The 226,661-nt window shown below is 41.4% G+C and overlaps 1 protein-coding gene across 20 annotated transcripts; it reads left to right on the forward strand.

The window, feature by feature from the left end:
- Positions 1-69,503: 69,503 nt before the first annotated feature.
- On the forward strand, positions 69,504-201,794 carry BBX (BBX high mobility group box domain containing). Of its 20 annotated transcripts, none has more exons than XM_088156513.1 (17): positions 69,505-69,623; positions 72,870-72,942; positions 145,126-145,296; positions 146,780-147,022; positions 153,340-153,538; positions 158,855-158,922; positions 164,792-164,872; positions 167,058-167,138; positions 172,521-172,601; positions 175,880-175,960; positions 178,206-179,121; positions 180,006-180,144; positions 183,286-183,434; positions 190,426-190,512; positions 197,546-197,743; positions 198,428-198,620; positions 201,286-201,794. In XM_088156513.1, the coding sequence occupies exons 3-17, from the start codon at positions 145,135-145,137 to the stop codon at positions 201,371-201,373; spliced, it is 2,766 nt and encodes a 921-aa protein (XP_088012639.1). In that variant the 5' UTR covers positions 69,505-69,623; positions 72,870-72,942; positions 145,126-145,134; the 3' UTR covers positions 201,374-201,794. The 20 variants fall into 20 exon arrangements, with proteins under 20 accessions (XP_088012671.1, XP_088012639.1, XP_088012699.1 ...); XM_088156519.1 differs by lacking the exon at positions 69,505-69,623 and adding an exon at positions 70,012-70,181; XM_088156509.1 differs by lacking the exon at positions 69,505-69,623 and adding an exon at positions 71,211-71,376.
- The last annotated feature ends 24,867 nt before the right edge of the window (positions 201,795-226,661 follow it).

Below are 226,661 nucleotides of genomic sequence, written 5' to 3' on the forward strand. Positions count from 1 at the left end.
GTTCCTACTTGACATTTTACCCCTAGCTATCCCAATAAAGGAAAAGTATTGTTCAGCTTAATGAAAAGCAAGCATGAAAGATAACATAAAAGAATAAACCACTGCTCACTTACAGTTCCCTGAGCTGGAGAGGCCATGGCTGCAGACTCTTTCCCTGCTGTCTGTTGCATATTTTAGAAGGGGCAATTTGCAACCTAGAAACAGATGTTCTGAGTGAAAAGACTAGGCACTGAAAAACTGAGGCTGGAGTTTTGTTTCTTTGGTCATGAAGTTTATGAAAAGGAGTCTTTCTGCTTTGGAGAATGTTGCCCATTTTTCAGATGGAAAGTTGAAGAGATTTTGCGCCAGGCGATGAAATAGTAAAGGGTTCCCTACTAAAAAGCAAAGAAGAATATAAGGTACCTTCTAAGAACCATACAAATGATTATGTTGCAGAATTAGCAGTCCCACTGCCAAGCCAAGGCCACAGAGACAGCACAGGACACAGCTATTTACCTGTGCTATAGGACCTGCCCCTAAATCCATGCTGGCTGGTCTGAGCCCTGCAGGTGCCATGTGATCATGCTAAAGATGACCTGTCCCATAACCTTGCCAGGCACCAAGGTCAGGCTGACAGGCCTGCAGTTTCCCAGATTCTCCTTCTGTCTCTTCTTGTGGATAGGTGTCACATTGGCTAGCTTCCAGTCACCTGGGACCTCCCCAGTGAGCCAGGACTGTTGGTAAATGATGAAGAGAAGCTTCTCAAGCTTGTCTGCCAGCTCCCTCCTCACCCTGGGATGGATCCCATCTGAACCCATAGATTTATGAACATCCAAGCAGCTGAAATATTCTCTGACTGCTTCCTCTTGGGTAACAGGGGGACCATTCTGCTCCCTGACACCATCTGGCAATCCAGGAGGACAGTTGTCCTGAGGATAACCTGTCTTAATGTTGAAAACAGAGAGAAAGAAGGTATCAAATACATCTGCCTTTTCCTCAACTCTAGTAACTACATTTCCCTTCATGTCCAATAAAGAATGGAGGTTTTCTCCCCTTCTTTTGCCCTTAATGTATTTATAGAAACATTTTTTATTCTCCTTTACAGAAATTGCCAGGTTAAGTCCTAATTAAGCTTTCAGCTTTCTAATTTTCTTTCTGCATGACCTAATGACTTCCTTAAACACTTCCTGACTTGCCTACCCCATTTTCCAAAGGTGATGCATCTTTTTTTTCACCCTGAATTCCTACAGCCTGGCCATCTTCCCCACTGGCTCATCTTTCAGCACATAAGGACAGTCTGTTCCCACACCTTCAAGATTTGTGCTTTGAAGCATGTCCATCGTTCCTGGATCCCTTTGTTTTTAAGGGCTGCTTCCCAAGGAACTCTCCAAATTAAGTCTCTGGAATAGGCCAAAGTCTGCCCTCTGGAAGTCCTCCAGTGTGTAAGTTTTGTTGATGCCCCTCCTTGTTTCACCAAATATTGAAAACTAAAATTTCATGGTCACTGTATCCCAGATGGCCTCCAACCACCACATCTCCCACCAGCCCATCCCTGTTTGCAAACAGCAGGTCTAGCACAGTCCCTCCCCTGGCAGGCTCACTCACCAGCTGTAACAAGGAGTTGTCCTCCACACACTCTAAGAACTTCCTGGACTGCCTCTTCTCTGCTGTGTTGAGTTCCCAGCAGATGGCTGGCAGGTTAAGGTCACCCACAAGAATAAGGGCTGCTGATATTAAAACATTCTCCAGGCCTTATAGAATAAATCATCCACCTCTTCATCCTGGTTAGATGGTCTGTGGCAGACTCCCACCAGGATGTCAGCCTTGTTGGCCTTCCCCCAGTTCTTACCCATAGGCACTAACTTTATCATCATTAATCGCAATTTCCATGGTGTTGAGAGCCTCCCTAACATACAGAGCCAACCCTCCACCTCTTCTCCCTCTCCTGTCTCTTCTGAAGAGCTTGTAGCCATCCATTGCAGCATTCCAGCTGTGTGAATCATACTACCACATTTCCATGATGGTGACTATGTCACAGCTTTCTTGCTGTACCATGGCTTCCAGCTCCTCTTTTGTGACCCATGCTGCATGCATTAGCGTACATGCACTTCAACTGGGCTGCTGATTTCACCACTGACTTACCACCCTTGGGCTCATGTCTGGAGGGCCTGGTTTCATCCCTTTCCCCCTTCAAACCTAGTTTAAAGCCTTCTCAATCAGCCCAACCAGGGTGAGAATCCTTTTGCCCTTACTGGAGAAACTAAGCCCATCAGACTCTAGCAGGTCTGGTGCCATAAAAATTGCACCATGTTCAAAAACACCAAAATTGTGCTGATGGCACCAATCCTTAAGGCACTTACTGATTACATGGGTTTTCCTGTTCCTTTCATCATTCATCCTTGCTACTGAAGGAAGTTAACAGAACACCACCTGTTTAGGGGACAGGGAAGTTGGAAGATAAACTGGTTTTTTGTATGATGGATTTTACATACAGCCCATCAATCTTCTAAAAAAGCTTTTTGATTTTGGACTGAGGTTTTCCTTGTCACTTATTTCAGTCTGTCTTTGCTAACAGTGGTTTGATGTGATCAGTCTCTGTCATGTTTCTGGACGGGCTGACTCAGCTTCCTCAGATGAAAGAAGCAATTTAGAGAAGGAGGGAAGGAAGACCACCCTCTGTCACCATCATGCATCTGAAGATCCAGAACAGACTCTGCCATTACCTGCTGATGTCAGTTTCTGGTGCTGCAGTGCATTTTTCCAACAGGCTGATTATAAACTCTGTAGCGAGGTTTCCTTTCTTAGAACTAGATGTCATATCCCATTTCTCAGAACTAGAAGTTATATCCTCTCACCAGAAGAGGATTTGACTCTCAGGCTTTACTGTCACTTTTAGTTTTTGACCACCATCAAAAACAGGATGTAAGATGAAAAGGATTGTAATTTAAACGAAAAGACCATTTGTTACAAAGCAGGAAAAATAAATCAAGAACAACTAATGCCTATGCCTCAATAGCATTGCTTTCCATGCAGAGTTTTTATTTATTCAGCAATGTTTGCAATTACCAAAGAGAAATTTGCAATTCACTTTATAACCCTACCATTAGTTCTTAGTACTATGCAGCAATTACTTTCCACACCCCTGGTTTCCAATGCACTGCTGAGCCTGTCAGGAGGCTGAGCTGCTGTGTCCTCCTCTCTGCTTTCTTCCCAGGTTTGGTGGCCATGCTTTTGAGATGAAAGCATCTGATGTATCTGAGATACAGCCTTTGCTCATCCATTCATCTTTGGCAGCTGCAGTATCACTTGGCCCCTGGGTCCATGTCTCCAATTTATCCTAGTTTCCAGAGCAAACAAGTCTCATTCTCAGTGCTTCTTGTCAGATGATTTGGTAATGCCTCTGCTTTCTGAATATTCTGTGCCTGAGTTGTTTTGATTTTTTCCTCTTTTTTTATTAGATATTACCTTTTGGCTTTTCTTCAGTGCTTGCCACAGTTAATGGTGTGTTCAATGACTAGAGCCTCATTTTTCCCATTAGATCTCTGCTTCGATAGGGTCCCTCTGATCTTTTTGCACTCTCCAGTGGAATAACCTCTTTACTATTATTTGGGGACCACAAAGATAAAAAGATACCATTATCAGATGTAGCATTGTACCCATCTTTTCATTTCCTAACACCAGCATTTCTATTGCTGTCATTTTCCTTCCTTGTGCATGTAAAAACGTTGTAGGATTTTTCTCAAATGTAAATTTTATAGCTCTCCAGTCCTCCCATGCATCTCCCTCTGAAGCCAATCACACTGGGTAAGTAACTGCTCCCCTGCTCCATGTACACACTTGTCCCTCCCTCCCATAGACTGTCTCTGCTGTAGTTTCTTTGTGCATTTTGCACTAAAATCAAAGCTATCAGACATCCAAAATTATCCAGAGATCATGAGGATCTCAAGAGTGATATGTTGCATATTCAGGCCACGTGGTATGCAGTGCATCCAGCATTAGGAAATCAGCTTCAGGGGAACACAAGATCAGCTTGCTTAAAGGTAATTTGGCACAATTTTGTGCTCACCCTTTTTGTGCTTGTGCTCTCATTTTCTGAAAGCTCAGACCATGGACTCTAAACAGATTTGAACTCTAAACTTTTTTAATGCTTAACATGTTCATCTTTCAGTGTCCATACAGATCAGTTGTAAAATAGCCAAAGACTCTGTAAAACATATGCAGTTGTATAAAATAAGCATAAAGCCAGAGTGCTTCAGAACAATGTTTTTTCAGCCTTACAGTAAAGCTGCAGTAAAGTCTGTCAACAACCAAAAAATGTCCATTTTATTTGTTTTGACACTGAATTCATTCTTAGTAAACAGCTAAAGTTCTTAACAGTGTTTCACTGGAGTCTAAAGCTTTGCCCTCTCCTCTCCTCTCCACTCCGCTCCCCTCCTCTCCTCTCCTCCCTATATCCTTTAAAAAATACCTGCACTTTCAAAAATCAGATGGCAGATGTAGGGACACCAGAGAGAGCATTTTCCTGCTTTGCTGCTGTCCCCCTTTCAGCTTCCACTCAGGCAGGCAGCCCTCCCTCATATTTCTCTAAGGTTATTTTCTCCCACATTTGCTCTGTTCCAGGCAACAGATATCTGCATATCTTCTCTTTCATTTTTTTCAATGTAGTCATTTTATACAATATCACCCTTATTTTATAGGCAGGAGGAAATTAACACAGGGTAATTAGATGAGCTGCACAGAGTCGTGTGGTTTAGCTGGCAAAGCACTGTCACCCTAAACTCGGGACTGCTACCACACCAGCATCTCACATACCCCACATACCATCCTGACACGGGTGAATAATCTCATTGCTGTTCAACACCTTCAGCCCATCAGGTAACAGCTTCCCATTTCCCTTCTGGATCTCTCTATTCTTCCTGGCTTTGACATTTATTTATTTTTCAACAGCTCCAACTCTTCCCTCACCCCCCCTCCAAATCGTCCCAGGCACCCACTGCTCAGACCCTGAGCAGCAAAACCTCTGTCTGCATGCTGGGGGGAATTTCGGGTTTAGTTCACCTTGGGTCAGGGCACCCAGAAGGCAGGAGGGGTGACAGGTTCAGCCTCTGGCTGGAATGCTGCACCCCATGGCCATACCTCCTCCTCATTCCCAGGGGAGGATCTCAGGAAGACCCTTGCCTGGAAAGAGCTGGTTTGATGTCAGGTGAGTGGTGGGTAAATTCTGTTCTGCTTTGGGAGGGAAGGGATGAATTCCCTGAGACTCAGTGGCACATTGGTTGCCATTCTGTGCAATGATTGCCAGTGTCCTTGCCCAGGCCACTGAAGGGATATTTGTAGCAATGGGGCAAACACAAACTGGGGATGCCCATTTAGCAAGGCAAGCACTAAGATTTTATGCAACACTGGCAAAGTCTGCAAGGACGAGCTAATTTAACAGAGCAGCTGAAACCATCCTAGAAGTAGGATGAAACACCTTTAAAATTCAGGGTAATTAGTTAACAACTTGATGATGGCTAGAAATATGAGCAGAAAAGAGACAGGGAGCTTAAATCTCATAAAGATCAAATGAGTTTTTCTAGAAGTGTGGTGCAAAATTTTCCTGTCAAGGTCATGCAGAAACACAAGGCTTGAAAGACTGGTGAGCAATCTGGTGAGCAATCTGGAGAAATTAAAGTTTGGCTTCTGGAGAACTTCATAAGGAAAAAACATGTCAACCAGGCACATCACTTAAAAAAAAAAAAAAATTCAAATTCAGCTAAAAAAGCAAACTTGTCTCACAGTTTGTCCCCTGCTAGATTTCAATAAAATCCTTGGCACAACTGGGGCTTGATGTTGTGTCTTGCAACAGCAACAGTGCTGGTCCCAGTGTGAGCTTGCTGTGCCACCTGAGGGGGCTGGCAGAACTTGGGCAAACACAGTCAAAGCCAGTTGTATTAGCAAAGGCAAAAGTGAATGAAGCAGTGAATTAAGTTCTGAACATCTGTTATCCAATGTATAAATACGTTTCCATGTATAATAAGAATGAAATTAAAATGTCGACAGATTTTTAGCTTACTTTTCCTGACTTTGATTAATTTTTTTGGCATGTGAAAGGAGCTTAACTGTCCCCTTTACAAGGTGTTTGCAAAGTTACACAACTTCCTCCTAATAGTAAGTCGTAATATCAATGCCACTTATTCCCAACAAGCCATTAAATCTGGAAAGCTTTTCTTTTGGATACGGTAGGTTTTCGCTGTATCTCGCGGAGGACATGGCATTACGCTTTGCAGCGGGCAGGACGCATCACCCCTAGAGGGAAGCAGCGCCTCGTGCCCATTTCTGCGGCGCTCGCTCCTTCCCGTTCTCGGGCCTTTGTGCCCTGCTGCCCTGGCTGGGTACGCCCAGCCCCGGCTCTGTCCTGCTGCTGGTGGCGGCTGGGCTCGGGCGAGGCTCTGGGCAGTTTTCCTCGGCTCTCCCGAAGTGCTGGCAGGTGGCTGGGACGGGATCCGGGACCAGCGGAGCCTCCCCCGCCGCTGCCGAGCCCCGAGAGGGAGCGAGGCGAGGGGAGCTGAGCCTGCCGGGGACCGGAGGGACGGAGGGGTGGTGGAACTGTGTCCAGTTCTGGGCCCCGCAGCTCAGGAAGGATGTTGAGATGCTCTGATGAGTCCAGAGAAGGCAACAAGGCTGGTGAGGGCTTGGAACACAATCGCTACGAGGAACAACTGAGGGAGCTGGGGTTGTTCAGCCTGGAGAAAAGGAGACTCAGAGGTGACCTTTTCACTCCCTACAATTTCCTGAAAGGTGTTTGTAGTCAGGTGGGGTTGGTCTCTTTCTCCAGGCAGCAGCTGGCAGAACCAGAGGACACAGTCTTAAACTGTGCCAAGGGAAATATAGGTTGGATATTAGGAAAAAGTTATTCACAGAAAGAGTGCTAAAGTACTGGAATTGTCTGCCCGGGGAGGTGGTGGAGTCACCATCCCTGGATGTGTTTAAAAAAAGATTGGATGTGGCACTCAGTGACATGGTTTAGTTGAGGTGTTAGGGCATGGATTGGACTCAATGATCTTGAAGGTCTCGTCTAACCTTGTGATTCTATGATTCTGTGAATTCTGTGAAACAGCAGCCAGAAGGATGCATACCTACTTCTCTTCATTTGTACCTCCTGGCTCTCCCTGTTACATGCTGTCATTCAGGCTTTCTGGAGCTGTGCTTGACAAAGCAAGGTGCTGTTGGAAGTGTTTATAATTCCGGGTGTCTTGAGCAGTGCCATCCCCACCGTGTAAGGGGAAGTCCTTCTGCACACGCATCATTTTAAGACTGTAGATAATCCCATTCCCTTCCGAAGGCAGAAGAGTCAACCCTTAGCTGAAGCATCCATCCTCAAGTTGTTTACTTGTAGAATTCACTGGGCAGTAGAGATCACATTAATAAGTCTTCCTGTGCTCCTTATGGAGCATATTTTTAAATGCAGTTACTGCAGTACCTCTTCCAAAAGAGCATAGACCATCTCTCTATTAGTAGGACTTTGTTTCTCATTCTGTGAATTGCTGGAATTCTCATTCTGTGAATTGCCTTTGCTTTTTCCTACCTACCTATCTGTGGTTCAGTTTGAAATGCCTCTAACATCTTTTTCCAGACAGATTTTTCAACAGCAAATTCTGCTTCATTTTTCTTTTTTTTTTAACCATTGAAATGTCTCTTAAATAGAGGAAACCTGGGAAGGGAAACAGAAGGAAAAGCTTTGGTTTGCCCAAGGCAAGGCAAAATCTTGCACTTTTGGGGGCTTTGTAAACTGGAATTTTCACAAGTGTCCCATTTTCTCATACATCTTCCTTTAGAACATTAATATGCACAGAATTTCAGGAAAAGGTTAAGGAAATAAGAGCAAGAGGGAGGACATTAACCTGGCCCTTTCCAGGCTTCAATACTGATGTGGAGAATTCCTCATTAATTAGATGTTTACGATTTGTTTAGTTCAAGCACACAGAAATTATCATATACATTGCTTGTTATTGTACTGACTTCCTGACTGGATAATGAAAAAGGGAAATTCAGCTGTGCTGAATGGTATGTGTTACTGGTAACACAGAAAAAGAACAAAATTTATAGGAAGACCCTAAACCAATGCCTATATTCCTTCAAAGTAACCTGTTATTGCTGGTAGACATTTTGTGTTAGCAGTGATAAAAGGATACAAAAAAAGGCAAGGTTGGTAGGTAGACATTATATACTCTAAAATATTAACTCATCAAACACTTCAGCTTTTGGAGCTCACAGGTACTTTGACTCCACACAGAGAATCTATGAGCATACCTTTGCTTGTGCTATGAGGGCTGTCACATATGGACCACATGATTTTTAAAGGAGTTTGCTTTCCACACCATTGATGCTGCAATGTCACAGCTGCTGGTGGTGTAACTTGTATAGAATACCACTGCAGTGGAAAGAGGGAGCTCTCCAGCTGCTGCAGCTTACTGGAGGTGTTTTTGCAGCTGGATTTAGCCAGCTGCATGCTTTACCCACCTTGGCCTGGACACTAACATCTAATCCTGACAACCAGGTTCTTTTCCTTCAGCCAGCATTGCTCTTAGCAAGGCCTGAAGGCAATTCACAGTCCAACACCTGCATCCAGCTTGACTTCCTCAATGAAAGACTGAGAGCAGAAATTATGCCTTCCTGTTATGGCACTTTTATAAGCTCTGTTAAATTTTTACAGCCACAACTTTTTCATCCATTTGGATTTGGATTTATGTTACTGGGAAGTGGGGTTTGCCTTTTGCACACCAATGCACAAATCTATTTTTGGTAGATTCATTAAAATGACTGAGAAGAGAAAAAGGAGGAAAAACACTTAGCACTCAATACTCAAAGAGGACAACTGGATATTTTTCTTTAAAGAACTTCTATAATTCTACCTTTATGGTCCCTGTTCAACGGTCTTCGGAGTCAGCAGTGTTCTTTGAATCAAACTCTATGGCTGCATAGGCTTTTAAAAAGCAATTCCACACACTACAGTAGTCTGGGATAGTGACTTCTCTTTTCCAGCCTAACTTGCTGAATGCATCTCCTCTTTGCATTAATAAAGACATATGGGAAGACAGGAAAGCAACCTCCCTGTTTCATGCTTGGAGTTGTGAGATTTGCAGGCTGCACATGCTCCTCTAGGAAGCTCCTCTGCCGCTGCTTTCCTACATGTGGGAAAAAATTGGAGGCCATAAGTCAATTCTATTTTTGTTCAAGCAGCCTGTGAAAAGCAAAATAGAGTTTCCTGTGAAAACACAGTGCTTGCAAAGCCTTCTGAGCCTGCCAGTGACTATGGTGCAGTGTCACACAGCCAGCCTCCCTCGCTTTTGCCTGTGAGATTTACATAGGTGAACAGCAGTGCTGCTCCTTAGGGACCTGTTTCTCACACAGACTGGTAAGGACAACGCCATGGGGGTGACATTTATAGCTCTGTGTTTCAGTAGTGAGGGAGAAGGTTGTGGTCATGATGCTGATGCCTATTGTTGCATGATTTCTGCTGGCCAGTCAGCAAGTGTTCCCTGAACAAAATGGTTCAGACCTGTCTCATTAAAATGCTTTCCTCTAAAATGGAGAGGAGTTGTTGCCAGGATGTTTTTGTAGCCTCATTATAGCTGTGGAATCCCCCATAGATTGCAGTCATTTTCAGACCAAGAAACAACAGCTGAAACAACACCTCATTTTCAGTTGAAGTTGCAGACCAGAAGCAATTTTACTCACATTTCCCAGGCTTAAATTCATGGGCTGCCCTTTACCTGTCAAAGTGAGATTTTGAGCTACTGCTTGCCCTTGCTCAAAACACACACTGGAGGAAGATCCAGCAACTGCAGTCAGACAGAGACATTTGTCCAAGTATCCTGAGAGGTTATGCAAACCAATATGCTGACCATACTTTAGGAGTGTCATTGCTAAATTTCACTTTCTTTAATCACTGTCCTGATCCTCTAAGTGCAGATTCCCAGGAACAGCAGATAATAATTTTGCTTCTGTCCTGGCATTAAGGTAAGGTAAGGCATCAACAGAACATTGTCAAAATAAAAATTATTTCATAAGTCAGATACATGCAGTGCAGTGCTTGAAACTAGCACTTCTCTCCTTTGCTCACCAGCTTGTTTCTCTGTGTCACAAGAACCTGGGCATACCCCAGAAAGTCCCAGGTTTCTTGTAGGAACTCAGAAGTCTGCATCATTTTTTCAATCACCATCTTTTTCAAATGTAGGTGCTGTAGCATTTTGACGCACCAGATTGGATTACTACCAAAGGGCAGAGTAGTCCTTGCAGTTATGGACAAAAACCCCTGTAATGCCCTTCCCAGAGTATCAGATACCTTCACAGTAACTAGCAGCAGAGAGCAAAGAAAGTTAGGTATTTTACAGTTCCTGTTCTAGGCACAGCTAGATCACAGGTATCTATTTGTCCTCAGCTTAAACGACTCTTGTCCTTTTTCCTTTCTCTACAGCAATCAAGTTCTTCTCCATCACTTTACTAAAGTGGCCAAAACCTTCCATCTCTCTTCGTATCTGCAGGACAAATACCATTGCTCTTCTCTGAGACAGTGGCTGAGGAGGATATTTTGCATCCACCTTTCCTAAGATTCAGGGTTTCAGACCCATTAAGTCTTACCAAATGTAGGCTGGCAGCTGACTCGAGGACAGTGCTTCCTGACCAGAGAGGGTTAATCATCAACAGTATCCAGATGGTTTGTGACTGGGCCTGGTGATGATGCATATACTTGGGGAATTTCCAGGTTTTGTTCATGATTCATTCAGCTTTGACTTCCCTGGCTGAAAAGGGAAGATCTCACAAAACACAGTAATAGTTTACATTATGGAGCTTCTCATACACAGCTTGAACTGAACTGGAGGAACGGAGATGACTCTTTCATGGCAAAGTTGTGGTATTACATCAGGAGGCTGGATCTGTACAGCTTTCCTTTTCTGTTGTGTACAAGCACAGTCTCCCAGGGACCCTTTTAAAGCTTTTTTATCTGTCTCCAAAGCCATTTACTGCTGCAGTGGGAGAGGCCTTAACTACCCTTCCAGTTTGCTGTTTTGCTTGTATTCCTGCTTTAATAATGACAGTAATGCAAACTGTCACTCTCCTTTTATTCCAAAGGCAGCTGACTTTTTACAACCTGACACTGGGATGGCATCTTAGAATATAACTACAGTCATTCAAATAAGCGATAAGAAATGCAGGAGGGCATTCTTTTAGCACCAGGAATACAGACATTTACTGTTGGCACTTCAATGATAATGAGATGCACCTTGTCAGTGTGTTGTGTGAGCATCTGCATCATCCTTAAGGCGTTGATCCCACTTCATCTAACTTCAGGTCCCACTGCAGCTAACTGCCAGGCGTATGCTTTAGTTAGAGAATGTGGTAGCAGTTTCAAGGTCAGATTGTGCATATTGCTCACAGTCTCTGTGCGTGATATATTCTGAAGAGATTTGTGTAATAGGCTGGGCTTTGTTCTCCTCCTCATGGAGCAGAAACTCACAGAACCTTCCAAGATGTTGCTTATCATGAGTGTGCTCAGCAACGTGAGCATTGCAGCACTGCTGGCAGCCATGCATATTTAGCACTGGCTGGTACCCACCCTTGCTTTTTTCTCCTCTACCCTCACTACATTCACACTCCCTGCCTTCCATTGTGGGCTGATGGCTGCTTTAAACTCCCACAAGCTCCTGCCTCTCCAGACATTCCGTGTTCTCACCTCTGGGTTGCTGGGCACAAGGACAAGCTCTCTAGTGGTCCCAGTGTAGTATGTCCCTCCCAGCACTTGCCAACATCCCGACTGCAGACTGCATCCCTGGCTCTCCACCTGTGCCTGCAGGAATGCTCAGCTTGTAGGGGGCAGCAGGAAAGCCTCCCGAGAGCTGTAGCACAGCCTGTGTTCTTCCCAATGACAGTACCCTGTTGCATGTCCTTTCTGTGGAAAGCCCCTTAACCAGTGAATTACCTTCCCCATCATTTAGTCTAGCCTGCAATACTCTGCTGGAAATGCAGACCCATTTCTCCACTGTGCCATTCCCTCCTTTTGCCAATGACTCATCCTTGCTGTGATTCCTTTGGGAAGCAAGCTAATACCATCAATTAAAAAGAGAAAAAAAGAAATGAAAAAAGAAAACAAAAATGTCAGTCCTTCCAGCTTCTCAGCTACTTCCTTTGTATTTCAAATTGCCGGCTCTTTGAGGCATCTCATTTTGTGTGCTGAACTGCATCAAGCACTGTTGTCTCTTTCCCAATGATCTACAGAGAAATTAATTTGGATCAGTGGGATATTCTGTGGATGCCTACAACTTAAATTTCAAAGAACTGTATGGCAGTAAGGATAGAGTTGTGTTTTACACTCTAGAGATGCAGATTTATTTCTTTACAGCATCCTGAGTATGTCAGGGTGTGCTGCTGAGTGATGCAGCTTTCTGGCTCCTAAGATAAAGATACACTTTCACAGATAGGATGTTTGAATATTGTGGTGATTTAACGTTTAGGGAGTTTGGAAAATGTGTCCCTTGGATTTAATTCTGTATTGATATCAAACCACAGACCTAGATAAGAAAGAGATTTGAAGTAAGAAAAATAAGGCAAAACATATCAGAAGTTGAGGCCAATTCACACAAACCTTATAAGACTTAGAGGGAAAAAGCAAAAATACCAATCCCATATTTCCTAGAATTTTGTGATGAATCTGTAAAGATTTTTAAGCCATAAAGGACTCGCTGTCAACTTCTGACACTTTGAAGATTTCTTTTCATGAAATAGCAAACTTTTTGTACAGTCTGCTTACAGTGTCACAGTGAGGACACATTCAAGTAAAGGGGAATAGAAAAGTTGGTACTTCAACTCTGGAGTCTTTCTAAAGTTTCTGGGGATTCAAAGCAGACAATCAAATAGCTCCCTCTGCTGAAGTAGCCTTGGCCACCTGGAATTTATCCCATAACTTTGTGACATTGCTCTGAATTACTTCAGTAATCCAATAAATGTGAATTCGACCCTGGGGAAATAGAGCTGTGCAAAAATGTAATTATAGGCTTATAAAAATCATACTTTTCTAATATCACATTGCTTTCCCAAGAGAAATATATTACCCTGGGAATTGAAATGGGCATGTACTTGCTTCATCCATCGTTATAATACATGTAATCTACTGCCACTTCTACCTACAAGTACAAGATATGAGACTGAGGTCCTCTTACTGTAACAAGTCCAGTGAAATTGGAGTACTTATGTAAAAAAATCTGCATGCCTTTAGGTGAGTATCATAGCCATTAAAGCAATTTTATTTTAGGATTGTTTCCACTCTTTACTTTACACACATTTCATCTTTTAGATATATGTTAGCTGCAGTGGACCTACACCAATGTACACTAGCTAAGGGCCAGAATATGTGTGTTTAAAACTGCCAAAAAAGCCCTTGAGAGGAGTATGTCATCATAAATATGCTTTCATGGGGTAAGGACTGTTCTTCACCATTCCAATAAGGCAATGCAAATCAAAATCCTTCAATCACCCTGAAAAGCCTTAACAAAATTCTGCCATCATTCCAAATGCTTGTAAGCAGACCTTGAGACTGAAGCAGCACTCTTGTTTCATGATTCTCTTGCCCTATCCTTCAGCAGTGGAGATAGATCAGCAGCCTGGTCCTATGGGAATTGCTAGGTTGATTCCTTCAAAAACATGCTTAGAAAATGGACCAGGATTTTTCAACAAAGATGTTTTCCTTTGGAAAATGTTGATATGTTATCAGTGTGACCCATGATCAAGAGATAAAAATCACTCCTGTCTTGGATCTTTTTATCTTTTTCCACCCCAACAGCCCAAGCTTTGGTAGCTTGCAGGTTATGGTTTTTGAGAATTGAGACACTCAAGTGGTCATCTCTGCTCTGTGACAGCAGCCCAGCTGTTCTTGGCTGTTTCAGCATGAGTGAGTCTCACTTTCTGCTATCCTGTGCACCAAAAAATTAAAGTCTACTCCATTCAGTCATGGAGCAGAAAAGGGTTGGACTCATCTCTCTTGGGTGTGCTTTGCAAGCTGTTGGCAGCTTGAGGGGCAGCCCCTATGAGGAGCAGTAAGGTCTGACTGTGGTACCACTCCTCTGGACTGACCAAGGGCACTTCTGTGAAAATATCTTTAATGAAAGGTGCCAAAAGCTGAGAAAGAACAAGGCAGAGGAGTCTCAGGCACTGCATGACAGAGCTGGTGACACCCCTAAAAGTGACTGTGGCCCATGGATGGATAATCCATGCCAGAGCAGGTACTTTAGCCCATGAAGGACCCTGTTGGAAGATTTAAAAAAAGCACAAGAAGGAAGGAGCAGGAGAAGAAAAAAGTGAGAAACAATGAATGGCAGAAATAAATTAATGTGCCCAGACCCTAAGCTTCTGTATGAAAGGGAAGGAGTGCAACATGAAGCAATAGCAAGGGGAATGAAGAAAAGAAATGAAGGAGGTGTCTGGAGGGAAGTTGAGACTGGGAAAACAAAAGAAAAGCCTTTCCCCTAAGTATTGAAATGTTTGACTGCTTTGTTTCACAGCACCTGGATAAGCAATTAAATGTTTTATGTTAATTGGCAATAAATTAATTTCCCAAATCCTGCTTCTTTTGCCTATAACAGTAATTGCAGGCAACAATGAGTGATCTACCTGTCTTTACCTCAACCCACACATTTTATCACTCTCATTCTTCCTGTTCTCTCCTCTTTCCTCTGGGGAGGGTGAGCAAGTGGCTGCTTATTTGTTTGGCTGAGGTCAACCCACCACATCTCCCAAATATTTGTGGAATGAGAAAAACATTTCTTGTCCTCTTTGACTGGTGGAGTAAGTGGTGGGGATCATGAAAGATGCAAAGAGGCTGCCTGAAACAGCTTTGAAGTCTCAAAAACAAGTTTTTAAGGGTCTGTAAGTGAACTATCTGCTAGGAATGACATACTAACCTAGGTGAGTAGGGAATAGATGAATTTCATATGATCATATGACCTGTGGTGCTTTAATGCTCCAGCTACCACAGATCTGATCACTGAAAAATGGCAAATGAAAGTGATCTACCTTCATGTTTACAAACACTCACAAATGGATAATTTTGCTTTTATAATGCATAATCTCCTTCAAAATTAGTTTATTTCATTATGCCTCACATAAGAAGAATTTGAGGATGATTAAGTAGCAGTGGAGCAAAGTTATTTCTAAGCTCTTGGGAATATTGCTGCATATCTTATCTTGCCACCCCATCAGCAGCAATTCAGACACACCACGTGGGCAAGTGCTTCCTGGAGTGCCAGCAGGAGTTATCCAGACTGGAAGGATTCAGGCAGAAGTCCAAGGATTGTACTGAGGAAAGGGAACTACAATTTTGTTTGTTTGTTTGTCATTCCTAAAAGTAGCAAATTGGCCATCCAAGAGAAGACAATTGCTAGTTATTTTTCTTCCCATGTTGTCTAGCCAGAATATTATGTAATTTTACTCCAGGTTAGTGTGGATGAGGAAATTCAGTTTCTACAAAACTCATACCACATATGGCCTGCCAGTGAAGTCTGTTGCTCATTATAGCCTGGACCACACCATTGGAATGAAATCACCCCAGACCTAATGTGCTGTGGTCCTGATGTACAAGTGCAATTTTGTGGTGCTAAAAGCCACTAATAATGATCTTTAAAGAAAAAAAAAATGTTGTCTTTTTCTAAATAAGCAGTGCAAAGAAAATTAGTACAAAAATGAATATTACTTTCTTTGTATTTTTCTATAGTCAGTAAGAAATTCCCAAAAATACTCACTGGAGAAGGTAGGAGGATGAGAAGTGTTCTGTAATTTATCTGGTCTACAGTGTTTTTTATCATAATATTTCACTCCTATCCTTGCACAGAGAGAATCAGCCAGGCATTGGTAACCCATGCTGCTCCTCAGAGTCCTACACACATGGGTTTGCAGCTGGGGAAGGGAGAATTGCTCAGTCACAGATGAACCACTCTGTCAGCTTATTAAGAGCATTTCTCCATACTGTGCAAGGTCTTAGGCCACAAAAAGGTCTTTTTGCTTGGGTTTTTCACTTCACAGAAATAATTATTTTTAAATATTCCCACCTCATTTAACAGCAATTTCTGCTAGTATACTTCCATGGCAAAATATTATAATCTAAATATTGCTTGACTACATGAGGACATAGGGATTTGCAAGTGTTATTGAAAGTATTGCTGTGGGAGCCCACATTGAGCTGTGAAAGTAAGATCCTACACTTTGTCTATAATAAAGCAAAAGGGCTCCTGGGACCTTCCACCTTATCCTCCATCCATGCCCAGCCTTGTAAAACCCGAGTAAACCACAGCATGTAACTCGATCAGTCAAAAATGGGATTAGTGCTGGAAAGCAGTGGCAAGACCATCGTGGGTAGCACCTGCATTTGTGTCATAAAGATCCCATGTGTAAAGCAGAGAGGAAGTACTGGAGTCCAGCAACTGCCATGCTGAGCTCCTGCTGCTTTAAATTATTTACAGACCAACAAAGCCCAGCAATAGCCCTGAAAAAAATATATTTGGTGCTATTACAACTCACAACTCAACCTTTGCTTCTCCCATCCTGATGGATTCCCCATGTCCTGTCCTGGGACTGCAGGAGCCCGAGGGCTATGGGATGTGAACAAGCATGCTCTGGCCAGGTGTGTGACACCACAGTGCTGTGTGTGACTGCTGTGGATGTGGCTGGTGACAGGCACAAGGCACAGCCAAGCCCCATGGCCTAGCAGAGGCACCAGGCTGTCACCATGTGTCCCTGTCCTGTGCTGGAATAGTGCTGGCAAAGCTCCATGTGCTCCAAACAAGGTGGTACCCTGCCTTTGCCTCTGGCTTCAAACACACTGTCAAGGAGGAAAATGCCCTTCATACTTTATTTTTTCAAAGGAGATTTTGCTGCAGAAAGCATCACATGAGAGATGAAGGCAGCTGGGAGAGGGAAGTTGCTGTTTTTGCCTTTTTCTCCCTGAGGAACATTTTGCCATTGCCCAGGTGCACTTTGAAGAAAAGGGCCAAAGCAGCAGCAAGACAAGGTAGGAGCTCCAGACACGCTGCAAGGTATGGTAAACCCTGTTTAAGTCAAGGGAAGCCTCTTGCCATGTCACTGAGATCTATAATGCCCAGACATTAGGTCACCCTGGCCTCTCTTAAGAAAAAGCATGTGTTCAAAGAAAGCAGATTGTCTTGGCTGTCAGTTCCTGAATTAGTCCCTATTAAGTATTTCCCATCTGAATTTGGCTATCCCAGCCAAACCCTGCTTGGATGACTGACATTTTTATAAGAGACTAGCAAATAGCAGATGACAAATGACTTACATCTCCTGTAGGTTTATGAAACTTTGGATTTATAAACATATTCATGACTATGCCACAGCTATTTAAATGTTTCCAAACAAAGAGAAACAGACCAAGCAGAAACGACCTAGGTATTAGTTCATTATTTCAGAAACTGGAGTTTTTTTACAGAACCATCTCCAACACTTGACCTGTCTTTTACCCTTTGCTCCATCCTGTCATTCTTTTGCTTTCATTGCCCACTTCTCATTGTTTATCTTCTTCCTTGCCCACACACTTTCACCTTTATGATTTTTAATCAAAGTACGCAGAGATTTTTCATGTTATGTTGATTTCTCAGACATTCAGAAAGCTTAAGCATACTGGTTTTTAAACACTTTGAATATGAAAGCAACCAATGCATTCATTTTCCATGGGAGAGTTTGTATTCCCTCCTCCCTGTGCTTTACTGATAACCATTTGCTCATACAGAAAAAAAATGAAATTAATCTGTTTACTCAGATACTGAGCTGCAACCAGCAGGAAGTATTGCTCAGTATCCCCAGTCCAGAAAATACCTTCCCACAGCCACTTCTTCTTGAACACTGTTAGACTTTCCAAAGCCACCACTTCCACCCTTTCACACAGCTCAGTATTTCCGCTTTCCAACTCCATTACATGTCCACTATAAAGCGCCCTTGACTGGCCAGTTTTAAGTTTTGTATAAATGAGCAGGCTCAGTGTGGTGGCACAAAAGATGCCAGCTGAGGTTGATTCTCCTGAATGTACAGTTTAAGTGTGGTGCTGTAGCAGCAGTCATGGCCTATTTCCACTCACAAACCTTCCATAATCTTCCTTTTTTAAGTTCCTTGTTCACTTAATTACATCTGTAAGCCTCTCTTTACCTTGTCCCTCTGCTAATCTAATTCACTGTAACCTCTTTGAAATGAGGTGGTTGGGTGCATCATTGAAATTCATGAGTGAACTTTTAATCTCATTTGGTTGTCAAAATGGGAGGGCAGAGGTGCCAGCATGGAAATTCTCAAGTCCTGGTAAAACATTATTGCAGCTCATTGCTCAGTTGTAGAGAATTGTAGAGAATTCAGGGTATTTTATGAGGTGGCCCTAAGGTATAGCAGCCCCTTCTGCCCCAGGACTGTGCCCCCACTAAGCAGAGAGACTGTGATCCCAGTACAGACTGGGTCTTTCCACGGGCTTTATTGTACCCCCTGTTGGTTACAGTCATTAATTCCTGAGTAACATCTCAGATTAACATCTGGCAGGAACATCTTTAGCCCATGATTTCTTGGGGAATACATTTCAACCCAAAGCAAACTTGTTCCCCCTTTCAGACAGCTGCAAGACTGTTGGAATGCCCTGTGGGATGAAGAAGGGGTTGGAATTGTTGGACACAGGTTTATTCTGGGTGTGCAGCTCTGTGGTGCTTTCTCTCACACTGTGCTGGCGGCTGCTGTTGGAGCCACCTTCTCACTCAGACACGTGAGACAGAGCCTGGAGGGGGGTGCTGCAGAAGGGTGAAGTGTTCATTCTACTACAAATGGAGGAAATCACCAGGGACCTTGCTTCTGGAGGCTGATCTGCCCAATGCTGTATTTTAGAGTTGCTGTGTCCAGCTGTGAACGAGCACCATGATGCTGAGGAATCTACATCCTGGCAACTCAGCAAGTGCCACATTAACAGCACTTTCTGCTCAGAGCTCCCCATCACCTCCACAATTAAAAACTGAGATCAGTACCATCTAAAACAAGGCTTTTCAGGCAGTCTTTTCTGAAGAGAGGAATGCGTGTCTTTTGGAACTGTTCCATATATATGCACTAGAAGCAGGCAATGCGTTACTGAAGTGCATGCATGTTTGTGCACATACACGTACGCACTGTAAAGAGATTTTTGTTTTGAAACTGCAGTAAGGCACATTTGCCAGCACATAAATTAAAGGCAATATTAGACAGGAGAGCCAGAACAGAGACCTGCAGGGAAACATCGCTCTCTCATTTGAGTAACAAAGAGAGTCTGCAGATTCCTGAAAGCAGCTTTCTCGCTCCTCTAACACAAAATTTTCTCTCTTTAAAGGCAATCCACAAGGATTTGCTGGAAAAAAATACGAGGGAAGCATTTCTCCTGCAGCAATGCTACTGGAACCTAATAACCTTAACCGACCTTAGGTGTCTCCATGCTCCAGCTCTGTATCTGCTCTAACTCATTCTGCAAGAGCTACTTAACCTAATTACACAGAAGACACCTCAAGACTGGCGTGCGAGGAAGCGGGGGAGGGTGGGCAGCGAGCGGTTTTGCCATGTGTCCTCAGGCACGATTCGTACAGGACGAAAAGCACTCTCTCTCGCTTTAAAGAAGGATAATCTCCAGCTATGCGAGCAGGGGAAAGCCGCGTTCCCGGCAGGATGCTCTCCCGCATCATCGCCCAGGGCGCTGCCGTGTCCTACCCTGGGACAAACCCCGGGCCACCTGCGGCTCTGCCTCTGCCAGCGCTGCGCTGCCCCTGCTCCTCCTGCTCCTCCTCCTCCTTCCCGCAGGCAAGCCGTGAGGACGAGCAGAGGATCGCCCCGAATTTCCTACGCGGAGATCTTGGCAGTGGGACGGCTGAGCTGGAGGCAGTGTGACAGCTGTGGAAAACAGTAAATGATTAAGAGAAGAGTGAGCAGTTTTGTCTTTAATTCTCGCAACAGAAAAATGGGAAAGCATCTGTGAAACCAGCCTGGCAAAGCTTTCTTTCCTGTTTTTTCTTGATTTGCCTATGGGACACGGTGAGAGCTGGAGATAGGATGAAATAAAGAATTTCAGTAGTGCTTCAGGAAACTTTTACTCCATAAGAAAAGAAAAAATATACATAAAAAGAAGCGAATCCCTTCTGAAGTCTTATATATTCTGGCAACTTTCCGTCATTGAAAAGAAAGTTCTTCAAATGACGACTTAAGAAAAAGGAATAATTCTCCACAATAGATTTTTTTACGCCTTTTTCTGAAATGTTTCTTTTAGTCATTCAGGGGAAAAGATAATAAATAGAGGAGCAGTAAGAGTCAGTATGATAATAGCACTATTCCAGACGTTTCTGAAAGCAGATCATCGGTAAATGGTACAAAAATGATCACTGAGGTCTAAGCCAGGCTGATGGGTTGTATTCTGACCAGACATGTACGTGTAATTTGCATTCCTGCCTTTTGCAGGAGGATACTGGTGAACTGCTTCAGCCATTGCTGCCTGCAGTTTTGAGCATTACAGGAAAGCAGAAGAATGTTTATTCTGTTCGAAGATGAACGAAGTGTAAGGAGAGCTGCAAATAGTTTTTCGTGGTGACACACAGAGCAAATCATCAGCAGAAATCCTGCCTCTTTGCCAGGCAGAGAAGAGCTGTGCAGTGCTCAGTGGGAATAGCAGTGCTGCTCTCCCACCCTTTTGTCGTGCCACCTCAGGTCCATAGCTCGGCAGAGAAGGCAGGCTGGCCCTTTCTCTGCTCTCTGGTGTCACAGTCTCCAGAGAGCCATGGGCACAGAGTAAGGACATGACAGCTCTCCAGGTTTGGGCACATTCTCACTCGTAGCCGAACCGAGCCTCCCAAGTATTCCGTTGTGAAATGGACATTTTTCAGTAGGCTGTTTTCAGAGCATCTCTGGTTTTTGGCTGAAGTGCTGGATGCCATCTCTCATGCATCATCCTCCTGCCCCAGGCACTCCTGCCTGGGGAGTCCCACATGTGATAAACCCCTTCCTGCTGGAACCTGGAAGACACTGCAGTGTGCTGCACTGACAAAAAACTTCAGCTTCGCTAAGCCTTCACTAAACTGTGACACATTTGCATTTCAACGAAAGACTTGCAGCTAGCTGTAACCCCAAACAGAGGTGTCACTTTCAGGCCCAGTACAGTACAAATTACAGGAACAGCAAGCAGCATGTCTGGTTGCTATATAGCAGAGTGGAAAGGACAGCAAGAGTGTAGTCGTTGATAATATGAGTCCTGACCACACCACACAGGGCTGAACAGGGACACTTGAGCGCATTCCTAAAAAAATACAAAGCAATGCATATAGGAAGCTTTATAGTAATTCCCCTGGGATAGTGCCTCTTCCACAACATCTGCCTGTCAGATCTAGCTCATCCACCACCTCTGGATGATGTGTGTAAACCACCAAATATGCAGAATGGGATTTTTTCAGCAAGCAGTAAGCAATGGGTTTGTGTAGGGCGACTTTCATTCTAACTTCACTCTTCTGAATTGATTTGATCTGCAAAAACCTACAGGCATGAAAGCAGGTCTGGGAAAACCCCCAGGTCTTGGCACAGCATTTTTGTCCCTGCTGTCAGCAGGCCCAAGGAGTCAAGGACATCTCTGCAGGGTGGGAGGTCAAGAAGAGATGTGGACTCTGAAATTACATATAACTAGAAGAAAGAATCAAATAAAGGGGGAAAACCTATCTCCTCCTTAGTTTGGCAGTTTAAATGGTACAGAATCACTGCAGCCACAAAAGGGAAATAGCACCAATCATGTCAGATTTCCTAATGGTAAGTGTATTCCACCATCTGCAATCCTCCTCTTTCAGAGGACAGCAACTGGGGAGATCCATTCGCACACCCAAATTTCAAACCCTGACTTCTGCAGGTGTGGCAGTGCCCCGCACTGAGCAGCCCTCTCAGTCCTCCCGGCGCTTTTCCTGTGAGGATTTTTACCGAAATCATATCAGTCATGGGCCGTATCCAAAGCAGCCCGGGCGGGGTTCCCGAGCGGAGCTGGACCTCGTTCCCCAAAGCGGGAATTGGGGAATTCTGCGGCTGGCCGCGAGCAGGGCACTGCCCAGCGCCGCTCCCGCTCTGCCCTCTGGCGGCCGCCGCGGCACCTGCAGAGCTGCGCGCTCACAGCGGCCGGGAGCGCGCACGGCTCAGCGCGGGGGACGAGCTTCGGACCGGGCAGTGAGTGCAGAGCTGCCTGAATAACTAGGGTTTGTTGGGCTTCTTTGTTTGGGTTTTGGTTTTTTTTTCTGTTGTGTTTGGGTTTTGTTGTTTTGGGTTTTTTTAACGCTGTGTAACTTGAAAGTATAGTTTGAGCTTTTTCTCGTTTGGTTGAGGAAGTCCCATCTTGCCTGGAAATGCCCCAAATGATTCTGTTACACACACTTGAACAAGTTCACGTTTGCCCAAAAACTTTCACAGAGTCACAGAATTTTTAGTGTTGGAAGGGATGTCTGGAAATAATCCAGTCCACCCCCAGAGCAGGTCACAGAGGAACTTGTCTAGGTGAGTTTGGAATGTCTCCAGACAGGGAGACTCAATGACCTCCCTGAGCAGCCCGTTCCAGTGTTCTGCCACTCTCAGCACAAAGAAGTTCTTCCTCATGTTGAGGTGACACTTCTCGTGTTTTAGTTTATGGCCATTGTTCCTTGTCCTGTCACTGGCACCACTCTCCTCACCTGCCTTTGAGATATTTACATTGTTATTGAGATTCCCTCTCAGATCTTCCCTTCTTTGGATTAAACAGGCCCAGCTCCTGCAGTCTGTCCTCATAAGAGATGCTCCAGACTCCAAATCTTCTTTATGGTCTCTGCTCGACTCTCTCCAGGAGCTCTTGTCCTGAGGAGCTCAGAACTGGCCACAGCACTCCAGCTGTGACCTCACTAGGGCTGAGTGGAGGGGCAGAATCACCTCCCTTGACCTGCTGGCTTTCACCTTTCAGAGAGCAGCAAATAAATAAAGTGTTGGTTGAGCAGGCAGAGTTTCCTAGGGAGGTTTCTTAAGGTTCTTCTCTAGGAAGAGGAAGTAAGGTCTGCCTGGTCATCATGATGCCTCTTTAACTGCATTCAGTATTATATTTGGGGTGAAATACCACCATAGGAGACTACAGGTTAACTACCCCCTAAAAATATAGTAGTAGTAATATTAAAATATTGAAATACTTTAAAAATAGAGAGGTATAAGACTTAAGGATAAGAGGAGTATGCTTGAAATTTCCCAAGAAACTTCGCTGCTTCAGAAACATTGCACAGGAAAGAGAGAAGACCTCTGTGGGGCGAAGTGCACTTGTCCTTCCTAAAGGAGAAGAGCTTTTTCCATGATCCAGAGAAACACATAGTAAATGTTGTTAAAATATCCTGAGCTGTGCACTCAACAGTATCCACATGCCAGGCTGGTCTAGAGGTTGTTGATATTCATACATACGATTCCATCTGACTAGATGAGTTGTCTCCTAAGTTGGTGGAGCAGACCAACTTTGTTGCACTGAAACACACACATGCATAGTAGACTGATTAGACACAGCTGAAATTTCAATAATGTGTTTAATGGACTTCAGTGTAGGTTTCTGTGAGAGCTTCCAGAGAACATCAAGCAATTCAATTGATGACACTTTCTTAACATTATTAGCTAACATTTTCTGCTTATAAAAACTGCAAGGTAAAATGTTTGAGATGCTATTTCAATTTTGGAATCAAGCAAGAAGGATAAGGATTTTTGTGACACTGTTACAAAATAGTGGAAAAGTGAAGTGCAGTAACTTCTTTTTCTACAAATATAAAGTAGGGTCATTTTTCACTGGAAAGCATAAATTTCTTCTAAATAAATAGATGTAAATAACAACAATGGACACCAGACACCGACCAAAGTCTCTCTGTCACTCCCCCCTGCAACTGGACAGGGAAGAGCAAATATAACACAGAGTTCATGGATTGAGATAAGGACAGAGAGAGATCACTCACCAAATCAATCTGAGCAAAACAACTCAGCTTGGGGATATTAATTGAATTTATTACTAACAAAATCAGAGTAGGGTAATAAGAAGTGAAATAAATCTTAAAAACACTTTCTTCCACACCTCCCTCCTTCCCAGCTCTACCTCCTACCCCCAGCAGCACAGGGAGAAATGGAGGTTGTGGTCAGTCCATCACATGTTCCTGCTGCTGCTCATGGAGAAGAGTCCTTCCCCTGCTGTGAGGTCCCTCCCAGGGGAGACAGTTCTCCATGAACTTCTCCAACGTGATTACATCCCAAGGGCAACAGTTCTCCCCAGAGTGCTGCTGCATGGGTCACTCTTCCATGGGGTGCAAACCTTCAGGCACAGCCTGCTCCAGCTTGGGTCCCCCACAGGGTCACAGGTCCTACCAGGAAACCTGCTCCAGATGCCTGCTTCACATGCCTGCAGGTCCCTGCCAGGACCCTGTTCCAGCGTCACAGCCTCCTCCAGGCATCCACCTGCCCTGGCCTGGCTCTCCTCCAGGGGCTGAGGTGGATCTCTGCATCCCCCGTGGATCCCCATGGGCTGGGGGTGGATCTCTGCATCCCCCGTGGATCCTCATAGGCTGTGGATGGATCTCTGCATCTCCCATGAATCCCATGGTCTGTGGGTGGATCTCTGCATCCCCTGTGGATCTCCATGGGCTGCAGGAGCACTGCAGCCTCACCATGGGCTGCACCACAGCCTGCAGGGGAATCCCAGCTCCAGTGCCTGGAGCACCTCCTGCCTCTCCTTCTGCACTGGCCTTGGGGTCTGTTGTTCCTCTCACATGTTCTCACTCTGCTCCTCCCTGGTCACAATTACTTGTGTGCAATAACTTTTCTTTCTTTCTCTCAAGTCTGTTATCACAGAGGGGTCAGCACCATGTCTAACTGGCCAGTGGCACATCTGTCTCAGAGCCATCAGGGATTGGCTCTGCTGGACATGCAGGAAGCTTCTGGCAGCTTCTGACAGAAACCACCCCTGTAGCCCCACCACTACCAAAACCTGTCCATGCAAACCCACTAGAAACATAAATACAGAAATGGCTGGGGTGCTTTGGACCAAAGCTCTTGCTTACTTGTGGAATCATCCTCTGACTTTTCTGAACCACTTGAAATTCTGGCAGGTCTGTTCCAGGCCAAACAACCATAGAATCTTTTAGTAAATAAACAAACAAATGCCCCTGCCTGGTGTCAGATTCAGGGTTGCAGGAATACAGCCTTGGCTTTCTAGCATGTTGGATCATGCTTGGCTGTGAAAAGGAAACTGAGCAGGGAGTGTGTCTATTATATACAGTTTCCTTTGATTCCTTGAGCTTGAATAAAGGAATTATTATTTTTCTTCCGAAGGAGGAATAAAAACCGGGTAAGAGGCAAGTGGAGGTGCTTCCTGGATAATCAAGCCTTCCTTTTGTCCTTTCCAGCAGCATTTTATTTGCAAATGCCCATTCTGCACAAGCTGTAAAAGGCCTAGCCTTCTAACAATGCCATGTCCTCATTGAGGCTGACCTGGAGCAGACCTCTATTTACCAAACATAAAGATGCTAATTATTTTGTGTATAGGCCTTAACATGATTACAGGGAGCATGGACACTGGTTGTTGTTATAGCAATCTGAATTAAATTATGCTCATGCCAGCATAATTAGGATTCCCCCCACTGGTTTATTGGGCTGGTTTTTAACGTGCAATGGTAAAAACAATGACAATTTCACTTTTGCACCAACTAAAGCATGCAGACAGAGAGATTAAGAAAAGCAATGAGGTATCTTAATCAAACCCTGGCAAGGGAGGTGGTCAGGGTTTTGTGCAAAGCCCAGACATGGCTTTCCTTCATCTCTGAGCATTTCAATAAAATCTCATTTAAAAAAAAAAAAAAGAAAAGAAAAAAAAAAAGAAAAAGAAAATTTGAGTTATGAAAACTAAAACCTTGGGCCAGTCCTTCCCTGTTAAATTCCTTGTTTTCCACCCTGCCTTTGCAAGATGGGAACAATGGCAGCATTCAAGCCCTGCAGCACAGTGAGGTAATGCAGTCACAGGCTGGGCATGGTGCATGGAGCATGCCAGGGCTGCCCAGGCTCCATCGAGGTGGGGACAGCTGACGGGGCTGGTGACCTTTTGGGAAGCAAGGAGGAGAGGTGAACACAGCAGTAAGCCAGGCTGGTGCCCTTGGCCAGCTCTGGTCCCTGCCATGGGCAGAGGGGCCCAGGACCTTCACCTGGGGCAGGACATCCAAGGAAGCCCGGCAAGAGCCCGAGCCCCTGCCCACATCCCTTCCCACACCCTGCCCACGTCTTGCAGCTGCCAACAGGACAGGTTGCTGCTGCTGTCACCATCATCTGCTGCTGTCACCATCTCTGCGGCCACAACTCCCTCTGCCTGCATCCTGGAAATGGAAATCACCCTGCACTGGCTGCAGCTGTGCCACACAGCTTTGGGAACAAATGAAGGTGGAAGAGCATCTCCTGCTGCTCCTCCTTTCTGCAGTTCTGGGGGCCACTTTGTCAAAGACCCCAGGGGGCCAGGCCATTGGTGCTGATGCAGTCAGGAGGGAAAAGGTGTTCGTTTCTCACAGGAGCTACAACTCCAGCATGAGTAACTTGGACATGCAGTTTGGCTTCTGAAAGAGATGTTAGTCCATCAGAATGTGAGTCTTGTGGTGGCAGCAGAGATGCAAGTGATGCATTTGAAGGCTGTGTGGTCATTTCTATAGCAGAAAATCACTGTGTCACATACTTGGTGGGATTCTCCACTTCCAGAAACATAAATGCACCAAAGTGTAGGCAAAGATATCGTAGCCTATGGTATGACACACATATTTTGTATTACACAAGTTCTTAAGGAATTTATCAATTTTTGAAACCAGGGATTGTAGTTCATTCAGATTTGCTTTCATTTCCAGCACTTTGCATAATCTGATTTCCTGAATATATTGTGAAGTCAGAAACAAGTAATAAGGCCAAGCTAATATACAGACAAGTGTAACACATCTACTAGATACTTTCCAGGAATCCACTTGGAAAGTTTCTGAATATATGACCCTGTTAGACAGGGCTTATGTTGACTCGGATCCTAGTGAGCCATGAATGTGAGAGAGACCATGAGGGAACCAGTTCACAGGGGAATTCCCATGCAGCAGAGCTCACTGATCTAAATGGTCTGACACTGTCTCTGAAACTGTGAAAGACTGTGATAACAGCAGAGCATCAAATACCAGCTTCCTTGGTTCTCACTACATTCCCCCCCCCCCCCCCATGAACAGTCAAATGAATAAGGAAATATTACCTTAAAGGCTGGTACTTTGAAGCATATATTTATATCATACAATTTTCATATAATCAACAGCATGCCATAAGATACAAGTACTGTGGGAGAAAAACTTTGCTGTCAATAAGTAATTCTTTCTGGGGGGATTTAGTAGGCTTAATCAAGTCTTACCAAAACTGGCCACCTGATGGCTCATGTTAGATTTTGCTCCTACTTCAGAGCACTGCTGGGACAATGCCAGTGGGGAAATGCTCAAGGGCCTTATTCAAATCCTGTATGGCTTCAGTGTTCAGTGAAAAGCAAGAGCTGGGGAAGACTTTTGCTAGAAATAGGATCACCACTCGATACATTCATGTTGTCAGTAAACATCCTCATCTGTTCAGCTCTATTATTTTCTCCAAGGTGACCTTGGTGCTACAGATTGCATTCATTGCAGGCTGGAGTGTCAGACCAGCTCACAAGGGGCTGCCCCACTTATGTGGAAAGCCCACATGCCCTACCAGGGTCTCAGCAGCAACACCAAAAATTATTTTACCCTTCCAGAGATAACACTAATTCTGGTATCTCCCATCACCCTGTGTGAGTAGCTTTATTCCCCTAGCAGCCCAAGGGAAGTTTCTCACTGACCCAAGCAGGCCCAAGATCCAGACTGCCAGGGCTTTGCCTCCTCTGGATGATGAGTTCTATCCAGCTCCAGGAAACAGGACCTTTTGGCCCCTGGCTCCTGTACTTGAAGGAGCCAGTCCAGAGGTGCTTCTCAGCCTCTCACCTAGGAGCAGGGAGGAAGAAGGGTGATGGAGGTGGAGGAATGCACGTTGTGGGACTAGCTTTACACTGGCAACAAAGCTACAATTACCCCGTTCTAAGGCAACAACCTCAGATTATGGCCAGTGTCAGCCCTGTACTCCAGCAGCAGGACCCAGTCCATGAAAGCTGATGATGCAGCTTAAAGATCATAGCAATTAGAGGGGAGACAATAACTAATCCTGCAAATAAATTTTGGTAGATTTTTTTCCCATGTGGCACCTGAAACAGAAGTGCCTTTCTTCCCTCCCTCCCAGCAGCACTATTTCTTCCATACAACTGTATTCAAGGCAAAGCACCTGGGACATGGATTCACCTGCAATGGGTGTCTCACCACAGCAAGGCAGGGAGATCTTGCTGTCAGCAGTTATAGAGACTGCATTTTATCTAGATTCAATCTATGGCTCTTAATAGAGATCTTCGTTACATGAGACTGAGTAGTGTTCCTATGAAAGCACTGCCTTTTGGAACAAGTTTCAGTGCGCTTATTATAAGAGCACTCATCAAATGGAGGGGTAGAGGGTGCTGGGCGGGGACAAGCTATTTTAGAAATTGAAAATGAACTCATATTTAGCATAGAGCAGCCTTATAGGCACCTTCACACTTAAAAACAAAAAGAAATAGAAGTAGAGACCTAAGCTTTGATAAAAAACAAATGCATATCTTTATGTGATGTTCTCTGTGCCCCTTAAAGACAACTCAGCATAAACCCACCATGTGAACTTAGGAAACAGCTTTTATAAACTAAGCTGACTCTTTAGGTCAGTGCAAGTAGTTTACTGAAGTGATGTGACACAGAAATATTGACCGGGCACACATAATAGTCTGGCTTTATTTTCACATCAACAGGACACTTCGACTGAAGCAAAGGAACAAAACCAGTTCATGATTTCTGCGAAGGTCTCCTGAAAATAGTGCGATCTGAATGCCATAAGAGTAAGTATCGCTGTTTATTTTGCACTGACTTGACTTTCACTGTTCCTTCCTGAAATAGGAACTCTAACTCTTGTGCCGGCATGCAGAGGCTGTACCAGGGAGGCAGCGAGACTGGGAACTGAAATGGGAGATACTCTCTCAGCTGTGAATTCCTCTCCCCACTAGATGGCCCCTATCCCTACCCATGAGCCAGGGAAAGGAAGGTTTTTTTCCCCGCATGTGATGCTCAGAGCCACAGAGCGATCCCACGCCGGCAGGCAGGCTCTGCAGGCTGGCAAACCTCCTGCCCTACCCCGGCACACAAACCTCGTCCTCTGTATCCAGGTAGCTCTGGAGGGATGGCTCCCGAGCCCTACTGTACATTCCATTTCACACACAACTCCCCACTGGAGAACCAGTGCCAAACCTGATGGTGTTTTTCCAGCAAACTGTATTTGGAAACTCGCATCCTGAATTTAAAGGCGACTCCCCTGTTTTTACTGCACACAGATATTTCACCCACACGTCGATATTTCTCGAGCCATTACACAGAGACATTTAACCAGTGTTAAGCAGGTCTAACAATGGCAACAGAAAGTAGGGTACATCCCCTTTTACATCTATATACACACACTTTTCCATACCTAACTCCCTCCATGCATTGAAGAGGAAAAAACTACCTCCTCCCAAAAAATCTCCAGCTACATTTTTCTCAGAACGTAAAAATAACATATGTAAGTTCCTCTTTGTGCCCCAAACAGGCCAGAGGAAAAAAAAAAAAAAAAGAAGCTGATTGTAAACATATTTACTTACAGTTACAGAGCAGGAAGGACTGGCACATTTCAGTATGTATAATCTGTTCAGAAGTGAGGACCTTTGATATAAAAAATGGGAACAAACTAGCCTGGCAGCAAAATCAACATTTGTTTAAGCTCAAGGAATTCAGATCCAGGTAAATAAGAACATCCCCACCCCAAATCCAGGTACTAGATGCTAAGAAAGGAATCATATGCACAGTGAGGGAAAAACTCTTCTGTTACAGATTTTATGACATGGCCATCTCATTGCATTACATCTGCACCACTTTCAACTATATGTCAAAATCATATAGCCTAAGGATCACATGTCCTTATGGCAAAGGCATAAAATATACATACACTTTATTAAAGTTGCATTAGCTTTGTTCATTCTGCAACACAAAGCCTTGGAGGCATTGTTGCCTTGAAGAACAAAACACCAGTTTTGGTAGTTAGGAGCATAAATACTAATCCCTCCTCTGATATTCACCTAGCTTGAAACTTCAGCTGTGTCACTTGTGCTGTAATTTCCTTCCTTGTGAAGTATGGAGGAAATAGTGTTGTGTTTGCCTTGCAGGGCTATCTTGGAACAGTTAAATTTGAACTCAGCTTTAAATGCATAGGGTACTGCTACTTAATAGCTCAATGTTTTCAAAACCTACTTCTTTTTTGAGAGTTCAGAGGTTCCTTTATTCGTTTGGTTTTTGGTCACCCTTGTGACAGGCTGTGAAGATGTTCCCAGAGGAAAGAAGGAGGGGACACTGAATGGCAGAGTGCAGGGCATGCTGCCTTTCAGAGGGACACTGCAGCTGCCCATGTAGAACAGCCTGGTGATGCATCCAGCCCAGCACATACCTCCCACAGTGGCCCCCTGCCATGTGCTCTGGAGGAAAGAGCAGACATTCCCCCACATTTCAGCCTGTCATTTGGTCAATATTATACTACAGAACAAGCTCTGCATTCCCGACTGCCTCTGTCACTCATGTGGAGGAAGAGGATTATTGAGCCCTGGAATGACCAGAATATAAATGGTACAAGCAAATATCAGTCTTTCTCCTCTCTGTACTATCCAGATTTGTACATTAGCACAGACCAAGCCTGCTTCTGAAACTTCCCAGAAGTCCTAACCAAAAGTACCAAAATCCTCGTGCAAAGATTGCACTATCAATGTAATGTGCTCCTGTCTCCCCTTGGTGCTCTGGAAAGCTGCTTGCCCCTCTTGTTGGGATGGTTAATATGCCATTGTCTTGCCTTCCTCAACCATCCTGTCAGACCCAGCACTACTGTACTCATGACCCCCAAGGAAGAAGTGCAGCCATCTCCAGATACCACAAGTCCAGAGCGTTTTACCCTGACCATTGTTATAGAATCCAGTATCTCAAGATACTGGAGACATGAACATCTCAGGTCCGTTCAAGACAGGCAGCCATAGAGTGGCCATAGCTAGTCTGTGGAACACCTTGAAACTCTTGGGTCTTAGGAATAAATATCAGTACTAATTTGATAAACAACAAAAATACAGTGTATAATACATAAGCAGTCTGCTGCTGACCAGAGCTCAGGGAGCCTGAACAGCAGGTAAAACCTCATCAGAGCTGATACAGAGCTACAGCCTTTCTCCCTTTCCAACATATGTGAGAGAGATCTCTTTTTTTCAATAATTAGAAGTGAGGCCTTAAAATATAAAGCACTCAGTGCAATACAGCTGCAGTACTGATGTCAGATGTGCACCCAGAGCATGGAGGAAGAAAGCAAGAGCACATTGCACATGAATAATAACCAGTCTCTGTGAAATCATATGACCAGTCAGTTGGTGGATTAATAATTTTAGCAGCTGTTCCAACCAAACCGTCTCTCCTGAGGAAAAGCACAAAAGAAAAGCTTCCCTCCCCACCATCCCAAGAGAGAGAGACCCTCTGCAACAGAGTCCTTAGTATCAAATAATGCATTGAACTAGAACTGCAATGTTGAATTTTTTGATGTCTCCTACACAGCAAGCAATCCTTTGAGCCACCAAAGTTTGGTCACTTAAGAAGTCCATATACAGATGTATTCATCAGGATGAATGACTGACACAACTGATTTCCACTTTCCCATCATGCTAGTCTGTTGAAATTTAATAGAATCATACATTAAGAATGGAGCTGCATATAAAAAAATTGAGGAAAAATAAATTTCATTTTTTATTTTTCTTTCTAAGATAACCAGAAGATTTAAATCTGGTCTCAAACACTGATATTCCTTTAAGATGAGATTTTGAAATTCATTCTGGTCCTCTGATTATAGAAAAAGACCAGCTTCAAACTTTAGTATTTCTATCACAAAAGGTCATCACTCTAATGTTTTATCATTCTATTTCATTTTCCATCCATGGGACATTAGGACATGAAACTTCTGACTTGGAGAAAGTAGGGTCAGTTGGAGTCACTTGTTCAGTTTTTTAAGCTTTAGAGTAGACACCTCTCAAAGGGGAGCAAGTGCTGAGTAGACATTGATGCTGCTAGTCTCTGTGATCTAACAGGTCAGCTGCAGTCCATCAAGAAAGCCTTGAGGCCTCTACAAAAAGGATCCAGATTTTGGATGAATCTCAGCACACAGATACAGGAAGTTCCACAGTAAATAAGCATTTGGCAGGTATGTTAATGTTTCATATTGTGTTTCTTCTTAGTAACACTGCTTAATGTGGTGGGATCCAGAGCCTGAAATTTATTTAGCTGTCTAATGAAGAGTAGCATCATTGAAAGAAAAATGTCTTGAAGCACCGTGGAATATGTTTTAGGTGTCACATTTCCACAGAAATTTCAACTTGCTGAATATCAGATTACTAAAACGTCTTTCTCTCTGAAAAGCACACCATGACCTTTTCCAAGCCTTCTTTGAAGAAGAGTTTCCATGTTCAGAAGCAAGAATCTCCAGGAGTTTGTGAGAAAGTTTGCTATTGCTGGTAACTTTCCAGGACAGGTACTCAGGGCAATGGTGGGCAGTTATGGGTCTGCACTTGGGCATAAGTGTTTAAGTCTCTCCTGTAGTTAAGTCTCTTCCTAAGCAAACCTGTGGTGTGCCAATCAGAGCTCATGAAATGTCTCTGCAGTCCTGAGGAAGAGCATAGTGATTTTGAAGGTAGTTTAGGTCAATTGTCCTGAAATTCTACACCCAAAAGGACATACAGATAATCTATATCTTTAAAGCCCTCATAGAATTAAATTTAAAATCATCAACTATGAGACTAATGCTTTGATCTCAAAGAAGAGAACGTATTTCTTCTGAACAGGAGCTGTAGGCAAGCCTCAAACCGTCTTTTTCCAAAGAAGTGGGTTATTAATCAAAGTTTTGCTTCCCTTTCCTCAAGTGTCCACCTAGCAAAACTGTATTTCCAGGACAGAGCAACAGAAGAATACAAGCATCCAACATCATCCATGCTCTACATATTCTTGGACAGAATAAAATAAAAAATAATTTAAAAAACCCCACAGATGTGTCTAAATGCCTTTAAGGAACAGTACTTCATTCAAAAGTTTGAGATGCTTTGAAATATAACTGAGGTGAAGTTCCTCAGCACACCTTGACAGAAAGTTGTTGTTTCTCTCCTACCTACCACATTAATTCTGAGCAGGAGCTAGATTGGCATAGGCTGGAAAAACAACAGGTGTTGAAGAGAAAGCTGGGAGGATGAACATCCTCTTCAGCAGAAACTATGAAGCACTTTTCTAATCCTGGTGGACATTCTCTGTAGGCTTTCAAAACCATGCCCCCTGAAAAGATCAAAATATTATTTGCTCTTGCAACAGCTCCTCCACAAAGTGTAACATAATGCCTGGCTTTCCTCTAAATTCTCTCTATGTGTCTGTCCTTTGACTGGGTGCTTCTCTGATCAGAGCATTCTTGGCACAATTCTAACATGTACTTGTGATTAATTAATTGTAATCAAAGAGAGACCTGTAGGCACAGACAGATTGCTTTCATCCTGAGAGAAAACATTGCCTTTCTCATGTCTCATATCTGCAAAGGAAACAAGAGCCCCTAACACCACCCATTGTCATCAGTCTGTTGGAAAATTTACATTTAGGGGAAAAATGATGGGAAAAACAGCAACATGTCCTACCTAAGAGCTCCAAGTAAACTTCCATCCCTATGAGTACACATGAGGCCATGCAATGTCAAGAAGACCATGTCTCAGCTACTGGTGAGTTCACTGCTGCCCAGAGACAACACAAACTTAATGCTCCCAGGGAGTAACCAAGAGCCCTAAAACAGCAATCTCTGCCTCCCAAGCAGCTCTCTGCAAGCAAAACACTCTCTTCCCTAAAAACCTCTCAACATGAAAAGCAAAAGCCAAACTCCAGAGGAACGGAACAGAGGGAAGGGGTCTGAGGGGATGAGCCTAGAGGAGACTCCTCCATTCATCCATTTCCACACCTATGTTATCACAGTCTGCATCACACGAGAAACTTAGTTTGGCTATGAAACTGGCCAAATATTGCACATCTTGGAAGGTTTCTGGTGCAATGGTACACTTGGACCAAATCACAGAATCACAGAATTGTAGAATAGCCCAAGTTGGAAGGGACCTTGAAAGGTCATATGGTCCAATCTTTTGAGGGAAAGGGAGCATAAATAGGATTATTTAGCACTTTGAGTTATCACATCTTGAAAAACTCCAGTGATGGGGGCTCTACCACATTCTTGAAGAGACCATTCTTCTTAGATGTTTATGCTCCTTAGAAGCTGCCTGGTTCTGGGGCAAATCAGCACAAAAAAGAGCCATCCTCCTGCCCATTGTGGCAAAGATTTTGACAAGACAGCAGGTATAAGCAGCTACTCATGGGAAAATAATAACAACTGATCTATGACCAAAATCAGCCTGCATGACTTGGACATGCAGGACAGTGAAGCATGCTAATGTGACACATTCAGAAGTGTGCCTTTTCTGCCCTTTGTGAGTGCTGAGTGTAACAGAGGATATTTTCAACGCATCAAAAATCTGGGTTCTTCTAGAAGAAACAGTATTAACATGCTGAAAAGGTGATGACTAATGCTGGACAAATTAATTTTGTTGAAACATTTGTTTTATGAAAAGCCTTAAATGAACCTATTTATTTTATTTCCAGAAAACATTGCTCCTTACTGATGACTGACTTTTACTGATGGCATCCTTAGAAATCCACAAATGATTGGTTTGGGGGTTGTCAATGTGGCTATTTGCAGGTGATGAAGAAAGGAAGTAAATAAAAATATGATTTGACATTTCATTAGTAATGCTAGAGATGGCTGTGCACGGAACAGAAGCAATGAATATTGCACCTGCTGGAGTGCAAGCAATAAAGGCAAATGCATAGCTTGCTCTGACCTCTAGCCTTCATTACCCAGAACAATATGCCATTCCCTGTATCCAAAATCATACTACGCTTGTGATAGCAGCAACCAGTGGCTGGATTTACATCTACCCAGCCGGAGTTAAATTGCTATGATTCAGCTACCTCCTTCCTTTCTCTCTTGAACATAACCTGTCTTCTAGCTAGACTGCTGCCTTTCCAGTTGGGAATAAGCCACTGTTTTAAAGAAAAAGAACTGTGTGGGTGGAATGAAATGCTTGCAGGATACAGTGCTCTGCCATTTCGATTTTTTTTTCCCTAATAAAGAGAGGGTGCAAAAAGGCGCTGGAATCCAAAGCACAAAACCAAGTGTGCAGCTGCATCTTTGAGTTTCTTTCTTGACCATTTAGCTAACTAGATTAAAAAAAAAAATAAATCCAGACTAACTACGAGAAATCTCTGGTGACTAGTCCAAATATTTTAATGATAACAAAGACTAACAGTAAAGTGAAATTCCTCTATAAAGATTGTGGCAATTCATGCAGTTTACAGTTGTATAAAGAAGATGAGACTTTGACCCTCTATGAACACATAATCAATCAGTGAGCTACCCTATGAGCAAAAAGCCACTTTCTTGTACTTGATACTTGAGGAGATTATGAGAAAATTATATGTTTTGTATAAAACAGAGTGCAAAGGCTTGTGCCTGGAAAGAAAGGTTACAACCCATTATCGAGAACCTTATTTTTCTGCTGGTCGTCTAGTTCTTAACTTCAAAATAAGAGCATCTATTAAACATTGTTAGTTTTCTGTGTAGTGGAGGTGATAAAAATTCTTTCCCAGCTCCATTCTTGCACGAGGCATCCACATTTGTCTCTAACAGGACCAGTGAGCAATCTCAGTGAGAAGTGCACTGGGAAAAGCTGGCATGTGGAGTTCACCAATAGTGAACCTTCCTCGTTTCTTCTGGCAGAGAGAGCTGAGCTCAGCCAAGTAAGACAATCTCCCTGTCCCACAAAACATCACTGCTGCGTACATCATCATCAAAAGTATAAAGGTGTTCATGAAATGGCTAAGGCTCTGTAATAGATCTGGGCTTACACTGACTAAGGAAATCTAGAAAGAGAGAGAGAGAGAGAGAGAGAGAGAGAAAGAGATACCTAGTGAATACACTCACTTATCTATGTATACATAAGTATAGATATAAAATACATAAACAGGATATTTCCTTCTTTACTGGTGGACTACAAAATATTTTTTAGTAAAAAAAATAGCAACTCCCATCTTTCTTCGGAGAGCTGAACAGTCTCTGCTATCTGGCTTAGCTCTCTCTTCCTCTTTTAACCACTTCCCTACAAAGAAGAAATTACTAATACTGGCTTGTGCCTGAATTAATAAGGTCTTATTCCAGTGTGGATGGAAGTCAGTTTTCTCATTGACTTGATTGTTCACATGCACACAAACACTTTTACAGGACACAATTCAATGGCATCTGGGAAACTTGTTTTTAGGCATGACCTGATGGTGATGATGAGAAAATGGAGCAGTCCTTCACTGAAAGCTAGTGAGGAGTAACTGTGCTGGTGGAAGCACTGCCTAGGTACTGCATTAATGGCACAGCCCTTCCTAGAGGCTCAGGCAATCCTCAAAGCGTTTGGCACTAGCTTTACTATCTGGCCATGAATTCGCACCCAAAATTATTCTATCAATATTTCACTTTCAGCTTAAACTTGCTCTCCAATTTGAAGGATTCTTTCAGACAGTAAGGAACAGAGCTACCAGCAGTGATCACTAAGGCTGCACTCAGGGTACCTGGTGGTACAGCATTTATGGCACTCATCAGATGGGTGAGAAAGACACAAGCAAATTCACTCAGGTGGAAAGTGGAATTTAACCACTGTCCCTGTAGGTAGGTACAAGCTGTGACCACAGAGCTCTAAGGTGTACTAGCAATAGTCTCACCTCCCTTCCAGACTCTCTGCTGCATGACAAATGGTCAGTGAGACAGGTTCAGTTGATATAAACAATGGGTTTGACAGTAAATAAAACATACCTGTGGGAAAATTGTGCTTAGCTGTACTCCAGTGTCATATAGTTGTGTATGAAAATATTGGCCCAACCCAAAAGAAGTCCTTATCAGGTTTCAGTATAAAACAGAAACAGAAAGATAAATAAAGAAAATGAAACCTTCCTGAAATGATTTACCATTATTAAAGCATTAAGAGGGCAAGGGGCAGGTGGGGTATCTGAAAAGAAAGGAAGAAGTGTTACATTCACCTGGGAAAGTGAACTGAACAGTCCATTTTACTCTCAGACCTGTGCAGAAATCAGTCTGAGAAGGATGGTTTCTGATCCCTTCTGAATCACAGCTTCAGTCTACAAAGCAGTAATAGAAACAGTATCTAGTCTTACATAGTATTTAAAATCTGCAGCAGTTGAAGTACAGGACTCATCCTTTGAATGACTTAATCGAATATGCAGTCAAGAAGTTCACAATTTGTTCTCTAAAAAGGGAAAGAGAAAGTAGCAACTACGTTCTTGTTTTGTCCAGTTAAAATCAAAACTTTCTGTGCACTGAATAAGCTGAGAAGCACAGATCTAGGCTCCAATGTCAATCAAAATGTGGTCAAGATGGCAAGCACAGAGGCTGGAGACTGCATATAAACGTGTGTTTAAAACCGAAAATGCACCTTTGCTGCTGCATTCACCCAGGCTAATGTCCTTTGAAGTGCTTCTTTGAACCATAGTCACTGGATCTGGGCCCAGAGAGAAACAAATTCCTGGCTCCAGTGAGATTTGCAACCTGCTCACAGGTGTATAAATCTCAAGGCACCTCATCTAATTACGGTTTCAAGCAAAATATCAGAGGAAGTAGTTTAAAAAAAAACATTGCCATCACTCTTGCCACATAGATATTTATGATCTCATCTCTGTCTGCAGGGTCAACACTTCCACCTAGAGGTGGTTTTCCATAAGAATGTCAAATTTATGTTGACGCTTTTGTAGAGCCATTCTGCAGAAATGAATGAGCAGGAGACTGGGGAAAGCTCATGCCTGCAGCCAATTATTCCTGTTTGGCAGGACTCCTTCCTTCTGTTTTTAAGTTGTGGCTTATCATTTCCCTGTGATTCACTCACACTTCAGTGCTAACCCAATGTACAGATCCAGTGCAAAGCTCAGAGTACTCCAGTGGGTGAAGCCAGCTGGCAGTTCAGAGGAGCTAAAATCTGACCTGTTTACTCTTAAACCATTTCTTCCCTGGCTTGCTGTAGGGCTACATACTATGTAAAGTGAGCTTTCTCACTCTTTTATTGGTTATCACTCCTAAAGTCTCTTCTGGGAGAGGATGAAGTCTTCCTTCCTGCTCAGTTGGAGACATCTGCAAGACTTTATCCTTAAAACCCACTTCAGAAGTGTTGCATGGGGCTCTCTATACAGAGGTGAATTTTACAGAGCAGTGGCACATCGGTTTCTTTAACACACGCATGCTGTCTCTGAAAATCCAGCAATATGTTCTTAACTGCAGAAATGATCAGTTAGCATAATATTTTTGCATTCTGTGTTTTCATGACCATATCTTGTACCTTGGTATAACTTTAAGCATATTCACATACAGTTTCTCTAACTGTTGACAGCAGAAGAATGGTTCACATTTATTTAGTCTTTGTGACTTAATACAAAGGCAAGGGGTCAGAGTATTTGTTTTAAAAATAGCAAATGATTTTCAGCTTTAAGCTTTTTTTAAACAATTGGCATTATATTATTCTGAATTGTGAAAACCTCAACAACAACACTGTTCTTGGAATACCAGGAAAACTATGTCTGTCAAAACCAGTGCTGTCCAGACAAACAGTCCAAATCCTGGTCTCACTGAAATAATTTGTACAATTTAACTTAATTTCAGAGAAGCTGAAAAGTTGTTACCAACCATAGCTACTCAGAAACTGGAAGAAGCCCTATTTTCACAGGGGCTTTCTACAGAAAGGATTTTTCAGAATTTAACAGAATGTAAGTTTTCTGAACAGCCTGATGGGAAACAGCCTACTTTGACATCTCCATGTTTATGCTGCCATTCTTTTTTATCTGAATGTATTTTATAAGAAAAGTTGGGTATCTAAAATTCATATATTTTAGAAACTTATAAATAAACAACTTGTTGGGTCTTTGGGTGTAGTTTGTTTTGTTTTGGTTTTTTTGTGGCTTTTTTTCAGAAGTGCTGTTCAGCCAGCAGCTATGTGCTGAGGAGGTTAGAGAGCTGTAGTGTGCCAAACAGTACCTGGCTCCCTGCTTGTGCTGGGCACAGGTGCCTTTCCCCCACCAGGACCTGGAGCCATGGCACCAGGCAGGTCACACTCCACAAAGATGCTCTCCCAGCCAGCATCCTGCTGCCCACCATGGAGCACTGGCCCTGGGGCTCACAGAAGCTCCCCCTCTGTCTTCCCGTGACATATTTCAAAGCTGGTCCTGCTTTTGCTTCTGGTTTTCTGAAGGAAGAGGCACAAAGAACATCCTAGGTGTAAAATAGGGATAACTGTTGCTTCTACCTTTCAGAAACCCTTGAAAACTCACCAGGGCTGTTAAAGTCTGGCTGGGGTCTGAAACTTGCTGACGTGCAACATCCAGAAAGCACAATACAAAAACAAATGAATCTGTGTCACAGAAATTAAGCTTTCGTATTGCTGTCTGAGTCTGTGAGGCCTGTACTCTGACAGCTGTGCAGAGATGGAACTTTCTTACTCTGACTTGGTAACCCATCTTGGGAAGAAAAGCATAATCACATGGGGGAAAAAGTTGCTACTATGTTTGGTTTTTTTTAATATTCTGTTCTGCACAAAGTGAATAGTTACCACCTAGGTCCACATGTTTGATAGTAAGAGGAGTGTGAATGAGGAAGATTAAGGGTTGTAGAAACACAGTTGTGCAACTATTCAGCTGATTTATATGAATGTCCTGGTGGTTTTACCCATGCTTCTTCCTTTTTGTCTTTTTTTTTTTGAGAAAATATGTTGGATGCAATCCTGGTCTCTCCGAGATGAATGGAAAAGAACATTGACTCACTTTGTGTGGGCACTGTGGAAGAAAGTGGTGGGATTTTTTTCAGGGAGAACTTAAATAACAGGCTGGATGGACCAGCATAGTGAAAGACGACCGAGACTGCTGTGCAAAAGTGGTTGGCGGTGTTGTGATTTTTTTAAAAAAAGAAACTAGGGCAGAAAAAATATTGTAGGTGGCTTGTTACTTCATTGGGGGCTGGGGACAGCAGGGTGAGCACAGCCATTTTGGAAAGCTGAGGAAATAGGACAGTGTCATTGAGTAATGTGCTGAGCTGGGAATGTGAGGAGCTACGTTCTATTCCCACTTCTAGTGGTAAATGCAGGTTCATGCCAGGGAAAATAATTTACCTGTGTCGCCTTCTCCAAGTCCCTTTTCCATGGCTCGGGATTGCCCCGCAGGGCAAAGCAGTATTTCTGACTCTGTATTTCTCGAAATATGGTTTAGCAAGAAAGCCCTAAATTGTTTTAGACTCCCTCTGCCTCCACCTTCCCAGCAGCCACCCTGTGGCCAGTGCTTTCACGTCCCTCCTCAAGGATGTGGCTCCATCGATGGCAGCTTGCACTGTGGGCTCAGGGATCCTGACTTTGCTCCTGGCAGCGATGACTTGGAGGAGCCCTCAACAATCGCCTGGAGCAAAGCTTTTTACATGGTCTTCTGGCAAATCCTTCTGATCTATTAGCTGTCCAGTTCTCACACTCTCCTGTTGTAACATAAACAGTAAATAATGAATAGAAATGGCAGACACTCACTACGGCTAAATGCTGTCCAGACCATAAAACTCAAACAGAAACAACAAAGAAATGTTCCACTTCGTAATTACAGCTGGAAATATTTCAGGCGTTAGAAGTGTGAAGTAATATCAGTAAAAAGAGAAAGTGCACTCAGGAGCCTAAAAATAAATAAATATTTATTTGAAAAGTGATAATTTCATAAATTATGTTCACGGTCTCTTCAAAAGAGGCTGAATATTTACTGGTTTAGCCAGAGACCTGTGACTTGGCTGTGGGTAAAACTGCTGAGTAGATGATGTGCTGCAGGCAATTTATACTTTGCTCTTAGCCCCAGTTTTAAGGCAAAATAATGCCTGCAAGCCACTGCCTGAGAACCATTTCTTTGCACTAACATTATTCAGCCTTTTGACCACAGCAGACCATACCTCCCTCTTCCGTCAAATAAGCAGAAATTTCTGTCCAGTGTTCCTGATCCTGTGCTTTCACTTGAGGAGCATGTCATACAGCTCCCAACAAGCAACCTGGCATAGCTCCACAGTCAACCACTTGAAGAAGCGAACTGACTGTTCTGGTTACTTTACATATCTGTGTCTTGTTAGTACAGTTTGAGGTCCCTGAGGAAGAGGGTAGAAGGGAGAAAGATGAGAGATACCAAATCTCTGAGCTGGGAACATTGCTTGTTCCCTCTCCATGTTTGACAGGTTTCAGGAAAAATCAGGAGCAAACAATGGACTGGGTTAAATCTTGTGACAGGGCTGAACTCTGCCTACTGGGAATTATTACATTTTTTTACCATACATATTGTGGCAGTTTATTGGTACCCCATACTTGATCCATACATTTTTCTTGGCCACAATAACAGTAACAAACTTGTAATTTTTTTTTTCATCAGAGAATTGTATTGGGTTTGTGGAGCAGTGTTTTTGTAGAGGGGGAGCTACAGGTATAGAAAATCAAGAATGAAGTTGAGGCTGGGAAGAAGGGAGGGCTAGGGGGAAGGTATTTTAAGGTTTGATTTTCCCCAAGTCAAGTCTGTTTTGCCCGTGATGGTAAGAAGTGAGTGATCTCCCCCTGTCCTTATCTAGACCCATGAGCCTTTCCTTTTATTTTCTCTCCCTTGTCCAGGAGGGGAGTGCTAGTGCTTTGGTGGGCATCTGGCATCCAGCCAGGGTAAATCCCACACACACACAATAAAACCAACACTACCCACCTGTGAGTGGCACCAGTAGAGTCTTGCTATCTTAACTGCAATAACACCAGAGATCTCTTCTGCTGGCCAGGTCAGCAGCCACATCTCTTCAATTCCTACCATACAGTAGGGTATGATCAATTTATTTAGGTTACAGCAAGTCATCTGCCTGGGAATAGTAGATTTTTATCATCACAACTGAAAAAATGTAATTCCTTTATCACAGGAGATAGTCAGGCCTGTGTCTTAGAGATTAGTGCTATGATGAACTCTACACTTTAGTATGAAATAAAATACTATGTCCATCCTGAAAATATATAAATAAGATGTAGGAAAAGATCTTAGCAGCTTAGAGCATTGTAGCTCTGTTGATTTCAGTCAGCTATATTAATTTGCATGAAATGTAGGTCCAGGCCTGCATTCCCAGTGCATCCTTCTCAGATGGAGAACAGAAAAAATATAGAAAACACAAGAAGAATCGTGGTAGCTCTAGTCCTTTAAACTGAGTACTAATCAAGATTACAGAGACATAAAACAGAGAGTAAAATATGGATCTTATTTCTCACTGTGTATATTCTTTTCTTGGGATTTTTTTTTTATTTTCTCAGTTTGCATTAGGCACAGGAGCATAGGATGTAGATCATATCTTTAAGGTTTCCTCTGATTCTGCATCTAATAATTCTTATCAATTGCTGATTTAAAAGAAGGAAAAGTCATCAAGTAATTGATGCCTTATCTGCAAGAAAATTCTCTTGATAGCAAGTATCTGAGCAACACAAAAACAATTATTATTTTCAGTAACTTTTAACTAAAGAAAATGCAATCTAATTTCTAGTGATAAAACCTCAAAACTCAACTGTTTGCTTCATTTTTAATAATTTACAGCCTTTCCCCAGTAGAAAGCTATGTGTGGTGATCAGAGTGGTTGTTAAATGAGATGAGGTGAACTTTCTGAGACTCTTAATTAATTGCCCCATGCCCATTGGTCTGTGCCTAATAAGAGCTTGTGGTGGCCTCATGAACAAGGATGCTGAAAAATATAATTAAAAAATCACTGATATCTACAGTTGATAAACCTGGTCTGTTTTCTAAAGCTGTTCTTCCTCCTTCCCTGAAGAGCCATATCCAATTTTCTGGATTCCAGCTAGAGGTTTGAGTTTGAGAAACAGAGAATCATTGTGGACACCAAATCCCATCCAACAAAATCACAGGCAGCCATTCATCTGTCATCACTGGCTGTTTATCTCACGTCCTCAGTGTGCCTTGCTTTTCCACTGGAAATCCTTGATTCACAAATGCTCTAGAAGATGCCCAGAGCTGGACAGTGTTCTGCTATAGTTCAGTGGTGAATCGTGGAAAAGACTGGTAAGAAATAATTTTTGATTAAAGGTTACATCATAATTTTTCTGTAAGAAGCCTTGGGACAATAACATGGAGGGTGGATGCCCTTGCTCACCTCCCCTGAGTCCTCAGTAGTGACAGCTGTAAGGCAGAAGGAGGAATTCCAATGAGGAATTTCTCCTCTTTTTCTCCTTGACGGCAACAAATGCCAGATCTGACTTGCCTTTTCCTAGAGAGGTGAATGGGATGATTTCATGAGGATATGAGAAAACCTTGACAGCTTAAACAACACAGCAGCTAGTGTTTGAAAAAATCATACAAATGGAGTAGCTTCACTGTCAATAAAAACCACTGATCTAGAACTGTAGCCAAATCATGAAGAAAAGAGTGCTCTGGGAAAATGGGTGTCAATAGAAAAGCTATTCTGGAATTATGAAATTCCTTGAGAAGTTTTATAGAAAAGAACTCACAGTTAACATCCATCAGTCCAAATCAAAACAGAAATTAAGACTGAGTTAATTATTTTCTGGAAGAAAATCCATTGTGACTACTTTTACTTTTTGGGGAAAAACAAGTTCAATCTCTTAAGATAAATTCAGGCTTCTGTGTACTTGTATGTTACATGACATCTGTGCAGATGATCTGAAGACATTTAAAAACATTCTGGTAGTTTGCCTTAATATTTCCAGAATCCTGCTAAGGTTATTATCTGTGAGATATTAAATTGCAGGACAGTTCCTTAACTAATAACCAACTTTTCTTTTCAGACTCAGGGCTAAATTCAGTGGTGAATTTTGTGACCGTGTGACATATACCTCAACAGCTGCTCCCTTCCGAAGGGACCTCTGGTGCCACTATCCTAAGAGAAGCAGAGCCACTTTTGCAGAATAATTGAGAAAAGAACCAATGTTAAGGCAAAAATTGACCATGGGGGATTTATGCAGATCAAAAACTGTACCTTCACTGGCATCAGAACATTTTAAATCCATCTAGGTGTGAAGTGGTTGAACTTGCATTGGATCAGCTGAAGACACTCTGTGGATTCAGTGGAGATGCAAAATTTTGTCCTAAAGGATCAGATTCAGCCTTTAGTTAATTCTTGTATGGCTGCAGGTATGAAGGAATGTATAGACATGGACTAAATTAGGGAGATGCTTGTTTTGTAGTCTTTTACTAACACTGTTCTTCTCTCTTTAGTACATCCATCATACTCATTTTGTACAATCAGATGGTGCAAGCTGCAATGCCTTGCAATTTATGTGTTTTTTCTGACTAATCTGTGATCAACCTGATATTGCCTTCAGTTACCTGTCCTAACATTTCTTGCCTGTATTTGATTGCTTTTCTTGCCCCTAGATTTTCTTTTTGAATCTCCTTGTACTTAAAAACACTGTGAGTCTGATCTGACACCCACTCCACTTCAAAGGCCTACAGGGTATAGATTACCTACATCTGGACTAGTTTTTCTTTACATTCTGTGGAAGGAATCAGAAGAATAGAAGACGTGATTTATATCACCTATTTTAGACCTACAGGAGATGCAATGAATCATAGCCTCAATGTGCTTGTTTTGCCTTCTGTGGACTCAGAGGAAGCCTGGAATGACTTGTTAAGCTGTGGATACCTGCATTTGAGATACCTACAACCACAGATATCTGTATAATATTAAACAGGTCCTACCTTGGATTGATAGCCTTGTCATAACAGCAGTGTGGCTTTCCAGAAACTTTTTTTATTCATTCCCAAATATTCTTTAGCTTAAGAGGAGCATGTATCTTTTGATGGTCTGAGGTATTTTTGAAATTGCTTCTCACATGAGTTTTTCCTTTTTCCCTTTTTCATTCTTCCTCTCAGTAGTGCTGCTAAACAATAAACTGAAAAGAAAGAGCAAAAGCAAATCTCCGTCTTCTACCAAGGAACTGATGATGACAGATGCTGTCTTGGATTTGTACTCTAGGTGCAAGGAATTTATGCTGGAAAGATGATGTTCCATTCTAAATTACAATTGCTCTTTAATAATTCCCAGCCTCTTTAGAACAAGAAGGCAAGCCTATCTATGTTTTCCTGTGATTCACCATTTTGTGAATCCTGAATTTCTCTTTAGGCAAATCTTAATTTAGCAAAAATATTTTTTTTTCTGTAGCTGCTTAACAATTTGCTGGGGCAGAGCTCATACAGTCACGGACTCTACAGTTCAATACTTGTGTTTTGCAGTATCCAAACTGAATTGATGGTGGGGTCCAAAGAGTCTACAAAGAAGATGGGAGGAGAGCTCAGCAACACCATGAGGTGAATAGCCAGTTGTTTCAATGAGCAAAATGGAGACTCCTTCCCTTGCTACTCAGACATGCTATTACAAGGCAGAAAGAATGCAAGAAGTAAATCAAATCATCAGCATTGCAATGTTAAAGAAATGTCCAGTGGAATAAGAAATAAAGGAGATATATTCGCCCGCTTACATAGAATTTAGTCAGGAAAAAGTATACAAATCTCCAATACAGAACTGCAGATACTCAGTGCAAAAGTTACCTCTATCTCAGCACATGACACTGAGAGCTAGAAATCCATCAAAGGCATAGATAGAAAACAAATAACTTCAAAAGCAAATTTCTCAAAGAAAATACTGTGCATTAGATATACTGAATTTGTAACAAATGCCATAGCAGAGAACCTCACAGGCTCTTAGGTCATCCAGAGAAAAAGGAGAGAGAAATGACTGGAGAGTATTCTCAGAATTAATCTGGAGCACATCTCAAGGCAGCAGGATCTCCAAGCTGGCTTCAGAAAGTCTCCACTGAGCAGCATATTAAGGGGGCTGTGTCATTCAGCTACTGTGAGGACCCACAGAGGGCAATCCAGGGGAGACAGGGATCCATGCTTGTGTCAGACTGGTAGAGGAAGGACTCTGATTCAGCCTGAAAAAATCCTAATCAGAGAGTAGGATGACAATCACAGTGATCCCAAACTCCTGCAAGATCTCCCTTTTGCCATGTCCAATGGAGATCTAAGCAGTCCTTGCACAACACAACAGAGCCAAGAACCACTACACAGTGTATACATTACTTAAGCCACCTAAATAGTATCTAGCTAGAGGTAAGGGGAGTAGAAGGAAGTTGATTTTTTTGCCCTGCATTCATTAGACAAATGCATTATATATCTTCTTCTGCTCAGTATAGTAAACTTAGGCTTGTGGGGGGCATACACTCAGAGATACATAAAACTTCCGAGCATATTTAACCCAAAGGGCAATGCTGACATGGAAACACATGGTCCAGTTTTGGATTTTTGCCAGCTATGAATAAACTGACAACAGAGAGTTTCCATCTCCTGCATCAGAAAGGCTCTGGAGCGACCTTCCAGGAGGAAGATGAGGGAAGGAAAACTATCTGGTAAAGTCAAACATTTATAAAAGAGATGGTATGACCTGTTTGCCCATGATAGGAGAGAGCTGAGCACAAGGATTTTTATGCAAAGCAAGGTGATGAATACATCAGTTAAACTCAAATGATGGCTTTTGTTTATTACAGCCTTCAGAGTACTTTCCCATTATCAATCACTGCTCCCAGCAAATCCTTGTAAAAAAAATTATCACAGACACAGTAAGGGAGGAGAGGAAAAAAGACAGCATGGGACAGGGTGGGGAGGATGTGCATGCACTCTGACTGAATGCTGCACTCCTAGCTCCAAACTACCTGAAGCAAAACAAAAACAAAAACAAAAAACAAAAACATATATATATATATATATATATATATATATATATAAACTTGTGAAAGCAGTAGCACCCATGGGATCAAGAGCTGGCCTTGCTCCAAGGAGAGCAGAGTGCAGTCCAGGTGTGCTGGATGACCTTCACTGAAACCCTTTATCTCCTGAGGTTCCCCATCAGCAGTGACCATCAGTGTCAATGATTACAGCCCCTTTCCTCAAGGGCTTTGAGATCTACAAATTCAAATTACTGCATGAAATAGATCTTGTTGCTTTGCCACAGATTTAGTGACAGGAGATTTCATTGTAAATTTTATCCAATATGATACTGTAAACTCTTATTTCTACATTAAAAAAGAGAACTTTGGATATGTTTTTAAGATTGTTTAAGAAGTAAACACTTAAAATGCCTTTTTAAGTATCAGCCTTGGCTATTAAAAAAAAAAACCAAACAAATTGTAATCTAAATTAGGACCAAAATTGTTCAGGAATTCTGAAGTGTAAGTATAAATAGATGTTCACCAAAAAATGGCAAAACAGTTCACCTTAGATTTTTATGTCTCTACAAATATGTTACCAATATTTTTGAGAATGTACTGACTAGCACTGGGGTTAAGACTGCCACAATGTCCTTTTAATAAAGGAAATTTCGGTTTCAGCTGACTGGTCTGATTTAGCACTCAAGAGAAAACTAATGATGGTGGTTCACCTTACTTCATTCTTCTTTAATGGGCTATCAAGAGCCCATACACAAAGCCAAGTGTTAAGATTTCTAGACTGACATTAACTGTCACACTATATAGACAAGGTATTGCAATTTCTATCTCTGGGCATTTCCTTTGTATATTTTCTCTCTTTATCTTGTCCAAATATCTCCATCCGCAACAGAGAGCAAGATGCAACTGCAACCATTAGAAGATACACAAGGAACAACTGGGCTCCCCACACCTTCCAAAGAAACTGCACCCATTAGAACTGCATAATTGTGTAAAGGCTGAGCCAGTGGTTGGGATTAGAGCTCAGTAGGTGGCTGCCCTGTCCATTACCTTACCTTGTGTCCCATGGGTTTAGGGCTGAGCTTGCACTCGCTGCAATGAGCTTTGTTTTGTAGGAACTTGAGGGCTATGTTACTTACTAAAAATAAAGCTGACCTGGCACTACTGGTGAAAGTATTAATCACCTAAATTTGTTTTGGCACATACCTTGTGTTTGGGATGAGGAAAACACGGTGTGAATTTGACTTTGTTTCACTGCGTTACTGAATGAATGCATTTCTTCTTGGCAGGTTTTATTCCAACTGAATTCTTTTCTCTAACTGCTTTTATCATAAAACTGCTTTCTTCTTGTTGAAGAAACAATAAAATGATTAAAAGATGCTAACCCAGAATAAAATGTTTCAAATGAGGTTATATGAAATATATTTTTAATATAGTTCTCTTTGAGATCTTTTTCTTTTTTTTTTTAATGACACATTAATGCAGCATCAGTCAGTTGTAAGACTCTCCTCCCACTCCCTACATGAGACTGCAGGCCAATGCAATCAGACCTGTGGCATTTTATACCTGCTTCTGTTTGAACAAATACAATTAGAGGGCAGGGTAAGATACAAGGCAATGGCCTATCAGGCCTTTTGTCTTTATGGGTGATATCTGTGCACTGCCTATACAATTTGGGCAGGAGTCCAGCAGCCAGAGTTGACACAGCTGGCCTTTAGAGGTAGTCTTGCTTTTCCATAGTGTAAACTAAGATAAGGTCTATATTGTAAACCTATGTGGAAACTGAAACTGAAATTATCACAATATATTTGGGTATTATAACTGACACCAGCTTAATTCCTGCTATTTACTTTACTGAGTAGTTTTAGATACAGTTGAGAACATGGCCTGGCATTATTTCCTGCCTGGGAATTTCCTATTTGTTCATCTCTTTATTCCTTCAAAGAGAACCTAGAGCATATTAAGAGGTTTGATAGATACCAACCATAAGAGTCATAATTTATAATAGTTTACAGGTTCTAAACAAGCTTCTGCCAATAAATTCCACCAACTGATCCTAACTTCCTAAAGCAAAATTCACTGCCTAAACCAAAATGTTTTAATTTTTTTCTTGCACTCTTGGCTGACTTTTTTCAACTATTGGCCCTTGCTTTTAAATAACAAGAACGTGTATGGTGGAAAATGCACCAGAAGACTTTGGTTCACATGAAAGAGCTACATCATCTTGAGCTGCACACACACAACTTCATTCATAAAATGAGCAAGTAATTATGTGACATAATTACACGGTCTATCCAGGTAATTGCAGGTGAAATTAGGCATGGTGTCATGTGCTAATGAGGATTACAGCTACACTGAAATTTTTGTGTGTATGATTACATTGATTATGATATTTTAAATCTTCTCTTAACAGTAAGGGTTATTCAATTGTCTGGTTTAAACTACTCCCATCAGGGTGAAAGTCTACCATCACAGAAGTTTAGCACAAGGCCTTTTCATTGACATTTTTCAAGCAGAAATTAAATGTGAGCTCTTTCTCCTTCCACTGCTGGTCCAGTCACTCTGTAAAAAGCTGCCTAGCTTTTTAAATGAATCATTTCTCTTGTGCCAGTGGAAACCAGGAATAAACAGGAGAAATCAGGAAAATCACTGAGGTCCTGCTGCCACTGTCATATGTCAATAGGCTGTGTACAGAATGGTAGATAAAGCGTGTCATGTACAAGCTGGGTGTTTAGTGCTGACATATCAGAGTAGTACACAGATGGTTATCCTATTGCCTCAGGGAGGGAGCAGGAGGAAGGCCTGGTAGACCTGTTCCAGTGTGGTTTTACTCCTTGGGGTGATGGAGGGTATGTTCAGCATCTCTCAGAAAGTTGTTGCCCGTGTTATTTCACTCTATTGTGCAGCCCCAAGGGTTGGCTTGAGGCTAGGTACTCTGCATAAATCCTGCAGAGACCACTGTCCCTGCAGAACCTGCAGCATACCCTGCTTGCTGCTGGCTGGGGTCACTTGCCACAGCCACCAGGTCTTGGGGGCCTTCCCTTCCATCAGTCCCCAGGCAGGAGCTGCATCACCACCCATGCATGACAGCAGCTCTCCTCCATGGCCTGCCTGGCTTCCCTTCACTTTCACCAAGCACTGGAGAGCAGGGGAGGGTCCACAACAACAGCAAGGAACAGCCAAGTGACCCTCCTTGCATCTGGTATTACCCATCCCTATCTGTCTCTTATCCATGTCTGTGGATATAGTGAGGTTGGACAGTCCAGAGAGTGGGCAAGGGAGATGTGCTGCCCAAGGAAATCAGAGAGATGTTAAAGGCTCATTTACAAGGAAGTGAGATCATACTGGAAGACAGCACCTGGCCTTTCTTGCAAGTTTTTAATATTAACACCTGCTAACATTAGAAAAATACCCCATTAGGAAAATTATTTCACCCACACTGAAAAGGATACATTAGCACCAAAATCTTCTGCTGCTGCTGCTTTGCCACCAGCTACAGCAATACTGGAATCAAGCCTAAATGTGAATATAATTGAGAACTCTTTTGAATAAAATTATCTCATTCAGACATACTGGTTCTAGGAAGTCAAGCTAATGTAATCATTACAGTGGGAGTCTAGAAGTCCATGGCTGCTTACCTCTCCTCCTGATTTGCCTACTGGCTGGTTTTATAACTTTAGAAGCAACTTAACTTTTCTGTGATTCATCTCCTTCAGCTGGAAGACAGATATGAGAATGTTTGTTTATTTCGGTTAAGTCTTGAGTAGTTTAAAAGGTATTAATTAACCTCCATCAGACAACTTTGAAAGGTACTAATTCATAGTGTTAATAATACCATAAAATGCCTAAAAATGAGGAGAGGGAGGACATTTTAGAAGTTGCAGAGCTTTAAGCTAGAGGTGCTGTGAATAGGAAGGACAGAATATTTTGGTGAGTGGGAATATAGAAACTACTGCCATCTAATCCACTCTTGAGCAAGACATGCTAGATTTTGTATATTTCTTTATCGGTGAACCACGTATCTTCTCATTACCCCTTGGCTGATAATTCATTCCATTTAGCTGGGGAATATTTACATCTGTTTTCATAAAATCCCATTCATACCTTTCACTATTTCAAATTAATTATGCTGGGTCTAACTTGGGTATATCATTTAGAGTTAATCCTTTTAGAAGTATCTTACTCTGTTAATACATCCAATGCACAGTGCTTGGGATAACACCACTATGAAATAGCATTAGATTTGCAGCCTACACCCAGTCAGCATTGGTTTTTTCCCAGCATAAATTTGCATTTTGGGGGCTGAAAGTCTGAGCTGATCGTCTAAGTGACCTGAAGCAAATCACTGCAATTTCTCTGGAGACAACTGAAATACATCAATTCAGAATAGCCAAGGCTCTAATCATGCTGTAATAATTAAGAGCTGTGTCCATGTCAAAAAATGTGCAATCTGAGTCTGTCCTTATTTGTGTATTTTTAACCAAATAATTTTGTGCTAAAGTCAGACCTTACATACAACTGTGAATATGCACCTGAGGGCAGAGTTGATTCTTGTAATCATAAATGTCACTGGTCTTTATCTGCAGCTTCCAGTGGAAAGCATAAATCTGAGGAGCCTAAGGCTAGAAGATCCATCTCTTTCCATGAGCAGGTGAGGAGCAAATGTTGCTCCAAAGGTAAAGTTTGTGAGTGCCAATGTGTGTCACCAAGTCATCATGTAAGTTCCCTAGTGTTTTCTGAGGATGTTTAGGCAAGTAAGTCATTGCATTTACAGGCTATTTTCATAATGACTAGTGCCTTGATTAGGTCCTGTTTGGAATAGAAGCAAAAACACAGCTACACTAAAAATGATCACCATTGTCCATGCAGCTGACCACTTTCACCCCTTGACATGAGTAAGTTGAACTGAGAGGCAGCTCACTTATCAGTCCTTATCCATGGAAACATTGTTTGTCTCTGTCATAGTGTTGAACACCTTCCATAAAATAGCTCCTTCCTCTGTTGAAGAGCTATTCCTCTCCAAATATTAGTTTATTAAAATTAGATTCTATTGGTCCCCAAATACACCACTTGGTCTCATATGTATGCAGCTTCCACACTTCTCCGTGGTGGCTTTATTACAAATGCAGTATTGGTGGTATTTTAGTCTTCACAGCAAGTAGCTGTTTCTAAGTATTGCTCCTAGGAAATTTGTGGTAATGTTTTCAAAATCACCTAAGAGGCCAAGTTCCACTTTTAATGGTGAGCAAGGTGACCAAGTCTCTGGCCAAAGGAGCACGTTGACAGCCAGATGGCCATTTCAGCCCAGCATTATGGAAATGCAGAAATCTCCCATCTTTTGGTCACACTGGGCTGCTGAAGGGAAGCTCATGCTCACAGAGCCTTCTGGATATCTCCTACCTCATCTGCATTCATTCAGTATCCCTATGGCAACTACAGCAGCAATTGCTCACTTGGAATAGTGATCTTAGGACAGTGTTATATCATTCCTTCTTTTAACTGATTTAGCAACTGAAAATAAAAGAAAAGAGTCAAAAAGCATCCAGGACCTAGCAGGTCTGTGGAGACAACATAAAACTACTCAACAGGACCAGAAGATGTCCAAGCTGCTTAGAGCAACTGCAACTCAGCAAAAAGCTACAGCCTTCCTCTTGGGCAGCACAGCACTTTTCCTCAGCACTAATGAGAATGACAATAGAGGAAAATAGCCCTTAAATAAGGAAGAAACCTCAAAAGTTATAGCTAGGGGAGGAATGGCTTTTTTTTAGGTCAGTGCTTCTGAGGTGTCTAATTTGTAGCACCACTCTCTTGAAAGGGTTTTGCATCTGTGAACTGACATCCTTTATCATGGACTCTAAATGGCAATCAAAATTATACACGGAAGGGCTCAGTCAATATGGGGATATATTTCTCTGCTTCATCTTATTATTGATTAGAATCTGTATCAATGTGGTGAGCCTGGTTTCATCCAGCTACTGCAGCAGCATTAGACTGTCTGTGCACCAATACCTAGAGGATACTCTTTTGTCTCCATCCACAGACATTTCATGGAAAATGTCTTCTAAAATTTTCAGGTCTTCATGTTTTGCAGAGGTTTATGGTGCTTCATTTTGAAAATGCATAGCTCAGTGTCAGTGTCAGTGTCAGCAAAGGTGAAGTCAATCAGACTGTTTCAAGGTCTTTATACCACTTTAAATCCAATGTAATGATGTCAAGATATTTTAGTGATGTACAGCACATGTGCTGGGCCTTCTTTACTTCTTTAAGGGCAGATATTAAAACATGCCTACATTTTTGAAATCACTCCCAAACCAAGTTATTCTATGATTTTGGTTTTTTCTAGGTACAGTTTTCCAAATTGGTTTCACTTGGATGGCACATTTGAATTGCACTCACCTCCAGTCTGCCCAGCTTTCAAATCGAGTACTACAACATGTGAACATGCAGCAGGTCACAAAATTGTAAGCTTAGCTTAAAGGCTAGAAGATTTTTAAAATAGCAATATATCTATTCTAGAGAAATTGTGGCTTTATGCAACAATGACCTTTGTAACACTTAATAGTAAATTTAGCTGTAAGTTTCTAAAATACTGCCTGGTGTAGGACTAAGAAATTAATTGAAGTTTCTATGTTTTGCTCCTATCAAAGCTTCATGGGAAAATATAACATCACACATGAGTGAGACAGTGGTCCTGACAACACAGTCAGAGACAAGTTGGAGAAAGTCTTTTTCTTTACAAAAAAAGTTTTGTTGTTTTTTTTTATCTGAGTGAGAGCAAAAACAAAGGTGAAAATTTCCTTGCAAGTCATATCTGTATTTAGAAATACAAAAACAACCTAAGAACACTATCTTCATGCACTTTTACTTTGAGCATACCATGGGATTTTCCATATTAAACATGATTGAGAGGAATCTCTTGTGTGTGCATGTCTGTATATATCTAATCACACAAACACTTTAAAACATTACTGAAATTAAGCATTTGAGGAGGAAATGTGCTCCCACTGAAGCCAGTGGCTTAACACCAACCTCAACATAGCCATCCTTACCTGTAATTATGTCTTGAGTCTGAAACTTCCAACTTCAGGGAACCTATTGGAAAAGCTTAATTTGCTGCCAGTGGAACCAGTCTCTCCCCTCCTAGTTTATCATGGATGGTTTCTCCCATGAAGAGCACGAGAAATTGCAAAAGGCGGGGACAGAAATCAAATTTTACATTGGTACATTTGGGAATCTGGCTGGCAAAAACATTTAGGTATACTGAGATGAAAACCTGAAGATAAACTTGGACTGAGATTATTGGAAATATAAAGTTTGAATGATTCAGAAGTGAGAAATGTTGACAATTGTAAGTATTTCACACATTAACTTTCATTATTTCTTTAGTTATAAGTAAACAGAAAAGTTACAATACAGATACACATGCTTTTACAAGTTTATTCTTCAAAATTATTCCCAATGAATTTCCTTTTCCATATTATGTTAAATATTGTTTTTCCATAGGAGCCACAAAAATAAAAAAATATATAGAGGTACATACAAAATAAACATATGTTTAATTAAATTGCTATTTTGCTATGAAATCAGTTTTCTGCTTCAGAAGCTTTCCTGAAAAATATATTTGTGTGGATGAATCATTTTAAGATTCAACAGTCAGTGGAAGTTGACAGAGTCTTTTCATATGAAATATGACACAACCTTATGAGCATCAAAATTATATGGCAGGAACTGTTCTGTTGAGCACTACATTCACTTTCCCAGGATCAGATCAATACATTTTCTGTCAAAGAAAAAAATCTGCTAAAACAACAGGAATTTTTTTGCAAGAAAATGTTATTTTTTTATACAGCTAACAGTAAAAGTCTACAGCAATACAGGTAGACTTTTTAACATGGTTTCTGATGGAAGTAAACCTAGGAGGTACCATATTCACAACATCAGATCCTTCTGATGCAAAAGCTTGTGGACATGCTTGAGGTTACACCTCACAGACATGTATTTATTTCAATAATAGATCTCTGCCTGCAAAGTGTGCACATATGTTAAATCTTTTCAAAATCAACCGCACAGGGACTTTGGCTCTGATCATACAGGCAACTGCATAAGCTCATCCCTGTAACTGGCTAAATCCCATTTGCAACACATGAAAGGGTTGTCTTCACAAACAGCTCTCAAGGTCTAGCCAAACCCTGGAAACATTCTACCTATCCATAGCTTTCAGGGGGCTATAATTAAAGACTGCCTTCTTCAATCCCAGTAGATCTAGCCACAGTTGCAGAATTGTTTTTAAAGAGTTTTTATGTGCCAGCTGCAGCTCTTTTTGCATAACTCGTGTGGAAGATTTTGAGCAGTTTTCAAAGAATGTCCAGACGTCTTTCTGCATGACATGATACAAAAAGATAAAAGAAAGTGTTGATATTTCTTGGCTTTTTCAGAAATTAGAATTATCATTTGAAGGACCAGTCGTTATTTGCTCTCTTTAGTTTGATAGACCTTCACTCCCATTCTCTGGCAGTCAATATCCCACTGTATCAGTAAAAATAATTGGTGTCCTGTGTTAGATTAAGCATAATTGCAATGTATTGATGATTGCAATGATTGTAACAGGGTGAGGAAATAAAACAGTTGTTGAATTGGGTCTTGGGTTGAAGAATGTGTTTGAACTGTATAAACTATATTATTTGAGGCAGTCATCCCTGTATGCTTAATTTAAATCTGATAGATAGGAAATTTAAATATGATAGGCAGGAAATTAGCATTTTCTAGGTTTTCTGTTCTTCTAAATCTTCATACAGGAAAGCTAAATGGAACTGTGACACCACTCACTTCAGGCACATACATAACTCTGACAATAGACACTCTCATCAGATTCTGTATGTAGACAGTAAGGGGAGCTGAGCAACCACCAAAAGAAATCCAGAGTGGGTCCAGGTCCCAGGGGAGCCTGTAGGTCTCTTTACCACTTACATTAGGAGCTGAAGGATATCTAGCCTAAACTGAGTCAACACCTAATTTTACTTGTTCTAGGCCTTATAATCTATTGCTTCCATACTCAAAGGACCCAAACACTCAACAGAGAGCTACAATGCAACTTAATCTCTCCATTCACAAACCCTTTGGTTATGAGTCTGTACACAGGCCCAGCTAGTCATTCACAGATTCTCCTTAAAAAACTGTGCCCAAAGTTCTACATTTTTAATCCAAATTACAGCACCAAACTGGATAACAATGACTTTGTTTGTCCTTCACCTCTTGCAAGAGTCATAAGATGCCTCATGGCTGCCCCTTTTAACAGATACTCAGGGAAAGCACTTGAAACCAAGGTCTGAGCTTCCAATGCCCACGTCCACTCTGCTGGTGCTTACATGGACGTTGAGGCTCTGGGAGGGTGCCTTTCCTGCTTCCTGATGAGCTGTCATCAACTTATCACTTTCTATGAGATAAACCCTGTATGAGTATCTGCTGCTGTCCATGTCCGCATACCAGCTTGCTCCTTGCCTTGGAGGAAACTTCTCTGACTGGAAGGACCAGTTGTGGGGACTGAAGGCTAGTTTTCTGAACTTCTGCCAACTCCTGAATATTCTTCAATTTCTTAGCTACCATGCAGACTCCCTGGAGGTTGGGGAAAGGCACATTCCCTTTTCTTCTCAGAGGTCATAGGGGTCCATACCTTCAGCAATGTCACAGTCATCTACAAAACCATTCTAGTGTCTGGGGGATGGAGGCCATGGTGGGGGAATCTCCATCCTCCACTGTCTCATACTCTTCTCCTTGGGTTATTGCAAGAAAGAGAGAAGAAAAGAAACCAATCCCCGGGCTTTGCCTCCTCTGGGGACATCAGGAAGGCCATAGTTCACCTCAGGCATCTTTGGACAAGTTGCACTCATCAGTCTGCAGTACTGTTTCATATCATCCCACACACAAATAGGACTGGGTCTAGTAGAGACAACTATCCACACCTTGAAGATTTAAATGGCTGTGTGTTTGTTCCTGTTTGTTTGTGCCAGCAACACTGAATGCTTGTGTTCAATTTCAATTCAAGTTCTCTTCAACGATTTCTTTTTGCAGAACGGTGAGGCTTCAAATTTTCACTGTCTCCAGCCAAGAGAGAATGTAAAATGGCTTCAACAGGTGCAACAAAGAAGCACTTCAAAACCCTCTCATAACTCAACAGACGCAAAGTAAATGTATTCAATAAATATTTTATTTTGACACATAGTACATATTTGCACTTCACGAAAATACTATAGCCAAAGGGATGCTTACAAAGATATTGACCAAAAAAAAAAAAAAATAGAAAAGAATAAAATAAAAGCGACTTACTGACTGTCAGTAGTTATTAGGTGCTTTTGATGGTGTTACCTGTCTTGTGCAGTCCACAGGGCTCCCTATCTAAACCCATGTGGTCACTGAGGGACTTTCTGTTTACTTCAAGGGCTCTGTGTCAGGTGTGCAAGGTGGTGTAAGCTCTCTACAAGGAGACAGGAACCTTTCTGGAACAACAGATTGCTTTGGACTACAAGAGGTTGTTTACTGAGGATAATATAAAGTATTTTTAAGTAGGTGACACTCACTGCTAAAATGTAAACAACTGAGGGAGAGGTGCTAGGATAGTGCTACTTTCCAGTGAATTAAGAAGAAAAAAACAACACACCACTTTGCTTCACACCAGTTCAGACTGCTGCAGTCTTCACTCACACCTTATCCATGGAAACCTCAAGTAATCTTTGGCAACCCTTCAACATCCCAACAAGATTAGGAAGGAAAAAATATTACTCACCTTGCTCCCTTCTTTCTACTCAAATTTAAAAGAATGAGGGATGCCTTTTGTTATGAAACACAACCTTGTGGAGATTCCAAGCTGGAGAGCATGAGTGCCTGAAAATATCAGAAAACTGTGGCTTAACAAGAGAAATAGGGAGTGAGCAAAGGAGCCATTCTGTTGATTTTGGAAGGAGTTGCAAAAGTTCCCCTGATTTCAGCTGGGCATCAGCCAGGCCCACTGAGCATAAAACTCTACTCTGCATCTCTTCTGTCTTCCACATACAATACTGACAGGGGTCCTACAGACAAAATTTAATTGACTGTGGCACTCAGACACCACCAAAAATTGCTTCTTTGTGGTAGAGTTTACCCGTGTGTAAAAAGTCAGCACAAACAGGACTACGAGGGACTTGGATGGTACATAAACCTTGTTTTGTTCCTCTGCATAATTGAATTCCACCCTTGGAGAATAAGCTAGGAAGTCTGCTTCTTGGTGGTTAGTTTTCTGTTACAACATATGATGGATGACTGTTTATAAAATATTTGCAAAGGCATGTATGTATTACACTAAAGAAAGGTGTTAGTTTGATAGCATTGGGGAATGAAATCTTAGATTTAGACAGAGATGAGAAATAATCCTTTAATACTTCTATAAAATCTCTGGTTGAAACAAAGACACAGCAGCATCCTATGCCTTCATCAGTCCCCAGCACTAAAACTGTTTCCTAACAGCTTTTTACAGAGCCTAATACAGAGGACAAAGATCAACAGGATGCTATTATCAAGCACCATGTGCTGTGAAAGGCTAAATACTGAAACAGTCTGTGCTAGCATCCTTGTTGTATTATCTCTGAATCCATGGATAGTGAGAAAATGAGGGCTTCTAAAAAAACACCTAAAGAAATTGACCTTCATCTTATTATTATGCTAAAATACTACATCATTCATAATGGAGTCAAAAAGCGGTCTAGGAGAGTCACTATATTCAAACTTTTGAATATTGTAGGATATTATTCCCCTCTTTTTTTTTTTCACACATAAACACACATGCCTGTTCAGCATAAAACTGATTAGCAAACGATACACAAAATTTCTCAAAGCACACAGAAGTTTTGCAAAAGAAAGAAATTAGTTCCATTGTCAACATAATGTATTTTGTTACTGCCACAAGCAAGCAGGCTACCCCTACAGATCTCTGTGCAGGGATAACAATCTGACAAAACCACACTCTGGACTTTCTTCAGTGTCATTGTAAAAACTCTGAATAAAGCTGGAGAACAAGAGGTCAAAGCAATATTTTAAATGAGAGGTTGTATTCTAACAAAAACAGCAACAAGATTTCACCAGCTAGGCCTTTTCTCGGGCAGGTGATGAACATTAACAGGGAAGGTAGCAACCATGCAATTTTCTAGCCAAAATCTAATACTACCCTTACAGAAAGTACATCATTATTCATGGTAACAGGAAAATGCCTAAAAAGTTTTTGGGCCTTTTCATTAAACCATTGCAGTTGATGATATATAAACTACTTTTGAGGAAGGATTCTCTATCTGTTACTGGCCCTAAATCATAAAGGAGTATAAATGTGAACAAACTCATTTTTTCCATGATTAAAAGGAGGCTGCAGAGGCTGTGTTCAGCATAAAGATAGATTCTGAAATAAGAAAAGCAATAAAATAAATAAGTTGGAACGACAATGGACAATTTCCACCTAGGTGTGAGCAGGGTAAAAAACCAGTGTAGAGAAAGGATAGGGAAGTAAAGGTGGTGAAAATACATGGAACAGTGTGTCCCATATTCCTATTTGTCTATTCCTATTTGTCTTGGAGGACAAGGGGTGTTCCAGCCTTTCCTACCATGATGGAACAACTGAGCAGAAAACACAACAAATGAACAGTCAGCAAGACTTTTTCCCTCGGGGGGTAATGCATATGATCAGAAATCAAACCAAGTTAATACAGAGGCAACACTTCCAAAAGAAGAACTACCAAAAAAAAAAAAAAAAAAACCCTAGCATAGAACTACCTATTTCAATAACAGAGTTTTGACACATGGTGGCCCTTGCACTCTCATTTTCCTAAAAGATAATTTCTTATAGGACTACAGACAGACTTGGCCTAACCTGAATGTTGAAGCAGAGGTCTTATCCTCTAGCCATTCTGCTAGCAAGGGCCATGCAAGCCCACAGCCTCCCAGGCATGTGCTGTATCCAGATGCTGAAACATTTAGAGGCAGTGATGTTCAAAGCAGCTCAGTGAGGCACCTGTGGAATGAGGCTCTTCTACCTAGCACTGTTTTGAGGCCATTGCTGCCACTTCATTTGGATTGGCAATACTCCAATTGAATTTGAGAATTCATTATTGTAAAACATCTCAAATTATTAAACTAGCAGATAGCTGAAGTGATTCTTGTCCAAGCTCCCAGCAAGTTCTTTGCAATCATAACTAATGTCCAATAGTTTCAGCCCACATTGCTGTTTGTGTACACCATATCTTAATGGTGTCTTTGTTTTCCCTGCCCCATTTCAGAAACATGATAAAACATTCTGGAAATGGGTTCGCAAATTAAATGTTTGAATCCTTAGGGATATATTTGGTTTTAATCATGCACTCTCCTATGTTAAAAGGCCCAAAATTAGGAAAAACTTGTATTTTGGTCACGTTCAGCCCTGTGTGCATGGAATGAACCCCACAAACATGCTAGATGAATGTATGTTTTGTGTAACTGAATTTACTCCTGGCAATAATCTGTATTCAGGCCTGCATCCTTACCCCATTTCCACGTATTTAGCTCTTTCTGCTTGTTAACTTGTGTGTACAATGGAGTTCAGCTCAGTACTTACTCTGTAAGTATATCAACAGGCAGGTGGAACTGTGAGGACCTTTTTTGTGTTGGTGGGCATTTACTTAGGTCATTGTACCTGCTGAGAAAATGCTTGCCAACACATATTAAAGCTTCACAATCCAGCCTCATGTAATCAGGTTCTGCCTGTATGAGGTTAGAGGCCTCCACAATGAAGCATTTCCATTCCCTGAAAAACAGCTGCATGTGGAATCAAGCAAGCAGATATTTTTACTCCTACAATTTTCCTCTTGCCAGACAGCTGCTTGGGTTTCATTTGCTTTTGGTTTGTTTGCATGTTTGTTTGTTTGTTTGTTTAGTTTTATGAGAATGTCCATAGGGAAATGTCATTTACACTTAATGTTTTTATTTACTTGTTTTGATAGCAAATTCAAACAATTCAACGAAGATAAATGTTCTGCTTGGTACATGTTGCATAAGAAATATGAAAAATTTCTAATGAACTGTATTCATTTGAAATTGTAAGGTGAAGGGGTTTCTGTCAAGTCTGATGTAAAACACTAGGAGGATTTTTCCTTAAGGAAATAACACTTCCCACAGCAGTTAACACTCTGTGTGGTAAGGAAAGGAAACAGAAGAGGGTGCATGGTCACCCTCTCCACTTCTGCTCCACTCATCCACACACGCACTCATCCACATGCATGTGTGGATACAAAGATGCTGAGATCTAAATTATACCAATACCAGCAGAAGGGCAGAGTTCGAGGATCCTGCATTGATTGACTTGAATGTGGTCCTTTCCAATAACTCTGTCAGGGTTTAGTACAGCACCCTTCTTACAGTGGGTTCACACAGCATTGCTACTTTGTGTTTGAGTTCGTGGGGTCAGCCAAGGAGAGGCTTCACCTTTTTGGACAATTCAGCATCTTAGTTCAGGCTTATTTGTGAAATAGTGAAAGCAAAGAGAGCATTACATACACGCAATCAGAAGCACAGTGAGAAAAATATAAATAAAAATGATCATAAACTTAAAGCTACATAAGCAAACGTTACACAAACTAAATGCCTCAGTTCTTTCCATTAACAAAAATTTGGTATGTAGCAGTGGCTGAATGAGAAATCTCAGACCAGGTCTTCTGTCTACCTGTTGCCATCTGTCTTGCAAAATAAGAGATTCTGGCAAGTATTTATAAACTCATGATAACAGGAGAAGATTCTACAGTAGTGAACAAGCTCTATCACTGCTTTTCATGCTGTCATGCTCACCAACTGTAAAGTTTTGAAGCAAGAAGTGTGTTGCAACACAAAGCTCCAGCTTCACAAGAAAGATGAAGAAATGACAGACCTTTGATGCCAAAGTCACTTGTTTCTGGGCAGGTCTTTTTGGAAGAACCAAGATCATGCACAGGCTTAAGCTTATATGCATGAACAGTTCCCTCAAAGTCAACAGAATATATATAAACCTCCCTTTACCTGGGACCTAAGTTTGGATGTAAGGAGCTCTAGTACTTTTCAAAATAAGGCTTTAATATGTGCAGAAAAAGTGGAGTGGAAGCAACAGTCATCTGGAAATTTAAGAATGAAAGGGAAAATATTATTAATCTGAGCACTGCTGAGCATGCATGACTTGAGTTCTTCTCAGTAGGACTTCAACAGAGGCACAGATTTAAGGTTTCTTTATGAACACCCAGTTCATCACAGACCATAAATTTCACCATAGATCTCTGCATGCCTTCCACAAGGCAAATTTTCATTTTGAAAAAAATGTAGACGTGGCTATGCAAACCACTGATTTTTCAAATTGCTAAAAGTTTAAAAAAAAAAGGAAAAAAAAAGACAGCAGATCACTTGCATTAACCTGATTATTTTTCAAAACTTTTTGTTGAAGAAAATTGACATTGAAGGCCAGGAAAGTGCACTAAAAAGGCCATGTTTCAGGCTGGACCATTTTTAAGGATTTTTTTTTTTCCTTTGAAATATGAAAATGCTTAATTTCAAAAACATTTGAAAATTTCAACTTTTGCATGCAAATATAGGTACTCCTACCTCCCCTTCCCTTCACAGACATAAAGATAAACCCCCAAACCAGCAATTAACAAAACTAATCATTTGAAAAGAAATGCCCTAGTATTATCAAACTGATTTTTTGCTGATGGAGTTCAAACTTAAAATATGGAGCAGCTCCACCACTTACCTTTGACAAGATTATAAGGAGACACAGCATTACAGCCAGTGAAGGATGATACAGAGATTTCAACACAAACAAACGCTTAAGCTGGAGCTGCAGACAATCAGAACAAGGGAAATGCACACTCACCACGGGTGTTTGAGGGGTAAACCAAGTAGCGCTGGCAGACAGATAGTATGGAATTTGCCTGCTTTCTAGAGTAAAGTACCTTTCTTGATGCAGCGCTTGGTATGGGGAAAGGCACGAGAACCTGCTGACTCCAGGGAAAAGCCCCATTAAGAAGGCATGCAGGAAAGCACATCATATATTTCCAAAAGAGCTAGTTCTTACAGGCTGGCCTGCCAACGATTCTCATGTTGGAACAGGGAGGAGCAAAAAAAAGTGCCCTTCTTAAGTTTCACCTTCTTCTCCATTTGAACCTAGTGGGACAGAAACAATGCAATGTTCTGATTTCATTTCCTCTCACCTGGATGCACTGAAGCAGTGCACAGCCTTGCTCCAGCAAGAATACTTACAGTCGGTAACACTAGTCCAAGACATGAATTTTTATTCCTTTCTTTTCTTTTTTTTCTCCTAGAAGGCCTCAAGATCCATCTAATTTTGCTTCCCACCCCACATCTTTCTTTAAAGCTGAAAATTTTAATTCCAAAAGCAATGCTGCTAAAAGGAAACGCTAGATGAGGTTCCCAGTCTTTGTGTTCCACTGAATTGGGTGCTTTTATCTTTGACAGAAGCTGAGCCAGAACTTCTTTACGATGTCCACTGTCTTCACTGTGTCACATAGTCACCACCTGAAGGAATAAAATTCTGATCTCTGCCTCTTTGAAGCCTATCCCTCGTAGAGATGAACAGGACCTCTAACGCTACATCTGCCGTGCTCTGCATTTCCCTAGATATAACAAGTTAAGAGTCAAATACCTTGTCTTTGAGTAGTACAATAACTACTGCATGCTCCTGTTATTCAGGGTCAAATGGTCACTTGCTTTGTTTACTTTACAAATGGTAGCAACACTGTGTGGTCAGAAAAGCGTGCTGTGGTCTCAGAATGAGCATAACTCCAGGCGTGGCAGTGCGGCAGTGAGATGTGCATCTGAGAAGCTCAGCACACTGCAGGCATTCATGCTCAGACCTAATGGGTGCTGCTCTTTCACTTGAGCCACTGCAGGAACTTGCCACTTGTCAAGCACAGACTCAACAACATCAGCTAAGCAGTGGCCCTGCTAGGCTGAGAACTTTTTGCTCCTTAATTGTCCTCATTCTTCTAGACAGAAGTAAATACATATTTGTGAGGTAGCTTTGAAGTCTCTGGTGTTACTCTGGAGGTTGAAGAAAGACACTAGAACAGAGCTGTAGCTTCTTTAAAGCACCAGGAACATTTATAGAAAAGGAATAGCAAGCAAAAAAAATAAATGCTTGAATAATACCAGAAACAGACATAGGAAAAAGAGACCCTTGGGTGGAAGAGGAAGAAACCTGCTTGATAGCACTAAAATGTAATAAGGGGCAAACAATCTAAAATTTAAATATGAGTTCCAATTACGTTTTATGCTCAAAGCAGTTAAATATTATTGCAGTTTACTTGAGAATTAAAGCAGAATTTTAAAAATTGGAAACGTGGTGTTGAGGGAAAGTTGCTATGCTTTGGTCCAGTTTTTAACAGGGACTTTGGCAGTAAGTGAAGCAATCCCAAGTTACTGGATGTGAATGACAGACCCACTGCTTTCGTGTGTCATTGGCTATGGAAACTGATTTGCTTGCACTAGACTAGCTCAAAGGGCTACACAACATCAGGCAAGCAGGTCTGACCTGATTTACATACTTTGTGTACTGCAGTATACTTGTATAAAGACAAGGAAAATCTACTGAGTTTAGAGATTAGCAGACAATTCTCACTATTCTCAACATTGTATACTTCATGTACAATAGTATGGTTAGTTAATATATATTAGTTTTAAATGTCTTGGAGTTTTTTACAGAGATAATACACTCTGGATGTGGATGTTCTGGCTAACCTATTAGTCATTCCTTCTCAAACAGGAAAAAATGGTAAATAGTTCCTCAAGGTGTAGTTATATTTTTCTGAAAAAGGGAGGCACTATGAAAGAGAAATCTCAGAGAAGCAGAGAAAGAAATGGATGGAGCAATGCACTGGAAGTTAGGAGCTCAGATTTGATTTTTGACTTTGCTGCTTCCATACTGTGAGACTCCTGGCAGGTCATTTCACCTGTCTGTTCCCCTTCCTACTCTCGTGTCTAACTTGTCAAATGAAAGTGGTAACAGCTTAGGCCAGAGGTTGCTTGTAGGATCTAATGCTCTTAATGTCTGCTTCTGTTAAAGGGTTGGAGTTACTAATATTGCTCCTCTAGTAAAAAGAGGCATTGAAAAAGAAAAACCAAACAGTTGATAGGAGACAGTAGGAATTACATGATTAGATGCACTAGTATAGAAAAAGAACTCTCAGAAGCAGAATCTCAAAATTATGAAAAAAATACCCTGATTATATTAATGTTGTGAAAGAATAGGAGTAAGGAATAGGAACAAAGAAATATAGTCAGAGTGTAACTGTGTCCTCCTACAGGGAAACAAACAGAACAAGTTGGCCCTTTCTTTGACTTTTACAAACTTCTGTTGAGCTCTCAAGAAACTGAAAGTGGAGCTGAGGTGGGAACAATGACTTCCTAGAAGTGTGCTTCTTGAAGAATGGCTGTCCTGCACTGATCCTGTGGCTCTGTTCCTGCTCCTCAGTGAATATTCTGCAGCTTTAGTTCAGCTAAAATGCGTCCTCCCTTCACTGCTTGCACATAAATTGCTATTAATGTTACCATGTTATACAAGTGCATTGGGGAGGAAAATAGGCCCACTAATGCATTGTCCTGCTTCAGTGTTTTTTAACCTGGAGGATGCCATGCTATTCCATGGACTGTGGGTGGGCATAGGCCACAGGAAAAAGCAGCAGAGGTGGGACATGCTTCATAAGGCTGCATCTGCCTCACCCTTTCTTCCCCATGCCTCTCCCCAGGCTGTGTGCAAAGCTTAACGCAGATAAAGCATATGCTCCCAGAGTTGCCTTATGGCCTTCCTCCCCTGCTCACATGACAACCGTCACTTGTAGTCAGCCATGGTAGCAGCTCAAAGGGATCCAGGGCCTGCAGGCTCAGGCTGCAGCTGGCTAGTCCAAGCTTCTTTCTATTATCTGAATGCTTTTACAATGGCCATGGAACACGCCTCTACCTCAGCCCGCAAGAGCTACCAGTGGATAGGTCAGTTCCACAGGCAGCAGGTAGCTCCTGCCCCGGGCAGCAGGAGAAGAGAAGATGGTTATTAAGGATCCAACTCAGTCCCCTCCCCAGCACTACTGACCTCCATGGCGGGCCTCAAAGGAAGGGAGCTAAAAAAAAAAAAAATTCCCCATTACTATTATTTATATCAATGCTACTATTTTTCCTGTTATTATTAAATAACAACAAAGTGAATGGAAATATATTTTCTCTCTTGACAGAGCACAGACACATGGCTGCTTATGTCTTTTATGTTGTGCCATGGATAAATTAGGAGGGGACATGCAGTTGGGAGGGAGATACTCAGATACTCCACTGCCAGTTGAGCTCAAAGCAGGCAAACCCAGATGAACTCACACAAATGCCATGGACATGCAACTTGGAAGCCCCAAATCCTGCTGTACACACAGCTGAGCTCAGCTTTATCTGAGTTCAGCTGCAGCGACTTCAGAGCAGGCTGGCTGTGCACAGCAGCCCCATGTGAGCCTGCCACAAGGTAGGGTCAGGACATCACTCTCAAAAACTCATACCAGTTACACACAAGTGACTGAAAGGTCCCATCTGATGACACAAGTTTTTGCAGAAAAATCTAGAAGTGCAACTTGTGTGGAGTTCTAAAATACTAATGAGGAAGCAAGTTAAAAAATTTCAGCACTTGCTCTCTTGCTGTCCCTTGAAAAATTCCTCACAGACACTTACTAACACCTTAAAACTCTTGATAACAGTGACTGACGAAAGCCATCAATATCTCCAAGTAGGCATAAAAAGATATTAATTTGCTTTAAATCATATACAGAAAAACGGAAACCCAGAAATATTTACTATCCTCTCCGTCTCCTCTTCGTGACCTCAGTGTTTGCAAAAGGTCCTGGATTGACAACCCAAGAAAATACAGTTCTCTCTTTCACTATAACAGAATAAATCAAAGGCAGTGGGAATGCAAGCATTCTATTTTCTGAGCATACCAGCATACCTCAGCTTACTCATCTCTCTTAAAGGGTGGAAAAATCCTTGTGCTTCTACAGACCTAATAGGTGGCCTGCCTTGCTACTAACTCACAAGCCATTTGTAACTGTACGAAGCAGACAGAAAACACAATTGTTCTACTTAGGAGCACTGTATATCTATTTTGTACAGCTGTAAAATACTACATTACATACAAGGTGTCCTTATCTTGGCCTCTTTTCTGAAATAGCTATCAAAGGTATCAAGTGTAATGGAGAGATCTGTTAGCAACAAAATGAAACAACCTTTACAATTAAGTTCATGTATATCAAGTGCCTGCATCACTTATATTGCTCAGTAATTACCTGCTTTGACAGATTTTAGCAATGAAAAAGTATGAGAGGCTCTATGGTGTGATGTTATTAATACAGGTAAAAGAATCCAGGAATCAAGGCACTAATAGCAGTAATACTGACATGTAAGAAACTATACCGTGTAAGTTTTAACTGTCTGGATTAGGCCTCTTACTCTTACCAGCAACTGTTTATGCATACTGAGAAGATGCTGCTTACCCACTACTGCAAAGCACTTCACAATCTGGAAACGGTAGGAGGAAGCTCTGCCAAAAAATTAGGCCAACCTTTTCATATGTGACTAATGAAATGTGTGTGTCTTCACTTGCTGGTGTCCTAGCCTCTGACACCTGATGTGCACCTGACTTCTAGTGGATAGATGGTCAGCTCTGCCTTCTTAGCAATGAAAATGAAATACTGAAGTAGAATGCATTAATGACAAGAACACGTTTATGCTGTTATTTTTATATTATTCAGGCACTGAAAAACCCACCCCTGCTTACAACAAACAAGAGGGTGGGGCATGTACAATACTTTTGTCACATCTTAAGAAAAAATGTACAGGCTAATTTTAAATGCTTTCTCAGAAACATGGATATAATTTAGTTTTCTAATACGAGCTTGTACTTTACTGCACTGTACTATTCAGACATAAGAAATATTATTTCACGGTTATTTAACACAATTCTGCTATACTGAGAAAAGGGGTTGGGGAGTGAAAGAAGAGTAGACAAGCCATGGGAATACGCTGAAATTAACCATATTACGTTGGAAAAAAGCTCAGGACTGAGAAGATATGGAATAAACTGCAACATCCTTGGAAGCCATCATGAAACACAAACATTGCTCTCTGATTGAAAAAAAAATAGTACATTCCCATTGTTATTATAACTATTATTTCTTAAGATTTTTTTTTTAATATGACAATTGCTGACTGGAAGTCAGCATCCCACCTAGAGACACAAAAAATTACTTCTTTCTAACTCTAAGAATAAATGCCACGTGTCTTCTGCTTAAAAACCATGAGTGTCTCATGTGGCATATATTCAAGCCCCCGTGAACATTAATACACAGGGTCAGTGTGCGCAGTGTGCTTCCACACTGTGTTTGAAGGGAGGGAAGCTTCTCCCAAAAAGTTAGACTACATTTCCAACACCCGTCAGCACAATCGCCATGCAGCCACGCAAAAGCTGCTGGCCTCACACTGTCGCTTTGTGCGTATCAGCCCGTGAGCCAGAGAAATTCTCAAATGAATTTCACATCCGTGTGTTTGGTACGATCCGCGAGGTGCAGGGTAGAGGACCGGGCAGGACACGGAGCGTAGCGCGGACCCCGGCGATATACTCGGCTAGTTCTGCCAGCAGAGCGGTCTCTATGGGAATCCGATGTGAAGCCGGCCGTGCTGTCGGTGCCGGCCCGGTGAGGGCCTCTCCGCCACGCCTGGGCGAGGATTCCTACGGCAGGGGGCACCGCCCGGAGTTCCGCCGCATCCCCGTGCGGCGCCACTGCCCGAAGCCCCCAGGCCGGGTTAGGGGGCAGCGCCGGCCCGGCCCGTCCGCCCGCGGGCCGCGGGGGTGGCTCCCCGTGTTTACTGCCCCAGCGGGGGCTGCGCGGATGCGCTGCTGCCTCCCGCAACTTCTGGGTCGCCGTGCTGTGGCCTCTGAATGAAACTCGCCCAACTCGGCCGAGTGAGTTATCGGGGGGCTGCTCGGGGTGCGCGGGGCCGGGCCGAGCCCGCACCCCGCTACCCCGCGGCGCTGCCCAGGGCAGGCGTAGTTTACTCTCGCGGCGCTGCCCGGGCGGCCAATGGACAGTGGCTGCCGGCGCTGTAGCCGGCACGGCTCCGCGCTGCCCCGGGCCGCCCCCGCTCCGTGCCCCGCTCCGGCACCGCCGCCGGGGGCTCCGCGAACCCTGCGAGGGGCAGCGCGGCGATCTTTGTGTGAGTGTGTGCGGGGAGTGTGAGCCGGCGGCTCCCTCGCGGGCCGCGGGTGTAACGGCAGCGCTGAGTGGCCGGCGGGCCCGTCGCTCAGCGCGCCGGCCAATGGCAGGGCGCCTTATATCGCGGGGAGTGTTGTGGCGCTGCCCGGGTTGCATGGCTCTGTGTGGAGCCGCGTTCCGCGGGCGCCGAGGCGGAGGGGCTGCGCTGCGAGCCGCGTCCGGCCCAGCGGCGCGGTGCGCACCCCGCCGAGGTGAGTGCCCCCGCCTGCCGACCCGCACCGGGCGGGCGGAGATGGGCAGCGGCAGGCAGGGAGGGAGAGGGAGAGATAGGGAGAGGGGTGCCCTCGCCACACGCTTTACGCTCCGCGCCCCAGCGGCAGAGCAGCCCCCCGCGCCCCTTCTGCGGCGCTGGCGGACGGGAGGAAGGCACGGAGCTTCCCTTGCCCGGCGCGGCGGCTGCCGCGGCTTCCAGTCACTTTTCCTCCCTCTTGCCAGCCCTGCCTTCGTTTTGAAAGTTTGGGCAGTGGAGGACGGGTGGGTTGGTGCCGCCAGCCCTCCGCCCGGCCGGGAGGGCAGGGGTGACCGAGGGTGTTTGACGGGGAGGGGGCCAAGTGGATCGCGGTACAGCGCAGGGCATTTAAAACACCAGCGAGACGAGCCCGAGAGGCGGCGGGGGTAGGCCAGCCAGTGCCAGGCTGCGTTTGAAACCAGGCACCTCTCGCCGCCACAGAGAGAGGCAAGAGCAGCGGCGGAGAGAGGAAGGGGAAGGAGGGCGAGGAGGAGGAGGGATGGCCACCGGCCGCCGCTCGGTGCGTGCCTCCGGGGGGACTTGACAGGGAAATCGCGGCAGACAGAAACGAAACTTCATCCCGAGGGGCGGCGAGGCGCGGGGGAGAGTGCGCGGATCGGTATCGGCTGCCGCCGGCCTGGGGGGCTCCGCGCCGCCGCCGCCGGGAGAAAGGGCGGGGGGGCGATATAAAACCGGAGAGGGGAAAGCAGCCGATCCAGCGGCCGCACGGGGAGCGGGAGGAAAAACCCCGGCGCCGACCCCGACAACAACAGCGGCGGCCGGGCTCGGCCGGAGAGTTGGGCTGTGCGTTTTCCGGTAGTCATCGGCGATGCACCCGGGGCGGCGGCGGCCCCGGTGGGCAGCAGGGGGGGCGGGCGGGCGGCCCTGCCGGAGTTTCGCGTGGATGCGGGATTATGTTGTGTCAATAAGTTTAAGGTGGAGAGGGAGAAAGGGAGGGAGGAAGGCGGGCGGGGGCCGGGGGGAGGTGGCGGCAGGCCTCGGCCGCGCGAAGTCCTATTTCTGAAGGTAAGTTGTGACATTGGGTGGTCGCGATGACAGAAAACTTGGCGAGGGGCGCCTTGGGGAGGGGACGGCCGCCTCGGGAGGGTCTCTCCCGGCCGCCGGGAGCCGGATGGGTGCTCGGCTGTTATTTGCTGCTGCGAGATCGGGTCGCTGGTAAATTACAGAAAGCAGCCCTCCTCCTCCTCCTCCCCCCGCTCCCCGCCAGGCGCTTCGCTCTTCCTCCTCTCGGGTTTATTTGCAATGTATGAAACTTGCATGGCTGTGAGGAGAGCCGATCCAGTGTGGGTTTGCGAGGAGGAGGAGGAGGAGGACGGGGAAGGAAGGGTTGGAGGCAGGGGAGAAGGAGGCAGTCGCGTTAATCCCGGGCGCCGCACGGCAGCAGGTTTGCGTTAGGAATATCGGTGGCAGCCCGCTGCCGCCGCTGAATGAGGAAGGTAAAACGAAGCGATGCGAGAGCCGCCGAGGCGACATGCACGGCGGCGGGGCGAGAGGCACCGGCAGGCGGCTGCCCGCCCCCTCCCTCCCTGCCTGCTGCCTCCTCCCTCCCTCCCCGCCGGGGCGGGGAAGGACCGTGCCCGGGTCTCCCCCGCTCGCCGCCAGCCGAGCCGGGGGGCCGCGGGGCTTTAACCGTGTGCGGGGCGGATTCGCCACTTTTTCCGGGGGAGGCCCGCGGTTAAAAGTTTTCTGCGGAGGTGAGTGTGTGCGGGGAGGCCGGGGCGCCGCCAGGCCGGCGGTGGTCACTCGGGCCTGGGGCGCCGAAACCATTGCCCGTCCTGCTGGTGACACGTCCAAGTCCCGCAGCCCGGCGGGGCGGCGGAGGGGCCCGGCTCGGCCGCCGGGGCAGGGACGGGGTGCCGGTCTCCATGTGGGCTCTCCCGGCGGCGGCACCTCCTCCCCGGTGGCAGCGGCGGCGGCAGCAGCGGGATCATCGCCCGGGCCCGCGGGGAGGAGGAGGGGAGCAGCAGGGAGGTGTTTGCTGCCAGCCTGCCTCGCCGGAGCCCGCCGGGGAGGGCAGCTGGGAGGGCCGGGGAGCCCCCAGTGCCGCCGCCCCTTCCCTGCGCGCCCGCCCGCCCCCAAAGGTGTTGTGCAGACTTTTCCCCCGGGAGGGTGAGATTTATGCGCTGCATTATTGCTCCTCTCCTCCCCCCTCAAAGCAAGATGGACTCTCTCGTCTCTCTCTCTCTCTCACTCACTCTCTCCCTCTCTCTCGTTCTCTCCCCCTCTCCCTGTGTCTTGTCAGCCTTCAAGATCGACATTTTGTAACTAGGATGCAAACTTGATGGTGACCGGGGGCGGGGGGCGCGGGGGGGAGACGGGAAAACCCTGGGTCACGGCGGTCTTTCTCCATATTTAATACCTTTTCTTTCCACCGCACCCCGGAGCCCGGATTCCGGTGGCCCTACACTTTGCACGGGCGGGGGTGGGCGGAGGGCGGGCGGCGGCTGCGAGCGGCGCTCCCCCCGCGGCGGCCGGGGGTCGCTCCCCGCGGGCTGCGGTGGCGGAGGGGCGGCTGGGCGGCCGCAGCACTCCGGGCGGCTCGGCTGGGCTCTGCCGGGGGGCAGCGGGCATTACCTGAAACTGTGCTCCAGCCCTGCAGCCTGCTGTCCGTCGCTCTGTCTGTCTCTTTCTCCGGGTGGATCTCGTACCTGCGGTCTGGCGGCTTATTCTTGTTGTTAATTTTTGCGTTTTTTGGCTTATCCACGCGCGGGGATTGATCGCTCACTTGTGTAAGTTCCCAGGGGTTATTGTTATGTATGCCTCCTTGCAGATGGTGGTCAACTTTCTGTCTTTTATTTTGATAATACATGCGAATATTACTGTGTGTGCGTGTAAATAATTACGTGATGCATCCCTGTGTGTATGTGTATGTATCTGTGCGCGCTCATAAACATGCATCCGTGTGAGAGAGAGAGAGGAAAAATAACCCACCCTGCTCATGCACACTCAGATGATTTGCTCCATTTGCCTACTCCTAATGCCCTCTGAAGACACGGTGCATCTTTTGTTTGCTCCTTACAGTTTCCTGCCACTGTCATCTTGTTTTGATGACAACTTAGCTGGGATGGGGATGAGGAGGAAGCAAGTTTCAAGTTTTGGGATCTCTCCTCTTGTTGGCGATATGGTGAGTTGCAATATTGTACAATCATGGTGTGCTGATGATGTGCCTTTATTTGATACTTTATAGGTCACTGTCACATGACAAAGGCTTTGAGACAGCTTCATCTTCGTCTGTCTGTGATTTCCATTTGCCTTCCTGGGTAAGTATGTAAACTGTACACATGAAAAAAGAACTTGGTTGTTGTTGATAAGATAGAGGTCCTGCCACTTTCTATGAGGAAGATGCTGGATGTTCTGGTTTTAGCACCTCAGAAAACATGTATTCTCCAGGTGTTAATAGCTACTGCTAGAATACAAAGTTTGTATGTAAAGGTGCCTCCAAGTAACTTGGAATTAAAAAGCTATGCATATTCAGAGCTCTCTTCACTATTTTTTTTATTCTAGTGGGTTTTTTTTTCCCTTAAACTTTGTAAAGATAATCAGCTGATTGACTAAGGGCGAAAGTTTTAAACCAGAGTAACATTAGAATATGCGAAGTGCAACGCAGGTCAAAAATTTAATGAGCGTGTAAAGTCCTTTTAAAATTCAGTGGTAGAAAAGTATGAGAATGTAAACTGAATAGGTAATTAGAAAACTCTGGAGGTCAAGAATCAGTGAGAAGTTTAGCAGAACTGTAATGCTGCTGCAACAGGAGTTCATTCAGTTTTAACATGTAAACTGAAAGCTAATTAGAATTCCATTCATGCTCATTCTGTGTTACTGTTTTTTCTTTCGGTGTTGATGAATGCAGATACCAGTCAATTTGAAATATGTATCTTAGTGTCTTAATTTACTAGTATTCCTAAGCTTTCAGGTGCACAGCAATGGTTTTTTACATCTGCATGCTGGGAAAAGTTATGATAAGTTTTGAAGGATTTGACACTTTTTAAGCTGAAGTGGAAGTGGTAGTTTAAAGAAGAGGTTTTAAATTTTTGGGGTCACATTTATAGATGACATAAAACGAGTGGCACTTGGAGCACTTCTTGTACAATTGCCCATGGTGTCACGGACCTGTGTGTGACCCAAAATTGGAAATAGGAGGTAGCATTTCTTCTATTCTGCACATAATTAAAAACAAGACATGATGTGTATTTGGGGTAAGCTTAGTCCTCATAAATGCACATGATTTACAACATACTCTTGACCTTTTGCAGGCAGTGTATAGCAGACATAGGGTAAGTGATGGAGTCAAACATGCTGACTTGAAGGGGGCTGTTGAGAGCAGCTGTTCTGGTGTGATATTATGACCACAATGTGTTAAGGCTGGGACAACCACTGTGAGCAGTTGGTTTGAAGGGAGAATTCTTCTGTTCTCCTGTTCCTGCAGATTTGCACCCAAATTTCAGGTTTTCGAATTTTGTGTGCAATATGGTCGGTATGTGCAGATCTCAGAGTATAAACACCAAGTTCAATTGCTGGAATTTTTTTATGGCAGACTAGTTGCATAGGAGAATACTACTTTTGGTTTTGTAGCATTACTGACAACGATTGTGTTCTGGGAAGAGTAATTGGTGCAACAACTTTTTCCAAGTAAAAATGCATCTGGAAATTCAAAACTGGCAGATAGGCTTCAAAATGTTGATCAGGGCTGAATACAAATGTATTGATTTCTGAATTTTCTATGTTTGCAGTAAAGAGTCACATGAGAGTACTGTAAGTGCTAAGGACATTTTCTTTATTTCAAGTAATAGTAAAGGATACTGAACAAGAATAGCTCAGAGACTTTAACTCAGGTCTTGAGTCATTATCTGGTTTTAGTTTTGTTATGAAGACTTTTGGATGCATGGAATTTTGATCTGGCAGTGAAGTGATGATCATAATCTTCCCACACTTGGAGAGGAGTGGACCTTGGTTTTGTGCATAGTGCTAAATGTGTGTCTCACCTGATGTTGAACTGGCTTGAACAAAGGAAAGGCTAGGGTGTCTTACAAAAAAGGTATAATAGGAGCTTTAGAGGAAGAGAAGAAATAAATTTCCTTGTAGCTTAAAAAAAAGGTAATGAAAACAATGTGCCTAGTTAAGGTGAGAATAGAGATTTCGTTAGGTTTGTCCATGACTAGAAATCTCCGTTGACTTTAGGGAGCTTTTATTTTGGTAAAAGGGAAGATTTCTTTTATTACACAGTTCTCACTGAAGTAACTGTTTATGAATAGGTTTTAGTCATTCAGTCTTGACGTACAGGAGTTCTGGTTTGCTTGGCAAGTGCCAGTGCAGGGCTGGTGTGTCACAAGATAGAAGGTGATGAGCTGCTTAGGAAGAGGCCTTTCGGATGTTTCAAAAATTGGCCCAAGCTCTCAAAAGTTTGTTGCACACTACTGTCCCTCTCGGCATAGCAAGCTGATAAACCATGTCAAGCAGGCATGTAATTTAACAGAAATGTAGCTGGTTTCTGTATGAAGGTAAACTCAGAATATTTAAGAAGCTTGCCCTTGACACTTTAGAGTTTTTTGGGGGCTGCTTGCGGTAAGCTCATTGCCTGCCGAACTTCCATTGGCTTCAGCAGGAGGTTTATTTAGGAAAGGAGTGTAGGAGTGATGGTGAGAGGAATTTGTCCATGTTTATTTTTCCCTTCAAGGAAGAAAACCTTTCTCTTTCATAGCTGTTGTGTGAATAATTAAAGATATTAAATGTCAGTTTTCCACATAAAATATCAGAGGTAATCATGCCATTATTTTATAACTAATGTTTTTCCTGTTCATCCGGAATGCTCTTAATACACTTTGTTCGTAAATTAGTGGTTCCGTAGCTGGCGATCCTATAAGCATGTGAATATCTTGAAGCAGATGACAAGTCTTGTTAAATTCACTGGTGTGATTGCTCGCATTCAGAGCTTAAAGTTCTTCCAGGTTGCTGCTGCTCGTGGTCTGTGGGCTGAGGATGCGCAGTGTCTCTGGAGTTCCTGAACATGGCGTTAGGCAGGGCAGTCTTCTGGCACAGAGCTGGGGAAAGAGTGGTGTGAAGAGAGGAGATCTTGACTGAGTGAGCTGGGACAAGGTACTCTTCCACCACATGTGGTGGTGGAAAAGGTGCAGGTAAGGTCGGTGTGACCTGTGGTGTCCAAGGCTCTGCTGTGATGTGATGTTTGTAAATGTACCTACAGTGGAATTGGGACACCTGGGAGGTGAGACACTGCTTCTCTTTCAACAGTACATGGCTTGTGCTGTGTTCAGATCTCCTTCTTTATCTGAAGGCAGTTCTTTGGTGGAGGAAGGTACTATAAATTAACTGAAACTCTCATTTTAATTTTTGAGTGTGTTGCAGGCTGTCTCTATAGCTCCGGCAAATGATGTGGTCAAAACCAGAAGTTGCTTTCCAAGTTTTGGACCCAAGTCAGACTACCTGTGCCCTGTCGTAAGGATGGCCTGCTGTGGCCACCAGTGGAATCAGCAGCACAGCTTTGGCCTGCTGGTGCCTTCCAAGGTCTTTACTTTTAGAGACATAGCCGTATGTCCCTTGACCACTTCTAAATGGAGAGTGACAGTACTTCCCTACATAATTCAATTATATGGTGCCCATATACTGGGCACCAGTTTTCATGAATGATTTAAGTTTTTCAAAGCAGTATAGATAGTTGTAGCTTACTGTAAACTTAATAATTTATGTTTTCGTTGTTACTTAGGGGTCTAGCTGTATTTAACTTACATGTATTTTGAAATATTCTTGAGAAGAAATAGGTTAAAGTCATCCTTCTAACTTCTATGGTATTATTTCTTTTCCTTCTACCATGTTTCTCTCTTTCCTGGGGTATTATTGCCAGAAGCTTTTTCATTCTGTTGCATGTCAAAAATTATTAGGACTTACTTCCTTTTTATTATTTTGTTGGTTTTATTTTGTTTTGGTTTTTTTTAAGATCCGTAATGATACAGTGTTTCTGTCTGAGAGTAGTGGGGTGAGTGTGGTCCTGGTGGACATGTGAATTTCACAAGACTTCCTACAGCTGTCACTTTTCTTGATAGTTTCAGAAGGGATAAGATCTGAACCAGCCTAAGGATTACTCCGAATTTAAGAATGGCTTGATGGGCTGCTGTTTTGCATTGCTTGAAAAAGAAAAAAGCACAAACTATTTTCTCAGTAATAGTGATATTATTAATAATTGGCAGTTATAGGCCTTGCCTTATTTATGTACTTCTGTCCTGTCTGGTGAAATACACAAGCCATACTGTAATCACACACCTCAAGATCAGGAACAATAATTTTTTCCCAGTTTTAGGCATCTGAGATGAAAAGCTGTGAAAGGAGCGTAGGCTTGCCTGCAGTCACTTAGCAGGTTAGCATTAGCAGGGAATGGAATAAAATCTGCATCTGACTGCTTAGTTTTGTGTCCGTTCCCTTGGTGTATGCTACTGCTCTGAAGCTTTCCTGGTAAGTGCCTGTCTTGAGATGTGAATAGTCTCACTGAATTCTGTGCCACTTGGACATCTTATGCCAGTACTCCACTTCCATTCATAATGCTGCTTTAAAAAAAAAAAATCCCACCTTCAGAATGTTGTGAAGTTACTGACTTACAATTTGGTTATATTTATTGACAAGACAGTGTAAAGTAGGAGGAGAGTTTACTTAAGAGCTTTTGCTGGTAAGCATGGTATTTAAACTGCTGTTTATTGCAGTATTTATTACCCCTATTTATTTAATGCCAACTTTGTAAAGTTAATGCAAGGAAGAAAATGATTGTTCAGAGAGAAGTTTCAAAAATATGATTCATGTGAAATAGTTCTTCATAATTAAATTATTTTTTCATATTCATAATCTAATGCAAAATGACAACTGATTTTCTTATAAAATGTGGAATAGACAGAAGCAACTATTTTGGCACTGTGACAGTATGAATAGGGAACTTGCTTACTGAACTTTCATTTCTAGAGACAGTAAGCATACGCAAGATTTTCAGATTTGCTGTTTACTAGTATTTTTTTACTTTAAAATTTGATGTAAGAATTGGAGGTGTATTTGAGGAGTACAGCGCACTTTATGCCTGGGTGTAGATCTATTTGTAGTATTCTCATAATGGTAGCAGCATTTTATTATTTCTAATATTTATAAGTTTAATTACCTAAAAAATGAATCAAGAAAGAGGAAAAGCATGGTTTTGACACTTTGCAGTGTTCGTGCTTTTTCCTTTATAGCACACAAATGCATAATGTAGTAGCAAGTCCTTATGAGCGTGGACAATTCAGTATGTGAAAATACACTAGCTTCAGGCATATCTGAGTACAAAGAAACCTAATACAACAACATTGCAATTTTTAGCGAGGGGAAGGAAAGTTAACAGGATTTTATGAGGATACACTAAGAAAATCAGTTGCTTAGGAAGCATGGAATTTTTATTGTCAGAAATCTTCCACGTGGGTGTCTCTATATAAGAGATTTTAGAAAATGTAGCAAATGCTGAAAGTAAGAAGCAGCATTTTATTGACCCTTAATATCACAGAGCCTCATTCATCAAAGATAAAAATAATGCAGTGGACTTGCACAACATGGGATCTGTGGAACTTAATGCAAGTGGAAGCTCTCTTGACAAGAAGCTTATGAAGTCCTGTATACACCTTCCCTTTCTGAGGGAAAGTGGGAAGGTGTCTTCCCTGTGGCTGTGCAGTGTTTTGTTTGGGGAGTTATGATATTTTCTTTCTCAAAGACATTATGTGTGTAGCAAATTGTGTGCTTTAAGACATTGTGGAATGCCTCTAACTGCGTTCCTGGCTGTGGGATTACTCTCCTCTTACACAGGTGTAGCAACAGCAAGATTTCTGCCACCCTCACTCCTGGGAGGGGCACTCCTGTGCTTCCTCTGGAGCCCCGAGGTCCCCGTGGCAGGGTTAGGCACACACATTACAGGCCTGCTCCTTGGTTCTGTTGATGAGAATTGAGCTGGCCCGTTGCAGGATTCACGTGGGGATGTCTTAAGCTTGGTCCTGTGCCACTGGTGAGCTGGGTCAAGAATTGGTGACTGTACCTTGCTGCTGTCAGGCAGTGTTTCAGTGCTTAATGGCTTTCAACCAATACCTTTCAGTTTATTGTTCAATATGGTTTTTTTGGTGGCTACATAAGGACTTTTAAACTTAAACCTTACTAGAAGTTGTCTTTTTGTTTTGAGTGTGTTTTTCATTTCTATTGATGCCTTGCACCGTCAAGAGGTACCCAGCAACAGCAGTGGGGAAAGCATGTCACACAGTAATAGTCAGGATTACGTCTCTTGCAGTAGAATAGTGCATCTTCCCTCTGCAGCCTGTGTATTCTTCTGTGAAACAAATAATTCTGAGTTCTTGTTTGTGTATGTGAGAGGATGCATTGTTTTGTGGTTGCCAAAGCAATATTTGAGAGAGACTTCATGAGGAATTTGAAGGTGAGGCTGGATAAAGAAAACATTAGGTGAGAATGGAAGGAGCGAGGGAGGACTTGATCTCTTACCTCATTTCATTTTCGTGGTTGGCCATGTTTGGGTTTGCTTTCCCTAAGTGATGGTCTTTGAGCCACATCCTGCCTACAGTGAGCTACAGTTAGCAGCATCATGCTAACTTACGGGGTGAAGTACAGGCATATCAGTTTCTTTTGACCCCATAGCTGAAGAGCCTGATCCTGCAGTTACAACTGTGCAGGTGAATTCCTGAACAAAAAGCCACAACCAGATCTGCATCAGCAATGTTCACCCCTTTGCAGGTTTGCTGGCTGAAGTTCCTGGTGGCCTGTAATTCTTCAGGAAAGCTGCAGATTTCACATTATTCTTAGTTAGGGATGTGCAGATAGTCCTGCCAGGGTCATGCACCTGTTGTACTCGGGGATCAGCTCACAAGCTTGCAGGCCATCCCTGACCTGATGATGAGCCTTGTAGGAAGAGCTGGGAATAGAGAGAGACATTGCTGAAACATGCCGAGTTCCTGTGAACGAGAAGAGGGTGGAAGAGCATGAAGTGTGAGAATGCCATTTGGTAGATGATAAGTCTTCTGGCACGTAAGCCATTTTGTTCAAGTATGTTTGCTTTGCAAGTTGGCTGTCTGTCTAGGGAAAGAACGCATTCTGATGTACTGCAAATCAATGGTCAGAGATGATAGATTTGGAAAGAAGTACCATTTTCACCTCCACTTCATTGGTAAATGTGTTTTCAGCTGTTCTTTCTCTTTGCAAAAGGTTTCTTTATATCCAAATTTCATGTTGAATAGTGTAGAATTCCTGCCTAGCTCAGTTCTAATCAGTGTTCCATGCCACAAACTTGTGAGTTCCAGGGTTTAGTTCTTGTTTGAATATGTGTGTAATTCTTCTTCTTATTTAAGTTTCTTTGTTTGTATTCCCTTTAATTTGTTTGAGATGCTCTTTCATACATTGTGTTAAACATCAATCATCAAGTCCTCGTAATGTATTTTGAAACAAGTATGCAAAATTGCAGTATGATCCTTCACTGATTACAGAACTATAGTATATGAATTAATAAGAAAATAAAACCAGCATAATTAATTTCCAGCTGTTTTTGGAGAAGCAGAGGTGTTTATAAGGGGAAGTTTGGTGTGTGCAGATTAAAGAATGACAAAGCTGGTAGCAAATATATTAATGCAGGCAATTATTCACAATTTACTTCCTCTGTTGTATTGATTAAAAACGTGTTTTAGTGCTGAAAGAGTAAGCAGAAGCTCCAGTGCCATTCTTTTAAAATGGTTAGATTAAATAAAAAGCACAAGTCAGAAGCAGAGCAAGGGAAGGAAGTTTTTAACTTTATTTCTTAGTATGGAAGACCATAAATAAGGGAAGTAAATGACAGATAACTAAGTATAATGGTTGAGTTTTTCCATTTCTCATTTAATGAGATTTCCATTAACATGAGAAAATTGCCTCTGGTGTGTGTGTGTGTGTGTAAAACAATTTTGAATGTCAAGTATTTTCCTTGCATTCTTTTGTATGTGCTTGTGCTCATCTGTCTCACCTCAGTGCTGTGTTCCAAAGTAGCAGAAGGTAAATAAAATCCATGGTTAAAAGTGACCCAGGCAAAATCTCACACCGAGAACCCTCACTATAGTTTGGTCCTTCAGAGTGCTTTGGAGGAAGCTGTTGAAGGGATCTGGATACTCAGTTGCTGGTTTTGAAATCACTTAGTTTGCTGCTACTCAGGGCTGGCCTGTTGTTCAGGTGGGAGCTTCAAATAAAGCTTTGGGTCTGTGTGCCTGCGACTTCTTCCTGGTTTTTAATCAGTAAAGGAAGATCCTGCCCTCCTGAGAGATATGTCTGGAGGAAATGGATTATTTATTTATATAGTGAAGAGGACTCTTGAGGATGTCCCTGTCGAGCTTTCTGTTTCGCTGCGCCATGTGCTGATGGGGGCCGAAGTGAATTAGAGGATGCTGGAGTGCGTGGAGGGAAGCATCTGAGAAAACTGACCAGATACTGTATTTTGGCTAAGAAGTGTTCTGCTAATTTCTCTGCCACGGCTGATCTGGTTTCTGTATGCAGTCTTGCTTTCCCTGATGGACAGGGCTGCATTTGGTGTTTACTCTTTGCAGAAAGAAGGAAATCAAAGTAGTAGGTGAGGTTGTCATTACAGACATCTCCATGCAGTTTGTTACATGAGAGAAGGACACAGTTCAGGTCTACAGTGGGGACAGTTTGTGTTCTCTTATTCAAGGATCCTAGAGGGGAAAAAAATCTTTGAGTGTGGGATGATGTTTTGTGGAGTTCTAACAGGCTTTGCAGAGATTGAGTAGGGCTGAGGAGAGAGTAGGGGCAGGCACACTGAAAGTGGGGAAGATTTTATGCCTCCTGTTCCTGGCCCTTGTGAGCCCCTCTGTACATACATTCACATGTCTGCTGCCTTGACATTCCAGTTATACCTATTGAACTGATTTAATTCAGGATTTTGCTCAATAAACACTTGGTTTAAATCAGTGCTTGTAATCTCATTTTGCTTTGGTATTTCTGCTTTTTCAGGAGCAGTCTCTATTGGTAGACAACCACTAATATATGTTGCTAAATTTAGCCTTTACACTAAATTAGGCGCTACTTTTTTTGTTATTTTAGAGCATGCACTGTACACTTCCTAAGTGATTTCATGGCCTATGTGCATTTATCTAGATTTCAACTGTTAAGAAATTTTTTGTTTAGGACATGAAAAATTATGCCTTTTTTGATTGTGGCATTTAAAAATGTCCTACTTAATAAAATTACACTCGTGCGCAAACACACAAGTAAATGCAAGTAGATTTTGCACTTAATAGTAAAGTATTATCCCTAGTAAGGTAACTGATTCTGCTTAACCGAATGCAAGATTTTAGAACTAACAAAACACAAACTTCTTTGTTTTCTCAGAAGAGAAGGAAAACAAGTAATCTTTCTCTTTCAATTCCCAGTTAGTTTCCCGGCTTTACAGGAAGTGCCGTTAAGTGACTTACGGAGCAAAGACTCTGCAGATGCAATGGAAGGTATTAGTTCCAGGTAACTTAGTACTAAAGCTAATACTTGTTCTTGGTACTTCAAGGAAGACTTACCTGTTGAGTATTTGCGCTTTGTTTACAGTTTTGACATCAAACATTTGCAATTTATTTTAATATAAATCAAGTTGCATAATATTACAGTGGAATTTAACGTTGGTTTGTAATAATTTAAAGGCAAATTGCAGTTAGGTATTTTTTGTTAAAATACATCTAGCAACAATATCATCTGAAATGTGGATATGATTTCTTTGTTCAGAAAGAGTTAATTTGTAACAGTATCTGTTTCTGTTAAGCAGAATATATATTTTTAAATGTCTTTACCATCTATTATCCAATTCCTGTTTGTAATAGCAGATGCCTTGGGCAGTATCTTTTGCCATTGAGGAATGCAGAGTAGCTCAATAGGTAACACTGTGGCCATATTAATTGCTTTATTATTTATTTTTTGTGTAGACCCCTCTGTAGCTTCTAAAAGATAGAGATCAACAGATACATGTTTACACAAATATATACTTAACATAGAAAAAATAATTATTTTCAAATTACTGTTACAAGCTTTCCTTTTGACTATGTGGTATGTGATTGTGATTTTAATGGTTGAGGGGGTACTTTACAACATCCAGGAAGGAATCTGGCACTGCTGATGAGAGAAAGCAAAACATGAAACCAAGTTATTACTGGAAGCTGCATGTATTGCTAATGTATTAGAGAGAAAACAAAAAAAGGAAAAAAAATTGGTATATATGCCATGGCAACTCTGTGGCTGACACAAATTCTAACCCCCACCCTACCAAAATATTAATAGCATCTGAGCAGTCAAAGAGCTTGATAACACGTATTGACTCTGCAGCTCCACATGTTTTTTTCTGCAGCAGAGGAACTGTGTAGCAGTATTTGTGACCATTAAGGAATGCAGAGTTAGATCTCAGGTAGGAGAAGAGTTGTGCCCAGAAATGCAGAGTGTGCCTGAGGTCTGGTAGTACAGTTACACAAACTGTGTACAAATGCAGTTTTGCCCCTGCCACCCAAAAAGGAGGAGTTACACACTTCAGGGGGTGGTTTTATGGCCTTCAGTCCCCGGTGCAAACATTGGTTTCATGATCCTTTGTCCTGTTGTTCTATATTCTTTTATATCAATGTATAGGGTATTCAAAGTCTCAGCAGTTATTGTGGTCTAGTAGAACTAAATAAGATAAGATTAGAAAGCTGAATAGAAATCAGAGGAAAATTGAAGCAAAGGTCAAAATGCTATTGCAGGTTACAAATGTTTAAAATGGTCAAATTTTATAAAGAAATAAAAAGAAAACATTCTTTTAAAAATTGAAACAGGAAGATTACTGAGTATTTCTTACTCTTAAAAGAACAAGCCAAAGTAAGATGAATCACTCATCCTGAAAGGGTCGTTGTTTTCATTTTCACATACATTTGATTCAAGATCAGGAAGAAAATAGTGTAGTCACATATTTAGGTAACTTTTTTTGTTAGGAGCTGTTTATTGCTGAAGCAATAATGTTTTTAACTGCTCTAAATCAATTAGCTTTTTTTAAACTTAAGTGCTCCAGCAGAATGCTTTACTTCTCACCCACTGTGCTGCTCTTGTGACATTCCACCTGGAGAACTGCATCCAGCTCTGGGATCCCCAGTATAATAAAGGCACGGACCTGTTGGAGCAAGACCAGAGGAAGGGTATGCAGCTCATCAGAGGGCTGCAGCACCTTTCCTATGAGAACAGGCAGAGAGACTTTTCAACTTGGAGAAGACATGGCTCCAGGAAGACCTTGTAGCAGCTTTCCACTACCTCATGTGGTTCTCTGTGAGAGAGATGGAGAGGGATTTTCATGAGAGCAGGTAGTGACAGGACAAGGGGGAATGGCTTCAAACTGAGAGAGTAGATTTAGATCATGTATTAGGAAGAAATTCTTTACTGTGATAGGATGACTGCACAGGCTGCCCAGAGAAGTTGTGGTTGCCCCATCCCTGGAAGTGTTCAAGGCCAGGCTGCATGGGGCTTGAGCAGCTTGGTCTAGTTGAAGGTGTCCCTGCCTGTGGCTGGGGAGTTTGAATTAGATGACCTTTAAAGTCCCTTCCAACCCAAACCATTCTGTGATTCTACAAGGTGGCTGATTTTATAATTGCTGCCTTTTCATAAGATTGAATTATTCTTGTCCTAACTTGCTTCTTCTTCCCCACACTCCCCCTTAGACATGTGAAATGTTGAGGCTTTCCTTCCTTTCAGAAAATAAGTATTGGAGCCAAGATTTTATCAGGAGAATTGGTATCTTTGACAGTGTTCTGTCTGAAATGTCTCAGAGAAACCTGTTAATCTGCACGTGCTTAGCAGTGTTCTCCTTCTCGGTAACTTTGAAATTGACTACTGGTCAGGCTAAAAAATCTGGATGGAAAATTCACTTTGGTCTGAAATCAGAGTTGATGTGAGCTTGTGCAATTCCACTGAGGCTGCTGAACAAAATTTGGTTGTATTAGTCTGGGAGATTGTGGCAAAACCATTTAGGAGAAGTGTGTATTTAAAACATTGCTGAAACTACATCAGTAGCACTTGATCAGGAGAATGAGACACCCTCACCTCATTTATTGGGGGCAGGGGAAGAGGTGGCAGTGGGTAATGGTGGTGGTATCCTATCACTGCAATTAAAACTCACAATTTTCTTTCTTTGGAGAGGCAGTCAGATGGATGACTTTAGTGAAATAATCACTGGCAGTCCATATTTAGATGATGGGCCAGTCTGTTTTTTGGAACAATTTTAAACTGAGGAACCAGAGGCATTTCTTTTAGTGCTGAACCACAGTAGTGTCTCTGCCAAGCAGTCTGGTTTGTGGTGGCACTAGCCAAGCATAGAGGGAGTGGAAAAGCAGGTGAACTGTCTTACCCTGAGCACTCCAAGTTTGTGTAAGGTAAACTGCAGAGGAATGTCCTTTGCAAAGTATCCTACATGTTGTGCACTGTCTGCAAAACAGATTCTGTTGCTTCCCCAAGTAATTCTCCCACATACCAAAAGTGATGGGGGCAGCTTACCATATGTGTGATTTCCCTCATCTCCTATCCAAAAAAGAGCTATGCTGTTGCCCAGGAGCTGCACTCCATTAGGTGTAATCACTGTCATGCTGAGTTCAGTGAGAACTTTGTCAAAGACTTCTATGGAAATAAAGATTTTCTTGCAAGTCAGAATTTATGGATCTCATCAAGGTTTCTTGAAGGATCATCTGTACTTTACCAGTATAATGACACTGGTGATTGGTGTGAATTTCCCAGTTTTACAAATGTGGTTGAAAGTATGTGGTAGCCTTAGAATAAAGGTAGAGTATGCCACTACAGCCTTTTCAGCTATGGAGCCCAAATAAAGCAGTTCCACTATTTGCAAAGTTGGAGTGGTGATAGTTTCTTCCCGTGTAAGGTGTTGTGCAGTTTCTGAAAGCAGGGCAGAAAGTTGAGAAGAGTTGTCCTCATTTGTTGGTTGACCTGTCGGCCTTGTCAGGGTAAAATTAATTGTAGTTGTGTGATAATACTTGGGGAAATTTTTGCACTGAGGCTTAGTTTTGTTTGATCGTGAAGATCTAGAAAAAGATCTTTCTCTGCTTCTTTCTCTGGAGAGATGGACTTCAGGTCCATTCTACCAGAGAATCAAAATAATTCACTTTCTGAACAGGTATATAACAAAATCTTTTAGGAGTGTGTAACTGTAGAACACAGGTAGTGTTGTCGTTTATATATTATGTATTTCATTAAACAGCATGTTTTTAGGGTGTAATAACATTTTACTCTTCTGTTGTGTGCTTTTGCAGGCATCAACTAACTACATTTTACAAATATTTCAGAACCAGTGCTGCCTATCCACATTTTGCAGATTGCAGAGTAGACTCAGGGATATTCAGGTAAGACCAGATGACTGGTGGCAGAATCAAGTACAGAATTCTTAAACTTCCTGCAAGTTCTTACGTGACTTAAACTACACCAACTACCTCTTTGTTACTAAAATATCTGCCCTATGCACATTACTTTCCAGTATTGGTTGGTGAAAAAATGGTGGGGAGCTGTTACGTGTCAATTTCTGGCCTAGTAGTAGAGTGAACATAGAGACTTGAGAAATCTGATTGCATACAAGTTCAGTTTAGGATTCTTCCTTCACATCGAAGAGCCTGTGCTGCTGATGGGAAAATACCCTTGCAGGTCGGAGCTTTTGGGCCTGGTCTCTTCTTAATGTAATGCTGTGTGAATATTACTGTCTGTTCTTCCTAATTCTCTGAAAATGATGTTTGTTAGGATGCATAGGCATGTTTTCTTTGTTGATGTATGAAGGTGATAGAAATGTATTTGTGCTGGTTCTAAGAATGAACTGAAATGTCCTATTGGTCAGAAGGACTTCATAAAGTCAGACTTTGTCTCTACCTACATATTTCAGTGTGTTCAGTTTATCTCTTCAGCTAGACTTTCTTACTCTAAGGTTTGGCACAAGTGGCCTGGAAGTCAGCATTTGTCAGTCTGGGGATTTGCAGGGTACTCTATAATTCAGGTGCCTAGTTCGAACTTGTAATTTTGTATTGAGTCTGTAACAAGCAAGCCTAGTGACTGTCTTTCAAAGCAGATAAGACTGAGAATCCATGGATCTTGTGCTTTCATTTCTTAGGTAGTACAGTTCAGAACTGTGGACTTGTGTGTACCTACTTGTACTTGTGTGTTCTCAGTTGGTACACAGTCTTGAGGATACCAGAATCTGATTTGCAGAAAACTCTTAATATCTTGTTCACCTTCTGATTTAAAATCCAGCTATCTGTATGCTATACTGTGAATCTGTAGATCCCAAGGGAGTTATCTGCCATCATTGCTCTACAGTTCCAGCCAGCACTATCATGTATTTTAACTGCTGACCTTTTATTAAATATGAACAAATTTTCATCTTTTGGACGGAGTTTTTTCCTCTTTTAGGCTTATCCTTAGGACAGGGGTTTTGCAGGGTTATTCTAGTAATTTTGTCTGCAAGAAAAAAGAACTAAAACAACTGAAAAACAAATTCTAAAAAAAAGCCCAACAAAACAAAAAATGGGAAAAAGGCCTATAGATTTTAAGGAGCTTGTCCTGAAGAATGCTGGTCCTGCTTGTTGTCCAAAGAATTGATTTTTATTTCACAAATACAAAAGTTTTTTGTTCTATTCATTTTTAAGAATTGTGCTTCAGTTGTGGAGAGCACAAAGATCTTTATATACTTGATTATTTTAGGGCCCAGCCCTGCAGTGCCTCTGTCATAGCAGTCTCCTTGAGCTATTGCAATTGCAGGATTGAAGCTGTACATACAGCTGATCTTACAGGGGCCTGATCCTGCTCCGAGACATTTTGGCACGTGCACAGTTCTGGGTTAGCTCTTGTGGCTTGGCATCAGTGAAGCAACGGTGAAGATGGATCTGATTGTGTATTCCAGTTTATGAAGCAGTGAGGTTCCTCTTGTAAATCTCATAAAGCAGGCTATGTACAGAAGTTTGTGAAGTCTGTAACCTGGGTGATTTTTAGAGGTGTTTCTCAAGAAATAAGACAATTAGATTCAGAACTTTCCTCTTTTCTTCTTGAAATGTAAGCCTAGACAGTTGACAGTGAAAGTAGATCAGTAAGAATATAGATAAAATTAAAAACCAGAAGGAGCAAGTGGCCCAGTAGTGTTTGGTTTGTTTTGTGGGTTTTTGTTTGTTTTTAAATGCTTCTTTCTCCAGTAAGTACATGAATAAAGCAATTAATTTATGTAACTTCTTGGAAAGTTCCCTCAACAAAAGTTTGCAAAAGTCAAAGAATGTTTTTGTGGAAAAATAAATATTCTGAGAAAATGTAAAACAAATCTTAACCTGACAGCTAGGCAGTAGTGTTTCAGATGGGAACCAGGCTCAAGCCATATCGTGACTCTTCCTTGACCTGGACCAGATGTTTTTGTCTCCTTGGAGAACTCACGACTTCAAGCAAAGTTAATGCTGGTCAGTTTTTGCTGCTGGTGTTCAGAATACTGTGCAATACTTACAAGAAGAATTGAAAAATCATCAGGTATTTTTCAGTCTGCTGCTGCTTGGGAGTCCTGTATTGGCAGGTCCAACTGAGTTACCAAGGAGAGCGTGTCTAGTCTCAGGATATGAGAAGTGTATTTATGCTTCCACTGGTTTCAAAGCATCCTGAAGAATAAGGTACTAGCTCAGCTCTCTGGTGCTGCAGTTACACTAAAGTGGGCATGCAGACATGCGGAATGTTAGCTCAGGGATCTTCCTGCCAGATTAGTAACACAGCAGATTATAGGACTAGTAGAGAAATAAAATTAAAATAAAAGGATATGGCAGGATATTATTTACTTGCATCAAAATGGAATTTCTTATAAGGTCCTAGTATTTACTTCTTATGCTTTATGGTGTTATTGAGACCTGCAGTAAATGTTGGATCTGATCCATTATGTTGCTAGAGCATGCTATTTCTTTTTCTCTGTAGTCAGGGACTGAAGGTGGCTCTTAGATGCATGTTTGCAGTTACAGTGAGACTGACATAGCATCAGGGCACTCCAGAGCAGGGAAAAGTCTGAAGAAAATAAGCTCTGGGTAAGGATGTGTTTGTATTCCTAATACCTGCAGTGACGTAGAGAATAGTGGTGCCTGTCCTGTCCATGCAAGGTGCTGGCTGTGTTGGGGTCAGGTAAAATATGCCCTGAAGTTCTGATTCACTCATTTTCCAGACTGATGACTTGTAGAGCTCCCTACCACATTGTCTGTCTGGATTTCCTGTAGTGGAGATTGGGATGGGTAAGGACAGCTGTGAGAGGAGCATTTTGGTGCCTTCCAGACAGTCAGGACAGTGACATACCTCAGTCTGGGAGAGATTCTCAGTGTTGCAGCCAGAGGTGTGGTCAGAGATTGTCATGAACACCTATGAGCTTTGCCTTGTAAGTTAATTGTGTGGCTACTAGGACCTTAAAAATATATAAGAAGAGATAAGGGGTTGTGTGTGGGGGAATATGATGGCTGTCAGAGACAACCTCACTTCTGAAGTTACCAGGGAAGCTAGTGAGATCCTGAAACTTTTTATTTAAGAGCATACAGTTTATGTTCCTTAGGTATGTTGTGCCAATTGATTCATAGCCTGACATTTTGTTATTGTTTCAGTCTTGAGCAAAAATTCATTCTGTTTATGGATTTAAAAAGGTACTCCTGCTGTATTTCCTTTCTCTGTGGATCTGTAATTATTGTTCTTGAGTCCGTTTATGAACTAATAAAGGCCTTTAGTAGAGAAGATTTGCTTTTGACATCAGAAGGAACCATTCCTGTTTCAAGTCTATTGACAGTTTTTTCTCTAGCAGAAGGAAGTTCCAAGGAGTTAAGTTTGTTACAGTTGGCATCAAGTACACAGCATGATAGATTTCCGAAGTTCACTGAAGCAGCTGTGGGATGGTGCAGGGGGGAAGAAGTGTTCCCTAAACTGGTCTTGTTTTTGCACATCTGTAACAAATCCCTGGACTGCAAAAGTAGAGCAGGAGCAGGTTTGTTGTTTGTTGATTAGGTTTATGGAGTCACATCATCTGCAATCCTCTGTGCTCTTTTAGTTTTGATATTTGGAGCAGCATAGGTTTGGCTTAAATAAAAACAGAACCTCATCCTTTCCCAGTGATGGCAGCTGCTGCTATCTTTTGCACCTCCACAAAGTAGGTGTGACAAATTACCTGTCAGAGGGACAGCAGACAACATGTTAGACATGAGGATGAGGATCCACACATCTTCACCTTCTTGTTACTATGGTGCAAAAGTCTTTCTATTTCCAGCTATCTTATTCTTCTTTGGAGAACTTGACTCATTCATTAAGTTGGCCATGTATGATAGAGGTGGCACTGGATGAGGAGAGGAAAAACATAAACCAGAAAGTCAAATTGCAGTTAAAAAGTAAATACATGGAATAGGGTCTTTTGGGAGAATTAAATATATTATCACCATATAAAAGGTTAAGTACATAGGTAATTCTTTGAGACAGGTTGTTATTTGGTTTCAAAATTGCACATGAATGCAAGTATTTTTCAGTCTAAATTTGTATTATTTCTGTGTGGAATCTATTTTGAATATGTGAAATTTGCTAGTGGTGACAAGTATTTGATCATAATGTTACTTTAAACTTGGACGCACCAGCTTCCAAAATTTAGGATTCTTGACAGATATTTAAATATTTAAAACATCCTCTATAAGATTACTAAATCTAGCAGTTCAACTATATAAACAATGCTAGGGATAATGAACCAGAAAATATTCAAAATGGCATACCCTCTCCGTAAATATTTCTCTCTTATTTCAACATTCACTAGGGTGAATCACAAGAAAAGTAACTCCCAAATGTTTATTTGTTCTAACTCACTAGTTTACTGATGATCCAAGCTTTTAGGGAAACTCATGAAGTCCCACAAGGTGGCAGGAGTTAACTGTTCTATACTAGACCATTATGTGATCTGAAGGAAAATAAAGGTAATAAACTAATTTTGCTACTGACATGCATTCAGATCATAAACTGGTTAGGCCAAACTTTCAAAACCCCACCTTTGTGTTTCTTAGACTTCTGAATACTTTTGGCAGATTAACAAGATTCTGTCCTCAAGAATCTTACTTACAGACAGAAAATTCAAGCATTCTTACTTTGTCAACAAAACAGGACCTTTATTTTCAATAGATGGTGGTAATTTGCTTATAATGTGCATTGTCACTGTAAGTGAAAAGAACAGGGATGAATCCATTCAGGAACTTGGTGATGAATGAGGTTCACAGTTTAACTAACTGGTAGTGAGCATCTCTAACTTGCAAATTCACGTTGACACTGTGGGAATGCTCATCACGAGGTGGGACACAGGGCTGAGGAACTGCAGAAGAAAAGGAATTTTCTGCTGCTTCAGTGAAGCTGCAGAGATATTTTACTTTGTATACTGAAGAATCAAAATGTCGTTCAAAGTGTTATAGTTGGGGGATTATTGGCAATAACTGAAGGAGCTTATCCTAACTAGTGAGACAGTGTTGGCTAGTATATAGAACATAAGGCTGAGATTTATTTTTTTTCCTTTTCCCAATGCCCCAACCTTTATTTAGGTTGCTGGAATTCTTATTCCACTTTTCTTGGTTTTGTTTCCATGTACCTGCTGTTGGGTCAGCACTTTCCTGAAAACATTCTGTGATCTAGATGTAAAGCACAGCAGAAGACCAAGGGGATTAATCAAGTATGTCTCCTCAAAAGTATGATTTGAGACTTGTGGTTATATACCCATGCTTGCTTAACCTTGCACTTGAAGTTCCAAGTCTCATTTAAAAAAAAAAATATCTCTGGCCTGCCTTAGAAATCCATGGTCTTGAGGTTTTTAGTTGGCAGAGGTAACATTGAGAGAAACACTAATAAGATGAAGTGATTTTCTCTGATTCAGTGGACCACAAAGTGTTGGTTTGAGACTTGTGAATCTCTTGATTTGTGTTTAGAGAATTTAAGTCAGCTAATGTCCATTTTTGTTTTTTTGAATGAGAGGACCAATATGTATATTAACCAGGTATCTTTGGGAATGTGAACAGTGTTGCTTATGTGGACAGACAGTGCAATTCACTAAGACTAAGGTGAAACAGTAGCTTTCTTAATCAGTAGACAGATACTAGGAGTAAAAATAATTCAACTCTCATAAGAAATGTAACTTTCTTCCTTACCACAATTGCTTGTCATAATGTAGAAAAAGTTTCTAAGCCTGTGTTACGGGGATATCTGTAATAGCCATATAAGGTGAATGAGGTGAAAATCCTTCCATGCCTGATCTGCAAAGTATTGATGGAAGGAACTTGCTACACAATTGATTTTAAATGTTCTTGATTTACAGACCTGTTGCACTAGTGTGTATTGTCCAGTAAAATACCTCACTAGTGACAGGGGTGAGGGACGAGATAAGAGATGAGCATTCTCAGCAGCTGCCACAAAGAAGTAGCATAAACCATTGTCCTGCCAAAATATGTGAGCTTCAGAAGCATTTCCTTATATACCCCTATTTGCAGGAATGCTTGAAATTTAGAAAAATCTTTGGGTTTAGTGATTTTCAATGGTTACACCTTTCATTTGCCTCTAATTTGAAAGAAATTCTAGTTCTTACATAAACATCTTAAAATAATTATTGGAAAGTAAATATTTATCAAGGATTCAGTATTTGATGAATATACTAGTGAAATTTGTTCAATGCAGTTGAAAAGGTGCATTATTTACAGAGTAATACACCAGTAGGATCAGGACTCTCTGCTCTGGATTATTAAGTAATTGTTATTTATTGGAACAAGCCTGGCTATATCTGTCATTTCTTCTGTTTGACATTTTCAGTCACACATGTGAGATAGATGCCTCACTTCCATTGCAACTCAGAAGCAGTGGATCACTTATGCTGATGTGAAATACTTGAAAAAAACCCTACATAGCTGTATGTAAATATGATGAAAAAAATCCGTTTCAGACTTTTAAGATTGGATGATCGTGTATTACTGTGGTGTCTGTGTTCAGCAGTGTTAAGTGTAGTCCCAGTATGCTGCCAACATGGACCTTAATGTGGCTTGTAGAGAGTTTGCTACTGCTGCCTGTTCAGACCACTATGTCAGGGTAAAGTTTGATTCTTACATTTCTTCATGCACAAAATGTCAGTGATCATGATAATACCACGGTTAGAAAGAATGCAAGCAGCTCAATTTAATTTGGCCACACAATACAGAAAAAGGCTCTGGAGTGTATGGTGACATATGTCCTTTTGGGCAGAGGAGTAGCTTTCCAGAGAACAGTGGATGGTGGGGGATGGTGTTTCTCAGCAGTGGCAAATAAATGATCATGAGAGATTCCTGTTTCATGGTGTACTTAAAATTGTTATACTGAACTGAGAGGCTTAGTAATGATTACTGGATAGTTTGGCAATTGATGGCAATTGCTGTATAACTCCAAATTAATCACAATATTACTAGAGGAAACAGGTGGGAGGTGAAGAGGACTGCACAAAGCATGTGCCCTTCCAACATAGGTGTCTTCTTCCAAGAAACCCAGGGTCTTCCCTATCTGCCAAACCCTGTCTTAAATGCCTCAACTGTTTGCTGATTTTGGTTAATTCAGGGACAATTGGAGTTGCCCCATCCACCAGATTCCCTGCTGAGGTGCTGAGTGCTTTCTCTTCTCTGTGACCAACTTGGGAATGCAGGGCATCACTGGCCTCTGGTAAATGCCCAACTTTAGAAAGAGTTCAGGCAGACAAATGGGCAATATATACTGCCTGTTTAGTAACTAAGCTAAGAGTTCTGTGCATCCCTCCCATGTCTGATTTGAGGGATTTTGAGGTCTGGAGAGTTGGCTGTTCAGCATGCGGGGTCTTTTAAAGAAAAAGTGGAGAGATTCTTTATTATAAACTTTTGGGAAACACCTTGCTAAAATATAGCATTTAAAAATCATCACTTCAAATCTTAAAGAGTATGTCTCTACATGGTTTTGGGGTTACCCAAGGGTTCTTTCGATAAGGCAGAAGTAGTATCAGAATGGGTTTGGCAATGATAGCGTGGAGCTCTGTGTGTGCTAGTTTGACTTGCAGTGAGTAAGGGGAGGTTAGATCATGCAGAGCAGAGTTGGACTGCTGCACTTGGAGTTGCTGGTACTGGATTAGTTGATTTAAATCAGGTTGCTGTGTCTAGGAGCTACCAAAACTACTGAGTCTCTGGGGCCAGTCACTGACAGTCAGTGCTGATGAGACAAGGACATGGCCTGGACATTCCTTCAAGAGGCAAGAGCTGGTTAGGCTGCAGTGACAACTCTCCCTGTGCTAGGAGGTTGCAAATCCTGTTTATGGGTTTCTTTCAGAGCACTGGATGTTGAAAACAGTACTTTCTCTTGGGACATAATTATTCAATTAACTGAGTATTTATTTTGATAATAAGTTTTGTTGTTGTTGAAAGTGAAAACTAGTTTGGGATAAGATCTGCTTATTAGAGGGCTTGTTCTAGGGTTTTATAGGCCTGGAGGAGGCAGGGGAAGATGAGTTTACTGCCTTTGGTGCTTGGGGTAGAATTTTTGCTCCATTTTTATGCCCTTCCTTAAAGAAGCTGTCGTTTAAAATCCTTGGGAATGTTTGGGAAATACAGAAGTAAGCACTAAGGTCTTAGTCTGAGACCAAGTTACCTGTGTTTCTCTGAAGTATCTAGTGTTTGCCAGCTCATTTAGTATCAAGGCTGTGTTTAACATTCTCCACAACCCTCCCTCCACTCTCCAAAAAGAGTAACATTAAAAAAATCTAATAGAACAACTACTTGCTGAAGATTTACATAGGTATCTGTTGACAGGGAGTTAATGTGTCTTTGTGGTTTATATATTGCATTGGTTTACAAGTGATGCTGTTAAATTCACAGGCCACAAGCTCACCCAAGCAGAAGATCAAATTGTAATACTTGAATCATGTTGATGCAAATGTAAATGTTGGAGAAGAGGTTGAACTACACCAAATCACTTGTTACAACAGTCTCTTGCTTCTAGAGGAGCACACTTACCCTTGCTCAGGTCTTTTCAGCCCCAAAGCTAACAATTGCTTTTGTTCTCCTGGCTTTTCCTGGGCTGTACCAAGCAGGGTCCCAAAGAGCAGCAATGGTGGTCAGCTAGGTGAGAGATGCAGGGATGCAATTGATGACTTCTCTAGAGTTTAATAGCAACATCTCGGAGATTTTTGGTCTCCTATGGGCCACTGTACCTCTCTGTTTCAGTTCAAAATGCAGTGGTAGAAAAGTAGCAGTGGGTCAGCTCTGCAGCAGCTGCATTTCACAATGCCGTGTTTTTCTGTAAATATCTCTTATTGCTATGTTTAACTTAAGGAATGCAGGACAAGTCCTGGAATAGGAGAGTTTGTATCACTGGCAAGCCAGTGTTGTACCCTAAGAAGTATAGTGGCTCTTCTGCACATAGAGCAAGGACATGGTGGGGATCCATAAAGCCTCCTTTGGTAAGGAGTAGCCTATCTTAAACCTTTTATTCCTGTCAGTTAAAAACAAGCAAAAAGAAAACCCCGAAAGTGCTTGCATATGTTAATGCTGTTACTGTCTTGTATTTATACAGGCAGCTATCTAACATGTAGATTAGAATCTGTGTTCCTTGCATTCATGCTGGAGTGTCAGGAAAAGACCCACCCTCTTCTATGGTGTCCCGTACATATATTTCAGACTTGAATGCAAGGAACCTGTATGATTTTTCTTGATGAAGAGATCTTCTGTATTATATGTGCAGTATCTCTTTGCATACTGCATTAACTTCTGGTGAGTGAACCTAGAATGTAGAAAAAACAATTAGTTTGGGGGATTTTTTTATTTTGGGGGGAGAGTTGCATTTTTGAAGTAAAATATGAATTTTCACTTTTGGTAATCTGTTTTGTGTTCTTACAGTAAAGTGAAGCATTGCATAGTAAAAACTTCTTTTAACCCTGAGTCCCACACAAACACTGTGAAGAAAACCACAGACCAGAGGATAAAATAACACCCTTTTAAAAAATTGAATGAGAAAAATTTCTCATTTAGTTTTAGATAGTATGCAGACGAAACATAGAGAAACTTTTAGAAGAGACCGTGTAATAGCCACTGATTGATATCTGGCTTTGGTATCAGGTCTTCAGACAAGAGCAGACATCATCACAAGGGATGTTACAGTAGGTATTTTGCTCTGGTTTAAGGAAAAGTAAGCAGCACTTACTACTGGAGATGAAATGACACTGTTTATTTAAGTGAGCAAATTTTGCTTTTGCAGAAGCACCTTGAGTTCAGTTCGTTTGCAGTGTTCAGAGGAATTAGTTGCTATTAAAACAAAACAGCTAAAGATTGGGTGGCATCTCAGAAATCCATAAGAATTTTCAACTATCCTTTTTTTTGGTGGATTTTCATGTTGGCTACTGTATTTATATGGTGCTTTCATGCTAGCATAGCCCCCCCCCCTCTTCCTTGTTTCCAGGGAGGAGTCCTCTGTCCTTGCTCACAGCTGTGGTGGCCTTGGCTGGGGCCAGCCATCCTCCTGCAGCTCTGCTTCCCAGGGATGGCTGTGCCAGGCCAGCTGTTTCCAAAACCATGATGTGTGCTGATGTCCCCCTGCAGGCACCCTGGGGCAGGGTGGGAGCCTGGGCCCCCTCTGCCAGAGGGCAGGGCAGGCTGTGGAGGTGGTAGAGCAGCCGTAGGTTAAAGCAGCATAAGGACAGCTAAAGGTCAGGCAGGGTTTGCTCTTAAGTAAAACTGAATGAAAATTATTTCCCTGCTGCTTTTGCTGCCCTGCTCACTTTTCCAGCAAGCATGTTTATGGAGGAAAATATAACCTGAATATGCCAGGAATGGGATGGCAACCCACCTGCAGGGACCTGACCTCTCCTCCATGCTTGCTCCCTCTCACTCAGTGCTGCCACAGAGACTGATCTCATCTCCTGCCGTGGCTGGTGCGGCTGCCAGCTGTCCACAGATGCAGACAAAATATATTTCTTTAAGTCACTTCCCTGTTTTCTGAATCTTGCTCACTTTGTTCTCCAACTTTTTCCTATGCCCGCAGAAGTCTGTCAGATTTTTGGATCTTAAATGTAAAAGAAAATCTAGAGGTCACAGATTACATCCCCAAATAAAGCTAAACTTCAGAATTCTGGCAAAAGTGACATCAGTGGGATCAAGCTCCAAAAATCAGAGCTCTAGTTCAGGTGATCAAGTCTCACATGGCAATTGATCACTGTCTTAATATACAAGTAGGTGCCCAACTTGGGCTTTCTGATGTGCAAGCTAATACTGAAACCTGAAGAAAATTGCAAATGTATCCTGAAAGAAGAACTCAAGCTGCTGTAATGGTTTTTCAGCATTTCCTTGCATTAAGTTAAATTTGAAAGATATATTTTTATATATATATATAAGGGTTGAATTCAATGAAGTACTTAGTGAATGAGATGTGAAACTGGAGGGAGTGTGGGGATTTTTTCCCTGCAGAAAAGATGACAATATTTGGCCCCAAACACTAGAGGATTTGGTAAAAACAATTGCACATACTCTATAGAAAATATTCAAATAAATGGTTGTGTGTATAGTGGCTGTTCCTAATTGGGCTTGATGTTTTATCACAATTACTTTTCCATTGAGGAGGGAGGATAGGAGCTATAAAACTTGATGCAAATTAGCAGAATGAAATAGTTTTCTTTTCAACTACTCTTTGAGTCTTTGCACCTCTATTAAGAGTATGTTTAGAAAATACTGCAGCAGTACATCTAGGAAGAAAACTGGGTTGTTTTGGAAGTCAGAAGTGTATGGCCTAATAAATTGTTTCTGATAGAACTAGAAAATAGAGTTGATTATATTAATGGAAGTTTCTTTTTAAAACTTCGGATTGCATTTTAACCTCGTGGAGAACAGCTGTCATTATTCTTAAAGTAAAAACTAGACAACCCCCCCTAATTTTAATACACTTTGATACTGGGAATGTGTTGGTGTTTTTTTGCTACAAGTAATATGTGAGTTTACATTGTGAGAGTCTGTAAATTTGTCAGTAGCTTGTTCTCGTAATTCTAAAAAGGGGGCAGCAGTGATAAGATTTTATTCATTGTATGTAGTATGTGAGTATCTTCCACCTATGGCAGTGAAGAACTGGGATTTAACTTCTCAGGGATAACAGTGTGGGGGAGGGATAAGAAGAGACAGCATGCTGCTTGTTGGTAGGATTTTTGGTTTGGGTATTTCGTGCATTATTTAGGTATGATGTTTGTAGCTGAAGTTTTTCTGATGTTTGAGATGTGTGTGTGTGCAGTAGGTAACAGGGCAGTGGCTTTCTGTGATGGGAATGTGCTGTTAATGTACAGCATAGCTCAGAAAGCACTGCTGGGGACATGTACATATATGAAAATATTTGATACAGCTTCTAAGAAGTGCTAAAATCCAGGAATCATAAAAATGGTGATTCTGCTCTTTCTGAATACACAGATTGTCAATGTTTTCTGGAATGTTTTATGAATTAAAGTACCTGTTTAGCGTTATATTAACTGTGATATTGCGGTGTTATATAAGCATTGGATTGGGAGACTGCATCTGTTTTGAGGTCAATAGTGACTTTGTTTAAATTTAGTAATCAAAATTGTATTTCTTCGTGGAATTGGAATAAACTGTGGAGCTTCAGTGGAGATGCTACTTTATTAGTATTGCTGCAATATTCTCTTATGTATATGTGAGGACAGTTCTGGTCTGAATTTTACAGGAGGTGGGGTTGCAATAGTAGACTGAAATTGCAGATTTGATTGGAGAATTGTTTGGATGTCTTCACTGCTGGTCACTTCCAGGTTAAGTTTTGGAGTGTTCTAAGCATTCTCTCAAAAGATACTTCGTTTCATTAATTTCTTTGTTTGCTGTGGTATTTCTTTGCTATAAAGCAGGAGAAAACCTTCACCTGGGCAAGATTCTTCAGTGTTAGTTTTTCCCTATCTTCTTTGACCAGATCTTCCCCATCCTGGTCACATACTAAGTAATTCTTATGCTCATAAAGTACCAGAGCAACAAGCCAGGAGAAGTCATCCTGTCATGTCAGTTCAGGACAAGATAGACAAACTGGTGGAGTGAGTAAATGTGTGATCAAACTACCTCTGGCGTGGCTTGTTTTAAATAAATATAGTGGCAGTTTGGTGCCTAATTTCCACCTGCCGTTAATGTAGGGAATGAGAGGTGAGAAATTGTCACATAGAAATTGATTTTGACAACCGTAGTTTAAGCAGTACAAAACATCAAGTTAGTTTTAAAGCAGTAACTGCTTGACTGAAAGTGCTTGGACTTCTAAATGTGTTCATTCCCACATTTGCAGTGCGTGCTACTTCCTTTCTTACGCCTTCTTCTGAGGTAGTTTTTTATCTAGTAGCTAAAGGATGATCCCTTTTGACCATGATCAAGCTCTAAAAAAATGTCTATCTCTCTGCAATAAGAAAGCTGACATAATTTAAAGTAGTGGGTTTTCAACTTCTCCAAAATTACTTTAAAGACATTAAAACATTGTCCTGTAGATGATATGGATGCCTGAAAAATGAATGTAAGCCTACCGATAGACTAATCTTCTTAGTTCCTTTTGCAGACCTGTAGGAAGCAATGAGTGCAGTGTTAAAAACTGCTCATGTACTGCTGTATCTGTACTGCAGCTGGAGACCTCTGGACAGGGTAATAACACTAGTCAGCAAAGATAATGACAGAAGTCTGACTGTTTGGTAGTGTTAAGCACAAACTGTTTTGCTTTGAGAAGAATGGTGGTATAACATGACTTTAACAGTTCTGGCTGTGAAATCCTACTGAAATGGTAAACTTTGATTTTTAAAATGTACTTGTTCTTTTCTTGACCTCAGTCAAGGAGACTTACGAGAGACAAAGGAGCAGAGAGTAATTATTTGAAGTACAAGCAGATGCTACTCTAGTTTCTCAAGGAAGTTTCTTGCGTAGAAAGGCAGGGTTAAAGAAATTGAGCTTTTTGTACTGAAAACAGTGCAATACTTTAGCCTGTCTTTCCAGCTTTTTCTTTGTATGACCTGTCATCTTAAGGATGAAGTGCCTTTAATAATAAAAGATTGCAGTGGGCTGGTAGAGAAGGGTCTTTCAGAATAGTTTAAAGTCATTTGCAAAATAAATAATAGCAGGTTACTTAAAGAGATGTGAGAAAGTTTTATTTTGTTATCAAGTCAAGATAGACTGAAGATGTGCCTTAGTTGTTACAGATGTGCCTTAAGTGATTTGTTAGTTAACCTCGTAACAATGGTCAACTATATTTATTTACTACTGAAGTACTTCTAGGAAAAAAAAAAAGTGCTTCTGTTGCTTCTGAAGTTGCTGAAACAAATTGTCTATCATGTCAGGAGTGCTAGAGCCTCCTCTTCTGTATCTAGTGAAATACTCTCAGGTGTACCTATATACTTGAAGTGAAGAAGTAGAGGGGAGGAAGGAGGCTGTACTGTGCACTGGACACTGTAGCGACACATACCTGTCCAGTATTGGTGAGGACTAAGAAGTGGCCTTTCAAAACTGAGTATCAAATTGAGAAGCAGGGGGAAAACAGCGCTCATTGCTGTAGAATCTCTTCTATACAGCAGGTAGGAAACAGCTTCTCTGAAACACACAGAATAAGCCTGAGATTGGTGGTGGGCTTGTGAGCTCATTTATCTTGGGTGTTGTGTGGACTCCCAGAGCTGTGAGTTACGCAGTACAAGTGTTGGTTTTGATTTGAAGAAAAGCCTAGGTATTTATGTAACAATAATTGTATCAGAAAAGCTTTGGGAGTATCTTTGCTGTTTCTCTTAAGTTGTTTACTATTATGAGCTCTTACCTGTATTTTCACCTTGTCTGCTGTTGCTCCACACACCACTGCAGCACCATATTCCATGCAGGTTTTGTGATTTCTTGGTTTAAATGCTCATTAAATCAGTTCAGCTAAGTGTATAAATCACATTGCAGTTTTGATACAGTTCTGGCTCTAAGCTGTATGTTTCCTTAGTAAGGAAGCAGCTGTATATCTCTCCAGTGCTAATAGTTTCCCCCGAAAAGAATAATTAAGTACTCGTGGGAGTGAAACTAGTGTCTCAGTTTATGACTGAAAAGGGTTAAAGCTGCCAAACTACAGGGACACTAGTGCAGAAATGGCATTGATATTAAGGAAAATAGGATGTGGTGTGCTGCTGCTCATATGCTGGCTGGCCTAGCCTGCACGCTGAGATTTGGGCTGCCTTCAGTCTCCTTGTGGCTATTGTGATGTTGCTGCAGCACCTGAAGATCCTGCTGCAATGAGGCTTTGCATCGCTCGTTCGGAGCTGACTGCTCCATCGGAGGAGCTGTAGATAGGGATGTATGTCTGCATCAGTGACCTTCAGCTTACAGCCTGAGGATTCAGTGTAGCTGCAGTCACCACAGGCACGCTGTGAACTGGAAGCCTTGGGACAAAGGCACGGGTCCTGTCTGTCCGCTCTTGGAAACGACGGCCACAGGCTTTGGAGAGAGGCCAGGAGAGAGGTGTGATTATGTTTCTAGCTCAGTCTGGATTTGTCTGCAGACTGAGTATAGGACATACTTTGAAACAGTGTCAAAAAGTGAACAAGCCACAATGAATTTAAAAGGAGTCATTAAATGCTTTCTTAGAAGTTTCTGAGTTTTGTAATCTGGAACAGAATCTTCCAAATGTGAGTTAGACATGCTACAGGTTGCTATACTGAGCAGACAAGAGAAAATATATGAAAGAAGTGGTAAAATAAAATCGGTTGGCCACCTTGCCTGTGTATTCCTTTCTGTCAGTATAATGTAGAGGACATCAGATGAGATTTTTGACAGTGTAAGTACTTCCCTTAAACTGATTTACTGCTTTATTTTGGCCCTGTCTGCCGTGTACCCACCAGTACAAAACACTCTGCATCTTGCCATACAGAACTAATGGGGCAAAACACTGAGACCTAAAAGAGAGGGCAAGACAATTGTAAAAACCATACCTAGTAAGTAGTGTTCCTACTTACCTTCACAGCCTCATTTAGAAAAGCCCTAAATTGTCTCCCTTTGGCTGAGAGGTATAGATCAAATCCTGGCTATGCAAGTGTTACCAAGATCCACTGCCATGCTGTTTCCTGTTACGAATTTTAATTACTACTTTGAAACACTGGCGCATGGCTCTCATGGTAGTCAGTCCATCCTCCCTTGTATTGTTTTGGCTTTTCTTTTCCAAGCTCACGTTTATTTAGAATGTTATATATCACTGTTTTCTGTGGGGTTTTGTAACGCTGCCGAGGAGTGTGGGGGACAGGCAAGCAGCAGCCCGAGTGTCGCAGAGGCCAGGAGGGCAGTGTGTGCCTTGCTGCAGGAGCAGAACCAGGGGAGCCAGCCCCAGGGGAGCGAGCTGCCGTGGCCTGCCTTCCCTTGGGAACCGGAGCCTCGTGGAGGCAGGGAAACTTCTTACAGGGTGGGAGATGCTGTTGTCGAGGTTGGAGTCGGTTTGAGTTTTAGCATGATAAGCCTCTCAGTTCTTGAAGCTATTTTCCTAAAAGAATCCTCCCCCGCCCTTTTTCTTGTAAACTTCATCAGAAGAAGTTATTTACGCGCTAGACACGGCAGCCCAGTCTTTGAGAAGATGCCATCATCTGTTGCTTTCAGCAGGCCAGAGGAGCTCCCGCAGTTGCGGAGCAGGAGCGTTGAGTGCGTCCCGCAGGACGTGCCCTTTCAAACCGGCTCACGCGTGACGGCGTGCTCGGCGCCCACGGCAGCCCTCACCCCGGCCCGGGGCGAGCAGGGAAGCACCCGGGACGAGCGGGGGAGCATCCAGGGCCGCTGTGGGGCCGGGGCTGTGGCGGCAGCAGGGCGGACGGCTGTGGGGCCGCTTGTGCAGGGCCGGTACCTGTGCGGCGAGTGCGCTGCGCGGGGCTGCCGCGGGCCTGTGCCCCTGGGCGAGGGGTGCTGGCGGCCGTGTCAGCCCCGGCGCTGGTATTTCAGTAATGCGGGGCTGGCTGCTCATACTGCCAGAGCCAAGCTATAAGCAGCGAGTCTTTGCTCCACTTTTCCTCGCTCCGTGCCTCTGCTCCGCCCCGTCCGTGCTCCCCGCGCTGCTGAGATCAGCTTCCTGCTTTTCGTTTCCCTCGGAGCAGCGCTGTTACTCCTCCCCCGAAAGAGTTATTTCCATCGGTGCGGAGTGGACTTCGGCGTGTGGCTGCGGGCTGTGCCGGGGGCTGGAGGAGCGGCGTGGCGGTGGTCGCGGAGCGGCAGAGCTGTAGGCAGGATGGCAGAGCGCTGTGCCCAAAACAGCGCTGTGCCAGCCCTGTGACCGGGAGGCGGAGGAGGTGAGTGCCGCTTGGACCTCGCCTGGCTCCGGGCAGGTCTTGGAGGAGGAACCAGGAGCCACAGTCTAGCCAGGCTCAATAACAAGAAACGAGCAATTATCTTGTTACCGTCTCTGATTAGATGGTTTTGCTCCTACTAATACTGTAATGGAGTATACTCAGGAAATGATGTATTTTGCTGTAGCAAAGATCTGTAGTCAATGAAAGTTTATAGTTTGTAACTATCTGTTTTTTTTCTCATTGAAAAGTATAAGTAGATATGACACAAGTACAGCCATAAAGGACAGATGATAAAGGTAAAGTTTACTCTAAACAACTTTAAAAACCCACTTATGTTGTTTCAGAACTTCTGCATGGATTGAGTAATGCAAGAGAAGAGACTTTACAGTGGTTTAGTAATAACTGTGGATCTAGAACAGCATGATGTATTTGAGGGAGCAGTGTGGTGTTATAACACGGAAATAAAATCACGGACATGAAAAGCAAAAGAAAAAATACTTTTTACAGTTGCTAGCGTCCCTCAGAAAGGAAGCCAGGTTGGTTGAAAGAAAACAGTGTTTGGAATAATCTCAGGTGAAACAGATGGGCAACTTCTACGAAAAAGTGTCTTCTTACATTGTTGCTTTAGATTTTTAAAGTTATTTTTCTTTACAGAGCGAAGAATGTAAATATCACAGGTTTATTAATCAATTTTCAGCTTTAACAGATGAGCACCATTCTCTGCATTCCCTCAAATAAAGTTCTGAAATTACTAATCTGTAACTGATGGTAGGTTACACAAATACCTTGTGTTGTCATATTCTGCTTTAGCTGTGTTTTTATTACAGTCAGATGAATGGGATGACTTGGTTTGCCCTGGCCATGATGCCCTGAGTGATTTTTGCAGAGGACTCTTAGTGAGAAGCCACTCAAACATGCAGCTGTGGTGGGCCAGCCTGGTGCTGGATGCTGCCATCACAGCTACAGGGCACTGCCACAGGTCTGAGATATTCCCCAGGTGACAGGGGACAGTAGTAACTAATCAAAAGTCTTGATCAGAATCATCTGAGGCCTAACCAGAATTGCTTTTGCTCTTGATCCAGACAAGACTGTGTGATTTGAGTAGCTGTTTTCTGTTCTGACAAGTTTAATTTATTGATTGTTCTATAAAATAAAAGACATGGAACCATTTATTAGATCTTACAGTGAAGTTCTCCAGTAGCTTTGCTGAAAGCCATTCTGGAAAAACATTTTAAATTCTGATGCATTTTGGTGAAAAATGAGAGCGATACAGTAAATTAGAAATTGCAGATTAATTTCTGGTAGTATTTTTGGTTATTACTGACTTGCCATTTTTCCTTGGTGGAAGTTAGCTGTGCTTTTCAGCAGCCTTATACTTTAAAGGGGCTTTCAAGAAGTCTGGCAACTTTTTACAAGGGCATGTAATGATAGAACAAGGGAGCATGGCCTTAAGCTGAAGAAAGGTAGGTACAGATTAGATATTAGGAAGAAATTCTTCACTGTGATGGTGATGAGCCACTGGAACAGATTGCTCTGAGATGCTGACCCATCCCTGGAGGTGTTCAAGAGCAGGTTGAATGGAGCTCTGAGGAATATGATCTAGTTGAAGGTGTCCCTGCCTGTGGCAGAGGGGTCAGACACAGATGATCTTCAAGGTCCCTTCCAACCCCAACCATTCTGTGATTTTACGCTTCTGTGATTCTTCAAGTTTCAGGGCAAGTAGAAGTCATAGGGGTGTTGTATTACTGGCTCACTGCTTGCAGTTGAACAGCTTTGCAGGTAAAGGTGTAAGACCAAAATAAAAACAACCAACCACCTTTATAGCCCAGTCTGTGGCATCTACTTGAGTATTGGTGGAGGAGCATTGTTTAGGAAGTAATAATAAAATTTCAAGTCGTATGTGGCCTTGCATCTTTTGTATTTGTTTTCATGTGCTAGGTATACTACACTGCATGGTTTTACCTCTATGCAGTCTCTAAATTCATTGCTGCTAAATCTACTTCTTGGTATGGACTTGTGCTCAAGAAATTAACCCTGTGATATGTCATTACTCTGAGGGATAAAACAGTAGCTAAAGATATTTTATGTACTGTGCACATTTTATCAGTGTGTTAAAAAGACAACACAAGCCCGTTTGCTTCAGTGTGTTGAATCTAAAAATAATTATACGTGGTAATGTCTTCACAAAAAATGCGTGGTAAATGTGCTTATGCTAGAGATGCAATTGTATTTCCTATGTGTGCCCAAGCATCAACCCTTATTTGCCAAAGTTACTGCCTTTTTACTTGCATTCTGCCAGAAAGAAACTCTGTAGCACTGAGTACCTTGGCATAATGTGAAACATCAAGCCAACAGCCATTGAACCTTTGTGCTGTTTTATTCAGTTTGTACCTATTTTCAACATTTCAGTTATAATTGATAGGAGGCTGCTGTAAAAAATCCAGCCTGTATCAATAAAGGCTTCCTACCAGTGGCTCTACATTTGGTTCTTATAACTGATTTTCTTGCTTCTCTGTCATACTTTGGCAACCTAGTTTTCTCTTAGCTTGTAGAAATTGGTTAACGTATCTTGGAATCCACCAAAGGGGGATGCAAAGTTATGTTTGGAAGCTGGATACTTCCTCATTGGAGAGATCACAAGGGTACTAATAAGCGCTCTGTATTTGTAGGCATGAAGAGAAACATGAAGGGAATGGCTCCCAAAGTATTTTTTTTCACCTTCATCATGTGTAATATTGACCCCATCTTCATCATAGATGGAAGATACAGACATTATTTGAATTACATCTCCCTGACAAAGAAGTGGAATAAGACACATTTTACAGAAGTAATAGTGAATCACTATATTTAAATGGCAGCATTATTACTCAAAGTCCAACTCTCAGACATTGTATATTGAACAAATTTTGTTGCATAATGGAGGAATGATCATAGCTAAAATTAGTGGTTTTGATTAGGTTAACTCTTTCTGATTAAAGATAGAACTGGCCACTACTTGGTGGATCAGCTAATGTGTTGTGAATCAGACTTAAGAAGTGAACAGCACTGTTGCCCCTTAAAAAGGAGTTCAGGAATGCATAGTAGAAAGCAGGACAGGGGACAAGACTCGTTTTGGTTTCAGAGCTGGCCTATGCTTGCTGCTTGTCAAGCTAGAGCCTTAAGGGCAGGCTAAGTAAAGTGCAAGAGGAGGAGGATGTATCTCCAGAAATAGAGCAGTGCTGTCTATTTCTTCTACTAGGGACTTAGATGTGTTTTTTAAACATGATTTTGTAGTCTGGAAAGTTTCCAGAGCAGATAGCATTAATTAGTTACTGATGCTGAAGATAACATCTTTAATTATAATGTTGTTTTTTATCTTTCTCCTATGATCCTTTCCGATGTTGATGTTGTAAAGTGTTAATTTCATCAGTTATTCTTGAGATTTTCACTAGTGGTAGACTACCTGAAAAAGAGCAGATAGCTTCTCCTCAAGTAGTTTGTAAAAAAAAAGTACGTTTCTCTACATAATATTCTGATATTTTTTTGTTTGTTTTTTAAATGGCAGGGTGATATTAGTTGCTCGAGTGTGGTTTGTGGAGTTGAGGAAGTTTTTGTTTTCAAGTTTTTGTCGTGTGTTAGATGCTGGCAAAACCAACAAAAGGTATTCAGCATACATTCACTGGGGCTGTGTTTTGGCTAGGGAAGTTGAATGTTGCATCCCAAGGTAAAGTTCCTGTTCTGGGATTTGCTAATGTAGACCTGTGCATTTTGTCTGGGGCCTTGTTACTTTCTGTGAGACTTCATGCAAGTACAGAAATCCATGCTAGTGGATTTTTACAAGGGATAGAAGGATCAATGTTTACTTTGCTTGGAAATTGCTGAGATGGTGGAGTTTGGAGCTGAAAATGTCGTCTCTGCTCTTTCACTTGCCCTATGAAAGTAAACTGAAAACTATAGAAAAATGTGGCATAATGAGTCTTCAGATTTTTGAGTAATATTTTAGGGTACCTTAAGCTGCAAAATTATACTGTTTAATGAAAACTTTATACAAACCAAAGTTTTTATTTTTGGGAGAGTAACAAGAGGAATAATGGTTTCAGAATGAGAAAGAAAATTTATTTTAGTATCCCTGTCAAGCTTGCACAGCTTTTTTAAAGCCAAAAGGACTGAAATAATGACCTAGAAACACAAATGCAACAAAAAATAAAAAGTTGTCAACTTGGTTTGATTGTATCTTTCAGAGGGGAAAATAAGATTCTCTCTTTTTGCTCTAAATGGAGAAGGTACTTATTAAGAGTAAACCACAAAAATAATGCTTTCTTTGGTAGCTAAGTTATGGCACAATCCAAGGGACCTTAAATCCTCGAGAATTGATGCCTCTGTGCCATGACCATGGCTCTGTAAGAACACAGCTTCTGCTGGTGAGGACACAGGGGTGCTGCCCCTGTTGCGGCACCTTCTGACAGTGCTGTGTGCACCCTCCTCATGGACGTGGTGTAATAGCAGCAGCTTGGACCGTTCTCCTTGGACTTCTGTGTGGGATGATGCTGGGAAGCACAGTCACAGCAGTGGAGGGACTTTGTAGGGAGCTGGGGTCATGTGCTGCTTTGGGACAGCCTTCCCTGATGGCCAGCTAGCTTGAATTGAAACCCTGGCAGCATCTGAGATTCTTTAAATGTGAAACTTGAGTATGGAAAGGCATGGCTTTTGTAATACTTCTTTTTTCAAAAGCAGCTGCAGAAGATGCTGCCAGAAAAACCTGTGCATTTCAGCTGAAGATGAGCAGGATCTGCTGCAGGGGAAAGCTACTCCAAATGTATCCACCCCTTTTTATCTCTTAGTTCACTACTGTACAGTAAAGTGCTTTTTCTGAGATCAGAAGGGGTATCTTTATGCAGATATTAAACAAAATACTTTCCCCAAACTAATTTAAAAATTAAACTGTCAGTAGAAATGAAAATAATTTGAGGTTTCCTGTTCCCAGCTAGCTACGAGAATCTATAAGGGTGTTTTAAAATTGTAGTAATGTAGCTGTGACTGTTCCAAACTTTACTAAATTCCTTTCTTTTTTTAACTGATGCTGCCCCTCAGAGCTTGTTAATGTATGGAGTAGCTTGGAAGTAGCAATCAGGTGTATAAACACCTGGAAGTTTTTTGGGTAAAGATGCAGGCAACATGCACATGGGCCTATTGTGCATTGACAAAATCTCAGTAAGCAGAATTTTGGTGGAACTCACTCAAAAAGCAGGTTCTTGCTAGTCAGGAGCAGTAAAGAAGTACTAGATGTCAGGTATTTCCTTCTCCTTTCAAGGCTCTAATAAGACAGGCAGCTAGCCAGGCCCCATGTGAACAAAACCAATGGCATATTCTAACAACATGACTGAGGCCTTCCCATCCATAGCAGTGCTCGTGGTTTATTCAAAATGATCACAGGAATAAGACTCTGGTAGTCATTTTCTGAATTAGAGGCTGGGCTTTCACTGAATGTCTGACTTGACTCACTGCTCTGTGAATCCTGAATCTGCACCTGGAAATGTTTGCTGCAGGTACTGAAATCTGCTTTCTGGTGGATCTCTAGTGAGACAAGGAATCCAAATTGATGTGTTGAAGTGGTGGTTAGGCAGAGGAAAAATAGGTACTTTCTGGGTGAGCTTTCATAAGGAATGAATATACTCTAAGTATTATCATCAGTTTACACTGTTGCTTGTGACTAAATTTTTTGCAGTGTGAGTTGACAAATGCACATAAAAGCAGATGAATCCTTTGCTCTTGGCAGTTCTAAGAGGTATTTCAGCTTGTCCAGCAGGTCCTTAGGGAAGGACATCTTCAGCTGACTGATAACTCTTTAGCACATTTCTGCTGAGTGATTAAAGTGTAAATAGAGGCTGTAGAGGTGCTTAGGCTTCAGTCAGTGATGCGTTTGTTTTAAGATGGCCAGCCTCCTTGATTTATACCTAGAAATAATTAATTCTTGAACATTGTGTCATCTCTTGAAAATGATTAAGGAGCTTAATATGCTCCCTTTGTCAAACCTGGTGGGGAGCAAGGGGGCAGGCAGCTACCCAGCTAACCAAAGTTCTGAGGTAGTCTGTGATAAGACCTCAAGAAAAGGCATCACATGGCTGTCTTTTGGGGTGATCGATGCCTGGTCAATATCATAAACTATTTAGCAAAACGAAGTATGCCAACCTAGGTGTTTGCAGCACTAACAAAGTACATGTTTTGTACCAAGTACCATGCTTTGGCTGCTCTGCGTATTAAGAAGTAGTAGAAGGTTCAGAAGGAGCTTCCCATTTTAATTTTAATGCACAGAGGGAGGGGCTTAAAGAGTGGCTGTGGTATTTTGCAATTTCTTGTGTTTTCAAGTTTGCTGCTAATTTTGTTTATTGCATGTTGCCTTTACAAAACAGGCCTACTGTGTGGTGTTTGCTTTTATCTTGCATGTACCTGCAGAAAAGTTATGTATAGATACCTACCCATGTAAACACATAAGTATTTGTATGTAATAGAAAAAGTATGTACATCTTTCCTGTAGTAACAGGATAAAATGAGCTTTCATGACTATTCCTGATCCCCATTCACTCTTGCAGCTCACTGAAAACATGAGACAAGGCAATGAGAGTTGGCCTAACACAGCAGACAAGAGTAGACCTGTGGTACTGTCTGGTACTCATTTCATCAGTGCCTTTTTTTGGCATGCTGTTTTAGACCAATACTGAACCCACTCTTTCACTGTAGTTACCAAAGAGCATCTTATTTTTAAAATACATAGAAAAAGAAATAAAATTAGAGTGAGTTAAATTCATGTATAAATAAAAATTCAAATAAAGTCAATGTTAGATAAAGTCTTAAGAGAGGCCTTATGTTTCATATGATTCTGGCCAGTTAAGGCTGCAAACTATTGATACTATTTTTATTGACAACATAAATTAGGCCTGTTTAAGAACTAGAGAAATAGATCTGGAGAGTGCCTGTACAAACCTCTGAGTGCTGCAGAACTGTTTTCTCACTTCCAGATACCTCTGTGACTAGACCACTGAGCAATGAGTAGCAAGAAATAGCTCTTGGTGATTTACTGACCTAAAAGGATAAGGTGTTCCCCATCTTAGAGAAATAAATGTGCTTTAGAGTCAGTCTTTCTGCAGGTCCTCCACGTAGGGCAAATCTAAGCAACACTTAATTTGTTAGACAGGTGAAGCAAGGTGGAGGTGTTGCCTGCTGGGATCAGAGCTTTAAACATCACTTAGCTGCTGCTCATGCCCTCACCATTTTGAAGGAATCTTCTCTGTTTAATTCTGACATTAGGACTTGCAAGGATCATTTTTCTTTCTTTCACGTCTTTGTGTAGTTGTGATATCACTGCTTTCCACCTTCAACTGTAGCTTGAAATAGTTTGGAGCTTTTTAACCATACCAAATGATAATTTGCATTTTATAGCAAAAATAAATATTTCACTTGCTTTACCTGAATGATGTATAGGATTGATGGAAAAAGCTAGGTGACACCTTTGTGACTGAGGTAGTTGGGGCAGGTAGAAGCTCTGAATCAAGGGAGGTTAATTATGAATTTAAGGAAGTCTTTTGGTTTCCTTGAAAGGTCTGGAGAACCTATGGTTCCTTATTTTGGGAGTGGGGAGGGGAAGCTGCTGCTGCTGGGATTAAGTTAGGGGATGTTAAACCGCATGGCAGGAGACCTGTTATAAAATGGTGTGGAAGTTGTGTGTGTGTGATGATTTACACCTGATGCTCAGTGTATTAGACTCACCTCTGATCAACAGTGCAAACATTCAAAGAGAAAATATGCAAATAGCTAGTCTGTGAAGGAGGAGTAGCAACATGTTCTTCCAGGGTCTGGCATTAGTGTGGCAGCAAAGTGATTTCCAGGAACAAAAAAAAAGCTTAAGACAATCTCACCTAATTGCCTTGTAGTTCAGTCACTCAACAGGTAACACAGATTAACACAGAGTAAAAGGAATGGATATGAGTTTGTTTTACAATGAAGGTGTTGATACGAAAAATCAGTACTAGTTTTTCACTTTTTTACATAGCTGAAATGGTCATTCATTTGAAGAGTGAATATTTGATGTTTTCATATAAAATTATGCGCTTAAATTTCTGGAGTGTACCCGGCTGGAGGGGTTGTACAGAGAACTGATAGCACATTAGAAATATTTATGGAGCTTAGTAAGATTTTTATAGATGTTAATACTGTTTGTCAAAGTGTTATTTTAACTCATACTTCAGATACCTGTGTAATCTATTCTGGTTCTCTCTTTTGCATGTTACTAGGTAGATGGTTCTCCCGTGGCTGAGAGACCGTACCTGAGTACCCATGTGCTTTGTCCAAGCCTACACAGCGGGTTTGTGGCAGAGGAGGGATGTGGGCCAAGGAAGATCCCTTGGCTTGCCCTGCTGCTGCTTAGCAGTTTAATCCATGTCACCTGAACTGGTGCTTCCCAGGGGTAGCAGAGTTGCTCAGAAAAGATTTGCCCGCCCCTGAAGAGGAACAGGCAGCTGCACAAGGGTCAGAAATGACAAAGCCATGTGTCCTCCCAGGCATGTTTAAGGAGAGAACTTGTTTTTAGCCAAGACATGGGCTGGAAGTGGGAAACTGAAACCTAGGGCACCCTAAGGAGCATCAACAGGGAGGATCATGATCAAGGCTGCAAGGACTGTGTCACAGTTGAGATACTGGACCTGCAGTGGACTTTGTCAGTGCTTGTGTGCTTTAAGGGGTAAAAAACCTTTTCTTGCCCTGGCAGCTGGACTACAGAAGCTGGTGAGGCTGCAGGAATTGTTTGTGGCCACTAGATGACTCCTTCAGCCTGCTGGTGGATAAACTCAGAGCTGAAAAAAGTCTGAAGAGCTGGTGTAGGATGGAGGGATTGTTCTGGGTCCGTTCTGAGAGAGGTACACCAAAATAAACAGGTTATATATCGCTCAACTGATGGAAGTTGTGTTTAGTTTGAGTTGAAGTAGTTCAGGGTAATAAAACTCTACAGATCACTAATTTGGGATGTTTGTTAATAAGTTTGCATTTTCAAAACAAAGGTCCTTAGGCTGGATTCAATGCAGCAGTGAACATGTGAAGAAGCTAATTTTACAAGTTGTACTACTTGTTGACTAGACTGCAAGTGATGCCTGGGTTTGAGGGGCTCTGGCTCTTTGCAAGCTTTCTTGTAAAGAAAACTCACTGAACACCCAAACCAGCAGCAACATAATACTTACCTTTGCCTCTTCATCTTGTAAGTGGGCAAGACAAATCCTATTAGGCTGGGAAAAATGTAAGCAGACTCTACTGAAGTTAAGTCCTAGACAGAATTCCCACAAACTTGCTACCAATTTCATTGCTTATGTAGAGGGTCCACTCGCCTTATGATGCTCAGGATTAAATAATCTTCCTGTCATTTAGAGAGAGTGCAGACAATGCTTTAGTTTCATAAACATGTATCTGCCAAGGTCTGTACAAAGTGTGTAGTCCCTTTATCAAGGTAATTAGGTGATGAGGTGGTTCTGATGTTGCTCCATGTGTTTCCTCACATCTGTTTTTATTTCTGAGATGTAATAATGAATCAGTAGTTGCCATTAAATGTGACCAGTTCCTGGTGGAAAGTATATGTGCTGGATAAAACAATAATGCTGTGGCTGATGTTTTTAAATTCAAAACTGTTTTTGTAAGCCAAGAATTTTGTAGCAATAAGACTTGACCCTGATCTATGGCTTGATCTGTAAAGGTTTTATAGTATTCTTTGAAGCTGTGAAGTCTGAGTGCTTCAGTGTTTGTGGTAAGCATACTACTGATCTTATTTTTAAACTTAATGCACAGTAACAGTGTCTTGTTTGGAAGTTTTCTTCAGCTGAAGTTTTTTCTCTCTTAAATACATAAGACCTGTTGGTAAGTCCAAAGTTCTTCTGAATTAGCTTCCAAAAATGCAGTTCTGGATTCAGTCTTTGACTAGAATTTTCTTGGCCCAAACCATGTTTCTTTTGAGGGTTATTTTTACCCAGTGGTATATTGGGGTTTACTTCTTTGGATTTGTCACAAACACATAAAAGCAGCTATTCTATGAGATTTTCAGTTACTTTCTATTTATGCATGTAGGATATGTATGTAATACAGTTTTGTATGAATGTATGCAAATATACCTTGTCTCTTGCTTTCCAAATACGCATACCTTAACACATACGCACAGGCATCCTTCTCTTCCTTCTTCCTTTGTTTTCTGCCCCAAGACCCTGTTTTTGAGATTGTGTTTAAAAGCTGTGATACAGCAATTTTATAGTGGTCTAAAGAGAAACTGCATAACCTTTAATTTAGACTAATCATTTGTAAATAAACCATGACAGAATTGATGAGGAGAAATACTGAAAAAAGAAACTGGGTTTTGGCATTTGATTAAATCATTTCCATCTGTCTTGTTGCTGTGTCATTATTTTGTTACACTAAGTGTTCTGTTTAACTTGCTTTCTGAGATTTCCATGTTTTTATCTATTTATTTAAAAGCTGTAGTTCTAAGGAGATGCCTTGCATGGTTTAATTGAAAGGCCAAGAAGAAAGAATCGGGGCAAGGCGAGGAGCAAAGCTAATGGCTGTCTATTTTAACTTGGTTTGGATGTGTCCAGTGCATTGATCTCCTATGTGCTGCAAGAGAAATAAAACTCTGCTGCACCATGTTAAGATCAGGCTAATAAAATGTAAAGAAAAAATTAATGGAAAAATATCTAATCCTGTAGTTCCCATTAGATTTTCACTCTGAAAAGTGTTTTATTGTTGGTTTTATGCTTTTTCTGCTGCTGTCAGTGTTGGTTGTAGATATGAATAGAAGGCAGCATGTGTAGCATGGATCAAAGTGAGGTGAATGAGCTGAATTGGAAATTTACCATGCTTGAGCTAAGCTGGCAGTGGAAATGGCATGAGCAGCTTAGTTTTATTTAGAGCTGTGTAAAGGGAGAGGCGTTCATGTGTGTGCACGTGTGTGGGTCCTATCTCCCCCAGCCTCTGCCTTGTCCCTCTTCTCCTGGGCCCCGAGTGACGTGCTGGGACATACAGGTTATGAGGTCCGAGCGAACCTGGCATTTCAGGAATTAGCTGGGCTGCTGCAGCAGTTGGGAGCACAAGGGATGGTGGCGTATTTTATGTTCAGCTTCCTCTCTGAAGTGGCTGAGCTGAGTCAGGCAGCGGGGAAAAGGCTGAGCAAGGTACTGATGTTTCCCTGCAGACTGCTGGTGTACTTGCCTGCCTGCCCTGTTCACTGACTGATCTGGTGATGGAATAGCCAGTCCCTTTGATATTTCTTTGTCCCAGCCCTTAGCATAAGTCAATGTTCAGAATAGTTAATAGGCATACTTCACAATGTTATGTCTTGTTGTAGAAAGACACTGGGAAGGGAGTACTGAGAATGGTCAGGCAGAGGCAGATAATGAGCATTGCATTGTGTTCATTTAGGGAAGAAAAAAAAAAGAAAACCGAAATTCAAACTCTCAGAATCTGAGAAACTTCTGAATGATGAGAATTTTATTTGAGGCAAGGTCGTATGGCAATTTTACTTAAGCAAGTTACTGCATTTAGCGTTAAGAAGGAAAGCTTCAGGTATTTCTTACCCACTCCTATTTTCACCTCAAATGCAAGCATTTGATTATGAAGCAGGATTTAACTGGGAATTTGAAATACTGTTGAGGACTGCTGAAAGTTTTTCATTCACACATTGAATTACATAACTGTAAACTGAATGTGTCTTAAAACAGGAGCTCCTAAAACTTAATTTGTCCTGCAAAACCTCGCGATATCTTCATACCATAACATTGTATTCTGTAAAAGTTTATACCTGTATTGCCATCATCTGAAGCACAGGGAGCATTGCACTAGTGCTCTCGTGAAGTTTCTGTCACCTGGAGTCATTCCCAGCATCAGTTTAGAAGTCAGGTTTCATTTTCTAGTGCCAATATTGACACAGTTGTGATTCGGGTGTATTTAGTGTTCGCTCTGAAGAGGGTATATTCTTTGATGTGCATCCAGAAAATTGTTTTGTTGTGGGTAGGATTTCTATTGTACATGGGCACCAGGGTTCCCTCTAGGATTAGATTTCTTCATCCTCCCAAAGCTGCTTTGAGAAGAATGCTTTTTGTACTGCTGAGAATTGGATTTGGCGTCAAAGCCTGTTCCAGTGCATTGTGTACCAGCTGCATAGGGCACCCGGTGCTGCACAAGTGTCCTCCCAGCCCTGGTGATGAACTCCTGCCATCTTCTTTACCTCGCTCTTGGAACAGGAAACTATGGAAAAAGACTGCTGAAATGCTTAAATTGCAGTTGTTAGTACTAATACCTCATTTTAGGATGATACCTGTGCTAATTTCTCTGGTTTATTTGGAATCCTCTGAAATCAGTCATAATCTCAGTGTGTCTCCTTTCCAGCATTGTATTTCCAGGTAATGTGCAACTAAACGATCCATTTATGGCTTGTGCCAGTGCATCGTGCTGGATAAGATGACACATAATTTTTTGCATGTGCATTAAAGGGGGTATAAAGAATCTGTGTTTATTTAATAGAGCTTGGTTCCCTAACTGAGTTGTGGCAGAAACTCTACGTGAGGTGGTACTAGAGACACATTTCACACTGGCCAAGCCCTTCTAGAGCAGCTGAAAGTTGTAGATCAAGTCTCCAAAGAGATGAACTATCTGTGGCAGAGCTTTTATAGCCTGAGATGGGCAGATCCAGTGTGAAAGTGGGATGCTGATGGTAACTAGTTGAAACTTATTTTGGATTTCTGAAGTGTTACTGTTTGTCCCTTCCAGTTGTAAAGAAGCAATAAACCAGACTTCCAATACACTGCTGGAAGTTTATTTGTTTATAGTAGCCATTACATCTAGGTGATTGATAGGTTGTCTCCGTTTATCTTGTGATACCTTTCTGCATCAAGCACTTGCTTTAATTTGGTAGAGATCTGTAGCACTTCAGTTTGTGGTAGACTACAGAGCAACATCCATAGATGTGATTGTAGAAACCTGTTCGGTGCTATTAATCACAAATTTTTAAAAAAACCTAACCTAAACCTAAAAAAAACCCTGCACAACAAAACCAACCCCTCCTGCAAAAAAGAAAAAAAAAAACCCAAACAGCTAGCAATTGAATATGCATAATTTTGTGTATACAGTGGTTTTCCAGTCGTCCTTGATGTTCTGCTGCTGACTATCTGTACTGCTAGAATGGGTAAAAAATACTGAATAGTGTTCTTTACATTGTATTGTTGTTATATTATTTTTTCACAACTGAATATTGCTGCAAATGCTTTAAAAATGGTAACAATACATTTATTATGAAAGAACCAACTAAATTATATTTATGCTAAGTTGGAGACTCAAAGTATGCTCTTATTTTGTCTAATAGACATGTACATACACAGATCAGGCATAGCAAGGAAATCCAAGTGGAAATTTGAAGAATTGTCTTGGTGCTACTTTTTCCTATGCAAATGTAGGCACAAGGACTGAAATTGGGATTTGGAGTAAAGGAGCAGTCCCACATTCAATTATTTCATTTTCAGTTATAATTTTATGAAAAACTGTCATTTTTATTTTAAAAAGTTTAAATAACAACAAGATATTTGTGGCTTTTCTTTCCACCCCCACAAAAACTGTTTAGTTGAGCATTCTGATAAGGTCTGTAACTCCATGATTACATAGCATTGAGGAATGAAGGAAAATATCATGCTGTTCAGCAAATACAGTCTACAAATGCGAGTTAATGGTTAACTACATTTAAGTCTGGAAATGATGGTATATTAATTACAGTTAATTATGAGACGATACAAGCACATTGCCATGCAATGTGCTTGGAGCACAGTGTAACTCAAAGTGTGTTTTAGGGAAAGGGTTTGGGTATTACCACCTCATTTTAGGACAGAAATACTGTTCTTCACTACAAAAATCACCAAAGAACCTTCATGACCCTGCCTGGTGTTAATGTGCAGGTTTGTATTCTTCAGTGCACACCTCTGAAGAAAAGTTAATCAATTTCCATTTGAGCTGCAGTGATAACAACTTGCCCAGCTGTGTGATTTGCTACCTGTGATTGGCCCCATAGAACAAAGGTAGTTTCTCCTGGTGGATTTTTGGAACCACTTTGACACTTACGCCTGTTAGAGTTACCTTTAGGCAACTCCTGGCATGCTGTGTTTTGGCTTCTGCTTATCTATCTTCTGGCTGCACACCAGGATGTGATACTTAAGAGTGTGCTTTGCTCCCCTCTGACTCTACTCCTCTGGAGCAGCCTCTGTAAAATCAGGATTTTTATAGCCAGCTTTCCCTTACTTTCTGCTCTTAATCAGAGGCTGTGTCAGGGAAAAAAAGTTTACTTTCCAGATTTTTTTTTCTCAAGGCAAAACTAATTAATTCTTCATCCCTAGTTTTTATATTTTTTATAATATTACTACTAATAATATTATTTTTGGCTTGTACCTTTTGCTGAAAGTCAGATCCTAAAACAAAAAGGGTCAGCTTGTCTGGCAAGGGACTTCTATGTGCAACTCATCTCACCAAAGTTTCACAAAGTCTTCAGGAGTGCTGCAGCAAGTGGGAGCTCAAAGGCCACAGCTCTTAAGTCTTGATCTTGAGAATATATACATGTAGGCATAACTTCTCTCCAAAGCTCCCTTCTGTTGACCTCAGGGCTGACTTGTGTATTTGAATTGGAGCCCAGATATTAACACTCGAGTGTTTGGTGACAACAGGAAGCAGGGAGGCAGGGTGTAAATGCACTGCTGCAAGAGTGGCATTCACTTTCCTTCCCCCAGGCTATTGACCGTCCTGGTGGTCTGACTACTGTCCAGGTACTGATCTAGAAGGATGGGACTCCATTGGCATATTTGTCAGCCCATGAAAACATCATGGGCACTCCAGTCCTTCTTACATGCTCACAGGTACTAAAGGACAGATTTTGGGAAACTGCATCCGTTTCTAAGCAGTTTGACTTTATTTCAGAGTAAAAACAAAAAGCTTTTTAATAAAAAAGCAATAATTACTAAAATCGTTGTCAGGGTCGTGACCAGCTGCTGCATCAATCTCCCAAGGCAGTCATGATTATCCCATTTTCTTTAATATGCTGGGGATGCTCATGGTGTTGGAACTCATGCTGAGGAATAGATGCAGAGCCGATGGATGATAGTGGTTGAGTTGGTCTGTGTGTGATATTGATGGAGGGGGAAACAATGCTGTGCTTCAGCCGTTTCAGGTGGTTTCAGTTTTCTGTCAGCATTCCAGTTAATAATGTTGTTTAAAAAACAGCTCTGTGGTATCTGTAAATGCCTTTTATGAGGTGGGGAGAAAGTACTTACAGACGCTTACAGAAGACACTTTCAGTTACCACATATTAATATAAATACTTGCACCTCTGAGTGATTGCACAAAGCAAGTAGGTACCTAAGTCATCAAAACTTCCTAAGAAAAATGGGCATGTTTTTTACCCGTAATAAGTTTGATTTGTTTTCAAGTGGTTTGTAACTGGCCGCTTGCTGTAGTGGTACAACTAATTTTGAGTACCTAAGGAATTAATTTTTACATCATAAATAGCTACTTCTGCAGTGAATTTAAAGCTCATCTCTGCTGTATAGTACAGAAACAAATATATGACTTGGCATTGGGGATAATAATCCCTACCTGTCACCTAATGCTCCTTATTGTACTGCATTACTGTGACTCCTCACCGGATAGTTAATAGGTGGTGTTTCCTGTTTTTCAGAAAGCTGGAATAGGATGTATGTCCTGGGTTGCCAACTAGATAGATAGATAATGGAGTAGAACCCTTTGAACACCTCTAGTACTGTGTTCAGTCTTCCATGGCCTCTCACTTTTTACAGGAAAAGTCAATGTGACTGCAGCACCAAGCATAACAAACTTCCTTACGTAAGATCCAGAATTGGGGAAGATGGTAAAGCCTGTTGACAGGTACACTTCCTTAAAGATTCCTGTATTAGGAAGATTTTCCTCATACAGCTGTCTTTGCAAAAGACACTAACCAGCATCCGAACAGATCTGTTTTCATACATCTAAATGGGAAAAGCTTCTGGGAAATCCATGAGGACCTGTGTAAGCATATGGACTAACTGCCAGCAGACTGCTACTTGATCCACTCTAAGATGATGCTCCCATCCCACCATATTCCCATGTTGTTGCACCCGAATTTATGTGAGGGCTGCCTTGAAAGTTGAGCTTTTGTTTCTTCTGCCTAATTTCCATGAACCTGAAGAGGAAGGGTAGAAATATAAATGTACTGAGGGCACACTCTGATCAAAATTGTCAAATATCCCAAAGCAACACAAATCTACACATTTATAATAAGTTTATGTAATTTGTTTGTAAAATGTGGTACCATAGTATAGTTTTAATGCTGTATTCCTGAGGTGAAACAACAAAACCAACTAGAATTATTTTTACCTGAAAGCAGCTCTTGTAAGTCTAGTTTTAAATGCATCTTTGTGGACTTGCAATCATACCTAGTATATCTTTAATTTCTTGAATTTAAATGCAGTGCTTCCCATTTTGAAACTAAATTGGACTGGAGAAAGGATTGTGAAGAAAGCAAGCCTCACTGTGAAAGTTCCTATGTTCCTTCCAATTAGTTTGGAAGAGAAATCTTGTTCAGGTGGTTTTCAGTAAGACCATTGACTCTGCCAGAGCTGATACACTGAAAATGTATATAGATACAAATATATTTGGAGAAGGATATTTTTCTTTTCTTGTCATTTATGTTGATTGTAACCTTTCTGTATATGGGTTAATCCTACTGCTGTCGCTATGGATGGCGTTAATGGAAAGCTTGATAGAGGATATGCATACAGTCTTGTAAAATGCACACAACAATGTGGGTAAATGTAGACCTTCTGAAAAACAAGCCTTGTCTGAACTAACTAGAAAAATATTTTTCAGCGTCTTATTTGTACATATTTCTGTGCTTTTCCAGATTCTGAGACTGCCTAAGGTGTAAGTTTTTCACTTTTTTTTTCTACTTTAGGACTTCTGTTGGGAGTCAATCCAATAAAAGTTGGAGACAACTTGTTAGAAAAACAGTTCTGAGATTTTATTTATTTTTGTACAGTAAAGAAGAGACTGCAAAGCTGTTGACTGATACTGAAACAGCATGTTTGGGGGTAAAATAATTTCTTAATGCTAAATTGAAGGTGTGTGTACATAGATATTTTTTAATATCTTGTGCCCATCATTTAGATTACCTTTTATAATCTGGTTAATCACAAGGTGTGAAAATAGAGGTAACCACTCTAGTTGCTTTTAGAAGCTTACAGGGGCAATTTAGAAAAACCCTTTTAGTGTTGAGTATTTTGCTGTGCTGTAGTTTTTGGGATGGAGGTTTTCTGGTTTCGTATTCTGAATGTTGTTTGGTTTTTGCTCACTATTTTGTTCAGAGAGATTTTAACATTTTTTTAATGTTTCTTTCCTTCTTCCCCTCATGCATCACCATTCAGTATCTAATAGTGTTCTGTAGGATTAAGAAGAATTAATAGTCATCATTTTTCTCTTCACTGTACTCTTTTCCAGTCTCTTGTAAAAGAGCTTTAATTTATTAACACTAAAATCTGTCAGATTATTTAAAAACAAAACAATGGAGAAGATTTTATAATTTTATCTATTTCTGTTATGAGAGCGTATTAATTTCCAATTTATTTTTGGCATTAAAAGAAAATCGGATCAAGATAAGGATCCCATTGAGCTGAATATAGCAGACCTCGAAAGATATATTGTACTCCCAAGCACTAACCACATGGAATCACAGTTACTTTAGGCTATTAAATGCTGTGCTTATAGTTCCAGACATAGGAATGCTGCAGTGGTTTTGGACACCTGTTTGTCCATTCCACCAAAATGCTTTTGCAAAACTAGAAATGTGGCTTGAATGCGACTGGTGTGTGAAGTAAGTACAGAAACACATTGGTGGGAGGGAGGTGGATGTTCAGGAATTCCTGGCAAAAATCAGGCTAAAAAAAGCAGGTTTGGCTGCAGGCTGGTTATATGGTTTCTGTGACAAATCTGCTGAATGCAAAAGCTGGAAGAATGATAGGAATGTGCATTGTTTGTCCTGCACAATTCAGCTGGGGGAGCAGAGTTAATTGGGTTCTTCCTACGGTTTTACTGTGCTTGATAAAGTTAATTTTAGGCCTGATGCTGCCTTGTCTGGCAGCTGTGCTATCCTGTTGGGCTGAGTGTGGGAGAAAGGGAAATGGGTCACATGCACAGAAACTGGTCTTGCAGACAAAACCTGGTGGGCAGCTTTGGTGACGCAGAGCTGAGGCTGCGTTCTGTTTATCCACTTGTTGTTCTGCTGGCTCGGCCCGGCAGTAGGGCTGGGAGCTAATACTGGGACTCCTTCTGTCCTTAAACAGAGCGCTGACAGGGAGCCTGTCTGCTGAGTCAGGAAATGTCAGGTTTGCATCACTGCTTCTACGAGTGCCTGTTGAGGGAAAGGATATTTACTCCTAATGCAATTTTGTGTACATACACTTTTTCCGTATTTATTAGTAAATAGTGTGTTGGTGGTGCAGAATTTTTAATTTGGAACAATCCACTTAATGTAGTTAAATAAATCCAGGTGAGGTTTTGAAATGCTTCAGAATAATAAAAGGGTATATGTGCATCCATGCTGAAGTTGAAATGCTTCTCATTACTACTGTTTGCAGAATTTGAGACAACAATGTATTGATTTATTTATATATATATATATATATATATATTTAATAACATGTAGGTTGCTGTTGCAAATAAGAAGACTGGAAAATTTAACAAGAAAATGTGTTTTTTGAAGTATAAAGTAGCAGTATAAAAGATTTCACAGAAAGCTTATATTTCCTTCTTTTGTGGTCTCTTGTTTGTTCAGGCTATATGTTTGTATATATATGAAAGATAATATATATATTAAGTTTGTTACTATATATATTTTTCACCTTGCATATTAAATAGGAGGCTTGAGAATTTCCCCTACAGGTGTTGTGCTTTACTTCTGTAAATAAAATCTGAGCCCTTTCCAATGTTTTTTCTTTTTTGTATCTTTATGGTTTTGTCAAACTTTGGCCAGAGTGTTCTGAGCTGGAAGGGATCCACAAGGATCATTAAGTCAAGCACCTAAGGGAATGCTCGATTCTGTGCTCTGTTATGCCTAATGTACAGGCAGACTTGTACAGTGTCAACCGCAAGAGTCCTGCATCTCTGGGAGCAGCTCTGTGGGCTGGCTTAGGGAAGCTTGGCAGGGCAAAGAGGCTGGGCCCAGGAGTTCAGAATAGTCTGAAAGAGCCCAGGAATACACGTAGGGAAATATGAGTGGTTTTTCAACTTCCTTTTCACAGCTGTGTTTGTAAACATGTCCAAGCTATATCAACCTGCAAGTGAAATTAACTTCTGCTTATATGGTTAGTAGGAATTAGGATGCCTTATGGCAGGCTTTGTCTTAAACAGGAATTATGTTTCATGAGAGAATTAACCTATGAAACTCAAGGTTTTTCTTTTGAAATTCATTATCAATTAGGTATCTGAGCAACTTTTTTACTGCTGATCATGTTCTCCCCAAAGGGAGAAGCTGCTGAGAAACTCAGGATAAACTCACTTTCTTCTCAGTCCTTTCTCTCTCTTTCTTGATGTATAGTAATGCAAGTAGCAACAACCTGTCCTAATTCTGGTAGATCCATGAGCAAGTCAGTGTGTGTTCAGATGTGTTGCTATGCCTCTGTTACTTTCACTTTTTTGTCTTTTTTCCTTTTTTTCCCATCACCCTCTTAGATTTAAAGTATCTTAGGAGTTACCAGGCAAGATTTGGGATCCATTGCGGGGAGGGGGGTGATGGTGAAAAGCATTTCACTTTCCTTACTGATATATACTCTCTGTTTGGTTTTCAGACAGTCTATATGGATAAGCCCCTAATAGTTTGGGGGGAGCTGCATTTTCTGGTTTGTGTAATTCTGAGCTATAGCCAGTATCATAAAATACACTGTGCTAAGTCAGGATAGTTCTCAGATCTGGGGCTTCTTTGAGAACCTTTTCCAATTGGAGGTTGGTTTCTGTGTCAGATACTCTTCTTAAGCTGTGAGATGCTTAGGTCAAGGATTTTGTTGCTTGAGTATTTGGAGAAGACCATATGTGAAATGTAGAAAGTTTTGGTGTTATACAACTCCTTCCTGAAAAAAGCTTTTTCCTGGGGGATTATGCTTGATTCACCAGTGGCTCTTACTGAGCCAGTAAATGAGCCTGAGCTTCTGCCGTGACTGTTGTGAGCTACAGGGATACACCTGCAGGTCTGGTTGCAATACCCACATTTGGTAGCATTTCTCAAACTTGATCTATCTTACACTAGCAGGCTTGGTCGTTGCTTTCACGCTAAGCAAACAGGTGAGGAGCATCCTGATGAGCCTTGGGAGTGGCCAGTCAGTACACAGTTACTTGTGTCTCCGTGGCACTTCTGTTTTTCCTGGAGAGGGTGCCTGCTTGGGTCCTGAGGGGCTCCTGAGCCCTTGGCTCCAGCCTTGAGCAGGCATTTCTGGCTTGCAGCATTTCCAGACTATAATGACTACACCAGGAATAATCTCTTTGCTAAAGATTGATGGATACCTCAATATCTTGAAATACTTCTCTCTAATTAACATTGGATTTAGCAGCAGTTGCCATTCATCTGAGATTCTTGATGAGGGGAAGAAGGTGGGTAAATTTCACTGCTGTTAAGACAGAGGTGATGGTTTTAGAGCTCAGGGTGCACCAGGAGTTCATCGATTACATGGGTCAGATCCTCTTGGTACTGTGAATCAGTGCAGTCAGCTGGAGAAAGTGGGTGGCCTTGCTAGAGTTGTGACCTATGACTTAAAATACGTAACAAGATTCAAAAGTGTGCTGGTTAGTTATGGCATTTAATACTGTCTCTCTGTTCAGGAAGATGCCTGCTTCCCCATTTTCCTCCAACTCAAGTTTGTAACTTATATCTTAATTAATATTGTCTTAAATTAAGCCTCAGACAATGCAGTATTGTGCCATTCTCCTTTAAGCATAAGTTGAGATGTGCAAGGCACACACAGAACTCCAGATAATCCTTGTTTGCTTTTGACTCTGGGCAGCAATTTTGTTGGGTTAGGATGAATTGGATCACCAGTATCTGGCCATCATCTGATGATGTGTCTGAGCCTTTTAACAGTGTGTTCAGTCATGAACAAATGGGTTGTGTAATGTGTTGCTGATCTGCAGCCCTGTATCTCAAACTTCAGCTGTAGTAGGAGAGGTGTCTGTTTCTATGGCAGTGGGCAGCCTACTGCAGTCACCTAGCAGGTGACTTAGCTGCTGTATCCCCCTTTGTTTCATTATGAGAGATGCATTAGGAGCTGGCTGTTGTGTTAGGTACCTGGCCAGGCATGTGGTGGGACACACCAGGCAGAGTTTTCACACACAGAGACTTCTTGATGGTCGGTGCCCTCCAGAATGTGGACACCTGGTGGGAGTTACAGTGTGAACATCAGTCTGGTGCTGCTGTGGGATGGATCTTGCAGCAGATCACTGGATAAGGGTATTGTGTTGATTTGGTATCTGCAGCTTCTGCTGGGAGTACTGTTGTCCCATTGGTGAGGTAAAGTGAATAGACTCCATAAATCCACTTTCTTTGAATTTTCTCCTTTCAAATCTCCTATTATTTGACTTTCATAAGGCCAAAATGTGCTTGACCTGGCTTTTTCTGTAGGCCAAAGTGCACGTGTATAGTCAGCTACACAGCTCAGCTGCTCAAATTACAGTAACTTAGTCTTGTTTCTAAGCTCATAAATCCGTTTAACCTGAATCAAAGTAGTGAACTCTCTAAATTATTTGCCTTAGGAGGCTTCAGCTTTGTGGATTCTTTCATCAGAAATCAGCCTGGGTTTTGTGACACATTGGCAGTCACATGTCATGGATGTAAATTCCAACATTTGGTACAGCTGTTGTGTTCTCCTGGCATCCTCTGAGCTTAGTGGTGTTGAGGAACAAGCCTAAGCTATCTGAGAGTAAATGAGTCCGCCTGAAATAAGAACTGAAAACATCCAAGTTAATTTTAGTTAGCTGTTCCTATGTAAATAAGGACTTGTTGTATATGTAAGATAACTTCCATGGCCTAAAAAGTAGGAAATGTAAAATTCTTTGCTGATGTGACTTTCTGTAACAGCCTCTGAAAAATTATGTGACACAGTTAATCTGGAGAAAGCAAAATGTCAAATACCAAACGCTCACTGAGTGATGTAATTGCTTTCTAATGTGATATAGAACTTGCATATAGTGCATCTTAACACTGAGCTCCAGCAGACTCCAGCATAAATGGTCTTCTGAGATGCATCTTGTTAGGATTTAATGTCATAAAGCAATTCATAATTCAGGGGAGTCTCTCTCTCTCTCCAAGGGTAAAATTCTCCTCTCTTAGTTCTTGTAAATATGTGTATACAGTAAAATAAACAAGTGTGATAGAGGTACAAAATGCCAAAGTTGTACACATTAAACTGTATCCCAGCTGTTTCAATTTAATAATTTCACTGTATGTATAATACAACAGAGTAGAAAGTATGATTTCTGGCAAATTACTTATTTTATACTTTCTCTAGTGAGACCATTTTAAAACACTGCATTTCAGTATGCTTTTATTGTGCAAAGCAGTAAGAACTGCATTAGAACTTTTTCAGATAGCAGTTAAAAAACCAGCAAAATCAGTATTTCTTCACTAAACACCCATTCTAAGTGATAACAGTACATATAGGATGCTCAATTAGAGTCTACAGAATACGAAATTACAAACCTGAATGTATTTATTTATCCTGACTTACCTATTTTATGTATTTTTGGCTTTGCTGAGGACTCTTTGTGATGAAAAGCTGCTCCAGAATAAAGTTGTAGAGTGGTTCAGTAGAGGTGTTCAAGCATTATATAAGCTGTTAGTCTGCTTTCGCTCTTTCTGGATCTTTCTCCTTTTATAAGGTTTTATTTCCATAGCCTGATATAGGTATTCTAGGTCATTATCTGCATTGTAAAGGGTCCTTTTCCATGAAGCAGGGAAAGTCAATCTCAAATTGTCTGAGGTTGAATAAGAATATGCTTTGAATACAATGGTGTCAGTAGTTCAGTAATGGTCTATATTCCTACCTCTCATGCATGCTGATTTAAATTAGCTTTGAGTCTAAGCTTGGTGTAACGTTATGTATTTGTATGTGGTTTCTCTGGTATCATAATAGAGACTTTTGGGCTTCCTTAGCAAAACAAGACAGGGAGGTGGAAAAGAAAGTAACCTGGGATTTTTGTTTGGTTTGATTGTTTCTCTTCTCCAGAGAAATGGCTTTGTGGGTCTGCGTTTTTGAATGTGATGATTACTGCACTCAGCTTGTTTATAATCTTGTCTGTGAGGATACTGTTGTCTTTTAATGAATGTGTAGGAAAAAACCTAATTACTTAAAAGTGCAGCCTTTTTAATAAGGAGATGTTTTCTCATGCATCACACTGCTGTCTAAAGATGTCTCTGAAGTTGAACACATTAAATTCAAGTCTACAATGCTCTGTAGCACAATAAGATCTTGGGACTTCAGGAGACAGCCTCTGGAGTTATACCTGGAGTTGTCCTGATACTTGCAGATATGGCTATACTTGGTGTGCTATTAATTGCATAGCAATAACTGATGGCAGCTTTTATTACAAAAAAAAGGTGTTCTCCAAGGTGTGCTGTCCAATATATCTGCTGTCACATCTCCCCTCTCCGAAGACACTCTTGTGCTAATCTCAGAGCAAACATCTAAAAAACTGGAAGGACTTAATCTTTAGGGCCTTTTTTGTTTGGGCTTTTTTATTTGGTTGGTTTTGGTTTTTTTCCTTATTTATTTTGCAGCTTCTCTCCTGGTGATTTTAGGTTGCTTTGGAGTTAGTTCACCACTGTTGCAGGTGTGAGTCTTGCAGATGGGAAGGTGTGCAGAAGCCTTAGCTTTAAGCCCTTGGAGAGAAGGCTGGCAGTGCACTGAGTGAGAAGAGTGGGCTTTGTGTATGGCCCCAAGCTTGGCATTGCTGTGGAGGCAGCTGAGGCTGTTTCAAGTGAAATCTCTGCTGACTTCTGTGACGTAGGAAGAGCACTGAGTTATGTAGTGAGGAAAGGAATGTGCAGCATAAAAACACCCAGTGCCTGGAGGTTGATGCTGTAGCTGGAAGCACTTGTCAGCCCTGCTGCTCAGATGTCCCTCTTGGACATTGGAGGTTTGCCCACGCTCCTCTTCCTGCAGTCCCTCGTGCAGGGAGGGGGAGGGCCCAAGATGCTGTTCAGCTGTCCTGGTGTCTCTGTGTTTTTCCCAGTGGTAGCTGCAGGCAGGGATGTGGGTGACAAAGCCACTCACCTGCCATGGGGTGGTGTGAGAATGCTGAGATGGCAGCTGCTGTATTGGCTGGGGTGTTTTCAAAGAAGCTGCGTTCATATGGACACAGCAGGAAAAAGGGACTTGGCAGTTACTGTTGGGTGCATTGTGGGGTGTTCATTATTCTTTATTCATCAGCACTGGGTGGTCAGTGTCGTGTGCATCTGGCTTCTGCTCCCCTCTGTTCCAGGTGATGGGTGACTGTTCTGAGCAAGGCAGAGTTTGAGGGAGGGTTGGTGGGCGAAGAGTTTTCCTTCTGCAACAAGCGAGTTCACTGCAGAAAAATAAAAAGGTGGAAGGTGGCTGTTACTGCTCTGCTCTGTAGTTTAAATCTCTCTGTTGTGGTTCCTAATGCAAACAGAATAGAGTCTGATCAGCTTTCAAGAAAAACTAAAAGCAGATTTACCACATTTGAGTAAACCAAATTTACAACAAATAGGAACTATCCTGTGATCTGTGACTTCATTGTATCATTTAAAATTACTTGGACATGATCAATTCCTTAATTGAAAACTGACTGTGCAGCAAATCATTATTAAAAAGATAAACCTTAATGACATTGCTGTACCCCTTGAGAAAAAAAAAATGGAAAATTTTCCTCTACTCAAAGAGATTCATTCCTTAAATGTAGAGGAAGGGATTTCATCCGCAATTATTCTCTTTACATGAATAGTTTTGTATTGATAGTTTCATTTCACTAAACTATATTTTGACTTGTCTGCGGGCACAGCTGCCACTTCTCCTGTAGCAGAGCATCTGGATGTAAAACCTTGAGTTTATGACCTAACATGTATACATAGTTAGATGTAGATATATCTTGTCTAAACCTGTATCTGTATTTCCATCTAGGAATATCTGCGTAAGTATAATAATACAGTTTGTAAAGCTCATTAAAAGTTTGGAGACATTCACAAGTACTCAATTCTTTATGTGTTAAACAATCAGCAAAGATTCCAAGTTGTGATCAAAAGAACTAAGAAAAACAATATTTCCATCTTTGTTTTTCTGTGGTTATAAAGATGGGAAGATAAAACCCATAAAGCCTACCTGTAATCTTAACTATCCAATCTTGTTTGAGGTGTGGCTTACTTGTGAAGTGGCTTTTTTATGTTGGCTGCAGGTTGATTGGTTTGGTTTTTCTGTGCTGGAGAAGTACAGGAGAAGTTTTCACCACCCAGCTGGAGCCAGACTGTTGGGAGTTTTTTTTCATGAAGCCACTTCTTCTTTGACTGTTGGTTAAGAAATGTGAGTTTTAAATAGGTGACAATATAAACAAAATGAGAACCCAAAGTTTAAATAATCCATTTTACAAAGAGAACTTCTCCTTTCAGTTTTTATGGGTCTCTGGTACTTTCTTGGTGGTTCTCCAGAAAATCTTGCCAAAAGTAGATCTAATGAAACAGTACAGGGCAATATCCTGTACTTGTGGAACATTGTTTTTGACTACAGCTCTTCCAGTTTAAAATTACACTTAGTATTTTTGAGGTGTACAAGGCATTATTAAAAAAGAATAGCTGACAACAACAAAACCTCAAATTAAAAGGCAGATGTTTTTCACACTTTTCATATTTGCTCACACATTTTCTTAGGCGCTCAAAGAACTGAATCACAGACCATGGGACTTGGCAGCAAAGGGAACCTGTGTTTTATGTGTTAGTGCTGTCTTTCCAGGCCTCAGTGTTTCTTAGGAATGCCTACGTCGAGTGTTTTCCTGCAATTCTTCTTTTTCTTTGGCTTTTTTTCCTTAAATCATCCCTCTGGCTGGTTGTGTTGTACTGGAAGTTGCTTTTGTTGCCATGGGTGGTCGGTCCTGAGGCACCCTTCTTTTCAAGAGAATATTCAATGTTTAAATGTTTTATATTGAATACTTTGCCTTTACATTTTGGGAATCTGCCTTTGCTGTCTTATGTCTCTGGATTTCTCCTGCAGGGATAGGCCTGTGCACTGGAAATGTAAATTAAAGATAATTCACTGTGGAAGTGGTGTTCTTTTTCCTGTGAGCTGACTTTGCCCTTGTACTAAGAATGTTTACAATGATGAGAACTCATTTGCACTTCCTAAGCTTTAGCCAAATGTTTGACTTGTCATAATTTAACTGTGATATAAAGCAAACTGAGGTATTTAATGCCAACATCAGAACGAGTTACCAAGAGCCAGTTTTCACAAATCCAGGTTTAGTCGTGGACTGGGATGAGTCATTTAATCTGATGCAATGAAAACAGAAAAGATGTTGAAGCACAGACGTGTGTGAGTTCATCATCTACTTTTCATGTTCCAGAGGAAGCATTTTCCTATCTGGAGGAAATTTGTAAGCTGTTTGCAGTGTAACTTGTGACTTCATGAACATTCTAAAAAGCAAGAATTCAGGACAGTGTTAATATTGATCATGGAGAAATAGGTCCTTAGAGCCCAATGAACTAAAGAAATGTCTCTCTTCTGAGTTCATATGGTAGTATGAAGAAGGTAGGGTTGATCAAATAACCTGGTACATCCACAGTTAAGTCTGCTTCTTTCCTTCACCACAGCATTGCAGTTTACGTCAGCAGAGGAACTTGGGTATAGATAATGACCATAGGTGGTAGGATGTACTCATTCCAGGAGCACAATGAATAGTAAACTGCATAACAGGTATTTGCTTGTGTACAGAAGCCTGCCATCACTGATACCCAGAGTATTCAGGAGAAACCCATCTGTTTCCCCAGTCTTCTGAAACTGTTGGATACACATGGTGATCATTTTTTGAGAGTGATGAGAGCCTAAATGAGTTGTGGTTTGTTGGCTCATATTTTAAAAACTTTTTATTAATGGAGTTTGTTTGTTTGTTTTAATTTGTTTATTAAATGGCAAAAAGGGTCCAGCATTGTGAGTAGCATTGCATTGTGAACAGGCATCAGAAGATGAAGACAAAGGACCACTCAGTGTTTCTTAGTTGCTGCTTAATGACGGGTATGTGTTCGCGTTCACATATGCATGAAATCCACCCTTTCTGAGAGGGCTTCATTAAGGGCCTAGACTTTAATAGGCAAGAATCCACAGCTATGTTTGAGAGCTTTTTGTGTTCCAATGTGCCTCTCCAGTTAAAATCTCTTTAAAAGAAAACAAAAATCTTTCCCTGCTTCCTGCGGAGGTTTCAGTGCAGGCCTGGACTACTCATAGAAGGAACTGTCTCAGATGATTTCAAGTGCTTGATTCTTGACTGGGCTGACGAGTCTCTTGCAATGAGATTCTTTGTGTCATCATTTAAGGCTTGTGAAGAACTTGGGCAGCCCTGAGATTCCTGCCAAATTAATGTATCCTATGGCAATTCTAGAGTATTGCAAAGGCCTTCCACCTGTTTTCTCCCAAACTGCAAACTGTGGCAGAGAAAGTTATTTTAAAAATTAGATTGGAAAGTCCTGTCCAAGCTTATTGATGTCGTTTGGAATCTTCACTGTTTCTGATCCGTTTTTGTGAGCAAATCATGTGCGGTTGTTTGTCCAGCTGCTTACCAGCTTGTCAGGGACCTAGACTTTCAGGGAAGACTTGTTTGTGTTTAGACCCTTGAGCCTAGAACAACAGACTTGTGAATAACTTATCCACTGAAGACTTCCCAGGATGGCAAACATCTGGATTTTAGATTTTGTTCGTTAGGTGCCGCTCATTATTTGATGAGGAAGCTCACTTGCTTCCTCTTGCTCTCTTGCTTGCTGAGGTTTTTTTAGAACTTGCCTCAGAATCACACTAACTTCTTGCTCTTCCCCCTATTGAAAAACAAGCTTTTAAAAAATTTAGAATGTAAAGGAAAGATTGGACTAAATTTGACTCATATTTTCAAACACACTTAAAATACCTTGCCATGATTAGATTTAACGGGTTTTTAATTTTAAGTGGGACAGAGGTGTTTGCAAACTTTGGTTTGTACTATTGGGTAGCTTCTTGAAAGAAACAGGAAGGGTTGAGGCAAATTAGCTGTGCTGCTTGTTCTTCAGATACCAGTATTTCCAGCTCTTCTGCATTTGGAATTGCTGGCAGACAGGTAGCGTGGTTGTAATCTCAGATCACCACAGGTCAAATGAAACAGGGTCATCATTCTTGTGGATCATGCAGGCAGAAGAAATCAGACCTTGAGGTGTTTAATTGTGCTCTAAGGCACTAAGAAACACCTGGTAAACAGCAGGCTGACTGACCTCAGCTCAGTCACTGAGAGGACTGCAGCACTGGTCCTCCTGGAAGTAATTTCTAAGCACATGAAGAGCAAGAAGAGGACAGGAAACAGCCAAACATGAATTTACCGTGAGAAAATTCTTCCTGAGTGTGAAGAAGTGATGGAGAGGAAAAGCTGTTGGCAAAAGGAGAGCAAGGGACTTTGTTTACTTCGATGGTACCAAGTTTTTGGATACTTTTATTAGCATCTCTGGGGCCAAACTGAATTCCCCCTAGATGGATTGTTGGATAGACTGCAGTGTGTGAAAAATTGGCTGAGCCAGTACTGAACTGGCAGAGAGTTATTGGTGATGTTCCTTAGGGGCTGATACTGGTGTCAGTGTTGAATTTTTTGTTGTTGTTTAGTTGGTGATAGAAATGATGGGTTGGAGTACACCCTCAGCAAATTTAAAGGTGACACTGAATTGGTGGAAGTAGTGGATTACAGGAGCTGCCATTCAGAGGAACTTGAGAAAGTTGACGTGGGCTAGCAGGAACCCAAAAAGTTTAACAAAAAGAAAGGCAGAAAACAGCTTTGCAGAGAAAGACCTGTTGATCATAACAGGCAGTACATTGACTAGAATTCAGCAGCAACACCTTGTAGCCACAAAAGCAAACTAGGCTGGGCTGTGTGAGCAGGAATGTAGACAGCAGGTTGAGAGAACGGTTTTCCTGCTGTGAGCTCCTGAGACTGAATACCTGTACAGAGGGACTGTAGGGAGCATGGTGTAGGACTGCTCAGGGGGTTGGGTCAGAAGACATGACATACCAGGAAAGGCTGTGAGTGAGAGCTCCTTGGTTTCACCTGAGAAGTCTGAGGGGAGGCTCCAGTTGACTCCAACTATCTGTAGGATCATTATGGAGAAGAGGAACTTAGGGTCCTTTCAGGGGTGCAGCGCATAGTGAAAGGACAGACATGAGATGATTGTCAGAAGTTTCAGGTGGAGAAATTTGGATTGAGCATAAGGAAAAATAGCATCCATTGTGAGAGTGGTGAAAGAGGTGGTGGGGTCCTGAGCAGCATGGTTCAGCTTTGAAGCTAGGTCTGCCTTGAGCAGGACTAGAGACCCCCAGCTGCTGAATTTAGTATTTAATATTGCCCTTCTCTTGAAATAATGGTTTGTTAGTGCATGAAAATTAATAACTATATTATGGCATTTTAAGACGAACAATGCAAAAATCTTGTTTTTCCTAAATCTTTCACATGCAGCTCATGTCACACTTCTAGCTTTAGATCCTTTGAAGTGGTCATTGCTGAATCCTGTGATTGTTTTTCTGTGAATTAAAAATAAGCCAAGTCTCTTTCTCCTTAAAAGAGACTGTTATGTTCAGCAGAACTCGAGGTGGTGATGCATTTTTGCATATGAGCATGCATATGGCTTGAGAATGGGAGCATTGTCTACATCCCTGCTTACTTCTGATGGTTTAGTTCAAAGCTTGAGAGAAATTGTTAGGGAAAAACGCTGAAATGTCTTCTAGCATTAAGCTGCCTCCCCAGCAAAGAACACATATTCTTGGTAGCTTGTTTTCTTCCAGGAATTTGAAATCATTCATACTCAACATCCACAGAGCTTCAGGAGAATGTAGCCATAATGCTACAGTGAATTGCCATCAATGAAATGGGCCTACTCAGTTACGCACTTACACATTGTTTGCCATTATACAGGGCTTTCTGGCTCATGCTGGTATATATGTAGCTTTCAATTAAAGCAATTTTAAAAATTGGCATATGCAAGAAAAGGTACTTTTTAAAAAATTTTTATAAACTGTGTGGGATTGATCTTTGCACCTTTTCCATCAAGTGAACTACTGTAAATCTCCATGTAGAATTTTAGCTCACATTTCTCCTGCAAAAAGAGCAGTAGACTTACTGGCGTTGTGTGGCATCCTGGGGGAACTGCTTTGCTAACTTGGCTTGTATGATTTTAACGCATGGGCTCTTAGAGGGGACACACCTGAGGGAATATACAAAATGCTCTTATCCTAGAAAGAAATTGAAGCAGTGTAGGCCAAAATTTCCATGCCTTTTTAATGGATTAACTGAATTAGCAGAGTGCAACAATTTAGGCGATGGGATAATGGAACTATGAAACTCTAAATTATTTTTATTATTTTGATAGGTGTTTAATGTGCTAAATAGCTGAGGCTGTTTTATTGAGGTTATACATGGAATAGGATAGCATTCTACCTTCTGAGGGCTTTTTAGGTAACATTGTTTATTCCTTTCATTTTATCTGTGTGTTATGTAATTGGTTTTACTCTTTCAGACATTATGTATATGTGCCCTCTTCTTGTATTCAGGGGCAGCTTTGTGATTTCCTGCACCTCCAGTTCTTTGTGTTGCTTATTCAATTGCACTATACCATGAGTTTTCCAGGACCTGCAGGTGGGTTATTTCACTGAGGATGTTGGATAAGCCCTGGATCAGGCAGGTTCAGCAGTGTGCAAGGGATTGTATGCACTAGGAGTGGGACACGGGGCTCAGATCTCGAGTGAGGTGTTCCCAGGGCTGTCCTTTGGAGTGCTGGGTCACACAAGCAGATGGGATTGCCCGGTGAGTTCCTTGCTGTCGGTGCTGTGGTGGGATGATGCTGCTGACTTGGTGAGGCTGTGCTTCTCCCAAAGGGCTGAGCAGGGGCTGTGGGGTTGTGCTGGTTTGGCACAGAAAAAATCACTTCCTTGGGTTGTCCTTAGTGCCAAACCAGCACACTGATGCAGGGGCAGCAGTGTGGCCTTGCCGGGGGGCGAGCTGCCTGTCGCTCCCACTGTGCATCCTCTGAGCTCCGCGGCTCCTGGGATGCCCACCTGGAGCTGCATCCAAAGTGTGCCTTGCTGGGCATGTGTAATGTCTCTGTGATTACCCATGGAAAAAGCACACAAAAAGATTGCTGAAAGCAAAAGTTTTCTTTTCAGTTTCTTCATTTTCTGAAGGTAGAGATGGCAGAAGGGAGCAGGGGCTGGGATCAGTTAAAAGCTCTCTTCCCAGTTTGACTATGAGTTTATTTCTGACCTTTCGTCTTAGATTTTTCATGTCTGTTAGACTCTTTCCAAACTGCAAAAGTTAGGAAGATAGCAATGTTTCCATCTTTTATTAAAGTGCTTTGAATTCAAGACAGAATTAATAAGATCTAAGCATTTTTATTTTTCTGCCACAGCTAACATGTCCTTAAATAGAATGATAACAAAGATGATGTTTGGTAATCTTGGTATCTTTTTAACTTTGGCTCTGTCTCAGACTCAGAGTTCTAATACTTCTTCTGTGGCCATTGGTGGGCACAAAATTATTTTTATGTTACTGTAGCTCTGCAAAAGTATATTACAGAATTAGAACCATCTTACTTTTAGGCTCTTAGAGTTTCATTGTGAAAAAGCCCATATACTTTCCTTGATTGGTTGGCTGCCTGACACAATATTCCATAAATTTCCCGGTGGAATGGAAGCACATAATGTGTCTTTCCATACATATTAAGTTCAGGATTTGACATGCTCTGCATGTTTCACACAGGTTGTCTGCATGGTACCCACTGCAGGTTTGATGCTGTCTTGGGCACACTACTGCATGTGCACATTTAGCTATTTTTTGGGATACCTGGTAAGCCAAATTCCTTACACTTAGAGAATAAGAGGATATTTGAGATGGGACACAGAAGACGTGAAGTAATTGTTCCCATTATGAGAGTAATACGTTAACTGACCAGATTTTGCAGAGTATTTTGAGTTTTGGGCCTGTGTAGTATCACAGGTTGGGTTGAGTGTAAAACAGAAACCTTTTGATATGGCACTGTGGATTTTTGCCTTTATCCAGTGTGAGGAATGCTTAGAACATGCTTTTTTTCTCCAGGATTTTCCTATGTGTTTAGTTGACACCCTAGTTATTTACAGACTTCTAACAAGTCAGAATTTTCTCATGATAAGATGTCATTAAGTTATACTGAAAAAGCTCCATATAATGAATTGACATTTGTGCCTTGTTTCCATGGATAAGATGGATAAGGTTGGTGGGTTTTTTTCCTGTTTTTCTTTCAGTTCTTTAGTTCTGAAATCAGCTGTTTTTTGGCCCAAATTCAGTTCATCAGAATGCTCAAACTTGGGCTTAATTCAGGCATCTATTTACCGTTGCACTGTCCAGAGTAATATCATAAAATAATAGGAATTGATAGAAATAACAACCTTTTAAAATTTTTTTAAAATAAGGAAAAGGGAAAGTTTACTTTTGAATTCCAAATTGAAATAGAAAAGAAAATAACCACTAGATGGCACTTGAAAATTGTGTATTAAGATAATACATCTGCTTTTAAAATAATTACAAATGTAGAACCAAAATGTTTTTATGTGGATCTGCATAGTTCTGAGAGACAGTGATACTTCCAAAACCAGAATTAAAGTTCCTTTAGCTTTAGTATCCTTTTCTGTGATCAGACTAAAACTGCATTAAGGAATCTAGTCCAAATTAAAAGCTAGTTCCTGAGTCTTAAAATGCTGCCTTTATCCAGATGATAAATATAAATACAGCTGATAAATGTGTGCAAATTAATTTGATTTCCACTTGCTTTTAATGGAATCACAGAATTGTTTAGGTAGGAAAAAACTCTGAGGATCATTGAAGTCCACTATTCAGCCATGTCCCTAAATGCCTCATCTACGTGTCTTTTAAAAGACCTCCTGGGATAGTGACTTAACCAGATCCCTGAGCAGCTTGTTCCAATGCCTGACAACCCTTTTGGTGGGGAAGTTTTTCCTTATATCCAGTCCAGCCTATTTCCTCTTGTTGTTTGCGAGAAGAGATTTGTAGCCGTTTGTTTTAGCAATATTCTGCTCTTTCTTGGCATTCTGTTTACCTGCTTGGGTTATGCCTAATATGAGATACAATGTATTTTGGCAAAGTGTTGCTGCTTTAATATGGTCACTGGTTTGGAAATTAAAGAGTTTGGTAGGGAGGGATTCATACAGGAAACAGACTCATGAGGGTTCACTTCTTGTTTTTGGCTTTACACACTAGCCCCTCTTGGTAGGGGAAGAGAATGGAAGGTGACTGTGACAATGTGATTCTGAAGAAATATTTTAGTAGCCTGGAATTTATTATCAAGTCAGTCTGGCGGTATTTCTGTTAGTGAACAAGGCACAAGCCCTTTTTATTTGAAATTCTTGTGTAGCCTCTTTATGGTTATTTCTGAGATGCATAAGAGTTACATTACCATGATGCATATGCTTTATATTGAAGATGCATAAAGCTAAGTAAATACTTTCTGTAGCCATCAGTTTGATTCTTCTTGCATAGGAGTAGAGGGTAGTAGCTGTACAAGGGAATGTTTAGACAACTGCCTTAGCATATTGCACTTGAATTGAAGAGAGCAGAGGTAGACAAAGTATAATATGGGGTTGTGCAGGGATATTTTATGGCCTATTAAATATGTATTAAGGGAGTAATTCTTTCATTTGCTCATACAGCTGTATATGGTTCCCCTGACACTGGTGGTAATTATGAGTGAATTTTATTATGAAAGCTCTGTTACGCACATGGTAAACCTTAGAATGGGTTACAGTAGTGATGGACACAGCTGCACTGTCCTGGTTTTGCAGAAGACACTGGGACACAATCAACAAGAGGTGAAAAGGAGAGCTGAACAATTTTACCATTCAACTGTGCTCCCCCTGCGATGTCTGCTGCAGGAACGTCTCCTCTTTGTGCAGCTCTGCGCTGCACAAAAGCACTTGGCTGTGTTTCTGCCATGACTGCACCCTACAGCAATTTGTATGCCTGCTAATCACAGATAAAAACAGAGTTTTGGGAGTGGCAAGTCTAGAACATGCACTTTTAAACTTCTTTTCCTTTCTTTAATAGGGTCTCATTCTCTGAAGGCTGTGAGTAGAACTCCAGGCCATCGTTCTTGTTCACGTAAAATTCCAATTTAACTTTGATTTCTTACCTGATAGACCCTTCTGTGAGGAAGCTGTTGCTGAACTGCAGGTGCCCTCCTGGGAATGATCTGATGAGAATGTCCATGTACTGAAATTCAATACGTTTTTTTTCTATTGCCATCTTACCTTATAGAGCTCACTGGCTCTATATCTCTTTATGGTGAGATTAAGCATTTAGTGACTTGCAAAAGCTAGAGAGCAAGAACTCCTGGTGATCCAATTGACAAATCACAAAGATTTTCAATTTGCAACATTGAAATAATGAGAAATGCAGAAATGACAGATGTCTTTCTAGAAAAGTTGCTCCCCATGCAGGTTCAGGTAGTCCCACGCACACAGGAACACAAATCAAATTTTTCATGGTGGCTCTCTCAGCTCTAACTTGCTGAAAGTCAGTGTTTTTGTGGATTGTGCTGTTGCTGTGGTCTGTGATGCTCTGCAGACAAGCACTCATCTCCTGTCTGAGAGGTGGTTGCATTTTGCAGTCTGTTCTATGTTCCTGGAGGAAAAGTGCTCTGCTGATAAATTACTCTGGTGTCAGTAGAGGGCTTTGAAACGGTTGTTATTATCTCCCCTCTGTGGGAGGAAGTATTGCAAGGTAGGTTGGACTCTGCTGCCTCTGTTTTTTGAATTTCAGGCAATTTATTCTGCTCACCTTCCCAGGTTTCTCGGTATTCTCTCCTGTTGTGGCAGCAAATATAGCAAGAAAAAGAAATACTGCTTTGGAGCAAAAGGATTGCCAGAATTTCCAGGCTGTCTGGGTTACATCTCCTTCACCTAGGAACAGAGCCAGGTTTGGTAGTGCAGGTGTCCCAGTTTGTCCCTCCCCTGGGTGAGTGACCTCACCTGCATGTGCAGGAGGCTTTGCCCTGCTCCCCAGTTTGTGGTTCCTTTGCATTAGCCCTGCACAGAGAGTGCAGTGAGAGAACCTCCTGCCTGTTCTCCAGGAGCTCCAGGCAAAGGAAGTTGCTAGGCTAATAATCCAGGTGCCTTATTGCAGATGACGCACAGGGTTGCAGCGTGACCTGCTGGCGATCTTTTGGCATGTGGGGTGGTTAGCACCTGGTGTCCAGAAAGGTGGATGTCACCCTAACAAATGCTTGTCTTCTGCACTTTATGACCCACAAAATTTGGCTAGCAGTGTCACTGGAGTCTTGCTTGGTGAAGTAAATATAGCTGTAGCTGTGACTTACTGGGTTTCTGGTTTTTGAGTTTCTACCTCTTCAGCTGCTGAAGTCTAAAACGAGTCCTACAATAGCCAATGTCCTACTGTAACTTAAATTCAAGACAACAAAAAGTCTTGTTATGGTTAAGACCTGAGTCTTCGGACAACTGCTTTTACCTATGTGACTCTAGGCTCTTGTTCATATGCTTCTATTTGAGTAAAGATGTTAGTGACTTGTAGCCTCAGACCTTTTTCTGCAAGACAAACTCTTCCATCAATTCCTTCCCTTCACGTGTACCAGTGAGCCACTTCACAGAGGCAAAAGGTGCTACAGTGAGTACAGTCATTCAACATAAAGTGTTTTTCATACTAGGCAAAGCTTGGTTGATTGCATTGCATTAAAAAATGCCAAAGAAAATATTTCTCATTTTGCATGTCTGAATGAAAAGAGAAAAAGAGTAGAATGAAGTTTAAACTCTATTGACTTGTGTTATATGTTGCTTTTCTTCCTCTTTGGCAGGTATGAAAGGGATGCTTTTAAAAGCCCCCCAAAATTTAAAAAAACTGCTGTTGACATTTTTCTATGACCTTGGGGTTTAATTTTATGTATTAGAGAACAAAGAAAGCAAGCAACTGATATCCGAGTTTGAGAATAAGGAACAGTTTAAAATAATTTCCGAAGATGGAAGAGTGTGTCATTAAAAATTAACTAACACTTGTAGCTGTGTTGCTAAGTGTTTCATGTGGTGACAGTCTCTCCCAAACCTCCGCTGGCAAACAGGACCCCATTGAGTCTCAGCATGTCCCCCATTAAACCATCACATCTCTGAAAATTAGAAAGCTCATTAATGGCTTTCTGCTGTGAAGCAATAAAGAGTATATTCACTGACTGGTCAGTAATTAGTGCCAGCTAGTTTTTGTCATACATTATAGAAATATTCTGGTTCATTTATTTCAGAGCTAGAAGAAACTTATTTTTGAAAAACCAACACTTTTTGTATTTGTGTAGGTGTATTTTACAGCCAGCAATCTGCTTTTGCTTTCATGTGAAAATTCAAATACCTCTTCAGCCCGCTAGACTGCTGAGAACATGAACTCATTTCCCAGTCTCCTACTTCTTCATTGAAACAGCTCAAGTCACTGACTCAGTAGTCCCCAAAACAACAAGCTGTTAGTGTCATAGTTCAATTCTCTCTTTTCTTATTAGCATTTGTTTTTATCATGTAGTAGAGAACTTAGATAGCATAAAACAGAGCAGAAAGTGTGGAAAATCCACTTGAAACTGCCTTTGCTCCTTTGTACCAGTAATCTTCATCGAGTCAACCAAGGCCCAGCTGGGCTCCAGGAAATGTGGGGATATTTTTAAGGTAACAGGAAATCTGAAATTCATTTCCACTGTCCTTACGGAAATGAGAGTTGCTGAAGCTCAGATGTTGTTCTATGGAGAATTGTCCGACAGGGAGTACACCATAGTCACAACCCATGTCTTTGAGGTCCTGCTTTTGCAGGTCTTGCATTTCTTTCTAATGTGTATTACAACATGTGCCTTAGAGAACTTGGCTGCTTTTGAAGGCCTTTATAAGGATTTTGATGTTTGTGGATGTAGTTTGAGTGTAGCTTATTTAGCACAAGCAGCATTCTCAGTGGCAGATCAACACTGGGATGAGATAGTTCCAAAGTTAGTACTGCTGAAGTTGGTCACCTCTGTGTATAAGATTTTATAAATAACAGAAAAACAAAACATTAACAAATGTAATTAAATGCTTGTTGCTAATGAATACTTAAAAAACGAAGACTTGTAAACAGTTAATGTATTTGAAATAGAAACATAGATAGTAAAAAGCTTAACAATGTCTTATCCCCTGCTTTCCTTCCATGCACCTCTTAAGGAATTTTTTTTTCCTCTGAAGCTCTATTAGCTATACATATTTATAAGACATCCAGGAAGACTGTGATTCTTTGATTAATGTTTCTAGGACCAGAAGGACAGCCAGCACACACAGGAAAACTCTTAAATTTTTTGTACTGATGTAATATTCCTGTAATGTTTGATCTGTATATGCACTAAAAGTAGATGTAGAATGTCACCCTGAAGGTATCTTGCTGTCAATTGATCATGAATGTCAGCCTTGACAGGTATCCTCGAGTGACATTATAAAGCATATGTGTCTTCTTTTAAGGAAAGCTGTCCATACCTTATCTTGTTGAAATATTCCTATTTTCTCTCTAGTGTCTGTCACTTCATTTTTGTCATCCTTAAGCTGAGAAGTGACTTGTAAAATCTTGTTGTCTGGTTTTAATAATTTTTATACTTGCAAACGTCTAAAAACCATTCCATCTGCCTTAAAAGATACATGATATTTTTACTGATACCTGTAGAAGAAATTACTTTGTGTGTTCTGATTCATAAATTGCAGTTATTACAAACTTTGCTCTTCAGATGTTGTGTATCTTCTCTACTTTTAAGCCCAAATCTCTCAAAGATTGCACATGGCTTGTTCTGTGACTTTCTGTGGAACTTTTCAATTGCCAAGTTTAAATGTGTGCTTCAGTTCTTGTAGGATCCAAGTCCAGCTTTTTCTTTAAAAGCATGCTGGTAGAGATGATTGCCAGCACTTGGGGACCCCTGAAAGAGAAACAAGTAGTATCTTCTCTTGCTTCTGTCTGCCAGCTTCCAGTCTCTCATGTAAAACAAGCAGTTAACGTGCTATTGACTATGTGTCAGGGGGAAAAAAATCAGATAAATAAATAGAATCTTAAGAGTCAGGTAACTGGATTCCATTGATGTTTTGCCATTCAAGAAGCAAATAATGCCAGTAAAGCTTCCACTGTCATTTAATCATAATCATACATGCATTCTGCTACATCTTGTCAAAAGGAAAATGCCCATGTCAATGTTAGCTGTATTTTGCATTTGCCTGGATATTTTTATAGGTTTCTCTCATAATTATGTATGTGAATGTATCAAAAATTGGGACACAAATACTCATGAAGTGGGGGCGTAGTTAAATAAAAGATTAAGCAATCCAGAGGAAAACAAGTTTACCACACTATGTTGGCATCCATTTTTAACAGGGAAAGTCATATGTGATATAATAAAGAATTGGAACATTTTTCACTGTGCCAGTCCTATATTTGACTGCATCAGCAAAAAGTGCACACAAAAGAAATGTCTCTGAAATACAGGTCAAAACCTGAAGGGATGTGAATAAATACAAATGGGGAAAGAGGATTTGGAAATACGAAAGTATGTAAAAGTAGAATATGACCCACCCTTAAGGGGAAGGAAATAATTGTATGTGTTTGTGTTATGAATTACCCCCTATTTTAGAGGAAAGAAGAGCAGGCATAGAGGGTAGAGTACATACCTTGACTTAGTTAAGAAGTGAGGGACTTCCAGGCCATGATGTAAACATAGTTTGAAGTCTGTGGCCTCAGTTCTTCCATCAGTGGGGTCAGAATCAGGAGAGTTTTTGTTGTTGACCATTGCAGATACTCTCTTCAAAGCAGAAGCAAAGAGTGACTGTGTTTTTCTGTGGTAAATGGTGCTTGTATGACAGCTAGGATCTGACTTAACTCTGTGTTGTGAAATGGTTCACAATTCAGTAAAACAACCAATAGGACCAATTGAACATCCAAGAGGATGTTCAGTAATGAACATCCTTTGAATTCCTGAAGCTGAGTGTGCATTTTTATTTTTACAATATGTGTTGAGCTTTGATTATTTTAGTGGTGAGTGTTTAATACCTAGCCTTCATGCATGGAAAACAAAAATTATTTGTGAGCTCAACTGTGGTGAAGAGGTGTAAGGTACTGAGAGCCCCTTTGGGGTTTGCAAGGCGACTGATGCCTGGCTCTGTGCTGCCTTGTCAGACTCGGCATAGAGCATAGGCAGGGCCTCAGGGGTGATGGAGAACACATATAAAATACACCTAAGTCCTGTGAAATCTTCCCTTGCTCATCTTTTTAAAGGCAGCAGGCAGAGAGGTGCCAGCTCTGAAGGCAGTGCTGTTGTTGAAACAGCCTTGAGACTTCAGCTGAGCTTTGTAAAGGAGGATCATGGAGCGCTTCTCAAATGTTGATTTAGTTCCACACTAACAAGGTAGAAGGCTACTAGTAGCACTTGTCATACTTAGGACTGATTGTAGACAGAAGCCATATGATTAGTTCATGTACACGAGTGAGTGGTGAGGGCTGGAGTAGCTCTCCCCGTTGTACTTGTAGCATATTAATCCTGCTCAGAAATAGGCCACATGCTTTATTGACTGCAGTAATAGGCAGATATGTATCATTAGCAATCTCTGAATGAATCTCTGCTGCCCACAGGAGCTGAAGTTCCTGCTTGAACATTAACTAGGCTTTGTTGATTTGTGTCTGAAAATACCCCAAACAAAAGCAAATGGTGGTTCAGCACTTTAGGAAGAGAGACAGATGGGGAGAGCACAGTGCAGTGTGGTACATGGCAGAGGTCATAGTGGGATAAAAATAATTTCAAACATACATTTCGTGATACTGGATTGTAGCTTAATTTTCTACATCTTAACGTTTTTTTAAGCCAAAGTGGTTCATGTATTTGGAATTGCTTTGCAAGTCATGGACAAAAATTTGGGTGAAATGGTGCATGGTTATGTGCTGTATAAAACTCGATGTAACCTACAGGAGCTGGTTACAGAATATGAAGAGGAGCAGGTGATATGAAATCAAAATTTAAATGTTTTCCAGGTGAAAGTGGCATTATATGGATAGCAAAGTATGTTATTTAATGGGACAAAGTTACTACAAAGTTACAGGGTTAATTACTAGGGGGCCAGGTACTGCTGACAAGTGGGGAGTATCTAACAAACTTCAATATACTTCCAGGAAAATGCCATTTTAAAATGTAGGTTAAAATTTGTGAACCTCCTTCAGTTCACAGGCTTTAATTGTTCCTCCAGCAAGCAGTGTCTGAAGGTCCTTCAGCTTTCTGCAGTGTTGAGGTCTGCAGGGGAAGCAGTTGCTTATGCACGTTTCTGGTGCTAACAAGGGCACATTGCCAAAATGCCAGGGAATTAACCAACAAGAAACACCTGGAAGAGATCATCCAAAACCAGAAATAGTGCTCACTCAACGTAGGAGCCTGGCTGGAGCTGTGCTAGATGGTTCTTGCGGCGCATTTGCCCCAGAGGTGGCACAATGGCTCGGGCAGCTGGTCTAAGCACACCACACTCAAGTACGAGTGTGGCAGCTTTCTCTTGTGCCACTGTAGGCTGAAACAGTGCTGCACTGGACATCTTCCAGAAAGCAGCATCCTAAAATGCACTGTGGCCTTGCAGTTACAAGGTTTGACTCTTTCTGTGCCCCTTTCCTGTGTTGCTGAGTCAGCAACACAGCTTCTTCTGGCTTTGCCTGTGGGACCAGGGCTTAGTGCAACTGCTTTATCCTGCTGGTGAGAAACTCCTGTGAGACTTCATCACATTTATTGGATTTATAAATGTAGCTGGCTAACCACCCTTAAGTTCAGTTTGTTTTGATGTTTATGTTGTTTTCTTGGAAAGCTAACCATGCTCCTGTCAGGATTGCCACTGATACTATACTATGCTAACAGAAGGCTACAAAGGAGCAGACGGTGTGCCAGCAGCACTTGCTTGCTGTGTGCTTCAGTACTTGGATATGATGTGCTGGCTTTATTTGTTTATGTATATATTCATTTGTCCCTTAGTTGGGTAGCACATCTTAAGTCAACCTTTAAACTGATACCTTGGATGTCTTAAGCATGTATTTTTACTAAGAGGTAGTTCTGAGGTATTTTTTAGATAAGAACACACACACAACTAAATATGATATGTCTTCTGCATGCATTTGGCTCAGCACATGGATTTTGTTTCATGTGCAGTATTTTGGAAATGCCAGCATAACTATCTCTGTTTGCTTCAAATTTGCGTGTATTAAAATTCACATCTCTTAGGGACTCAAATTTGCGTACTGCACCTTCTAAGGGCACTGAATGAATCCTCATAGTATCATGGGGCTCTCGTGTATTCACATTGGTATATATATGTATATAAGTGCATTATTAACACATCAATGGCTGGTGATCTGTTCCACTGCACGAAAGAGGGATATCCTTACATTAACATTTACATTGGCAAAATATGAAAAGCTACAGTGGATATAGGTGTGAGAGAGCTGTGGAGTCTCTCTCTCACTTGGCTAGTGGAGGACTTCTCTGCAATCCTTCAGACAGGGGCACATTTGAGAGCTGAACTAGCCAGCATCCTTACTTCATGCTCTTAAATTGTGTATTGGTAGTTGTTCTAGGCATTGCATGGAAGTGTGAAGATTGCATAAAGTACATCCATGCTTATGTTGATAATTGAAATAAACCTCTATATAATATCTTGCCAGAAATTTCTGAGAATCTTGCATTGGTGCCTCATATATTTGTCACTGGTTTGATGGTCGTTTATGCCTAAGGGTTTGTTGTGAATTTATCAATATTTTTGCATGACAGGTCACAGTAATGAAAGGCAGTAGTAGGAATAAGGATCACTCAACAGAAGGTGAAGGAACTGGGAAGCGACCAAAAAGGAAGTGTCTTCAGTGGCATCCCCTTCTTGCCAAGAAACTCCTTGACTTCTCTGAAGAGGAAGAAGAGGAAGAAGAAGAGGAGGATATTGATAAGGTAGATTTAATTGGATGCTTTGACCATAGATAGCTAATGGTGGATCAGATTCTCCCTAGGTGTGAGTTTTATTTTGTGTCATCTTGTTCTCTTTTGTGAAGAAACACAGCCAGTAAAAAGCGATGCAATGCAGTGCCCGTAAGGCTGTAAAGGCAGGTAGTGACACAAGAAAGTGAATTGTCAATAATGTGTTTAAAATAGTGGGCAATTTTTTTTAGATTGCCATAGTTTTATCTGCTTTGTTTTAATAATGTGTAGCACATGCTAATTTTGATTGCTCAAAGTGGGTTTTTGATGTGCTTTTTTTTTTTTAATTGCTTATTTTAGACATGAGGTTGGCTTGTTTGGTATCTGCTTCTAGGGGCTCTGAAGGACATACCAAACTAAACTTTTCATTCTTCTTTTTTAAAGATTAAAAGGGAAAAAACTGTCTACAGTTTTTACTATCTTTGCATGTGAAATTCAACTTCTCCAGAGTACTGAGTGCACAGCTAAAGCAATCCATCTCTGGTTTGACACTTGGTATTTTAGTATTGTTCGGTGATGCTGACCTTACCCTTTTTTCATGCCATGTGGCACCTCACACTTTTACAATTGGACTCATTCTCTGTAACAAGAAGCAGGAATTGTTTATGCAGATGTGATGATGATTCCATCATGTGGATGGCATTCATATCTGTATCTCCTTGTTGCCTTGCTAAGGCAGGAATGGAAAGGTCAGTGCTGAGGAGACTGCCTTGAGCCATATACTGATAAGAGGGTGACCTTGACAAGGGTACACAGGAGCCTGATTCTCTGATGGTGGTTTCTGTTGACCTTACAGGTCTTTTCACAACATGGTATAAAATATCAGCGTTGCAGTCAGGTAGGAGGTGATTTTCTGTCTCATGCAGTAAGTTCTGTGATTTGTCCTTTGTAGGAATGATATGCTGGCCTGTAAGCGGAGAAAGCACATTTTGGCGGTGTATTGTATTGAGATCTGCCCTCTGCCTCTGCTGGGCAACTTTGTGGTGGTTGCACTGCTGTGCTGAGCAGTGACCAGCAGAAGATGGGTAAACAGCTGTCAAATTAAGAAACTGTTACCTGTTCCTCCATGCGTACTCTGTAGTTGCAAACACAAATAATCAAGGTCTAAGGTAGTTCTGTTTGCCTTATCCCACTAAGATGATTTCTGCAGAAGCAGGATGGATCTCCTCCCTCCAACCCCTTTAGGACTGTTACTAGAGAATGGTCCTCAGCTTAGCAATTATTCCACTTGGAAGTCAGTGTTAAATCTTGCAGAGAGCATCGAATGAACCTTGGACCATCAGATGAGGAGGTTTGATGTAGAACTCTGCACTGTCTGGATGGAATGGATGGCCTTTGGAGACAGCTGTGTGCATCCCTGTGCCTCTCCCTCCCTCCCACGCAGCGCATGCGGTCTCAGTGTTTGCACGAAACGCGGATAACTGAGCTTACAGCCCTTCCCTTTTGGTTCTGCCAGGTGCCGCTCCTTGGCCCTGATGGTTTAGAGCAGGATGCTGATGAGACTGAAGATGACGAGTCGTCAGAGCAGCGAGCTCGCCGACCAATGAATGCCTTTCTCTTGTTCTGCAAACGCCATCGCTCTCTTGTGCGGAAAGAACACCCTCGCCTCGATAATCGTGGCGCAACCAAGATCTTGGCAGATTGGTGGTCTGTTCTAGATCCAAAAGAAAAACAGAAATACACTGACATGGCCAAGGAGGTATGTTCTGTCTGAATGGGGGATGTAAAAGGAGTTCATTATGTATTTGTCATCTTTTCCTCTGTGTACTAAATGTTTTCTGTGGGATCTTTCTCTTCCCTCTGTTCCTCAGCTTCACCATGGGATTATGATGCCCAGAGCAGCTGCTGTTCTTGGTTTAATTCACTTGATCATTTGGACCAGAATGGAAAGCAATTGGTCTGTGTACACAAACTCAACTCATTCTGGTTGTCATTGGTATAAATATATGCACTTTGTAATTGTATGGCCTGATATTTTCTGCAGTACAAGCATTAACACAAGGATAGTGGCCATTGTAAACAATAACATAAAGTTCCATGTCAGCTGACTGGTGATACTTAGCTGTGCATTTGATATCACTGATGCCAGCTACTGTAATATAGGTGGACCAAACCAAAGGCACAGTCAAGAAATGTAGTCCATTTTTACCTGTGGTGCTAATGAATTAAAAAATTACTAGTGTTTCTTGAAGTACATTCCCCATTAACCACTTTCTGATACAGTAAGATTTGGTGAGCCCAATAGCAAATCAGAGAGCAGTGTGTAATCAGAGTCCATTAACGAGGAGCAAGGAAAGGAGATTTATCCCCCTATTATGTCAACTTAAAATTTAAATGAGCCTTTTTAAGAAATAGCTTTCTTGATAAGCTGTTGCCAAGAAGGCTGTGGTTATTGATAGCAGAGTGAGAAAGACACAGCCAATTACCTAGGCTGATAAACTGCCCCCAAAACTGATCCCTGTGATTACCTGTATGATACAGATTGTGGATAACCTTTGAATTCAATCTTAATAAAAATAAAGGAATACACCAGTGAGAAGGAAAAACATACCTCTATTTTACTGAGTATGTTAGCACACTGTGGGAAGTGCAGATAGCTGTGAAATGATTGGGAAAACTATTACCCATGCCCCCCCCGGGATCTGGAGGTGTCTGCTACTGCTACAGGATATAAGGTCTGTCTGTTCAGTAGCTCATGTGAGCATGGAAAGGTCCACAGGAAAATCCAAATGTTTAGCATCAGGTCCTTTTTTAAGCAGGGTCTGTAGGACCTCTGTAGTTCCTCATCTGTGGCACTATATTGAAACATTTGAGTCTCAGCTTTGTTCAGCCATTCCAGTTTCATTCTGCGTTCCTGCTTATGAATTAGCAATATTTCTCTAAACGTCTGGAGAAAGGGCAATTAAAAGATTCAGTACAGATGCAGAGAAAGGAAAGATGAGAATAAAGAAATAATTTTTGGAAGCAACAGACCCAATGTGACTATTTTTCTTAGCCTTTTGTCTTGCTGAAGGAAACTTGTTCATTAAGAAGGAAAATAATTGCAGAACTTCTGTATGAAGTGACAGATCTGAAACTATTAATCATATTGTTATAGAAATCATTGTTCTTGTAGTGATTTTTTTTTGGCATGAAGAAGAAATTGAATATTCAATGTCAAAGCAGAACAATAAATCTAAGTAGTTTACATCATTATAAGTAGCTCTAAGAATGTGTAGAAGAGAGATAGCCTATAATTTTTATTCTTTAAACAGTGTATGTTACAGCAATAATTAGCAGCTATAATGTGCTGTTGAATACATTTGGACCTTCCTCACCAACAAGCCTATTCTGTATGCCTGGATCAGTCATTTTATTGTAACACTTGCTTTTCACAGAACCACAGAATGGTTAGGGTTGGAAGGGGCCTCTGGAGATCGTCTTGTCCAACCCACTGCTCTAGCAGGTTCACATAGAGCAGGTTGCACAGGTTCACCTGTAGGTAGGCTTACTGCTGAGACTGTCAAAAGGAGGTTAATGTCAACTTCAGTGAGAACCACCTGTAGGTACTTTCCTTTTTCCTAAAGAGAATTTATTAAAAAATCAAGAAGGTGAGTGTCTTTGGAAGAAGATAAAAATATCATTGTACCAGTGGTCTTCTGTTTAAATACCTATATAAGCTCACTGAGATTTAAGATACAGTGAGTAATCTTTGTTGCTTAAATATGGTTTTCAGTGTCCTTTGACTCCCATATTTCACTGTACAGCCTTTAGTCACTGTCCTGGCAGGACACACAATGTGTCTTGTATACCTTGAGCATCTGAACCACTCTTTCAGAGATACAGATAGGCCTTACAGAAGTGGTCGCTGCTGCAGTGGCTAAAGTCCCCGCTCTTCTATGGTCTCTAGAATGTTTTTTTACTACTTTTTGCTGTAGCTTCCAAAATCATTCAGGTTAGATCATGTGCCATGTAAGAAGCTTTCAGTTTCTTACCTGCTTACTGCTAGCAGTGATATTACCTCAGCAGTATGCAAGTCGAGGGACTTGTATATTTATTTACATATGTCTAGCTGTATGTAAGATATAGCATTTTGGAAGATAGTGAGGTACCCAAACTTTTTGCCAACTGGAAGTATGAGAAGTTTCCTAGTTGACTGGACATCTGTTCCTGACTCACGCTGAGAAGCTCATCAGGTCTCCAGTTCATTCAGGCACTGCAGAAAATCCCATTATGTACCTGTCTGCACCTTGGGGTACCTTAATTATCTGGAAAAACTGGCCCCACACTCCCTCTGTTTTCCATCTTGTGGGTCTCTTGTAGCAACAGCTGCCCTGGAGACCTGGTGCTGCACCTGCAGAGCTTGATGTCTGCTTTTGCTGGTGTTACCTTTGTAAGTAGGCTTTCTATTTCTATCCTACAGACTTCCTAGATCAGCTTAAATTTGAAAGTTTCACTGTCTAGGATATAAGCCCAGTAGTTGATACATACTCAAAAAGGAACCAGAAGTGTTGCTATATGTCTTAGCATTTTCATTCACTGAGGGAAATTAATCTGGCCACTCATAAATATGCACCAGCATTTTTATTCACTTCAGGAATAAGGGTAATGTTCTTCTGTTAACTCTTAAAGGACTTCCTGGAAGTGTTCAGCTGCCTTAGAAGCTATCTGGCGAGATTTTTCGAGCCCTATTCCCTTGCTAGAAGACACTTCATTTTTAAATATGTCTTTGCATCAGCAAGATCCAGGCAGTCAGGATTTTTTCCTGTAGGGAGCAGCCTGGTAAATGTGATTTGACATTGGACTGGACTGTCCCAGAAGGTGGCGGGGGAGTCACCTTCCCTGAAAATGTTTAAGGACATGGCTCTGAGTGCCATGGTGTAGGTGGCAAGGTGTGTTGGTCTGTGTGCTGAACTCAAAGATCTCAGAGGTCTTTTCCAGCCTCACTGATTGTGTGATTCTGCTGCCATTCAGTGGCTGAGCTGAACTCTTCTCCCCATTTGTCCTCGGCCAGTGGTGTCTCAGGTCCAGTCAGCCAGACTGGGAGCTTGCTGGCCTTATGGTGCCACTGCTTTGGCAGCTGCCTCAGGGTAGAAGGGGAGAAATGTCCTGGCTTGCTGGCTGTAGTGTGGCAAATCCACTGGCTGACTGTATGGACTGTAACGTGTGTAATGCGAGCCTTGCATCCTTCAGAAGTGAAAAATGGAGTGCTGTATTTTCTGGGGAATATTTTTAATGTTAGGTCTCTGGGATTCGTGTGACATTTAATAGCATACATTTAAAATTAAGCATGTGCTAACAGCTAGCCTGAGGTGTAGCTGGAATCCACTTGTGAGCTCCTATTCCTACCACAACTAGAGGAAGCAAATCTTTTTTTATTTGGTGATGAAAGCAACTTGGAGAGTTTTAACCTCACTTCTGAAGTGGCGCTGGTCCTGCTGCATAACACAACATTCTCCAGGCTTTCACAAAACAGAAATAAGGCATCAGACCAATCCCACAAACACATCTTGTTCTATTTCTTACCTGAAACTTAAGAACATGACCCTGCTGGGCGGTCCCTGCCATTTGTTGTGGAAAGCAAGGTGGTGCCTTTGCATTCCAGGTTAGGGACTTCTGTTTGGGTTGGGTTTTTGTGGTTTTCTTTGGTTAGTTTGGTTTGCTTGTGTTTTGGTGTTTTTTTAATCAGTTTTAGACATCTGCTTAGACTGGGCTGTGTTAAATTGCTTTACTGCGCAGTTGGTTAAGGGGAGGAAAGCAGTAGACTCCACTGTTGACCTTTTCTTGTTATTGTGTAGCTCATTTAAGTTATCTTCTCATGACCCGGTAAGTAAAATCTGTTTGGTTTAGACCTTGGTCTAGTCGTCACAAAAGTCAATACCGAAAAGGTTTTTAAGATTTGGATCAGGCCCCTGTATACATTTATAAAAAGTATTTCTTGGCCATTGTTTTACTTTCTAAATTTTCTTGGTTTTTATCTTATATGTTGAAACAGTTCTACTATTCCTTAGTTTGCTCCCTTCCCTTCAGAAACTGCAGTTCATGTTCACTTCTTTGCTTTGCAGAAGAAAAAAAAGACATTAATAGACCAGCTCACTTGAATTGCTCTTGTTGAAAACTGATTAAAAGCTTATTGCAGCCTTGTCTCACAAATGACATGCGTTCTAGTTCTCATTTGATGGGCAGCCTGTCGGCTTGTCAAATTACTCAATAGACTAATTCAATTACTCAAAGCAGCATTGCTGATATGAAGAGCTTATGTAGCTCATTGCTAGCGACTGTGCTTTTCACTCTGCGGGCTGGAAACATGATTTGTGAGTGGGCTGTGGCTTTAACAATGGAAGGCAAAGCTGCTTCGTCGTGTATTTCCTTTCCTCCTCTTCCCTTACCCTCCCCTTCCTATATCCCTTCCCTCCACCAGGCTATTTTTGTGGTGGACTGAGCTCCCAAAGCAAACTGAGAGAAAGGGAAAAGGAGTGAGGTGAGCAGTGTTGCAGTCCTTACTTTGCAGATTTAATACATACACCCTATTCAGAAAATACAGCGTGTATGTGGGTCAGTGATCCCTGCAGATTTTTATTATTTATAGCTATTTCTATAAATACAGGACTTCACACAGCAGGGTTCACGCAGTGCTGTGTTTCTTGTAAACCGAAACGTTTTTATCTGTGCTACGGTCTGGAGGTAGCAAGTGCCAGCTCAGAGGTGAAGAGAGAAATGAAAGAAAGCAGTGCACGTGCAATGGTGACCCTGCCATAGAGCAGACTTGAGCTGGGAAAACACTGTAGCAGCTCTAACAGAGGACAAGGCTTTCAGTGCTATTTCTGTATTTGATGCCCAAGGGATTTTTTTTTTTCTTCTCTATGTTTCAGTGCATGCATGTGCATGAAACATAGGTGCTTCTCTGTGCCATGACTGGGACTGGTGACAGCCGTGTGGGTGGGAATGTGTAATCACAGAACAAACTTCCTGCATCTGCCCTGCCATGTACTTCCAAGCACAAAGCCGCTCTTTTGGTCGATTGCCGCCAGTGAGAGCTACCCAGTCATGAAGGGGTGTTGGGTTCCTTCTGCCTGCGGTGAGCACTGGTACTTGCTGGGTAGGCTCCCACAGCAGCAAGTGCTGTACACCCCTATCAGTTGTTAGGCAAACATCTGCAGCTGGAATGTGTGGCATGCTCCTCTGATTTGCCAGTTCTCAACCTTGCATAGCAGCACATGTAAAATACTGAAATGCAGTCTTTCTTTTGCTGTTGACATTCAAAAATCTTGGTTTAATGTGGGCAGTAAAATTCTTGGAAAACTCTGGTGTTTTGTTTTGTGAATAAAATAGATCCTGGTCCTTTTCTCTCACACCCCGAACTGTGGCAATCCAGAACCTTTCCCCCACCCCCACGTGTAATTTGGCTTCCTTTGGTTTTGCTGCCTCATACCAAAAACACGGCAAACAACTGAGATGTGTGCTGCGCACTCAAGGCCAAAGAATGTTTTAAATGGTCACAGTTTGTTTTATGCAGCCATACAGCATGCTGCATTTTGGAAGGAGCACTGGGATGGTGTATCACAAGATACTGAATATGATGTTACACTGGTTGCAATTTGTTTTCAGTGCCTGGTTTGGGAAGGCATATATTTAAATATTCTAAAATCCAGAACTATTGGAGAAGACTGAGTGCGAGGCATCATGCTGCATTTATTGCTAAATTCAAACTAGAAAGTAAACCTGCAGAGAATTCAAGTATCTGTTTTTCAGAGCATACAAGCACTGGGGAGCAGTTTCCAGGATCAGAACTTCAGCTTGCTCTGAGTAATAGACCTTCAGGAGAGGAAAGAGAAAACTTACCTTTTTTACATACAACTCTCCATATCTTCTTAGCAACTTGTGTTGGTGGTTGGACTCTAAGCATGTGATTAAACTGTTAAAAAATCAAGATATTTAAGAATTAGTTACTGTATTAAATCCTCTTACATGCACTGTGCTCTGTTGCCCTGTGTAGAGTATAATGTCATGACTGATAATTTCTGTTTTCTTTTCTAGTACAAGGATGCATTCATGAAAGCAAATCCAGGGTACAAGTGGTGCCCCACAACCAACAAACCTGTGAAAACCCAGGCATCCAGTGTTACGAACAGGAAAAAGCTATGGGCCATTGCATCAGACTCTGCAAAAGACTTACCGAGCCCAAGGAAAGTAACCAAAAGTGAAGAAATGCCACAGCTTAACTTTGGGATGGCAGGTGAGATTTCCATCCATGGTATTCAGCTGTATCATCCTCATTTTTTCTGGGGATGTGGTATTGAAACTGAATTGGGATACCTGTTTGCTTTACTACACATGGTACTGTAGTTGCTAAAATTATTAAGTTTTGTTAAGGTACAGATTAAGTTGCCAAAATTGTAGTTGAACCTCTGTGTAACAGTTTTCTAAAATTTTTTGTAGTGCATAATTTATTTTCAAGAGTCATATCCAGATATGAGGCATCCTAAGTCATATCCCCTGTAGGGCCCAGATTTGATTGATTTCCGATTCCAGCTGATCTGCTGTTAGAGACTTCCATTCTGTGGTCAAAAAGGAGAATGCTGATTTGTGTGTATTCTGTTTCTCTGTCGTAGAATACTCTTTTTGGTAATTTACTATTTGCAAAAATAATTTATGAACACTTTCGTATTTAAATCAAGAGAAGCATAATTTAATTTCACTTAAATGTGCTCTTTTGCCCATAATACCTTGGAGGAGCAAATTCTAAACTTCGAAACATTTGGGGGAAAAAAAAAAGTGAAGAAGTGTAGGTGGAGTGCCTGAACTGGTGAAAAGCAGATAATCTCTCCCTGATATCCATAAATAGCAGAACTGTTGTAATCGTGACCTTGAAATACAGGGACATTAATGTTAAATACTGGCAGCTTAAGAACCTAGCAGTAAAGGTTAAAAAAATCCCTGCCATTCTTTTTTCCCTTTTTTTTTTCTTGTTTAAAGTTTTATATGCATGATTATTTATAAAATTAGAAACTTTTTATGTCCTACCTGGTTTATGACAGGTGTGTAGCAGATAGGACTTTCCTGCTTAGAGAGATTGTGAGCTGGAGAGTAGAAAATGGTTTTATGAGACAAGTGTAAAAGAATGAAAAGGGATAAAGAGGCATGTATACCTTAGTATACTGGTATGAAAATTCCTGTAATGAAATTTCTTCTGGTTCTTAAGGAACTGTGAAATGTGATCAAAATAAGTGTTTCATGCTACATCACTCTGGTATATGGGAGAGCAGTTCCAAAAATCACAAGCCCCTGCAGACCATTCTGATTTTGCTTTTAGAGGAGTCATTTATATGCTCCTTAAATATTTATTGACTTAACACAAAAAACAAGTAACAAGCCTTAATCAACCTCTCATCCATCCCCCAGTGCTCCTGTTGGGCTACCCTAATGTTGAGTTTTTGAGTACAGAGGTCTTGAGTCAACACCCATCAGTATAGGGGACAGAGAAATTAATTAATTAGAAACTAATCCATTGTTTTATCTATAGAGCCATTAATTTCTGAAGAAAGTTCTTTAGTGCTACCTGTGATAGTTTGTTAGGTTTTTTTTTTTTTTCTGCAGGCTGAGTCAATGAGCATAGTAATTCATAAGGACCTTGCTCCAGTCCTCATGCCAGTGAAGGCTGGCAATATCTTGGGTATAAGAATAGCTCATAAAACAAAGACAGTTTCTGACAGAGATGTTAGCTGCATCCACATCATGACAAGTGTGCCATGCCAAATGAATTACTGCTTTGTCAGCTACCTACCAGTTCATGTTAAATATGTTTATTGTGCTCCTTTCTGCTTGACTTCACGTGATAGTTCAATTCAACACTCTTCTACCCAGTACAATCTCTTTAAAATCCAGGCTGTATACTAGCTGATGAACTGAAACGTAGCTGAACCACCTCAAAAACACGTTTACCTTTGAAATGCCACTGATCTACTTGTATCTTCAAGGCAGGTAACTTCCTCAGGACAGGGTTTATACAAGTATAGAATCATGCCAGGGAATCTGTTTCATTTGTTGGTCATTTGTTGCTAATCATGTCTTAATTTCTTTTTGTGTATTACATTTTATTTTGGAAAATCTAATATGTAGAGAGTAAGATCTTACTGTGTTTGTCTAAGTCCCAGACAGGCTGTTTGTGTCCTTTTTTGGCTTTACAAGAATCACCATGCCACATTTAAGTCTGTCATGCTGACCTAACATTATGTCAAGAAGCTGAGGTGTGGCACCAGCATTGAGGTTCTGCAGATGCACTGGTGGTGTCCTTGATCATCCAGCCTGGAAGCTCTAATTGACCATGTTTTACTCATAATATGGCTCACCTGTTTAGGGTGTAGGGCAAAGAACACCACTGTTTGCAAAAGCTTTGCCATACAAATGTGTCAGATTCCCAGTACTTGCATATTTTTCTCCAGAAGAGAACCATCCGTGCCAAAATGCTTTTTAGTGAGGCAAAAGCTGGAAGAAAACCACTTCTAGAGTAGGCTATATCCCTATAAAAACACAGTTTCTGTTTTTTAGAAAGAAGCTTAATTATGCACCCAGGTAAAAGTTGGTTCAAGGTGGTTCCTGCTGGCCTTCCTCCTGCATAGTACTTCCTCAGTTTGTTGTTTCCTCTGACTGAGAAAAGGCTATGATGAACAGGCCAGCCTGCTGAGTCTGTAACCATCCCAGTACTAACAAAGTATGTCATTCCCAAACAGAGAGATGGTTTTAAGTTTCATCAGTATTAGAAGCTGTTGAGAAAGTCATGAATTGCTGCTATTCTGCAAGTCAAATGTGTGTGCTTTTTTCCCAGTACTGTTGATTTAAGAATAAATTCTGTAAAATATCCCTTAAAATTCTTCTTCATACCAGTAAGCTCCTAGTGCCTGAAGAGAAACATAATTGTGCTGAGAAGGTGCTATAAGCATATGGCAGTGTTTGAATATGTACATTTTGTCTTCCCTTAGGTGAAGTTATTTTGTAATTGGAAACCTTAGTGGAAGGATTTTTCTTTTTATTGTGAGCAGATACCTAAGCACCAACTCTCTTACAGCTGCAGCATAAGTGTTCAAGTTGTTTAGGCATCACATTGAACTTCTATTTCCAATTCATCTGTCATTTTTTCCTTTCTCTTAATTTTTATATTTAAGTAAACACTTTAAGTAATTGCTTACCTGGGGGAGAAAAACGCTAAACCACACTTCCATCTTTCTTCTGTTATGATAAGCTACTTAATTGAAAGGCAGAAAGCTAAAACTACCGAATGGATATTTAGAAGAGGGGCAAGAATTTTACAGTCATAAACTGGGTGTTCTTGAGATGGCCAAAACTGGGGAGAGGGAAAAGGACCAACAGGTAACAAAAATAAAGCACAAAAGAGCAGCTGGGAGTCATCAGGGTGATGCAAGTGTAAGAAAGTGCTGTACTGCAGTTCATAAGGCAAAGTGTTTTCAGGAGCCCCCTCATCTGATGTGGTTGCATGCTGGTCATTCATATACAAGAAAGATGAACACCTGGGATAACCGCAGAGGAGAGCTACAGGAATTGCTCAAATGACAGGAGATGGATGTGCTTGATGACATTGGGAGATCTTGAATTGTTTAGACCAGGAAAACAAGTGGAAGAGGAGTAGGACAAGTCTTCTAAATGCAGAAAAGGGAGATACCATTTAGGGAAACAGTTACTAATATTAAAGATGAGAGTACCAGGAAAAAACATGTGCTACCTAGCCCTGATAATATTTAAGCTAAAACCTGGAAGAAAGCCCTTAATGCTTAGAAGATTTGAATCCTGCAAATGCCTTCCAAAAGGAGTAAAGAAAGTAGAAAGCAAACAGCCAAGGCCTTACTGTTTATTATGGGGCTCAGTAAGTTTATGGTGGGCCTGGAGATCTCTTCCAGTCTCTGCTTCCTCCAAATTAACTGCCTGCTCAAGCATTATCTTTCAAGATATCCTAATTGCTCTGATGTCCTCTAGTTTGAAGAACTGACTGGTTTCTGATCAACTGCTGGGTGGCAAAGCGTGCTGTTGCTAACAGGATCACTTCACTTTTGAATTGTGCTTAAATACTTACCAGCCCTTCATATTTTCTGTGTCTTTTCTTATTACTAGATCCTACACTTCTGTTTGTGCCTTGTCTCTTCATAGAAGTGTGATTTTAAAATTTTTTTTATTTTTTATTTTTTGTTTTAAAAGGCAAACTTAAAAACCACGAAACCCCTCACGTGCGTTCTGTTTGTTTAGTATGGTGAAGGAAAAAGTTAATTCCAGTTGAATATTGGAGATGCTAGATGCTCTTTAGGATGCCCGTTTAATGCTATTTAATAATAAGCCACTCTTCTCTCCATGAGGTAGTGTAGGTTGGTAGTGTAGTTGGTTTATTTTTACATTGTTTTCCTCTGTTTCTATTTAATGCCTTTCTAAAAGACTTGAAAAAACTTACCTTGAGAATGTCAGTGAGAGATGCTGTGTGCAGGAAAAGTTTGGGCAGCATCTGTGGTATTGAATTAAACAACATCGATGAGTATTCTCATGAATTGGACCATGATCATCTGTAGCACTAAACTGTTTGGAGGTTTACAGGTACAGATTTGGCTCATGTTAGCCGAAAAGATCAAAAAATTCCATTCACATTGTGGCTGTTGTATGAGACATTTGGCCACTGTCTGTCTCCCTGTCTCTACATGACACTGTTAAATTAGGCGCCTGCATTGCTCCCAAGGCATTCTCCCAAAATCAGACAATTAGTCTTCATAGTGATGAAGAGCAACCACTGTTCTGAGTGGAAAAACTACTCCATGAGTAATGCAGTGTCAGAGTTTATTGCTTTCACTTCTTGTCATTTTCTGAGCTCCTGAGGTGCAGGAAGGCTGGAGGGGAAAAGCTGTCAGTATCAAATACTTGGAGAAAGAACATTTCTATCTCCATTTTACATTTCTCAATTATATATTGTATTGGCAGGGCAACAAGTAGGCAGGCAACTTGCCTGGCCAGTGCTTGTGCTGTTCTGGCTTCGTGCTTCAGAGCTGTCAGGCTGGCATTTTTCACCACTAAATAAAGCTTTAAATTAAAGACAAATGAAAATAGAAATTTTGCTTCAGAGCTTGATCATGTTGTTTTATTCCATCCTTTTATTTGTTCAGTCGCCAAGGAAGGAACCACTCCCTTGGTAGGAGCATCCACTGACTTATAAACCTGTGCATTATTAGAGCATCTTTGTGTATATTTATGTCTGAGATCATTACAGTTACTGTTTTAAAGATATTCATCTCTGTAGTACATAAAACCTTTGGCAGTAGAATTGTAAATCCATGCAATGGGGTGTTAAGCACACAAATCCAATTAAATCCTTCAAACAGCTTTGAAAGCCTTCCCAGAGGGTACAGAAATGGTTATTTGTGATTCTCTTGAACTGCCTTTTATGGCAGCTTGCTGAGAGTGTCTGTGACAAGTAGTCTTCTGGGGCTTTAGTGGTGCAAGTGGTAGGTTTTTTAAATAAGCAAATGAATCAACTTAAGACTTTGTTTTACTCTTCTAACAGATCCTACACAAATGGGAGGCCTGAGTATGCTGCTTCTAGCAGGGGAACATGCCCTTACTGCACAAGAGGTAAGGAACTCTCTTTACTCACAAACTCTCAGTTTAAAGAATTTGTAAGGGGAATATTTGACCAGTGGGGAATGAAAAGTAGGACACATCTCAGGTAACCTCAGCTGGGAGTGAAGTGCGAGTCTTGTATCCCAGCTGTGAATGCAGAGGTTGAGCATAGTTCAGTATTAACTCTGCTGATACTTGAGCACACCAGTCAAGCCTGTCCCATGAAGAACATTGTTGGAGGTAAAAGGGTTGAAATACAGTGACTGTGTTAACAAGCAGGTGGTTTGCAAGCTTTCCTGGGCAAGGATTTTATATGCTTGTGCAGTGTCACACAGCTGTGGCCTTGGCACTAACAGATAAATAAATAAATAATTTCCTACAAAGTCAGCATCATTGTATATGCATTCTGAAACCATGCAAGTGCTAACAGGTAATTGAAGGGTTACAGTCTGCTCCTATTCACTAAATCCTTATGTCTAAAAAGAAGTTCATAAAGTTTGTAGTTCAGTTGCCATCACAAACGTGTTTTAGGTTTTTACAAAAGAGTATAGTAATTGTTTGTGATCTCTCCAGTAGTGCAGAGATCTCTGGTCTTTAGACTGATTATTAAGCTGACTTTGAAAATTGTTCAAAAGGTGGCTTCTTTGTTGGGCGTAATAAGTAGTCACTGTCATAGATCTCTAGCTCTAGGAAAGAGCTCTCTTGTTCTTGTTTTTATTGGGAGGAAAAGTAATAATTAACTTAATCTATATGTGTAGTGCATTTGAGATGTATTGCTCCTGTAGTGCCAGAACTCCTCAATGCCCTTTGCACACCAGTTTTGTGTGCAAATGGAAGTTTTCTGCTGTGTGGGTACTGGCCTTCTGTGCTGCAGCATGAGAAATAATAAACTTTCAAGCCAAGTTGACAGAGAAGTGAAAAGAAACACATTATTTTGTGCTAAAATTATACTGTCTTGTACTTCTCAAACTTGTAATCTCTCAGTTTGGAGCATAGAAGCTGCTTTTACTGTGCTGTTACATTTAAGTGTGAGGGAGTCACAGATACTGCTTTCCTTTAAAAAAGGTCTTAGCTATGACCTTGGGAGCTGAGGTGTCTTAATTTTACAAGAGTCTCAGTAGTATGATTTCAGATGGCAATGTAAGAATAAAATCTACATGTAGATTTAGAGTCAAATCAAAAAGCACATTGTGTGATTGTTTTAGTGCATGAAAGTTCGTTCAATCAGAACTTCCTTATTTTGAGCAAAAGACACACTTCCCGTGTGCCTCAGTAAATCCCGTTTTTCCTCATAGAAGCGTGCAGTACAACTTGTGATGAATTACTCACTTTATGTATAAACTAGACTCTACTCCTCTGTAGTATTTTGAAATCTGGCCCTCCACATCAAAGAAGCAAGCTGTGTAATCTGCTTTCCCAAGAATTGTAGAGGAAAATAATTGTCATAAATACAGCCCAGACAAACTAGTTGGGGGGATTGTTAGAATTGTGATGGGCTATAATTTAGCCCATACTTACTAGTCAGTTACTGTATTTTAATTGTCCTACCCTATCTGACAAGTGGTTAAGGGACAGAGCACTTTCCCAGGAAATTACACATCTCTGATACTTTTTGAGAGTTCCCTTTATAAAATACATCCTCCAGATCAATTGGGGTAATTGTAATTCTTAAAGGGACCCAAATGAACAAAGTTCAATCTTCCTCATTGCTTGTTAGCAGGAGTTAAGTCTCTAGCTGTGTGTCCAGGTGCTGAGAGACTTTCTCAGTTTCTTTTGTGTGGCAGCCCTGGTGTGTCTTCCATTTTTCCTTGTATTTCCTTTTGTTTCAGTGATGAATAGATACAGAGCAAATACTTCTTAGGCATGTGTTCCTCAAATGCAGTGATGATCCTAGATCTATTTAGACTTGAATAACTGACCAGCTCTTCTGTCGTCCCATTCTCAGGTGTGTGAACTGAGGAGATACAAGATGGTCATTTTGGCATGCCTCTAGGATAATCTATGGTTGGATTTCCATGCTTATGGTCTCACACTTAAACCAGCATCTGGGAGGTTAGCAGAATATGCTAGGAGCTAGTATGACAGACTCAGAAAGCAGCTCAAGAATTCGTTGTAGAGTTGGGAAGCTGCTTTGCTCTTCATTAGAGAGGAGTCATTTGTGTTGTATTAGAGTTGGTATGCACACACTGGGAGAGAATATGGTGTACTAAGGTGACTACAGAGGTATGGTTAGTGAAAGAGGTTCAGAAGTTGATTTATTATGAATATGTGTATTGCTTTTATATGCACCTGGGTATATAAATACACATTATACATCTAAATCCTTGGCATTTTTATTTTTCAAAAAAGAAGTGTCATATTTAAAAAACTGTAATATTTTAAAGAATGCTCTAAATTACAGCACGTAGTCTAAATTATAATTAAAATGTGTATATACACTTAAGATACATGTACACATATATGGTGCTTAAACTAGGGATCTGCCAGACACAGGATTACCTGTCAACGTGCATATTGACTGCTGTGCCTATGTACGGTTATGCAGCCTTGAGTGGCCTTGTAAGCATAGGTCTCTATGCTCTTACAATCTTACAGTTGTTAATGGAGGGGAGGGCAACACTGGCACAGTTTTGCTCAGCACTTGAGAGAGGATGAAGGACATTGTACTTAGAGGTCTGTTAATCCAATGAAAAGTATTCAACACCTGCTGATGTTCTGTTTCACGTGTATGTTAAATGAATGGGTAGGGGATTTTCAAGTGAATTGTTTAATCTTCAAGTTGTCAGAACCCAGATGTCAAGTAACCAAGTGACCTATCAGCAGGAGGATGGAGAGAAGCACAAATGATATTTACAAAATGGTTTTGAGGACTCAGTTCTCTGTACGTTGCCAGTATGTTCCCAATATTTTTGCAAAGCTTCTTAATAGACCAGAGAGTTTCTCTTCTGATAACAGAATTCAGTGTTGGTAGCTGGAATTACTAAGTCACTAAGCAGATAGGCAAGAGAAGCTACAGACCTTACAGGTAGTCGGCAAAGGACGTGGATATGCACTGATTTTCCCCCTGCATTTTGGATCAGTTTTTTCAATTGCATTTTTCATCAGTTACACAAGACAGCGGTGTATGGGCATATTTTATTGAACACCCGAGCAGAGATGCTGGACGGGTGTGCTCCAGCTGCTGTGGTTGTGCCAGGCAAAGCCTGGTCCTCTCTGCAGGTAATTGGCAGCAAGGTTGAAGCCGGGTGAGCAGCGCTCCTCGATCGCCCGTCCTCTACTCTGCTCATCTCCCTTACTCGTCCGTCAGGCCCTTTCCTTGCCTTACAGCAGCACCTAGTGGACTCTCTCTGTAGGTTACTGCCCACAAATCCCGAAATCCGGAGCGTCCTCCAGAGCCTGCCTGTCTGCCAGCGCTAGCGCCTCGCCGCGGTCAGAGCGCGGCTGTCCCAGGGCTTTTCCTCCACCCGTGTTCGGTGAGATCGTTTTAGAGCACGTTATGGAAACCTGCGGGGAAAGGAAGGCCTGTGCTTTCCTTCTTTGTGAGAGCAAAAGGCTATCTTGCATGTGGTGCCAGGGTCTGTGCAGTGTGAATCAGAAGTGGAAAGTCTCTCTGCAGCATGAGGGAAGGCTGGGAGGAAGAAACAGGAGAAGAAATGGAGCGTTGAGGACATTTTATTAGAGCAGGAAATGAGATGTACAAAATGGCACTATCTGTGCATCTGTTCCCTCTGGTAATTATTTTAATGCTTTGGTCAGGTTCAGCCTGGCAAAGGTTAGAAGTCCTGGAGATAGCAAGTCTCCCACAGGTCAAGAATGTTTGGGGAGCAGCAGAGTAGAAGAAACAAGCTCAAACTAGAGCTCTGCCAAGTAAAGGCAACGGCATTAAATTTTTAAAGAGCAGCAGGAATTGATGGGAAAAGCACAGTGATTCCAACCACAAAATCTCCACTGAATTACTGAGCACCAGCAGTCTGTCCTGTACACACAAAACTAGAAAACTGGGCTTCACACCTCCCACAGCAGTTCCTGTACCAGCAGGTGTATAAACTGTGCCCAGCGCCAGCACCTGTGTTGTGGGGGCTGAGCCAGGATAGCCCCTCTTGGAAGAGCACTGCCACTCCAGCACAGTGCTCCTGGGGTCCATGGCTCGATGGCTCCAATCTCAGAGCTAAGCAGTGTAAGGCAGCTGGTTGAACTGCAGAAAATACGGGAAACAAGTCCAAAATTTGGTTATTCCTTTAAGAATCCCACCAGTGCTGTGGCCTGAAATAACCAAATGAGTGCTCAGACGTGCAAGCAGCAACCTTACGTATTTACACTTCTGCAGAGTCTCAGACCTTCAGAGATGGGTCACTCAAAAAGCAGCAAGGTGCTTTCCTGGTAGTAGTCCAGACTACTGTTAGGCACAGACATCTTAAACAGACTGTACAGAAACATGATAAAAGTCAGTAATAAACATTACATCAGTGAAAACAGTAGCATAAACTACTAAAAAGGTAGAAGATAGACATTAAAAATACATTTTTTGTGGCCCTTTGGGTTGCTCTACTCCTGTAGTACACTGATAAAACATCTTGCTGTGTTTAATAAATACAGTGGAAATAGAGATCACAGGAGTCACTGTTGCTGCTGGGTTTTATGGCAGGGAAGAAAGAAGTTTGTTGGTATATGTAAGCAAATTGTCACATGGGTATATTTCCTCTTGGCCTGTGGGTTGCTACACTTGGATTTAGTGTTTCCAGGGGAGGTGGGTAGCAGATTCCTGAAAGTGAATGCTGCTGTTGCTATTGCTGTGCTTCAGGATGTCAGACAAACAGCAGCAGGGCAAGCTGCATGTCAGTAGGCCTACTTGTGCTGTGGGGCTTTGTGCTAACTAACAACAGTTGCAGTCAGTAGCTAAATCTCATGTGCTTTCACCAATAAACGCTGTTGATTTACTTGTTTAGAAAAAGCCCCACATTTATTTTTTAATCTTTTAAATAAACTGAAATTTTGCGAGGAAGAAAGTTGTTAGGGAAAAAAATTTCCATCCTGTGACATTTTCTAAAATCTTACAAAGCCTTCTTCCTTTTTTTCTGTTTCTTACAAGCCATGTTACATACCTTATTTTATACTAACAGTACCTCATTCTCCTAGGAGTTACACATGTAAATCTTTTACACTCAAACATGACACTTAATGAGTATATCACATTTTATAGAATTCCTTTACAGAATAATGCTTGGTTAACACATTTCTAGCTAATAAGAATACTATGGCTAAGATCTGTATTAATTCAGGTAAGGCTTTTGGTTTTGAACAGTCGTTTCTTTGTATTTCGTATTCATATATAATGACTTTCTTGCCCTGCTTCTCAAAAGCACCCCTAAAATGTGTGTTTAGGTACATGATTTGAGAAATTTTAGGTTTGTGCTACCTTTATCTACTTATTTTCATGCTGTTATGATTGGAGATTATTTTTCTAATTAGTATTCCTGTCATCAGCTGTGTCTTCAAAATATTTTTTACCTTCTCTGTAATCTTACTCAGAATTACAGCGCAAATTACAGATATAGCAGTGTTAGTATCACCAGCAATACAAGATAGTTGTGTGTAGCCCAGTATAATCCATTGAGTATTGCATAAAACTATTCTGACAAGTTCAGAATCATAAATGGAGAAGAAAACCCTAGCATTTTTGTGGTCTTTCTTCTAAGACAGTTTTCAAATGCATGAAAATGGATGCTAAACTATGGTTTCGTCTATAAATATGATTTAATCTTTCCAGGACTGTGAAACATTAGCTTGTCCTTCTTCTCTTAAATGCTTTGTTTTGCTCACTGTTGTTTTTAGCTTGAGAGAAACACCTTTGAGGTCTTACTCTGCACTCTCCTTGTTTCAGGTTTCCTCTAGTACTTGCCAGTCTGATGCATCTAATTCTACAGAAGCCTGTCAAAAATCATCATTGTTTCAGTTTGCAGAGGTGAGTTTCTTTAAAAAAGGGTTGTTTTCTAAGTGCTTCCTTTTAAGAAGCAGCTGATGTTCAGCTGAAAGAAAAATCCAATGTTTTTAAATAAAATTGATGCTTTTATTTGTTCCCTCATTCTTGGGTTTAGGCTGTTAAATCATTTATCAGATTGGTCGGACTCGAAATGCAAGACAATATGTTTAGGACCATGGTGGAAACCCAAGTGCAATAATGGAACTGTGGTTTAAGCTGTAATTTGGAGATTTGTAATTCCTGCACTTACGTTTATACTAGAGCCTTATTAACTAAGGTTTTAATGTGTATTTGGATGTTATATTATGTTTCCAATCTAGTGTGGCTGCTTTAGTCATCGGCTCCTTCAAAAATAATTGTAGTTCTTAAATTTCCAAAATTTTCTTCTAGAACCGCCAAACAGCTCTATGCAAGTGTGCTTTAACTTTGCAACGTATAATATTTTTGTCAACATACTCCAGTTGTTGCTACAAGTGCAACTGTGGTGTGTTGTCGTTCTTTTTCTTTGAAGAAAGAAAACCATTTCATCCAAGTCTTAATGGATTTCATTGATAGAAAGATCTTGACAAAAATGAGATTGCAAGGAACTCTAGCCCTCTGCAAGCATCATTTGTTTCTTGGTATTGTTCCAACTTTTGAAATCATCATAATACATGACACAGAAATATTTAGTTGTATGGGTACTGATTTTACAGGGCACTGGGTAGTTTTTAAGTAAGCATATATGGAAAGAAATTCTGTCTAGTAGGGACTTTTTATTACCTGTATTCACACCAGCTGTGAATCTGACTTGTTTGTCTTTATTATCCATTGCCTTTGCACCTTCTTACTCCTCCCTAAAACATCATCACTTCTGAAGCAGATACATTGCAATAGCACACAGGAAACAGGACTTTTTTTTTCAGTTGGATATTTTAACATCAGCGCACAAGCCCTTGAGTTCCAACTTAAGATCCAAGTCTTTCAAATGTATTAGAAATAAATTGGAGCACTGATCCTTTATTTCTGATTAAAGGTGATGGCCAGAGTGAAGTAGGTAACCTGTAATTAGGCTCTCAAACAGCCTGCTGGCTTTTCTTGTTAGGAAGAGGAAATGCCTGGTGTGCCAGCAATGAAAAGCAATACTTACAGGCTTCTTAGAATTGGTTAATTCCAGTATCACTTATGACACTTCTGTGGTAATGATTCAACATCCATCTTCCTGTATTTCTGAGATGCTTCTGTGTGCTTATACTGTCAGTAGAGCAATGTCTTATATTGAATTTCACTGCTGAATCTTTAAAAGAGTAAGACAAATACTAGCTCATCTAATTGTTTCAGTTCATTTTACAGTACTGAAGGAGGGAAATGCCAGGCCCGTGTGGTAGTAGGCAGGAATTGTGTGCCACCAGATACTCCTTTTCTTCTGACCTCTGGCTCTTCCTCACCTGCTGAAGAAAAATTTCAGTGGGTGCCAGGAAACAAGTTCACGTGTGGTTTAGAAGTAGCTTACTGACGATCAGTAATTAGAAATGCAAATTAGCTAGTCTTATTTTTCCAGGGTGTTAAACAGCCTGTCTAGAGGGTGCACCTAACCAGTGCATGCTAGGTATGTGTGTCAGTGGCAAAAAAATTGATACTTGTAGTGAAATCTAACATTAACCAGAGGGTGTCATTTGCAACAAAATGGATTGACACAAGTTAAACAGTATGAAATGCAGTTACCTTAGTGTGTGGGATAGATCTGGTATCTCAAAATACCTGCACATATTGTGTTCCTGTCCACACTTATCGTCTTTGCTTAGTAGCAATTTGTGCTCTGTCATCACCACCATTCTGCAGTGTCAGGTCCTCCACTGAACTGTGTAATACAATACAGTGTTAAGTATTTGTTGCTAACCCTTCTTTGACATATCAGCAGGCAAATAAAAGCCCTTCAAAAAAAGACTGTTTTGTTGATCCTAGGAGATTTTCCTTCTGAAAAATAATTCAGGATTACCATTTCACAGATCACCTGTTTGTGCTTCCTGGAAAGCAGATAATATTTGTTCTAAGGGTGTGCTGGGATGTGTTTGCATACTCTGGAGTACCAGGAGTCTGTTTATGACAGATTATAAATATAGCATGTTGAAGTGTGATACTGAAACTGAAGAGTTAGGTAATACAAGCATAATTGTTTTTCTGACAGATCTCTTCCAGCACATCACAGCCTGGAGTCTTGGGGGCAGTAAAACAAACGGAGGAGTCTGCATTGTTCCAGTTTGCTGAGGTATAATGGCTGAATGTGGTGGGGAAGGATGGGAGGAGGCAAGGAACCGTAAGAGTTGGCACTGAATGGCTAAGCACCCAGTCTTATCAGGGATTCCCATCAGGAGATGTGTATCTTCCTGACAGCATTGTGTTAAGAAAACCATGGGATGAATAGCCAGTGATTGAATGAGATGTTGGCCACTTCTGCCAGCTGAGATATACTGGGCTTGTGAACAGTACCTAGCCTTCCGTACCCAAAGGATCACTGCGCACTTACTATCCAAGTAACCTTTTAATTTACATCTAGGACAACAGCAATTAAAGGACACTCTGAAATGACACTATGCACTGCCTGTGGGAAGAGGCTGCAGCAGGGCAGAATGGTGACTGCCTTAGAGGCAGGAACCATTTGAAGAATCCTTGCAGGTCAAGGGAAGCTTATCACAGCAGCCACAAGGATATTTAACAGCATCGTTAGGTGGTGACTTATCAAACCTATCAGTTTCCCTGCCTTCCTCCACATATTGAAGATTTGGAGTTCGTGGAATTCTGCTTTTAGGAATTTCTTTTCCTATGTGTTGAATGTGCTTCTCTGAGTTGACTTTCCACACATATACTGTTATTGCCCATTTGGGGGAGTCTGATACTGCTTGCAGAATCAGTTAAGCTACTGGTTCATTTTGTGTGTGTCTGAAAAGGCTGGGATTGGGTCTGGTGCTATTGCAGAGGAGCATAAATGGATTACATGATACCCTCTTTGCTGTTCTTTGTATTTACAGAGGTTTGGCTACATACCACACACTTCCTTCTGTGAAATGTTGAGCTAAATGTCTACTATGTGTTTTTAGCTTGGCTAGAATGGACTTTGGTGTTTTTCTTAGGAGGACCCAGGAAGACAAATCAATTTACTGATTTAGGTGCCAGAAAATACCTGGCTACAAACACCCCTGTAAAAGATACAACAGAGTTAATATCTCTAATCATGAAGGTGTTTCTATATGTACCACATTTTTGAAAATTAGAAATCAATTTGCAAAGCTCTTTTGAGAAAATTAGTATAATTGAGCAGGATGAAACTATGTGCTGAAGCCAGGCTTTAAAACAAGTTAAAAGCCACAAACTGGAGAACGTTTCTTGTTAATTTTAGTGCCAAATACTGGAATAATACTGCAAGTGAGTCTGCTAACTTAATTGCAAAAATCTCAGTCATTCTGGATATCTGCAGAGTTGAACAGTTGAACATGTATTGCATTTAGTACAATATTCTTAAATTATCACATAAAACCTGGTTTATCCGTACTCTCAGAATTTTACAGAACCTAAAGTCATTTACTTTCCTAATTGAACAAACAAAATGACAAACCTGAAAATTGTCGTGGTGGTGTGACAGTGCCTTGATTTGCATTCCCCTATGCTGAGTGAGCTCCTTTGACACATTGGAGTGCACATATGAATCATCAAACGTTAGGTAGAAGAGGTGCTTAGAAAGTTAATTAGGATTTACTGAGGACAGTTTCAGAGTCAGGGTTAATCCCTTTTTCTTGTAAAAATATTTAAATGTGTGTAGAGTCTGGAGGGGTTGGTTTTGTCCTGTAGCTGGAAATAGGAGACAGAAGTCTGGAAAAGAGAAAAAAAAAGAAAAACAAAATTTTAAACACCCCCCCCCCCTTGTTAGCCATGGTTATTCTTCCTGTAAAACCTTAATGACAGCAATGAACATCATTTTTTATCTATAGCAGTAGAGAAATGGCATTTTTCTAAGCTTGTAGCCTGATGATTTAATTTAGGGTGCTCCTGGGGAAAGTATTGAGTATATTACAGAACCTCTTTAAGCTTTCTCCCCTGCTACTAAAGCTGCTTGTGCTCTTTCAACTATAAGGGCTTTCATTTGCACAGGCTGTCTTTGTCAAATTTGGCAAAAGTCCTATTCCTTACTGTGCCACTTCTTACTGCATCTTGTCTATATGAACGCATTACTGCATTTAGTGAGCTAAATTATGGCAAGCAATTTGCAGTGGGCTGCTGTCAGGAATGTACTGTGCTAAAAAAGAGAGGGAGAGAAAGTGGTTATTTAACCAGTAGCCAAGTAGACCTGTGAAGAAATGTGAAGTGTGCTTTGGTCTGATGTGCCTGGAGACTTCTGGCAGCCATCCCAGCTCAGTTTTGGTTCTGGCTGGGTGTTCCTCATATGTTGCCTTTCTCTTCACCGCCTTTGCAGCAGGGTGAGTAAGAGTGCCTCTTTGTGAAGACAGCGATCCCATTGAGTAGGGTTGTCATTTAAAACAGACACCTTTACCCCAGAAGTACAAGTGCCCTGTCACTCAGAAACAGCTCATTATGTGTAGAGTAGCATGGGATTCTTTTTGTCTTTACAGCCTCAGTTAGTCTTTCATATGGTTGTCTAGCCCAAGTGCTATAGTTGTCAATGAAAGCTGCTCAGGATATGGCTAATGAGGCCTGCCCAGTGACTTGCCACAACAGATGATGAAAATCCTGGGAGCAAGACTGGTGCTGTGGTGCGCAGGCAAGTGCCTTGGAGGTCTTCAAAGATGATGTGACATCTTCATAAGAGCTTTTTGAAGTTTGGACTGTTGTCAAGTTATGCTTTTGGCTTTCTCATGCTGCTCTGACCTTGCAAGTAATTGGCCCTACTTTTGTCTTTCTCATCACAGCCTTTCTGGAAAGGCTGTGATTTCTGAGCAGTGGGCTGTGTTCCTGAGGGCAGTGGCTGTTTGCAGGCTGTCTGCTCACAGGGGCTGGTCGCTCTCCCCTTCCTTGCCGTGATAGGGAAGCAGAACAGATGGAACCCCTTGCTCTCTTGGTCTTACTGCATTTGTGTTTGGAAAATGTGAACAGATGGTGGTGATCTCTTCCTTGAGAGGAAAGATGAGTACCTCTTGGATTTACTTTTCTAAATTCATATTCATTATTAAAGAAAAGACTTTTTGGATATGGAAGTAAAATAATTGCTAGTTCAGCCATCTTAAAAATAAAACAAATCCACAACCAACAAACTCTTTGCTTTCAGCAGCTTTTCTAATTTTTTTTCTCTAGATGATTTAATTAAAAAAAAAAGTCACATGCAGCATGCAAGAAGGTGGAATTTTTTTTGCTAGTCTAGCATATTACTATCATCTAAGAAGAAAAGCATGCCTGAGGATGATTTTGTCCCTGCTGCATTCTCATATGCTCCCTTGGAGATGGTTTGCTCTTGATTTATTTCTGTGCAGAACAGGAAATTTGAATCCAAAACTTCTGGTCAAAATGCCTTGAAATTGGGAGTGCAAAAACTAGTGAGTGTTTTCCAGCTTTCCCATATGTAAAGCTTTTATCTTCCCAGGTAAAGACAAATGCATTTGCTGTTTGCCCACATACTGAAATTATTAAATGGTTGTATTGAAGTGAAATGCCTATTCTAGGAGGAAGATGAAAAAGTAGTACCATGCTTCTTTTGCAAACTAAAATGCAATATAGTAGCTAAAATCCCACCTGTATTGTAATAAAAGATAGTAACTTGATCATAATGATCTTCCAGTTAACCCTCTACATAAGTAAGGGACTGTTTGTAGTTGTAGTACTGGAGGTTCTGATTGTTCTAATTAAGGCTGGAAGATGTTCATAAGGCAGGGAATGGGATCTGTAATCTCACTGAGAGCTGATTGATCAGCCATTCTTTTCCTTCTGATGTTTGGCCAGTAACGTCATCAGAATTAGTTACACGCTTGTGTTGCTTGCTATTTGTTTTCTTATCTTTTGAAAGATTTTTTTTTCTCTTATCAAGTGTTTGCTTCCTTTCTATCTTTTACTACTATAAAGATCTCACCTTTTGTTAGGAACACCTATTGTCTTTTCAGAATTTCTTTACTCTTTCCTCACTTTCTGCATGAGGAGGCAAGATATGCCTATATGTTCTCAAGTTATAATTCAGTGTGTGTGGGTGTTGTTCTATCCTTTTTCTGCCATTCATATTGTGCTGAAAAAAATCACTGGAATGAGTATTTGTTATAATAGAAAGATAAAAAGTTAAGACCATCTACCTGCAAAGTGCAGTGCACCAGATCACTTATTCAAGTGGGGTCCTGAGCAGGTTCACTGAACTGTCTCAAAGCAAAACTAGGATGTTGAAATATTTCAGTTTATTATTAAAAATTACTATTAGTGCACATTTGAGTATTATTCACTGTATTTTAAATAGCTTTAAGCGAAATGGATGTCCTAGATTGTTGGAGGAGGATGCTGTGGGGAGTGTAATAATAAATTCTTTGACAGGTAATTGAAAGGTAAATTCTTCTAATAACCTAGTTCAAAAGAAAGAATTAATTACAAGGAGAAAGACAAACATGATAATTTTTCAATCTGGAAGATCACAGAACCATAGAATTGTTTGACTGGGAAGGGACCTTAAAGGCCATCTCATTCCAACCCCCCTGCCGCATACGGGGACTCCTTGCACTCAGTGAGGTTTCTCAAAGCCCCATCCAGCCTGGCCCTGAACATCAGCCTCTCTGGGCCACCTGTTTTAGTGCCTCACCACCCTCTGAGTTCAGAATTTTCCATAACATCTGCTGTAAACCTGCCCTCTTTCAGCTTAAAACCATCGCCCTTTGTCCTGTCACTACCTGCCTAATGATGGTCCTAAGTGTGATTTTTGTGGTGAGGGAGATACCACAGAAACACTGGTGATTTTTGTCCCAAGGCTTTTAAAGGCTTCCAGGTCAAATACTACCATGCAGTGCTATGCCAAAAAATGTCATATATCAGAAATAATAATTCTTGTATTTCTGCATCCATAATGCTGCACTGGAAAGCAGGTCTGAAAAAATTTGGCTGTAAAAGCAATTCCCTAAAGTGGTAATGGTAGTTACTTACTCATCACAAGTGCTGGCACACCAGCAGCTCTTTGGAAGGCTAGATTTGATCTCCAGACACAGGTCTTACTTCGTTTTTCATAACTAAAGAAAGTGGAACAAGAACTGCCTATGAGGACAGATGGTCCTCTTCTATGTCTAAATAATGGGAAATATGGCCCAGACCTTCTGGGAGAATTTTATTTAAACTTAACAACTGATAGTGCATATTTTTAAGCAACATGTATGATTTGTTCTCTTGGTCACATAAAACAGACATAAAACACCTATCATGACGGAATATTAGCTGTGGACAGTAACAACACAGAGTATCCATGAGTGTAGTCTAAGGAAGGAATGCTGTATTTGCTTGTATTCTCCTGTTTTCTACATATCTGTTTAGTGTTTCTTGGGTGGGGTTGCTTGTCTGAAGTAAAACGAACTAAAAGTAACGGATTTAACTAATCTTTTATTTTCCATTATTTTTCTCCCTTCCTTTCTGTCTTTCCTGTGTGCTACTGAAATATTTTCTCCTCTGTTCATTTGTAACCTAGATCTCATCAAATACTTCCCAGTTGCCAAGTCCCGAGCCAGTAAAGCACTGTGGGAAGTCGGCACTCTTCCAGTTGGCAGAGGTAAAGTTATACCCAGTAGTGTCAAAAGGGGAAGATGTGTATAACTTCTCCACAAAATAGTATGAATTGTTTAATGTTTGCTCTAGTATGACATTTGGTATTTCCAGAAACATAGATTAGTAAATAATGACGTATAATCAAGAGAATTAGGCAGTGCTATGGTCCCAGGGACCTAGTCTTTTAGACACTTGTGGATGTGCATATATTTTTAGAGACAGCACAGAAAGTTACACTTCTTTTTAGGAAAATTAGCTTTATAACTGTAGTAAGAACAATGCTCAGGAGAACAGCAAAGACAGGTAATAACAGTATTCTTCTTAACGAGGAGCTGGATACCAGGATTAAAACAATAAAGCTTAAGTTATAATGATTGGAAGGTGCATTTCTTAATTGGGGACTGAGAATAGGAAAAGTAGACTTCGAGGTCATCAGGAAATCTCTATGAAGAGTTGGAAGTGGGTGCAGTGTATTAAATTCTGAAATTGGCAGCTGTCAGCAGTAATCAAGAATGCTGGATCAGGTTTCCTCAAAGTCCTAGAAATTCTCTGTGAGTCTTAAATATGACCTTGTAGAGGTCTCCTCTTTGATATGGATGATTTGCTCAAGAATCTGAGGTTTGATGTGCAAATGCTATTCTTTGTGATGACTGAAAGATTAAGATACATGCTGTATTCCAGACAAATAACGGAGTATGCTAGCACATTATTTGTACACTCTTTTAGTTGTGGTGCTTTAGTTTTTTATTTCAAATTCACATCCTATTGCAGTAAGGAAAATAGTTCTCTGGATCCTATCTAGTTGCAGCCAGCCTTATATCCTTGCTGGTGAGGTCAGTCCCTCTCAGGTAAAAGGCAGAGGTTGGAAGCATTGAAATGAAAGTATTTAATGTCTTGTTCTATGGATAGTCTTGCAAGACTGTTAGCTTTATAGGAACTTATATGAGTGGAAGACAATCTGCCTTACTGTACAGGCAGTCTCTGGCAGTTGCAAAGTTTGTGGCTATGTGGTCTGTTGCCAGCAACGCCTGTGCAAGAGTGATTACACCTAACTGTGATCAGTGATCCATAAGGATATTTGGCTGTTGCAGCTCTGAGACAGCAAAAGGGCTGGTAGTGTTTACTCAGGGACACCAGGAGTTTTTAACGTGGTCTCTAACAGGACAGCAGCAGGCTGAGTAGTGCTGTTCTGGAGTAAGGCTTATTGCCAAGTACAGCCTGATTTTTAGAAGTCAGCATTAGAAGTTGTGATGTGACTGTGAAGCTTGTGAAGCCCTGATTTAGTAGAAGGACAGATGCTTGTCCACAGGAGTGCACAGTTTGTACTGCAGATGGCAGAAAAACTGAGGCTAAGTCTGGCAGCATGACTCTGTATGTTGGACAGGTTTCCGTGATCTCTCAGTGATTGCTCAGGTGGATTCCTGCAAGCCTAATTTAATACACAAAGTAGACGTTAAAGGCTATGATTCAAAAAGGAAAAAACACAGCAGATGTGCTAGGCACATCCTCCATGTCTCTAGGTCTTGTAGGACATCAGTGCTATTGATTTTTTTTTTCTTCTTTTTTTTTTCCCCAGTTTTGGAGATCTCTAATGTTGGATCATAGTTAGATAAATGATATGTGAGAAATTCAGCTTAAGTTTTCAGATAGCAGTTCAGGGCCTGGTTTGGAGCATCCCAAATAAACCATGTTCATAATCACCCCAAGGGTGTCTTATGTTTTCAAGTGGATTTGGCAGACAGCTGTGCTATGCTGTTGTAACTCCAAACTGCAGATGCTGTGCAATGGAGGGGACTGGACTGCTGTTTGCCTGCTGTTGGCATGGCAAGTGTCTGGTTCGTGGGAGCCTGTCTTCTTCAGCATACCACACTGCTCTGCTCCTCCTTCATCTCTTTGCTATGTAGATTAAACAATCTTATCTTCTTTTTTTCCCCCTCTTTCCTATCCCTTCCTTTTTGATATTTCAAAGTATTTCACAGATGGTGATTAAGATAAAATGCAGAAGGGGGTTAAATAATTTTCTGAAAATTCTGAGGATTTCTAAGTTTCCACGAGTGGTTGGAGCAGCCACTCTGGATTCTGAAGCCTGGGAGGCTGTTGCTGTTCAGCTCTGCTGAGTCCCTTGCTTTGTCTTTAGCCTTCACTGTGGAGAAACAGAGTGAAGGGAGGCAGTGTGGGAGTGGAACATCACCTCACCAAGGCAAGGAGGCACACACAGCACTAACAGCACTTGGCTGTGAGCAGCATGTGGATGCTTGAGCTCTAATGGTCAGAGCTTGGGAGGTGCTGTGAAGAGCTGCAGTGTTGTTTTTTATTTCCTTTATGGTAGTGACAGGCCAAATTCTGCAGTCGATTTTGTAGGCCCATGTTGGTTGAGAGCAATGAAAAATGAGCCTGTGGGGATAGGGAGAGCCAAAAGGGTATAAATACTTTAGTTCCTCAGTCCCTTATAACTTCACTTTCTTACGCAGCCTAAAGAAGGAGGTATAAGAAACCCACAAGCCTGGTCAGAGATGATGGGATATGTCCTTAAAAATACAACAGTTTCTTCATACTAGTGGCCAATCCTGATACTGATAGTTTAAATTGGTTTAGAAAAGGATAATTTCTTTGCACCTAGCTCAAAACTGATGCAAAATGCACTAAAGTAATGAAGAGGACCATGGCTTGATACAGGAAAATGATTCTGGAGGATAATCAGCTACATGCTTGCATGACAGCCTCCTCTTACCCTGAGGAGTACTAAAGATTACCAAAGGCTTGAGGGCTCCTACTTAACTTTGGATTCAGAGCATCTCTTATATGAGTCCTATAGGACACCAAAAGGTAATACCATAGCCTGAAAGAAATAGACTCCTTAACCTCTGATAATGAAATGAAATTATTAAAAATTTTGGAATCCAGTGTCCTGCTAAGCCTTTAAAAACACCACCAGCTGGGTTGTATGCTGGTGTAGATTGTTGCTTAACTGCTGGAGTCTGTTCCTCTGTGAGTGAGCATGTGTTTCAGTTCATCCTGTTCCTCAAAGGGAGTCCTGACAAGAAAAAAACCCAAATCTGCAAGTATCATTTAGCATACAGTGGTGTTATCCACCAGAGCAGTGTTAGAGTAGGCTTTTATTCAAACCAGCATGCACAGGTCTGCTCTTCTTTTTCAATATATCATCTTACAAATGAATTTTGGGAAGGGAGGGAAACAATCCGTTCAAAAGCTGTGCCATAAACATAAAAGAATTGGTAGTGATAAAAGAATGTTTATTTATGCTGGATTTTCTCTCCATAGATTTCTTCAAGTACATCCCGTTCAGGGTCTTCTGATTTAACGAAACAGTGTGGAACATCAGCATTATTTCAGCTGGCAGAGGTAATACTAAAACACTGGTGACTCATTGCCTCAGGTGCAGTGGGGTGGAGAAGTTAAAGCTATTTATTGCTGAAGTCTGCAAGGCAGAACAGTGATACTGTTATAATTGCACCGCTGCTTATGGAAACTATAAATTATCATGGCTCAGATGCCACAAGTCAAAATTTCCCCAGATTAGCTGTCAACTTGGATGTTTCTAAGAGTCTGGTGCAGCTGAAAAATACCACCAGTTCCTGGTGGCAAAGGAACTTTGCAATTGAATTTGATTCTATTTCTTCAGGTTGGCTTTGAGGTTTTAGGGTTTGGCTGAGGGACACAAATAGCTGAGAGAGAGGACTGGATAACTGTGTTATCAGATTCAGGCATTGCCATTACAAATTCATGTTAATGGTCATGAGCTGCTTTCATTTATTTTTGCTTTCATGTCCATTTTATTTTTCAGGTGAGCTAACAGGTCAATAACTTCCTATAGAAGTTCTGCTATGATACTCTCAGCAGATCTTTCTTCTGGAAACAGTTAAACCAATGGCACTTTATTGAAATTTTGCCTTTATTTTGTTTCTAAATACTTTTTTAAGCTTTCCCAGTCTTAAAGATTGTTTAATTACAAGTTTATTTAGTGCTGCAAAGACAGAAGTCCCTTTTTTTGTAGCCACATCTATAGCTCTCTACTACTGGCTTCTGCAGAAGAAACAAATGAATAAAAGGAAAAAATCTGTTGGCTAGAGGATGTATGTTGAATTGACAAAATATTGTTAGTCCAATGAGCTCCATATTAAAGATTGATCTTTAGTTTTTGAAAGTCACAGGCTGTGCTTAACACTGCAGTATAGTAAAAGAGTCACAGGAGTACCTTTGTACCAAGAACCCATGTCAGTATAGTTGTGCAGTTCTCCTTTGCCTAGTCTGACCTGCTTCCCAACACATACTGTGTGTTGCCCAAGCTCTGGTGCTTTACAGTGCTCAGCCTGGCTTCTCTTGAACCAGATCAGTAGTTTCTACCCTGTGCAGCAAGAAATTTGGAAACCTGCTACAAATACATCCCAATCATTGTTAAGTTATAAATTGGTGTGAGAGACTTTTTTAGTTTGCAAGGAAAAAAAGTCTTGCCAGTTCAAGAAATCTAAAATGGACCTAAAGAGAGCCCAGTGGTCTGAGGGAGTTACATCCATACTGACCACATGGCCTGTGGGCTGAGCTGCGGGAACCTTCTGATGTCTGGTTCAAAGCAAGCCTCTTCCATCTGGTTTTTCTCCAGGTGACTGGTTGACATTTGTTCTAAAAACAAAACCACACTGGGAATTCAGCTTGGGGGCTTTGAGAGGGGACAGTAAGAACAAAGCATGTGTTCTCAAGGGCAGTTGGCTGGTGCTGTGAAGGACTGCCTTCTGTAGAGGTGTCCACATGGCTTGCAGGTGATCCAAAACAGAGAGGATTTCCCAAATCACTGCTGCAGGAATATGGCAGTTTGAGGACCTTCTGACAGCTCTTTTTTTGAATATCAATGTTCGTCAGATAGTATAAGGATTTTGGTTTCCATTAGTGTTATCTCCAGGAGATAACCATGGCAACCACTGCTGCTTTGCAGTTCTTTGCAAAATAAGCCTGTGACGTGAGAAGAAAGATTTGGAAGGCTTTTGTACTACCTTCCAAATTATTTTTTACGTTCAAGTAAAAGAAAATAATCCCGGTGAAATTCAGTAGTGAATTAGTGAAATTCAGTAAACGTTTTTTCCCTCCCTCCTTCAAGGCCATTTGGAAAATGGAGAAAGAATTGTATTAGGGACATTTGGAAGTTGAAGGAGGAATGGATGTGAGATTTCCAGTAGCTTGTCTGTGGCAATAGTCAGAGATAACTCTGTTCTGTTGCATTTCAGATATTCTGAAAATCTATCTACCAGTAGGTTTCCAGATTATATAAAGAGCCTTAAAGGAAACACCACTGTGATCAGTTGGAGTCTTTTTCTATTAGAGCAATAAAACCCACCAGCCTTATTCTAGCACTTAGCCCTCATCCCATTGCATCTGTTTCAGCAGGGCTTCAGCCTGTTTTTCAGTACTATCCTGTAGTACTGAAAATATTAATTAAATAAAAAAATAAATTATTAAATTTAATAAAAAATACCGTTTGCTTTCCTAACATAAAATGCAAGAGGGATTCGCTGTTCAATGCTCCTGTTAGTATAAGTAAGTAATGTTAACAGTTGATGCTTGTTTCATGGGACTGTTTTTAAACTTATTTTAGATGTGCCTTGCTTCAGAAGCAGTAAAAGTGAAAGAACCTGGGAAACCAAAAGTGGAAGCACTGGAAGATGAGGAAGGAGAAGTGTCAGAGGACATGGAAGTAGAACTGGAGAAATCAACAGTAAAAGACTCCAGTAAAGGAAAAGTAGAACAATTGGAGATAGAGAAAATGCAAAACCCAGATGAAACAAAAGCTGAGGAATCAGAAACTGCAAAATGCAGAGATTTTACTAGTCTTGCAATGGAAAACAGTCCTTTTGAGAGAAAGGATAGCACAAAGGATCACATGTGCCGTTCTCCAGAGTTTTTCATGAGTGACATGACTATCCTTGGGCTAAAGCCAGAAAAGATAAAGAAGAAAAAGAAAAAAAATAAGCTGGACCGGCACACAAATGAAAAATCCACCCCCAAGAAATCTTGTAAAAAGAGGCAGTCCTCTGAGTCGGACATTGAAAGTGTAATGTACACAATTGAAGCTGTGGCCAAGGGGGACTGGGGTGCTGAGAGACTCGCGGATACTCCCCGCAAAAAAAACCGCCCTGTCTCAAATGTGAAGGGAAGCATGTTGGATACAAAATCACCAAAGAAAAAAGTGAAATCGAAAGAGAAGAAAACATCAAAGGAGAAACCCATGGAGACCACCAAAGAATCAAAGCCTCCCGATTTCCTTACTATTGAAGCCAGCAAGGAAGTACCGTGTGAGGTTTCTGATAACATTAAAGTGGAACCACTGACCCCAACAGAGGAGGTGGTACCCCAAAGCTTACCAGAACAGGTCAAAAGTGAGGACAGTGACTGTGTTAAAAAGATAGAAACCTGTGGCTCCAGGAAATCTGAGAGATCTTGCAAAGGTGCTCTTTATAAAACTCTGGTGTCAGAGGGCATGCTCACATCTCTGCGCGCTAATGTGGACAGAGGTGGGTGGCTTTGAGTGTTTTGTTTACAGCATGAACTGCAAAAGCCTGCCTGGAGTGGGAGGAAAAGCAAAAGCCCATGTTTAAGCTGGAGTTTGAGCAGTGTGCAGTTGGAATGTTGTGTCCCACCACCTGAGATGCTAGGGACAGGTGGAGCAGCTGGACTCCATGTTCCAGGGCAGGTCTTTTGAAGTCTTGCAGTGCGTGTTCCTGCTTACCTCACAAACTCCTAACTGCTCTATTTTCATCTTTCATGATCTGATTTTCAACTTCTTGACTGAAGGCTTTGTTGTTTAATTTGTCAGCCGGCTGATAGATGTGTGCAGGACTTGTGATGTATGTAACCCCAAACAATTACCTTGTTTCTGTATAAACAACTCTTGTGGTTGTGAGCATAATTCTCAATCCTTCAAGAAGCAAATGTGTTCTGGTTTTGCTTTGGTTGTTAGTTTTGCTGTAGGCAGTAAGTGAGAACCCTTTATCTTGTGGAAGGACAAATTTGGGATAATTTCTGGAAGCTTTCAGTGAGATGTCTGGAAATGTATTTTTCCAACTGATAGATTTATATGTGTAGTTAGAACAGTCAGAAAAGAAAGATGTTTATAATTTAGGGAGGTTTATTTTGTATATCTCTTAATCTCTTTCTTCTTCATACCGTCAGAGATCCTGGTTTTTGTGGTAGGCCACAAAAGACTGGACAAGTGATGTAGAATAGTTATCAATATTATCATTGCCCAGTTTGAAATGAAAAATGTTTTGTAACTGCCTTCAAGAAGGTCAGCCTTCATAAGTTGCAGTATTGACTGGGTACACAAGTTTCTTCTGAGTCTACTTTATTTTTGAACATTTTTCTAAAGATGAGAAACAATTTTCTGCCTTCGTCACAGGAAAAAGAAGCTCAGGAAAAGGTAACTCCTCAGATCATGAAGGATGCTGGAATGAAGAAATCTGGGCCTTTTCCCCAAGTGGGACAAGTGGGAACAAAAAACTGAAAAAGACTAAGCCAAAGGAAGAGTTTGTTTTTGGGTAAGTTGTGGCTTAACACTGTTTTAGTGAGGTCAGCCTAATTTTAAGAGAGTCCTCCTCACTGCAGCTAAGTGTACTGCATCTAACACAAATAATCACAATTCCTAAAATTAAAAACCCTGTTGGACTGAGTCATGCTCTAAATACCTGTCGTTTATATAGCAAAGTAATTCCTTTGAGATCTTTGCTGGTGTACACCACTGGAAGTGAATATGAATGATGTTATTTGCTCAGTTCTAAACAAATCACACAGTATTTACCTGCTCAAAAGGTGATAAAGAGGGTTACTTACATTTTCAGAGTACTTTGCAAGCACTGTTGAAAGTTCTGTGTATGTGTTCAATCATAAACTAGATTAGACTAGAAAGAATAGATCTCTTTGCCCACTTGGAGAGATTGCTTACAGAGGAATAGTTCTTATAAATGTTCTTATATTGACAAATACTTACGATAAACATGTAATTTTTCTGTTGTAGAGAAAAGATATTTAAACTGTTTATGTCTACCATGATGAAATTAAATATATCTTAAAAACAATTAATGAGTATAAATGCATTAAAACTTAGCAAGGCGGCACAGAATTACTTTCCTAGTCTACAAGTAATGATTTTTATCAGATTAATGCAGATTTACTTAGCTGCAGATGCAGTAGTTAATTCTAGGTAACCATTCATACTTGCAAATTCTTGCAGATAGAAAAATTAATTTAAGAGGGAGTTTTTCCATATTTCATGCTTAAAATTATAATGTGTTTGGTTATGCAAGTTTGCAGTACCCTTTTTACCACCTAGCCTATGTGACATCTGGTTGCAGCTCACTTTCAACAAAGGTGTTAAATCAGTGGGAATCCCCAAGTCTTGTTTATTGAAATAGTCAAGAAAAATTAGTCAAGGGCAAATGGAGCACTTTGTATTTTTAGGACTTTGTAAAAGTTTTGGAAATATTTTTTAAGCTTAAGTTGAAAGATTGAAAACTTTTCACACATAATGGTGGAAAAACTGATCACATCTTGTAGCATAAAAAAATAATTGTAATTTATTTATTCAAAGTAGCTAGGAAAATTGTCTAAATCATTCATTCAATGCTATTCTACCCTCATTAGCTGTCTGGATGAAGAAATACATATTTTCCAGTCTCTCATCTTTATTCAATTGCATCTTCAATGAATAGTATTTAGTGAACTCTGTAAAGGCAGAATTAAGAAATTTGTGAAGCCGAAGTGCTGGAGAAGGTATCCCATATCCCTTTTCATTGCATTACCTGATCTTTGGCTACTTGAAGAGCTGGTTTTACCTCTACCTGCTCCACTTAACTCCCTCTGTTCCCTTAAGCTTCACATTTCAGCCTCATTTTGTAAGTGTGTTGGTGAAAAGATCCACACCCCTTCAGAATTACATCATTTTCCATGTCCTCTTGCCTTCCCCATCAGTAGCCTCCCTCATTTTCCTGATGGTCTGGGTCAGATCAGCTTTCCCCACATACAGCCCACTCCTTTGGCAAGCAGGGCTCTGCCTGCATAGATCTGGCAGGACTAGGTGCAGCATGAACACCTCAGCTACACCAATCTTCTGAGAGGCTCTTAAAATTCATGACAGTGTGGATGATTTTTATTTCTTTAAATAATTAATCTCTGACATAGAGATAACAGCACTCCCCATTGCCTGCATGTCACACAAGTTATAATTTACTAGCCAGGATGGCAGCTCATCCATTGTCAAATGAGGTTTGGCCTTCCCAATTAGAGCTGCAGCCCCTCACATGCCCGTGGGGCAGGAGCTGCAGGTGGGAACAGGCAGTGGGAGAGGAGCTGAGTTGGAGGATGACATTGCATGACAGCTGTCAGAGCAGAAAATCCGATGGTTTTGTGGTTGTCAGGGAACATCCGTATGACAGTGAAAAAGGTAGCAGTACCAAGCACTACTGATGTCAGATACCTTTGTGATTTAAAACCAAAATAAAACATGTATACACAAACAAATAAACCCCACCGTGCACCTGGTCTGCAAACAGCTAAGGCTGTATTTTAAGATGGAAAATGGCTTACCGAGAGACGTAATAATTAGAGAGAAAAAATGAGGTAACATTCTGTGTACCAAAGCTTTCAGAATGTAATTTGTTTGAAGTGCTGCTTCAGAAAGCAGAGAGAAGTACCATGTTTCTTGTGATATTTCCAAGTGTATAAGGGCCACCCTTCCAACAGTCATGCCAACTTCTGTCAAGTTGAGATTTTTCATAGCAAGGGGAATTAAAAACAAGTGGAAAATGTCATTGTTCCCCTATCATTGACAGTGCTATTTATAACCTGCCTGTGTTCACTGCCTATTACTAAAACACAATTTCTACTTCTGCCTGACTGCAAAAAACTTGCAGGAACAGAGTGTTTATGCAAACCAGTGTAGTCATTATAGCTGGAAATGCTGTGCCATCCTCTTTTGAGTGCATTGTTTTCTTCTGGTTATTAGGAACAATCATTCCTTGTCTGTGGATTTCTTGAGTTGTAGTTAATCTGGTGACAGTCATTCGTTTGGGCTGCAGTATGAGGTGTGTTGGGTTTCATGAAAGCATAAGCTAGTTGCATTTTTCATCTCACAGTAAATAAAATATGAGGAGAGGAAATCTAATCACCCAGAACAAATACAAAACTAATTCCCATCCCAAAGCTTCATGTTTCAGAATATCCACAGAAGATTGATTAGTTTGACATTCTTCTTCTGGTTTGAAATGCTGTTTTCATTCTGCTGTAAGAACTTTTATGTGAAATTATTTTATTGGTTTATTCATTGTCTTTACTGTCTTTGTTCATTCCCCTCACAGAACAGACAAATCTCTTGTACAAATCTGTGCAGCAAACAGAGCTGAATGTCGCCAGTATGACATTGATTTTTTTTTTTTTCTAATTTTAACATATGCTACTAAGGTAATCAATTTGCACTGTTACAAATGCAGAAGCAGAAATGTACATTCTCATTCCAAAGCTGGATTAATATATATTGGTTTGGTGTTTACAGTGTGTGCACTTGCCTGTTTTTCCCCTCTTTCTGTGTAGAAGGCTGTGTTTATACGCACACATGCTCTTAAACAATATATTTTTTTCTCCAGAAAGAGTTACATTTAATTTGAATGGTTTTGTTTCCCATTTAGCTTAGCAAAGTTGGAAGAAGAATTTGCAAAGAAATTCAACAGCCTCCCTCAATACAGTCCTATTACCTTTGACAGGAAAAATTCAGCTGTTTCGAGGAAAAAGCGAAAGATTGGAAGCGGCTCATGTGAACTACCAAAATCCAACAAAGGTAAATTTCCAAGTGTGAGACGTTTTTAAACAACAGTAGTGCTGTGGCAAGTTCAGGGATTTTTACATCCTTACTTTACTGTTACCTGTGTAAATTCTGAAGTCAAAGGAGAAATTTCCTAGCACTGATGTTGTTATTTGGTTCTCATTTGGTTTCGTTTTCAGGCTGATTGTTTTCACTCTTGATTCCTGATTTTCATTATAAGTACAACTGGGTAGAGTTTGTACACGAAATATATTTCTCATAGCAAGAAAGTTTTTCAAAAACATGAGTATTTGTGAGGTAAGTGAATTTGACAAGTTTTCCCAGGAGAAAATGGGGAAAAAAGGGCATATGATGAAAGGTTACATTTTGACATTTTTCCAGGCTTAGTTGTATGCCACTTCTAATTTCACTGTAATTTTAGGATCTGTAAATTAAAACATAAGATACCAGAGATGTCTGAATGAAACATCTGGAATTTTTCGTCCATCAAGATTATAATTCCGTTATATGTTTTGAGCAAAAATGTCCTCATGTGATTAAAAAAAAAGTTAGACAACATGAAAACCAATTCCATACCCAGCTCCATTGCTGAGGCTTATGGAGGGAGAAACTCATGACACACTTGCCTATTCTTTTATATAGACAACCTGTGACACAGAGGTGGTAGAGAATGTGGTAGGGCATACTTTTATACTGTGGCAGAAATACTGATGCATATATACAGTGCAGAAGCATCACAAAATGAAGGAATTCTTTACCAGTAATTGCACAAGACAAAATGATGCTCAAAAGGATCCTCATCAGGCACAGTTTGTAAAGTGAAGTTGGTTTCCTTTTCTGCAACAATGGTAGTTTCACTGACTGACGGGTTTTAAGATCTAATACTGGCTTTTTTAGCCAGGGGACCCTGGATTAGATCTATGCCTTTTGAATGCTTCACAAATAATCATATTATAGTAAGCTGTTCTTTTCTAGTGCATGCCGATTTTGGTATTGATTTTTGTAATTAGATGTGGAACAGCCACTTTGTGAAATTAGGCTTGTGCTAATACCAAGCTAGTTTTTACTTCAGCTGCCTTTAATTTTCTTTTATGGTATATATTTGATAGAGCTTCTTATATGAGCATGAATGAATTGCTTTACAGTATGATAACACACTGGTAATTAAGCAACATCTGTTGGGAAGGAAATCTCAACTACAGAGATCTAGCAATTGAAGTTGTAGTGGCAGCTCATTGGATTTCTCACTACAGTCTTTACCTGTTCAAGTGTCTGTGTGTTTAAAAATTCTGCAGGCCCTGTGTCATTTGGGAATGGTGAGCTAGAATTCTGTTTCACGCCAGGTAGCCCAGAACTGCATTCTGCTTTTGGGTATGCTCATATAGGAGAATTTAGTTTTTATCTTTGTTAGCATCGGTTAAAGAGCTTTGGAATATAGTTGGCCTTGTCTCAAGGGAAGGTCAAAAACGTAACTGTAGGCTGGTTACAAGCCTGATATGAGTAGCTTTGGCACAGCCCTGCAGAGACAGTCATGGAGCATTTGCCTCTGGCTGACAATAAGGGCTCTTTAAATTAAGCCAGCTGACTTTGCACTGAGCAGATGGTAAACAGTCACATGAACTTTTCCACCAACTGAGCTGTAGGGTTGCAACAAGCAGCCCCAGGGCAGGAATATTGTATAGTAACACTGCTCTTTCTGTAGTGAACATCTAACCACAGCCCCAGCTAACCCAGACAGAGCTAGTGATACCTGCTTCTAATTCCAGTGAATGTTGAACTCACACACTTCAGCTGGGCAAGCTGACAGTTTTGTAGCAGTCATTCAAATTCCCTGAAGAGCAAGGTTCAGTCAGCTCTCAAGAGGTAGTTGAAAAACTTTCCAACAAACCATTTTTCTTCTGGAAAAGAAGAATTGCTAGAAAGTAAATATTTTATGACAGTAGGGCAATTTTAAATGTGTTTTATTTTCTTCGGATGTGTAAACCTAGGATGTGAGTTATGGATTTGAAATGATCTGACCTGAATGCATACAAGCGAGCTTACTAGCTTAGTAAGGTTTGTTCCAGTTGAGTCAAACATTTATTAAGGCGAATCCTCAATTTAATTTGTGATGTACTGACAGGCTGTTGAGCCTCATCGTGCTGTTGTCTGGTGAAGTGTGATGAATATAAAGACTCTTAGAGAACCCTGACCTCCAAAAGTGTGGCACAAACAGGTCTGTGTGCTTAGCTACTGCAAGTACTGCAGTAAATGAAACTGGCATATCATGCAAAATAATAGAGCTTGGTTTGGTGTGGTTATGGGTTTTTTGAATTGTCCTGCTTTTTTACACCATTAGAATTAAACAAAAGTAGTGTCTTATTTTTATGCAATGAGCGTAAAGGGTCAATATAATGGATGTGACTGTGTTGGGATGTGGGAGACCTTAACTTGGCACTGCTCTGCATTACTGTCTTGTTTGGAGTTGTTTCTGCTGTGTGGCTTTTTCTTGGATGTGTCTCTGTCAGGTAATTAGAAGAGTTGCCCAGCACAAATAGTGTCTACAAGTGTTTGGGGCCTCTGGGTGTTTCTAAATAACAGATGAAAATCAATAGGGATATATTTAAGTAAACATTCATTGAAATGATGTGCTGTTTTTTTCTTTGAATGGGTGTGTGCAGGATCATAAACTATCCATTTTCATTCAGCACAGATAACTACTTAATTTTTTAAGTCTACTGTGTCTACTAAACATTTTAAATTTAGAAAATATGTTGGAGTGCTGCACTCTAAACTTTCCCTAGGATGTTGGATGAATAAAAATAGAAAAATATTGTTGTTTGTTGGGTTTGGGGTGTTTCCTCTGCACCCCATTCCCAACTCTAACTGAATGCTTTAATAAGTTTTATTTTGGAGTAAACAGTGCTGGATTGATTTTCTTTCAAATGTCATTAGCCTACACCTACAACAGGCTTGATCTGCCATCTGACCACACAGCCAGGTTTGTCAGGGTGTTTTCCTGCTCTGAAGTGGAAAATCAGTAGGGCACTGCCCACTGACTACTTCTGTTGTTCTTGTCATGTCCAGTCCACACTTCAACCAGTTCTTTCACATAAAAACACCTGAAGAACATGAAAGCTGTTTCACATCCACATGTATGAAGGAAAATTTGAACCTTTTCTTAAATGAGAGGTATTTTGTCCTCCAGAGTTTCTGAATTGTCTAAATTCTGCTCCCACTGAAATGATTGAAGGTCTTTCTTCAATGGGAGCAGGACTGAATAAGCCATAAAGCTTTGTCAAAATCCACATCAGCCGTTTTGAACTGGGAATGTGCATATACAATAATAATGTCACAAAATGGCTGAAGAACACAGCTATACTGAATCTGTGCAGAAGAGCACAGCTATACTGAATCTGTGCAGATGGCCTGCTCCGACATTTACTGGAGCTGTGACTGTTTCCTTTTTTTTTTCCTACTTTCCAATGGCATATGTGCCAAAACATCCCACCACGCAGAAGTCAGCTGTCTGCAATGAGTCACTAATCTGCTTGTATGCAAAAGTGAGCAACAGGCAGAGTCATTATTTCTGCTTTCTACTGTGAAGAAATGCTCACTTGCTTACACACCAAGCACTGCACTAAAACTTTCATTTTGGGAAGGCAAAGAAGGGAATGCACAATGTGCTTTTATTTGGGGAAGAGATTGTCCACGTTTTTTTTTTTTTTTGTCTGTGGCCTCTAGGAATAGAAATAAAGCATCAGCTTAAAATGGATGCTGCTTTGTGGCATTCCTCTTGGTCTTAGCTCTGGGGTTTTTTTAGCTCGGTTCATAGTATTCAGATGCTTGGAGATTTCATGCTGTAGCATTCCAAGGATCATGACCTAAAAATACAGCGCCTTCCTCTGAGAGATGCAGAAATTCACAGACTGTTTGTCCTGATTTTGCTAGGATCTTGCTGAAACATCCTTTAAAACAGGGAGATTTTTGAGAGCAAAGGAGGCCTATGCCCAGAAATTTAGAGGAAATGCAGTTATGGTTCATTTTCTTGCCTGCTGCTTCCCCGGGCAGCTGCCACTGGCCATAGCAAGTATTCTCAGGAGGAATCCCTACTGTCCTCAGTGAGCACAATGGACAAGCCAGGGATTAAATACTGTGGCCATTGCTGAAGTGCTAGGGAGAGCAATAGCTGTGTAGAATATTTCCAGCAGAGCAAGATGAGTAGATGGCTGTATAACAATGTCAAGTAAACTAACATTAAAAGTTTTTTTTTTCAGCTTTCTATAGAAAATCACATCTAGGAGCCATTGCCTAACAGCAAGACTTTTCGGTTAGTTTTTTCAGGCATGGATTTTCTCTGGATTGAATGTTCACAAGTGGTATTTGTTCAAAGTCTTGGAATACTTGCCTGTTGTCCCCATGAAACAGGTGCAGCCCAGCCAGACATCCTGTCGACTCCTACATGGTGACTGTGCCTACACTGTTAGGGCAGAGAGTGTGAAGTTTCTCATGGAGCCAGAAGTTACATTGTTAGATGCAAGTATGAACTGTTGACTTATTCAGTTATTAGCCCATCTCCTCTTTCAATGCATTTATGGCCAAAGGGTATTCTAAGTGTCACAGGGCACTGTCTCACAGGAGTAACAGCTAAAAGGGAAGGAAATAGGAGAGTTGCCTTACTGAAAGGCAGCTTTTTTTTTTTCAGCCCTACTAAAGTCCTTGGATTTTCCATGTGAGAAAGCGGCATTTTGCAGATATAGGCTGATGACAAAGGTGCCTTCAATGGAGAAAAAAGAAATGAAAGACACAGGTTTCCTCCTCTGTGCAATGCTTGTAATCTTTTTCTGAGTTTTTCATCTCAGTTATTCTGCTTAGAGTTGCTGACACTGGCTGTGTGTGATAGTGATTGAAATGGTTTGTATGGTGCAGGTTGAGCTGTAGTGGGTGATATATAACGTGTTGCTTCTTCCAAGCACTTGCAAAAATCACTAATCAGTTAACTAAAAAATAATAATATCACAAGAATCATGTAGTTATGTGCCTCTGTATTCTTGTGGAACTGGTGGGAACACTTGTTCCTGTTGATGTCGATGAAGTACTTGAGCTTGGTATCAAGAAAAGCTTAGTTCTTTCACTTAGGCTTTTGCTCAAGCTTTCTGAGCTTTTTCATTCCTTGTTTTACATTTTTGTTGCACTGACACTAGACTAGTCCTCTGTTGTAGACAGGAAACTGTTGTAAAATTTGCAGAACAGCACTTCAATAAGTTTGAGTGAATATGGCCTCTTCTATTGTACTCTCTGGTATTTTCTATATAGGTTCTACTGAAGCTGTTCAAATTCAGAATGATGTTGCCTAATATGATCTCTTGCTTGGACTTTATTTGGTTTGTTGTTTGACTTCGAGATTTTTGGAAATGTATTAATCTTTCTCCAAAGTTTTGCTATCTTCTGTATTAAAAAAGCAGTAGCGGTGAGCCACAAAGCCAACATGTGCAAGATGTTAAAAATTTCTATGCCTGCCTCTGGCTGGATTTTAGCTTTCAGTAATTTTCAGTGTTTATCAGACAGCCTAGTGTCTGTGAATGGCTTTCGCTTCATAAGATTAAATACTTCCTCCACGTGCTACACAATTTTTAGTCTTTCTTTCCTTGCATATGGAGTCCGAGATGGCAAATTGCAGATATATAATGGAGACTTACCTTGTTTGAACATTCCTGTATGGTTGCAGTTGCCAATGTGTGTGTCTGGTGCCTTTTTAAGGATGAGGAGAAGTGGAAAAGGCCAATATTTGTGGTGGGTAGAATCCTTTTCCAGGTGAGCTAGAGATGGGAAGGACACCTGCTTGTTAGACTATAAATCACTTTGTCACGTGCACAGCATCTCATTTCTGTTCTGAACTAGCCTGAAGGCTTGCTTGTGCACTGTGTCATTGGAAATAAGATTTTGGAGCTGAGTTTCTGTAAACTCCCTAAAAATGGGTTTGCATTGTGAAGATTATGCATCTCTTATGCCTGTGTTGCTGTTATATCACTGATTGCTCCCCTAATGAGGCAAAAGCTTGATGACCTCTGATAGTGGCATGTTTTGTGGTCAGTGTCACACAAGATGTCTTCTGACTGCTCCTAATAAATACTCTGCTGGCAAAGTAAGAATTATACCATGAGCTGGACATAACCTCACCTTCCTCCTCTGTGAGCTTTTACTTTTGCATTTAGTATATCTTATTTCTGGTCACCAAAGAGGCAGTGATAGCTCAAGCATCCTGTGTCGATTTGTCCTGGCTGCTAAGTAGGTTCCCACCCTGTTGCTCACTCCCACAGTGAGATGTGGAAGAGAATAGGAAGGGCAAAAATAAGGAAAAATACTTCCTGGGTCAAGAAGAAGATAGTTTCATAAGTTGGAGGGAGGAAACAAATAATGCATAAGCCAGCACTCACCACTAACAAACTGATGCCCAGCCAATACCTGAGCAATGGACAACTTAAAAAAAAAACTTTCCCCACAGTTTTGTGCTGAGTATGGTGTGAAATGCCTCTTGGCCATTGTGGGTCAGCTGTCTCAACTATGTCCCCTCCCAACCCCCTGAACACCCTCAGCCTGCTTGCTAGGGTGCCAGAGTGAGAGAGATCTTGATGTTGTGTAAACACTGCTCAGCAGTAACTAAACCACTGGTGTGTTTCCAGCACTATTAAGTTTATTCCCTGCCAGCCAAGCCCAGTATACTTGCAAAAGAGATCATATCTTTAAACAAGCAAGAAAACCCCCTGTTTTATTGTATGGCTGAGCTTTCCTAAGGGCTTCATTCCTCAAAATGCATTGTATGCACTTAAACATTGGGAGGTGATGGGTTGAACTACAGTTTGCTGAAAGTTTCCAGAGTCCCTTCAGGCAGAAGGTCAAGTTTTGTGCTTCTCCATCAAATGGCAACTTTATTATAGGAAGGGGAGGTTGTACAGTACATACTGTGACTGTTGTACTCTTTTTCAAGCTTCTAATTAAAAGTATGTATTATTGATGTTGTCTGTAGGTTCATTCCAGTCTCAGAGAAAGAACTTATTCCACAAAATTGTCAGCAAATTTAAGCACAGAAAGAAGCTTAATGTTCCGGACACAGGTACTGGTGCATTGCTTAATTAAGGTTTTCAGCTGCCTTCTTTCTCAATTCAGTCTCTGGCACATGCTTCTAGACAGAGACCCCTCAGCTCTCTAGTCTTTGATCGCTTTGGTTCCTTATTTTCCCTGTCTGCTATGATTCCATTGCTCCCTGGCTCCAGTTGATATTACCTTACTCCAGTATGATGCTGTTTTGTTTTTAGTTGGCATCTCCCTTTAATTACAGTTTCCCTGCTCCAGATGCCGTGCAGCGGACCTGACAAAGCAAAGGCAGTTCTGAAGTTGGCCCTGAAAATTTTAGCATCTACAGCTCACAGCTCTGTGGTCCTTAGGTTGCTCTTATCTGCATCCTTCCATATCAGTGATGATATTATTTTGTCAGAGTATTTATGCATGTCCCTATCCCTTATTCCTGTGATTTCTTGCTGTCTGAAACTTTGCAGACTGCATCTGGTCAAGATGTAAGAACTTGTTACTGCACCAGATCTCAGAAATACCAACCTCCAACCCTGCCTCTGTAGAAATCTTAAACCAGCTTTCTGTTTGCTTCATATTGAAAATGCCATCTGCAGTTTTTAAGTTATGTTCTAGACCTTGTCTGCTCGCTATCCACTGTTAGCTCTCTAAAGTCTTTTTCTTGTTACAGTGTCATAATCCTCCACCCCTCAGAACTCAAAACTCTGAGGGGTGTTTTCAAGTCTACAGTATGTACAGGATTATAGCTTAGCCTGCTTCCCTAGGCCCTTTTTCTTTTGTCATCGTGTTCCCACACTATTCAAGTCATGCCCAGGCTGTTCCACAGTGGTGTTGTCTACTGCATTGTTCTGTGGTGTAGAAAAGCCTTTCTGGTTCTGCTTACTTAAGTCCATTAATTTTTTCTGGTTTCTTCTCCACCCATGTTCATCTCTAAGATAATAAAATTGTTGTTCCCATCTCCAGTTTCCCCAGCTACCTTTATGGTTAATATCTTTTCCTAAGACTTGGCCATGTAATTTCCTCTCCTTTCTTGGTGCTGTGCTTTCTCTCATCTGTGTTGCACATGCACTATTTTCCCACATAGGCTCTGCCTGCTCTTCTGCATTCCATAGTGCAAATAATTTGAAATTACTAGCTCTGTCTTGTTGTATTTGTACAATAAATATGTTGTAGGAATTGCTTATGAGAAGTAACTATCTTGCTCCTATGTTGGTGTAAAAAAGGCATCATACATTAGCATAGTTTTTATTTGGCATCATTCAGATTTTGTTCCTGAATTATTAATAGACTGCATAGACAAATTATTTTTAAAAATGGATGTTCATATTCTCCTGGGGGAAAAGAAAGTGTTTAATAGATGATTAAGTAAAGAGTAGAAAATATAAATACCTTAAAATCTGCAGATAAAAATGTGGATATACAAAATGTCAAACCCTGCATTTGTTTAAAAGAAGCCAGCTTGTTTTGATACAAAGTGAAGTGTGCGCTATGATCAAAGATTCAACCCTGGCAAGTGTTGAGTATCCTGGTCTCATTCCAGCACAACACGGAAGCATGTCCTTGGAAGTTAAGCATGTGAATAATGTCATAGTGTCTAAACATTAAAGATATGTCTGTGCATTTGCTGAGGGAGAGCCAGCTTGCTAAATTCTTCCCAAGACTAAAGCAAAGACACGAGGAACTTAGGAGCCTTACACAGCCCATATCTAATCATTAGAGGAAAGGCAATGGATGTCTGTGTATTGATAGGGAGCTGCATTTTCCCCTGAATTAGAGAGGGGAGAAAATTTTGAGTCTTTCCTACTATGAAGTGTAGTCTTAGTGTGACTGAAAGCAAAGTGTTGATCAGCAAAGTGCAATGTGGGCATGGCCTCAGCAAGTGCTGGACAGCCTCTCCCTCATGTGCTGCCTACAGATCTTCGTCTTCCATCTAGGAGTTCCTAGGCAACAGGCCCTAAAACATGTGGCTGAGCTGTCCCATATTCTGCAGCATTCAAGGTGGGAATCCCAGAATCTTAATTCAGATAGTATTTTATTTGAGCATTTTGTGAGTCAAACAATAAATGAAAATTTCAACCCCTTTTTGTGGTTAGTCCATACTTGTGGGGAGTCACAAGTCTACATAATGTGTGGTTTTGGATTTTATGAAGTTAATTTTGCAGAAAGAAGGAGCTTGAATGTTTGTATAGCTGCAGAGGAGACACTTGGAAGGATTGCTGTCAGCAGAGGTCATGCTGGCTTCATGTTTTTTCATCTTGAAAAATGTGTTTGTGCCTGTGTGCATCTGTTAGGAGTGAAGGAAACTAAGTGCAGTAAAGGCAAATTTAGTGTGATTGTATTGTGTTGTCTGTGCTTCTGTGGTATGAAAATGTGAGGGAATTTTGACCACATTGTACATGGCAGCACCAGTGCACATCACCATATTAAGAGTTTGCAGCTATTCACAGAGCAGGGTACAGCCCAGTTAAACACCAGTGAAATGCTACAGAGAGCACACAGTAATGCAGTTCAGTATTTCAAGAGATACATCTCTTCCTTAGGAAGGCTGACAGAAGCACAGCTGGACCCATGCATGTTTGGGAAAGTTTACACTCATCTGGGAGTTTTATTTTTCTGCCACACTAACAGGATGGGAAGCAGTAGATAAAATACTAAGTCCCAGTGATTGCCTCTTTGCTCACACTAAGTGAGCTGTGCTGAGGCTCTTGCATGGTCTGTGTAGCAGGCAGCTGTAACACTGGCCTTTGCACGGCGAGGGGAGAAGAGAGGATGAACACGTACGCTGGTCTCAGCACCAGCTCACGCTCTCCCACACACATCAGAGCCCTGTTTTGTGGGGCTTGCAGCCCAGAGGGAGCCACTAGCTCTGTGCCTTTGGCAACCATTCTGGCTGGAGGAGGGCTGGATCAGCACAGGCTCCTGCAGCAGAGCTTCCCGCCCAGGTGGCTGTCTCCTACACCTGGTTTGACCACTTGCTGCTTTGTATCTCCTCAAAGTAAAGGACTGCTTTGTTAGTCCCCAGTCCTTGCTGCATCTATGTCCTGCCTGGCCTCAAAGCTGTACTGTAGCAGAGGCCTGTTGTTGGAAGAGCTAGAATTTCTGCCAGGTCAGTCTGCTTGGCATCACTTCTATGGTGAAGTGGTTCTGCAGACACTGGTGACTTGAAGCTATGCTCTATCTGGCTAGATTTTCACTGTTTAATTTCTTAAAGACAAAGTATTACAGCCTGCCTTTATTCCTTGATACCACCATGCTTAGACCTACAGAGCATTAATTCTCCACTAAGTGTGGTTAAACTGCAGCTGTCTCTCATAACAGGCATAACTAAGGAAATTCTTGTAAGTCTGTGTTTTGTTGAGGTTTGGTCTCAAAAGCTTGTCTGAAAAGCTGAGTCAGTTCAGTTGACCTCATTTTTCTTGTTCGCAAAGATAGGAGGGACATAAGACTACATGTACTCTGCATGCCTGCAGAATAGGATAAACTGCAAATCTTTTACAAGCCTAGCTGAGGAAGCCATCTGGCACAGACCTCTGGATGTATTTTTCTCAGTAATTTCTGCTGCCATGGTGTAGGCATGCCTCTAAAGGCCCACACCTTCATGCTGTATTCTCAACTCTGTTTGCAAAAATAGCCCAGTAGTTCTGCCCATGCCACTGTCATGGAAAGCTGAGCATGCACCTCCCTGTTGGCAGGACTGCACAGTAACTGCAGAGTCTCAATTTCATGTCTAGACAATGTTGGCCTGAAAATTAGCTGAGCTCCTCATGGGACAGCTCTTGAATGCAGGACAGCGTGGAAGCAGACTGGACATCAGATGGATTAAAGAAAACTACAGGGAATTAAACCTGGCTAGCCTTATCCTTCCTGCAGAAAAAAATCAGGTCCTGATTTGGAGCATCTTTATGGATATACCTTTGTCACTTGAAGCAGTGGGATGCTCTTCCTCTTGAAGGAGGTGAAGGAGCACACAGTTTAGATGTAGAGTTGTTGAAACATGGACTCCTTTCTCCTCTAGCGGTCAGTGCAGAGTCTTGTGAGTGAAGCCTTTGTGTGATTTCCAGGTTTTATGTCTACTTGAATAATACTCTATAAAGAAGTCAGTGAAATAATTTCTAAACCCTGTGTCCACTAAGACCACTAGAGAAGAGAAAAAGATGCTCTTCCCTTCAACATTCACCGTGCACCCATACACACACGAAATACTCATTGTTCACCTTCAATCCTTCTTCAAGATTGTATGGCAGCAATGTTATGTTGAAGTGATAAAGAGCTTCTAGAGCTAGAGGAAAAAAGGAAAGCAGACAACTTTCAACTCTCAGTCCAAGGACTGAAAAAAGAAGTTGGAGAGGGAATATAAAACAATATAAAGACATGGAGGGGGAATATACTTACTGCAACTGAGATTTTACAGTCAGCTTCTGCTGTTTCTTAGTCAAACATGCCAACATCATATACTCCTTGTATCTTCTACTATTGCCTCTTTTACCTTTCAAGGTTTTTTTTTTTTCTCTTTACTTTTTTGAGACATAAAATATGAGAGAAAAATATAAAGGGGAATCCCCAGCTGTAGTGATCAATCAAGTTAATTTCTAGTGACCTGGCATACAACACATCTAATTAAATGCATACCAAATCAAATATTTTAATCGTATGTTGTTCATTGTTTGGAATCATGTCTGAATTTTTTATTAAATGTAAAAAAAAAAAGTGAGTTTTAGTACTAAGATTAAAAGCATTATAAACTCAATCAAGATAGAAGTAGACAGCAGTGTCAAAGTGCTAATTAGAGCAATCAGAATTAACAGATAGTGTTGGACTACAACCAGACCATTACATTAAAATACAATCAATGCTTATGAATTCCCAAATAAGAAATCTGGAGAGAAAGCTGCCTATTTAATTATACATCCAATTAAGATCCTGGTCTCCATGCACAAAGCTTATCTGAACATCTCACTGTTGGCCCAGTTGAGTTACTTGAAAGTCACATTTGCAGTCACTGACGCTTCTACTTAATTGGACTGTTACATGGTGGGTCTTTTCCTGTGCTTTCTCTGGAGCATTCTTTACAAAAAAATCAGTTTTACAGCAAAGCTCTGCTCTGGAAAGATTGGCAACTGGAGCAAAGCACTTCAAAATGCTAATTTAAGGTGTATGCTTTTTTTCCAAATAAAGAACATACACAAGTTCAAAAATGTTTTACAAGAGAACATAGGTGAATTAAGATCATAAATTAAAGTTTGCAGTGTTTCATATGGTTTTGCACATATGTTCTGGATCTGATTGTATTCTTAGACAATAAAATATTAAAAGGTCCTTCCCTTCAAACAGAAGAGCAAAGGGCAACTGCTAACAAGATGAAATGTGTTACAGCTATTCTCTTCATCTAATCCACATCCTCACAAAATGAACAGTTAAGGAAGCCAACAAAAGATAAAAGTTTTATTAGCTCTGTCTTTGAACAGAAAGTTCATTATATCTACAAAACGAACAATAAACAGAAATACACACTAACGTGAAAGAAGGCAAAGGCCATGCAGACTCTTTGGCTGTTGTGCACAGTTTGTGAGGCTGGGTGCTCCTGTGTGACACCACTGCTCTCAGTGCAGGAGACTGGAATTGTTCAGCTCTTAGCCCTTCTGAAAGGACAGTTGTTTGCACTCTGGCTTCAGTTATGTGAGTCTAATTCTTGCCAGTCAAACAACCCAAAAAGTGACAAATGTGTCTTAAGTCTTTAAAATGAGGAGAAAGATTGAAAGAAACTGGAGGGAAGAGTAAGCTAACTGTAGACACAGTAACAGCTGTGGAAAATATATCAAGGACTGTTGCAAAGAGATGAGGTATAACCTGACAGGGAGTAAAGAAAGTAATAAGTTGAAAATGCATCAGGGAAGATGAGGTGCATGCATTAGGAAAAAATGTGTAATCATTCAGGATGGCAGCGTACTGGAAAAAGTACCTCAAGATCTTGGTGCAAGTATCGTGAGTGTTCCTAATTTCAAAACAGGTTACACAGGTATCTGTAAAAAATTACTTGGGCATTCTATTTGCTACCTGTAGCATCTTTCTAACCATAGCTGACAGTGATCACAGATGAGGCAGGTTTCATAACACTTTAATCACAGGAGGGAAAAAGATGTCACAGATTGCCTTTATGGACTAGTGATACCCAGTGGGATCAGCAGAATGGCTTATTGAATCACTGCAAATTGCAAACAACTGACTGCTAGGCACTGAGCTCAGATTTTGGAAGCTTAAATAAGTTTTGTAATTGCTGTCTGACCAATTTCTTTGTGAACAAGATTAAAGGAACTCTTTAGTCAAGTGAAAATTTAGGATCATGTTCCAGTTGGGGGTAAAAGGCTACTTCAGAGCACCAATACTGGAGCTGCTGAGAAAGATTTAAACTGTTCCTTTCTCATTCTCTAACTTTATGTGGGCAGTATTTCTGTCATGGTATTCTATCCACGCTTAATTCCTTTTTTTAGCATGCTTGTCTTCAGTTCTGATCCAGTTCTGCTTTTGTATTTGCGGCCTTTGGGGTGGTTTTTAAGGTTTGTTATTTTGTAAAACACAGTATTCCCTTTTCTTAAAGGAGTTGATGTAGAGTGACTAAAGAGCTAAAGTGACTAAAGCAATAATACTGGGTTTTAGTCAGGAATTGCTGAATTCTGCTTGTCAGTCCATCTGTGAGCTAAGATAACCTTACGTGAGAACTCTTATTGTTCCTTAAATACATTTTGTCTCTTAGCCACTTGCTGACATCTTCTGTTGCAGAATGTTTTATACAGAGCAATACCCTGCTCCCACTCAGGTGCCACTGCCGATCTCACGGTTTTCTTTGCAAATATTAGAAACTTGAACCTTCACTATATCTTTAAGGTGGATTCTGTTACTTCCCTGCAAACATCTGTGTCATTCAGAATATATCTTGCCATGAGTTATGCTCTGAGTACCTGTGAGGAACAGTTTTATGCAGAAAGATGCAAAATGGTAAATGAGCATAGCTAGTGGCTGAATTATTCTACATCTAAAGTTCCATTTTTATTCTCTTCCAGCCATACTATTAGAAGACAGAAATTCCAGTGAGTCTGCCTGGAAGAATAAAATTTCTATATCTGCCCTAAACACTCCAGAGCCAGCAATGATGCATGAGCCTTTAGTTGGCAGCCAGAAAAGAAAAGCAAGAAAAACTAAGATCACACATCTTGTCCGAACAGCAGATGGGCGAGTGTCACCAGCAGCAGGGACACTGGGTAAGGATATTGGAGTTAAAATTTTATTAAAACTGAATGGTTGGAGAAGGTTTGAGGTACAAGCAACCTATCAGGGTAGTGTTTTTAAATTAGCTTGTTTTCATACCTGCTTAGAATGGTCATTATTTAAAATACAGGTATCAACCAGCTGGGAAATCACTGAGTCCATAATGTCCAAATTCTTTTGTTTGAATGACCAAATTTGTCTTCTTTTCCCTGAATATTTCACTCTTAAGAACTGTAAACTGATACAGAGAGAAATGGAAAATGGTGAAAGGTAACCTTTCACAATTTGTTTTCAGTCCAGCAAAGAAATTACACTGTACCTGGTCATAGGTTGTAAAACTGAACTTCGTAGTATGAAAGTTAATGCCAGAGTCCTTGTTGGAGTTCTCCAGTAAGATAACCTTTCAGGACTACTACTGTCTAAAACATACAAAAAAGCTCTCTTGCCTGGCCTAAAAGATCAAATTCAGTTTCATGCAAATCAGTAAACTGCTCCATAAACCTTAGCTTGGGTCTCAGTAGCTTGGGTCAGAAGAGGTTACAGCATGAATTAGATGACAGTGGCAGAACCAGAGTCCTAAAGGTAAAGGTTCTGTTAACACCAGGCTAGTCAGCATATCCATAGGCTGCAGTGAATATATGGACTGCATCTGTAAGCTTAACTTCCTTTCTTTGCAGAGGACAAGCCAAAAGAGCTGCCACAAAGTACTCTTCAAAAATCATCAAATGCAGAAACAGATTGCAACAATGAATGCTCCAGAAACACAGAGACAGAAGAAAATCATAGTATTACGTCAGATATGCCAGCAGTGTCTGCATTTTTTAGCTTAGCTGCTCTGGCAGAAGTAGCAGCCATGGAAAATGTACACAGGTATGGTTTTCTTTTCTTCTTCTTGTCTTCAGAAAATAGTATGTGGCTGACAGCTTGTTCAGAAAGCATGTGAATAGCAGACTATTTGATTTGGCCTGCATTTCCTCTTCCACGGCTTTCTATAAATGTCTGCTTCACCCCACTTGCTTAGTACTGTTAAGTCTTTACCTAAATGACAGTATAATCAGTTTAGCAGGTAGTAAAATGATCCTTCCCAGTAAGCTTACCTACCAGTTCTTGTATAAAAAACACGTTCATATGCTCCTTGAGATCCTACTGATTGGGAATTATCAGATGCTGTTTGTCAGATAATAGCAGATTTAAATAGCTACTGCATGCTGATTTGCATTTTCCAGTGGCCTAAAACCTAAGATGGTGGAGAGAATTTCATAGATTTTGAGATTAATTTTTTATGCTGAACGTGGGGAGGCTAACTTGTTATTCTTACTCTTGCGCTGTGCTGTGTAGAAGGCAAAGCATCTGCAGAGTAGCATGGGGCAGAACAATTCTGAGTGATGGAGAGTCAGGGTAGTTTGGGTTGGTCCTCTCAGTTATTGAGTAGGCCATCCATACAGATAAGGTGGAGAATGTGCAGGCTGCTTAGGGCTTATGAATCAGTTCAGCATGGTCAGACCTGTGATGGGAGTAAACCAAAGACAGCAGGTCCTCCTTGGCTCTTGATTATCCAGTGTTGTTCTTTCATGGAACTTACTGGGTATGAAATTCCACCCTCCCCTGCAATGGAAACTCATTGAGGAAGTATTGGGGCAGTTTGAAACCATCACAGACTCTTCAGATGCCGTTTGACAGATTGTTGTCTGCCTGAGCAGCTCCTCAAGGCAGCAGTTCATGAAATCATTCACATAACCCCTCCTCTCATGGGCCCCGTTGATGAACCCAGTCCTCTGTGTTCAGGCTGCACATCAAATGCTCAAAGGCTTTTGAGAAGCTCAGGAACCCTACAAAAACAGATCTGCAGAAGCTAGCTTGTTGTCTTGCTTAAGCAGCCTTGTTTTGGGTGAGAAGTGATTTCACACTGCAGTCAGCCTGTCTGTCATCATAAGCTATGAAATGGGACTTGTGGAAGTGCTGTGCTAAGCTCCACTCTCATTCACACCATTGTGGTTTCACTGACTGCCATTAACACTGACCAGAAATGCACAAAAGCAACAGGATTTGCTCTGCTGTGGTTTTTCTTCCTTGTGCCTCTTAAGAGTTCTTGTCCCCCTCTTGTCCTTGTTGAAGCGAGCTAATGTGTTGCAGAGCTTTGTGCTTGGGTCTTTCTCTTTGAATCCCATCTGTCATCATGTCATGTAGCTTGAGCAATGCAGCACCTTTCATAAGGCCTGAAAACACCAAATGGGCAAATATCCTGCAACTGTTGGAAATGCCAGTTTGTAATCACCCTGAGGGAGGTGAAATGAAAACGGGGAGGACTCTTCCAGTAGAAAGTTAGCCACGTCTCTCACAGACTTGGCAAAGGGAAATCAAAACTGAAACCTAAATCTTACGGGCTAGATGCTTCTCTGTTTTCTGCTCTGTCAATTGTTGTTACCTTTTGTAACTCGCTTTATTTGCAAATAGCCAGACATGTGAAGAAAAGGATTGGAGGTTTGTTTGATGTGTTTCTTCAGTGTCTGAATTTAATTTATTAAATAGTTTCATAGAGCCTTGAGGACATGGAATCCTTCGGCAACGTGGTTTTCATTTGAAGTCTTCTGCTTAGCTTTATTTACCTTGTGCATGCCCTGGTTAAGCAATGTGAATCCGACCTATATTTTGTACCAAGGCCACTTCATTGCACTCTGTTGTGTGAAACACATAGGTACCTCTGCTGGGGGTTTCTGCTGGGGGTCTTCACTGGCCCAGAGTGAGGTAAAGTGGCCCTGGTGTAAATAAGAAGTAGGCCCCAGTTTTTCATTGCTACCAGTGACAAATGCTGTAACAAAAATAGGACCTCACCTGTGAGAATAAATAACAGGCAGTGATATGCTTGTATGTATTTTAAAAGGCAAGCTGCAAAGGAGTTCTCCCAAGTCCATTTGGTACCATGACTGATGTGGATTTCCAGCACATAATTCTGGCACAGTTTATTTTTATGATACCCTGTGCAAAGGGATCATTTGTAAATTAACACTTTTGTAGTAGTGAAAGAGATGTGCTAGGCTGTAGTCATGTAATGTGCAGGAATCCCAGTGCAACTCTGCTGATGAGTATATTTCCATATTGCTTAAAAGCTGTCTGCTGACTTGCACTAACACGACCTGTGCCTCTGTGCATTTTCCTTCTTTTGCCACACATGTGCTGTATGCTCTGCTTCTGAGGGCTGCAGCAGCTCCTTTGCAAAATGAGTCACAGCACTTGTGTGCTCTTCACTTACTCTTACACTGTGGATTTTGCTTTGTGTAGTCAAATACCATCTGGTTTTTCCTGCCTTTGCCTTGTGGTGTAGGTTGTCCTTAGGATATTGTGTTACTGTTGCAGGGTCACCTCTGGAAACACCTGTAACCAGAGCATGTGAGCACCTGCAGCAGTGAGGAAGTTACCATGCTGCAGTGTCGGGTGCTAAACCATGCAGCTGCTGCTTCCCATCCTTTCTGGTCTGATAACAGCACCTCCCATGCTCCAAGTATTGATGGGTGGCTTTTCTTTTCTTCTTTTGCAGAAGTCAGAGGGCCACACCTCTCCCACATGATGGACAGCCAAATGAAATGTCTCAGGCTCCAGTGCTTATTTCCTGCGCTGACCAGTGAAGCTCCACTTTATTGTAAAACATTGTGCTTTACCTAATATCCTAGCCTTGTCTTTACCAAGGGAAGCTAGTCAGTCCATGTGATGGAACTAGAGACTGCAATAAAGTGCTTATTGCTCTGAGTGGCCCAGAATTCACTGGAAGCCAGACGTTAGCAACTTGGGCCAGGTCCTCAAATTGGAACCCAGTATGTAGGAGGGTGATATTGTCTATTAATGAACTGAAATGGAGTTGAATGATCCCAGAGCTTGCTTTCTATTGAAGGCTTTTAAACAGTAAACAGATGGTTGGTGTGGAAAAGGCTGCCTTTACTGTTAGCTCACACAGCATCTCTTTTACCAACCAGAGAGTACGACAACTAGTTTCGTATAATACCTAGTTATTCTAAATGAAAAGAAAAAAAAAAGAAAAAAAAAGAAAAACACTGACGCACTGCACTAGTTACTATTAGATATTCTTAGTCATTTTTGTACATGAAGATTTAAGTTCTAAGATGGTTTATATTAATAGGTTATGCCTACGTTTATATTGTAGAATGAATTTAAAACCTGTTCCAGAGAACTCAAGGCAGCCTGGACAGATGTACCATTGTTAGCGGTGTTTGGGCAGCCACGTGGTCCAGATGTTCTGCACTTTTATATTTGCCACCAGAGTGGTAGAGTTTACTGGGAAAAGTTCTGACAGGCTATGTTTGGGTTTGTTTCTTTTTAATTTAGCTTTGAATAACCAGGATGATGTGCATTAGAAAAAAGAGTGCTGTATGGAAAAGAAAATACTGCAGATAATTGACTTGTCTTTCATGCCTTGGAGGATTCCTTTATTTTTGCATAGATATCTGAGCAACTTGGTGAAACTTTCCTGCAGACAAAAAGTACTGCAAATGCGTTTTTCAAAAGTGACCTTAGTATTATTTCACAGTTCTGAATAACTTAAAACCATGACTTTTCAATATGGTGTACACCAATACACATACCTTTTACATTTTACAGACACTGGCATTGTTGTAGTTACTATGCACAGTCGAAATCAGCTTCAGAGTTTGCCTAAAGGGCCAATTACAGTTTGTGCTGGTAAAGTGGAAAGCTGTATACAGTTAAACTACAACTGAAGAGTAGCGTTTTACTGAATTCAGACTACCAAACAGATCCATCTGCCAGTTTCTGTCTCTGCTTGTGTTGAATTTTTGTGTTTTGCTCTCATAAATACATCCCAAAAGCAAGCCAAGTGTATCACTTGGCCTGTCACCTTCACTATTCTGGCTTACACTATTGTATAACCAAGCATTGATTCCTACCAATAGATGCAAAATGATCACTAGTAATTGATCTAAAGCTACAAATTCAACAGGGTACTTCTTCTATAGCACAAGATGTTTCCCTACTTTTTGCATTGTAGCACAACAATTTACCAAATTGGACTCCAGCAATAATTTTCTATTAGTCTTCGTCATACCGGCTGAACTTTTGATAGTATTAGATTGAGTTTGAAGTTCTTTGAATTAAGTCTTTAAATGATGCGAGTTTACATCATTCTATCAGGCATTCTTATTTATACTTGACTGAATTGATAATGTGTTTTGAGGTTATTTTGTAACTAATTTGATGTAATAGCCATATGGACAGTAACTATTAATGCTTGCTAGGTTTAGCCTTTCATTGTTGTAGTTAAGTGAAAGTCTCTGGTTCAGTGTCAGAAAACAATATACAATGTACCACAAGAGTTTTAAGAAAGGATTAAAGGTCTGACAAAAGGCATATAGCTGGGGAAGTGTCACTGAAACAGCAACATCGAGGATGCATGTGTTGAAAGAAGGGAACAACAGAAGAACAACAAAATTTACAAACCAATGAGTCAGTGAAAAGGCTTTTTTAAAAATTCAGGTGAATAAATGTCTAAGAGCCCCTAGAATGCCATTGCAGCCTATAGTGGTATTTTAAATAAGATTTTATTAAATTTTTATAAGTTATTTTAACAAGACAGGAGAAACTTAAAAGACTTAAAACTTGTGGGTCACAGCAGGGTGGCTGTTGGAGTTTTGGACCACTTTATAATTAGCTGAAATCCAAATATGTTACAGTGCAGGCCGTTCACGTTGACAATGGTACTAACTTATTTCTCTAGAAACCTTTAGAGTAGATATATTTTTGTCAAAGCACCCCATCCTTCCTCGATTTAAATTTCAATATTGTTCCTGGAGATATTTCTGTATATTAATGGTACCTTTTTTAAAAGAAACAGAAAATTACTTTTTTCTATATGAATTAATATCTTACTTGATCTGCTTTTCCTTGACTTTCCCTTAGAGAGGGGGTAGGGTTGGGTCAGTTTACTGGATATGACTGTTTTCAGATACTTATAAACCTTTTTGTAGATATGCTTAATTTTTAAGCGATTAGGCACTGAGAGTAGCAGAAATCCTGCAAAGCTTTATAGTTCACTAGGCATTTGCCTTCGTTGGTTCTCTGAGTGATGTCTTGATTTGAGTAGCTAGAATTTTCCCTGAATCTACTAGAAGGGGTATCAGTATTTTCAGGTAACAAAGTCTGTTAGCACAACAAAAACTTCAGACCAATATCTTACTGTATTGGGGTTGGGTTTTTTTCCTTGTTTGTTTTGTTTTAATTTTTATTAATTTCAGCTGCTTTCATTTTGGAAAATCTTACTGCTATTGTGTGTACTTCAGTATACCAGCAAACACTGTTACCTGTTAACACGTTGTCCACAAATGCCTCTAGAGAAGAAATTGTTGCACCTTATGTATATCTCAAGCAAACCAAAATATGATGCTTTTCTGCTTTGTTTATTCTGAATATGTTGTATCATACTTTACTGAACCCATTTTAACTTAGCTAAAGCTATCAATATTTATGCATTTCACATTATTTTCTGGATCTGAACCTGTGTATAAATCTTTCTTTGAAAAAAAGACAAGCATTTACTGTAGTTGTCCTCTGTGACTTATCCATGGGAGGGGGGAATCTTGTCTCAAGTGTAAGATGCAGTACTGTCCCAGTTTTCCATGGCTTTTATTCATTTAGTCATCTTCGATATTTCATAGTTCTGAGGCATACAAAATGCATTGTCTTAGCCAAAGCTACAGATCTCAGTAGCTGGAAGAAAATTACTGTAATGTCTTCTTAATTGTTCTAGTACTGTATACAAACATGGGAAATATGTTCTGCAGAACATTTGAGATGCAGATTCTTATCCCCACAGTAGGTTATTTTCCAGGTATTAGACCAAATCAATCAAAACTCCATATCCTACAGGTTTTTTCTGACTAAATTATTCTGAAAACATCTATGGAGATTACTTAATGCTGTGCTTTTGGCAGTAATTACCCCTTGAATGTGCTGGGATTTCAGAAAAGTATATATTTATTTAAGCTCTCTGAATGGTCTTTTATACTAATACAGTATTCCAAAGTCAGGAGCAAGAGACTTCTTGGTAGTTTGGATTTCTATTTTGTAGCATTGGTGCGTGACTTTTGAAATTAAAGTGATAAGCATTGTGGGAAAGGGGCACAAGAACAAGGGACTGGTAGAAGTGTGTGAATTTGTGGTGTTTAAATTCCAGCTTTCGTCTTTATTATTTGGGTGAAAGCTGCCTTTGTAGCACAAGGTTGACGAGCATTCTGCAGTTTGTATCAGGTAGAGGGTTGTTAGTCACGTCAGTACAAGGGAATGCCTTATAGTTTGGATGCTGTCTTTTGCAACAGGACATTAATTGAAGCAGTTTTAATTTCCACTGCCTGTTTAGCTACTGTACAGATACTGAACCAACTGAAGTCAAGTTACAGACATGGGACAGCTAAGAGAGCATGTAAAGAAAGCTGTCCTGTATTCTAAATATGGCAACATTATGGCAACAAAGGGGAATTAGAAAAGAATTTAGATGTGTATATATAGGTGTGTGTGTGTGTGTGTGTGTGTGTGTGCGTGCGCATATGTGTGCCTGGGTGTGTACATTCTGCAAAAAAATTATGTAGGAAACCAGAAGCATGATGGGTCTACAAGACGCTATAATGTATGTCAACCCTTTTGAGTGCACTCCCTTTTTTTTTGAATGCTGAGTCTAATATGGCTACCTCTCCTAAAAGACTACTTTTGTTAACTTCCATTTGCTTTCAGGCTTGATCATGTAATCTTTTTGGCCATTGATATCATATGTATATCGCTGTGTGCTTTATTTTCCAAGAGTGATGTTTATAAAGTGCAGACACCGTAAAGGCTGAATATACAGTGGTAGCCAAACTATGTTTCTGGAGCATTTTTGTTTAATGTCTGCCACAGTCACACGGTTTGCAGGACCTGGGCCCCCTAGCTCTGCTTGGTTCGGTGAGATCAGTTTCTGTAGCAGCAGAAGATGCAGTGCTCGTGGGGTGGTGGACTTCTGATGTTTCCAGGGGTGTCGAGTAAGCCTCGTGCTGCTCTTGAAACTTCGTCTAGAGTTTACATTTGCAGTCCTGACTTTGCAAGGAAACATAACTGTGCAACTTGTGTGTTGTATACCCTACATTATCCATTAGATGCTGTTTGTTTGCTGTGCTTGTTTAATAGGTTGTAGAGCTCCTTTGCCGTGTTTTGCAATACTCATGGCATTCTCCTTACCTTGTACATATTTCTGAACTGTCAACTACAGCTGCCAGGATGCTGAGGCACTTCAGGGCACTGAGTGCCATGAACAAGTACATGTTTAGGCTGTGAAAGGGTTACATGCCTCCTCCCCTGTATTCTCCAAGAAAAAGGCAAAGTGAGGTTTATGCTCTCACCGAAGTACTACCATAGTCATTTATATACTCAGTATTCTGTACTGAATTGACAACTTTAAGAAGCTTATGAGATGGATGTCTCTTTTATGTTCCCCCACTAATTCTTTGATGGCAGAAATCTAGGAAGACTTGACATGAGATCTCCACTCAGCAACACACCCAAGCTTAGGCTGGAAATTCTCCTTCCTTAAGGGGCAGCATTGTTGTTGGCACTGTGACAGTGTGGGAGCCCCAGTCATGGACCACTATGCTCTTGGATTTAAGCTTGGGCTTGCCTGATGTTCCTGGGGGAAGCACGTCATCGTGACCTAGGGTCTTCATTGAGGTGGAATTTTAAAAACTACTGCAAATAGCTTAACATTTGTGGAGTTCTTCCAAAGAATTATATTGTAGTATCTGGGTCTTGGCTCTTAGCATATACCAGCAGACCCGCACTACACTCCACTGGAAAATCACACCTGTTCAGGAAAACTGACTGGGGTCCTGAATGTAATGGTCTAGTCTGCTCTTTTCAGCTCCACAGCTGAAATCTTGTTTGCCCCTCAGTACTCCTCTACTCCAGTCAGTGGTTGGGTCTTTGAGGGTGACAAAAGGAGAGGCATGTACGTGCATGTGTCTGCACGTGTGTATACATACACACATAGGAGTGCAGTCACTTCCAGCACGTACTCTGCACTAAAGTGTTCCTGTGTTCGCTCGTTAAACAACTTGAAGTTTCTCAGATGGTAGTTTTCCAACTTCTTGCTACATTTTGGTATCTTTCCTTCACATTACACACCATAAGGTGTGACTTTCAAAAATCACACCTGAAAAAAACATAGATCCTGCTGACCTGGATGCTACAAAAACCTTCTTTCTCAGCAGTGCTTGCTTTTAATAACCAGTATCTGTCGACAGTTTCAACACAACTGATTTGCTATGGTCTTTCTTCTTGGAGACAAATCCATCAACTTCTATTCTCACACGTACTTCCACTGAATTTTGACCTAGTATATGGTTTTTTTCTCTCCAAAGTTTGGTGTAAACATGCCTTACAATAGTTCATCTCCATCAATCATATAACAGAGCTACTGCCTTCTTAGTTGTGTGTAGTTAAGTCAATAAGCACATTTATAGAATGTCATACTTTATTCAAAAACCTCTAATTTGATACATTTAAGTGCACATGTTAAGTCATGTGTGTAACATGCTAAAGTACATTAAACTGTGATAATGAAACTGAATAAAATATTTAATAAAATATTTGAAATATTTGATAAGGACCTTTAAATAGATTTCTTCATGTTCTTTCTATTTTGGTTATCTAGTGTGTGCCTGTAAACAGTTTCCCATTTAAAACTAATGATTGCAAATAAATACTATTCAAATGCAGCTTCTTTGATACTTCACCTGCTTTACCATCAAATGATTGTTTACTTTAACATATGGCTGAGTTAGCAGTATTTGCAGGATTTGTTTTTAGCTACAGTATAAACTTGTTGGGTTATTTATATTTAAATTAGCTCATTTTCACTTGAAAATGGAAGATGCCAAAACCCAGAGATGGATCCTCAGAACTGTAAGCTGTAGTTTTCTCTCAGATCATCCACTCAGCTTCTACACAATGATTGTGAAGATGTCATTTGCTTTGCAAAGAACTACTGCCCAATTGTTCTTCCTTATATATGTCTCTACTGGGAGCTTCCATTTTATTTTTTAAAACTTCTGAGCCTGGCTTAGCACTGTTGACATTGTTTAGAAGATCCACAGATACCCCAGAATACTGTGGACTTATATCAAATGAAGCTGGAGATTTTGGGGACAGAGAGAGCCAGGACTCAGTTTTGGAAGAAAAGTTTGCCTTTTCTTCTGAGCCTTCTAGGTATCTACTTTGTGTTTGTGGATTTTGTCTTCTTTGCACAGTTGGGAAGCTTGTTGATAGTCAACAAAGATAAAAGAAAAGTCATCCCAGAGAAGAAGCCCTTGCTATGATTTCAGTCTTTGCACATAAGAGAACTTATTCAGAAACAGTTTCTCTCTTAGAAATAAGTAGCAAGTGACATCAATGCTTAAACTTAACCGTAGTAGGTTCCCACTACTTTGGAAACTTGTTTAAACCAGGAATCTGCTCTGCCCAATATATTCTACCTTCTTGGGGCAACGTGTTTCTTGATCACAGAAGACTCCAGAACAGACTTCATGAAGCCAGTAGACACTGGGTGTTCACATGGGAGCAGATCTCCTGTCTCTGAGTCAAAAGCAGCAGAAGGGAAACCTTTAGGTTTGTGGCTTTTTTTATCTATGTGCTATTTACTCAGGAAAGAAGAAATGTATGCAATCTTGCACTGCCTTTACTGGGTATGCGTCAGTATCTCTGCAAAGAAACACCAGGAATGGAAAAGCTTCAGCCTTAAAGGCCATGTAAAGGTCACGGGGAAGGGGAAGGAAAGTTCTGATTCAGTGAGCAAAAAAAGTGGAAGAAATTTTGAGAAATACGTGTTCTGTCAGTATCAGATGCCCAGTCAGGGACCTTGAAGTCACTGTTCCCTCTTTTTATTACTAAATTTCCTTAAAACAGTCATTTTCATTCCTTGAAGTCTCATCTTTTCTCCTCTGCTGTCATTTTGTTCTTCCAACTAAAGACCTGCTGAATTCAGCTAATTCTCAGTGCATCTAGATTGCTGGTTTGCTACCCAGCTCTCTCTCAGGTTGCTTTTTGCAGCTGCATGGCATTACACTGACTCTTTATCTGTCAGGTAAGGTAAATTTCCACTAATACTTCTGGAAAAATACAGGGTGCAAAGGCATCATCCTACTCAAGCGCCACGCTTTGCTAGACACTGCTGTTCTCCCTTTGATACCGTTTGTTGGGTCCCTTTCATTGTTCATCCTGGAGTTTTTTAATGTACAACTAACCCTGCTTTCAGAGAGACTTTTTTTTCCTACAATGTGACAACATGGAGTGAGACACAGTATACCTGGGCATACAGTAGCCATGTTATACACCAGCTCATGGGGCTGTGATTCTCCAGTAGGACACTAGCACTTTGTAACAAAATATGAGATGCGTTCCTATCTCTGCTGCAAAGTTCTGTTTTGTTTTGTTTTCTGAAATAAAACCTGTAAGATGCAACATTACCTTCTATCTAGTGTCAAATTTTTTTTTGTGGAATTGTTCTTGGCACAGCAACAGTAAGAAATTGGGCTCTAATACAGTTGTATTTAAAATGTACTTGAAATTTCATCAAGGCTTTATTATTGGTTGTTTTCTGATTGGAGAATCATTAGATGTTCAGCAGAAGTGCACTGGCCCGCAGTGTCACTGCTGCTAGCCCAACTGAAACTCCAGTTGAAAATCCAACCTATACGAAGTACAAATTACAAAGCATGTATTCCATATAGAGCAGCACTTCAGCTTATTTGTCAGCCTGTGAAACAAGAGGAGCTAATTGAAATAGACTCAAAGATCAAGCCAGTTGAGTCAGAATTACAGGCTTAGCATTGCCACACACTAAGAGAAGGCAAGTGTTGACATCAAACAACATCCAATTTAAGAAAACAAAAAGGGTGGGAAAGAAAACCTGAGGTCCTGGGAGGTTCTCCCCATCCAAAAGAAGGTTTTGGAATACATCCTTGGAGTACAAGTTCCATATATGGCCTGCCAAAGGCTTCCCAGTTAAAGCAGACCATCAGGCTTCAGTCAGACCAATCTGAGCATCAATTCCCTTCCTTCCAAGGGTGGGTTCCTTTAATAGCTGGTCAGCACCACTGGGTTATTAAAACACTCTGCTGGTTTTAGGAGTTGAGGAGAATTTGGAAATCAGACAGTCCCAGTCTGCCAGTAGTCTAGGATACTTAGTTTTGGTTTCAGTATCCAATAATAATGGGTGTTATAAGAGCTTTGGAGTTCATGTGTTTTCAGTCTTGCAAAACCAATGTCATTGATTCAGGCAGGCTGCAGCATGCCATTGGTATCGGTAAGAGTGATGTCATTTGAAGGAAATTCACTGCACATCTCTCTCTTCGAGTCCCTGTTACATTCTGAGATGGTTCATCTGGTTTGGGACTCCCAGCTGTGGTGTTTGTCATGAAGCCGAGCTCTGGCAGAGGGAGGTTCTTTTGCTACAAACCTCTCCACTTCAGGATGACAAAAAGTTTGTCAATGCCTCGACAACTTTGTGTGGGATCTTTGTGTGCTTGCCTGCAGCTGCTTAGATAGATTTTTGTAACACAAAGTGAAACAAATCCAGCTGGGAACACGATGGTGAAGTTGGACCTTCATGAGCTTCCAGATTTCAGTAGGCGGTACAGAGATTGACAGGTTGTGGCAACAAGGCTGTGTTTGCTTTTGTTTTGAAGAGCAGTGTTTTCTAACGGAAGTAAGGTGGCAGGGAAATTACCATCACAGCAGATGGACCAATCATTGTCTTCAAAAGGTTCCAATTTCAAGAGCAAGGTTTGCCAAACGGTCTGAAAAAAAAACCCAGAAATTGCAGTTCAAGTCTGTGGCTTGGAATGGATGCTGTGTTTTGCTTCAGTGACTGTAGCAATAACTTTTCAGTTAGAAGTAATGTGTGAGCTGCTTGAGGGGTGATGCAGTTCTAACCATCCCATTCACTCCCAGATGACAGATGTATTTGGCACGTGGTGTAAGTGTTGCTAATGAGTGCTTCCCTGCAAGTACATCATAAATAATATTAAGTGTTCATCATTATTTGAATCAGTATTTAAGAAGATTCTTCTTGCTGTCTTAAGAAAATATACCGTGCTTGGCTGGCACAAGGCATAGTTTTACACTGGAAAGTAATGGAGGAAAGCAATTGCTATGTGACTGTTCAGTCTTAGTACATAATTTTTTCCAAACATCTTTGCTAGTAACTGTCTGTAGTGCACCACATTTAGGACATAGTTAATTGAGCTCTGGGATCTTTCAAAGTGAAGATAACTACTTACTTCTCATGCAGAAATCCATACCAGCAAGGAAATCTCTTAGGGATGAAGAGTTGCAATTTTGAAATAACTAATTTATGAGGATTTTACTAATGATACGTTTCATGGGTGAGAACCTTGAAAACACCATAATACACAAAAGTCAATATAAAAACAGTAGCTTCAGTTTCATGGATTCTGTTAATCTGCAACTAGTTTAAAGAACCTAGACCAAAAAAATAGCTATTTCCTGTTCCACCTTGACACAATGGTTCTCTACTTAAAAGGCCAAGGGTTGCCAGCAGGGATTTAAAAGCATCTTTAATGATGAGATAAAAATGTATTCTTAAATAGAAATTTCTGGGCTTTTAGACCACTCAGAAAATACTCTGTGTGCTTTGCAAGATGATCAATATTTTAGTAATTTTGATAAATAAAACCACAAATACAGCTATTTCAACAGTCTTAAGATAAATAAAAAGGGACAAATGGAATTTTTTATATGCTGTGAGTTGCCTCAGATGTAGATGACAGTCCCTTAGCAGCATTGGTCTGTCACACCTGACAGTGCTTATGGGAGGATGTGGTGGCATGCCTGGAATATGCATCTGTATTCAGCATTATCCACCATACAGCATCAAACCACCATCCCACAAATCTCAGCCACTGGAAATCCATTTCCATCAAGATAAAAGGGACATAAACAGTATAAAGGCTGTTTAAAAAGAACTGGTTGGGTTTTTTGTCCCACTTAAAATGCTTTATATTTAGGAGATAGGTCTCTTCCTTGAATGGTTTTCTTTATGTTGCAGGAAGATGGGAACATCAACTTCACTTGCAAATCTTTCACCTTGCTTTTCAGTCATCTTGCCTTTCTCTCCTCTTTTTTTGAGAGGCTGAATACTTGGTAGACATCAGTAGCAAAATACACCACAGATTTTCAGTAGGATGGACAGTATCCCACACCTTTACAAGCTACTGCATAACTCTGAAAAGCCCACAGTGTTTTTAATTAGTGTTTTAACAACAGTTTTTCTTGAGCTATGGCTGTGTGTCAAATGCAGCTTATGAAAAAAGATAGGCACAGGGGGTGGGATCCTGCTGGGAAGTGGATAGAGCAGCAAAGCCCACCAGAGCCAGGCAACCAGCAGGTTTTTGAAACCTGGTAAATTATTTCCTCCTCCTAACAGTTTATTGTGAGAATAGATTCACAGTTTATGGGAATTTAGCCTGGTTACTTTTTTAGTACATGGCTTAAATTCACTTTTTTTTTCTTTAAAGCCAAACCAAACCCCTTTCAGGACTGCATATTAGATCTATAACCTTCGCATGAACTCATGCTAAGGCTTAACTTGCAAAATAAAATTCCACACATTTCTAAATTTCTTTATTAAAGGAGGAAAAGACAAAAGGACAGTCTCCAGACAATTACACTTTTTTGTCCTTTTCTCCATAATTACGGAAGAAATCTTCTAATAAACATAGTATTGGCTTTTCCAGTTACCGTGCTCATGCAGCCTTGCCTAAGGCAGCAGGCACGTATGGGGGCAGCCTGTGGGATCAGACATGCAGCATTATGGATTTCCCTCCAGAGAAGGCACCCTGGCCATTGGGAAGCTGTGCAGCAGCCCCACTGCATCCAAAGGGATGGGTTAGGGATGCCAGCTGACAGGTGCTGCAGACAACTGCAGTTCGAGTTGCACCTGCAGGATTCACATAGCCAAGGGCTCTTGCCCTGCATGTCTTGTCAGTTCGTAAAATGTTGCTTCTAATTTCTGTGTGTTTCACCTGCTTGTGTTTGAAAGCTGTTCTGGGCACTTTGCATGACAGAGATTGTGTTGGGAGAGCAGTTCCCTGTGGGTTTGAGTTGTTGGAGTCAGAGATTGGCGGTGGAAGCACAGGATACTTGCTCTTGTAAACTTCATCTGTCTCCTTGAAATACTGTTGTGGTGGTGGTTGTCTCAAGACTCTGTGCACTCGGCGTAATTGCTGATGTAAAGATATTTTTTATCCTCTTGTTATTGTTTCTGAGCACTGCTTTCATCAAGAAACATGAACTGGGGAAGCATGCCACAGACTTTCACAATTAAATCTGTCCCTAGATTGTCTTTTTTTCACCCATGTGAAGTTTATAAATAGGGGTGGGGGGATTAAGTCAGGGTGCAGACAAGCCTGTAAGGAAAGACCAGCACCCCCATAAATCAAATTCTGCATTTTCTGCTTGTGTTTCTAAGTTGGTAAAGTAATTGCTTACTGCAGAAATGGTGAACAGATGGATTCCCACTGCCATCCGTAGGTGAGTGTGGCAGACCAGTGTGGCTGCTGCTCTTTGTTCACTTCCTTTCATTCCTTGTAGGTTGAATGCTCTTACGTTGCTGCACTAATTGGGCTCCATAAGCCAGCAGAGAGGAGCTGGGGGTGGGAGGTCAGCCTTGGGAAGTTGTGTCACGTGAAATTCAGGTCGTACATCATCGTCACAGTAGTGTCGGTATTTCCTAAAGGTCTTTCATCTTGATGTGTTGTGAGTGCCTGTTTGAAAATGGCCCAGGCTCCTATCTTGACTTTTTTTTATTTTCTTCTTGTTTTTTTTTCTCAAGACATAGTTATGTTTCATGTAAACCGCATGATTCTTTGGGCTACTTGTAGCAGATTTTAGAAACAAGATGCTTCTTGAATGCCCAACCCGTGCAACCCATGGGCAAGAGCCAGTGAGGGATATTTAAAAGAGGCAGTGGTTGTCAGTGTGAGGTTTTCTTATTTGTTATCAGCTTGTCAGATGATCTGTCAACATTTTTCAAGATTGAAAAAGGCTGAAGGAAAGCTTTCTGTGACAGCTTTTGAATGTCAGGGTGGACATTTCTGTATGTTCTTCTTGATTTTCTGCTCTGCATTTTCATCTTTTTTCAGGGTGACTATATAAGTAGAAAGGGTTTTGATGGTGCATGAGGTGGTGCAAGCTTACACTTGCAAGCTGACTCTTAATAGGATGTCTGAAGTGTTTGTGTGTGTTCCTGGACAAACAGCAAGCTAAGGCAGAAAACAAAGCAGCCGGACAGGATATTAAACACATCCTGGGTTGTGGCAGGATGAGATCTTGGCAGTATTTACTTGATGCAGAGTCACAGGGCCAAAAGGGACTTGGAGACATCAGCTAGAGAATTTCCAAGGCAGGTTAAGCTACATTTAGCATAGACCTGATGGGTGGACAGGTGGGTGTTGAACTTGTCCTTAAAAGCCTCTTAATAGTGGAGAATCAACCACTTCCTATGGCTGTTTTTTCCAGTGTTTGACTGGTTTTTTTGAGGGTGGTTTATTCCCCCAGTGCCTAAGTACAAAATTTTAGGACATAGAAGAAAAAGACAGTGTCCTCAAATAACATTAGCTAGAGGAACATTTTAGCTGTTTTTATAAATGTAACCTTAGAAATAATGGTCAGGTAAAATCTGAGACAAGATTCTCAAGGAGCACCAGCCCAACTTTGTTCACCACAGGACTCCTCCATGCCTTTGAAAACTTCTTTCTTTGAATGGTTGTGTCAGGTTGATGGTTAATAGCCATATCAGAGAGGTTCAGAGACCTTTCTCCTCATACTGTGTTTTCTATCCAGTAGTTGCCTTCAATTTATTTTTTTTAACAGAGTTCAGACAGTGAAAAAACCAAAAGCCAGACCAAAAAATCCGCAGTCTCAAACCAACCCAGCTTGCCAGCCTTTTTCCTTGGTACCCTTTTCAGATACTACAAGGCCATCAATAAAGCCATATTACAAGGAGGAAACCAAAGGAGAACAGCATCCATTTTGTTAGGCAATGCTTGTGCCAGCCACAGTAAGAGGCTGGAGAGCCAACAGGGGCCAGAGCCTGCCCTTGGCTACAGCTGTCCTCTCTCTGCTGCCTCCTGCCTTGGAAACAGCCTTTTTCCTGACTGTCCTCTGATGGGACGCTGCTGGCAAGGCATCACCTGTGCTTGCAGCAAGGTCCCTGCCTGGGGTCTGATGCAGCCTCTCCCTGGAAGACATGGAAAAAGCTGCGTGCAATGGTGTTGGCAGTGCAGGGACCAGGACATCCCTGGGTCTTTGCTTTGAGACAGGAACCCGTGGTTGTGCCTGCAATACTCTCTCCAGCTCCAAACTAGGACTTGTGGGATGATTTTGAAACACTTAGGAGACTAATGGAGCAGGGCCAGTGTGTTACAAGAGCTGTGCCCTCCCCTGTTGCCTGTGCACCAGTTTACCTGGGGCAATAACACAGTTTATTGAGGACTCTCTGGGTGACAGATCATGCTGAGAACCCATTACTGGGAATAGGCATCCAGTGGCGAAGCAAAGGGGATAGCACATCCCTCAAGCTGGGCATTGCCTTCATTTTCTGCCCGTTGAGGTTCAGCAGGAGGCTCTCAGCCTGGACTCCTGGTTGCTGTGCATGGTGCCCTGGCTAGGGCAGGGCTTTGCCACACTCACCAGAAGTGGGTCAGCAAATCTCTTACACTCTACTGGTCCACGCACCAGGCACAGATTGCCCCAGGCACGCTGGCCCATGCTGGGACCCTGCCTCAGACCCAGCAGCCCTGCTCTTCTGCGTGGCCACACAAAGCTCGAGGTGGGGAAGGCAATGGCAGAGCCCCGTGGCCCAGGCAGTGCCTCCTGCAGTGCACAGCAGCCCCTTGGAGCCCCACACTGCCAGGGTCCTGGCCAGCAACACTTCCCAGGGCTGCTAAGGCTCTGAGCAGCAGCCCTGCACAGCCATGGCTCCGTGGCCTCCGAGAGAACAGCTGGAGGCAGTGGCAGAGGTGGCCCTGCTGCCAGAGGCTTTCAGTGCCCCTTGTTTGCCACGGTGGCCCAAGGCTCTGTTGAGCTGCTCCATATGGTGGCACAGAGCTGGGCACTGACACCAGGGAGTCACAGCAAAGCAGCACAGGGACTGCTGTGTTGAGGATCTGAGACAAGTGGTACCACTGGCAGGACATAAAGCAGAGGCTTCCTAGAGATGCTTGCTCCAAGGTGACATCTGGCCCCAGTTATGGGCATGGATATGGCAAACACCTTGGATGCATGGAGAACCCAAGTCTGTTCAGTTGCAGAATGAGCCTTTGATGAAATTCCTGTACTGACCAAAGACTGACTTTGAAGGGCATTATCTCCACAGACAACCCCCTGCAGAAGTTGGCATTCTCCAAGCACTGAGAGAGAAAATATTTAATGGCTTAAAAAGGAAAAGGGGGCAACAGAGCAGTTTAGAAAATGCAATTTCCTCAACAGCTTTGTGATTGGAAAAACTGGCACTATAAAAGGGGAAACCAAGCTTGTGAGAGGGATGAAATTATTTTCCCCAAGCCAAATAATCACCCTGGCTTAGTGCTAGGAGTTTTTCTCCTGTTGTCACATGGAGCCTGTGAAATATGGTGCGTGCTTATCAGGCTGCACTTCAGTTGCAAATTAACCAATATGTTCAGCAGTCCTCAGCTTTCACCACTTTAGACTTTAGTGTAGACCTTAGTGATACCTGGGGAAGGCAGAGAGTTTTCCTCCATGTTTCATAGTTTTTCTCCTGCTTTCATAGACTCTTAATCCTTTGTGCACCCCCTGATTTTCTCAGTGCTGCTTGCCCCTGGGTACTCTACCTGGAATAAGCAAAAGCAAGTTACAGTGGAGACAAAAGTGACAAAAAAAGTTGCACTTTACAGCAGATCAGCCAGAGTATGACTCCCAAATTACACCCTGTTACTCAGTAGTCAAAAAAAGAAAAAAAAAAAAAAAAACAAAAAACACAAGAGCAGCCAGTACAGATGAATATTTAGCTGATTTTACAGTGTAATTGCTTCTTACTTAAAATTTGCCCTTTTCCCCCCCCTCCTCCCAGCATAGCAAGATGTTTCCTGCATTTTCCCTGCTCTTCAGTATCAGCATGTGCTTTGAGTCCTGTAGAGCTGGAGAGGAATTACTAACAGAACTGAAAAATAACTCTGATCCTCTTACCCTTGCATGCACAAAATTCTTAGCAAAATACAAGAAAAAGGGCATTTCTCTTTTGTTGTGCTTGCACAGTCTGTTTCAATGGCAAAGCAAAGTCTAAGGGCATAAATTAGGTGAAGTGATGCTCTGTGGTGATGCAGGGACTGAAGTGACTGAGTTTTAAGCAATGTCCCTACACATTGGCTTTCCTGATATGGGCAGAAGTATTTACATCATGCACCATAAAGCTCAGCTTCCAGCTTTTGTGTGCACCCCTCTTCTTGTGGTACTTTCCTGCCTGCTCCCAGTGGGTACCTGGATGAAACAAAGAAGGATACCTGATGCTTGGATAGCTAAGATTGCTTCTGAGTTCACTTGAAATACCAGTCAGGAACTTTCCAGCTTTACTATTTTGTAATCAGAGGCGCAGAGGGTGGAATTCAGCAAGGATGTGTAGACATGCTCTTGAGTACAGACCATCCTTCCTTCCCTAACACTGCAAATACGTCCTGTTCCATCAGGGCATCCTTCTTTCAAATACTTATTTTTAAGCTCCCATATCAAAGTGTCAGAATTATTAGGGGAAACTGTTTCTTGCTACACTTTTCTTGATACATGTCTTGTGCTCTATCAAAGATGGCTTCTGGCTTGTGTTGAGTGTGTGCTGTGTGCTTTTGGCCAGATGCTGGAGCTCGCACTGGAGGTTGTTTCTGCCTGGTGTGTGCCTGGCTGGGGCGTGCAGGGGAGCAGAGTGGTCACTTGTGCAGGTGGGACCATGCCAAGTCACATGGGCTGGATCCTGGTTTGGCAGGAAATGTGGCAGCTTTGGGGGATTCCTTCAACACTGCTGTGGTACCTGAGGCAGAGCAGCTGTGGATCAGGGTGTGATCACTGATTTGGGAAGAGGCTTCTAGAAACCCTCAGGCAGGGAGTGTGCTAAGTGACATCTTTGCCATGAACAAAAATGATGTGGCATCTCTTGTGAGCAGAGCAAAGTGATAATACTTACAAGAGTGGCCTTATCCCTCCATCCCTGTTTTTGGGAGGAAATCCATTGGAAGAGGTGCTGCCTGTATGCATGGGCGTGCTCCCACTTTGCCTTTGTGAGTGGCAAACAGGGAGCAGACTGGAAAAGGGTGGCACAAAAGGCACCCTGAGCCTTGCTGGGCCTTTACAGTGCTCCTGCAAATGTCTCTCCCTTCCTCATGCCCTGCTGGCAGCTTGGTCTTGGCTCTTGGGCAGCAGCAGCAGGCAGCACTCTGCTCCCTGCCTGCTGTGGGGAGCACGAGGCTCAAATGGCCCAGTTGGAGATTTGACCAAAATGTGTTAAAAGCATTTCCTCAAATACTCAGTTTTAATTTTAGTAAGTCATATTTAGTAGCCTTAAGGACACTGGCTGTGTGAGAGGACAGGGTTATATCCTGAAAACAAAGTCGGATGAATGGGTGCTGTGTGAAGGGCTGCTGAGAGTTTGGTGTGGGGTGAGAGGCATCACACCTTCCTTTAAGAGGGAGGAGCCCTTGCCATGTGGTTGAGAAACGTGTTGGGGTTTAACAAGGGAAGCACTTTGACTGAGAAATGTTCTTTTTAGATTAAACAAAATTCTGCATGCACATACAGACTAGATCTTCATAACGCAGCAGGCTTTGACAGTGTACTGCAGCATTATTGCTATTTATAATCAACAATTACTAACACTATAATCCTGTAAACTTAGTGGTAGCAATTACAGCAACATAAATAGCAATCCAGATGACTAAAGGCATTGCTGTCAATGCAGGTGGCAGCTATAACACTAGAAAAAGACGTTGGAGGGAAGATATCAGGACTCTATATGTGAGCTTGGGTCTGCTAGTCTTTTATATACCATTTTTAATATACTTCCTGAAATGAAGCTTCAGAAAGGTACACTGCCTCTTTAAAATTAGTCTAGGAACTACAGGTAGTTCACATTATTTTTAAAATAATAAATCTCTATATATATCTATATTAAAATATATATGTATACATAAGTTGGCTAGCCTACCTTGTGGAAAGGCTGCAGCTAAACTAAGTCTGAGCTAATATTGTATTACCATGGTCTTCTGGTTTGTAGATAGCCCTTCCCTATTAGATGAGGTTCTGTTCTTGCTCCACAGAAGGTGCCTGTGTATATAACTCCTTTGTATTGCTTTCTGCAGAGTCCCTTATATATTTCTTACTACTAATGCTGTGTAGAAAAGGAAATCCAGAGATTTTACTACTGATAATTAACCATATAATGGCCATTAGCAAAATAAAGATTTAGTTGTTTGGGAAACAGATTATTTATATTGTGTATGGTTTATTGCCTGATAACTTGTTTGGTGACTGGATATTCTTTTCCTTCTCCTGGTCCTTTTCTGCTTTTTCCAGCTATGGTGTTTACTCCTCACTTTGATTATCTAGCAGGCAATAAAGTATATTGTATGTTTTGAAGCCAAGTGGTGTGCTCCTTACTCGTGCACGGTGGGGAGCGGGGCTGCTGCAGGGCAGGAGGTGCCTCTCCAGCCACGGCTGGCACCTCTCCTGATGGACGAGCACCAGGACAACAACCTGGCAGGTCCTGCTCCAAAGGAGGGAGCTGCAGCCAGGAGTCATCACAGCCTTGCTTCCTTGCCCATCCCTCAGGACATGAGGAGACCATGTGGACACAGAGGAGTCACTGCATATCTTCTAAACTCGTAACCACCCTTTTTACTTTTCTGGCATGGACAGCAGTGGCACTGGCAAGTACTGGCACTGGCAGCCTCTGGCTCTCTTGACAGCCTGGTGCTGCTGGGTTTTCACCCCGAGGAATGGACATGGGCAGAGCTCCGTGCTCCTGCCAGGCTCAGGTCCTGTAAGAGCAGGGGCACTCTGTGCTTTCCTACACTCAGGGCAATGCATCCTCCATGGCCAGCAGCTACACAGCCAGGCAAATACTGCTCCAGGCAACACTCACACACATGGCCCACACAGACCCGGTCTGCTTGTTTGGGGCTGCTTTGCTTTGCTTTGCTTTGCTTTGCTTTGCTTTGCTTTGCTTTGCTTTGCTTTGCTTTGCTTTGAATGGGGAGCCAAGTTCTGCATGGCAGTTCCTCCCTCCTGACATCTGGCAGATTTTTTTCTGTGGTTCAAAGATTTCAGTCAGATGTAACTGGTGGTGGGAGTGCACCCTTGGCTGTCTTTGCAGGAGGAGCACATCCTTCTCTACTGCATTCTCTTCTTCAGCTGTGGCTGCTCAGAGGCCACCTGTCACCTCCCAAGGGGACACAGAGCATTGCCCTGTGCTTTGCCCTCTCCTCAACAGCCCTGGTGCAGTACGAGGGGCTCCAATCAGGCCACTCACCGACAAAGCCAGCTCTTCTCCAGGAGCCAGAATGTGGGTGCATGGCCTTGCTCCTGTGTAGTGGCTCAGGGGACAGGGGGGAGACCCACCTGCCACTAAAGATCCTAAGAAACAAACAGCTTTGGCATCTGGGAAATGAAGCTGCCTTAAAAACTCTGCTTTTATCAGTCAGCATCATTTTCTGGTGCTTGTTTTTCTCCATTCCACCCTGAAGCAAAAGTCAAAATGATGGCACTGCCTGTGCAGAAAAGCTTTTCAAAAAAAAGTAAAACCCTCTCATTTGTAAGTCAAAACAGATTTTTTTTTGTTTCAGTTCTGACCTTCACATAATTTGTTGCTTTTTGCATGGCTGTATGTGTGCCTGCTACATATAAGTACATCCTTACCAGTAATTCCAAATAATGGAATTGTTCCCTGGGTACTGATGCTCTAGATGGTGGCAGTTGTGAACACGACAGTGTTTTTACAGTTTTGCATTTGTGCAGCCCTGCTCGAGCTCCTGCCTGTGCTTCTCTGGTCGCTGCACCACAAACTGGGTTTCCTGGGGAGAGGGGACAGACAGAGGCTGCTGCACATGACCCCTTGAAAAGTGCAAACTTCCAGTTTGGTCCCTTACCATCTGCACCTCTCTTGCTGGGAAAAAAAATGTGCTTTTTAAATTTTGTGTTAATGTAAGTATCTAGGGTTTTTTTAATTTTGGTTGGGTTTTTTTTCATCAACAGAGAAGATGAACCAGGGACTTGTATCCAGGAAATGCCTGGCTTCATCTTGCTGTGCTTGCTGCATGATGGGGAAAAAGATCACTCTCATTTCTACACAGTGGGGCTTCTCCCTTGGATCTTGACCCTCTCAAATAATCTTGTGTCCTCAGATGCCTGTGCCAGGAATTGGCCTTATTTTCACATCCCACCTGGAGAAATCAGCTGGTGAAGTAGGCAGCAGCAAAGCTGGTGGCTCTGAGTGGGTACAGCAGCCCACAACATCTATATTCAGCAACTAATGAGCACTGGAGAAGTCTCAATTATGAAGCATATTTTATATGCATGTGTCTATATTGTATATTTGTTCCTTTTAAAATTTGCTTATTATGGCATATTTATGATTAACAGTTTAGGTGTTATTTTTTTTCCCATAGGGCAAATTGGATCCTCTGAGGTTTTTTTGCCAGCACAAGTGAAATGTGTGAAAAGAAGGGCTGCTGCAGGTATTTGGGGAGGTAAATGCCTTCCTCTCCACGTTAGTCCAGCTGGTAATCACAGGGACTGTTTGTACCAACAAAATGAACTTTGTGTTTGTGCTGTTCCTCTGGTGTCCCCTGAGAAAGCCCTGGGCAGCAGGTGCTCCCAGGTTTGTGGAGGGAAGGCTTGGATGTGCTCTGGGCTCCTCCAGAGCTGTGCTTTGCTAAACCCCACATCTTCAGCCACAGACTGGAGCTTTTCTGTCGTTTCTCACACCATTTGGTGAACGGTTTGAGCCAGCTTGCCAAAGTCAAGGTCTTGCACCCCAGAGAACTTAGAAATGCTTTCAAGCTGATTGAAGTCTGACAGATGGTGGTGAGGAGCTTCTTGGTTTGGGTGAAAGCAGAATCAGTCAGGAGATGCCCTACCAGGCTGTCCCAGCCCAGTGGATTCAGGAAATAGTGTTGGTTATCAGCTCAGCGGTCTCAGGACATTAAAAAATTAATTAATAAAGCTGAGCACCATGAGCCATTCGGGGCAGGAATCCTCATCCTCCTACTCCTCCTTACTGTAGATCATCAGATTCCTCTTCATTTAGATAGATTTGAGGACACACTTAGGCTGGCACTTAATTACTCATCATAAGGACAATTAAATTAATTAGAAGCCTGATACTGCAAGGCACAGAGAGGAACCCTCAGTGTCAGTGGTGCTCATAGATGTAAAATCTTAACCAAAGTGCTCCACCTTTTCTGGTTCTAATTTCTCCCTAGCTAACTGGAAGGGGTTTTGTCACTAATATATCTCACTCATTGTACTTTCTTGAGGTTTCTATGCTATAAATGGTTGATGCAAAGGCTGTTCTGATGGTATACCATGAGATTTAAAATACTATGCTAGAGGACATTTGCCTGCAAACTTTCAGCAACTCTTTTTTATTCAGATAGAATTGGGGAAAGGAAAACCAAATGCAAATATTTTCAGTGCTAGCCTTCCCTTGGAAGAGAAATCTAGAAGAAGCTTGGGAGGAAGGTTTTTCTCCCAGGATCTCCAGCAGTTGTGTGCAGCAGGAGGGATGGGGAGCTCTGCAGTGTCTTACTGTGCTTATACTGCGTGTATACATGTAAGCAGGTCGTGGTGGCATGACAGGGTGGGACAGCACGCTGGTGCTCATCTCTCCTGTCGTCTCTCCTGGTGTCCCTGTTGCTCAGAGGCCAGTTTTGGTCCACACATCACCACCCCCCCAGAGATCTGTGATTTGCATAAGAAGGCAGAGCTGCCTTCACTCCAGAGCCCATGAATCACTTTGCCAGGGGTCTGGAGCACCCCTGTGTGAAAGCAGAGTGACAGAAATGCAGCCTTCTGCTGGGAGCCCTGGATTTATGGCCTGCACATCTCATTGTCCAGCTGCTGATCCTTCATCAGCTGTGGGGTCTTTTCAACAGACATCATACAGGAGATGGGAGGGATGCTGGAAAAGTCCCAGCCACACAGCAGAAGGCAGCAATATCAGGCTGCCTCAGGGATTTGATTCTATCAGACATTTCTTACTCCTGTTCTTCCTGGGAGGGATGCTTTCACTGGCCTACCTTAAATGCACTTGTACTCAGTGGAGTTTCACCACATGAGAAATTGGCCTGGCCTGGCCCCTGCTTTCTTAATCTCCAGATCATTGGTAAAGTAAATGACAGTCAGGAAAGATCTTTTTACAAGCAGGTCCTTTAAAGGCCAACAGAAAATATTCCTATGTATTTATATATAATAGAATGATTCCTTTGCTTTGCATGTTACTGAAAAAAACCCAGTGTATTCATAACTCATGGACTTGTAAGGCAAATTTTAGTTGTCTGGAAAGTGTGGCTTAGTGATGTACTTGATTCATTCTTTGGGGGCTGGAGTATGGTTGATTCATCACTACAGCCTTAGTTGGGTGTTTAATGTCCTTTTCCTTTTCTTCTTCCCCCAGCTGGCTGCATGTCTAGTTCCTGTTGATTTTCATAGGAGTTGGACCTGCCAATCCCTCTAAAATGTTTGAAAAATCTCAGTTTTCCTTAGGGAAGCATGCAGAGCATTGGGATGCAAAGGCTGGAACCAGCAGCCACCCCACTGTCCCCCAGGGCTCACAGCCTGGGCTGCAATCCATTTCCAATGTGCTTTGCTTTCTTCTTCCAAAAGCACCAGGGCTGGGTACAGCAGCTCTGAGAAAACACCAGTGATGAAGATTAAACCTGAAGGGAGGGGAAGATCCCCTGCAGCACAGTGGAGGTGTCTGCCCGAGAGGAAAAAACAGGAATAGGGAAGGGGAAGGGGAAAAAATCCCTGGTGGGAGTTTGGTAATCCTGATGGAAAGTTTATACCTTCAAAGGCTGGGACTGCAGAGCTGCAATGGGTGTGAATCCCCACCCTTGCAGGGTGCTGCCACCCCCTCTCCTGCCAGCCCCTGCTCCAAGCCTTACCCCTATTTTCCAGGAGTCTGTGTGAGCAATGGCAAGGTTTGGCACCCTGTAGAGCAGGACTAATCTCCTGACCAAGCCACTTAGGATGAAGGACAATGCTGCTTGCTTCTCCCTGCTCCCTGGCTCATGCTCGTGGCCCCACAATTTTCTCCCAGGTCAGATCCAAAGGGGGTCTGTGAGTACTTTTCTGGAAAGATCTCCTGCTTTTCTGTGCTGTGCAAGTTTAATTCAATTGATGTCGGCTGAGGAACCACATCTGCTACCTGGAGCAGGGAGTATATTCATGGTCTAACAAAATAAAACCCAACAGGTTCTATTAATTCAGTAACTGTGTTACTGAAAGGCATAATCCCAATTAACTAATTATTTTCATTCTTTATTATTTTGCCCTTTCCATGCTTTGCTACTGCCTGCCTGGAGATGTGTCTTATTGCAGAGGTTTAGCCCAGTTCCTGGTTCTGTACCTGCAGAGGGCTCTCAGTCCCCAAAATGTTTGACTTTAGGAGTGTCTCCAATGGTTTCCCTTTGCCAAGCAAAGCGTTTCCCAAAACATATCTGATTTTGAGGCAGCTTTTTCATATATTTTTTCTTTTTATAACTAGCCACCAAAGGTAAACCACCTTCCATTACTCAGAGCAGTGGAGAGAGAGAGAGGGACAATTACACAGCCTTCCCACCTGGCTCATCAAACTTTTATCAGAGTCAGTTTAAATTGCCTTAAGCCTGGGGAGATGCTGGATATTTCTCACTGATGTTGCTCCAGCTCTCAAGAGTTGTTAAACTGGCACCACTCGTACTCATGTAAACCAGTTTACTTCATTCTCAGCCCTATTCCTCAGACTTGTTTCAGCCAGTGGGGTGATCCAGGCTGAACCCCTGCCTGAACATGAAAATATTTTGCCTGGCTGGTACGGGCAGAGTTCAGCTACAGCATTTGTGGCAAGGCAAATATTTACATCAGCCCCATGGAGGAAGTGGTGGTGCAAGTGGAGCTTCTCCCCAGTGAAACACTGAAGTGTACGTGCACCATAAAGAACCCAAGCTCTGAGGCTCAGCTGTAGTTTCATCACTTTTTGACACTGTGGTCATGATTTAGGGGTCATGCTTCTGAGAGCAGCATCAAATATCAGGCGTGACACTCCTGGAGGCACCCTGGTGTTGCTGGGAGAGGGAAATGCTGTTGAGCAACTTCCAGAAGGACTAAAAACAGTGCAGAATCATGAAAAATAATGCAACACAATCCAAAGCTTTCTCTTAATCTTTACTTATTTAGGAAATTCAGTGGTTCTCAAGATGTGTGCCCATAGGTTATCAGTCTCCTGCAGACCCAGGCAGGCCATGATGCTTTTCATGTACACCCCTGTTGTGGTGTCAGAGCTGCCTGTATCCACAGTTTACACTGACTGGGTGCTGCTGTAAGCTAAATCACAACAAGTTCTATCCTGATGTCCGCACCAGATATTATTCAGGTTATGTCATGGGCAAGCACAGTGAACCTGGCCCAAAATACCCAGCAAGAGGGGTAAATTCCATTCAAACCCAAGACACCTCTTGCAACCACCAAATTGTGCCAGATTTGGTGCAAAACTGGTGCACTCAGTAATGCTTTGGCTCATGCTGGATCCTCCTGGCAGGGGGGGTGCTGGTACCCGTGCATTTTTTTTTTTCTGGCATGTAATGAGCTGGCAGTTCCATGCACCAAACACAAGCCAGCTCTAAGGAGGACATACAGGATCCTCCCTCGGGAAACTTCCAGCTTTGCATCTGCTGAGGACCTTCTGTGCACGTGCATAGTGACAGACAGACAGACTGCACCCTGAAACCTCGATACAGAGCCAGTGACTCAGCTTCCTTGTTTTAGTCCATTGCAGGAAATTACTTGCTAATGAGTCATTTGAAAAATCACCCATGACTGACCTTGTCACACTGCTTTGCCTTGCTGGTTGAGGAAGAGGGTCCTTAGGGAGAGCCAGCCTGGGTTCAGGGCCTGTTCAGGAGGGCCACTGGGCCACCAGAGCAGTGTCAGTCATCCATGGGTGCAAAGGAGCACAAGCACAGGTGAAAGTCCAACCTTCCCCACCCCCCCCCCAGCAAGTGTACACATGCACACATCTCGGTTTTTAAGTGCAGACTCTGCTGCAGAAAGGAGAAACCAAAGCCCTGTGTGCAGAGCTGCTGTGAGCAGTGATAAAACTGAGGGCAGACACCAGCCCATGAAAATAAAGAAGCATTTTCTCTGTTCCCTTCCCAGGGCTCTCCCATCTCCGTGTGCTGGGGTCTGGTGTGCAAGCAGGGAGAGACCCTGGCTGGGTCTGTGTGCTCAGGTCACAAGGGCTGAGCAAAATCCACAATGCAGGTCTTCAGCTGCAAGTTTGGGCTCTCTTTTCCTGCTGCACAATGCAGGAGTACTAGGCTAAGGGTCTAGTGATGCCTCATGACAAGCTTGGTCAGTATTCAGGGAAAAACATAAGTACCAATAGCATCAACAAGTGCTTTTTTATCCTATTCCCATGAAAAGTACAACTGCTGAATAGAAAAGATTCAGTAATACTGTTCTTATTATTTTCAAACCTTATCATCTAGCCTAAAGCTAGCCTTCCTGCCGCATCCACACAGCATTAGCACACGTGGGGTCTCCAGCACTGCTAACTCAATAAATGCAGCAGTCTCTGGAACAGCT

The sequence above is a fragment of the Sturnus vulgaris genome, chromosome 2 (assembly GCF_052056855.1).
Source record: "Sturnus vulgaris isolate bStuVul1 chromosome 2, bStuVul1.hap1, whole genome shotgun sequence".
Lineage (NCBI taxonomy): Eukaryota > Metazoa > Chordata > Aves > Passeriformes > Sturnidae > Sturnus > Sturnus vulgaris.

Bases quoted from the DNA above. Each gene is read 5' to 3' on its own strand.
- BBX (XM_088156482.1), top strand. From the start codon at position 72,621: ATGCACACTCAGATGATTTGCTCCATTTGCCTACTCCTAATGCCCTCT. The intron at 167,139-172,520 runs GTATAATGGCTG...TTTGTAACCTAG, and splicing joins CATTGTTCCAGTTTGCTGAG to ATCTCATCAAATACTTCCCA. The intron at 197,744-198,427 runs GTAAGGATATTG...CTTTCTTTGCAG, and splicing joins ACCAGCAGCAGGGACACTGG to AGGACAAGCCAAAAGAGCTG.